The sequence below is a fragment of the Trachinotus anak genome, unplaced genomic scaffold, assembly GCF_046630095.1.
Source record: "Trachinotus anak isolate AG129_WGS33_773 ecotype Australia unplaced genomic scaffold, CSIRO_AGI_Tana_v1 ptg000016l, whole genome shotgun sequence".
Classification (NCBI taxonomy): domain Eukaryota; kingdom Metazoa; phylum Chordata; class Actinopteri; order Carangiformes; family Carangidae; genus Trachinotus; species Trachinotus anak.
Window position 1 is genome coordinate 1,359,403 of NW_027273867.1, and position 288,358 is coordinate 1,647,760.

The window sequence follows — 288,358 nt, forward strand, 5'->3', positions numbered from 1 at the left end:
AGAAAGCAGGAGACAGGGAGGGAGAGAGAGAAGTCATCGGTAACAAGGCTTCTTACTAACGACAGATTCATCATATAAAACCGAGGGAGTTAGACATAAAGACCTGTCTCTAATAAAAGTGTGTTATGTTCTGATTTATCATTTTACAGTAAATACAACTGAAATCACAGCACAATCTTTGTCTTTAATTTATGTGTTTGCTGATTTGACATAAGGTCCAGCCATATACAGTTCTGACCTAGTCTTGTTAATGAGTCATAGTCACCAAGAGTAAGCATTTTCAGGGAAGGGATTTACACAAAGTCTAATAAAACCATATCTACTTTCATATTCTTCAAGTTTTATACTGTTTGTTCGCAAGAAATATGTATTTCAAAGCTTCTGATACGCAGCTTAACTTTCAGTTATCTACTCTGACCTATTCCCTGTTACAAATGTTCACAGTCAACTTCTGCTTTTAACAAGCAACATTTTTAAGAAAGCACAACCGAATTCAAAAGGATTTATTCTCAGTCAGACATACTTAAAACAAACAAATGTTCTTTCCTGAGCAAACATTGACAGAATCTAAATGACACTGTGTAATATTCGTGCATTTATCTGTGCATGTGAAGAAGAAATCTGGATAAAATAATTCTGCAGAACCGCTTGTTTTTCTTTTCAAGGCCTCAGTGCCTTTATGTTCTCTGCGTGCAGTGACACTGTGCTCATACCACACATTGACAAGATATTTGCAAGCAGCAGTTCTACAGTCACATGGAAAGTCAAAGGGCATCCCATCTTGATGCTGGCACTGTGCTCCGTTGCAAGTGGTTCAAGTGGCTTATTAACTATTTAATTGATAGAAAACATTTTGGCTGCATATTAACAACCAAGTAGCATAAGGAAAAATAATGTCACTGCTGGTAAAGCATCAGGTGAAGATAGATTTACTATTGAATTTTATAAATGTTTCCAGGATACGCTGTCACCCTTTTAGCAATTTACTGTATAATGATATTGTTGCCAATCAATCAGTGTCTTGCAGCATGCTCAGCTGTGATCTCTGTGTTACCAAAACCAGGCAAAGACCACTTACAGATGAACAGTTTCCATTCTCTTAGTCTCACATTTGCAGGGCTCCTTAAAAGTTTGTACCTTTTCATTGCCTGTCAAGAGCTTCATAACTTTCAGGATCCAGCTATAGCAACATTGCTGAATGAATATCGCTGGATGAATATCGCTCTCTCTCTCAACTTCTTTATGCCATAACTAATTAATACTAATTAATTTTATTTCTCTCCCCCATAGTTTGTGTTTCTCCTCTCTCTCTCTCCCTCTCTCTGTCCTCATTCTGCAGTATCCCTCTGGAGCAGCAGGATCCAGATCCACCACTACTCATCTTTACTATTAACCACTGTTACCTGTCATTATTATTGATAACACCATTACCTACACAGCTGTTCCTGGTCTTTCTCTCTCTCTTTTCTCCTCTCTCCTCCCCCCACCCCCCCCCCTTTCTCCTCCTAAACCCAACCGGTCGAGGCAGACAGCCCCCCACCCTGAGCCTGGTTCTGTTGGAGGTTTCTTCCTGTTAAAAGGGAGTTTTTCCTCCCCCCTGTCGCCAAGCGCTTGCTCTTTGTGGGAACTGTTGGGTTTTTCTCTGTAACAAAGTAAGGTCTTGACCTTACCCTGTAAAGTGCCTTGAGATAATGTATATTATGATTTGGCGCTGTACAAATAAAACTGAATCAAATTGAATTGCAGAAAAAGCCTTTTACAGGATAGAATGCCCTTATTTCATACACTAACAACATTTGGTTTTGGACTGACCTGTTTACATTGGATTAAGGCTCTTTATCATTTGCATATGTTAAAACCACTGGAATGATATCATTCCAGATGCATTTTTTCTTTTTTTTAATTTTTGTGAAAACATCCCAATATACCCCACAGTGTGTTCACTGGGCAGTAAGGTAATAGGAATGAATCAATTCTCCAATAATACAACAGCTCATTGGACTAGCATGTCTTACTGTGGAACGGACAATACTCATTCACTGGAAAGTGAGGAAACCCAACTGATTTAACTTGGAGAACTGGCTGAAGAAATACCTGTATTAAGTCTCAATGAAATAAGCAGCCATAACCTTACAAATGTTGCCCAATGTACTTGAAGGTTCTTGGAATTCAACTAGATCACTGCTGAACACACCATATCTACTTTAGTCACATATTTTTGAGGGATTTTGTTCATTCAGTCTAGCTCATTTTAGCTTATTTTACAATTTACAGTAGAGCTGTAATAAAGAGAAATTATGTTTATGTTGAAATCATATGTCATCATTATGTTATCACAGCTGATTTGCTCTGTACAATCTGCCCTGGTTTGTTTTAAGGATGATGGTGCTGGACTGTGAACCTCAAGCCAGTGCCCTTGTCCTTCACTAGTTTGAATGGGTTTCCATATTTTTCCTGTTTGCACCCTAAATCCAAAGAAACGCAGCCAAAAGAAAGAAATTTACTGTTTACCAAATGCATGCTGGGATCCCCAGCTTACCTCTATGTTTTAAACAGTAGGCAGCAAGACATTTTACGGCATGTGGTTGGTGGTTGGTAATAATCCCACTTACTTCATAATCCATACAAATAAATGGGTAAAACTTCTATACAGACACATCTGCACAGAGCTGTATTCTGTGTGCTGTGATGGAGGAGGGCACCATGTCCCTGCTTCTGTTAGTGAAGGTCAAGAAATATGTGCTGCTACAGCACTTTTTGTCCTACTCAGCATGCAGCAAAGACAAAGCTCAGACAACTCTCTAAGAACTGCTGATTTACATAGACACTCCTCTGACACAATCACTGCCTACTTGTGTGGTACTTAGAAACCACAAGGACAGCAATTTTAGCAATTTTAGTAAGAGCAATCAGAAGCTAATCAAAGGAACAGCTGATTTGAACTGCACACTAAAGCTCACCAGACATCCCTCAATCTGCAGCAAAGAAGGTCAAACTGGACAATGCAGCCCTGTTAATGCTCTAAATATTTGGACTGTCGGTTGGCCAGATAAGACATTTAGATAGATAGATAGAAAGATAGATGCATATGCTCTGTGCTCTCTTGATAATGCACCCTTAAAATAACAGTGAAATACTGTTAATTTAAGGGCAAGATACAGTGAGATACAAGTGCACATATTATTTTGGCCATCTGACAAAAAAAAAAAATATCCATAGATAAAACCAAAATCTATACACTTGTGATACAGCCAAGGTCTGAGTTTCTGGTCAGTAATAAAAAAAATTCTTAATAGTTGGAAATAAATCTGAATATATACCTATCAGACCTATCATAGCTTTATTTTTTTTCTAGATGAAGATGGGCAACTTCTTTATGGATGGAGGAAGGCTGTAAAGACAAAGGCAGAGTACAAAACCCTTTTTGGCGAGGTCTGTAGCAGGCCACAGCTGGATTTTGAAAACAAGAAATGCTTTGTCCGGTCAATTCTACTGACCAGGAATCTCTACTGACACTGAGAAATGGGTCAGTAATCAATGTCTTGCTGTCCTGATTAGCTGTTCATCTAGTTCTATAGGTTCTAATAACCAAAAGTAAGTTATTTTTCAGTTACTCGATACCTATTTATCTTTTTCTTCTTTCTTAAGTTTTTTCACTCTTCTTATTGCTTATCCTCAATAAACCTGCACATTTTTTTCTTAATTTTTTAGGTCAGTGAATGTGTTCCATGCCAAAGGGTTGGAAAACTACTTGTGACTGATACTAAACTGGAAAGCATTAAGGTAAATAAGCATTAAGGTACATTTTTTATTTATGTGAGTTACCTAACAATTTTAATAAATCAAAAGTACACATTTATACACACTGGCAAAAAAACAACATTTTTTTCAGTATAACAGCTCCCTTTGTGACTTCTATGTTCTGAGTGCTGTGAATGTGACAACTGCTTATCACCAATAGTTGAACAGACTGGATGAGACGACAAATAGCAATATTAAGAACTTAACTAGAACTTATGGATTTTCTGAAAAAAAATGTGTGTGATTGCTGCTTATTAAAAAATAATAAGTCATTAATTACAAGAGATAACCAAGCAGTTGCAAGTTTTACCTTGTCATGACTGGCATTTTAAAAGTGGAACCACGTTTCTATTATTATGTCAGAGCTGCAGCGATTGTATTAAGCAATATTTGTTTTATTACAATAGCACCGCTTACTGGCAAAATTGCATGGAATTCAGCAGTCTTATTAGTGGTCGCAGTCTGTACAGTTAAAACAAATTTGGTTGCAAATACATGATGCATTGAAGATGTCACAGCCCTGCTGGGCATTTTTCCCCAATGTTCTCCTGTGTCTCTCCTCTGTGTCTCCTCCCCTGTGTGTGTGTGTGTGTGTGTGTGTGTGTGTGTGTGTGTGTGTGTGTATATGCTTTTCTGACAGGGGTGTGGCACAGCACTAGCTACTCCGACACACCCGCAACTCATCCCGCAATCAAGCTCAGTAGAAAAACCCTGGCTTCACTCTCACTCTTCGCCAGATTGTTCTACATGCTCTATCCAAAAACTGGTCGCTCTACATGTGGTAACTCTCCAGGCCAACTTAGCTGCTCTTGTGAAACTTATCTTTGACTTTGAACAATTGCATGTACTTTGGATTGCACCTTGCTCGTGTCTCTCCCTGCTCAAGTGTTTCCTGCTCCAGTGGTGCTGCCTGCCCCTGTATGGATTACTCCACCTTCTGCCACATCACTCACCTGCCTTCTCCACGCTGCACCACCATTACCTGCCATGCCATTCTCTTGCCTCCTCCACACCGCACCTCCATAACTGGACACACCACTCACCTGCAGATTGCCTCCATTGACTTCTGGAAGCCCCATTTTCTCCTCCAATGGTCAGTTGTCTTCAAGCAGCAACCTTCTTCTTGTGCCGCTGACCAATCTAAAATTGCCTTTATAGTAAATCTCCTCTTGGGCTGGGCCGCTTAGTTGGCTTCTTCTCTGTGGGAGAGGCAGTCCAGATTCACCATAACCTATCAGCACTTTATCACCAATATGAAAATCCGTCAAAGGGATGGAAGCAGCCGGTTGTCTGTTGTCTCTCTGGCAGAGTGACAACAGGGGGGAAAGTGGCTGGGAAGAAGTCTCCCTATGGCGGCATTTGCGCACAGCTTATTTGAAGCTATGAAAGATGAGCTGGCCCTTGGGGATGAGACCCTGGAGGCATTAATATCATTAACCACAAGAATTGCCAACTGGATGAGATAAAGGTGCAGAGACAAAGCCACAACACAACTAGTCATAAATCTCGACCCAAGTCCCCTTACCAAAGCCTCCCAGCCATCTCTCCCGACACCTCCTCACCCCTTAAACCCTCACCGACCACCAAGAAACCGATGCAGCTGGGATGCACTTGGCTCACTCCCGCGGAACTTCCTTGACACCACCCTTGCCACACAGAACAACATCTCCGTACAGAAACTGTCCACTCCCAAAACCGTTACTGCTCTGGATGGAAGACTCCCCTCCCATGTTTCCAATCAGCACTGACTTCCCAGCAGCTATCCACTCCTGTGATAGATCTTCTTCCCGCAGCCTCCCTGCCTACCAGCCACCTTTACATCCTCTCACATTAGGAGAGGTAGGCCATGGAGAAATACATCCAAGAATCCCTGGCAGCTGGTCTCATCCACCCAAGGTCATCTCCAGTGAGGGCTAGGTTCTTTTTTGTGAGTAAAAAGGACGGATCTCTTCAGCCTTGCATTGATCACACCAGACTTAATAACATCATAGTAGAAACAAGTACCCTCTCCCCCTCAGTGATTCCGCTTTCAGTCCACTCCACCAGGCCACCATTTTCTTAAAATTGGGTTTGAGAAACGCCTTACATCTAGTGCGGATCTGTGAGGGGGATTAGTGGAAAACCACCTTGAACACTCCACTTGGCCACTTTGAGTATTCAGTCATGCCATTTGGACTCACCAATGCTCCAGCTGTTTTTCAAGCCCTTGTCAATGATGTCCTTTGTGACATGTTGAACTGGTTTTTCTTTGTGTACCTGAATGACATCCTGAGACTTCTAGAAAGTAATTTGCAGTATTTTTAAGCTCATTTCACACCAATATTGTGGCACTATTTACCATTATTAAGTAGGTGAAATAATAAGGTATGAGGTAACGGTTCACCAAGTGTCAGTGTTGTGGCTTTTACGGTTTTGAGATATCAATTTTTCTTTTTTCATGCTTCCCTCATTTCATATAGACAACCATTAAAAAAGAAATCATGAAGCAATTCATATAAAATCAATTATTACAGATATCTTCACAGAAGTAATAGCACACCTCAAACAGGCTTAATTTATCAAGTGTGAACCATGTTTCTAACTGCAAAACTGTAGGACTAGAAATGCTTAAAAAAACATAGGAAGAAAATGGAAGAATAACTAGAATGTGCATTTTCATAGAAAATACATGACTGCTGCAAGCTGCAGCTTCTTTTGCTGAAGTTCACTTCAAGTTTCAGTTCTGCATGTTTTAGATTTTTATTATGTTAGTGATTTTATGCACTCCTCACTGAAAAATGAACAACACAGAAATTACATGAGCTATCAACAAGGTGTTTATAAACTAATATTTCCATGTATCATACTTGACATTTTAAAAGTGGAACCATGTTTATAGCTGTCACTCTCTGGGAATAGTAGTAATTTCTATTAAGCAATTGTTGTCTTTTTGCCATAGTGGCAAAACTGTATGAAACTCAGTAGACTGTAGTGTCAGTCTGTAAAAGTGGTTCAAAATGTGGTTACAATTGGATAAAGCATTTAAGAGTTATAGCAGATTTAATTTATATGACCACACCCACAGCATTTGTTATGGAAAAACAATAAATGATATTTCAAATCTAACTTTGGGGAAGCTTGACAGAAATGACAGAAATTGTAGTGGCCTACATCAATGTATTCAGCATCATCCCCTCGACCAAAACATTAAGCAATATTTATTAGCTAATTTCTCACACATGGTGGCGCTATTGCTACCATTTTTAAGTAGCTAAAACACTGAGGTATTGGAAAGCACCAATTTTCAGTCTTCTAGCCTTAGTTTTTGAGATATTCATGATGATTTATCATGTTTCATTTTTTTTTGCTCATTAGCCATGGAGAACCATAAAAAAAGTTTAAAAATTCACATAAAATCAGCTGTTATAGATATCAGCACCAAAGGGATCACACCTATCTCTTTTACATGCAGCATTTTAGCTTTGGAATCATGTTTCTTGCTTCAAGCATATAGGACTAGTAGCACGTCCAAAAATGCATCAAAGAAAATGGAAACACAATTAAGACTGAGGATCTCAATAGTGTGATTGTTGCAGCATCGCATAATTAGTGTTTATCTTATAGGTCAATGTAGCTATCTTATCGGCTGGGACTATGAACGTCCCCTGTTCATTTCAGAACATGAGTGACTTCTGCCAGACCAAGGTGGTCTGGAGTATGTATGGTCCTGATAAATTTGCTAGGGCAGAAACTGTTTCTGCTCTCCAGTATGCCAATAAGTGCTATCATTCAAAACCTTAAACTAATACAATTGATTAATTTATCAAATCAAACAATGTTTCCTAAACCTATTAGTAAATAAATGTGGATTACACTGCATTCTTTTGATAATAATAATAACAAGTTTAGTTTTTTTTTGTTTTCCAATTTTGCCCTGTGTCCAGTTGTTGATCCTCTGGAGCAGACCCTAAGACTAGCTTTTAGCACATCAGTGAGATGTACAACCAGATATATTCAGGTTTGGATATACTATAGTCTCAGAACCTTTGGGTGAGCAACTTTAAAATAGGGGGTGAACTGCATGTTGGAGACGCTTGCACTACAAGTACAATGCCCTCCTGATGATGCCGCCCCAATTTGCCTGTCAATCTCCCACTCCATCCTACCCTCACTTGCGAACAAGACCCTGAGATACTTAAACTCTGAGATACAGAAACTCACCTCCAACCCAGAGGTAGTGATCCATGTTTTCCAGTAGAGAACCGTGGCCTCAGACTTGGAGGGGCTGACTCTCATCCAAGCCGCTTAACACTCTGCTGCAAAAAACCCCAGCACATGCTGAAGGTCATGATTTGTTGAAGACAACAGAACCATATGATCTGTAAATAGTAGGGAGGCAATTCGGAGGTCCCTAAACCAGAGACTCTCCTCCCCCCAGCTGCGCCTTAAAATCCTGTCCATGACAAAGGACAACCCTTGAAAAGGCCAACACACACTGGAAATGTGTTTACCTTACTGCTGAGAATGTGCTTTGGTTATACAACAATTGTATGTGGTGCTATGTGGTACTAATATTAGCATGTAAATGTCAAGTAAGTGTGAATGTCACACTAGGATTTTAATCAATCATGAAATTTGGGGCTGATGGGGAAATATGTATTTGAGTTACAACAACTTCCTTTTTCATAGCGAAACATTGAAATTTGACATACAGCCAGAGACAAGCTTTTCAATGAAAATAAAAAAACTTTGCACTACACCACAGAACTTTAAGATTTTTTCGAGCATTGAAGTGTATGCTGATTTACTTGAGTTTTCAATCATGCTAAGACCCTCAAAAATTATTTTTAACCTTGGCAAAAATGATCCAGGGTGTATCCTGCCCTCGCCCAATGTCAGCTGGGATTGGCTTCAGTCCCCTGGCAACCCTGTATGGATAAGCAGTATAGATTATGGATGGAATAATAGTAAGGTACCAGACATGGTTGGTGCACAGGCCCTAACTTTGTCATTTGTATACATGTATGTCTACTCAGTGATTCTGGTAAATAATTAATATACAGAGCAGTGGACCAGAATCTGTGCCAGTGGAACCCCTGTTTTGCCCCTGTTTCTGGAGGGCACACTGTTAACTGTTTCAAATCTTAAGGTTTGAGCCATTATAGAGTTTTTCAGGGAAGTTCAATTTTAAGAATATTCTGATTTGACATGTAAAACACCTTTCTAAGATGCAGAAAAATAGTGTACACAACATCATCTTTACCAGTTGAAGATTGATTTAAAAAAAAAAAAAATATTGTATTAAAATTTTATGCCACTATTTCACCAATGAATAAAGCTCCACACCTGCCACCTGCTGATCGAACTAGGCAGCTAGAATGCTGCCTAGTTTGATCGGCGTGCTAAAGAGCTTCAGAGAGTCCTTGGAAAAAGTGAGGGAGGAAGGGTAGAGAGGGTGGGCATGTGTGCATGTGTCTGCTGTGTGTAAGAGAGAGAGAGAGAGAGAGAGAGAGAGAGGGAGAGGGACAGAGGGAGGTGCTGCATCAACCCGGCATACAGCAGCAGCAGCAGGCTGGGCTTAGGGATCTATTGTTCCCTGTCTTATTACTGCCAGACCTCGTTTTCTCTCATTAAGGAGCCAAGAGAGAAAGAAAAACAGAGAGGAACAGAACAGTGATAAAAACCTCAGCCCCATTTGCCCAGGATTACTTCTTCTTGGACGCACTGTTGTGGACAAACCAGAAGCAGAAAACCTACTGAAGTCCAGCTCTCTACCTCGTGGCCAGGCTAGCTTTTTTCCTCCTGACTGCATTGGGAACTACAGTGCTTGCCGTGTGGCGGCCATGGGGCTGGCCAGCAGAGCTGTGGGGATGTTGGGGGTCCCCTCTCTCTGGATGTTAGTGCTGGTCCTTTTCTCCATCTGGGAGCTGGATGCACAAACTGCAGTGGAAAATAAACCCCTGTACATCTGGCAAACAGGTACCGTCCATCTTCTCTACTCTTTTACCACCTCCCCCTTAGGGTTCAGGGGAGGAGGGGTCTTAGGGATGCTGAGTTGCTGGATGAATGTCCCATTCAAAACAACTCTGACATGCTTGATGAAATATTAATATGTAGATGTTTGTGTACATAACAGGATGCAGGAAAACTGGTGAACTTGCTCAAAGTGTTCTTCATGTGGTTTTTGATGTGGTATATTTGCACTCCACTTTTTATGATTTCATCAAATAATCCTGCAAATGTAGAGAAATTATTTAAAGCAAAAGTTTCTTTCCTGAGCCTATTTTTTCCTGTAGATATGCATGTAGCAGAGGTTGATGTATTGGAGCCATCTTGCTACAGTGTAGTAGGATAATGTATTTACTGCAGTCCCTGAGGTTTCTTTACCCCCCAACTGGCGGTTTGAGGAGCGGCCTGTGCTGGCTATCTTTAGGCTGTGCTTTCTTCATTCTGGGCTGAAGCATCTGGGAGTCCTCGGTAGCCCTCTACTGCAACTGGACTCATTTATCACAGTTTGACATGTGTGCAATTGATGAGAAATGGTGTGTGCACTGTAGTCACACGTGGCTCTCTTTTGAGTGGGGGAACTACTAGCACGCTACAAAAGAGATGATGAAAACACCCCATAGTGATGCAGGTATTTGATGTGTGAAAGAGAAACCCAGCGGTGAATGTTAATAAGTTAAAGCAGAATGTTGCATGTACAGTAGCTTTACGGTGTAGGCAGCTGTGCAGTACCTTACAAAGCTCCCTGTTGTTGCTGTTTTGGGTGGTGCCTCCCACTGATCGAGAGCCCATTCACTGTAAGAGAGCAGCGCATGGTCAGAGGAACACAATACCAATGCATGGTCCAGTGAGCAGAATGAAGGAGTATGAGAAGAAGGGGAGGAGGGTGGAGAAGGAGTGATGGGAGCAGGAGTAGGGGGATGGATCTTCCTTAACCCATCAGGACAGGAGTGCCCTTTGGATACAGCTGGAGATCAATGTTCTTTTTCACTACTGTCTAATCTCTCTCTGTGTCTCTGGATCAATGTACTGGTTTCACTGGGACACTGCAGCCCCTTTCCATCAGTAAGGGCTGATCAATGGGTTTAGTCCTGGCAATGCAACTCAGCCTGTATGGGATCAATTCTGGCTTGGGTTGAATCTTAAGTGTAATCTATACTTGTTAATAAATGGGTTAACAGCCATTTTTGTAATATCTAAAATGAGCAGTTAGTGTGAAATTAAAATGAATTTTGGCCATGAAATTAACGTATACTGTATATTCTTCATGCTTGTTTAAATTATGCATTTATTTCATTTAAGTTCTAATTACCAGAAAAAAGAAAGTTTAGTATCATTTATTTTTATTTCTCTGCAGTGATCATAAATAACACCAACACCAACATCAATAGACTGGTGTTGTCTGACGAAGTAAACTTTAACAGCATTGGCCGTAGGAGAAGTATCAGTGTGGATGGGCACCAGAAATAGTATGTAGTATAGTACTTTCATTCCAACAAACTCGCAGTTCAGCGCTTCGTTTCAGCTGAGTTTGAAGAATCCTCATCTGATGTAAGCACATATTGTACACTGTGTCTTAAGTCACAAATGAATTTTGCTAGTTTGGTCCTTTGCCATCACAATATCTAGGACCCATGAAAGAAAGGCAATACAAGCTACAGAGCTTAGGAACTGTCAGTGATTCAGCAGCTGTTGAAATAACATTAACAAAAAAAATGTCCAAAGGTTTAAAGTTGTAAAGGGAGAGACAGCTTCAATTTGCTAACGGTTGACAGCAAACACTAAGTGGACCTTCTGAGCAATATTGGATTCCTTTTGTGTATACAATGCCACAAATATGTCTGGCTGCTGAATGAGTGAAAAAAATAGATCAAATGTAGTTCAACAAGATTCCACGATTCTTTATTTTTAAAATCATCAAGTATTTATTTGTTCTATGCTTTAATTTCAGAAACAAGGAGACAATGAATTACCGTATTTTCCGCACTATAGGGCGCACTGGATTATAAGGCGCACTGTCAATGAATGGTCTATTTTCGAACTTTTTTCATATATAAAGCGCACCGGACTATAAGGCGCATTAAGCGAAACAAAACAGTCAGATAAGTCAGTCAAACTTTATTAAACGCGTTCACAATAACTCTCAACATTGTTCAAACGTTAATGAGCGTATTCACAATAACTCCCAACCTTGTTTAGTTGTAACACGTAAAAAAAAACACAGTCTGATACCGCTAAATCAAACGTTAGCGTATTCACAATAAGTCCTTATAGGTCCTTATACACGCACACTGTAATATTATGGTGAAGCACAGTATGTATTACTCCGCGACGCTCCTGACTACGATAGCCGTAATGCTGCAAGCAGTGCGGCTTTGTAGTTTACCAAAGTCGTACTAAAACATTCTGACAGAGCGCCGTGAGCGCCGTGTACCACACAAAATCACTTCGATGTCAGTAAGCACAACCAGAATGAATCCATATATAATCCACTGTGGTTTTTTTTAGAAAATTAAAGGCTTTTAACTTGTAACTGTCCAGCAATGGTAAATTGCTATAATAATAAAATAGATCATGTTAGTTCTGGATTATGCCACATCCTATAATATAAAATTTTGGCTCTGGACATCAGATCCTCAAACTTCTAAAGTATATGTTGAGTCTTTGTCATTGCACCTTTTAATGATGATTTATTTTCTTCCCACATTAATTTTTTCTTACCAGCTTCATTGTTCACACCCTGTGCAAACGAATGGAAATCCTACGGTATTATGTGCTGTACCTCCCACCATGTTAAGGCAGGAGAGGAGATTAACAATAGACAAGCCGACAAGCAGATTGGCCAGACAAAGTTAACCTAGATTTGCTATGGACATGTTTATGTGTGTGTCTCCTCTCAGCTTAAATGCGTCGGCACTTGGCTCCTTGATGCTAGTTTGGCTCAGTGACAGCACCTTGGCATTAGACAAATAACAATTAACCATTTTTGTTGTGTTCTTGCTTTTGATGTGACATTTGTGGTGAGATCCCACCTTTTATTGGAGCGCCAGTATAAGTTTTTAATGTATTTAATCATCCCCTGTGGACCATTACCAAGACTGATGTCTAACTAGGCCAGAAATGCTAAATGAAACAAACAGATGAGAAGTGATGTCACATTACTCCCCTACACTACCTGCATATGTATAGAATTTTGTGGCATTGTGTAATCTGGCACTGTGTGTAATGTCTTTTGGCAGAGGATTCACTGATGCCATAGACATAGACAGAAGGTTGGGGATTAGATTCCTGTTCCTGCATGTTGATCTCTAGGGTTTCCTCCCACAGTCAGCTGGACTGTATTTGAATGGTAAATAGTAAATGAACTACATTTACATGGTGCTTTCCTAGTCTTAACTACTCAAAGTGCTTTTACATTACGAGTCGCATTAACCCATACTCACACACATTCATACAGTGCTTGCTATATACACAGCACATCCCTATCACACACACACATATATCGCTTACCTCCTGAGCCACAGCCATCTGAATGGAGGTTCGATGTTTGTTCTTTGTCATGCAAATTCTGCAGACAATAGATAAAGTTTTTGTTGCCCTTTTTTGGGAAGGTTTTTAGCACAAATTATTTGACTTTGTTGTTTCTTACTTGACTGAAGTAATCTCTAAGAATAGTTCAGAGGCCAACAAATCCATTTACAGCAGATATCAACCTTCATTAGAGTGTCTTTCTGAGGCAGGCAGTTGAGTGTCTTTCTGAGGCAGGCAGGTGAGCAGGAAATCTGGGGCAAACGGGACTTTGATGAAACCTCTTTATGATTGATCTACTTTTGGTTGATAGAGGACACCTCCAGTCGAAAAGTTGGTCAAACTGGTGAATGTGTAAAGTAAAAAAAATCACTAGGTGAAACTAAAATTACATTTGGTCACAACCTCACAGAGCAATGAAGAAACAGTTCTCACATGCTAGTAAGTAGTCACAGCAACATTACTAAAAAGGTGTCCTGAGGGGTCAAGAAACACTTGGAAAAAACAGGGCAAAACTGATAGAATTATCATTATTATTTTTTAAGAAAACAAAATCTTTATGACTTAATAATGGACAAAATTACATATGGTGACAATTTTGAAATGACACAGCATGGGTAGAGTTGTTGGTTTTGGATAACAAGACATATATAGCAGATTTGAACCACAAAACCAATGTTGTGAGTGTCTCCTCTTTCATGTATATGTCTTGTACGTACAGAGCAGGGGTAATATTAGTTTCATAGGTTTCAAGGTTTTGGATGAAATCTGACCAATTGCAGTGGCTGATAACATTTCTAAAAACGGTTGTTTTTAGGGATTCTATTTCCTGTTTGCCCTCATTGGTGTTTTCAAAGCAAACTTATAACCACCACAAACACTGCCAGTGTAACTGAGGACTTCTTGGTCTGGTGCAGCACAACAATGGTCTCTGCAGAGCTGAACAAACCAGAGCAGTGACTTATGGTAATTTGCCCTGTCCAAACCCAGTCAGCTTCAGAAATAGCCAGTGGATAGTGGCTGTTAAGGGCTGCATAAACCACACACACAGAAAACAGCACTGTCTGGGCATTGTCCTCATGCAGCATATGGCTCTGTTCAGGCCTTCCACGGCAGATGCTTGTGTCCATGTGGTGCACAAAAGAAAGAAGAGGCTTCGCCTCGAGTCACATGGTTCACTCTTTGTTCTTCCCCCAATGTCCCCACAGAATAACCCCCCTCCCCACCCCAACCCCCAGGCACATACTGCCACCGTCACTCTTTCCCTCTCTCACCCTTTCCCTCTCTCACCCTCTGTCTCTCTCAAGGTGACCTTTAACCTCACAGCTGAGAGGTCTCTCATGAGGATATCAACATTGAAAAGGTAGCGGGGGTGGAGGGTGCAACAAAGCAGATTCTCCAGATCAAGTGTCAAGTGCTTAATTCAACTATTTACACCAGTAAATTTAATAAGTTGTGGGTGAGCTGGAGGTCAGCTGGTTTATGAAGGTGATACATCTGACACCAACACTCATATTTTTAAATCTAAAGGTGCCAGTAATGTGTAAAGCTGCACTGAATCATATATTCTGAACAATAGAACCATGGTTCATATACTGTGTGAGAACCATGGATGAAATAACTCTGTATAATGTGAAGGATGTTGCTTGTAGTGACAAGCCCAAAGAGAATTAATACAGAAACTATAGAGCTTTTTAGCCTTTATTAGCTAATTGTTTTGGGTTTTCAGAACACGGCTCTATTATTTTGTTCAGTCCCACCACTCTCACTTCTTTCCAGCAGCAGTCAGCTGTTTTTGGTTAAAAAGCTCTTATAAAGCAACTAGCTTTGAACATGGTGAAACATGTAGCAGCTTACTACATACTGAAACTATATATACTATGTTTACAGTTACTGTAAACTGTAGAAAAATACTGTAGCTATTATTGGGTGTACATGCACTTTTCAGGGGAGATTGTCTTTACTAGAAAACTGATAGCACTGGTTGATTTTTTTCAAAAGCTTAAAGGAGCACCTATGAGTCACCCAATTTCTCAGCAGTATGGCTGAAAAGTTGCAATACCTCTTTATAAAGACCTGTGTTTGCATTTTGTTGATGCATACTTCTTGTGGTCAGGAAAATAATGACTGCCTTTCTCAGGCCCTCTTCAGCTCATCCATCCTGAACGATCTGATCACAAGTGGGCAGCTCTTAGTTCAGGTGTGAATGCACCCACTCCATACTGCTCTCTCTCTCTCTCTCTCTCTCTCTCTCACACACACACACACACATGCACACACACATATATATATACAGAGGCGCATTGACAATGAACCCATCCGTCTGATTGGCTAAAAACAACACCACATTATGCACACCGCATATGACGCCAGGTAGTGAGATCTGATCACAAGTGGTTACTCGAGACGCATGTGGAGACACATTTTAACACCAAGTGTGAACAGACGAACTTAGAGTTGACCACTTGTGATTGGATCACTGAAGACGTATGTTTATACCAGGTCTGAACAGGGCCTCAGAGACAAAGGCTGAAGGGGTGTGCTATTGTTATTGCACCACCACTTCCAATTGGAGGGGATTGAGTTAGATGGCTGGACAAAAGTACTGTTCACATCCAATCTCCTACTACCAGTCTGCATTGCCTCCTTGATTTTACCTCACAGGTTATTGACAGTGCAGTAGAACTTTCATTTATGCTAAGGATTTGAATAGTTTCAACACTGCCACTCATGATGAATGTGCATTTTTCACTTTTGGCAGAGATATGTTTCCAGTTTTTCTCTGCTCTCTGTGTTTATACTAAGATGCCTAAACCTACCTGTGCCTAGTACGTGACTCACAGTGATAAACCTGTTCTCACTAACTTTGACAGAAAAAAAAACTGTTTTTTCCAAAATGCTTGACTGTATCATGGAACTCTGATTCAAGGGATGAAAACCTCTTTTCTCCTTTTTTTGTGCACGACTGATGTCAAGCTCCCATTTCAGTGAAAACATATGGATGGTCATAAGTAATTAAAAGGCATTTGTTGTTTTGAACAGACACTTGAGTGTCAGATGGGTCTGTGCAGATGGAGCTGCTATCAAGGCATCATGGAGGCAGGTGAAATTATTTCTGTTTTCGAGTCATCAAGTACCAAATTGCAGTCATTATTCTGTGTGCGTTTGAAGGAGCTAAATCCAGCTGTTCTATTCTGCCTGGCGGACTACCCCAGGTGCTGTGTATGTGTGTTTAAACACTTACACAGAGGCCCCTGTATACACCACCACTCCACTGAACTCAGTGCTTTGTCTTTCTCTCTCTTTCAGTCATCGCTGTCTCTAATCAACCCTGTACTCCCCATTAACATTAACACACATTTATTTCTTATCTATCTTACCTGACAAGTAAAAAATATTTTTTTGGTAGTTAAGAATCTCAATGACTTGACAAAAACAGAGTGACAATACAGTTTGTTTCACATCCACATCTTTGCTATTTTATGCTTTCTCTTTTATTTCTCACTCACAAAGAGCTACAGCAACACTCATTCATTTTCACACACACAGGGATGAGCATTGTGAGTGTGGCATACCTCATTACTTCCAGGGAGAGAGACAGTGGGGGAGGAGTGTTGCTTTCAGTTTGCCACAAACAGGCGGTGGACACAGGGAAGAGTAATTACATGGGAGTGGAGTTCGTTTGATCTGGGTGCAACTCCACTGCATTGCTTCCACCTTATTTGTTACAAGAGGCCAGCACATAACAAATACACACTTAGGTTTGATTGATAAATGGGTTAAACAGATTTACAGGACTGACACCAGCCAATTATTAACCAGAGCATCAGTCTATAGAGTCAGAAACCTCAGTGTTCATTACATCCACAATATGAAAGTGTTAGGGTGTGCCAGCACTTCATAGCTAAATCACAGGTGTTCTTCCAGCTTTTCCATTTGTGGGGTTATAGCTGAATTGGGCCGTGAGGACGGATCAGAAAGATTCATCAGGAAGCATGAATTTGCTAAGCAAATTTAGAGAAATCTGACAATAAAATTTTAATATTTCTTGTATCCTCATTTCTAGTACTAAAGATAGAGTCTTATTCATAAAAAACTTTAGGATTCTTGCTCTGGTAGACATGAATATTCACAGCAAATTTAATGATAAATTTTGAGATACATTGTCATGGACCTGATTGTAACGCGAAAGGAAATGTCAGGGTATTCACCAAAATATTTACTGTTCATCCTCTATTGATCATGAATATGAACATACACAAGAAATTTCATGTGAGCCAGTAGCTGTGGCAATATATTGCAGATGGACCAATTTCACCACCTTGTCGCCCTACTGACAGCAGAGAACAAAGCAGTTGTTGGCTGCATGTGGGAACTTAAGATTTTCCTTAATTATTCGATTAGGGGCTGATTTAGAAACTACATACATTCTCCTTCGGAAACTCACATGGCTGATAGCAGAGTTTTGCAGGTATTCAATCAAAAATATTGGGAGAACATTTTTTTTGATGGGACTAGGCGAAATGTTAGGGACTACCAAAGTGATTAAAGTGTGAATGTGTATTCTTAATTTTATGGTAATCCATCCTGTACTCGTCAAGATATGGGGCTGGATGAAAAGACAAACGATCTTCTATTTATAACTGTCATACTTCCATAGGTTTTTCACTGAGCTCAGAGCAAAAGGTCTGTACATGCCTTGGATTAAATTAGAAACTACCTTACAAAAGACTCATAATTATATTATGATTTATAATAATTATAATTTATAAAGGTTAAAGAGTCAGGGCAGTGGAAACTGCCCTGACTACCCAATACATCACTCAGTGGACTTCTTTTTAAGGACAGTCAACCCATATTTAGAACCATCTCAAAGGTTTATGAAGACATGTTACCTTTTCTTTAAACTCCTAACGCAGAAAGACTGAGAGATTGAGCTACAACTGTGGGATGATTTATGTAGCAATGGTGTTACATTTTGTCTGAATTCAAGATAAAAAAGTTAATTTCATTCAGTTTTTTAAATCAGATTTATCTTAACCCTTTCAAACTGCATAGGCTTAACCCAAATTTTTCATCCCTTTGTTGTGCATGTGGAATAGTAGAGGACACTTCATTCTTTCCATGTGGCTGTACAGAAAACTACAAGTTTTCAGTGATACTTACTCCAAAATTCATGATTACTTTTCCACTGGATCCTGAGATATGCCGTTTAGACAACCTTTCAAAATCTAATCTTACACATAGTCATTCCATCAAACAAAAATGTATTGCAATCAAATGAAAGTCAGATCTTCCATTGCCAATTGGATTGTTGTGTCTTATTGTATACTATATGAAAACCAAAAAAAAAAAAAAAAAACTCAATGAATAATAAAAATAAATAAATACATTAATAAATAAATAAATAAATAAATAAATAAAGAGCCAGAAAAAGCTGGAGGATCATCAAAGTCATAAGGATACTTCCTTTGGAAAACATGAAAGTCTGTGTCTAGTTTTATGCCGTCCATCCTTGAGATGGAGGTTGAGATATTTCAGTGGCATTTTGAAAACTCTGACCTGCTAATGGCACTAGATAAAAAGCCATACATGTGTTGGTAATCCATCTAATAAATATGTTGAACAAACTACCATCCCCAAGCCACACAGCTAATGTGGCAGATAAAAACACTGAAGAAGGAAGGAGTGAAGAAACATAAGCAGTAGCTGCCTTCTACTACGGTAAACATATTAGTCTGATTTTGTTTGGAGTAAACACATTTAAATTGTACCAAAGAGATGATAGGAATATCCCTAAAGGTCACACACACCCCAATAAACCTGCAGAGGGTTTGGAGCATCCAACATGCTGCAGCTGTGCTGGCCCTGCTTATTCCAGTCAACAATTATGGAGATGTTTTTGGAGTGTGGAAGTCCACTGAGCGTGGGGTTGAAAGAATAAAAGTAAAAAGATAAAAAAAAAAATACTTGATTGACCCATTGGGAAAATCTAACTCAGAGTATGTAATGATTGGAATTGAATTCCACAACACTGTCATCTGTAGGTCCAGTTTTGACTCATATTTCCTTGATTTTCAGTCTCTGTTATCAGTAATTAGCCTTCAGGTTCATTAGTCTCCAAACTTAACCAAATATATCATGTGTCACTCATCAAACCCCAATATCACAGTGTCTTCACCATAAAATGTCTGCTTACTAACTAACAGACCTTATTAAACTGTGAGACAAGAACAGAGGCATGTGGAGCATGTGGTGAGGGCCAAAATGAAGGGCTGTTGAATGCCAAGCAACTGTTTGTGTGTGGGGGCTGCCTGTGGTCCAGAACAATACCAGTCCAACTAACCATATTATAGTGATTAGCACTGTTTTCCTGCACTCTGATAAACCCTTGTTTCCCTTTGGCTGACTGATGCTCCCTGTGCGACTTGATTAACCCCAGGAACCATGCTGGAGGATTGGCCTAAGCAGCATTAAGAGCTCTTCATCAACCTGCTTATTCCTCTAAATGCCAGCCCCTATTAGCGCTCACTTCCAGCTAACTCTCACCTGACACATAATCTAAAAATCCAGCCTCCAATTCTTACCTGAAGGTATGTAACCAATGACCTTCCATTGGTTACATTGTTTCTAAACCAAAACCCAATTGTAATTACTAGTGCAAAGATCGTTCGTTTGAAATGTGCTTGTTGGTCTTGGCTGTTTGCTTTGCCTGTGTTAATCCAGCTTGTGCCAGATCTTAAACAAAGCGCTCCAGGATGTTTTTGCTTCAAGTGACTGTGCAGAGCTGTTGTACTGTCATGATAAGCAATTTCCAATTTGCAGAGCCTGGGTCTCTGTCTAAAATATTCCTGATACTGAATGATCCTGTTCAGGTTTTGTGCATAGTTTGCATGCAGCCAACTTTCTGATGCAGTGTTGTTGTTATCGATGAGTTCAGTTACATGGATGCATCAGCCCAGCTCTAACTGGCTGTGGGCTGGATATCAATATCTGTGCCTACACAATACTTACTTTGAGGTATGACCATTATTACCCTTTTTCTTTGAACAAACTATACCAATAATATATGATGGAAATTATTAGAAAGTATTTCTAATATCCTTTCTATAGCTGTGGTTCAGTCCAATGCAAAATTTAGAAGTGAGCTGACTGGATACAACGTCAAATGATCAGTAATCAATGACCAGTGCATGTAAATTCATGTTTTGAAGTGAATAAAAACAGCCAGTGGCAGCACTGGAGAGTCATATATAGTCTACAGCAGGGGTCTCCAACCTTTTTTACTCTGAGAGCTACTTTGACAAAATAAAAGGGGCGGATTCATGTCTTATATCAGTGGTTACATTTATTCACATATTGTATCAAAACATTCAAACCCATAAAATGATTTAACGATTCATCAAATATCAATATCCAAACTCACATTTTGTACAAGAAACATCATTCACGTTATTGTCATGAGTCATGATTCAGTCAAACCTGAACACACAAACATGATTACACCATTGCTAATAATGTTTGGATGAAACATCCCTTCATCCCTTAGAAATCAGGGAAAAAAGAAGGCCCTTAGTGAGTGATCCAGTGATAGTTGTCAGTACATCTAATGGTACATAACAAACAGGAACTTGCTAATGCAGTACATGTAATTTCCCAAAATGTAAACAAACATGGGCTAAAACACACATGCGCACGATGCGTGCAATATCATAAGTGATCTCAGAACGGTTGAAGGTGAGTGAAGGACAGCCTAGCACACTTTGACTGTAGCTAATCACCTGTCAAAGATCTGAGGATTATCCTCAATGTGCAAACCTCCAAATTCAGCTGCTGTCCTCTCCACTTGCCAAGCTCCAGTCTCTGTGAACGGGACATGGTCGTCTTACCCCCCAAAATGACAGAAACAAAAGGCAAAACAGCTGGAAGTCAAGCTAGCTTACAGGGACAATACCCTGCTGCCACCACAAGTGGGCAGTAAATTAGATGATGAATGCAAACAGGCATCTGAACTTTATGGTTCAGAAAGCTGTTCTGAGATCAGATGTAAGATATTGCTTCAACTTAATTTTCGTTCTTGTCTATTTTTAGCTTTAACTGGACAAACACTGCGTGTCCTGATGGCTTACTGCCATAAACTATACTGCTGCTCGGTTCTGCTTGCCTGTTTGTTGTAAAACTCACCGAATGTCACTGGTTTATGGTTAAACTATCATAACAGTATAACTTTTGTTACTAGATTCAGTTCAGTCCTGTGTATGACATGTCATTCTTTTGGCAAATGCCCAGGATGTTCGTACCTACCTAAGGAGTGCGAACATGCGCACAAGTGCTAGCAATAGGATGCTGACTGCAGTTCACTTAACATCCACTAGTGTCATTCATAAACAGGGTTTTCTGAATGCTTTAAACAGGATCTTTAAGGTAAGAGAAAGATGGCAGTCATGGGGAGGGGAATCTGTTAGCAGAAATGAAATACAATATCATCAGAATTGTGTTTTTGTTTGATTTGAATGAGCTCTTCATGAACTCCTCAGTAGCCCACAATGGACAAACATTGGTTCTAGACAGGGCCTTTTCACAGTTTCAAGTAAGGTTGGTTCTTTTACACAATTGAAAAGGGTATTCAGTTGGTTTAATCTGTAACCTCAACAACAGATGCCACTAAATCCAAAACATTAGTCTTTTAAAGATCCCTCCAATGAAAATCAAGTTTTTAACCTTGTCCTTGTCAACCTTGTTAACATGTCAATACATTTTTATTTACTAAAATACAAGGAATTCTGAACTGAGTTTGAAAGAATGGAGGTAGAGAGTGAAATTATAGTGGAATATTTTAACAAAGAACATACATATGATGTAATTCTTGAGATGCTGTAGACACTGAAGTTAGCTTCGAATTCAGCAGTTAAGGGGAAAGGGAAACTTAATTTACTGCTGAGGTGACAGTGCTAATCTCTTCACCACCATGCCACCCTTAACCTCATTGTTGCAGGTTATAAATTCATGAGATTTTCATAAAGAGCAGCTCGTCATGTGATTGATAAAACACACACAGAGAGATGTGCCTCTAGTGTGAACAGCTGGGCTGCTGCTTGCACGAAACAGAGTTGGACTGGCATTATTAGAGGATGGCTCCACCAGTGGGTGTACAAAGCTCTTGGATACATGTCTTGTATTTTTCTCTGGACACCAGTGATGTTTCCGCTCATTGTTGAGGCCCCATCATAGCCTTGTCCCTTAAGATGGAGAGTTGGAAGACTACATTTTTCTTGCTTGATGAGAGGCTTTCATGATTTTTTCTCTACTAACCTACCAGAACAGGATCCTCTCCATGTTCCAGGGCCTCCTGATTTGCAAATTAAGCACTGATTTTAAGACATTCTGAACCATTCCTTCAAAATCACAAGGCTGGTCCCTTCTCATCAACATGAATGGGTTACAATGATCAGATTAGTGGACTGCTCTGCTGTCCAGGCTATGCATACATTAGCCTTTAGATAATAGAGATTGGCATAAGGTTTGTTGAGCACATTTATGCTTCACAGTGAATTAACCCTTTTTGTACTGGTCACTTCATGAGCTTTCCACATTCAGTGCAAACTGTACTGTACTGTATATTTCTGTATGATAAGAGCAAAACATTTAACACAATGTATTTCTCGTACTATCCAACATTTTGGTAATGTGGTGTGTCATTAATACTGTCTAAGTCTCTGCAGGTTTAGACTTCTGGTCTTGTTTTGAATTGAATTAAATCAAACTTAATTCAGTTGAGAGCAAGAAACACAGACAGATGGAAAAATATGATATGAAATATTTATTATCTACACCAGGAAACACCGTAGAAAGTCCCTTAAATAGTGCCACTTTAACTGCAGTCATCACTGTATTATTTATTAGATCTTGGAGGCAGAGGCTTCCTCGACGACACAGTTACACCAGTCATCCTCTGCCTAATTAGGCCCTGAGGAGGCCACTGAAGTCAAAACAGAACCAGAGCCCAGCAAGTGGGCTGTCTGTTTCATGGTCGGAAGAGACACATTCACTCCTTCAATAAATGATCCTCCAGTAGTAAAAGTAAAAGGAAGCAGTGCACACTCCCTTATGAATGGGAGGTTAAATTCAAGTTCCGAGTTATATTCAATATATAAATATATGAAATACGACCTGGTATTGTGTCACATCAGTGCCAGTCTATATGTCACTTAATCTCACAATTGTGTGATAGACCATCAAATCAGTTCATTGAGAAAAAGGCATAGATAGGCTGATTGATTACAAGTAGGTGATAATAATAAGAATCTCAGCAAAGCAAACTCACATTAATGATAACTGTGTTATTGAAATTAACATTTTAAAACCTATCATTGTAAAAACAGGTGACAACCTGATTTACATACAACATACTAAACACTTGCAATAACAATTATGAAAACAAAAATAGATAAACAACACATATAGTACGTACATACACACACCTATACCCACATGATACATACTTACTAGGGTTGCACATCTCTCTGTGGAAAACGAGATACACACCATGCATCTAGATACACAGGTTACGATTCGATTCAAAAACGATATCCTTTTATTACAGACCGATTCGATACGAATCGATTCCATACAGTGTAAGAACGATAACCGGGTTACAGGCCGGACTCAGTTATAGTTGAACCCGCTGACACAGTGAAGGTCATTCATCTATAAAATAATAAGGCGGTTGTTGTGAGCGGATGACAAGCTGGTGAACTCCAGTCAGGATGAGACACTGCTGCTCACACATCACAGAAACGATCCCAAAGAAGCTCAATGACTTAAATTAAAATACCTAAAGAAACTGTTACAGAGGAAGCTATGAAAAATCATATCGGCGTCTTAGTTAATCCAGAATATATCGATTAAAAACAATTACATTCCTGAAAAAAGTGTAAGAAGTGACGAATAAATGCGGCAAAAAAAAAAACACAAAATCAATGAACCTTGATGTGTGTAGAAGAAAACTCGCCTTTGTGTCGTTTATTCACTGTTCACACTAACTTGTTCTCGTCCTGACGACGCTAGCAGTAACCTAGCAACCATGCTCGTTCTCGAGACACAGCGGGACCGCGGATAGAGTGCACGTACACAGTGGTGACGTCACTCAGAGAAATAAGACTTTTCTGGGCTTTTTCTGATCTTTGAAAAACTTTTACACAGATGAAAACCCCATGGCTTAAAAATATACATTAGAAAGATTGATATTTGGCTGTGTGCACAGCTGGAGGTGTCCTCTTAAAAGTTTTACAGGCCTCTCTTTTACTATCGCGCTCTATGGAAAAATGCTTTTTGTGCCGCAGGGGGATTTTTCACTGCAATACCACAAGTGGCCACTGGAAACAACTGGCTGCAAGGCTGAGCGGTGTCCAGGTTTTAGAATACATCCATGGTCGTCCCTTGTTTATCACTCATGCTAATATCAGCTAGGCAGCTACGGTGTTTCGCGGGCAGCCACAAAGCTCTCGCGTTGTTTTATAGACCTGGCGCGTGTGTAATGCATGGATGTATTATAATACATAATACATACGGGTAATGCCACCAACCGATTCAAAGTCTCGCGATACCCGATCCATGACTCTATAACCGATTCATCTAGGAATTCATTGATAATTCATATCGATTGAGGAGGCTGCTACCGATGCAGCCGTATCTCTCACTTGTTGAACCGAATATCCAGTCGCATCGGTTTATCGTTCACAACCCTAATACTTACACACACTTGCACGCACACATTCACTCATGCACACACACAAATGTGACGGGTCAAATCAGAAAAAGATGAACAAGGTAAAAAAAAATTAAAAAAAAATCAATCAATGAGTAAAGGAAAACATAATTTTCTGTATGTATCATGGCCTGGGTCAGGTCAAGACAGGACTCCTGGGTAAAGGACCAAAACATAGGGGACAGGAAGGAAAACAGGCACCACATAGGCCAATCCATTGACAGCACAACCATTCATAACATAACAGAACAAAAGCTATTGGATAAGGCTTGGATTAACCAGGTATGATTGTTCGTGTAGCTTATTTTGTTCATTTAAAACATTAGAGATCTAGTTCCTCAGTTGAACTAAATCTGATTAAGCTTTAGCTCTATTAGCTTGAGATAAGATAATGGCTGTTGCTTCTCTCCTACTCCTGTAAATAACCTGGATACTGTGTGTCTTGTCAGCCAGCCAAAATGGCAAAGAAAAGGAAAACGGACATATTATCATTTTTCAGTGCACCAAAACGTCATGTAAGCAGCCAGTAATATCACAGGCAACTTCATGAAGTCTTCATAGGAAAGTAACAACATTTTTTCAACCACTGAACTAACGCATGCCTATGCATGAGCACACTCACAACTAGCTCTATCAGACTCGAACAGCTGAGCTGCAGTATTCACCTCTGGCCAAATAAATGTTAATCTACGATGATCATCCAAAAATACTGGCATATTGCAGCCGGTGCGTTGGTCAGGTGTCCTCAAAGGATACCTGACCAACGCACTGTGGACTCCATACCTAAGGAAGATGTTGGTGAGGACAAATTGTCCACCCAAATCCCCACAACCACCCAACATTTCTGAGTCCTTACAAATGCAGCAACTGCCAACAGTGCAGTGTCACATGTAAAACATTGTATCTCCCACACACAGGGAAAGTGTTAACTAACACAGGGATCATCTCATGTAAAACCAACAATGTTATATACCTGCTCAAATCCCTCTGCATACTCGCATGCATAGGAAAAACTTCCAGACTGCTCAAAAACAGTATCCAAAGATATAAACATGCCGTCAGAAAACATTGACCATAACAGCCCTGTGGCCAGCCACTTCAGTCACATTAACCATATTCTAGCCTCTCTAAGTTAAAGTGGAATCAACAGCCACAGTGGGACATATTCATAATAACCTTATGAATTCATAACATAACAGTTTTTATGTGTTCCTGGATCAGCAGGGTGCAACAATGAACTCTAACTAACTCTGTCTCACACAAGCAATAGTCTGGCTGTTCACACCAGAAGTGCATTTCTGCTTCTCTGTGCTCGTCTAGTTGTGTGGAGCTGATCCTGATAAAAATCTAATGAATTTACATGTATAAAGTAAATATTTTAATGTATTCCTGGGCAGAGCAGCACTTCTGCATAAGTGAGGTTAAAAGGGTCACCACCTTGAATAATGAACTGAGGGGAATGGCTTCTTTCCTGCCTGTCTGTGTGTGTTTGTGTGTGTGTGTGTGATTTACTGTGTTGGGTACCATTCAGTTTTTAGCAGTGAATTTCATTATTTTGGTGCCATGAAAATACCCACAATGCTCATAAGTGTCACTGATAGAGCAGCATGGTGGAGTCTGGGGTGGAAGCAGAGATAGGGAGAATAGAGGATGACAACATCCATCTGAATAAAAGAGATGGAAATCTACACCCAGGAAACAACAGCCTATATTGTTCACATTAGTCCCGCCACAAAAAACGTAGTGTACAGAGATGGTGGGCAAAATCTTTGGCGCGCAACTAAATGTGACTTACCCAGTGCAGCAGTGTTTGTAATAGTGATTTAGTTTCTTTTTTTAAGTATTTAGTTTATCCACCCACTAATCCATCATGTTAAAATGTGTGTGTGTAGAAACTTTTCTTGTTCCATTCTGGAAGAGCAGAGACTCAGCTGAAGTGACTGTGGTGTTAAAAAAAGTAATGACAGAAAAAGTAGAGCAGACACTGGAGGTTTGTTTCACAGGTCTAAGTTATCATAAACTTCATCTACTGGAATTGCAATGGAAATAAGTGTCTAATGCTGTAGGCTGCCATTAATCTCATGCTCACAGAGCAGCAATGAAGCAGCCCACTATACCTGGACATCTGTTCATACTGGACAATTCTGCAGAACACAATATACATCCAGTGCCAGTGTTCGGTGCCAGTCGTGTGTGATATGGCAGAAAGTAACGGTGTGGATATGGATGAACGTGTAGTGTTTTGACATAAGTTTGCATCCTATCACTGTCCCACAATCTAATCTAAGTAGTAATCAAATGTTTATATTCACAGTGGATCAAATGAATGCAAAGGTAGTGGTGATGATCCCATATCAACCCTGCTACTCATTGTTGTGTTTTTCAGGGCACTACTGTACAGTTAGGTGTTAAACTCTCTCATGAGCCTCATTTCCATAAGGCAGCTGTGCATTAAGACGTTCTAATAAACCCACCGTACACAGCCTGCCCAACACCAGACAACAATCAGACACAGACAGCAACTAAATATTGAACATAGTGGAGAATTTAGCAGCTAAAGAAACCAATACAAAGCTAAAAGGAGAGTGAATATTTTACTTATATTCATTAGATGGACACAAAGATGACTTCAGATTAGGGATGCCACCAATCATGAACGGCATCATTGAAAATACGTGATTGGTAGATTGGAATTAATGCTTCTAGTCACTGATCACCTTAAAACCAATCACCTGTGGTTAATAGTCTGGTGTCTGCAGCTGAGAGAGAGCTGACAGTATTATTAGTATATATTATTAGTATTATATGTGCTATTGCTGGGCAGTTTTCATATAATGATGTAATTGATGACTTTGCATGAAGGAATGCAAGAAAGGTCAGGCTTTGATGGCAGCTGTGTAATTTAAAATGTGTGTGTCTTGTTTGAAATGATCAGTATCAGCCATGGATTGGCCGATCACACTCATAGATGATCAGTATCAGTGGGGCATCTCTACTCCAAATGAATGTTAATGTTGTTCTGTGTCTTCTAGATGTGTAAACTATGCAACTGTTTGCTAAAACATTATCCATAACAACTTTCTCAGGTCAAATGTCACTGTTGTGTTAGCTTGTTCCAATGCTCCCATGTGGTCCAAATTCAGTTAGTACAACTTTGAAGACGTTGTAACTGAGGTAATCCTAGGTCTGCACAATGTCTTGTTCACTAACGACAAGTGAAAAAAACATGAACCGTTCAGCAGTGGTAGCTAGCCAAATAGGCCACAATACAAAAACAGCAATTTACAGTTTAACTAATAATCCAGATGCCAGCACATTAACAAATAAACAGCAACAGGGAGTTAACAGGTATTAGGCCAGGTTTCAAACAGGGTGACTTTGAATTGTGTATCCAAAACCAACACAGGTGTTTGCCAGGTACCAAACCGCTGAGATTCAGATTCAGATGTGTTAGCTTCCAGACGTCTGAACTGCTGCCCAAATCTCAGATTGGTTCAGACATTCGATGAATGAAGCAAACCAAAATGGAAATTCAGTCTGAATCTCAAGCTGAGCATTTCCCACTCATGTGATATGGCAGACATGTAAAATGTCCTCCAGGGGACACATTATGTCACAGAAACACTTCACTGATGTTTCTGCAACTATTATAATACTAATCATAAAATTAATAATACTAAATGGAAACACTGAACACATTAAACTGGTAATGTGGATTTTCTGTGACCTCCCCCAAGGGAATTTGTGTTAGAATACCATCTCAAGATGAGAAAACGTAGACAGTCGCAGTCCACCCACTCAATTCTAATGTGTTACAGCATAGTCTTGGTATATACTTTACATTAGATCATTCATTTTGATGGCAGGTGAACTAGTGAGGGTCTAATAAAATGTAAAACTAGGTCTCTATAGTAATCGAAATAAATCCTTTTTGCATATAAGTCTGACTCAGGTCCAGAAAGGCCTGGTAATCTTATGGTATAGCTCTAGTGTTATTGTGAGCTTAAAGCTCCCATGCTCCCAACTATAGCAACTCACTCAAGACTTTTCAACACTAGAATTTAGTTCAATAACAAAATCAGTATTCATTATATAATCAGGTGGTTGACACATCTAAAATACTCTGGAAATTAAAATGAAAAAAATATGAAAAAACAATATAATATAATCCTCCAGAGAAGCGTTTTCTCTGTACCCACTGATCCTTGGAAACTCAGAATGCTGGTAGCAGCAGTTCTTTCCTGTCCTCTCTCCAGTGTTGAGATGTACGCTGGAGAAATCTGTCTACTGCAGCAGCATGTGTGGCAGTGTCCCAAACTCACTCTCCAGAAATTCACAAACACTAATCAACTTCTTATCATTTACTATAAATGTCTGTATCATTAACAATTCACACATACTGTCCATACTCACTCAGAAACTCAGAATCTCTTCCCATCACCGATAGCGAAGACGAATCCAAACTAATAACAGTCCACATGTGAAAACAGCAGTTTAGTAAAATGACCAGACCCAAAACATAACTTCCTCTGCCGCGTTTAACTCCAACAAACAACAGTGATTCAACAGATTAAACGGAACCAATCAAAATCGCATTGATTTGTTCTCCCCGTTTCTCTCCTTTACAGTCTGTCTGGCTGTTTTCGTTTAGTCCCTCCCCATCTTAGAACCCGGTAGGCTGCCATACTCAAACCGACTGGCATTGATTGGCTTATGACAGATTGACATATTTTATCCAAATAAACAGAGGGGAAAAAATGACCTGTTAGGTTCAGTGGCTAACTCAAAACAGAGGATACTCCAACACCATATAAACTTATAAATTCCTCCACATTAATGCAAAAATTACGACAAACCAGCATTAATTGAAACAGAATATATATCAAAGAAAACAATTTATCAAAGAAACAATATGTATATAAAATGTAGCAGTATATTACACAATATTGCTTCATGCTAAGAGGAAGTTTCCCCTGAACTGTCACTGTTCAAGCACAATGACCTTGATGGAGGAGATGAAGGGGGGGTCACCCACCTGCTCTGGGAGGAGTGTAGTGGTGCAGGGAACAGTGACCAACTGCTTCCCAAAGATTTCACTTTGACTGAGGTGAAATCTGATGGTAGCTGTTAACTTCTCAGACAGAAGAGCTATGAAGTTTGTTGCAATCAGAGTAAAAAGTGAACTTAACATAATCTCTCCCTGTCCTGTTAGTTTCAGCCCTGTGTCTCCTCTGTGTCCTCTCTGACTCCCCACAGCCCAGCAGCCACTGACCTTTAAAGCTCCTTTTTAAAATGACTTAAAGTGAAAGGATAATAACCTAAGTCCATATGCCTGGATGAGTAAAGAAAGATGAGAGTCAGAAGGTGTGGTCTTCGTGGTGGGAGGCACCTTCATACCCACAGGGAGTCTATATCAAAATGAATTCACTGTTAAAACTTGCAGGATCTGCACATCAGTGCATCCCTATGCAACTGGATCCTGGACTTCCTGATTGGCAGACCACAAGTGGTCACCTCCTCCACACTGACGCTCAGCACTAGTGCCCCTCAGAGATGTGTGCTCAGCCCCTTGCTGTACTCCCTGTTTACACATGACTGTACAGCCAAGCATAACATCACCATCACCGGCTGCATATCAGATCTAGACGAGTCTGCCTACAGAGCAGAGGTGAGAGCCCTGACATCATGGTGTCAAAGCAACAACCTGGGACCTCATCGTGGACTAAAGGAGATGGTGGGGAGGAGGGCACACCCTTATTCACATTGAGGGAGCAGAGGTGGAGAGATTCAGCTGCTTCACATTTTTGGGGATCAGCCTCAGTGAGGATCTGAGCTGGTCACATCTCATAGGTGTGATCACCAAAGCCGACAAGGAGCAGACTGTCTGATGAGAGTCTAAAGAAGCTGCTGTGTGATATAATCAATATTTCACCTCTGAACATTGGGGCCATGTTTAATCAGGGCTGAAATAACAGAACAGGAAGCTATTGCACCCTAAATGTGCAATGTTTAATATTTGTAAAGCAAAAGTAATACAGTAATATAACAAGTAATGTGACAAATTACCTAAGTTAAGTAATATGACTTTTAAATGAGTAATAAGTAAAAAAGTAACTTATTAATCTTCCTAAGTATCTTGTCCAACACTGCTCCTGAATCCCCAAATGTCAAAGTACCAAAGCTTTACTGGGATTAGTAACTGCAATGCATTTACTGAATTTCAAATTGTAATCCCTTACACTAATACCTAGTTAGTGGAAAAGTAATCACATTAGGGTAACTAAGGTTACTAAGTGATGTGTTTCTGACCAACACTGAGTATTACATTATGTTTATGTTACTTGTTTCCTTTATTTGGGAGTGATTGTTATTTTGCCCTTAACCAGTCATTAACTGATGTATTCATCCACCATCATTTACACTTGTCATTTAAATAAAATATAAAATTTGTTAAGGTTGGGGAACATTAATTATGGCTAAAAGATCTGTTTGGTTGAATATGGCAAAATACTCTCCCTAGTCAAGATCCACTAACCATGTTTTTGGAGCTTTCAGCTGTGTATATGTTTTTATTAGCCCAGGAAGGACATTTGTTTCCACAGCCTGCATATGTTTGTATCACACAGTTTTATGCAGTGAATAGAGTTTGCTCACTTGAAGTGGAATTAGAACTGTTGATATGTGAGTTCAGTAGCTATCCAGCATTTTTATGGCTAAATGTGTGTTGATCATGTCTCAAAGAGCATTAACTATTGGAAATAAATGAGAGCGAGAACGGTAACCTAACGGTAACAACTCCAGCCTACTCTCGTCTTTGCTGCTGACAGATTAGCATCACAATTCAGCAACTGACCGGCCGCAGGCCAAAACTGGCCAGCCAGCAATAATATCTGGCCTGCCAGATTATTTTGATAATAATTGCCTTTTAGATTGATTGTTTAAAGGTTAAATAGCTCTGAATGTCAGCTCTTGGTTTTAGCCTCAGGTTTCACCTGTGAAGATTGCATTTCTTGTTAAACAGGATAAACCAACATGAAGACGAGAGAGCTGTCTATGGGAGAAAAGCAAGCCATTTTGAAGCTGAGAAAAGAGGGAAAAGCCATTAGAGCCATTGGACAAACATTGGGCAAAGCCAACACAACAATTTGGAATGTCCTGAAAAAGAAACTGCTGGTGTACTGAGCAAATGACATCGAAACAACAGCAGTTGATGACAGAAACACGGTGAGAGCTGTGAAGACAGACCCAAAAACAACAGTCAGTGACATCATCAACAACCTCCACAGTGCAGGGGTGAAGGTATCACCATCCACCTTTCGAAAAAGACTTCTAGAGCAGAAATATAGAGGCCATACCATAAGATACAAACCACTCATCAGCAGTAAGAATCCGAAGGCCAGATTGGAATTTGGAAAGAAGTACGAAGATGAGCCGTTCTGGAACAAAGTCTTAGGGACTGATGAGACCAAGATTAATGACGGAAAGGCCAAAGTGTGGAGAAAGAAAGGATCTGCTTATGATCCAAAGCAGACAAGCTCATCTGTGAAACACAGTGGAGGTGGTGTCATGGCATCTGGAACAGGCTCACTAATATTTATTGATGATGTAACTCATGATGGTAGCAGCGGAATGAATTCAGAAGTCTACAGAAACATTTTGTCTGCCAATTTACAGAGAAATGCATCCAAACTAATCGGGAGGAAGTTCATCATGCAGTAAGAAAAATTACCCGTAAAGTAAAGGGTTATGCAACCAAATATTAAATGTTATTGGCCTGGCCTTGTATGGTAAACTGCAGAGTTGCTGTCTGCTCTCAAAGTGACATGCTTGTGGTGTATAAATCGCAAAAGGCTCCTGAGCCGTGGATGGTCTCTTAATTAGGGGGGAGGGTGTGAATACGCCAGCAAGATTTGGAACACCTTCATGTTTCTGTGATGGAAAAGATATTGTAATTAAGTAATATTTATCAAAAAGATAATCTCATATATGGCATGTAGGTTTATGGGCAATGACATTCATAGCATAGTAAGTATGTGTAAGGAAAATTATTAATAGAATTTTTTTTTTTAAATCCCCCTCATGTTTCTTTGACCACATTTAATTTTCGTTGAACATTCATCTTAATCAGATTACATCCTTGGTTTTTTCTATAGTTCCTGAAATTACACAACACAGCCAATAAAGTAAGAAAAAACCCCCAAAAAAACACATGCACCATTTTCTCAGGTATTTTCAAATTTTCTCTAGATACAATGTAACCTCTAATTTTGTAATGATTGCATGAAAATAGTCCATCAAATTGTGGTAGTGAATTGAATATGTAGTCCTGATTATTAACCATGGGAAGAGCCTACTGTGACGGCAGCTACTAAAAGGTTTTAATCCAGTCAGGTTAATTGACTTGGCATGAACACCTTTAGCAGGAGGAGGACTAATATTGGATCCATGAGATATCAGTGACTGAGCTAAAGAGCAGAATGTTGACTGAGATTTTTTTTTTTCATGGTGCTTTGCAAGAATAAATGAACTAATTAAAGTGGTAGTGTTACAACACGTCATCAGTCCCTGCATACATTCAACAACCTCAATGCTCAAAATCTAACTAATTACTTAACTTAATTTACATATTTTTTCTGCTACAGCATATTGATCTACTCTGTAAATTAAATGTCCTACACCATTCTTTTGAGAAAAGAGCACTATCCCAGAGGAGAAATTTACAATGTATACGCACACACACACACACACACACACACACACACACATATATATATATGTATATATATATATATATATATATATATATATATATATATAGTTTCATGTTTGCATCAAGGAAAATAGGTATTTGACTAGATAGACAACTTATTTAGGGAAGCATTACTCTTTTATCATAGCATGCAATGTTGTGTCAGTCATAAAATGAGCTGACGCTTGGTTCATAGGTAATTAGCTAAGTGAGCTATAGCACACTAAACAGTTTAAAGTTACAGTGAAACCACAGTTTGAGCATCTTTAGCTTCCATAATAATACATTTACAAGTGAAACAGAATAAGTAGGTGTCATTTATTGTATAAATTTGAGAGGCACAGGCCTCCCACCCATGATTTTGCTCACGTGAGAGATGTAAACGCGAGAGATGTAAATGCTTCTAAGTGCAGGCTGACGCATCAAAAATATTTTAACATGGTTGAGGAAAAAAAAGAACTCTGATAGAACTTAAAGTACTAAGAAACTAAAAGAAAAATTCCTTTTTGAGCATATTTGTACCAAGAGGTAACACAACAATGAGCACAGTAAGAAGAGCACAATGAGCACAATAAGAATTTGGCAATTCTGTTTCTCATTTCACACGGTCTTAAAAAACCTATGAGCAAATATAAACCCTCATGATTAATGGTGTGGTCCTTATATTTCAATATCACAGATACATACATACACAGTGATGACACACTGTCTGTCCTCAGCCTCTAAGCTACAAGTTTGTTTACTTTGTGTCTCTTTGTTCCTAAATATTTATACCATGTACCTCCAACGATCTTTGTTTCCCACATAAGGTTAAAGATTTGAATGCTGTGGCGCATTTATTCCAAACATAGTGCCCTGTAGATTGTCCACATGTAGACAATCCTGTGAATGTTAAATGAATGTGAAGTGAATGTGAAAATGGCTGCTTTCATGCAGTAGAGATAAAACAGTGCAGTCATATGACTATAACAAGTGATGCAATAATTAACCATGTCCCTTTCGCTCTCTGATGAAGAAAAACGGTTGTAGTGGCACTTTACAACTCACACAAAATAAAGGGCAGCACAAAAGACATCAGCAGTCTCTTGCTGTGAAAAGCAGTTGGCTTAGTGGGATGTCTGTGTGATTGTGTCTGGGTGGGTCACTGAATTATGTGTAATTCTGCAGATATGTGCTTTCTTGTGCTTTGTCTCTGTGTAAACCAGTGATTGTGTAAACCAGTGATTAGTGCATTGTGTGTATGTAGTTGTAGAATAGCAGGATCAGTCTGGATTAACATGAGAACTTCTACATTCATAGCTTTTCACACAAGTGCTGTGGTAGTGCTCATCTTTCCATTATGCCCAGCCAGGTGCATATTACTGCAGGGCAAGGCAGTCATTCCCCAGCCAGCGCATGAAATAATACTTGAACATTAAATATTAATGTTAGCTATTGTCTGACAATAGTGCCCCCCTTAGTGTTCAGGGCAGAACAAGCCAGTGAAATCCCTAATTATTTTAAACAGCATGCTCCTATAGGGGTGAGGGTCTGTAACAATATAAGAACGTTGTTTATTTTTTTAATTTATATTTTATTTTTTTTCTCTTCATTGTTTGTACTACACACCCATTTTTGGATGTGATAGGCTGTGTAGCCCTTTCTTTAAATGTTGCCTGGAATATTTGTTTTCATATTTTTTAGATTTTCTCTGCAAGGTGTTAAAGTGTGTTTTGGCAGGTGGGGTGGGGTGGTGTGGGGGTGGGGTGTTGGGGGGGGGTTAAGATAAGATAAGCAGGGCATCACTTTTGCAACGATGAAGTTAAAGGGACAATCACCTTGAATGATGATGATCTGAGGGGAGGGGCTTCTCTCCTTTTTGAGATTGAGGGTGTTCTCATCTCTCCTGCTCTCTAGACACGACAGACAAATATGTGGAATAAGTATTAATTTACCTGCTTGACTTTATTGTGCATGAAACTGGCAGTCACATTTATTTCACGTTATAATAATTCGATATCTTATTTAATTAATAACTGGATTGTCCCAGCCTACATTAAGCCATGCTTACATAAGAATGTATCTCAGTTTCTTCTCCATACATTTTTTTTTTTGTTCAAACATATCCTCAGCAACTATAGCAGACATCCATCAAGGGGCCTTGAGGGACAAATAAAGGATCTCAGATTAAAATAAATTATTCTCTCAACTTGTGTTGTTTGCTATTAAATGTAGACAGTACAAGTTCTGCCTCTTATTTTATTGCTGAAGCAATTAGTCCATTCATCAGTTGGCCAATCAACAAAAACAAAATTCAATATGGTTATGCAAGTGCTTAACAGAGAGAAAAGGGGGAGTTGAAATAAAACAACAATTACAAACCAAAGACAAATGAACAGATCATAAAATTATAAAGTGAAATACCAAATGTTCTGCTCCAAGGATTTGCTGCTTTTCCCTGTTTTACTAGTTTTTAAATTTAATATTTAAATTTAAATTTGGACAACACAGCTAATATGATGATGTGACTGGGCTCTGGGAAACTTTCACCTTCTATGTTTTTCTGTTCTATGTAATGATATAAATAGAAAGCAAATTTGGATGCATGGAGCCTCTAATATTGCAGCCTTTGTTGTTTTGACACCATGGCCTGTGTCCTTCCTTAAAAGATGTATCAGGGCTCTCACTGAGGGGATGGCGTCTGCAGCTGATGTCTCTGATGAGCTGATTTCTCTTGTCAGCTGTTCAAATGGGAGGTGTGAGCAGGCGAGGGGTGAGTGTGTAAAGTGTCTGACTATCTTTCGGCCTGTTGTGACCACATCGGAGATACTGTGCTGGCTCAGAACGCCGTCGTGTACAGCCAGCTGCAGAATGTGTGCCAAGCAGCCAAAACTAACCAGACTGTCACTGTCTGTCATAGCTTTTGCCATATTTCTGGCATTATCTCTCACCACACTGCACGCACTTTGGATTTGTCTATTTCCCATGTTTCAAGCAATTTCTCAAATGCTTCTGAGATAGCAGATGCAGAGTGGAAGCCCATGAACTCCCGGGAGTGTCACACTGCTTTTATCAAGTTAAAGTCTTTGTCCACTGTGCCGTAAGGCTGTGCGTGCTCACTGGGGTAGCATCCGAACTGCATATATCAGCTGTGGAACTGATTCCAGGGATGTCATGAGTCAGTAGCTCGTGTATGTGTGTGGCCACAAGGTTATACATTTTGGGGAGACAGACATTAGCGAAGTGATGACGACTGGGCAATGTTTGTACCTTATTGGTTTCCAGTCCATTTCTCCGTTTTTTTTTTTTTTATCAGCTTCTTCATTTCTCCTTTTCAGATGTTAAAATCCTTGCTTGTAGTACCTCCTCCTGAAATATCACAGGAACATGTCTTTAGAACTATATATTGTTGAGCTTTCTCTGAGTCAGTGAAACACTCCCACACAGCTCACATTTTCTTTCACTTTTAGTTGAAAACCAATGTTCACAGCACACCTTGCCCTCTTACTCACGCCAGGGTCGTGTGCAACCAACCAAAGCTGATGCAACACAACAGATAAACCTCACTCCATCTGTGAATGTGGTCTTATTTGCCTATAAATCAGTGCATCCCTCAAAACAAATAAAAAAAACGTATGTATGTAAATTTATAAATACATTAGTCATAGGTTGCTGTTCTTATTTCAGTACAGTGATACCACTGTACACATATTGTAGACATAAGTTTAATGAAGTTACAGGATTGCATTATAGTTTCCTCTGGCCATGTGGAAGCTATTGAATATTGGTGGGACTGCTGCACAAGCAATCCCACGACATGTTGTGCTTAGGTTCAAAAAATCTGTATTAGTGGAGACAGCAATCCCCACTATATGTTCTTGTCAATGGCCATTTTGTTTATTATTGTTTTTCTTCCACTCACCTCCACTTCACCTCGGCACCTGAGTAGAAGCTGTAGAATCTCCAAGTGCAGCTTGGTCAGGAGATGACCGGAATTTGCATCTGCATCTGCATTTCAGTTTAACTCATCCTCAGCCCCAACTCATTTCATTCTTCACACATCATTTTTGCTAGGATATGTTTTTTCACACAGTGTGACTACCAAAGCACTGTGATTTACAGTGATTTGAACTACAAGATTTTGAGTGACAAGACCATCCAACTGTCCCATTGACTTAAATGTTAACTGAGGCCAAAAAATCGGGAGGAAAACCAAAACAGGCACATTTTCATCATTGTATCCCCCACATTTTTTATCTTTTAATCTTTATATCACTGCATTCAGCAGAATTTCTACTCTCAAAGGTTTAGGTGAGGAAATGTACAGTTTTTGACTGGCAAACTAGAGTTTGAAAGATGTGTCTCAGCCTAATCCTTAGCTGTGTCCCTCCACAGCCGTCGTAAACCGTGAAGGCAGCTCCTGTAGCCGAGTGACCTTGACAACTTTTTTTCAAAAAAACATGAGGTTTTAAGGCCTTTGGTTTTAACATTTGTGCTGTTACTTGTTGAACTGAGCTGAAACCCAATACTTAATCTTTGGGCTCTCTGTCACCATTGTTTGCTGCCACGTTATTTTCATTACCGGCGTGCAGTGAATCTTGGGATAGGTTGGGCTATGAAGGATCCACCCGTTGGATCCTTTGTTGCCCAGGCAAAGACAGCCACATTTCTTGGCTGCATTTGAAGGGCCCTTCGAATAGGACAGCCTAGTAGTGCTGCTCTCATGCAATCTGTCTTCAAATGCAGCGTCCAAAGGATGGGCCCCCATGAACTGGGACACAGCTCCTGGTTCAACGAGATGTATGTAAGGAGTTACCATCACTATGGAAACCAGTAACTGCAGGTAGGCACACAAATGATTCAGCTGATTAGACTTGCACAGACAAATAAGCACACAGATACACAGGTAAACAAATACACATACAGAGACACAGTAGTGAACATGCAACCAACCTTCACACCGACATAACAACACCAAGCAACACCACCTTCAACTAAACCTCCTCAAGACTGAATGCTTAGTCATCCTGGCCAATCAGTCTCACCATCATGATATCAATATCAAAATCATCTCTTCAGCTCTTACCCCATCTGTCTCCTAGTCATGCTGCTGTGCACTATAGGACATACTGTGGGAAAGATCAGGCCTTATCTGAATCATAACACCACCCAGCTCTTGGTCCAGACCATGGTTATCTCTCGCCTCCACTAGGCCTCACCTCACGCACAGTAAAACCCTTACAGATGGTCCAGAATGCAGCAGCCCGTCTGGTCTTCAGTCAGCCTAAAAGGACATATGTCACTCCACTGCTTATTGTTGTCCACTGAGTAACTATGGCTGCCTGAATCAAATTGAAGGCACTAATTATTGTCTTTAGAGTGAGTTCTGAATCTACACCATCTACTTGAGCTCAATCATACAAACTTATGCTCCAACTCGGTGTGGTGTCATCTGGCATTGTCATCCCTGCACGCAAGGCAGCCTCATTCCAGACTGTCCTTGTTTGTCAGAGCAGGGGCGTCCCTCTTTATGATTAGGAGTCTCTTTAAGACCCTGTTCAGACCTGTCCTCAGTGACCCGATCGCAAGTGGTCAGCTCGGATTATGCTTCATATGCAAACAAACAGGTATGAGGTGTTGTTTTAAGCCAATTTGTTGTCAGTGTGCTTCTCTGTGTGTGTGTGTGTGTGTGTGTCAGTGAGAGAGAGGGGTTAAACAAATCAATGTGCAGCACACAGCTCTACAGTGATATAAAGTTTTAGCCATTTGAAATAGTAAAATATTTTCAGTTCATCATGAAACTGTGTTGGGACTAATTAAACTGTGGCAGAGGATGTCAGTGGAGGAGGCGGTCCTTTGATGTGGCCAGGACGCATTTGTGTTCACACTGCTTAAAGAATGTGGACACATGTGGCCCAGACCACCTTAGAATGTGGCCTGAGTGATCGGATCTCAAATACATCCTCAATGTGTCTTTGATGCGTTCACACCTGTAGTTAGAGCTGTCCACTTGTGATCGGATCACCTGAGACTGATGTTAATACCAGGTCTGAACAGGGCCTAAGACTCATCTCTTCTGAGGGCACCACTTCTGTAATTTCAGGTCAAGCTGCATGCACATTACAGGCCATACATAAAGCTATTTTATGCATATAAAAACGGCTGATGTGAAACCCCTTCTATTTGTCACTCCTGGAACTACTGTGGTGGCCCTAAGAGCTACTTCCAGAAGCTCTGATAGTGGGCAACTTTGTTCTGTAGATTCAGATTGCTGGATAAACCTTCCACTTAACTGTAGAACTTCATCATATAATACACGACATGTTTAGCATGTAAGACGTACACATTGGAAGTCTTTATAAATTGTTTTTGATAGATATATTCCTCATATGTCTATGTATACATTTAGCTGCAAACAAAATATCTAAATAACCATGTATGTGCAGTAAATTAATTATTCAGTAATACTGTAAAACATTAGAAATGAAACAACCTAAACCCAAACAACCAAAAAGGCTAAAATGTGTAAAGAAAGGCTATGTAACTGTTAATGGTGTGAGTGGAAATAGAACAAGTGGTTTACAGTGGAAAATGAGAATTGTATCATGCCAGAGCTGATTTTAAGAAAAATGAGAAAGCTATAATATTTGTATCTTTGTATAATAAATCTTTGGGTCACAATTTAATTGAGCAGTAACTGATTTTCTTTCACCATTTGCATAGCACATCCACCTGCATGGCTGCAGCGCTGCATACATTCTGCTAAATTTCCATTCTCATTAGGCCATGTGATCATTAATATTTCAATGAGGCCATATGCTAATTTGAATATATGAATATACAACAGTCAGCATAGCTTATTTGATGATATTCATAAGCTATGATGGAGATGGAGGAGTGGATATAAGAGAGTAAAATCAATTAGGAAATGTATCTTACACAAACGGTTCTGTGTAGAAGTCATCTACACATCTACATCCTCCGCTTACAGAGAGAAATATCTCATATCTCTTTGGCTTGAACAAGAATATTCTCTCCTGGAGATCCCATGCAAACAATTTCACAACAATGCTTTCATCTAAAAAGGCACAAAGTCTAAAGTGTTGAAGACTAAGATTTAATTGGACTCCCTGTTCTGCGTGGCAGCAGTGCAGATGGGATCATTTGAAAGCTTTTGTGCATGGTAAATGGTTGCATGAAGAAGATGTGAAATGGATTGCATTCTGTGTATTAATACAAGCATTGAAAAAGGTAGAAAACTGGATTAAGCATCAACTCTGTGGATGGTCAAAGAGCGTGGCAGCAGGTTTGTGCCAAGTGAATGGAATAAATCAACTGAGGCTAGAAATCATCCACACACACCACCACCACCACACATACACACACACACACCACCCTGTTTCTATATGTGAGTGATGTACCTAAATATATCTTTAACAGCATGTCGCAGCTGAGATCTCAGAGAGCCTATGGTAGGCTAATCAACACCTCCTCCACCCATCCATCCATCAACCCCCCACCCCTCTACCCCTCCAGCCTCCCATCCTCACCTCCATAAAGCCCTCCCTCAGGTGCCACTGTACCCCATCTGCTCTGTTTATTGTAATTAGCCTGAGGAGGAGGAGATGGTGCAGAAGCAGGAGATCACATGTTTATTTTCCTGTGACAATCATGTATATGTTCAGTAGTTCACAGGCTTCCCCAACCTTCTTTTGGTTTTTTTTGTGGTTATTCTGTACCATTCCAAATCATTTTCTAAAATCAAGAAATTCTATTCATTTTTAATTTCTATGACCTTTAGGTGTTCACAGAGTAAGCCAAAGTAATATATTAATAATAAAAACAGGGATTAAAATAATAATAGTCTGAAATATTAAATCAGGCCAGACTTATTTGCCAGGAAGCAGGATCTTTTCAAGATAAAGATACTTCTAATATAGTGATGAATTTTGAGTATAATGGCATTCAGAATATTAAAATCAAAAGCCTGTCCAGAATGGGAGGGACACTGCTGTTTTACCTGCTGAAAAACCTGCTGGCAGTGTTGTTTTAGTGGCAGTAACTCAACAGCAATGAAAAAACAGGAAGTGGTAGCCACTGGAACTATCTATGTATTAATGAGTGAATAAAAACAGTATTTCTGCTAAAGAAGAAGAATTTAAGCTGCAGTTCAGTTACTACAGCCCTTTATGACTCTAACAGCTGATCTGTGAAATTTGTCTTACCGCCATGAACACGTCGTTCAATGAAAACTCAAAAGTTTCACAATTTAGCATTGTAGAGGTCTTAAGATTGCACTGAAATAAAACAAACCAGGGCATCCTTTCAACATAAAACTTAATACGTTAGGTTAGATTACCAATTTTTGTAAATCTAGGTGAAACATACCATGAAATTTTCTAGCAGGCTCTCTCAAGCCATATCACCACACCATTGCCTACAACCCATAGCAAGTTATGCCACTACTGATGCATTTGCAAAGATTCTGCAGAACTTTATGTCTAAATAGAATTTAAATGGTTGAATTATACAAAAATTCACCCCCATACAGTTGACATAACAGGGGGAATTGGCTATACAGACCAAAGGCTGTAAACATGTTCATTTCTGCTGTAAAGTTGGACATTTTAACATGGGAGTGTATGGGGACTGACTCTAGTGGTCATTAGAGGAACTGCAGTTTATGGCGCCTAGGAGGTTGCGGCTTGGTTTTCAAACTCCCTAGACCCTTAAAAAGTAATAATAATAATGAGCACAACAAAAACAATAGCCATTCTGGCCCCATTTCCCTACCCACTCTCACTCTGTATGTTAGGGTGGAGGGGGTGTCACATAGTGTTGTTCCAAATTAATTACCCTTAACTGGCAGTTGGTTATAAACCCCGCCAACACAGAGTCTGTATTGATGCAGGCTTACAAACCACCGTTCCAGAGGAGAGCAGCATTGCTTAGTCTAGGATGGATGAAATGCCACAAATCTAAAAATATGAGTTGCGTGTGGTTATTTTCAAAAGAGAAGCCATAAGTTGCTTCACCTCAGACAGACATTCGATAGACTGTTTTCATGCTCACATGACAAAATTATAGGTTACATTGCATTTTGTAATGATCATGCTGCTGTGTACCCGAGCAATCATATATTTATTTATTTATTTATTTTAACATTTAAATGTATCTAAACACAAATTCTTTTTAAAACATTTATTTATTTATAATTACATTTCTACACTGAAACTGTACTGTTTTGCAAATGATTTGTCAGCCCAGTTGCAGTACCTTCATGGCCCACAGGTTAGGAACCACTGCCTTAGAAGAACAATATTGTCCTCACACCAGTTGGTGCTCTAATGATACACAACAGGGTCCCATTTTGTGCTTGGACCCTAATACTAAACAAAGCAGTTCCAATAGTTCCAGTTCCTCACATCAGTTACTGCTTGGGCCCTAATAGTAATAAACATAGTAGTTTCAAAAGGTCCTTGCACCAGTTCATGCTTGGGCCCTAATAAAAGAACAAAGAAAAAAAGTTGCTGATGATCCAGCCAGTGATTACATTGTCATCACAGTGTCATTGGGAAAACAGTTCAGCAGTATATGAATGTTCTATGAGTCAGTGTGAGTCAGTGAGACAGTCAGTCTTTCAACAGTGGAACTGATGATGGATTACAGATATCACACACAAAATTTCAGGTGCTAAGGTTTAACCATTCCAGAGGATAAATGTTTTGGTAAGCATCAGATTATTCTCTCTCTCGCCACAAGTAGCTTAGTAGAGAGGAAATGCTTTTTCCTCTTTATATTTCAAGAGTAGATGTGTGAAGACTGAAGCTGTTGTTGCTATGTAGTTTGCTTTAATGCAGCTTTTTAAAAAAGCTTTTAAACTCGAATCCTGCAAATAAAAGCTCAACCCTTGCTGCTTGGGTGGCTTTAATAGTCTGCTGTTATGTACAGTTCATAGAAGGCAATTTTGCTCCATGTATATTCATAGTTAGCAAGTGTGGGTAGCCGTGTGTGTGGACTCCCGTCTCCCACATGTCAGCATGTAGCTTCTCTAGGAAATGATGAAATCATCTGAATAAAATACAGGGTGATTGTGTACACCTATTTTGTTTCACCAAGACATAACTTTGCCACAGACAAATAGATTTTCTAAAAATATTACCTAGTATTCAACTCCGAGGTGGCATTATATTTAGTGATGATTACTATGTAGTTTTCCACTTATAGTAAATATAACAAACTGCTGGTAAGTGACATCTGACAGTTAAGATATCAGATATCATCTAAATATTCCTGTTGGCTGCTCTCCGTCTCATTGTGGATGCTTAGCTAACATTATGTCAGTAAATGCAGTTGTTTCACTTATTATCAGGACATTCTCCTGGTGATAAGCGTCTAAATTTGAATATCAAACTGACTAAGGTGCCATTAGCTGTCGCTCAGCACATAAACTAACTCATGACAATAAAGTCTGAAAGTGTACAAACATATGAAAATACAGTTTTTAGCTCTAAATGCACAGTATGTAACTTTTTTTTTGTTTAAAGCACAGTCACTGTATTAATGTGAATTTCAAACCTACAGTAATTACAGTAATTGTGTCTGTTTTACAATTCTAAAAAATATATTTTTATATTTTACCAATTCGATATTATAGATATTATACAAGTATAAGTATACAAATATGTCAGTTAACTGCCAAATCTACATACAATTACAGAACCAATACTTCTTTTAATGGTTATTGTCACAATTATTTGAATTTAACAGTTTCATCCATTAAAGAATATTTGAAATTATGATAAATTAGCAAATATATTTCAATGGTTTATGTGAGAAAAAAATACATTTTCTTAAAAAAATGATTCACAGGTACAGGTTTTTCATGTTATTTTACTTTAAACATGACTTCAGAGTCTATTTCTGTAATTTTATTATGTTTGCATTTTAAAAATACACAAACACAGATTTAAAGATTTGTAAAATTAAAAAAAAAAAGATATTCTTTTTAAAGCGTAGCTTGAACATCCACAGAAAATGAACTGGCTAATTCTAGTTTATTCTTCGACCCACATATGTAATCTGCTCCATTCACTTGACAAACTCAGGGAATTAACATTAATTAAGTGTAGCCAGAGATGTTGTAAGGGAGGAGCCAAACCACTTAAAGAATCCTGAATAGAACAGTCTCTAATGCCAAAGATGGCTGTTGTATGTCCCACCCCTCCCCAAATCATGTGCTTTATGACTGATATCAAGCCAGTTGTGTCGTTGCACTGATGCTATTGAACAGTTGATGTTGTGAAATGCTTTTGTGTTTTCTCCCTGCAAAGAATTACCAATGTTTTATCAAGTTGCACCATTTGATTTACATATGCTTGCATGTGAGATCACGTGATATCACCTCAGGTGCATTGCTCCCTGATTAGTCCTTCTGGCACAATAATCCTGTTAATATTGCTGTAATGTGTAAAATCTTGTACTGCGTTTTTGAGTTTAGAGAGAACATGTGTGAAGTTTCTCTCTATGAGAGGGATGCAACAGAATTTTAAAATTGGTTAAAATTGTAAAACTCCTGTAATCTAAGCCTAGTTTAAAGCCACTCAGTACAGCCTGAGATTGCATTTCTTAGTGCGCATAATATGCTGCATGTTACCTGCTTTAAACACACCACACACAATCCCAACTCTGTTTCCACACAGTACACAATGTGGTTAACTGATTCCCAGACCTTTTTTTTCTTTTTTTTCTTTTTTTAAAATTTCATTTGTGTTCACCACCTTTCAGGAACAACACAGTCTGATCCCTGCTCTGAATAATTCAGCAGTTACAGTATGGAGATGAAGTTCCTTTTCTGTCATACTACACCTCAAGGTGCCTTCAAGGTAACCTATAAGCTTCTACTACAGTGTCACTGTTTCTGAAAAGCTCTCACAAGGCATCAAATTGAAAGTGCAATGAAAAAGTTAAAATGAGCTGGCAAAAGTTACCTATTTGTACAGCTGTATCTGTACTGCTGGTACATCAGCTACCAAATCCATGACACTGCAGCAGTTATTGGTAGACTGACTAATTGACATGGCCAGTGCATTTGTGTGTGCTCACTGACACTGTGGTCTGATTCCACTAAGCTATGAGACACGCCCGTGTCTCTGCACATTGTGCTAATTTTATTCCTGTCATAGTGGAAAAGCCTCTGAAACAGAATTTGACCCAAATAACACTCTTCACTTAACGTAATACTGCTACTAATAATACTAATGCTTCACTGCTGCTGTCACTGCTATGCTACTACCATAATTACTAAAACATATCCACCTGCTAGCCTGGTATCTGGTGAACATGTCATTTAAGAATCAGTTTAAGTAAGTTAGCAATGGGTCCTTCCCTGAGGTTTTGCATGTTTTAGCTGCATGGCTATAACTATAACATCTATATGACTGTCAGCGCTTTCAGTACCATACCATGATTTTATAAATACTGATTTCAGTTAATTTCAGTGTGGCATGAAAATCTCTTGTAGCATAGGTGATCATGCATAGCATGTAGTATAGGTAATCATAAATAGTCAATAATTCATCACATTTTCTTTTGCCAAAAAACATTATCCTCGTGTTATAATGAATTAACAAAAACAATGTATTCTGTTGGTGGTGTATGTGTAATATCTGAAATTCAGTTGCTGTGATTCTGCTGAATGATTCAAATCATCAGTCAAGATACTCTTAATTGTAACATCAAGTTGTCAAGTTTTTTGTTGCTGCATCAGTATATGAAGAGCAAAATGGTGTGGCATGAAAAATGATGTTAGGTGATGGTGTTCTATAAACTGAATCCTGTCTCCAAATTAGTTGTCTCAAAACTGTAAACCAAACTATGATGGAAATATAGAGGTTTTATGGAAACGGAGCAGAGGATTGGCCTGTTCCTCCTTGCTGCTTTGATGGTCTCACCTCTGGTGTAGCCATAAATTTGCCATTTATTGTGATTGCTTCTTTCACACTGGAGAGATGCTCCGTGGTACAAGATGATGTTATTGCTGGATTTTGATCAAAACTTAGACTTAAAATTTTTGGGACTGGTTTCACATCACAGATGATCAACAAAGACACTAAAATATGAGTGTTGCGGGTAAAACCTGAAGCTCTATAGGCAAGGCTGCTAATGGCGTGTCTACAAAGGAGGTTCCTCAGCTACTTTTTCTCATGCACATCCGAAGGAATATAGGCCCACATACTTCTTTTTTAATCAATCCCTCAAGCTCTCACATTTGATTGCGTGCACCTAAATGTGTATTTTTACACTTTAAGTTTATTTAATTCTGACCATTGTCAAAACACAGTTGACCAACACTTGTTACTGTTCCTGGGTGCATTGGTTGTAGACACAGGTAGATTGAAGCTGCTGCCGCTCTGCTAACATGCTGCTCATGCTCTGCCTCCAACGGAGACATCATACAACCCTGTTTCCAAAAAAGTTGGGACACTGTAAAATGTAAATAAAAACAGAATCTGGCTACATATCATATAAACCCATATTTAATTGAAAATGGAACAAAGACAACATATCAAATGTTGAAACTGGGAAATGTTATTGTTTTATGAAAAATATTTGCTCAATTTGAATTTGATGCAGCAACACGTTTGGGACAGTTTGGGACAGGGTGATGCTTACCACTGTGTTCATCAGCTCTTCTTTTAACATCACTCTGTAAATGTTTGGGAGCTGAGGAGATCAGCTGCTGTTTTTAAAGTGAAATGTCCCATTCTTGTCTGATATAGGATTTCAACTGCTCGACAGTTCGGGGTCTCCTTTGTCGTATTTTTCAATTAATGATGCGCCAAATGTTTTCAGTGGGTGACAGGTCTGGACTGAACCGTAGATGCTGAAATTCCCCTTACTTTGTCCACAGTTCCACAATGAACTGAGGATGATGTCTAACGTAGTGATTTGTGCTGTTACTTCTCTGTAGAGCTGTACGCAGCTTGCCGATTCACTCAGCTCTTCCTTTCCCCTCAGAGGCAAAATAAGTTTTTTGCCGAGAGCATATATGGAAAGGATTTCTGCACAATGTTGGGACAGTGATATGAAAAGTAGCGCTGTGAGTGGTGCTCAGTGGTGATTCCATTTGGTGTCCTACTTACTTACTATTTGACTTAAGTAAAATTGCACAAAAAAGGCCTTAAAATGTATGATATGGAACTGTTCAAACAGTGTGCTCAAAAGATCTGTGTCAGTGTTGGTGGCAAAAACCATGACCAGGGCATCACTAGTCCAGAGTATTATAAACATACAATGCATTAATTATTTTTGAAGGAGTGGACAATAAAACAAATGGGATCAGCATCATAGCATCATAATTATGTATTAGTCCAATCATGGTGTCTATTTAACAAACATGGGACAATGTTCTGAAACTAATTGACTTTGCATCAGGCTGTGACCATGAAACATGTTCATATACTGCTTCAGTCTGCAGTTCACAAGAGGAAATAAGGATTTTTTCACTCAATTTATGTGCATGTACAGCAAAGCCAGCCCGAGGAAGCACTTCACTTAAACAGAGTGGAAAAATGATTTGCCTCCTCTCTTGTAACTGAGGCAGTAACTGAGAGCTTGTCAAACAAACAATGGGATATTCATCCTTTAGTTCCTCTCAGCATTCCTTTTCACACTTTCACTAATCACTACAGCTCTAAGAGGGCTAATGGCTCCATCAAAAGAACTACAAGGAGCTTTCTCATATTTAGCTCACTGATGAATTCTGATTTACACTTACAAAGTCATTGTATTTGAAATCATGTTGAACATGCTAAAAACTCAATACTAAGGAAATGGCTGTTTTATGTGTCATATCTGAGCCAATGGGTGTTGTGCAGGATGCTGCTAGTGTCTTCATCCTGCTGTGGTCACTGTGCTGAACAGCCCTCACCTCGACCTCACAGGCAGACGAGGCTGCTCTGATGAATATTCAGAGGTTTTCAGGAGAAGTTTAATGTTGAATTAGTGCAAGTAAGTCACAGCAGGCTCATTTCTGTGATCTTGTTGTATGGTTACTGATCATTAGTATTCAAATCAGTCAGTGCTGTCTACATTATTTCTGTCAGTTATCGTATCTGGTTTACCTTTTATAACTAAACCATACTGGTAAATCCTTTATTAATTTAAAATAAATATGACTCTTCTTTTTTCTCTTTGGCAGCAGCAATTACACTTATGTTGACAATAGATCAAATTTTAAGATAAAAATATTGTCCAAAATGAAAGGCACAAGCAGCAACACTTGAAAAAAACCAAGTTAAGTCACTTCAGCTAGTTTAATTCAGTTTCAAGAAGGAATCGGACCGCAGACTTGTTTCACAGTGTATATCCTACACAGCACACAGCCTCCTTCTGGGATCAACAATGGACATATAAACGCCTTTATTTAATTAAACTCTAGAACGTAACAGACTTTTATTTGAGGCAGACTACTATTAAGCCCCTTTTTCGACCAGTCAAAAAACTGGCTAATACCTGCTAACATCTGGCTTTTGTTGGAATGGAAAAGGATACAATCGACATTCACACCCAGGTCAAATAACATATTGTAGGCGTAAGCATATTGTCTCATTTCCACTTGGTGGCATCTGTTGTTTACATGCTATTCAGATCTGCTAGTTTCTTTAACAGTTATCGATGAGCCTTCTAGTGTTTCAGTGAACAGAAACTTAACAGGGCTTTTATTTCTGTGCTGCAGGAAACATATTGCTCTGTCTTGTTGTTGTGTCAGATGTTTAGTTATTTCTCTGCCTCCTTTAGTAGACATTATTATAAAATCATGGCAGACTTTTATGGTCCAAGAGGCTTTTTTGTAAAGCAGATTGAGCTGGATTTGTGTGTCAAATGTGTGTAGGTGGCATAGCCCTTTCAAAGTTGCATTTTTGGGTCTTAATTACAGTGCCACCATCTGGCCAATTGGGCTCATGTTTCTTGGCAAACATTTGAAAGCTATTTCCAGTTATTTGGCCAAGTAGCTTGTTTTCAGCTCATTTAAGCTTACAGCAATTCGAGCTGCAGTAAAAAACAACACATAATAATAAAGCAGTAGTATTAAGTTTTCATTTCTTCCCTTAATCTTTGTTCTTTGTAATGATTCCACTAAGACAACAGAAAGCCAAATGTAACAAGGACAATGAATTTTAGATTTGCTTTCAAGGATTGCCATGAGTGGCAGCATCCCAGAGATTTTCTCAATCTCAGGGAGTCACTCATCTTTCAGTGAGCTTTAATGAGAGCTGTACTCATCATACGTCTTAGGCCTCTGGCTTGAAATACTCAGAGGAACTCCCACATGGTCCCAATTCATATCTTCCTTACTATAAGTGCAAGTCGGATGTCACTACCAGTCTAGAAAAGGCTTTGATGAGTGCCCATGTGAAGAATAGAATGCCTCACAGATTTTTGGAATATATACTTTGTGCATCCCAAAAATCCAGAGGACAAAAATGTCTTGTATGAGCATTTTGTGATCTACCACCTTTAGGTTGTGGTTAAGTAAGTACTTGGTTAAGGCTAGAGGACTCACACCAGTGTCAAGAAATATACTGTTGGTAGGAGACGGCATGCAAACTGCAATCCCCCCCTGTTCAAGTGAAACATTCTGTGCTCCCAGCCATTCACTCCAGTTTCATCCTTCTTCCATCTTTGCCTCTTAAAAATCTCAATTTTAAAGTTTAATCACATTTAATGTGAAGACAGTCTTGATCTGCTGCTATTGATCCTACTGCCCAAACTTCAGTCTTGCCATTGCTTTGAATTTTTATTTAAATGTTGCCTTTATCACCTGGTCCTAAGACATTCTAAGCCCATTTTAAAAGAACTATAGTGTGGGAAGCTCATCGTCATGAAATGATTACAGTTAATATCTGATATGAACAGATGTATGAAACATCTTGTGGGTTTGATTGTTCCTCGCTTTTGTATTCAGATTTCCTAGATTTTATCTTGGCTGTTTGTGCTAACAGGGTCTGGTACTATCCTCGGAGTCAACAGTGTATTTATTCTTGCTGTTGGCTGTTGCTGATACTGTAGGTGTCCCTGTGTTATTATCTTCTTGTATTATGACAGAAGTCAGTAGTAATTTCCTGGGTAATGTACCCTGTGAGGAAAGAGGAAACTGAACTCCACTGAAAGGAAGCCAGATTCTGATAAATGATCATGCAAAACCTCAACCATGTGCTTTATTCATTTGTTCGTTGTACATGCTGATGAGAAGAATCGGGACACTCTCGGCCTAATTGCTAAACATATTTGATATACAAAGTCAAAGCCTTCAGAAAACCTTGTGGTCATTAAGTTGGAATACAAAAGTATTTTTAATGCCTGCACTAGGAATATGTGACTTATTTTTTCCTACATCTTGAAGACATCAAATGTCAGATTACTCTGGTTTTATTTGAAAGAACATTTTGGAATCAGTATATATAGTATATAGTGTATGGCTGGACTGCGTATGGCCAATGTGTGAAATTCAGGAAATTGAGGGAGTAGTTGAAAACTCTTGTGAAACTGCTGTTAACAACTTGTCATTGCATCATATTTGAATTCTGCATTCTGAATTGTTTTTTTTGTTGTTTTTTTTTTAATACAAATGCTGTTTACTTTTCTGTTTTTCTGTTTCTGTTGTCAGAAAATGGAACAAGTATGAAATAGTGACTGAAATGCACTAAGACTACATGTTAACCATCAGCCACTTCTAAGCCACTTCCAAGCTGCTGCTCCGCTGCTGCTAAAATTCTGATTTTATAATTATGACTTTGTCTGACAAAATCACCAAACACATAAATTAAAGACCACAGCTGTGCCATTTCTCTCTTTTTCATTTTGTGTCTCACACAGTGCACTGCCTCCATTTGGGTAATGAACTGCTGCTCTGCCTTTGTGCCACTTAAATGGACAGAGTAGATTTAGAGAGGTGTGCCTGTCTCTGGCCTCTCTTCTCTTTTTAGTGAGTTAGGCATAGCTGCCTAACTCACTAAAATTTGTGATGTTTACATTTCTTTTTCAGTTTTTTATGTTAATCAGTGAACTTTATAGGTGTTGGTAGGTGTGTTTTCTTTTTTTTTTTTTTTTTTTTAAGTGATTTTTGGGGCTTTTTAATGCCTTTATTAGATAGGTACAGTGAGAGAGTGACATAAAAGCTGGAGAGAGGATGACAGTGGTATGTGCTCTACAAGGTGAGCCACTGAGGCACCCTGTTGGGAGGTGTATTTTTGACCTCTGTACAGAGGTGTCTAGCTGGCTTTCTTGGAAAGAAGAGTGATAAAATATTTTGGTCATATCCATCACTGAGACTTTGATTCGAACTGGTATTTTTGCCTTAGGTTTGCCTTATGTGATACGTCTCAATAAGCAGCCATCCACCCTCCTCAATTCAATTTCAATTCAATTCAACTTTATTTGTATAGCGCCAAATCATAATATACATTATCTCAAGGCACTTTACAGGGTAAGGTCAAGACCTTACTTTGTTACAGAGAAAAACCCAACAGTTCCCACAAAGAGCAAGCGCTTGGTGACAGGGGGGAGGAAAAACTCCCTTTTAACAGGAAGAAACCTCCAACAGAACCGGGCTCAGGGTGGGCGGCTGTCTGCCTCGACCGGTTGGGTTTAGGAGGAGATAAAAAGAGGGGGTGGGGGGAGGAGAGAGGATAGAAGAGAGAGAGAGAGAGAGAGACCAGGAACAGCTGTGTAGGTAATCAATAATCATGACAGGTAACAGTGGTTAATAGTAAAGATGAGTAGTGGTGGATCTGGATCCTGCTGCTCCCGAGGCAGAGATACCGGCAGAATGAGGACAGAGAGAGGGAGAGAGAGGAGAAGCACAAACTACAGGAGAGAAAAAATACAAAGTTAATGGCATGAAGTCATCGAGAGAGAGAGAGAGAGACAGAAATAGAGAGAGAGAGCGCCCAGTGAATCATGGGAATCCCCCAGCAGTCTAGCTCTATAGCAGCATAACTAAGGGATGGGTCAGGACATACCTGAGCCAGTCCTAACTATAAGCTTTACTAAACAGGACAGTTTGAAGCCTGATCTTAAAGGTAGAGAGGGGGTCTGCCTCCCGAACCCACACTGGGAGCTGGTTCCACAGGAGAGGAGCCTGATAGCTGAAGGCTCTGCCCCCCATTCTACTCTTACAAACTCTGGGAACCACACAGGGAGCCAATGCAGAGAAGCTAACACAGGAGAGATGTGATCTCGTTTCCTAGTTCCTGTCAGTACTCGTGCTGCAGCATTTTGGATCAATTGGAGGCTTTTTACTGAATTTTTGGGACATCCTGACAATAAAGAGTTACAGTAGTCCAGTCTTGAGGTAACACATGCATGAACTAGCTTTTCAGCATCCTTTAGACACAGAATGGGTCTGATTTTAGCAATATTGCGCAGGTGGAAGAAGGCTGTCCTAGAGACTTGCTTTATATGTGAAGTAAAGGACAAGTCCTGGTCAAAAATAACACCAAGGTTTCTGACTGTAGCACTGGAGGCCAAGGTAATGTCATCCAGAGTCCTCCTATCCTATGTCTCATCTCACCTCATTCCCACTGACATTTAAGCAACCTACCCACCTCTTAGACCCCCAGCTCCCCCCACTGACAACATCCCAGCCACCACAGCTATAAATGCACTTCCCACTTCACATTTTACTTACTTGGATATTAAAACCTGGATTTAATAATGGAATAATTTCACAATATGCCCATTTATGTGATCAAAAGAGAGAGGCATTGACCTCCATTCACTGAACCCTGATATTTATTAATATTTTAATTACCTGGCCCTAACTACTGACATATGGTGGTAATCATACCAGGATGGGTAACAAAATAAAAAAAGATCCTAAGACATCCTCCCGCATTCATACAAACCTTCTCTATACTTTAGTCTTGGATTTTTTCCTTTCACTCTTGTTGCACTCAACAAGAATCTCAGCTTTTCAATTATCTAAACATGGTGATGGCATACATGACAGCTAAATGGTGATTACAAACATTTTTTTATTCATCTAGCAGCTATTGAATAGCTTGTGAGTGTTTACAGGCACGATAAGAGTTGTGCTCAGTACGATGTACTATTGCAATGTGATGGTTTGTAAATTTGCAGCTTTTAGGAAATTGATTGTTGGCCTTCAGTAATTAACAACTCTTGAACACACAGAAATTTCATGTATCAAATCAAACAGGATCACTGACTGAAAAAGTGTGACCAGAGATGTAACACCTTGGTTAGACTTTCAGTTTCAGTAGGTTCAACTACCCTTAACATTAGTTATCATTGCTAATGCTAAGTACCTGGGTCTTCCAAACTGAAAATGTTCAATGAGAAACCAGATGTTCAAAACAGTATATAAATACTTGTTTTACAGGGATTTAAGTTTGCCATGGCTTAGGACATACTGTAAGTTTGGGCAACCATTCCTAACAATAAAGATAAAAATAAAAATAAGAATAAAAATAAAAATTCCAATAGGGTTCCCAGCATCGCTGGTATTGGTAGACGCATTGCCTTGCCCCGTGTCCCCCAGCCCACCGCAGGATTGGACCCCTAATAAAAATAAAAATCCCATTGTTTTCATCAGGTTAATTTTTTAGATCTGGTAAGACACCAGTAAAAAGTCTGAAAGTGCAATAAACATTAGCAGTGTGGCGATCAGACAGGTGAGCCAACTCTGAAGTTAGTCAAAGATATTGGCAACCTAAGTAATTTGATTGTGATTGTGATTTGTGATTTAAACCATGTCAAGGATAAATCTCCAACGGTCAGTCAGCTGTATTTTGCATTTAATTTCCATCAAGATAGTCAGAGACATAAAAACTCTGTATCAAGATTGATCTTGATTTACTCCAATTGAAGTTGCTCACTGGGCAACTGAGTTGTCCGACTCACCTTACGCAAGAATGACACAAAAATAATACTGATGGGGCTTTCAGACACGACAATGTTATTGAATCTAATGGTGCAAATTGTGATAATGCATTATTTGTAATGACTGCAAACTGGAAAAAATATTTCTGAGCCATTCCTGGGGTGCAGTCCAGGAATGTTTTTGATGGTTGTTGAATATTTTTGGACCATTCCACACCTCAAGATTTACATTCAACTTCAATGTTCAGTGTCAATTGATGATACTTTTATTTCGGGTCCTATACTTTAGGTTGGGTTGGTAGATGGGTGAGCAGCACATCCAACTTTCATGTAGGAAATTGGACATATAACCAATCATAACCACTATCTCACTTGCCTTGGCTCTTTCAGATTGAATCTTTTTTGTTTAATTAACTATTAACTCAAAACCTAACATCCAACTCTAACCTTGCCGAACTATAATTGTACTTTAACCATCTGTTTTAGTTGCTTCACATAAGCCACACTTACGCCATACTTAGTCCACCATACACATGATCTTTCACTGACGTGAACCTTTTTCTTTTTTTTTTTTTTGTTGGCATTTCCCATGTTGCCAAGACAGTCTCATAATTACATATGGGCAACTTGATTTGTGCCAATCTTGACTGCAAACCTGGTGATTCCAGCCAGAGCAACTGTAGAGCCACCAAACTTCTCCCATGCACACACCCCTGGGCTCAAACTCTTTTCTTCTCTCCATCATTTTTCTTTCGCCATCCCCATCCTTTCTCCTTCATCCTCAGGGAGTATATTCCCTGTGTTCCCTAGCCAAATCCAATCATTTAAGCCTCTCTACACCTCAGTTCTGCTGACAAATGCCTTTTCATCTTAAGGTTAGATTTGGCGAAAGAGCCATGGTACCATTTCCTCTCTGATGCCATTTGTCCTCTCCCTCTGCACGCATTCACAATACGTCTCCTCCTCCTCTTCTTCCTGCCTTGGGGCGGCTGTTTCTCCTTGGAAAAAAAGCCTTTTCAGATCAACCTGAGAGTTGCCAAGCCCTCAGGTGTCCTGATATGATTGGCAACCTCTCACACATTATGGTTCTTCATATTTCCTTGCTGGTTGGAGATCATCCATCAGCACTGCAATAGCTGCTACCACATTCTCCCTTTTTTGTCCACATGTACTTGAAAGAAAGAAGATCCCACACACTGGTCTTGCTCAGCATCACAATTCATTAGTCATCATGACGTTTTGGTCCCTCTAGAGCAGGGGTTGGCGAGTAAGTCTGGCCTCAGGCCAATTTTTTCCTGACCCATTACATGGCGGCCAAAACATAATCAAAGGCTAATTTTAAGAAACTGATAAAAATGCAACTTAAATGTACTTTATTGTGTGGCTATTCACAGCGCCTCACTTTTTCACATTTTATTATGTTACAGCCTTATTCCAAAATGGATTAAATTCATTTTTTACCTCAAAATTCTACACACAACACCCCATAATGACAAAGTGAAAAAAGTTTGCTTGAAACATTTGCAAATTTATTGAAAATAAAAAACAAAAATATAACGTGTACATAAGTATTCACAGCCTTTGCTCAATACTTTGTTGAAGCACCTTTGGCAGCAATTACAGCCTCAAGTCTTTTTGAGTATGATGCTACAAGCTTGGCACACCTATGTTTGGGCAGTTTCTCCCATTCTTCTTTGCAGAACCTCTCAATCTCCATGAGGTTGGATAGAGAGCGTCGGTGCACAGCCATTTTCAGATCTCTCCAGAGATGTTCAATCAGGTTCAAGTCTGGGCTCTGGCTGGGCCACTCGAGGACATTCACAGATATGACCCGAAGCCACTCCTTTGTTATCTTGGCTGTGTGCTTAGGGTCGTTGTCCTGTTGGAAGATGAACCTTCGCCCCAGTCCGAGGTCCAGAGTGCTCTGGAGCAGATTGTCATGAAGGATGTCTCTGTACATTGCTGCATTCATCTTTCCCTCGACCCTGACTAGTCTCCCAGTTCCTGCTGCCGAAAAGCATGCCAAACTTCTTCCATTTACAGATGATGGAGGCCACTGTGCTCATTGGAACCTTCAATGCTGCAGAAATTTTTCTGTACCCTTCCCCACATCTGTGCCTCGATACAATCCTGTCTCTGAGATCTACAGACAATTCCTTGGGCTTCATGGCTTGGTTTGTGCTCTGACATGCACTGTCAACTATGGGACCTTATATAGACAGGTGTGTGCCTTTCCAAATCAAGTCCATCAAACTGAATTTACCACAGGTGGACTCCAATCAAGTTGTAGAAACATCTGAAGGATGATGTGATGAAGGATGATCAGTGGGTCATGGCAAAGGCTGTGAATACTTATGTACATGTGATTTTTTTTGTATTTTATTTTTAACATATTTGCAAAAATTTCAAGCAAACTTTTTTCATTTTGTCATCATGGGATATTGTGAGTAGAATTTTGAGGTAAAAAATGAATTTAATCAATTTTGGAATAAGGCTGTAACATAACAAAATGTGGAAAAAGTGAAGGGCTGTGAATACTTTCCGGATGCACTGTATGTTTGACTGATCTATTGAACTGGTGTTATTTTTTCATATCACATCATATGTCTGCTATTTCAGAGGTCTATCAAACAAACGGCAGAACTTTTCATAATAAAAACTAAAAGCTTGTTTGAACCATAGAATTGCGGAAAAAAACAAACATTCTTGCGCTTTTAAATTGCTAAAGAGGGAGGAGGGATTCTGTGGTAACTGCTCCTGCTATGATGAAGATCTATTGTACAACCAGGCGCTGTGTGCGGCTCCTGATGTGACACAGCTGTGTCTGTCATTCACTCTCAACGTGGATAAAAGTATAAAAAGCATCTTCAGGTGGGAGGAGATTCTCTTTTGCGACATTAGCTACAGCTTAATGTAAGACTGTCAGTTCGATTCTAGTTTCTCGGTGAGATTTCAGGTGTAACCATGCAATATATGTCCTTGTGGAAGTGCCAGAAAAAAGGGTTCATCCTTTAGGGAGCATGAATATGCCCAGTAAATTTCATGGCCATTGATCTGCCCACAAGACATTTCTAGCATTTATATGAAAATTAGAGGGATCAGATGATTTCATAGAAATCAGTAGCTGTTAAAGTATTTTACACTGAACCATCTGAGTAGTTGACATTGTCATACTTGCACAATAAGCTGTTATTTTATATAAAATGGAATGGTATTACATTATACTAGCCTTCAATGGACAGTGTGTGCTCATCTTGTTGCTGCTACATATGCTTCCCCTCCTCCACAAAACTGGAATGTAACAACATTTTCAGTGCATTGACAGGACAGGTAAAATATCTCCTGTAAATCAATACTGGTTGAAACATTTAGTAATAGACAACAGGGCATGTATTTTGTTCCTTTTTCCAGCTTGTTTGTGTTTCATCAATGTAGCACCAAGAACAGCACCTGAATGGTTTACATGGCATCAAAATGTTTTCCCTCTGCAGATCACACCAGCTCTATAAAAACTTAGTGGGAAAAAGACATGTCTTTGACATTACCTTAGTGTATTGGTGGGATATTTGATTGCTTGCTGCATGAATATCAAGTTGTAACCATAACAGTGGTATGTGTGTGTTTTCTTGTGTCACTGGGAGAGTGCTCTGAGTGGGTGGCAGTGTGAAAGTAATCCTTCTGAAAACACCAGAGATAAATGTGCTCTTATTGCGCCCCACTCACTCTGGAATAATAAGCCAGATGCTTGAGTAGTGCAGTAAGATAAAAAAGGCTTCTGTGTGACTGTATATTAGGGTTGGGCGATATGTTAAAATTTTCCAACCGGCAACCGTCAGTCCAACAACCAGCGACTGCAGATATATTCACACAAGTAGCGAATGCTAATTAATCATGGATAGTTGTGAAAAAAATACAAAATCACCTATTTAGGAATATTTTGATTTTAAACGTGACGCAACCGGCAAGCCAAGGGACCTAACCAAAGCAATTCGATGTCTTTGCAAACATATAGTGCCAGTGAAAGATTATAACACTTCCAACTAGCATGAGCATTTGCAAATCCACCATCCTGCTAAGTATGCTGCTGGAAGCGGTAAAGACAGGTTGAGCAGCTGCCCAACACTACTTCAAAATAAGTCCAATAACATACCATTAGATGATCAGGGCGCACAACTGCGCATACAGTTTTTGGTGTAATTTTCAAATGTGATTTGTGAATTGACGTTGCTTTTCTGCACCAATCAGCAACCTATAAAGACGTCTTAAATAATTTAGTCAATGCTCTATTTTGTGAAAGACGGAAATCAGGGTGAGCCCTTGGGCGCAGTCACGTGAGGTGATGGGTGAGAATGGCATGCTAGACACCAAATCGGCTCCCCGAATTTCATGATTTATTTTGAATGTGCCCAGTAGACACAGATTTAACTGTTAAACTCTGATTAGTTATCTTAAACATTCTGGAATGACAAAGACCAACCGAATTACCAAAAGCAGTAAGAAGAAAAATGACTTTCAAGTGTTTGGTCAAGCTGATGACATGGTGACTAAACAGGTGGATAATGAAGATGAAGCCGTAGACACTCCTAAATAGGCTAGAAACATTAACAAATAAGAGAAGATTTTGGAACAAATATGGACAGCATGATGACTCAATTATCAACATCAATAAAGACACTAGAGCAGTGCTTAACAGATTAACCAATGTCGAACGCCGAATTGGAGAGCTGGAGGATAAGGTAGAGAGCTCCGCCACTGAGCTTTCCCACGCCAATTGGCAAAATTTGGTTTTGGTCCTAAGTTCAATAGCTGGGTAAAAGCTATTTATGGTCCCCTGTCTCCCTCTGTCAGAACTAATGAAATAGTCTCAAAACCCTTCCCTCTACAACAAGGTGTTTGCAGGGCTGCCTGGTCAGCCCCTTACTCTTCATCATTGCCCTTAAACCACTAGCATGTGCAATCTGTGCTGGTGATGACATATATGGTGTGAATTTATATGGACACGATTTTAAACTGAATATGTATGGTGATGATGTTCTACTCACCTAAAGCAAACCAGTGTCCTCTATACCTGCAGTTCTTAAGTTGATCAATCTATTTGGCAGTTTCTCTGGATCTAAGATCAATTGGAACAAGAGTGAGGCAATTCCTCTTAACAACTATACATTTAAATCTGATCTTATAGGTTCCCCTTTTATCTGGAAAACCAATGGTATGAAATATTTGGGAATTCATATTATATCACCTATTTCTAAAATCTTCAGCCTTAATGGTCCTGGCATTTTCTAGTCCATCAAGGATGAAATTAACAGATGGACTACCTTACCATTGTCTCTTTGAGCTAGAATAGAAATATTGACCTAGACTCTCTCATATCATAGCATCTATCCCTCTCATATTCTCTCAAAACTGGTTCAATGACATCAAATCCCTTTTTATCCAATTCCTATGGAATAGCAGGAAGTCAAGAATAGCTTACAAGAAATTAATTATACCCAGCTCCAAGGGGGGTCTAGGAGTTCCAGATGTGTTACAATACTATCTTACATAGAATGCAATGCCATTGTCTTGGCCCTATAAGCCAGATTCTCCAGTAGGCAGCTTGGAATGGCTAGAAAAGGCCATCATATTAAGAAAGAAGAACATATCCTTGGCATAATTGTAGTACTGTCCAAAACCACCACCTCTACTGAATAATTTTTTCATTAAGTTTTCATGCTCTATTGTTAAACAGCTGCACAGGAGATTTACTATCAAGGGGCTCTCTCTCTCCCATCCTGTCCTATCTGGAACAACCTCATCCTCTCAGTTGGAGGATCCACATTAGATAATAAAACTTGGCATTGCAACAGTAGGACAGATAGCGGTAAGATCTTACCCTTTCAGCAACTTCAAAATCAGTTTGGTCTTGTGCATTCTTATTTTTTTAACATATACTCAAATATCATCAATTATAAAATAGAAATGTAAAGAGGGAGTTGTGCCTGCCTCATGTCCAGAGTGGGATCAGCTTTTTAAGAGGGCAACCCTGGCAAGAGGTGTGGTCTCAAACATTTATAGTTTAATGTTTAGAGCTACCCCTAATGCATACTCTGTCCAGCTGGCTTGGGAGCATGACCTAAGTATGTCTTTGACTGCTTCTCAGTAGAACACAATCCGGAAGTCAGCTTTAAGCTCCTCTAAATGTGTAAGGTTCAGGATTATACAATACAAAATTCTAAACAGAACATCTATTACACCTGTTAGACTATCCAAGACAGATGGCAGACACCAAGATTGATGCTGGCATAACTGTGGCAATCGAGGGCCTTTCCTTCACCTGCTTTGGGACTGTCCAGCTATTAAAACACTGTGGGTAGAGGTAATATCTCTGATGTCAGAGTTTTTTTAATACTGAATTTCCTGTATGTCCCATAGCATGCTTGCTGGACCAAAAGCAGGACAGCAGTGTTGAAGCAAAGGTTGACCGCCTCTGGAAACTGGGCTACTAATCCTCTAAAAGACTGATTCTGGAAGAAGCGTAAACAAGGATGCTTCTCTAGGGATGGCTGGAGGAATACTTGTACTTACTGAACATGGAATGAGCAGCTTGCCTGTTGAAAAACTTTGATAAGAGCCTTGAGGGACACTGTCCGCAAGTGCCTTGTTCAACCATGTAAACTGTAACTGGCTACATCTGTTGGTGTGGATTCTGGCTTTCATCCTTGCAACTGATGCTGATGTCTGCTTGTCCTCTAAGGTCAGCCAGGCTTTATATCAGCAGACTGAGCAAGTGACTTTAAACAAATCTCCAGCTCAAATATATAAATCTGCAGTAGCAGCCATCAGGAAGTCTGCTGGATTATTTGTCTCAAAGGATCAGGTCATGCAAATCTCACCAAAATCTCACCAAAAACAAAGTGTAGCATAGGTTGTTAGTGGTTGTTTTTATCTGGCGTGTGTCATCACTATATGAAGCCAGTGCAAAGACAGCTTTCTGTGTGGTCACAATCCCCATGTGAAAAACGTTTAGACTATTCACTTTTTATAACATTACTGGCTGGCTGCAGCCATACAACACAACTTTTTCAGGTTGGGTTTTTTTGTGTGATATCTGCATGATACTATTGTGTATTGGTTGTGTCTCTGTTCTGTCATGGTTCTCAAGGCTCTTTCTAAAGATACTCCTCAAATATTTCCACATGGCAGTGTGGAGTATGATTCTAACAACCAGCAAGTAACAAAAACCTTTTCTCATATATCAAAATAAAAAACAAAGCATTGAGAGGGAGAATCGGTAGAGCTTGTCAGTGGTGACATCATGGCAGCCATGACATACACCTTTCCGCACTAAAACAGTTTCCAGTGAGCAGCTTGGCTGAAGGCTACTATTTACTGTATGTTCAGAGACATTTGTGAGATGGATTTTGCTACAGAAGGCTGACACACACTTAGAGAGATCTTTTTGGGTGTGTTCTTGGTAAGTGCGGACAACTAAGTGAATTGGTATTATTTAGCTTACTAGTCAACAACTGGTTCAGGAGGAGGATAAACTAATGCTACGTGATGTCTGCAAGGTAGTAGCAGGAATTGCCTGATGGGCTAAATGGGACTCTACAGGACGGATGAATGTCGTAGTGCATACTGTTACTACTACTGATAAAAGCAGAAAGTCTAGAAAGCGAACTTTAGCCAGTAAAACAACTTAAAGGAATTAAAAGGTACACACAGTATGTCTTTCCTTACAGTAATTTCTTAATCCATGTAGACTTTTGTCTACATATTATTTGTAAGTTTTGCTCTTGCTACATTGCGATTGTCAGCATTAATAGCTGTTTACTTACTAGTCTGGAAGAAACACTGTGAGTTCAGCAACGAACTGGACGTGTTGACAGGATCTTTGCCCCATCTCTATTATCTGCTCCCAGTGTCCTACTAATGACTGCAGCAGAAACAACAACCTGAAAAATGTCATGTTGCAGAGAGCAAAGCAGTAGCTGCAGCACCTTCCCCAACCATGTCCTCAACTGAACATCTGTGCTGTCTGCCCACCCAGAGTGGATTGACCACTCATGGAAGTGGGTGGTTTATTATTATCTAAAACCTTTACAACAGGGATAATACTATATTTAGAAAAAAATTTAGCAATACTTAATTTAAAATAGACAATTTTCATTTTTGATTTCATCAAAATTTTATTTGATATTATTTCATTTTTTGGCCAGAAAAAACTGAGGACTGAGGATTATAGTCAGAGCACAGTGTCCCTTGGGGGATATTTCTGTAATTTTTGTTATTTATCTTTCACAAAATGAATTATGAAATAAAATCTGATATTCTAGTGTGACTTTCAATAGCATTACACTCATGTTAGAATCACTGCAGAACTCAGTGAGTACAGTGATGGTTAAAAATACTTACAGAGAATCTTATCTTACTTCATCATTTTATACCAGTAACAATTTACTGATTATAAACTAATGCTTGTATGTGTTGCTGACTGTCTACATTAATAAAATTTGCAATAGTAATCCCTCAATGCAAGCCCACTGCATTGACCTTGGTTTAACTTTTCATGCTATCACTGAGTAACAGAGTACACTGAGAGCCAGGTCTTTGACTAATGGCAGTTGTGTAGGACTTAAGGCTAATGAGTGGTAGTTGGCATTTATAATACATGGTTTACTACAACATTCATTCTGTGGAAACCATGAATATTTAAAAAAAAAAAAAAAAAAAAAGGCAATCCATCCAATAGTTAATTTGGGTCTAAACCAAAGTGGTGGACTGTGACTGACCGACCAACACTGCCAACCCTAGAGCCGTAAACACTAGCAAGGCTAAAAAAAAAATAATGCAACTTGTAACTTCAGAGGCACAAAATCAAGGGAAAGAGGCAATACAAACTTTTTTGTCCCAAAAGCATGAGAGGTGTTGTATTACATATACAGATAAAATGTAGGTCCTTCCCTAAAAACCTTACCCCCAGGAACTGTGACATGATTAAGGTTTTTCTATCCAGGTATAAATTGTGAATTTAATATTCAATACCTGCTTCAATTTTCTGAGCATGATATTCAAGCAGCTCAAGTCTAAAATGTAGGAAGTCCATATGGATGAGTGTACATGAACTTTAAAAATATTTTAAAGATTTTTAAAGAGATTGCTGCTAATCAGAAAAATGCCTTGAAATTTCTGACCTGGGCAAAAAACACAAATAAGAATACAAGTTAGTACCATCTGTTCATGTTTTGCTTCAGGTCTACATTACAATTTTCAAGGCCAAACGCTGCATTTAACAAGCAGCACAGTCTGCTCTCCACCGCTGTAGTGAAGCTGTTTTCCATGTAGGAGCACGACATCCCAAATGAGCCGTGTAATGTCCCTTCCTGAAAGAGATGGCTTCGCTGTTCTGACAAGCCTTATGAAAAATGCATGAACGCTGGTTTGCCTGAGCCTCTGGTGCTTCTCCAAACCGTTATCTAATAAGCCAGGCAAATTGTAGCTGTTATTATTCTCAATATGCTCATAGATTACAAACTTGATATTGAATTAACACAATGTATTGTTTTTGCATTAATGTTGACTGCATTTTTCGATATACTGTAATGCTTTGAAACTTTTCAGTTCAGTTTTATTTATATAGCGCCAAATCATAATCTCATTGTACTTCACAGAGTAAGGAAATGCGGGTAAGCTTGAATAATATATATTTGCTTTACACAAACCTCCTGTTTCAGGGCAAAACATTGAAATGCACTGCGCTGCCACGGGCAAGCTGTTCCATGAAAACTTTTAACTTTACTTTGAGGCATCATCAAGGTCTTGAGCATTTTCTTACCATGTTTTAAGTTTTACGAGGAGCATATCAAATTGTATAACATGATATTTCCTGTCGCCACTATGATTATAACTGAAAATGGGCACGGTGTTGTGTTCAGACCAGTGCTCCTATCAAACATGGAAAGTTTTGTAAAGTTTGGAGAATGTATGCCGGAGTTATAGGGAGTTGATTTTTCATGGCAAAACATTGAAAATCGTTGCGCCACCACAGGCAGGTTCTCTTTGCAATTTAACATCCTCCTAAGGTCTTAAGATGAGGCTGACGAAATATGATTTCATATGGTATCATTTTGGCCTTTTAATTTTTCATAAAGGATATTTACACATGTAAACACAATTAAATGACCTATAAATATGGCCAAACACTGCTATAAAACAAAGAATCAGGCACCAGTCTCATCATTGTAATAGTCTTCAAACATTAATTTACTCAAGTAAAAGTACTGTTACTTAAAAGAAACAGCAGTAAAATGACTTGTCAAAAAATGTACTGAGACAAAAGTACTAAGTAACTCATATAAAATGTACTCTGAGTAAACATTGGGCCAAGGGCCATGAGGCCATGAGCAGACTGCTGGTAACTCACAGTGCTGTTTCTGTGCTATGATGTACCTAAATCTTCAATCATTCCTGTGCAAATAATCACATGACTGGTTTACAACACTTTGCAACATGGGCTTGTGGGAAAAGGTAAAAAAAAATGAGCCATCACACTACAATAAAGTACATATATATATTTTTTTATGTGATCATCTTTATCTTGACATATACTGTAAATAACCACACAACATGTTGTTGAACAAGGTTATGTTCCAAAGCTTTATTGTTAGTAATATGTATAGATTATAAATTTAATTTGATTTTGCTTTGTTTTCTCCTTGAATATAGTACAGAAGCTGCAGTTTCACTGGTTAGCACTATGCTAACATAGAAGTGTACAGAGACAAGGGAAAATTGTGAAGATGATGAAGATGCATCATTCTTCCAGGTTTTTCTTCCAAATTGATGGTGTGTCACTGATCAATCAATAGACAACTAAATTATTTAGTGCTTCCTATGGCAAAGAAAGGTACAGCTGCACAAACAGTTATATTGAATGCATGAGAGTGACAGAGCAATGGTAACAGACAGAGAAGCTGCAGAGACATTTTGTGTGTCTGTCTGCAGTGATATCAGAAACAGGTTGCTTTCCTTTGAGTCTTTGGGGCTTGGCAATTTGAAGCTAGTTGAGACGATTTAGGGCATTTAGGGTCATCAGGTTGGTGAAGTGAGTATCAACAATCAGCTGAAAAACTGGCGGTCTAGAGGTGGTATAATGCCCCAATTTAGTATGGTAACATAGTAGATGTTTCTTTACTTGAAATAGTTTAATTGTACTAAGCTGTTTTGTTTTGAGTAACTTTGGGTTTAGCAAACCACTTCCAACAAAGTGCAGTGTTTCTCTAACTTAAACAGCTTTTTATCTTCATTAGCTGCATTATCAAAGTTGCTTTCACAACACTGACTACATCATCCATAGTTGTGTTCATGGACCTATTGTTTCTGTGTATAATGGCTTCAATATATTTTTTTTCCAGGGAAATTGCAAAACCTGTGCAATGATCAAAAAAGTAAGATGATAAAGAACCAATATTTATGATGCTATAAATCTTAATCGTCCCTTTATTGTTTGCATCACCAAATAGTTGTTTTTGGTCACACATCTTCAGACTGTACCCTGGCGTCAGGTTGCATTGGCTATTTTGGCCACATTTATAGAGTATTAGCCTTTATCCCATATCAGCTGTAGCAGATCTACTGTAGAGGCTACTCCGGCTTTTCAGCTGCCATATTCAAGATAATGTCTTTGTTTGTCCCTGTATATGTTATTTGTCTCTCAAGGTTATTGTGGGTTTGCTCCAGACTTCACATTGCCATATATTCACTCCTGAACATGGGTACAGTCAAATATCTAAAGTATTTTCACATCTACAGTATTTGAATATACAGGTAAGATATTGGCAAAAGCAAGCCGGTAGTCAAATCAGTACAATATACAGTGGTCTCACCAGAGAAGTTAACACTTAGAGACTTTGCTGACTAGTTACACAAAAAGAAAGTGAAACAGAACCTGATGAAATATACAATTTCATGTTAAATGTAGTGTGCATTGTTTTTCAAATGTATCCACATTTTCAAATCTTTTCCAGTTCAGATCAGTTTTAAGTTAACAACTGAAACACACCAGGGGCACTTTACGCTGATAAACATCAGAGGCAGTTTGTTCCAGCTTTGCCCCTCATGAGGAAAGGCAAATGAGTGTGAGCTTTCTTTTAGCTATTGCATGTTTTGGCCAAACTTCAAAAGATCTGGGACGACTGGTGTCAAAATTTTGATGCTTAATGCATCTCCATAACAACTGAGCAAACACTATTTGCTCCTGAAAACTGCGTGGAATGATTAAAAGCCTGGAAAAAGCTAGTAAATAGATCTTGAGTTGAGATCGTTTTGTCAAACTATGACTGAAAACGGTTAGAGGTCAAAGGTTTTTCATTATTAAAAAAAAAAACTCATGTCATTTGTTTGACAGTAACTGAATGATGCTGTTTACATGTGTATGGGCTCTATTGTATGAATACTGTATGTAAATTAATGAATTTTCAATACAGGGTACCAGCAAATTTGAAATCATAGAGGAACACATTTAATGGCTTGTTTGGTGTTTGTGTTTGTTGTCCGCCTGTTATTGTGGATTTACAGCTGGGGTAAGAATTCCTTATGTCACTCTGTTATGAAAATATTGTCTCTGCGTGAGGGCATACAGGAGTTAATGGTAAAATCCTGACCTTTTCACAGTCTCTTTATCACAGACATGTGTAATAAACATCTGTATGAACACAGATTGACTGCCTGCTGCTGCTCTCATTTCTCTTGGCTTTCCATCCTAAAGCCATTGGTGGGATGCACATCTCACACTGGTTTCCATTATCCCTGTAAAGGCCAACGCCAATCTTCTGTTGGCACCATAGGATAAATGGTAGGGAAAACCAGGTGGGAGGTCTGAAGGTTTCAGGGAGAGGTGTCCAAAAAGAGCAATCCCATAATTTGGGGGGGTGAAATCATTTCACACAGATCTCAGTTTTCTTGTGCTGGCAAGCTACAGAGGAGATAAGCCTGTTGAGACACAACAAGCAAAAAAATTCTCTTCTCCTATGGCTGTTAAGTAGACTTATCTCTGAGTGTTGGATATTGCAGTTGTTATTTGCAGCCATAAAAACATATTATACTTCTTTTAAAGACTGACCTTCTTTACCCTATTGATTTGAATTCATCTGTTGAACAAATGGCTCAAAATAAATTAACCTAGAATTAAGAAAATTGAATTTTTGTGTGACACTACACTGTACAGGGCCAGCTGAATTTTTCTAATTTACATTAGATAGATAGATAGATAGATAGATAGATAGATAGATAGATAGATAGATGACTTTATTCATCCCCGAAGGGAAATTAGGTTGTTACAGCAGTCCAGTGTATTAGAATACAAAAATACAATAGAATAGAATACTGAGGTAGACAGAATAGAAATAAAAATACGGAATGGTTAAGATAGAAATACCATAAATAATAATATACTATGAATATGCATATGTAAATAGAAAGTGCAAAAAGAAGGATACAAATATTGTATGAATATGATATATAATATCAATACGGTTAGTATTTGGAGTGGAGTATTGTGATGATTTAACTAATAGTCCTTGAAATTGCAGGTTAATCTTAAGTAATGTTTGTAGCTGAAAATTTCTTCCATGAAGCTTAGGATTTCTCCACATGCTGAAGGGGTGTGAATTGTGAATTTTTTATTTTTCTTTATTTTGCTGAGATTTTAGCATTTAAATAGTTTGAGTGTTTTGTTTTTTATTTAGCCTACTACAACAATACAGACAGTTTAAGGAAGATGTTCACCAATGTTTGTCTGCTCTAACTTAACCTGCACTTAGCCTTCGCTAACTAGATTGCAACCTTCAGTAGTAAACACAGCCAACCATAGCCTATCATTAGCTGACAGGAACTGTGTTATTTATACAGGGTTCTAGTTTTAAAATCAGTCAGCTGGAGACATCTAACTTATGAAACTAGAACCTAATCTTAATTATCTAGACAGACATTTGTAACTATTTTCTGCCAAACTTGACATGAGCCACATGTCTCAAGCTACTGAGCTTGCTCTTGTAACCTGCATGTATAGTGTATGTGGACTGAAGTACACTGTGCTGTAGGTTCATTATGGAACATTTTCATCATTTCAAAGGAAATAAGAAATCCTATGACTATTTTTTTTAAAGGTAATAAATAATTGGCCTTATTGGATGCATTTATACTTAGTTTGTGCTCACAACATCATTTGGCTTTCATATGCAAATTATTTGTTATGAAACAGTAAAAAAACTTTCCACAACACTACAGAATTTCCTTGTCAATATTGCAGCTGTCACAGAACCCAGGTATTTTCATGCAGTACATGAATGTCCCAGATATTTGATTTGATAAAAGTGGAGAGACAATGATGAGGATGCCCGGGAGCAGGCAGCACCAGCTCAGAACAATGCCTGTGACAGTAAAAAATGAAAAGTGTCATATTAGTGAATCCAGTCATGTACACAGCTAATGTATCGATAAAAAGCAGTTAAGTTAGAGAACATAGGCTAACAACTGACCAAAAAATGCAAATGCAAAGCCACAAAATCAAAATACCTTGATGTCTGAAAATGGAGGCTCACCTTTGTGTAATTTATTCAGTTTTCTTTTTAAATTTTGCACATCCATACAGCATTTTCTGTAACCTAGCAAGAGGCTTTTTCCGGATGAAACCCCCATGTTTTAAAAATATATAATACAAAGAGTATGTTTAGAGCTGGAGGTGTCCTGTCAATAGTTTTACAGGCAAATGGCCGCTGCAAGGCTGAGTGGTGGCAACGTATCCAGGTCTTATTAACGTCATTTCCGCCCGCAGAATCAGTGGTCTGTTGCTAGAAATGAGAAGGTGCTTTTGTCTACCATTGTTTCAAAAAACTTACTAAAAATATGAGTAGTAAATCAAGTGATAGATGCTCACAGCAGAGCCTTGGAGCTGAGGATCATAGGACCAGTGGAGTGTGGGTCCAAAATTTTTTCAAAATAAAATCACCTGCTTTCATACATGAGACAGCAGAAACCCTTGTTATTCATGACATTTGTGGCTGTATAATGAACAGCAGCAAACAGCCATGAGGCTTTAAAGTTGTTCGAAGGACTGTTTGATAAAGCTATGCTGGATGTATAGGGCTGTACTGTCTGCTCAGATTCAGCCAAATGCTGCAAACTAATTGGACAGCACTTCACAGTATGATGGATAATGACCCAAAACATACTGCAAAAGTAACCCAAGAGCTTCTTAAGGCAATGGAATGGAATATTATATGACCAAGTCAGTCACCTGATCTCAACCCAATCAAACATACATTCCACTTATTTAAAACAAAACCAAAGGCAGAAAGACCCACAAACAAGCAGCAACTGAAGGAAGCTGCAGTAAAAGCCTGGCAAAGCATCTCAAGGGAAGAAACTTAGCGTTTGGTGATGTTGGATGACAGACTTCAGGCAGTCATTGATTGCAAGTGATTTTCCTCCACATATTAAAAATAATGCTTATATTTACAGTTTTGTTTGTTTGTCCAAATACTTCTGAGCCTGAAAATGGAGGAGTATGTATAAAAGTAGTTGTTATTCCTTGCAGTATTTTTGTTTAACACCTTGAATTAAAGCTGAAAGACTACACTAACGTCACATCTTGACTGCTTCATTTCAAATCTATTGTGGTGGTGTAAAGAGACAAAATATATAAATCAAAATTATATCAATATTGTGATATCAAAATATCATGTTTTAAATTGAGTGTTTCTTAAGCTGTCTGAGAGTGACCACATAACCTACGAGTGAGTAGTGTACGTGTTGTTTTCAATATTAAATGAACTCATGTCAATTCAAACATCATGATTTGAACTGGCTGTTTTACAGTGTTGTCGGACTGTTTTGTGACACTGTCCATTCACATAGCCTCGCCAGTCTACAGTTTATGTTTTACTTTTTATGTGAAAAATGATCAGCATGGCTTTGGAACTGAAATGTGGATGATGCTCACGTTCGGCCTGTCCTGGGATGGTACTAAATTTCTCCAGTTATCAGCAGTCTGTTAACTACCAAACACAGACAACGGACAAAATCACTGACAGGTGGCAAGACCTGGTCAGTTAAAAGAGACTAAAATGAAACCTCCAACACAACAGACACAACAGGCAAGTGTTTAGTTTTGCTGGTAATGTAGTCACCATGGCTGAGACTTGTAGTGCGTAGGGATGCCCCGACTGATTGGCTGCTGATCATGATTGGTAGATCAGAATTAATGCTTCTAGTCACTTGTCACCTTAAAACTGATCACCTGTGGTTCATACTCTGGTGTCTGTCTGCTGTGTAGTGCAGCGCTCTCCCTAGTTCGTGCTGGCTTCTGCTTTGGAAAAGGTCTCCCCATTGGAGCAGCGGGGCAATCTATCAAATAAAACACTTCTATCTCTGTACAGCATGAGTATTAGATGACTTTGCATGAGGAAAGTAAGACAGGTCAGGCTTTAGATGGCAGTTGTGCAATTTAAAATGTGTTTCTTGTTTGATGTGTGCAGTAGTGTAATAATGAGGTTCTTTTGTTGGATGAAGAATTTGCTCCTTGGGAGTTTTTTGTACTGCTCTGTTTAACACAGTAAAAGCATGTTGTTGACCAGCGTTTTAGCTGGTTTAGATCAGTATCTGCTGTGGATCAACCTATCTCACTCATAGATGATCTGTATCAGCAGCAAATAAGGGTGATTGTGGCATCCCTAGTAGTGCGTGTGATGACATGCGGCCAGTGTTGATATGTATGTGATGTCCTTGTTGTCCTGCAGAGTGTGAGGCATAAGAGTTGCAACCCTGCATTTCAGAGTGGTGATTAGGTAGCCGAGTGGATAAGGTCACAAATGTTTTGAGCAACGAGATCTGGGTTTGATTCCTGGTCAACTGGATTCCTTGCTTTTTTGTTTTTCTGTTCCGTTTTCTGTCTCTATTTACTGTCCTATCCGATAAAGACATAAAAAAAAAACTGCAATACTACTGATGTAGGAGAGTTTGTGGTCTGTGAGTTTTATTTTATTTATTTATTAAAAGTTTGAGAAACACTGTTCTCTTGGGGAAAAAAAAGATATATGTTTGTACTTGTCTCTCTTTGGTATGATAGTGGCATTACCGATGGGTCTTTGTAGTATAAGGATGGAGGCAGGGTGTGATCAGATGTGTGAAATCCCTCCTGGAGTTTTAGCCTTGTTGGCACAGTCACCTCCGTGGCTCTTGGCTTCTCTCAGTGGGTAATAGGTGATGTAGGCCAGCGTGAGTAAAATCACCCTCCTTTAGTTCATACACTCACCATTTGCCCAGAGATAACTGTGTCATTCAGAGGCAGGTTCATTATGGTAAACACCTACATGAAGCTTAGGCAATACTGCCTACCAGGGAAATAATCCTTTATGGCTATAAATACGCTGGCCTCTTTGGAGAGCTGGATATGGATTAAAACCCTAGCCCAGATGGCTCCTTAGCTTTGCAGCATATAGCCTTTTGTCTATATTATTTTTTTGTTATTTTTTATGTCTTTTATTTAGAGTTGCAGTGAGAGAGACAGGGAAGTAGGGGAGAAAGAGAAAGGGGATGACATGCAAGCAAAGGGCCGTGGGTTGGATTCGAACCCTTTGCCACCTACGTGAGCCACCTAGGCACCCCCACCATTCAAAACAAAATCAGTTTACCATTTTTTTCATCACTGACCTTTCTATCTTATCACTGACATTGCATGCTCTACATTAAATGAGCAGTGTCCTTCCTCATTTCCCAAAGAGGATAATGGCAGCCAGTCAGTGATAAATGCTCGACCAGTGACTACAGCTGTCTCTTGTGTCTGCGGCAGTTTCTTGCTGATTTGTATTGATCCAGATTCCCTCCTACAGTTGCATGCTAATTTACACTCTTGGTTCTTAGGCTGACATTTTTATTGCTGTATCTTAACTTTATTGAGTGAACTCATGTGACTCATGTTTTATACAGCCTCTGACATACTGTATTCCCTAGTGGTAGACTGTTAGAGCTCAGGGTTTTTTGTTCCATAGTTACTCACACTTGTAGTTTTATGCACAGTCTGTCAAATTACACCATATGACACAAATTTGCATTGCAGTTGCGGTTTTGATGAAATCGTGTTTGAAAGCTAACAGTGGTTTGGTTGAACCACCACTTGCAGTGGATTCATTCAAATGCCATGGAAGTTTGTATAGACAGCCATGTTCCCCAGATGATGGATCCTACTGACTTTGGTTTTCCCTTAGACTTCAGTGCCATCGTTAGGTTGACATTTTTGGCTTTGAGTGGAAAACCCTAACAGCTATTGGATAGATAGATATGGAATTTAGAATAGATATTGAAGGTCCCCAAAGAAAAAAATACTGGAAGTACACTCTGGTTTTGGCATCAGCATTCTGTTCTTGGGTCTTGTATGCTGCAGCTGCAGGTAAACCCTGGAGTCAGGTCACCAGGGCCCCATTGTTACTGATGGGAAGAAATGACCCACTTCTGCTCTGTGATTAAGATGCTATTGATCAGCAAGGTTTTCTCTTTCAAACAACAGCAAATACCAATTGTTTAATTTTAAATAATTTCTAGCTATTACTCAAGACTTCGCACAGCAATTATGACGAAATTTCACACAAATGGTTAATATTTTATATGACTTTGGATAAATAGGGATGTAATCTTAAACTAGTCTGAGTGGCGGAGACATACAACCATGAGGCGGTAATAATAGCTTTCTTTTGTATTTGCAGTCCTTATCATTGAGATCATTTTCTGAGATATCATGTAAAAATAACAAGGGGAAGAATGTAATCGTTTTTTCATGGATATTATCTTGATTTTCCTTTCTTTCTTTTTTTTTTTTTTTAAATTTCAGCATTTGCTTTATTCCATGGAAAAAGAACCTCAGCAAAACAAGCTTTGCTGTCTTGTAATCATAAAATAATTGTTTTGTGATTATAGAAAAGCAAAGCTTGTTATGTACTGTAGATAACACAACATATTTAATCTATCCATTTATTACTAGAGATGTTCCGACGCCACTTTCTCCTTACAGATACTGATTCTGATACCTGATATTGTGTATTGGCCAGTATCAAGTAACCATCCAATACTAATGCATTAAAAATGTATCAGCTGTATACTACTAACCTTTTATGGATTTGATATGATTGCTGTTGTTGTATGGCATGGTTCATTCTAAAACATGAACAAATACATGAATACTCTTTTTTTTTTTACAGTAGAAACAATTTATAGTGATCACTGTTATAGTAATCAACTGTTTATATGGATCAAAAAGCTTGAGGCAGAACCATTCCTACACAAATGCCGTTTAAATAATTTTCTAATAATAATCAAGTAGTCCACTTACAGTGCTCATTTGGGATCTTTTCACATGTGACAACATATGAAAAAAAAATTCAAAACTGTTGTAAGCTGTCGTATGCTGTCATATGCTGAGGCCCTCTGACTTACTTCTAAAACTGTCACTCATTGAATTGTAGTGATTTGCCAAGCAGAATTACATGACCAGATCCGCAAAGACCAGAAAAGCATGCTTCACTTAAAACAGTAACACTCTGTCAAAATGTAATACTAATAATTTATAGGTTATAAGTCCAGTTCTGGAAAGGACAGCATTTTGGTCTGAACCTGGACCACGGTCCACCTATTAGTGACCTTGGCCAATAGCTAACGTTACGCTAGTTACCACAAATCAATTCTTCTTTGCTACTCTGTAACAGTAGCTGCCAGTGGCTGCACAGCACAGCTTCCTGTGTAGGCTACTGTTGTAGAGTGGCAAAGAAGAATTGATTTGTCTGGGTATGAAAGTATGAAATGGTGTTGGCACATATACTCACATACTCATGATTCCTGATTCAGTATTTTAGGCAGAATCTGAAGCGTAGTATCAGAATTGGAACAACTCTACTTATTCCTTTATCTCCTTTAGCAATAATGGTAAAAGACTCCTGAAGACCCAGCTCTTCAGAGAGCACCTTCTCTCCTAGCACTACATAGCAAATCTACACTTAAAGAATCGTCACTAGCACTTATTGCTGCGCTAACACTTCTTATCGCACTTAACCTTGATTGTTCCCCTTTCTGTAAGTCGCTTTGGATAAAAGCGTCTGCTAAATGAATAAATGTAAATGTAATGTAAGAAGTAACCTTAAGACACACTGAGCAAGACAATGCAGGACAGTGGAAGGGAGAGAGAGAAGCCATGAGAAACTGAGCTAGCAGATCTGAACTGCATGTTTACAAGTAACAGAAACTGGAAATGAGACAATACACTTACTGCAGCAGGTCAGCACAGCAAGAGAAGGCCTGGTAAGAAGTTATGGGCTTCTGTCTACTGAATTGCTAGGGGGCTTTAATCTGAAATGGTTACAGGAATGGCCTTTTTGATGGAAAGCTAAAACTAAGAAAAACATTAATTTTCTAAATTAACTAGATTAGTACGACCATGGAAACCTTGCATTTACTACTTATGACCATTGAGAAGTTCTACTAGAGCAGCAAAGAATGATTCTGGTTTATTAGAATTTGTGTCTTACTATCATAGGCTACTGGTTATGATAACATTGTGTTCTCATTGGGGTGTGGCTACAGCAAAGTACACCAGCCGACAGACAAGTTAACACACCAAAGATTAATCCAGATTATTGCTATTGGGTGGCAAAAACGAAAGCACATCACAGAAGATTTGCATGACTCTGGTATTTAGTCTAGGTCAAAGTTGGCCCTTGAGGTTAATGTGAATCTGACTGATTTTTACAGTCGAGAGTTTGGGTAATACATTTAGCTTTCTTGTAAATAATAAACTGGGTGTTTGTTCAGACCTTGTTTAATCTTCTGTCTGTGTTTTTATTTTGCATCTTTAAACTTTGTGTTAAGATGTTAACTTGATGAATACATTGTTATTATTACCAGTACAAAAGTAAGACCAGTGTCTAATATACTGGAATTGCGAACTTCAAGAGAAGGGCACAAACAATAGTCTGTTATTTTCCTTAATCAAAATCGTGATTCTGTTTTTCTCAGCCTCACTTTGACTTTTCCCTGACCATTCTGTTGTCTTATTCTTTTTACAGGTCCATGGGGTCGGTGTATGGGCAGTGAGTGTGGTCCTGGAGGCAGCCAGAGCAGGGCCGTATGGTGCGCCCATTCTGAAGGCTGGACCACCCTGCACACTAACTGTGATCAGACGGAACGGCCAGACAACCAGCAGAGCTGCTTCAGAGTGTGCGACTGGCACAAAGATCTGTATGACTGGCAACTGGGTGCCTGGAACCAGTGCGTCCCAGTGTCGATGCGCAGTGCCGGGGTGCAGCGCCCTGCTGTATGCACCCGGGGAGAGGAGGGTATTCAGACTCGTGAGGTGGGCTGCGTCCAGAAAGTGAATGGTGAGCCCGCAGAGGACGCAATCTGTGAATACTTTGAACCTAAACCACGCCTAGAACAGGCCTGTCTTATCCCCTGTCCTCGGGACTGTGTGGTGTCTGAATTTAGCCTGTGGACTCCCTGTTCAAAAACCTGTGGGTTGGGCTTACAGAACCGGATCCGCTTCATCCTGGCTCCACCACTGTTTGGTGGAGCAGCCTGCCCAAACCTGACTGAATTTCAGACATGCCAGCCAGGGCCCTGTGAGGGAGAGGAGAGCCTCTACAGCCTCAGAGTGGGACCTTGGGGATCCTGCTCTGTCCCACTGTCAAGGCAAGCCAGACAAGCTACCAAACCACCCAGGGAAAGTGATAAACTGTCCAAAGAGGGTGACAAACAGTCCAGAGAGATCGAAAAATCATCTACAGGATCTGACAAGCAGTCCAGGGAGGGTATCAAACAGTCCGGTGAGGGTGATAAACAGTCAAAAGGAGCAGACAAACAGATCAGAGAAGGTGACAAACAATACAAAGAAGGAGACAGATGGTCTAAAGAGGGTAATAAACTGTCCAGAGATGGTGACAAACCATTCAGACCCAACAGGAAACTGAGTAGGGCAAACAGGAAATCAGACAGGCCATCCCGACAAGCAGACAGGCCCAAACAACAAAAAAAGGCTAAGAACAAGGAGAAAAGAGAGAAAATGAGAGAGAAAGTCAGAGAGAGGTTAAGGGAAAGAGGTAAGTCAAAGGATCCTCAGACGAAAGAACTTATCAAGAAGAAGAGGAATAGGAACCGTCAGAACCGCCCAGGAGGAAAGTTCTGGGACCTGCTGGTTGGCTACCAGACCAGAGAAGTGGCATGTGTCCACAAGAGTGGGAATGTTGAAGCTCTCAGGTAAGAATGACTGAAACAAGTTTCCTCATCTGTCACCTCACAGCTTCTGTCATATCCATGGTTCCATCTACAATGATGTGTTAGTATGAAGTTAACCTTTAATATTTTTAGTTTTTTTTGAAGAAGAAGAATTTTGACTTGTCTTCAGTTTGTTGAGAGGCTACTCTTAAGGCTATTTTTATGGGGCTGTCCGGTTGGTGCAGGGGTTTAAGGCATTGGCCATATAATTACAACATCCTCTGCTTAACTCCAGCTGGGGGTAAGCTGAGAAACCAGACAAAACTCTCACCCATACTCTGGCTGCCATGCACAGATATTGTTGAAAGAAAGTATTTTAGAAATATTGGACCTGAATGTTAAAAACATTCTTTGATTAAACTGCATGTTCCTATTGAATGCACGTATTCATTGGCACTCACTGGTTTCAGGTGTCAGAGCTCATAACACTCAGTTATTCTGTATGTGTTATGAAACCCTGTAAGCCTTTAATTGTATCTGTTTTCTGTCTCTGTACTGACTAAGATGGCGCCGTCCTAGCGGCAGCCTGTTGTAGTAGCTCCGGATATTTCTGTCGAACTAATTTCCCTTCGGGGATGAATAAAGTCATCTATCTATCTATCTATCTATCTATCTTGAGTCTAATATTTAGTTAAATATTTAATCTTACTTGAAGGCTCAAGGTTATTTAATGAACTGTGTCTGATTCTTTCATTGTCATAAAATGATACAGACTTGTTAGTTATATCCATAAATATCTTCTAATGCCACAGTGCAGGGCTTCAGTAATAATACCAAAGGTTGTGAAGAAAATTGTCAGTTTCAATTAGTGAGTGTTCCATATCATTCTGTCTGTTCCACTTCCTCACTACACATACAGCTTCTCAGTAACAATGGACACGCTCATCAAAGCTCTACTGTGAGATACAGCCAAAGATGCACGTTCTCTTATCCAGTGAGGTCAATGTCCATGAGGTGTCTGAGATCCATGTTCCTTGTAGGGGATGAATGGCCTCATTCTGTCGCTCTGCTGTTGCTCGGCTCTAATAGAGGCCACAGAGCAGTGTCCATTACTTTCTGTGAAAATCAAGGCTCTTGTGATATATTAGCCTCTAATACCTCGAATTCATAACTCATTCAAAACTTCAAGCAAATGGCACTTATATTATGGTGTTCGAGCAGAATATTATATTTGCATGATACCCACTAAAATTAATATCCACTTTGGAATATTTATCCAAAAGAGACACACATATACCTACTTTTAGCTGCACACTGAATGCAAAGATGGCTAAAATTTACAAAGGGGCTAACTTGATACTGACCATATTAATGTTGGCTGAAGCCCAGGATCAAATGTATTTAAGGTTAAACACATCAATTTTAATTTTATGCGGAGGCTAAAACTGCCAATTCATATTTTCATGTTTTTTTGCATTTTGTTGTTACACTATAATTAAAATTTCCATGCACATGTGGTTATTTGAATGCAAAAATGAAAAGAAGTATTTTGATGTATAATTTTGAAAGTCTCCAGTTTTTTGGATTATATGGAAGAAATATCAGACTTTGAAGGCTGAGGCTTTGTTGTGTCAACAGCATCTCTCAACACTGGTGGAGAACAAATCTAATTCTGAAAACTAAAACAGTATTAGATGATCAAATTGGTTGAATGCTTAAAATGACCCTTGTCCATCTTTACCTGACAAGAATGTCTTGTGAATTCTGACTTATGTCAATGGAAAGCAAGAGCAGAAGCAATGTGGTATTTTTATAGCATACTTATGTTAGCCATCCATTCATCCCACTCTTTAAGCAACTAGTGTAGCATTTTTTGCTTGTACAGTACATCGCGCAGGTTTATTGTGTGGTAATTTAATTTGCATCTAAAAACAGTATTGGTGTCACCTTAAAACTATATTTTGACACAGGGACAATTGTTAAGACAGGGCCTCAAGAACAGATAATGAAGCAGTGTCCTTGGTTGTGATTGACCAATGAGCCCCAGTCATGGCACACAGCACACTCTGCGCACCCTGAATAACAAGCACACAGAAAAGGGACGATTAAGACATAGACAGGGACAGTAAACACTTAATGGATTTTTTGTTGGTCCCTTGTCTTACTAATGTAGTGGAATTTCTTTTTGCTCTCCTGATTGCCAGTCCAACTATGACAGTTGGGTCAAGATGGTCCATGTGTCAGTTGTCAGTGTGCTTGTGAGAGAGAGAGAGAGAGAGAGAGAGAGAGCAGGGTACTCACTGAAATAGGATTTTACCCATTTGAAACAGTAAAAAAAATAAAAAATCAATATGTTGTGGTCAGTGTAAATATTGTGGTGGACCACCACTAATAAATTAGTGTATGGACGTCAAGTCAAGTCAAGTCAATTTTATTTATATAGTGAAAAATCATAACAGAAGTTATCTCAAGTAAGGCCGCAACAATTTGTCGACGTTGTCGACAAAAATCGATAATAGAAATAGTCGACAATGAATTCCATTGTCAACTATTGTCGCCAGACGTGTTTTTCCAACAGAGTGAGGCATCTCACTTAATTTCAATCTCTGCCGAGAGTCGCGGTAACGTACACAGAAATGGCGGCGTCCAACACATCAGCTACGCATACCAAAACTTCTAAAGTTTGGGAGCATTTTAGCCTGGATATGGCGAATAAAAAGATTCTCTTGTGTTTATTATCATTTTCCACATAATTAAAGCAACTTCATGCTAAATTTTAGAAAAAATTAATAATTATCCGATTAGTCGACTAATCGTTTCAATAGTCGGTGACTAGTCGACTATTAAAATAGTCGTTAGTTGCGGCCCTAATCTCAAGGAACTTTCCAAATAGAGGAGGTCTAGACCTTCTCTTTGTAGTGTTTTTTACAGAGACCTAGCAGTTCCCACTAGGAGCATGCACCTGGCGAAGGAAAACTTCCTTGCCACTGTTAATGGTCATAATAATAATACTGCTACTGATATAAGTATAGTATTAATGATAGCTAATAACAGCAAAAATTATTATTCTTAATTTGAATAATTTAGAAGCAGGTGTTGAGCAGGATCATAGAGGCAGTAAAACACTGATAAACTGACAAAGTGAAAACATGTTTTAAAACATTTTTGCAAATTGATTTAAAAATCAATCAAAGTCAGTCTCCTCCAATGCCATCTGGTGAACGGCAGCCGCTGAAAGGTCTTCATCAGGTGGGATGTCAATGCCACCGGCCTGTAGCTGTCCAGGTCCTTGGGGTGTGGAGTGTGTGCTGTGGCACTCTCCCCAGCTTCAGGCTCAAGTTGAAGACATGCTCAGCTATCCTGCACACTTGGTCTGCACAGGGCTGGATGAGCCTTAAGATGATCCCATAAGGACCTGCAGCCTTTCTTGCTTTAATCCTCCTGAGTTCGCTCCTCACCTGGTTTATTGAGAAGGACAGGCTGGAGCAGGGTGACTGTGTGCTGGAGGTTGTGGATAAGGGGGAAGGGTGACAGACAGGGTAGTGAGTTTATATGTTGCTGCTTTGCGCTGATGTGTGAAGTGGGGTTGAGGTGGGGGTGGGACAGTCCACAGGGGGCTCGGATGGTGGTGGCTGCAGCAGGGAGGACAGGACAGGGGGAGGGGCAGATGACTGATCAAATCTATTGAAAAAGCGATTCAGGTCACTCGCCCACTTCCTGTCCCCCACAGGTTTGACGGCCCATCCAGACTAAGCTGACATCGTTCAGCTGCAGCTGGTTCTCCATCCTCCTCCTTAGCTCCCTCTGCACATCCTTCAGTTGCTCCTTGTTTCCTGACCTGAAGGCTCTCTTTTTCTACTTGAGGAGGGCTTTGATGTCAGGAGCAATCCAGGGTTTATTGTTTGAAAAACAGCGTACAATCCTGCTGGGTACAGCATTTTCCACATAGAAGTTAATGTGATGCATTATGCAGTGTGTGAGACTGTCCTTCCTGTGGTCATCACAAATTACTCTCCACACAATTGAGTTAACAACTCATCGGACCATCTTTTCACTGTGCAAGTGACTGCTGGCTGCTTGTGCAGAAGAGGCTCATACACAGGGAGGTTGTGACCTAACCTTCCCAGGGGAGGGAGAGGTGATGAGTTGTATGTCTCCTTTGTGTTGGCAGACAGTAAGTGTTTTATTGTCTCTCGTGGAGCATGTAACATACTGGGTGAATATGGGTAGAGTGCAGTGGAGAGTCATGATTAAAATCGCCAAAGATGAGGAGGGGGGTATGAGGGTGCTGTGTTTGCAGCTTGCTTGTGACAGAGTGGAGGACATCGCAGTCCACATCTGCATTAGCACAGGGGGAATGAATGCTGCTATGGTGATAACATGTGAAAATACCCTCAGCAGATACAACCCTGTTTCCAAAAAAGTTGGGACACTGCGTAAAATGTAAATAAAAACAGAATGTGATGATGTGCAAATCATGTAAACACATATTTAACTGAAAATAGAAAAAAGACAACATATCAAATGTTGAAATGCTGAAATTTTATTGTTTTATGAAAAATATCTGCTCACTTTGAATTTGATGCAGCAACACATTTAAAAAAGTAGGGACAGGGTCATGTTTACCACTGTGTTCATCACCTCTTCTTTTAACAACAGTTTGGGAGCTGAGGAGATCAGCTGCTGGAGTTTTGAAAGTGAAATGTCCCATTCTTGCCTGATATATCTGTTTTGATGTATCTGTTTTTAATGCAGTGCTGCTGAGGACCTGAAGATCACGACCATCAGCCTTGTTCCTTTCTCTGGATTCTCTGAATCTTTTAATGATATTATGAACCGTAGAGGCTGAAATTCACAAATTCTTTGCAGTTTAACATTGAGGAACATTTTTCTTAAACTGTTGCACTATTTATCTACACAGTCTTTCACAGAGTGGTGAACCTCTCCCCATCTTCACTGCACAGAGCCTCTGCCTCTCTGGAGCCTCTTTTTATACCCAATCATCTACTGACCTGTTTCCAATTAACCTCATTAGTTGTGAGACATTCATTTTTGTTTATTTTTGCATTACACAACTTCTCCAGTCTTTTGTTGCCCCTGTCCCAACTTTTTTTTAAACATGTTGCTGCATCAAATTCAGATTGAGCAAATTTTTTTCATAAAACAATACAATTTCAGCATTTCAACAATTGATATGTTGTCTATGTTCTGTTTTCAATTAAATATGTGTTTACATGATTTGCACATCATCACATTCTGTTTTTATTTACATTTTACTCAGTGTCCCACCTTTTTTGGAAACGGGGTTGTAGGATGGCCTCATGCTAATAGCTAGCAGCTCAATGTCTTTACTGCAGAGTTGCTCCTTAATCGTGATTTGCCCAGGGTTACACCGTATACCCTTCAAAAATACTGCCAGCCCTCTTCCTTCCCTCATACTGTTCTCCTTTGTCCTGTCTGCCCGCAACAGCTTGAACCTATCCAGCGTCAGCGTGGTTAGCCATGTGCCTGTGAAAAGTATGACGCTACACTCCTGGTATTCCTTCTGAGGCCAGGTTAGCGCAGTTAGCTTATCCAGCTTATTGGCAAGACAATTTACATTACCCCTGATGATGGAGGAGAGAACCGGCTTGTACCCTCTTCTCCTAGCATGACGCTCTGTCCCAGCATGACGGGATAGTAGGACCTCTCTCTGGGAAACACTGCCGTATGATGGAGTAACATCAGCTGTTCCCTGGTGTAAACAATGGAGCCATGGCTGCATGATGGGTCTCTGGACATGGACATTAACAGTGTAAAAAAGAGTAGATCCCACTTTATGCAGTGATTAGCAGGTGTCTGAAAGTATAGAAGTGGGTTGGGTTTGCTGTCATTTTCCTGATAAGGACCGTTTCTTAAAGCTCCAGGATCAGTAACATGTTTGTTTTGTTCATGATTACACATTGTGTGATGTAATGACTATAGTATTAGGCTGGAATTTTCCCGTCTTCTTTTACATTAGATTTCAGTGCAGCTTTCTGTTTATTCTGGCTCAGTGTTTCTAGTTAAAACAGTAGAGTGCTTATGATGACAGCAGCAGTGGGAGGTGAATAGTTGGAGGAGAAATTGTACTGAAATCACATCACACTGTTACACATTTGGTGTTTGTAAAGTTTCATCATTTCTACATGCTGCTGCTCTTGCTTTACCATTGCAGGGTAACAGAGAAGGAACCCCAATGGGTGCAGGAGAATTCTGATAAAAAAAGACTAAAAAAAACTAAACAAAACAAACAAAGAGAGGGAGAAATAGAGAAAAAAAATTGTTCACAATCTGCAGAAAGCCTCCAGAAGTTCAGGGAAACTATGGAAAAATTGAACTGCTGAGACTAAAAGGGGAGAGAAGCAGCGTGTCATTATCCCAAATGGCCAATCAGCCTCTACAAAACACACAGGGAGAGAAAAACAAGCATCTTTTAACACCACAGTAATCCCATCATCAAAGAAAGCCATTGTGCAGTGAAACTGCTGCTGACAATATGGATAACAAATTGTTTGAGGTTGTAATAAACAACTTTCAAACCAAGTTTATCACAGTGGCTGACTGAGAGAAAACCTGTGGGATGTACAGCTGTATTTCACCAGCCTTGGTGTAATCCCTTCACTATAGTTGCTTTGGTTCTTAACCTACTCTAAGAATGTGCAGGGAGTTTTTTATAAGCAAAAAAAAATTTTGCTCTGTCTTCTCCTTTTTGTCTTTGTCCACTGCATGAATGGCTTCCTGTGGACATGGCTATGTCAGTATGATGCCTGTTTTCATTTTATGAATGCCATTTGTTTTTGTGTGATGCACACAAAGTGCCCAGATGGGTTTAGAGGACAGCAAAGCAGTACATTCACAGGTTTCAATTATATTCTTTTTTTATCCAAGTGCTAACTCACAGGTTCACTTATTTGTGCTCCTTTGTTCTCAGGGCATGTTTGCTGCCCTGCTGCAGCAGTCATCACATATGTAATTACCTAAACCTATTGCCAGAAATGGGCATTGATTTTTGGATGATTCTGCAAAACCCCACATTACATAAATGCTAACATTTCTCAAATTAATTCTTTGATAATATCCATGCAAGGCAACTATGGTATGTTTAAGGTTTGGTCAAAACTGAGGTTATAGCACTTAAACTAAGGTTAAGATGTTGAGATCAGGCAAATAAAAGTCAGTGAAAGATCCCCCTCATGTGAATACTAATTGCACATCTTTGACTGGCAGCTACAGTAATGTAAGCTGATGGAACATCAGTGGTCCATTTTGTAAGAAAAAGGGTCCTGTTTAAAACGTCTTCTATTGTTTGCTGTTTGTTTGTTATTGGTAATTGCTACTTTATACTATTAGTTATCTATTTATACAGCAAAATAGTTGACAAGTAATTGACAATTGATGTAAATCGATTAAAAGCATCACTTATAATCGATTGACAGAACTACAGTTGTAAAAACAACCAGTGTTAAAAGTTTCATCGTGTCTGATGGTGTCTTTGTTTTTATGTTCTACAGCCTGTGCTCTCAGGAGACCTTGCCCGTTACCTTCCAGGCCTGCGTCATGCCCAAAGATTGTGATGTGACTGAATGGTCTGAATGGTCAGCTTGCTCCAAGGAGTGCTCTGACCCCAATGGGCCCAAGGGTGAGCGCACTCGCACCAGAAAGGTTAGCCAATTCCCAATTGGTGGAGGAGGAGATTGCCCAGAACTAGAAGAGAAGGAGCCTTGCAGCCCCCAGGGTGAAGGAGTGCCACCCTGCATTGCGTAAGTACAGGACAAGGATAGAATTAGTAATGCAACTAATGAACAAGTGATGCTAGTTTTCTAAACATTGAGTTGAGTAAATGTACCATTTTCTGCATTTAATACTCTTGCAAAGTGGATGACAAATGTTGCCAGTGTGTTTGGTGATGTTGACCAGTAGCGGCACAGAGAGCTCTTCCACATACAACTGTAAACATGGCAAAGCGAGAGAGGAATGATGATGTAGTGGCTACTCATACTGCTAGATAGAACTGTGAAACAAAAGAAAGGTTTTTCAAGCTATGGCAGCAACACCACCAACTAAACCAAATTAAACTAACAAGACTTGATGCTAGAAAAGCCTGAAGGAAATGATCAACCTTCCCATTAACTGAAGAAAATATTTAGAGGGCAGCATCACTTATTTTCAACATTTCCTTTTTTGGCAAATGAATGGCATGAAACTTCCCTCTTTCTTCTTTATATTTGATAATTTCTATGCTTTTAGCATAGAGATCCATTGGATGCCATCTGCATGGAAAAACTGAATCTGCTTTGACAACACATTCACAAGTTGTCACATATGGATGTTTGGTCAGGGCCAAGTGTCACTTTTTAACACATTGAGTACCCCTTTGGCATCGCTTTTTAACAGGCAGAAGCAGGACATTTTTGGTATGAATAAAGCACTACATTTATTTCCAATCAATGTGAAATTCAGTGCACATGCATGATCATAACAAAAACAAATGGAGTGGGAGACCGTGATTGAGGTTGCTAATGCGGTGGGGTCCTGACATGCCTTGCACCAAAATGGGGTACCCCCGTGCTGTCTGCCAATTACCTTTTAAGTTCCTTCTAAGTCAGGTTCATTAGGTCTGAAAATTGGATGAAATAGGAAGATCATGGTAAAGTTGGTAAATTAAGCTCTAGATGTTTGTATGATCCTGTAATGATGGGTTATAAAGAAAGACAAAACTCTGACGCTGACGCTACTTCCAGGCCAGCTGCTTTTACTCGTCACTGTGACTCTTTTTGATGTTCCTTGGGTTAACTGCTAATACTGCTAAGGTTAAATGAGTATCTCTGCAAACACTTGCTATTAGAATTTAAACCCTCAAAGATTTTGATAAACTCAAGCAATGATTAGTTTGTGAGCATTAAAAAACTACAACTTTTCCAGTACTGCAGTGAGCATATTATACCAATATAAAACATATTTTGTCTCCCATTCTTTCTTATCCTTCAAATATTTGTAAGTTTCTGGGATCATCTTTAATAAATTATGCCATGTTTCAACTAGGGCTGTCACTTTTAAAAAAACAGGTTAAATCAAATAAGGACTAGCACATATTTCATTACAATTAATGTGGATTCAAGCTACAAAGCTTAATCCTAAACTCTTTTTTAGTGCTTTCACTACTTCACTCGAGTGACAAGCTAAAGTTTCTGTTAGGTCAGTGCATTTTACAAAGTCAGCAAATGGTCTTACCTGTTTCCACCAGTTGCCATTTATGATGTCAAATCCAAATTTGTATATTTGTATATTTGTTCTGTACCAGTTGCTAGTTTTCTCCATTTTGTATTTGTAAGCACAACAAAATAGCCAGTTAACTGACAGAGCAACAGGGCATGTGCTGGGTCAGACAGACCAGTGACCTTATGCACTTACACGCTGTGAAGTTTTTGTGAAATTTGGACAAATCTTTTACAGATTAAACAGGTTTTTTTTTTCTCATGTTCCAGAGTCTAGACTAGGAAGATAACAAGTTCATCCAGTTGTATAGGGTGCATTGGGTCATTTATTGAATGACCCAACATGATCATACACAATGGACAGGCCATACAGACAACAGTCAAAATACTGTAGCTGGGGTGTGCCATAAAACGTGAGCTTTTCTAAAGCTATTATGCATGTCAGCACTGAGAATGACACATGACAAGACACCAGTGGGATATGGGCTCATCAAGAAAACAATAGCTGTGGGTATGGGGGAGGGGTTGTCCATGGTGCTGAAAAACTGCTCTGTTTGAATGTCCCCAGCTGGGCAACGTAAAGCATGAAGATGAAATGCTTTCCCAGGGGCCTTGTTGTCCTGCAGCAGTTCTGAAACAGAGACCTTGCGCATGAATACGGAGCCTTTCATTGGTGACCTCAAATGAATTCTATTATCAGCACAGATGGAGGCAGGGTCTACATTTCTATCCTCAGGGTGGAAACCACAAAGCTTTATTGCTGAAGCACACTGCTGCCATTTCAGTAACCACAAGCAAACCCATGTGCAGCCGCTGTAATGAACAAACTCCTTTGTAGCTTAAAAAATTAACCCAGAGGTATACTGTAAACAGGGATCAAAGGTCAATAACATAAAAAGTCTATCTAACAATGTCTGCAAAAAGCCATATATGCTGTGAGCTATGGCAAAAACTAACAATGATAAAAAGAGTTTGTGATCATTGCAGTAACTGCACTAGTCAGTTGAAAACACAGGTGAAAAATCCCCTGATGGCTCACTTTAAAAGGAGAACCCTGTAAGGACCCTGTATCGTGTAGGTAGTTAGTTAGCTGGACGTGCATTGGCAGCTTATAATAGAGTAGACAAACACACTATTTAATCCATCTACCTTTACTATTGTGGTTTTGGATTTGGAAAGGCTAAAAATATAATGCTACTCTCCAAACTCGTTTGTGTACAACCCCAAATCAGAAAAAGTTGGGACAGTATGGAAAATGTGAAAAAAAACAAAACAGAACAAAAAAAACCATTTGCATTTTTCATACTGTTCCAAGTACAATATCATTCTTGTTACAGTCCCATGCACAATGCTGAAGAAATGGTGTAAGCCTTACAGACCTGCTGTGCCTGGTTAAGTTAGTTAAGAAAGTTCAAATTTGATTGAGTATGTTGTTTGAAAGGTTTATACAGTACATGATTCCAGTGTAACTATAATCACTTTGTAATAAAACAATAAAATCACATGCATGAGGCTTTAAATGCATACAGATGTTTGCTGTCTGAGAAGTATAAAATCTGTTAAATTAAAACACTGATTTGAACTCAGTCTAGGCTGAGGAAATGAAAATGAATATCCAGTCTCCTTTGATCTGACTGTATTAGCCGTAGTCAATAGTCTGTATGGAAGCAACTCAGCAACACAAAATAACAGGTTTCCATCCTTCTGCCTCTTTTTCCGTAAAGGAGAATTGACCAGTTCATTCTATTCTATTAATATAATTATTTTAAGAAAATACAATATAGGACCAATAATATACTATATCATACAAGGTCTTCTTGTTTCTGGCTTTGTCCTTAGATACAGCTGGAAGACCACAGAGTGGACAGAGTGCAGGGCGGATGTGCTGCTGAGCCAACAGGACCGTCGGCGTGGAAACCAAACAGGGCTGTGCGGAGGCGGGATTCAGACCCGAGAGGTCTACTGTGTCCAAACCAGTACTGATATACCAACCAATCTTGGTTCACTCAGGAGCAAAGAAGGTAATGTTCCCAGCATGCCTTTCCTGTATTGTCTCTGTTTTCTTGTATTGCTGTATTTTGTCCACTGTTTATATTCCTTATTTATCATATATAAAACGGATCACTTTATCACAGTAGTTTTATACATAAATAGAATATCAGTCAAATATGCAGAAAATACATAAGCACTCTGGCTTTGCCCATTGTTTACGATACTTTGTTGAACAGTTATAAGCCATCATTAAGACCACCTTTTGCTTTGCAGTTTTCTGACAAATTTACTAACAGTCTGCTTTTATTCATGGTAGCAATAGTAATTATCAGTGGTGAGAAACCTGTGACCATTAATGACTTAATGAATATTATAATGACCGTATAAACCCTTCATGATGTGGGTGTTGGATTAGATAGCAGTACCAAATTGAGCACATATATATCAAATAGTCAGAGGATGGTACAGGTTATTTCAAGATCATACCAAAGTTTAGAATAATTAACATGTGATCATAAGACAACAAAGTTTGTTTGTTGATAATAATTTCAACTCAATTTCAGTACCATGCAGCATGAACCACATGCAGATTCTTAAAATCAATAAATGATCACATTATAATTAATGCATTACCATAATTACAACCCTGCAACAGCAATATGTTCTGACTGCATAACAAATATTTTTTCATTTGTTTTCCTACAAACATATTTGCTTTTATGGTTCTGTTCACTGAAAGCACGTGACTATGGTTAGGTAAGATAGTAGTCATGTTTAAATATTAAAAAGTCAACAAGCCAATGATCAAAAATGGCACTGCCCTGTGACGACATGGATGGCTGTTGGTGTGACTGTTGTGTACTTGCATGGCATAAGTACATGTGCATCAATACATGTATGAGCGACAGGAAGAGGACGAGTATGGCGCGCTTTTGGACTTTTTTTTGTGGCAATCGTGATCCTCAGTGAACTTTTTGACAGCTGTCAAACAAACACACTCAGCCATGGAGTGAACAAACTGGCCACACATTACACACGGGAGGTTCTTCTGTCCCTTTGCACATAAATAAATCATGATAAATCTCTAATTGAAAACCTGCCCCTGGAGATACGATCATTGCGGCAACAGAAAATGAGGAAAAGGAGTCAGAGAGGAGGTGTCTGACAGTGGCTAAGAAGGACAGGAAACAAGCCACCACTACCATCTATGATCCTGTGCAACGCTAGATTGCTAAAGAACAAGATGGATGAACTCCAACTGCTGTTGAAAGCCTGCTTTGAATATTGTGAGTCCAGCATAATGCTCTTCACTGGAACGTGGTGAAGACTAGATGTACCTGATCCTTTGGTGGAAATTGAAGGTTTTACCCACGTCTGCACAGACAGAACTGAGAGCTCAGGGAAATGCACAGCGGGCAGGCTTTGTGTGTATGTTAATGACAAGTGATGTGGACAGTACACAGTTGGAAAACAGTCTGTAATGGGGACATTGAACTGTTGTGTCTCGGCCTGTGGCCATTTTATCTTCCTCTGAAGTTTGGAAATATACTGATATATTCAGTCTATGTTCCCCCTGACAGTAACGCATCCAGAACTGCATCCCGAGTGGCAAACTGTGTACAAGATCATCTGCAACGCACCCCTAATGCCCCCATCTTTATCACAAGCAATCTGAACCACTGCAACTTGAACATTGCACTGCCTGCTTTTGAGCAATACAAAAAATGTGACACCAGGAAAAAGAAAATATTGGATATTATTAACTATTATGGAAATGTGAAAGGTCCATACACAGGTATTGCAAAACCACCCCTGGCCAACTGAGACCATAACACTTTCCATCTATCTCTGTATCTACATACAGAACAGCTCTTAAGAGCAGCAGTCATCTGGTCAAATCTGTCAATCTTTGGTGAGATGATAGCATTGAAACACTTCAAGTACACAGTGGGATACACTGTCTGAGGAGGTAGATTTAAACCATGCTACAGAGGTCATTACTGACGATATTCATTTCTGCATTGACTCTGTGATCCCAAAAAAGACAGTAAAGGTGTTCCCATTTAAGAGCTGTACAATCAGATTTAAATCAGAGACTGAGGGAGGCAAAACAACAGCACAAGAGGACACTGAAGGATAATCTACAAAATAACACTAAAAAACTATGGGACTCTATGAAAACCATGACCAACATGGAACCCACAAATAAATCTTATGCATGGGAGTCCGTCAACACCCCAGTCTTCAAGACATTTTTCAACAAAGCATAATCAGACAGGGACAAAAGATCATCTCAGATCCAACTCACATTCTCCACCCTGAATATCAGCTGCTCCCCTCAGGCAGATGGTATGGAATCCCCCTAAGCAGGCACAACCAATTCAGAAACTCATTTGTACCCCTGTTCATTAAAGCCCTCAACACCACCTAGGCCAGAATGAGAATATGCCATGCTTGTATTCTTCTTGCTGTATTATTGTAATATGTGTGCATTCTCTTATGCTGATGATGCAGATGGGCACTTGCGATTGATGAATGTATGTATTTGTGGTTTTGTGGATGAATGTACTGTTTTTATACCACAGACACTGTGTAGTCCAAGGCAAATTTCCCACTGGGACAAAAAAGTCTATCCTATCCCATCCTATTCTATCCTATCCTAACGCTGACTTGAAGCAAAAAAGGACATGCTTCCTTTTTAAATATCAAACAGAACTCTGTACACCTTCCATCTATCCATCACATCCCTATGACTCCAGACTTTAAAAAGTGTTGCCAGTAAAACCACACAGCAGTTTCCTTTAAAAACCTTTAGTAAATAAAATTAGTTTTTATGAGTCCATAAATACTGTAAACAAAGATCCTGCCAGAGGAGAATGGCAGGCTCTTAATTATTATATACATATTATATATACTGTTTGGCAGGAAAACATCTGCTTTACTTCACATTGCTTTGTGGTAGAATACTTGACAAGTAATCCATGTTCAGTTCCAGTCCACCCATTTACACTTTGTAATTGTATCAGAATCAGAATCAGTTTTATTGCCAAGTATGTTTTCACATACAAGGAATTTTTTCTGGTGATTGGTGCAATTGATCAGCAACAGTGGGGCTCTCAAGCCTTGTTTATGAGGCTAATAGCAGATGGGAAGAAGCTATTTTTGTGGCGAGAGGTTTTGGTCCTGAAGGACCGCAGCCTCCTGCCAAAGGGGAGTGTCTCAAAGAGTTTGTGTCCAGGGTGGGAGGAGTCAGCTACAATCTTCCCTGCACGCCTCAGAGTCCTTGAGGTGTACAGGTCCTGGAGGGACGGAAGATTGCAGCCAATCACCTTCTCAGCAGAGTGGATGATACGCTGCAGTCTGTTATTGTCCCTCTCTGTGGCAGCAGCGTACCAGATGGTGATGGAGGAGGTGAGGATGGACTCAATGATGGAGGTGTAGAAGTTCACCATCATTGTCCTTGGCAGGTTGAACTTCTTCAACTGCCTCAGGAAATACATCCTCTGCTGAGCTTTTTTGATGAGGGAGCTGATGTTTAGCTCCCATTTGAGATCCTGTGTGATGGTGGTTCCCAAGAAGCGAAAATGCTCCACGGTAGCCACGGGGGAGTCACACAGGGAGATGGGGGTGGGTGGGGCTGGGCTCTTCCTGAAGTCCACTATCATTTCCACTGTCTTCAGAGCTCTAGGTTGTTCCGCCTGCACCAGGTCACCAGACGCTCAGTCTCCCACCTGTAGGCAGACTCATCGCCATCAGAGATGAGTCCAATGAGAGTGGTGTCGTCTGCAAACTTCAGGAGCTTGACAGACTGATGGCTGGAGGTGCAGGTGTTGGTGTACAGGGAGAAGAGCAGAGGAGAAAGAACGCAGCCTTGTGGGGATCCAGTGCTGATGGTCTGGGAGTCAGACACGTGCTTTCCTAGCTTCACGTGCTGCCTCCTGTCAGACAGGAAGTCGGTGATCCACCTGCAGGTGGAGTCAGGCACGCTCAGCTGGGAGAGCTTGTCCTGCAGCAGAGCCGGGATGATGGTGTTGAAGGCAGAGCTGAAGTCCACAAACAGGATCCTGGCATAGGTCCCTGAGGAGTCCAGGTGCTGGAGGATGAAGTGGAGAGCCATGTTGACCTGTTGGCTCTGTAGGCGAACTGCAGGGGGTCCAGGAGTGGGTCAGTGATGGATTTGAGATGGGACAGGACAAGGCGCTCAAATGATTTCATGACCACAGAGGTCAGGGCAATGGGTCTATAGTCATTTAGACCTGTGGGCCTTGGTTTTTTGGGGACAGGGATGATGGTGGAGGATTTGAAGCAGGCTGGCACGTGGCAGGTCTCCAGTGAGGTGTTGAAGATGTCCGTGAACACTGGAGACAGCTGATCAGCACAGTGCTTCAGGGATGATGGAGAGACAGAGTCAGGACCGGCTGCTTTGCGGGGGTTCTGCTTCTTAAAAAGCCTGTTGACATCTCTCTCCAGGATAGAGAGAGACGTTCCTTTGGTAGGGGAGGAGGGGGGTTCTGATGTGGCTCTGATGTGGAGGTTAGTGTCAGGCTTGTCCCACTGTCTTTCAAAGCGGCAGTAGAACTCATTCAGATCGTTGGCCAGACGGAAGTTGTTAATGGAGTGGGGGGGTTTAGGTTTGTACTTTGTGATCTTTCTGAGCCCTTTCCAGACAGAAGCAGAGTCGTTGGCTGAGAACTGGAGCTGAAGTTTCTCAGAGTACAGACGTTTAGCTTCTCTCACCGCTTTGCTAAACCTGTACTTGGACTCTTTAAACTTGTCCCTGTCCCCACTCCTGAAAGCTTCCTCCTTTTGCCTCCTGAGCTGACTGAGCTTAGCTGTGAACCAGGGTTTGTCATTGTTATAACTCACCCTGGTGCGTGATGGGATACAGCAGTCCTCACAGAAGCTGATGTATGACGTCACAGCCTCTGTGAACTCATCCAGACTGTTGGAAGCAGTCCTGAACACCTCCCAGTCAGTGCAGTCCAAACATGCCGCAGATCCTCTATGGCTTCACTGCTCCACTGCTTCGATGTCCTCACAACAGGTTTACACAGTTTTAGTTTCTGCCTGTATGTGGGAATCAGGTGGACCATCACATGGTCAGAGTGGCCCAGTGCAGCCCGGGGGACGGCGTGATAAGCACCACTGATTGTGGTGTAACAGTGGTCCAGAGTGTTCCCCTCTCTGGTCGGGCAATTAACAAACTGTCTGTATTTGGGCAGTTCGTGGTTGAGGTTACCTTTGTTAAAGTCACCAAGGACAATAACTACGGAGTCCAGGTTGGTCCGCTCCACACACAGTATCTGCTGTGGCCTGTGGTGGGATGTAAACACTGACCAGGATGAATGAAGTGAACTCCCGGGGGGAGTAGAAGGGCCTGCAGTTTATGATGAAAGTCTCCAGGTCAGGAGAACAGTGCTGCAGGATCACTGTCACGTCTCTGCACCAGCCACTGTTAGCATAAAAGCAGATTCCTCCACCTTTCGCTTTGCCGGACAGCTCTGTGTCGCGATCCGCTCTGAAGAGTTGGAAGCCGGCCAGCTTCAGCGCAGAGTTCGGAATCGATCCACACAGCCACGTCTCCGTGAAGCACAGGACGGAAGATGAGGAAAAGTCTCTGTTCTTCTGCACCAGTAGCTGAAGTTCATCCAGTTTGTTGGGCAGTGAACGCACCTTGGAGAGAAAGATACCTGGGAGAGGTGTGCGGAGTCCGCGCCGGCGGAGACGCGCAAGCGCACCGGCACGTTTTCCTCTCCTCCGGCGTTTCACTGCGAGAGTAACGGTCAGTGACCTCTGACCAAAATGTCCAATAATTCCACAGGTGAGTCGAGAAAAGTAGGAAAAAAATCCACTGGAGTTGTTTCTCTGATGTTAATGAGCTCTTCTCTGGTGAAAGAGCTCCGGAAACCAAAGCAGAAAACTGGATTTATAAAGAAAATGAGGCAAAAAAATGCGCACCAAAACACCGAGGCAGCCATCCGCGGCGCCATGGCAACAGAATAGAAATCATAGAAAGTATAGAAATCATTATATTACACAGAAATCATATCAGCTATGGAGGGCTGTTATTAGCTCAAATAGCAACAAGGAATGGAAGGGGTGCAAGTTGGAAGATCTTGGCAACAGAAAGCCAAGAGCTATGTTTTGATTTAGTCTAGTTAAAAACTGTGTCATATCCCATCTTCTGTTCTAGCTGTGCACACAGTCACTGATATCCTCCTCCTCCTTGACCAGCCATGTGTGAACCAGAGAGGAGAACTGAGGCGGTTTCCTCTTATATTAAATCTGGGACTCAGTTATATGAATATGAATATGACTGTATGGGTATAAGCCACACAGAGTTGATAGCAGATGAAATATGAGCTTTCATGTAAATTGGTGTCATTACTGTGCACATGGAGGCTGGGAGTTGCCTGGTTGCATGCTCATCCATCTGGCTGGGGAGGCAGAACTGGCATCAGCTGCTAGAAATTATTCAGATCAGATGCTCACCACCAGCCACATGCTTTCATATTTCAGTGTCAAGATTCCACACTTCCAATTTTGTTAACAGAGGTGAGTCTCATGCTTTCTCCATTCCCCTTTACATATATTGTCACCGTCAGTCAAACTGCCACTGCCTGCATTTTAACAGAGTAATTATTATTGAAAGTGTTTTTTGGGTGGAAGCAGGGACACATTAATGAAGGTATTATGGCTTTATGATGTGACTAACAAAAGATGGAGAAAAATTAGAAGAGAAAAATGGAATGGGTGTGATAAATAATAAGAAGCACATCCTCTTTCTTATCACCCTGCACTTATCTTTGTTGTCAGAAAGGTTTTGTCAAATTCCCTCACTCCTGTCTTAGAGTAGAGGTTTTATTCGTTGGGCATTGCACTGCTGATGGATCTGATTTATTTTGTCCTATAAACACCTTTTACACATTTCAGCCACAAGTTGTACTTTGAGGTTGTACTTATTTGGGAAAAAAGTGAGATTCTGGGTTGCCAACTGGGGACTCAAATGAGCTGAAATTGGCATAAATCTCCTTCGTGTTTTGAAAGATTCCTGTTTTTAGATCATCTTTCTTTAATTATTTGTTACAACAGGTCACCGTTACTAGATTTCTTGTTGATAACAGATATTATTACCAAACAAAAATCGTTCATTGATGTACACACTTGGAATATTTGTACCCAGGTTGAATAAATACTTGTGGTATTTTAAGAAATGTATTGATTGATTAATTGATTGTATGTTAAAGTTCATTTGAGTCTAGTGTTTCACAGCGAGGTCACTTGGCTGTTCCACTTCATCGCTCGCCTGTGAACAAGCAAATAATGCACATTGATTTATGACTCAATAGTGGGTTTGAGGAGTATAATGTAAGACCCAAGTTTGTTGTTCAATGTTTTATGACATTTTTGTTGGTTTATAATGCGTTGAGTTTTGTGGCTGAAACTGAATGTTACATAAATAAAATTTGGTGCCACATAAATAAAGTTTATTTTTATTAATAATATTATGTCATGAGAGAGGAGGGATCATTTTGATCACTGCCTCTGCCTTTGGGTGCCTTTGGAGTCAGGAACTACATGGATTTTAAGCCTTTTTCAGCACTGGCTTTAACACTAAGTGTCTGAATGCTTTGTCATTTGTGAATGCCCTTAATAAGACCACAGTAGTACCACTTACTAATTCCTAGCATGCAGTGGGTGATTTTATTGTGATGAGACACGCATCTGTGTGGAGGGAATTAAGCTGATGGAATTTTTATCATTTGCTTTCAAGGATGTTCGGGATAGTATGGCAGTAGCGTCTCTCAACACAGATTATTACCAGTCCAACTACTGGAGCAACTACCATCCCATATCTCTGAAATTCTGCCTTGTGACTTGTGCAGAGATTACTGCTCACAACACCCCTGTTAATCATGGTACATTCTCAAATGGGATGTGGTTTTTGATTACCACAAGAAGGTTTTTATTCTCTTTTGTACATATTTCATAGCCAGTTTCTCTATTTCTTTTGACAAGATTTTAAGTTATGTAAAACTGTTTTAGCAGGTGTGTAAGTTGTATCAGCTGTTTTTCCTGTACTGGTTCAGATCAACATGATAGCATTCTGAGAAGCAAACAGTGACATGCTGTACGGCAGATGTGCCAGTGTGATGTGTGGAGGTTTCCATTAATTAGCCCAAACACGCACAATATTAAGGCAGCGTAAAGTGCATAAAAGGTAAGGGTGAAGTGGACATGTGCTGTAGCGATTAATCACTGTCTTTTCAGCCAGTCACATTACAGCCTTTACAGCTTTTACACAGCTCTGCCAGCCACAGTGGGGTGTGACAGAAGTGATTCATGAAGTAGAAGGCAGAAAAATAACTGTGCTGTTCTGAAGGTTGAGAATGGCAATATGAGAACATGCGATACAAGAAAGCAGCCAGAGGTAAATGGCTTTTGAAGTTTAATTTATTCAGAATTTTTTCATTATGATTATGCAGTCCTGTGATTTCACTTGCTAGTCCCTTTCTGCTGAAATCTAAACACAGCAATCAGTTTCTTTTTACTGTGTCTGAATTGGACCTCCATGACCTGCATTCTAGCTTGCTCTTATTTTTTATAAATAGGTGATCTATGAAATGTCTGAAATTGTGTTTAATCAATAGTATTGCACATCAAGTTACCATTAATAAAACACAAGATGTAATGTAATTCACTCTCCGAGCGAAATGTTAACATTCTTTGTGTGCAGTAATTCACAGGTCCCTGAGTGCTATTGAATTCCAATCCTCAAAGTGGATCTTTATAGTAGTTCTTTATATCAACCAATGTTCTTTACATGATAGCATGTATTTAGCAACTGTGAGGAAAAATAAACAAGTATTCCAAGTATTTAAAAGAGAAACATCTTAATATAAAGATGTCGATGAAATAGCATTTCATGTCACACTATTAGACATATTACCTGCTCTTGCGTTACATGGGCAGTGAAGGGCATGCCACTTGTACACACACTTAAGCAGCACTATTAAAGGACACACCATTGGCCAAGCGAAGGTAATTTGCATGTGGATGAAGTTGGGTCCTGTCGTTGAGCTGAGGACTAATGGGAATTAGGTCAAATTGAAGACTGGCCTGCTGTGATGGGAAAACACACACACACACACAAAAGCTTGCGGAAGATTTTGGCTTTTGGGGGTCCTGTGAATGAAAGAACAATTTTTGCATGTATTTGGCTTTGATTTTAAGTAAAATGATTTGTATCTTGGGGATATAGGATTCCAAAGGCAAGGATATTGGAGATCAAAAAGAGCAACTTCTGTCTTTTTAAATTTTTTTTCTTGTTGAAGTGGTTTGTTCTGTTAAACTATAAATATTTCAGATTTGAGTTGAAATACTTAAGTGTCTGCACAGGATATAAACCCACTCTCTTGTACAGCTTGAAAATGATTGTAAGGTGATGACGTATAAGTTAGACATTCATATTTTGCATGAGGACAGGGAAAACTGTCCTCCTGTAGAAAATGAGCCCGTAAATCATCTGTGAAGCAGCTTATTAAAACCTATACTCATGTTTTATTCTTAGGTAACCTCTAGTGGCCATAGTAATTGTGGTGGGAGCAAAGGGGGAGGTTATGTCACATACTCTATAGAGTTACAAAGTCATAATCTTGATGAGAAAGGTCCTCTAACCTTAAGGAATTACTTATTTCAAAGCAAACTACTGATTCCTAAACATAACCATGTCGTTTTTTAACCTAAACCTAACCGAATTGTGACCATTCTATAATATTAACTGTGTTTGTTATTGTTACCATGACAATGGAGGTCCGATATGCTCGCTACCGGTACCCTCCAAGGAGTCGTTTCTGAGGATGGGGACAAACAACCTGCATATGGTGGTTTACCTTGGTAGACTTGCTGTTGCAGGGTTATAAATGATAAGAACTGTGGAGCATGTTGTGGATATCTTCAAATTGTGGTTTTTAATAATGTTTCTACTTTTTTTTTAATGCACTTTTTCTTTTAACTGTATCTGGTTACATTTTGCTGTGTTGAAAACTTTACTCATCAGGTTATCATTTCAACAGTGTGCCATTGATCCTGTCTGTCTCCATAGCATTGCGACCAGTGGACAGTGATCTGTGCCTGGGCACCCCCCCGAACACCACCCAGCTCTGCCATATCAGCTGTCCTATAGATTGTGAGGTGTCTTCATGGAGTGCCTGGGGACCCTGCACCTATGAAAACTGTCAAGACCAGGCAGCCAAGAAAGGTAAGAGCTCACTTTGAGAATTATAATACCACTGGGTCATAAAGGAAACAGAGTTCTATAGCTATGTCAGACTTCTGAAACTTGTGTATGAACATGCGATTTCATACCAAAATGAGAGCCAAGATTATCTTTTATATGATCACAAAGTCAACTTAACAATTTCACCTTTTGCACAAGCAGCTATATGTAACTACTTTAGTTTAAAAACATCAAAAAAATAACCAAGATTATCAACAGAATATGAAGAAATAACAGTTTTGATGTTATGTCAAGGCACCTATGTATTGTGTTGAAGAAATATCTACTGAAGTTAGCATGCCAATCAGCTGGCCATGGCCTGTCCCATCCCATTTTTTTTTTTAGCTCAAGAGGTGACAGTGAATCAAGGTAGTGCCCGGTCTGCCCTCAGTCCAACATTAAGTGAATGAAGTTGCAATTGCAATTGCAAGTAGGCTATGAACATGTTGCAGCCATCCTCTCTCAGCGACCTTCCTCCACTCTGTCCTCAAGCTCAGATACTGATGCTGCTTCTCCAGCTGTCCAACTCTCCCTCTCCCTTGCTATTTTTGACTGGCAAGACTAGGTATGACATTGTCATTATCACTCTAACAATAACCAAAGAAAACAATCTACAAGTTACATCATCATATTGCGAGGAAAAGTGTGCTAAAAACATTATTCCACAATCCATGCAGGTTTGGCAACATGCCAACAAGATGGCTAGATGGCTAGTCCTATGGCACAGGGGAATGGGAGGGGGAGGGGGAGGAGAGACCAAAGAATACAGACTAACATATTAAAGAGGCTATGTGTTACAGTCAATGCCTTAGGGGAAGCTCAGAAACAAGAAATCTGGAGAAAATGCCAAAAAAAAGGTTTTGCAAAGTTGGACTCAACTGACACAAGCCCAAGTGAAGCCTCAGGCTCCACCCAGAAGGAAACACCGGAGAGGCTGCTCGGAAAGTGGACAACAGCGATGATTTAGCGGATGCGGCTTGCAGCTCTTCACACAAACTGCAAGACTTAGAAAACCAAGTTAAAAAGCTTTGAAGAAAAACTGCAGAAAGCTATGCCCACAAAGTATCTAGCATGTCTTAGTCAACCATTCCAAATCTCCAGAGACCTCCTGCCTGAAGTGGTAAGACACTGAGCTGCGTTCACTCCATCCAGGAGGATGCTACGCAACAAACCTGAAGTCAGATTTGGGCTTCTAATTCCGGCTAAGCTAAGAGTGTCACATAATAGGCCAGAGAATTACTTGACTGATCCAGAGGAGGCCCGAGTATACAGAGGGAGAGAATGAGGACTTTCCACTCAGACCCTCTGAGCATGAAGGAGGACTCTATGAAAAGATCCTCTGGCAGATGACCATAAAGAACGGCCCAGGCCAAAGGTTATTCCCTATGTTGAAATTCAAATTGCACATTCTGTAATTATTAGTGTTTTTTAATGGATTATGGCTTATTAGGCTGAGTGGGCCTGAATTTCTTAGCCTACCTACATGGTTACCATGGTTTATAAGAGGTTAGGGCCCACTATGAGCTGGCCTAAATTTGAGTTTGCTTATGTTAATCTGTTACTTAGCCTGCCTACATGGTGAGGCCTACTCTAAGCTAAACATTGTTTAATTAATCTTAATTTTATTTATATTGCCTAAATGCTGTATGCTGATATAATACACTACACACATGTACACCTCAAACCTGACAATACGAGACTGACACAGGAGAGAACAGAAGACTCCGGGGAATTTACGTTTAATAACTGATATTTTACTGACTCTTACATGAGTAAGGTGTTAAAAAAATAGACTTAAATATGTTAAAAATACGTAGACTGTGGACTTGGGTTTAGGATGTATTCTCTAGTTGTATCATTTTAGTCATTTTATCATTTCATTAAATTTATATTAACCTTAATTCAAGGCAAATTTATTTATTTATTTATAACATATATTATTTGAAGGCATTTAACAGATTGAGGTCAAGACTTTACAATATTGATGAGAGAAACCCAACAGCTCCCATTTGGTGACAGTGGAGATGAAAACTCCCTTTTAAATGGATGAAAATGCAGATAAACCAGAGGTAGGTGACCATCTGCCACGAGTGGCTGGGTTGAGAGGAGAGAAATGGGCAGGGCTCCGATCACTCAGGCCCTGTTCAGACCTGGTATTGACATGCATCTTCAGTCATCCGATTGCAGGTGGTCAGCTTTAAGTACGTCTGTTCGCACCTGGTTTAAAATGAGCCTCTACATGCTCTTGAGTCAGATCCAATCACAATTTGTCACTCGAGATGCATGTGAAGATGCATTTTAAAGCCATGTATGAACAGATGTACTTAGAGCTCACCACTTGCAAATGGATCACTGTAGCTGCATGTTAATACCAGGTCTGAACAGGGCCAAAGTTAATGACATGCAGTAGTGTTACATAAATTCAAGGGAAGAGAGAGAGAAGCACCACTATCAAATCAGAATCCTGGCCTTGTGAGAACACTAGAGGAGGGTTTGAGATTGGAGAGGGAGCAAAAACATCATCTCCTCTTCCCATTTGTCGGCTGTTGTCGCAGGCTTTACTTGTCCATCAACGGGGATGACACGATCACTGCTTCAGCCCTTAATTATACCCAGAAAAGCAGTGTCCACCATGACTGCTACATGTTGACTCTGCCTTAATGAAGCACCTCACATGAAATTTTTCTCCATGTATCTTAACGACCACTCGCTCGTTTGCTCAGTAAGACACATCTGCTATCGCTCTCTACTATGCATTGTACAAAGCGAACATGAACACACACACATCCCCAAGTTTGTGTACCCTGGTTGGTTGTGATTACAGAGTTGAACATAAGTTTGTACTAAGTTTACAATTTTTCTAATTAACACGGTAAGAATGGTTGGAAGATTTGCATTGCATTATTTTTATAAACTGAACTACACATTTATATTGGCTATATAGACTATTATAAGTTTGCATAAAATATAATCACACATCAACAACTCAATAACTTTTGTTTCTGCATTTAAAAAACTGATAAAATGAATGATACAGCTGCTTATTGTTGTGTCCTCCTTTTTCTCATCTCTTTTTCTTATCATTCATCACTGTATTCTATTGCTTTCAAGGTCTAGGCCTTGGCCTTTCTAATTCCCTGACAGCATTGAATTATGTGCTTGCCGATGTAACCAAGGGGACTTAAAGCTGGTTAGCTGTTTTTGGCCCCTGGATCAGTGTGACATCTGTGCAGCCCACTGAAAACATCCGACCTGGGCACCTGCAGTGGATTGACTGGCTTATATACTAACCAGTGGAAAAATGGAGCTTGTTGTCGCTCTGGTGCTTCTGTCAGAGGAGCTAGACTACACATAGTATCACACAGTATCACAGACATGCATACATAGATTTACTCTCCTGCTTTGGCCCCTGTGTGACCAGTGTCTCAGTGTGGTGACTTTACAGTACAGTTTATTGCCTTTCAGTGGAGTACTTTTACCCTTAGTGTGTGATTCTTTTTCAGTGCCCTCAGAAAGTATTCAGATCACTAAACTTTTCTGCACAATTCATTGTGTTGTAGATTTAATTGTAAATTGATAAAAAAAAATAGTATTTGCCCAGCAGTCTACCCTAAATAACCCAAAATTGCCAAAGTGGAAAGTGTTCAAATTTATCAAAATAAAACATTAAAAACTGAAATATCTAATTAAAATGTGTAAGTCTTACTAGAGATGCTCTGTTGGGTTTAAGTCTGGGCTTTGGTTAGGCCACACAAGGAAAGTAAGAAACTTGTCCTGAAGCCAATAAAACAGGAAAAATAAAACAGGACTCAGATGAAACCATGGTATCCTATGATGTCACTTTACTCTTCACATTCATTCCTACCTCCTAAGCCTAAACCTAAACCTAAAAGACTGTAATGAAATGACTGCTATAGGATGGCATCCTGTCCAACAGAACCAACCTCACCTCAGACCATATGTTCCTGCTGGACCTCTTGCCTGACTACCAACTATTTTCAATGTAATTAGGGTTTCTACAGACAGAAACATGGTTGTACTTTGGGCTCACCAGCATCTCCAGTAGTGGCTAATCTCTACAGAAGTGGAGAGCAGAGTCCTGATGTCCTTTGCAGGACCTGCTCTTGGCCACTGGTTTAGGTATGTGGGTGGAAGAAGCCTGAGTCAAAATCAAAACACAGGACACATCAGTGCAGTGAATAGCATCATAAAGTTCACTCAGAAGGATGTCAGAGGAAATAGTTTGGCCTTCTTGGACTGAGGCACATTGACAATGGCAGAAGCCTCAACACTGACGTATGCAGAAAACCCACACACAGATCAATATTTAGTCTTTGATTCTCACCACTGACTGGAGCACAAGCCGGGGGTTATCAGAATCCTACACCACCAAACTCAGCTGCCCATGTTGCCAACCTTAACTTTGCAGAGCTCCAACTTTGCAGAACTCCAACAACTAAAAGTTATTAAGTTAATTATTCCTACTTGATAGTATATTTTAAGATTGAATCAGTGAATTCACTATCCTTTCACTTTTGAGGGTGCTCCCCTGAGGAATTTTAAAATTAAAGTTATTATTTAATATTAACATTTTAATATTAACATTTTGTAGATTACAGATGCCAATAATTGATAAGATGTTGCATCTATAAAATTCCTAACAGTAAAGAGCCTTGTTCTAAGCTCTGAACTAGCATTGTGATAAGTTTGAGAATGATGTGGATAAAATCATGACGGTATATTGTTTCATTGAGTATTTCATTGCATCTGCTGCTCTGTTTGAGGATACTAACACTCATATTTGCAAACTGTAATACTACATATTATGAACCACTGGTAACTATTGAGTAAACTTTTAATTTTACTGTGATTATTTGCACATATATGTGAAGTGCTCAAGAAGTTACATGTTATGAGTCAGCAGGCCCTGATAAATTTGAACCTTACTTTTTAAAAGTATGTTGCAATTTTATTGCACCTCATTGAACATATATTTTTAATCTTTCTTTATCAAATGGAATTTCATATGTTTGGAAGTCAGCTTTTATTATACTTTTACTAAAAACTGATGTCCTGATGTTATTAAAAAACAAAAACAACATTAAAAAAGTGCCAAGAATCACTTCCTATTTACTAAATAATCCACCACATACCACATTTATGCTCCACCAACTGTGAATTTTCTCTGTTCTGTACACTGTGCTCAAACATTCCTACAGCAGAACGATCATGTAGTGTCCATGATATGTACGCTACTTTCTGCGATAATCACAGCATTCTTTGCATATAGATTCAAAACGCTGTCTGCCAGTGATGACGCCAAAAAAAGCAATGCAGCGCAAATTAATTAGTGTAAGTGTCCTAAATGTTAATTTACTGTTCACTATAACTAACCAAACAATGACTGAGCATAAATAGCACTGACACTAGCATTAAACAACCTGGCTTATCCACACCAGCTATGAATGTCATGTTATGTTTTTGATAACTCAAGAAGTGAATGTTTATTAGCTGCACCTGACTAAATTCGCTGGGCAACATTTGCCATTTCAAATGGTGAAATGGTCGGAACTTGGTTTTGATTAAAAAGTGCTCAGGATCGGAACACACGTACAGGACGATCTCATGTGAACCTCGATTGATGGACACACAGAGGGCCAGCAAAGAAATACACAGGGCCAGTAAAAAAACTTAACTGATTTTTGAACCGTCTACCATGCCTGGTATGCCTGATGGCCAGGTTGACTGTCTCATACAAGCAGTAGCCCAGCTGTTGATACCAAAAGTGCATTTCTCCCTGCTGGTCAAAGCAATGCTGCCTCTTTTCTAATTATGTAGAGCTTATCTTTATGTGTTTCTTGATAAGCATGACATTTATTCTGATGCAACAATAACATTGACATTATTATATATGACACTACCAATCAGATCTATTTACTTGTTATCCGAAGCTGCCGGAACACTTTTTCAGATCGTTCCAACCCACTTTAACCCCTGCTGCACTACTATCTTGCACCCATGCCATTCATAATACAGCCTGCAGATAATAAGTCTGTGATGCCTGATGGAATTGAATTTCCTGCACGCCAGGTCTGATTTTCCTTGATATAAACCCTCCCCCCTCAGATGAAACCTCTATCAATGGATCTAGACACATGACAGCACATGGTCTGCTGAGCTGCCTTTATGAGGGGAAAAGAAAAAAAACATGAAATAGAGAAAGGGAAATTCTGCTGCTTCCACCTGAGTTCTGCAGGCACTCCAGGGCTTTGCTGCCTTATCTGGCTAGAGCAGGAGTGTGGATTAGGGGGTGAATGACCTTGACTACCCCCCCGCACCCCAACACACACACATGCACACAAGCACTGTTTCTCAGGACCTGGGTCATGGAATCCCATGCCCTTGAGCAGAAGAAATTACACATAAAAGAGAACAAACCCCAGCTGAATGAATTGATTTCTCCATCCATCAGTCAATTTGGATAGAAGCTAATGTAATGACTGGAGAATAAACACATTACAATTACATGAAGTTCTTCTTGAAATGTCTGTCAACTTCAAATTGCATCAAGTTTATGCTTAGCAGACCACAGAGGTGATTAGTGTGGGTATGGTTTCTGTTCAGTTACTTCATCAGGTCCCCTTTGTTCCCCAACAGGCTTCAAACTGAGGAAGAGGACAATTCTCAATGACCTAATGGGCTGGACGGGGAACTGCCCCCACCTGGTGGAGGCAATACCGTGTGAAGATCCCAGCTGCTACGACTGGCTGGTGACAAAACTGGAGGAATGTATCCCTGATAATGAGAAGGAATGTGGACCAGGAACCCAGATCCCTCAAGTACAGTGTGTCAACAGTGATGGTGAGTATACACATGAAACATTAAACAAAGCAGCTCTTTAGGTCTGGGAGTAGCTACTACCCAATAACCTACCACCATTGTGGTGGAAGGGAGATGGGCATGAATGTGCAGTTGACACATTTGCAGACATTATGTGATACAATTATGTCAAGGCTGCTTTTGAGAGAAAAGATATATCCACTAACACTATGGTGTTACTGATAAAGTGATTGATGGGTGTACATATATAAGAAAATGTCAATGTGTCATCTATCAAAGATTTTGCCATACTGTTTGTACTGGGCTATCCCATTAGCATCTGGGATCAGGTGACTAGAAGGCAGGAGAAGCTGTGGTTACTGCAGGGCAGAAAGTGGCAGGGTCTGAAATGACAAGAGAGTTTGTGAAAATAAATAAAGAGTATTAATTGATGAATTAAACTGAATGAACTGTGACAAGAACCTGTAGGTATATTAGACTGTTGTGCAAATGTTGCCATTCAACAAATCATTGTCATGCTGTATTTTTGAATGATTTCTACTTCAGTATGAAGTAATTTGAGATGTCATTTAGTACATTTGCTGGGTTTTTCTAAAACAGACATATCTTTCTTGCTATTTTATCCATAATCAATTTCCCAATTGATTTAAAACTGACTATACTATACAAGAAAGCCTAGCAAACACCTTCCTCCACAGAATATATCTTTCATTGTATAGTCAGATGAATAAGGTTTTATCCTTTAGTAACTTATTAGATTCTTTATTTGTTGAAATTGGAACAAATAAACAAAACTCATATTCGCTTTGATGCTGTTAACTCGTTGATCAATTTTCAATCAAATTATATTTTTTGGATAGAAACATTAATTATGATTGTTTTGACTAAAACTGCTTGGGTAAGTCGAGCATTAAAGTTCACTCATGACCTTAGAAACAGTAGATTCAAGAAAAATCTTTACTCAAAGTCCACTTGCTACTTACTATGTCTCTAGTTGTCATGGAGATATCTTAAACCCTGTTCAGACCTGGTATTAACATGCATCTTCAGTGCATCTTCAGCTCTAAGTTCGTCAGTTCACACCTGGCTTTAAAATGCATCTCCACATGCGTCTCGTGTGAGCACTTGTGATTGGATCTCACTTCCCTGCTTCATATGCAAATAAACAGGTATGCGGTGTTGTTTTTAGCCAGTCCAACAGATAGCTTCTGTATGTGTGTGTGCTTGTGAGTAAGAGAGAGAGAGTTCGAGAGAGAAAGTGGTACGGAGGGGTTGAGTGAATCAGTGTGCTGCGCACAGCTCTATAGTGAAATAAGGGTTTCGTAATTAGAAATAGTAAACTATTTTTGGTTCTAATTAAAATGTGGCAGAGGATAGTCAGTAGAGTAGGCGGTTCTTCAGAGTGGCCAGGACGCATTTGCATTCACACTGCTGAACGTGTCTGCTACATGTTTGTCATACAAAGTGACGAAAATATTTCCAGAAATTGTAAGTGATTTGCTGTCAGACACAAATCTTTCATCTATGGGTATTAACATCTCCTCTGGGCTGTCAGAGTTTCACCCCACTATTAGAAAAAATTCAACAATGATCTAAAGCTATGGTCTAACATTCCCCTCTTTCTAACCACTATCGGTTTTCAATAAAACTTACAGCCAAATAGTTCTAGTCACTGAATTCTGTCATATGACACCTCTACTCTGAGAGCCTGGTGGAAAACACTCAAAATTACACCCCTCTCTGGCACCTGGACACCTCAACAAATTTCCCCTTTACTTCAACACATAGGAACAAAAAGAAATCACAGATTTCCAACACCTATTTCAGGACAACTAAATCTCATTTAAAGACTGGATCCAGGGGTAGGAGGTCAGTTTTCTCCAATACTTACGAATAAGTTATTTAAAAATAAAACCAGTATAATAACGAGTCCACTCAAACCACCAAAGAAAACAGAGATGATCATAAAATAGTCTACATCCAACAAAATTATTTTAAACTTATATAATCTCCAACATAGACAACATCCTCCTACCAGCTACTAAATACACCAACCTGACACCAACCTGTTGATACAGGTTTGTTGAAACGACAAACAATACAAATTTACTACTAACCCACTATAAAATCTAGGTACCACAGATGACTACCTCCACTGTTTATAGGTATGTTTACCTCTAGAGGACTTCTGTGTTAAGGTAACACAGAAGCTCTACTCAATCTTGGGTTGCAGCATTCCCCTCTCTCTCTCTCTCTCTCATTATGCATACCTGGTGATTTGGCCAAGCCTGCACAGTGCATATTGCTACATGTGGTACATAACCTATCACACAAGAGACACAGCTGACACTTGAGAATGGGATGCACCATTCCCCCAGGAGAAGTTTGAAGCGTGACGGGGATGGTGCCTCTCTTTTCAAGATCTTAAGGAGTTAAATATACCAAGAGTCTACACTTCAATCCCACTCTCCACAGCTCAGAAAAAGAGCTCTGCATCTTTTGTGGTGCATCAACTAAAGCTATTGCTGCTGTTGGCTATCTGAGAGTCACGGAAGCCACAGGACATTGTGAAGTTGGAATCCTGTTCGGCAGAGCAGGGCTTGATCCCAAGCCTGTTGGGGGGGGGTCGCGCGTCAGATCCTTTGTGCGGTGTTCCTCGGATGCTGGCTTGTGGGGCTGGCACCTGGGATTCTGGGGCTGGGGTTGGCTGGGGTTGCTGCTGTGGTTGGCTCTGGACCACTGGCTTTGGTGCCTGCAGATCCAGAGGGGCCTCTTGTCCTTGACCCCCCTGTGCTCCTGGCGTGGAGGGTTCTCTGGTTCCTCTCAGAGCTTTTGCTGAAAGTAGTAAAAGGAATAATATGTTGTTGAAAAAGAGCTTAATACATGACTCAGTCATTTGACTTCTGTCAAGGTGGCAACATCAAGCAACTGGTATTATGAGAAATATTTTGCGGTTTGAATTCTATCCATTTCTGATCATCTAAATATAGCTCACCTAAATCAAAGGGAGGCTAAATGCTATCACTCTCGCATATTTTCTGAGGCAGGCTGTGGAAAAGTAAACATTTGTTATAGTAAACTGCTGGGAGAAGAATGACTTGGTAAAATAGTTTTGTTTTTAATTTTTTCAGGGTTCTGAGAGATTTAGATTTAGATGGTGTGGCTTCCTAGGGAAATATCCAATTCAATGATGGAGGGACAGAAAAAAAGCTAAGTTATTTGTAATGAAACAACAACAGCAACAATACAAAAAACTTGTACAGAATGGCCTGAAAAATTAATGGTAGAAATGTTACAGGGGAGGGGATGAGGGTATTCTGGGAGAGAATAAGATTCCTGAACCACAACGCAGTAGCTGCTAATGAGGGCTCTGGGGAGAAAGACAGAGAGAGAGAGATTGTTCATCAGTATCCATATTATACTTATCATCAAGGTCCACATTCACAGGCTGCAGTGTACCATGTTGTTGCAGTGGCAGTAATTGCTGTACTTTCTTCCTTATCCCAAACTGACTAATTCACTTCAACTAATTATCTTTTCTTTGTTTCCCATGACAATTTTGGATTCATATGGATCTTCACATTTCACATAATCAAAGTGAAAAATTCAGGAGACATTTACTCATTTTATGATACTTGTACTTGTTTACATTATTTGACAGTAGCCTACTGCAGGTTGAACATATTTCAGTTTAAAATGAAAAACTGGGCTCACTTTAGCAAAACGAAATGCTGAAATAAACTAGTGATAGATACATGGATGAAACTTTTGTGTTAACTTGTGATGTAAACCAATGTAAACTAAGTCTTGTCACAGATTCAAACTATAAAAATAACTGAGGGAAATAAAGAAGGTTGATGGAAAGGTCAGAGAGATGCAGAGCAGTGCGACTTGTTTTTATTTGCTGCTCCAAAGCTCTAAGCACCAATGCTAAATGTTAGCAAAACAGACTACGTTTTGAACCAGGTATATTGAAGAAAAAACATCAATTATATTAAAACTTGAATACTTAGTAAAAACTAGCAACTCAGAGTTGACTTGAAAGGTGTTATATGGCGATAGTATATGATAGAATATTAAAGAACTTTAGGCTGACAGGTATAAAGTGTATGCAGGAGTATGTGCACTGAAATACCAATACATATATACCTGCATACCTCATACCTCAGCCCTTAGGAGAGAACCACATCAAAAGCAACCAATAAATAAAACTCTGTTGCTTACCCCAATAAATTGTTAGTCACTTCCATTTGATCTCTCCTTGTTGCAATAAAATTTAGAAGAAAGTACCACTCTCTATGGAACCTTTCAAGGCTACACAGATTTCCAGTAGGTTGTAGTGTACAGGATATTTGGCTCAGTTTGGCTTATATTTTGGTGAACATTGCAAAGTCATAGCATATATTTTACAAGCTACCTCTGTATTTTAGACGGTCTGTGCCACACTAAGAAGAATGGAGTCTATTCTTTATGTCACTGGGGAATATACCAAACTGCTGCGGCTTCAGTTAGCATCAATATGGGCTGTGGAGTGAACACATTTTTACATCTAGACTTATATCCTGCGGTATCACTTATCGTTTAAAGGACACTTGCATATTCATCCATCTTTTTCCTCCTCCACTCTGTCCCTATAGGTAAGTACTTTCAGTCCCAGTGATAAGAGTTTTTATCAAGGTGACCTTATCTTCATCTTTCTGTCTTTCTTCTTCTCTTTCCATCTTCTTAAAGACACTCAGCTAAAGAGATGTGGTCCTCCTTTTATGGCACCCTGTTGAATCCCACTTATTGGTAAATTAGATTCGCACAGTCTGCTCCACACAGCCAGCTTGGATTTAGTCTTCCTTTCTTCCCCATTACCTATGACTGCATGAGAGGCAATCTCCCCCGCATGTGGCAGAATTGAATAGAGGAGATGTCAGCTTCCATCTGCTACATTTCCATCAACAAAGGTACAGACAGAGGTTTGACTTGTGTGATGTGTGTAATATTAAAAAGAAAATTGCCCCTTTGATCACCTCAGTTGCTTGCTGAGTTCAGGGTGAAATGATATCACTTCAGATTCTCAGATCTGTGAGTTTAGCAGGATAATTTTGAACACCATGTGGAAGATGGTGCTTTCTCTGAATCTCTTCTTTCTTGCTTTGCTTTATATGACTATGATATGTCTATGAGTGTTTTCTGAGCCATCACCTCTGTGTTTGATGTTTGGTTAAAGTTAGGTAACTAAAAATGAGAATCATTGAATAAAGTAACACCTGCACACTGACTCCAAACCACAAATTATTTTATTCATTATTATTATTATTTATTTCATATAGACAGTTGAATGATTTCCTCCAGCATCTATCACATGGAAGTCCTCTATTACTCTTGTCAAGGTCCTCCATCACCAATGCTACCCCACTCCCACTGCAATGTGGCATCCCTCAGTGTTTCTCCTGACTGGCCTTTTTATTGATTTCTTCTTGTCTTTCTGATAAAAGTGGGTCTTGTTTTTTCTTCTTCCCCTTCACATTGAGATTTCTTGTCAGTAAACACATTGCTGGGGTGAAATGGGATAGAATAGAAAGAGGGGGTTAAGAAGAATGAAGACAGCCTGCAGATATTGATCAATATAGTACACATCAGCATCTCAGCAGCCCCACCCCTCCAAAAACAAATCCTTGAAAAGACTTCTAAATCAAACCAGTATGAATTCTCAGGTTACCATTTACCTGAAGTCATTTATGACAGCCTTTATTTTTTACAGCACATCTTGGACTCAGGATGGTACCTTTTGCCACACATCCTTTTGAATCCAGTATCTTGTTCTTAATACTAATTTTAAATATTAATTGTTGTTTGTCTGCTGCTGCTTTTTTAGCCTCTTTTTGTTGTTTTAACATTGGGCTTGTACAACAGCTTTATAATGTTCTTATCACTGTTGTGTAAAATGTGCAATATGTGTAATATTGCATATGTGCAATATGTGCAGTTTGTGGTTATGATTTGCACAGTATGTGCTGATTTGTTTATATGATTATTGATTTGTTTTATATTATTGTGGAGGTGGTTAAAGGCATGCAGTTCTTGAGTTCAAGACAAATTCCCCCATGGGGACAATAAAGTGTATTGTATCATATTTGCAGGGATGGAAAGAGTCATTTTACTGAAGTTCAAGTAATATTATTTCTGTAAAAATGTACCCAGATACAACTACAAAGTACATCAATGTTCTCAAAATATTCTCTGAGTAAACATTACATTCTGTAAAAGAGTTTTCCTGTTCAGACCTGGTATTAACATCTGTCCCGTGTGATCTGATCACAAGTGGACAGCTCTAAGTTCATTCAGAACACATCGGAGATCCGATCACTCAGACCACATTCTGAGGTGGTCTGGGCCACATGTGGCCACATTCTCTTTGCAGTACACTGAAGGACTTCCTACTCTGCTGATGGTCTACTCAATCTGGTCACTGTTTCATAATGAACCGAAAAGTTTTCATTATTTCTAATAGATAAACCCTTATTTCACTGTAGAGCTGTTGATTCGCTTAACTCCTCTGTATCACGCTCTCTCTCTCACTCACACACACACACACACACACACACACACACACACGCACACAACTGACCAATCTGTTGGATTTGTCTGAACACTACACCACATACCTTTCACAAGGTACCTTTACACAATTCAGATGCACATAGTAGACATGGAGCGAGCGGCAGAGGCAGACTGCTCAGTCTAAATCAAAGCTGCCCTTGGTGTCTTCACAATGTGGCTTTTATCAGACAGGAGGCCAGGGATTGGCAGATAGGGCAAAAAAAAAAGAGGAGGAGGGGCCAGCCACAAACAGGGAAAGACCAGCTTCAGCACAGATGGGCGGAGTAGCCCAAAATGGGATCCCCTTGACAAGCGGATGATGTACTAGCCTATGGAACAGAAAATTTAGTGGGCTGACTGTGGCTCGGGAGGTAGACCGGGTCATCCATTAATCAGAAGGTCATTGGTCCGATCCCCGGATCCTCCTGTCCGTGTGTAGTTCTGCACAAAGAGAACAGAGTAGCTTTAAGGAAATTAGTTGACTTAGACAGATACAAGGTTTTCCCCATATGATACTCATCAACCTTTGAATGATATTAGGAAACAGTCAGCAGTGTTACCTGATAGGATCTAACATACATTCACAAACCTACCACACATTACCATACCATGTAATACCACAGTGGTGCTTGTAGCGCAAGTCTAAAATTCACAGTTTTTGCTGCATATCTCATTTGCTTCTTCTCCTTATATGAGGCAAGTATCAAACTGAAATGAATTCTTCTCTGTTGCTCTACACCTGCTCCATCCTTGTATGAGTGTATATGAATGGTAGAAGGGCTCTATGTCTAGATTTAAACGCTGTATGTACGAATGTGGCTTTACATTGTAAAGTGAGTGGTCGCTAAGACTAGAAAGGTACTATATATAATATATATAATATAATATAAATATTAGCACCCCAACAAACAACACAATAGAAAACAATGGTTACCTGTAACAGTGTGCAAACTGTATGTATTTTCAGCTACTGCTAAACAGAAAATCAGTGCTTAGGCACTCTCTTCTCCAGTGAGGATATATGATGTACAGTACTGTTTCACCAGCCATTCTCACATATGGAATAGCAACCAGTTCCTCACCCAGTCCTTAACAAACTATATTTTGATACTTGACAGTACAAGCCATATATGAATCGGTTGTAAACCTTTTGTAAATCCCAATATCACAGGAACAACAGGTACTTATTTTGTAACAGGAGGGCATTATAAAACAAAATTCCTCATCTTTTTCCAATGAAAAATGGCCTCTGTCACTTGCTTTTAAATCTAAGTTGCAACCTTACTTCTGCTTGTTTTCTGATTATTTTCACTGCCATATTTTTGTACTGTGTTCATGGTAACAATGGTACTCAATGTAGTCAGTGTGCTTTCCAAAACCAACCCACTGTGACTAGTGCTGGCCAGTCAGCCAATTAGTAAAGCTAAGCAAATCCTCCACTACCAATAAAAACTCAATATGGGCAACTTGAGATCTGTGCATCTCTGTGCATGAAGGGAAACTAGCTGCTTCTACACAATTATTCCTATGCAAGACCATGTTTGGACTTACTGATTTAATGATCCCCCCAAAAAAATTGTTTCAGTATGTCTTGGACTACATTACATTACATCACATTTACTCATTTGGCAGACGCTTTTATCCAAAGCGACTTTCAAGTGAAGTGGCAATAAGGCTGGAGATACGCTGGATGCATTCCGTGTGTGTGGCAGCTGCAGAACATCATGGTTTTCATTTCGGCACCCATTTTAATGGATTAGAGCCATCTCTAATGTGTGGGCTGAATCTGAACATGTCATAGACATGAAAAAAAATATAGATATTTTTTAACCTTTTAGCAGCTGCATGTGGAGATGGTGGTGTTTCAGATGCCTTTTGGGTCACTACTAAATCAGAAATTAATTAAAAAATGAAGAGAAATCCAACATTCAAGTATCCTGCAAACTCTGTGTAAACAGTTAGAGCTGGCTGTAGCAGCGACAGAGTGTCCACTCTTAAAGCCAGACTGGTTTGGATCGAGGAGGTTGTTCCGTGATAGGAATGCAGAGACCTACTTAGAAACCAGCCTTTCTATACACTTAGATAAGAATGGAAGTAGTGAGACAGGTCGATAGTTCTCCAACATGTGTTGACTCATTAATAGGTGTATGAATCATATTTAGCCTGCTTTTGTTTTTTTTAATACATTGTTATTACTCTAATTCTGTTTCTCACTTTTGCTGCATCATCTAGGTAAATATGTGGAGAGGCAGCTCTGCCGTGATGCCATCCTGCCCATGCCTGCCATCTGTGAGGTGCCTTGCCCAAAGGACTGTGTCCTGAGCCCCTGGACCCCCTGGTCTCTTTGCTCACATACCTGCTCTGGAAAAAACACAGAGGGCAAGCAGACAAGAGCTCGCTCCATCCTGGCCTATAACGCAGGAGAAGGTAGGAACTCCTGAGTCCTGCACAAAGAGAACATACCAGCCTCGGGGACTGTAGTTGAGTTCGACAGATATGAGGTTTTCCTAATATGGTACTCATCAACCTTTGAATGATATTAGGAATCAGTCAGCCAGTGTTACCTGATAGGACCTAAAATATGAAGCCTAACCCTGATAAAGTTATCCACAAAGATCACCAAATGCCTTCACAAACCTACCACACATTACCATACCATGTAATACCACAGTGGTGCCAGTAGTGCAAGTCTTAAACTCACAGTTTTTGCTGCATATCTCATTTGCTTCTTCTCCTTATATGAGGCAAGTGAAATGTCAAAGTGAAATTAATTCTTCTCTGTTGCTCTGCAGCGACTGCAAAGGTTGTGGCGTGGGTTACTGTGATGCAGGGTAAGAAGTGACTGGAAGGAAAACAAGCCTGCAGAATTATTACAAGACTGAAGCACAGTTTTTACTCATATTATCAAACTTTATTTCACAGTATGTTCTTACCTTTTGAAATTTCACAAGGAGTTTGCATTTACTTCTGTTCAAGGTCCTTCCCTGCTATCGTTGGTGCGTCCAATCTTCGGTACATTCATATTTGATGTTGTTAGATGATTTTTGCTGATGTAGTATGTAGTCTCCTTATGTTTAATGTGTAGGAAATTGAAATGTAGCTACCTTGATCTGCTGGCCTAGCAAAATCCCTGTGGTTTTAGAATAGAAAAAAAGCTCTTGCACACTAGTAGTAGTATTCCCTAGCATTAAATGTTTCAAACCCCAAGGTCAGTAGTGGATATCTAAATGTTGTTGGAATTATGCTGATGTGAGTGCCACTGGGTAAAGCTTAGCCCTCCAGGCTGTCACATTGTGAGAAGTGACCCATTCTCACCAAACCTCATTATGGGGAAAAACGGGAGGCTGCACAGATGGTTAACATCTAGCTTGGCAGCAGATCAGAATTGTATCTTTTATGGATTTGCATGTGAATGGATAATTGTCCACGCTGGGCTTCAGGACGATGGCCATGCTATAACAGTGCAGGCTGTAAGATGCACTTTGTTAATTAGCCTTCTCAGCATTCAGAAAGCAGATTATGCTCCAGTGTTAGATGGATGATAAGCAACAGACCATGAGAGGCAGACAGGTTGATGTGGTGTGTGCTGAATGAAGTGTCGATTCACCTAGACTTGTCCTGGCCAGCAGCATAGCAAGCTGAGGCAGGGTGGAAAGGGCCTCAGTGTTCTGTATGGGCCACAAAGTAGAGAGTAGTTGACGAGAGGATTAAAGTGCACTCCCCTTGCAAAGATTTAAATCTGTCTTCAGTTGCAGTTTGGAATAGGAATAGTTATGTTTTTTGTTTTTTTTGTATGCATTTTTTGTATGCATAGACGTGTTAGGACGTCTGTGGTTAAGCTGACTTAAGGTGATGGTTATTGTAAAGGGTATTAGTTTAATTGCTTGTAAACATGTCACAATTTGCACATTTTTGCAGTACATTTGTTGCATATAGTCTACAGACTGTCGTCAGTGAACTAATAGCTGCATAATCACATTGACACTTGCACTGAACACTAATGTAGTATCAAGGTAGCGTGTACTGGTGTTGGTATGAGCTAATTATTCATGTCAAGACAAACACTCGGAATGACAGCAGGGACTATAACCTGTCAAGATAGTTTTGAGGAAGTCACTTATAATATGTGAAGATGATAATGATGATACAGAGTACACTGGTGAGAAATTGTTCACAGGCTAGCAAAAGTGACATAGCTTTTTATATAACTATTTTCAGCCATTTTTGTATATTCCATATACATGGTGAGTTTAATTGGTTGCACATAAACATTCATAAGTTCATCAACTGTTTAATCAGCCAGTGCAACAATACTGGTGTGTTATTGAGCTCCAGACTGCTCCTGATACAGTAAATTACTGGCTTCATGAAATTCAATAACGTATTTTTTAAAATACCCTGTTTACGACATTACCCCTTTGCTGAGTTCAGCCATATCTTCTGTTTCAGCTGTTTTCTCATGTCAAATTAAGATGCTCCATGTGTGACTGGAAGATGCTCTTCAAAGCCTCCTAAGGTGCTAATGGCTTCTAGGGGGTTCTCTTTTTTCAAGGTGATGGCAGCTGCTAATGACCAGGTTTCATGACAAAGTGGGTCACGTGGTGAGCACACCCCACCTGGGTCCATATCCAGGCTTCTAGCTTTGTGTAGACATTCTGCTCCCTGGGTCAATCTAATTTCTGTCAGTTGGCCGGCCCCCAGAGAACCTCGGGTTTATCTCCCATGCTGCTTCAGTCTTGTTCGTTTTTGAACAAGTCGTGGGAAAATCAAAGCTAAAAGTCAGTCTATAGCTCTGCACAAACACACAGCAAAGGATAGCCAGCTCCTTACTGCTAGCCGACCAGTAGTGTCACTATCACTGTGCTCACAGAGACAGTGTTCACACTACATCTGTTGAGTTTTTGTAGATATAATTGTCTGCAAAAGTTTGGGCACCCCTGGGCCAATTTCATACTTTGTTGTTTTTTTCAAATGAAAAGAAGTAAATAAAACCCCAGCATTAAACAGACATTAAAATGACCACTTCTTCAGATGTTAGTGCACCCTTAGTTTTTATTTCATGAACCTAAAAAATAGAACAACAATAAACTGTAATCGTTGCATGTGCTAATGTTGTGGGCACTCTACTAAGAAAGCACTTAGTAACCCTCTACTTTTGGCAAATATCACAGATTGGAAAAACTTTTTGTGGCAGCTAATAGTGTTTCTATTCTTGATTTAGGAATTTTCACCAACTCTTCCTTGTAGATTACTTCAAAATCTGAGATATCCCTAAGCTGTCTTGCAAACACAGCATGTTTCACTTTCTTGACATTTGCATCCAGAATGTGCTGATAAGTAGTGGAATCTATTCCTCTGTCTATCACTGCCCATGCTTAACAGTTTTCACACTCTTCTTTTCATCAAATGCTGCTCTATTTTTAATCTCCAAACACACATTTGGTGATTGTGGCTCAATTTTAACATCATCAGTCCACAGCAGTTCTCTCCAAAATGAGTGTCTTATCCAGATGCTGCCATTGCAGACACTGTCTTTTGTGATGACTAATGACAATGTTTCCTTCTGATGACTCCTACATCTAGACCCTGTTTGTGCATCAACGCTGCATGGTGGAACAGTGCACTAGCACTCCTGTGTCAGCTAAACCTTTGTGTAGCGATTTAGTTTTTTTTCTCTTCTGCCCAGCATGCCCACAGTTTTATCTCTCTCTTAACTGCCATTTATTAATGATGTTTTGTGCAGTGAAAATTGCAAGACGAAAACGCTTTGGTACCTTTTATAGCCTTTCCTGCTACAAAGGCATTAATTAGCTTAATTTTCAAATCCTCAGTCAGTTGCTTACAGGAGCCCACTATTGTTGAGCTGTACTACAAGGGTTGAGGAATAAGAACATTTATCAGCCCTGAATTTGTCATCAGCACATAATTCCTGCTTGACCTGCCTCACATGTCCCAACAAGTCAATCAGGGCTTAATGACGTGTTGAGCAGAAGGTGCCTGAACGTTTGTGTATCTCACAACTTCCAACAAGTTTTCTAATGTCTGTATCAGTGCTAATTAGATTTTTCATTTTACCTGTAGTACTGCCAAAACAGTGACACTGGTTTGTAACGTTCCACTGTTTCTCAGGTGGAATTCTGTGTCCCAACATCAGTACCCTGCAGGAGGTGAGGAACTGCAATGACCATCCCTGCACTGTGTATCACTGGCAAACCAGTCCGTGGGGGCAGTGCATAGAGGACTCCTCCATTCCAGCCACCAACATATCTGTGAGCCGAACACATGGTGACGATGCCTCCTGCTCAGTGGGGATGCAAACGCGTAAGGTCATCTGTATCCGGGTCAATGTGGGCCAGGTTCCTCCCAAAAAGTAAGATTCCCATAATTCTTTAAACATGGACTTTAGGTGTGAATAAAAGTTGTCTTTCCATCTTTCTGCATTGTGAAACAGGATTATTATGCTAGTGTCATTTGGGAGCCAGGTAACTAACTTGCTATTAGTTGTCCAAAATTCAGACCACCGGGATATTAGAAGAGTTCATCTGAAAGGCATTTTCATAGGATCCATATTTTGATCAAACTTAGACAAGAGGCGCAAAGGGATGAGTAACTCCAGGCATCTAGGAAGTGAAAGTCCTACTAATTTCATAAGCAGTATGTTGGGACTGACAGTTGGTACATGTAAGGCTTGGATTGGCATGAAACTCTCCCAGTTGTATCATCAAAACAATAGACTGCTATAGAAAGAATTAGGTTCTTTAATTAAAAAAATATTAAAGATCTTGGCCTGTGCACATTGAAAACTGATGATAAAAACATGACTTGTCAGAAATAAAGTTGAAATATTAAAACCGAGGGCCATAATGTAAACCAATGGCTTTGTTAAATTACCCATACTGTGTTTCTGTGTGGAGAATACTGAGATATCAGTTCCCTTTTTTATATATGGGAACTTTTCTACACAGGGGCCTTAAGAGATCATATATCTATATATACATATATATATGTACACACACACACACACACACACACATATGAAAGAGGACAGAAAGGCAACATTTCATGTTACACTCTCCAAACATCTGATGTGTCATGGCTCAGGTGGTAGAGCTTGTTTGCTGATCCCTGTGTTGGTGGTTTGATCCCCGGCTCATGTTATAATGAACTGTGTGTGTGGAACTCGGTCCCAATGCGTTCATGTGTAGAAGTGAGAGGCAGCCTTTGTTTTTAGTTGTAGGCTGTGTTTGCACATGACGTGGTGTACTGTTTAGTCTCCTGGTTAGTCTGTTGTTGCTGGTGTCTGGCAGACGTGTAAAGTGATGAGCTGCTCGCCAACTGTTTAGAGCATCTGGGTCTGTTTCGCCCCTGAAGGCGACTGCTGGGAACAAATATTATCTATTTGTTTATTCAACAGAAGGGGACCATTATTGTGGCAGCACAGCAGCCCCTGTGCTGCTTATGGAAATAAATCCTGCTTTTTATTCCCGCACTTACTTCTAAACCTACAGTTCCATGCTGAGCAGTGAGTCTGCTGCCTTGGGGCACGCTTTCACATCACTGGAGAGAGGGACACCAGCTTTCAGCAGCAGCACTGTGGCCAGGGTGTGAGGACTGCCACCAGGAAACACGTGGCATTAGAGCATTCCAATACATTAGCATGATAGAAAAATTCTAAGCTGTATTAGGATATTAATTAGGTGTGTGGTTCAAATATGATAAGAACTGTTGTAAAATATTGTTATAACATATGTCTCATTGAACAATGTGTGTGTCTTTGTTTGCTACAGAGCTTGTTTTTTTGTAAATGTTTAATTAGTAATATGCCACCAAAATTTTTGGGTCAGCTATGAAATTATGTGTCCAAACTGTTCTATAGTCATGTTATAGTCATGATTTTGGAGAAGGTTGAGGTTTCAGTGCAGCCAGGCAAATCACTTCTGATTGAAAGAAATTATTTGAAGAAAGAAAAGAGAAACTGAAGAAATGATTTTCAGAATGTTTTTTCAGAGAGGGATACTTCGCAATCTATCAAATTCTGAAATTCAGAGCTAAAACATATGGAAACATATGACATCAATGGAGAACATTAAGAATGGAATTGTCAGTTTTCAGCCACTGCTGCAGTACACACACACACACACACACACACACACACACACACACACACACACACACACACACACACATATTTCCAGTCACAGTCTCACATAAGATCCAGTACTGAAGTCAAGTGCACTGGGAGCCTCCTAGTGAACTGCCAGTATGGTTCCTTTGGATCCAGCTCATCTCCATCAGAGTTTCAAGGGTATTCTGTGTGTGTGTGTGTGTGTGTGTGTATGTGTGTGTGTGTGTGTGTTTGTGTGTGTGTATCTAAGCATCTCAATGATGTACTTTCAGGTGTCCAGAGAGTCTGCGTCCAGACACTGTCAGGCCCTGCTTACTGCCTTGCAAGAGAGACTGCACTGTCACCCCGTATAGTGACTGGAGCTCCTGCCCATCAACATGTCAAGCAGGTAGCTTCACTCCACACAGTGATGCAGGGTGTCACACAGGCCAAATGCAATAATTTCAAGAGAGAGATTTCATAAAAGCTTGTGTATTTCTGTGTTCTTAATTGATGAAGCATTCCAAATATGCTAATTATTTCAGCACCAGCAGACAGATAATAAAATCATCATGCACACTCAGGTGGAATACAAAACAGTTGTGTGGATGGAAATGCAGTATTTAAAAAAATGCTGTATTATTCAGGTTTTCTCCCAGGAAAGTGGAAGTGGTGAGCATCGAGTGGCAAAGGGTGAAAGACCTGTTTTATTTAAGGGTATTATTTAATAAAAGGTTAGAAAATGTGTTGGCGATTTAAGAAGGGGCAGCTGCCGCTGCAATGAACAGCTACTGGAGATCCTGATAGTGTTGGTTAATTTGGAACCTGTTCTCCACACAAATGAGCCAAATGAAGTAGGAGATTTCCAAACGCTTCTCAGTCTTAGTCTTAGATATGAGTGTGGCTGTCATTCTCTTGAGTTTTGTTTCATATATTGACATAGTTACTCCTCAGAAGCTGCTGAACAAATCCTGTAATCAATCCAGTCTCTTCTATCTATATACAGCTTATCCATTTATCCTTATTTTTGTTCATTAGCTCTGATATGACAATAAATCATCCATTAACACCACAGTTCCCTCTGCCATGCTCATGTTTGCTTTAGGCTTGTGATACACTTGCTTTATACCAACACATATGCATAGACAAGAAATCAGGAGAGAATACCATCCCTGTATATATAGCCCTCTGAAAGCTCTGTATCTCTGTCCAGTATGATGGAGCTGCTTTACATTCTTCAAGTTGTCAAAGTCCTTAATAAATTATCCTACAACAAGAATCACTAGGACTCTGGCATTGCAAGAACAGTAATATGACATAATAATCCTCATATAGACCTGGACTTCTTGTAAAGTTAATTAACTCTACCACCGGTGGGGCACAGAGCACGGAGCAGATGATGGGGATGATACTCAATATTCCACTTGATTGCATTAGCCTCCCCTGAAGTGGTCACTTTTAGCAGAGGCTGAGCAGCTAGGGCATTACAGAAATGGATACCAGCTGGGCCTCATGACAAATGTTTTACATTGAAACATTTAATGAAACACAGTCAAGACACACAAATGACATCTCTTTTATTAAGTACCTTTTCAAAGGGATGTGCTTGAACTCATGGTGAGAACACATCTGCACCTTCTTCTCTCTACTTTGATATAAACGTCTAATCTGCTGTATTTTGTATTTTGGTGAACTTACCAGAAACTAGGTGCTAAAACTAATGTCTTGCGTTTTCTTGTGTCTTCCTTTAGGTGGTAACACGAAGAAGAAGCAGTATAGGAAACGCATTGCAGTCCAGTTACCAGCCAATGGGGGGCAGGACTGTCCTGAAGTGCTGACCCAGGAGAGAGAGTGTGATGCTCCATCTGTCTGTCAAGGATACCGGTAATTGGTCCTTTTTATAATACGAAAGCACCTAATGTTATGGTATATTACTGGTCCTTAGGATATCTCTCGTTGGCAAAAAAGAGCTACTGAGGTTTCCACAAACAGGTACCAAAATGGCTGCAATGTTGCCATGACAAGTTTTTTTTTTTTTTTTTTTATCAGTTCGGTTTTGATAAAAAGCATTATTAATATGGTTATGACATTTCCACCTGTCCTGTCTGTAATTCTTTGGGTATAATGCATTAGGGATTGACCGATGATCAGCCTGACCGATTATTATTCAGGCTTTTTCCAATTATCAGACTCATTTTTTTTTTTCACTACTTTGGCTCCAATGCAGCTGCCCACTCTGTGGTCTGGAGTAGTATCCTGCCCACAGCACCATCTTATTGGTTTGTCACTAGTAATAGCCTATCAACACTGAAGGCAGACGGGCACAGACTAGAGCAGGTCTGGTTAGTGAGTGGAGCTGTGTGTTGAAGGTGAGGCAGCAGATATCACAATCCTCTACGATGAAGTTTCAAAAAACACACTCTCATGAATAAGTAAATTGGTTGATCCAGACACACTGAGCAAGAGAGAGAGCTCAATGCATCATGGAAATCCCTCAGCAGTCTAGCTCTATAGCAGCATAACTAAGGGATGGGTCAGGACATACCCGAGCCAAACCTAACTATAAGCTTTACTAAACAGGACAGTTTGAAGCCTGATCTTAAAGCTAGAGAGGGTGTCTGCCTCCCGAACCCACACTGGGAGCTGATTCCAGAGGAGAGGAGCCTGACAGCTGAAGGCTCTGCCCCCCATTCTAGAAACTCTAGAAACCACAGTAGACCTGCGTTTAGAGAGCATAGTGTCCTGTTAGGAAAATAGGGAACTATAAGCTCTTTAAGATATGATGGTGCCTGACCATTGATGACTTTGTAGGTGAGGAGGAGGATTTTAAATTCTATTCTGGATTTTATAGGAGCCAATACAGACATGCTGACACAGGAGAGATGTGATCTTGTTTCCTAGTTCCTGACAGTATTTGTACTGCAGCATTTTGGATCGATCGGAGGCTTTTCACTGAGTTACTGGAACATCCTGACAATAAAGAATTACAGTTGTCCAGTCTAGAGGTAACAGATCCATGAACTAGTTTTTCAGCTTCCTTTAGAGACAGGATGTTTCTGATTTTCGCAATATTGCGCAGGTGGAAGAAGGCTGTCCTAGAGAATTACTTTATGTGCGAAGTAAACATGTTTGTGAGTGTAGCACTATCATCCAGAGTCAGTATATTATCACATAGTGTATCTCTGAGGTGTTGTGGGCCAAGTACAATAACTCTCTGTTTGTCTGAATTTAGAAGTAAAAAATTGCTGGTCATCCAGACACACCTGAAGTTTGACCCCCTGGTTGGTCCCTGTTAAAATTATGGTTTTTCTGATGTAAAAAAATGAGACCACAATAAATAATTGCAAAACTTTTCCTACCTTTAATGTGACCTATAACCTGTACAATTCAATAGAAAAACAAACAAATCTGTCAGGGGGAAAAACATAAAAAATAAAAAAAGTACAATAAGTTGGTTGCATAAGTATGCACACCCTTAAACTAATACTTTGATGAAGCACCTTTTGATTTAATTTTAGCATTCAGTTTTTTTGGGTAGGAGTCTATCAGCCAGACTTGACAATATTTGCCCACTCTTCCTTGCAAAAGCGCTCCAAATCTGTCAGGGCATTTCTTGTGCACAGCCCTCTTCAGGTCACCCCACAGATTTTCAATTGGATTTAGGTCTGGGCTCTGGCTGGGCCATTCGAAAACTTGAATTTTCTTCTAGTGAAGCCATTCTTTTGTTGATTTCGATGTATGCTTCGGGTCATTGTCGTGCAGAAAGATGAAATTCCTCATCATCTTCAGCTTTCTAGCAGACACCTGAAGGTTTTGGGTCAAAATTGACTGGTATTTAGAATTGTTCATAATTCCCTCCACCTTGACTAAAGCCCCTGTTCCAGCTGAAGAAAAACAACGCCAAAACATGATGCTACCACCACTATGCTTCACCGTGGGTATGGTCTTCTTTTGGTGATGCGCAGTGTTGTTTTTGCGCAGAACATACCTTTTAGAGTTGTGGCCAAAAAGCTCAACCTTGGTTTCATCAGACCATAACACATTTTCCCACATGCTTTTGGGAGAGTTGATGTATTTTTTTACAACATTTAGCCAGGCCTGGATGTATTTCTTTGTAAAAAAAAAAAGGCTTCCGTCTTGCGACCCTACCCCATAGTCCAGACATATGGAGAATACGGTGGATTGTTGTCACATGTAGTACACAACCAGTACTTGCCAGAAATTCCTGCAGCTCCTTCAGTGTTGCTGTAGGTCTCTAGACAGTCTCCCCGACCAGTTTTCGTCTTGTCTTTTCATCAATTGTGGAGGGAAGTCCAGTTCTCGGTAATGTCACTGTTGTTCCATATTTTCTCCACTTCTCAATGACTGTCTTCACTGTGCTCCATGGTATATCTAATGCCCAGGAAATGTTTTTGTACCCTTCTCCTGACTGATTCCTTTCAACAATGAGATCCCTTTGATGCTTTATAATTTCTCTGCAAACCATGGCTTTTGCTGGAGGATGCAACTGAGTAAATGTCAGGAAAATCCTACTGGGACAGCTGAACTTTATTTAGGGTTAATCAGAGTCATTTTAATTGATGGCAGGTGTGTACCCAAAAAGACTGAATGCTGTAATTAAATCAAAAGGTGCTTCAACAAAGTATTAGTTTAAGGGTGTGCACACTTATGCAACCAGCTTATTGTAAGTTTTTTATTTTTTATGTTTTTCCCCCTGACAGATTTGTTTGTTTTTCCATTGAATTGTACAGGTTATTGGTGACATTAAAGGTAGGAAAAGTTTTGAAATAATTTATCATGGTCTCATTTTTTTTTTACATCAGAAAAACAACAGGGGTGTGTACACTTTATATATCCACTGTAAGTACAGCTGGGTGTCATCTGCATAACAATGGAAATGTATCCAGTGCTTCCTAATAATGATTCCTAGAGGAAGCATATATAGAGTGAAAAGTATTGGTCCTAGCACAGATCCTTGTGGAACTCCATGACTGACTTTATTGTTAATAGAAAAGTAATTATTAATATGAACAAACTGGAGTCTATTTGATAAGTCTGACTTAAACCAGCTTAGTGTGGTTCCTTTAATGCTAACGACATGTTCTAGTCTCTGTAACAGGATCTTGTGGTCGATGGTGTCAAATGCAGCACTAAGATCTAGTAGGACAAGTATAGAGACAAGTCCATTGTCTGAGGCTATGAGGAGATCATTGGTAACCTTAACCAGAGCTGTTTCTGTGCTGTGATGGACTCTAAAACCTGACTGAAAATCTTCAAACAAACCATTTCTGTGCAAGTAATCACATAACTGGTTTGCAGCTACCTTTTCAAGGATTTTGGAAATAAAGGGGAGGTTGGATATAGGTCTATAATTGGTTAAAACATCTGGATCAAGAGTAGGCTTTTTAAGTAGAGGTTTAATTACTGCAACTTTAAAAGCCTGTGGTACATAACCAGTTGATAAAGATAAGTTAATCAGACTTGATATAGAGGTGTCGATTAAAGGAAAAACTTCTTTGAACAGCCTTGTTGGAACAGGGTCTAGAAGACAAGTCGATGGTTTAGATGAAGAAACTGTTGAAGTGAGCTCAGAGAGATCTACAGGAGGAAAACAGTCAAAATATAAACCAGTTACAGTGGACTCTGAGGCTGCTGAACTGGACAGTACATCTGAGTCAGCTGTGGGGAGGAGATGGTGAATTTTTTCTCTAACAGAGACTATTTTATTTGTAAAGAAGCTCATAAAGTCATTACAACTGAGGGCTAAAGGAATAGATGGATCAACAGAGCTGTAGCTGTCTGTCAGCCTGGCTACAGTGCTGAACAGAAACCTGGGATTATTCTTGTTTTCTTCTATTAATAAGACTTTTTTAATATGCCAATAGCCTTTAGAGATTCTTCCAGGTTAGTAGAACTTCACCTTCTTTCTAGCTTCCTTGAATTTTGCTTTAAAGCTCGTGTTTCTGAGTTGTACCATGGAGCTAGTCTTCTCTGACTCACTACCTTCTTCCTCAGAGGGGCCACAGTGTCTAGAGTTGCACGCAGTGAGGCTACAGTACTGTCAACAAGATCACCAACCTGTGTGGATATGAAGTTAAGAGAGCTGTCCCCTACTGTATTGATACAGGACACTGGACTAAACACCAATGGGATTCTTTCTTTAAATTTGCTAATGGTATTGTCAGAGAGACACCTGCTGTAATAGATTTTTCACAAATGCTGTGCAGTCCATGAGTGAGAATTCAAATGTTAAAAGAAAATGGTCAGGTAAGGAGGCTTTGGGGGAAATATTTGTTTATTGTTTATTGCATATGTCAGAATAAAATGAAGGGTATGGTTGAAACGGTGAGTGGGTTCATTTACATGTTGAGAAAAGCCAATTGAGTCTAATGATGAATTCAATGCATGACTCAGGCTGTCACTGTCAACATCTGCATGAATGTTAAAATCACCCACTATGATGACTTTATCTGTGCTGAGAACTAACTCAGATAAAAACTCTGAGAACTCAGATAAAACTCAGAGTAAGGGGCAGGTGGACGATATACAGTAACTAATAGGACTGGTTTTTGTGTTTTCCAGTTTGGGTGTGACAGACTACGGATAAGGCTTTCAAATGAATTATGATTAAGTTTAGGATTAATAAATAAACTGGAGTGATAAATGGCTGCCACCCCTCCTCCTCGGCCTGTGCTTCAAAGAATGTGAAAATTAATCTTTTGGATTTTCCCAGGAAGTTTGGCCCAGGTCCTATACACAGAAATCAGTCCACAGGCTGTTATGGGCAACTGAGAAAGTCGGGGAAGGTCTAATTTTTTTAAACTATTGTTGCAGTCCATTCACACATCGGCAATATAAATGCGATTAATACATGTACATTGCTTCACCTGCTTACTTAGTACCTTTAAACTTTTAGTTGTGCTGTCTATCTAGTCCAGTGATTCAACTGTTCACTCCTGCTTTTCTCTAAATGCAAGACACCTCTGATTTTTGTTCCACTTCTTCTTCAGATGGAAAACTCACAAGTGGCGGCGATGCCAACTAGTTCCATGGTCAGTTCGTCAGGACAGTCCAGGAGCTCAGGAGACGTGTGGGCCAGGGCTGCAGATTCGAGGTGAGGACAGCCACGCACACAGACTTACATGCTTGTTTTGTAAGAGCCTAGAACAAAACAGTTGGCACACAGCAGTAACTGTGGGCTACATGCCACTTAAATCTAGCTGTAAATGCTGTGGGACTGAGAAAAGGGATGTAAATGTTACAGTTTAATCATAACAGAGTCTCACATCTCACATTCTCAACTCCACCATACCAGCGGAGGTGACTAGTTTAAGTTGCTTTGGACTAAATGCGGATGATGCTCAAATCATACCTTCGTCAACAAGCAACTAGTTTTTTTGTAAGGGGTAACAAGCCAGAAAGGTTGGGAAACACTCTTTTTGTGGTATAATATAAAAATCAATTAGCAGAATCTTGAGACATGCATAATCCATCACAGTGAACATAGAGTTTGCAGAAATCTTTGTCAAATTTCCATCATTGTTTAACCCTAACCCCTTTTCAAATAATTCTGGCTTTGTAATGCATTACCATACAGCATTTATATAACATTGACCAGTGGATGCCTGAAACTTTAAACAACAACTAAACAACTAAAATCTATTACTGTATCCAATACATTAAAAATGTTATACAAGGATGTTAACTATACAAATTATAATAACTGATCAACATAAATCATTTATTCAGCTGTCCACCCAACTGTCAAATTGGTTGGTCACAATTTCGACAAACGTGGTTACATAGGCAGTTTGTTCCTTTTTGAAATATGAATCAATAGGCCGTCCTACACAGCACACTAACAATGATTTGTTATGATGATGATTCCTTTAAGATGTGTTGCTGAGTTCAGGCAGGCAGTTGACTTGTTATCGGTGCACACACTCAGACTCGTGTTAAAGTCTCAGAGACAGAGACCATTATCTGATTCCAATAATGAGCATTGTGCTCTTCCATCTTGGAAGGCTCTTGTCATTATGTACCATTACCTGTAATAGTGTACTCTGAGCTGGACAGAGACAATTCAATATAGGCCTCTTACTGTTCACCCACTCATTCAATACTATGTGTGGAAGGCCATAGTCATTTTACAGCCCATTGTTCTAGTATTTCCCATGGCTGTGTGCCTGTGGGTGTGCTGGTCACATTGTGGGTATACGAGGGGATAACAGACGGATGCCCTGAAATTATAACAATTGATCATGGTATTTTTACTGTAAACATATGTTTTTTTTTTACTATGTGGCAAATGGCTAAGGTCAAATTTAAGCCATGTAATGAGCCTGCAGTCTGTTTATGTTTATTCAAACCAAGACTGTGTGAACTGGCATATTCCAATGTACAACTCCCCTGGGTCATTAAAGAGCAACTCTCCAAATCTTGTATGTGTATTGCTCTGTTTACCTGAAGTCGGTTGGACTGCATAACCACAAACATATTCACATATGTGTTATTTTAGACATGTGCTATTTTAGACATGTGCTCTACTACAATTTATGAAGGAAATGTAATGTTAACTTCACAGTTATTTGAAAGCTTTTGTTACTTTTCAGTGTAACTTTTTTCAACAAAACCCAGGTTACTTGTAAGTAAATGATGTGAATACGTCTGTCAAGACTGCTGCAGTGTGAAGTGCTTCACTGTACAGAGAAGCAGAGACACAGATATCACCAGATGGAAGTACAAACAGAGCTATTGGCCTGTGATGAAAACAGAGAAAATCATCAATCAGCCCTGTGAAAGAAGGACAATTTTCAGCAACTTGTATGGAGGATGTGGCATTGGACCAAACAATCTGCTGTGGACACAGATGATTTTCATGCTTTAATCATCATTTACACAGAAGCAGACCAAAATGCTAAGAGAGTAAAGTCTTTTTTCTCATAATACTCCCATCATTTCCTCTCCCTGTAGCTGTTTCGTGCCGGAAGCAGGATGGTGGGCAGGCAGACATTGAAGCTTGTTTTAAGTTTGCTAGTTCCATGCCACCTCTTATCCAGCCCTGCCAGCTGCCCTGCCAGGAAGACTGTCAACTCAGCAGCTGGTCCAAGTTCTCCTCCTGCACAGCCAACTGTGTGGGTGTCAGGACCCGCAAGAGGATGCTAGTGGGTGAGTGACAGACTGTAACTTAAAGCTGCCCTCTATATAATATAAACCTTTAGAGTAAGATCAGTGGATGTGAAAAACTGATATTCAAATGTAACTTTTACTATGCGTGAAGTTGACTGAGAGGACCCTTCTTTTCTATATTTAAATTCCTGACCTGCCCAAATCTAGCAAGTCTCCTATTACAGCCAATGTGCAATCCCAGTGTAGCAAATGGGAAGGTTTAATGCCTTGTTCAATGAATAATCATTATGTGGCAAAGTCTTAACTATGTTAATGGTTAGTTTTTTTTTTTGTTTTTGTTTTTTTTTGTAGGCAAAAGCAAAAAGCGTGACCAGTGTAAAAACCACCAAATGTATCCCCTGAGCGAGACACAATATTGCCCATGTAACAAATACAACGCACAGCCTGTGGGCAACTGGTCAGACTGTATCCTACCTGAGGGCAGCCGCATGGAGGGTCAGCTGGGCATGAAGGTCCAAGGTGACATCAAGGAGTGTGGCCAAGGATATCGCTACCAGGCTATGGTGTGCTATGACCAGGACAACCGCATAGTGGAGACTTCTCGCTGCAACAGCCATGGTGAGTTTCACATGCTCAAATAACTCTGTGACTCTTTTTAGGACGACCAGATAGACAAAATTGCTGACATATTTTTAAATCACAGTGGTAAATTCAAGCAAGTTTATGATTTCGAGCATTTCACTTTAACAAATGAAATGTGGCTGTCAAAGAATGCAATGTAACAATGATTGTAGAAACCTGCATGTATTAACCAACTTGTTAAACGTTAAACAAAAATCTGAAGTTATGCCTGACTTTCATATTTACACCAATGTACCAAGACGATGTTATGCATTCTTCCTCTTAGAAATAAAAAAGTTGAATTCATAAGGGATAAAACACTCTGTTGCCCGTTTCAATACACTGAGCACAGCTCCTGCATGGCCACTACAGCCTTATCTGATCTGGTATGAGCAGTGGCTTTTGATGGCTATCCATCAAGTCACCAGTCTATCACAGGGCTGACATATAGAGACAGACAACCACACACACTCACATTCACACCTACAGGCAATGTAGTGTCACCAGTTAACCTAACGAGCATGTCTTTGGATTGTGGGGGGAAGCCGGAGTACTAGTTTTAGTGTATACCATTTACCTATAACTATTATTTGTGGCTACAGGAGATGCTGTTAAGCAAAAGTCAGTCTCATTTTAAGTTAGAAAAGATTATCGAATAGAACTACAGTATAAATAGCTGACCGACATGATATGTATTTTGGCATACTCACAAAGGAAGCACTTATTATCCTGAACATATTTGGAGGAGCTTTTAGATTAGGCTTGTCAGCCAGTTATGTGTAATGAAAACGCCTCAGCAGAAATAGTGACAGCATTGGTCATTTGTTCAATTGCCTAAAACAACTTGTGTTTACGTTTTCAGGGCAAGCAACCTGTTGTGCTTATGTGAATATTGCTGCACACAAAGGGGGAAATAGTCAGAAGTCTCAGAGAACAAAGTTCATGTTTGGGTGTTCAAAACATAAGACTTCAGAGACCTTAGTTGACACCCTGTCTCCTTCCATTAGTCTTCTATTTTCTTTAATTAACCATGACAACAATCTTGTCATAACCTTAACCGCGTAATTTTACTTTCCTAAACCTCAACAGTAGAAGTGGCAGACAAGAAAATGCTTGTATGTATCATTTTGATGAGGCTCAGACTGGTTGTTTTTGAAGGCACTGGCAAATGACCTGTTTTGGTGTGGCTATCAAGACCGGTCGGATGGTACTTGTCTTAAAATGTGGACTGCAAAGAAGAGAGACCCTGAAATGAGACAACTGGAGACCTGAATTATGTGGAGGCTCAAAGCTAACAAGAACAAATTTAAATGCCTTAAACCACTAAAATAGGTGGAGTACAATTGTTCTTCAACAAGCAATCCCGTCCAAAGATTTGGGACCCAGCTTGGGGTCAGTTTCCAGTGTACCCTTTCATCAAATGTCCAGTGTAAATTAGACAATGATTTAGGACATCTCAGAGCTATATTTGCTGCCCAATTCTGTCAGGCCATTTTGCTGTGAGCTATATTAACATTCCACACTATATTCCATACTCCCAGTGTAATATTTTTCTCAAAATAATGTCTCAGTTGGAGATACCTGAAGAAATGTTGTTTCTCCAGGTCATATATCTCTGCAAGTCATTGAAATAAGTGTAATCCAGCATTGGAGGAAATTTTGCAATATGAGTTAATACCCAGAGCTAACCAGTGTTTGAATCTGCTGTCCAATATTCCTGGTGTGAAATCTGTATTGTATGCTATCCAACGTAATATTTGGGCATTTCTTTCAAATTTTTGGAGAGTTAGTAGAGATGGGAGAGGTACGTTTATGAGGTTTTGTTCCAAATTATTCCATTTTGCTTCACATTCCGGATCACACCAACGAACCACAAAACAGGCAGAGTAAAGCCATTCCACCATTATCTTTAGGCAACCGTAAAGTCTGAAATCTGATTCGTGGTTTTTGTTTCCCCCAAATAAATGTTGATATCATCCTATTCCACTCATTAAATTGCTTGGGAGATACGTCAACTGTAGTGTACTGCAGTGACTGAACACTGTGCATTCTTAACAAAATATTAAAACATCTTCCTTAAAATACAAATGAAATGCTGTCAGTAAATTTGCATGTCATTGGTTACAGGATATATTGAGGAGGCTTGCATCATCCCCTGTCCATCTGACTGCAAACTAAGTGAGTGGTCCAACTGGTCACGCTGCAGCAAGTCCTGTGGCAGTGGTGTCAAAGTTCGCTCCAAGTGGCTCAGAGAAAAGCCATATAATGGCGGGAGACCATGTCCTAAACTGGACCATGTCAACCAGGTGAGAAAGATCTCACTTTAATTTGAGTGAATAATGTTTAAGCAAACACTACAGTTTAATACTTGTCTGTGTTGTAATGGATGGTTATTTATTATAATAACAACCTGTCATCTTTGTTCTATATCTTGTTCAATTCCTGGAATTCCTAATTTCAACAATAATTGGAATGACCTTTGTTCTGTTGTTCCTTTCTCTTCTTTGGTGAATGGATTCCATCCACAGGCTCAGGTAACTATACTCATGCTTCTTTTTGATTGTTTTAGGTTTTCTTTTTATTGTTTTTATAATACTTGTTCTGGAATTTAGATGTTACTTTTTTCTGAAATGGTAATTTACAGTATTGATTTCATGACTTTACTTTTTGTCATATTGTTATGGGTATAGTCAAATAATAGTATAATTTTATTATTATTATATTTTGAGATTATTTTATCATAATTAATGAAGTTCAAGATCTGAAGGACACATTCAAAATTCAGTTTACACAGTTCTTGTTGCTGAATCACACATTTCCCTTTGGTGTTTTTATATATGTCAGGTGTATGAGGTGGTGCCTTGCCTCAGTGACTGTGGACAGTATGTCTGGGTCGTGGAGCCCTGGAGTGTATGGAAAGTCAGCAACGTGGATCTGAAGGACAACTGTGGTGAAGGTGTTCAGACCAGGAAAGTCAGGTAAGATGATCCAAACCATGTCTGTACAGCCAGCCACTTTATTCATCTTGTGAATGACCCAGTGTCCAATTTAAAGCAAAGTTCACACAAATCAGCAAAGTTCACACAAATCAGCTCCAAAGCAAGATGCTTTGGAGCTGATTTGTGTGAACTTTGTGTGACAAGTACTGAAAATGTAGTTTGATGTTTTTGGAGCTGTGAAACCCACAAGCCAGGCAAGACAGGCTGGTCATCTCTGGAGCTAGCTGGCCAGCTCCTTAGATGACCAGCCAATCAGCCTACATGGTCAAGCCTGAACTGCCTGAACTCAGCAGCCTTCTAGTAATATACCTTCTGGTAATATACTAGGCAAGGACGTCACTATAACATTTTAAACATAATATATCATTTCTTATGGTGTGTCAGCAACATTGTTAACATTTGTTGAAGATATAGTTAACATAGTAATACACCACCACTGGGATTACATCCAGAAATTGAATATTGGGTTGTGGGTGGACTATCACTATTAACATGGCTATAGGTGTAAAACGTGTCATGGATTGCTGGGTTGTAGAAATAGACTCTTATTGAACCCCTTTCTGTCCAGGTGTATGCTGAACACTATAGACGGACCCTCTGAGCAAGTGGAGGACTACCTGTGTGACCCAGAGGAGATGCCTCTGGGGGCCCGCAACAGCCGGCTGCCCTGCCCCGAGGATTGTGTGCTGTCAGAGTGGGAAGTCTGGAGCCCATGTCCACTGGTAAGAATGGTATATTACCTTTTCTGCCACTGAATTCCTCTACACAGTGTTTTATGTTTAATGGAGAGGTAAATCGTTTTCAAAATGTCACTGTTGTGTTTTTTCCCTCTTTTGGGTATTTTTGCCTTCATTCAATAGTACACAGTTGATAGGAAACAAGGGGAGAAAGAGGGGAAAGAACCATGGATGTTGCAGTACATGGAGAGTGTCTCAAACTATCTAATGCAGTGTACAATCCAGTTAGAAGCCATTTCTGAAAAAGCTGCTTATTTGGCTGAAATTTGATAAGTAAGAGGCAGAGGTTAATTTGAAATCCTGAATGCAGTTAATTGAGTTTATGGAAAATTTTGTCAACCTGATAATTACTTTTTACTTTATTTATTTACTTGAAAATACTTTCACAACTCTGTGTAACTGGACAAATCAACCCATTGAGGAACCCTCGCTCTCCTATCCTGCCTAACTGTCTCAGTATAAGTGACTCAATCCAACAGAGCCCTGTGTAGAATATACACTGAGGGGAAGGAGGACAATACAGGGGGAGGAGAGAGCATTGTTAGAAGAGATTAGAGGTAATTTAGAACCTGGGTGATAATCTCTCACCAAAATGGTATTAGGATGATACTAATAGGGAGGTCACATTCGCACTCTGTCATCCATTTTTAGGGAAAAGCAAAAGAAGATGTACCAATAAAGGCCTTCATTTCAATGCAGTTTGATTCAGTTTGATTTGATTCTGAATGATGCAATCACTATAAATGTCAGTATTGCATTTCTAGGAAGAATGTAAAAAGTACTTGTTTTCTTTTGAATATAAAATAGCTGAAAGACCAATTTACAGACTAAATTTCAGTCACATTTTTTATATAGATGTAAAAAAAAAAACACAAGCTATTGTGGATAACTGAAAATGACTGAATGCTGGGAAATATGGCCAAAAAATTTCATCTAAAATCTAAAATTGTTTAATAAACTCCCATTGCTTCATCACTCGTCACAAGGCAAAACTCCAAACCAAAATGTATTTAAAGAGACAATGTTTCAATCACATTTGGCTTTTCATCAGGGTTTTGAATATGGTTCAAATATTGTGACGTAAATGTCATGAAGAGTGTTTAGTTTTGCAGGAGATAATGACATTAAAAAAGGCATGTATGAACATTCTGTGACAGAATGAATGAGTCAGAATTATTTCCTCTGCTTCTCAGCCATGTAGTGGGAACAGTACCCGGGAGAGGAGTGCTTACCAACTCCGCCAGCCTGGAGAGGAGAAGAAGTGTCCTCCAACTAAAGAGACAGAGCTCTGCAAACTAAACAGCAACTGCTTCCACTACTCCTACAACATCACTGGTAAGACTCAAACAGTAAGGTCATCTACATGCAATTCTGTCGCAGACTTTACAGTACAGGGTTAGGGTTATATTCACCTTTGGCTGATGAAACCCTTCTGCAGATTGGAGCACCTGTCAGCTGAGTGATAGAGCAGTGTGTGGAAATGGCATCAAAACCCGCATGTTGGACTGTGTACGAAGTGATGGTAAATCTGTTGACCTCAAGTTCTGCAAAGAGGTGAGATTTGTGTCACTTACTCTTTTCAAACCTTTTTTAAAAATCTTTTTGAATTAAAAACACAGTTAATAAAACCTAATGGTGTTGTCTTGCAGCTGGGTCTGGAGAGGAAGTGGCAGATGAACGCCTCCTGTGTGGTGGAGTGCCCCGTCAACTGCCAGCTGTCTGACTGGTCACCATGGTCCGAGTGCTCTCACACCTGTGGGCTGGCAGGTATGTCTGTAGCTCTGTTTATACAAGTCTATGAAAGTTTACCCTGAGATTAAGGGGTGCGATGAACCCAACTGTACATTTCAAACTCTGGTCCAAACTATATTACTGCATATTTATCAGCTGAAGGTCTAAGGTCTATCTTCTCTGATGTCCTTTCTTTGTGGTGAGAATGACTATGAGTAACCAGGGTGATGTGAGGTAGGTATGCGACACTGGACAGTTTCATCTATGATCATACAGTAGCTACTGTTTCCCCTGTCATGTTGCTTCTCCTTCCTCTACCTACCAGCTCTTCTTTTATAGTACAGTATGACAGATGAAGTTATTACTGTCTTGGCTAAAAAAGGAAACCAAACTACGGATATGTACACGTACACAGTCTTGCACAAATAATACAGAATAGCCCCCATTCCACCCATGTATCCCACCTGTAACATGATGGAGTGCAGACCTCCTCATAGTAAATGATCTGGATGTGTGCAATTGGTATTGGGTTATGCTAGAAACTGCACTGGTTGAGGAAGTGGTGAAATGAGAATCAGCATACATCACATTTGAGTGAGAAGGAGTGTATCTCCTGGAGGGAGGCAGGTCATAAAATGAAGAGGTGGCTACATTACCATGAAGAGATCGGGGAGTATGAGCAGAGGCTCCACCATCTTGATCATCATCAGAGAAATCATCAGAGCCTCCAAGTGCTTCAAGTGGTTCATTTTTCAAACTTGACAAAGCTCCTTCAGAGACACAGAAGTCATATCAGTTTTCACTGTCTGAGTAGCACACACTGTAATTATTAAACAGTGTTTTGTGTAAAATCCCCCTTTAAAATGTTCCCATAAAATAGTCACATTTTAGTAGTAATCATGACATGAGAAGGATCAAGCTGCTGGCAGAGGTTCAACAGTCAGTCTTAGCTCTGGTAACACTGGATAATTGGAAATATTTAAAAAAATCCTGCCATGACTTATGTCTACTCTCTTCAAATTTTCAAAATAGCACAGCAAGGGATTGTTAGAACGTATGTATTTATCTTTCTCATTTAACTGATTTCTTGGAGAAAACTTTAATTTATTGGCTTTTTTAGCTTCTCAACATTAGCTTTATCCACAAAAATACAAAAAGCAACACAGTTTTATATGCTATAGTACATTTTTTTTAAAATGGGAGCAGAGTCTAAGCTTTCTCAGTCTGACTGCCAGTTCAAATACAGATTAAATAAGAAACCCAGATAATTATACTTTTTCATGTAGTTTAATGTAACCATTGGTCCTGCTCCTCTTTAGCCCCAAGGATGTGGCATCCATGATTTCATGCAGTGATTTTAGCTATAGAATTATGTCTGTTTTAATGCAGTGCTGCCTGAGGGGCGGCTGTAGCTCAGGAGGTAGAGCGGGTCATCCACTTATCAGAACCCCAAATTACCTCTGATGGCTGTTCCATCAGTGGTGGTAGAAGCTCCATGTGTAGATGTAAGCGCTGTATGACTGTGTGTGTGAATGGATGAATGTGGCTCACATTGTAAAGCACTTTGAGTGGTCAATAAGACTAGAAAAGCTCTATATAAGCAGTCCATTTACCATTTACCATTTACCGTAGATCACGTCCATACAATACTGGTTTCCAGCCTTGTCCCTTGTACACAGAGATTTCTCCAGTTTCTCTGAATCTTTTAATGATGTTATGAACCATAGATAATAAAATTCTCAAATTCTTTGCAATTTTCCATTGAGGAACATTTTTCTTAAAGTGTTGCACTATTTACCCACGCAGTCTTTCACAGAGTGGTGAACCTCTCCCCATCTTCACTGCACAGAGACTCTGCCTCTCTGGAGCCTCTTTTTATACCCAATCATCTACTGACCTGTTTCCAATTAACCTCATTAGTTGTGAGAGAGGTGTTTTTTTTTGGCATCAAATTCAAATTGGGCAGATATTTTTCATAAAACAATGAAATTTCAGCATTTCATCATTTGATATGTTGTCTTTGTTCTATTTCCAATTAAATATGGGTTTACATGATTTGCAAATCATCACATTCTGTTTTTATTTACATTTTACAGTGTCCCAACTTTTTTGGAAAAGGGGTCGTACATTCATAGCTGGGAGTGATCTATTGCTGCTTCAGGCCAGCATTGCTCAGCTCTCAGCTCTGGGCTAAAGAAAGCCTGCCTCTGATGATAATGGTGGAAACTAGAAACGCTTTATGATGTGAAAAATGATGGTGATATAGTCTAAACCAAATGAGAGATGGATAATAATGTCTTCGCATGTAATTAGATAGGATCAGGTTATTGATTGGTGGTCCATTACGAGTGTTTGCTCTGGGGCTCAGAGACCTCTCTGCCCTCCATGAGTCCTTGAAAAGAGCAGCAGTCTGAAGCAACAAGAGCAAATAGTAGGCATGAAACCAATACAGACTTAAGCTATTGTGGTAACCTTAATCTGTCCCCAGGCAAGAAGGATTTTTTTCCTTTTATGGAGAAACAGCAGGTAGAGAGGCCCTTCTTGCTTTCCTTCCTGTGTGTCTTTTTATCTCTGGGCTGCTGTGAGGACATATTTTGCTGGAGGAGCTAATTTCTGTTCCTGAGCCAGGAATAGCAATGTGCCAGATTTGTTATTTCAAGCAAATTAACATACCTAGAAGTAGCAAGGGGCTGTTATCAATCAGGTGGTGTGAAAACACAGCTATATAACTCAACCTGTATGCATAGATAATCATTGCTTTGTGTGTTCTCAAGCCCACAATTGATAGAAACAGCTGGCACAGGCCTTCGTTCACCCAGCAGCCCTCCCTGCCACTCATTGCTTAACACCAAACTCTGCCATGGCTGCCAGCAGGGAGACCACTGAAGCATTAAAATCATTATGGAGGGTCACGACTGGTCTCTGTAGGCATAAGGTGCTAGCATCTTCTGCAAAGCAACCAGTGAACAAAGCAGTACTCAGACACGATGTGAATGCTGAGACAGTTAACTTTGTTTAGGAAATTGGGGCCTAGATTCAGTTTGTGCAGGAATGTAGTTTGCATGGTTATTTTAAGCATGGGCTCTAAATAATTTTAGACTGGATCAAATTGCCATGTGTTATGTGAAAGGGGCTCCCCCTGTTGTTCATTGCATTTACAGTATGGATCAGTCTCACGCTCACATGAACCTCTCTTCTAGCTTTAGTAAGAAGGTGAATAAATGTATTTTCCCATCAGTGTACGTCAAACTATTCTTTGAAGGCCTAAATTTTTTCCCCATTGGGAGAAAGGCAGATGAGCTGCACAGGGCTAGTATGACTGTCTGTTTGAGATTGCAGCAAGTTCAAGTTAAATAGGTCAATCTATCCATATGAGTGGTTCTTGGCTAGGGCCTTTAGTTTCATAGTCACAGGATTTTCCTTGTGTGGTTCATGCATATTATTTGATTGCTGGAACTGGCAGCTGGTGAGATCTGCTGCTGGGGAAACATCACACAGTTTTTTATTCACATTTATCCAGATTCTCTGCTGTGACAGCGGACAGAGATGCCAGAGCAAGTGAAAAGAATAAAGGTGGAGGACTGGTTCTGCTTGTTAACATTAGATGGTACGACCCCAGTCATATCACAGCGAAGAAGATCAGGATATTGAATGGTTGGCAGTCGGTCTTAGACCTTACTATGTACCAAGGGAGTTCACTCATATGGTCACCATTGTTGTTTACATTCAACCAACAGTAGAGCCTGTAGTCACCTGTGATGTCATTCACTGTAGCAAGAGTAGAGACCCATTGCATTAATTGCAATATTGGGTTATTTTAATCATGTCACACTCGCCTTTCACCTGTCTGGCTTTGTTCAGTATTTAGACTGTCCCACAAGAGAAAACAAGACACCTAATCTGTTGTATGCAAACATTAAGGAGGTTTATGCTGCTTCTTGGCAGATCAGATCATAATCTGGATTTTCTTCAGCCCTGAGTACTAAGGCAGGCTGCAACCACCTGCTCATTCAGGAACTGGACCCCAGAGGCTAGCGAGGCTCTAAGGGACTTTAAATAGGACATTGAGTCTTGCCACATCCAGAAGCACTTGGATGACACAGCTATTGTGGCTTGTATCTGGAATGGGCAGGAAGGGCAGTACAGGGATCTGATGAAGGCCTTCGGTGAATGGAGCAAGAAGAAGAACTGCCTCCTTCTGAATACCTCCAAGACCAAGGAGTTGGTCATTGACTTTCTCAAGTCTAAACCCACCCTTCAGCCAGTCAACGTTCAAGGGAAGGACATTGAGGTGGTGCACACTTATAAATACCTAGGTGTGCACCTGGACAGTAAAATGGACTGGTCCCTGAACATAGATGGCATCTACAGGAAGGGGCAGAGCTGGCCCTTTTCCTCAGGAAGCTCAGGTCCTTTGACATCTGCAGTGAAATGCTACACATGTTCTATCAGTCAGTGGTGGCAAGTGTCCTTTTTTATTCGGTGGTCTTTCTTTTAGGGCAGTGCTCAGCAACTGGCGGCCCGTGGGCCAAAATTGGCCCATCAGCAATAATATCTGGCCCACCAGATTATTTTGATAATCTTTTTTTTTTTTTTTAATCTTACAATACACTCTTAATTGCCCGAAAGTGTGAATGTCAGTGTGCAAGTTCAGTTGCTGCTAACCAGACTATGTTGACTGTTAAACAGCTAGCCTGCTAACTGCAGCTGGAGACAGCAGTTCTTGTTCTGCTCCTCTGCAAGTTTGGTGTAGCACCACATGTACCAGTTCTCCACTACAGTAGAACAAGAACCACCATCACCAGCTGCAGTTCAAGACTGTGGAGTTACAGCCTGTCTGCAGGAGAAGAGACCAGCCAGTTCTATGATTTTCTGAGACCTACTTTTTTCTTTTGTGTCACTTGTGAAGTATTATTGCTGAATTAATTATTAGTTTTAAGTGGTATGGTGGAAAGAACCACATTCATTTCCTATTAGGCAGCAGCTAATTGAGAGTTTTCTCACATCTCTTCCCCGGGGCTCTATGCAGAGTGAGTTTGGTAAAGGGCACTCCTACCCTCCTTCCAACTCATATCCCCCAACCTAAGAAAGTCACTTGTTTTATTTTAACACAACAAAGAAATATGCATATTCAGAGTGACCACAGGGAGTAGCCATCCTAATGATGGTGGCTTGTTATGTGGCTTTCATACCTGTGTCACAGATGAGTCATGTTGCCTCTCATCAGAAATAAAACATGATAAAGTTAGTTTTCTACTTCAGCCTCAGTCTTACCTTAAGTAGCTTAAACTATAGGCGCTGTATATGTCAGCACTGGTCCTGGTCTTTGTCATTTTTGCAAAGTAGTGAGGTTGACATGACTCTGTAGTTGGATAGATGGAATTAATTCTGTGGAAAAGAACATTACATTTTAATTACCACACTAGACACAAGAGTAATTCCACGCCCATCAATGTTTTTTTTTTACTTGGTCTTTAGTAGTGGTCTGCCTTTATTTGTTCATGCTGACCATCACTTGAATGGCGAAAGACTGACAGGTTACACTGAAAGACAGAATATCCAAACTGCTATACCCAACCTGGCTGTAAATTTTAACCATTTGATTTCACGATTAGAATGATAGTAGGGGAAATGAAAAACAACTCTTTTTTCATTTTACCAAGAGAACACTGTGTCGATTTTTTCCACTAACAGCAGGACAAACAAGGGCCATGTTCAGAACTTGTATTAACATGTATCTTCAGTGATCCAATCACAAGTGGTCAGCTTAAAGTACATCTGTTCACACCTGGCGTTAAAATGCATCTCCACATGCGTCTCGAGTCATGAGTCACTTGCGATCGGATCTCACTTCTCCGCTTCATATGCAAATAAACAAGTATGTGGTGTTGTTTTTAGCCAGTCCAACAGATGGGTCCATTGTCAATGTGTCTCTATATATGTATGGGTGTTTGTGTGAGTGAAAAAGAGAGAGAGAAAGCCAGTGAGAGAGAGAGAGAGGTACAGGTTGAGCGAATCAATGCTCTCCATGCAGCTCTACAGTGAAAAGAGGGTTTAGCCATTAAAAATAGTAAAATATTTTTGGTTCATTGTAAAACTGTGGCAGGACTTATTAGACTGAGGTAGTCCGTCAATGTGGCCAGGACACATTTGCATTCACACTGCTAAAAAAATGTGGCCACATGGCTCCCAGACCACCTCCAAACGTGGTCTGAGTGATTGGATCTCAAATGTGTCCTCAATGCCTCCTGGGTGTGTTCACACCTGAACTTGAACTGTCCACTTGTGATTGGATCACTCAGGATGGATGTTAATACCAGGTTGGGACAGGGCCAAGAATACCAGTGGCATGGGTGGCAGTGAAAGGTGATGATGGGCTGTGCTTGGGCTCTGTTAATGGTGTTAGTGAAGCTTAACCTAATGCATACGGCAATAAAGACTACATCTGAAGGAGTTTGTGATCCATCAGTTCCAGAGTTTCATTACATACAGTACATTAGCCCACCATATTAAGTTACATTTTGAAATGAAATAAAACTGTAAAAAAGTGTACAGACCACATTCTTCACACACTCTCCCTGCTGCTCTGATCTGACTATCTTCCTGAACTTAACAAAGGTTGGATTTATGGAGACTTCCTTTCTCTGAAGATTTCTTTTTATCTGCTGTTCTGCAGGCAAGCTGTTGAGAAGACGGACAGTGATCCAGGCTCCTCAGGGTGATGGGAGACCATGTCCATCCCAGATGGAGCAGTGGAAGCCTTGTCTAGTGAAGCCCTGCTACAGCTGGAGATACAGCGCCTGGTCTGAGTGCAAGTCTGAGGTCAGTCAGGATCTGTGACTAAGTATTATTTTTGTTTTTTGTATTTTGTTTTCTTTCTTTTTATACTGCCCCCAGGGGCACCAAAGTCAGTCAGTTTTAAATTGTACATATACTGTAGTTACATGACCATTACACCACCACTGTGGTGCACTTAAGCCCAACTGCTCCAGTGGAGCAAGCAGGTCCAGTTGTGGTTGCACTGGTTGTACAGATGTGAATGTGAGGTTGCCTCAAATTTCAACGACCTTGAATAAATAAAGGTCAAAAAAGATAACATAACATGTCTTTGATAATGGGATGATGAAATGCAGTGTTCTTACATTCTCATCATATCACATCCTGACAGTGGTGCTGGAGCATTAAAATCAAAAGTATAAAATATATATTTCTTAAATAAATTATGTAATAATAAAAAAATAAAATAAAAAATAAAATAAAATCACTGACTGTCATGTATTACTGATTTATCTTTTTTCAGATTCTGTCCTCTTCTCTTGTTTTTTCTCACTTTTTTTTGTTATTCCTTTTTCAACATTCTTAATTTTCTTTTCTCTTCTCAGATGATAAACTGTAGTTCTTTGCTTGGTTTTTTTTTGAAGCCCAAAAATAGATTACAAACATCTGCAGAAAAAAAATCTTACAATCCTTTGAAGTCCTGACAGTAGGACTTTGTGTAAACAGCCAACTACAGCAGCTCTTCACAACTGAATTTGTTGCATGTGTTAAATATACCCTAAATTTAAAGGTGCATTCGACCTGTACATATCTGTTTCTCTTCTATCAGGGAGCACGGTGCGGAGAAGGCCTGCGCTTCAGGAACATGTCATGTTTTGTGTCGGATGGTTCGGGTCAGCAGGACAGCAGCCTGGTGGATGATGAGCTGTGTGGAGATCTGGAGCCTTCAGTGAATGGAGATACACACATTGTTCTGCAGGAAACCTGTACTGTACCCTGTCCAGGTGGGTTATTCACACACTGTGACACTACAGACTCCAAAGACCTTCTCTTATAAAGAACAGTTTCCAGGTGTGAGTAAAAACTGAGAAAAGATCAGTTGATCTGTTGATTGAGAGAACAATAATAATTGATAGAGATGATGTCCAAAACTATAAAAGCAAGACCCATTGAATGAATTTAAAAATGAATTTAACTACAAGTTTTCACATAAACCTGACCCCTTGAAAACCTGAGGACTTACTCTGATCTGAACTGGTTTCTGATCTTCCTTAGCCAGTTTGTCGTGCTGTCTGGGTCAGCTCCAACTGGCAGCAGGTCTCTGGTCTGTATAAATGTAAGGCGTTATACATGCAACCTGGGAACAACATACAGCATGCTGCAGTTTCAGTCAGTTCAGTGTTCTCCCATGATTGTAAAATTCTCACATTAGATTTTGGCATGAATGAAGTTTGATTTTAAACAGAACTGTGAATTATAGTCGTAATTATATATACATACATATATAGACCTATATAGACCCCGATTTATTACAACCTGGGTGTATATATATATAAACTAGTTTACTCAAATGTTATTTCTGTTTGAATTGGAAATGTTCCCTGAATGAAGAATACACTTACATTTCTGATGCTATGGTTTCATATATATTAGACTATGTGGTAACATGTTTAGTGGAGCAACAATTCACCTTAAATGTTTTTCTGCATGCAGATGTTTCACCATGGCAGCACTGTTATTGGACCTTCTTTTGTAATGATTTGTAAATCTCCAGCCATTGCTGTAAACTGTACAGTATGTTTTTGGTAAAGTTCCTCTCCAGATATGTTTTAAACTCTGTAAAAATACTCTGCGAGAGCAAAGATGGTTAGTGTTACAGGCAACATCAGAGAGACTCAGCCACATGTTGACGCCTCAGTCAGACCCAGACTCAGATGAGGAGTTTATTGTGCACCAAAACTGACGACAAGAAAATGTGTTATAACGGTAAACATAATTAATTGGTTGTGTTGTTTGATAGTTGTAACTGGCAGGGGCTGACACAGTGTTAGTGACTGTGCTAATGCAAACTCTCACTCTCTGTACTGACAAGCTCTCTGTGACTGCTGAGGGAGCAGCATGTATCAAGATGAAGCATGAGAGAGACTCAGCCACATGTTGAAGCCTCAGTCAGACTCAGACTCAGATGAGAAGTCTGTTGAGACCAGAATCAGAGACTAGCAGACATGATGGTTAGCGTAGTTAGCACCTTTTATTTGTTTATGTTGTTTGTTAGCTTGTAACTGGCAGTGGCTGACAGTGACCGTGGTTGTGCTAATGACACCTTTCACTCTCTGTACTGACAAGGTTTCAGGTTTATTTAGCCACGCCCCCGTCCCCACAAATTCACGGGATTAGGTTCTATGACGTATGAATCCCTGTCTGTCTGAATCAGTGTTTACGAGACTGTCATTGGTTCACGGCAACTCAAGTTGTAAATACTCAGCCATGGCATTAACTGCTTATTTCACTCATTATATTTGTATAATATAAAAATCCTCACATGGACTGTAAATGCAGAGCCCTATAGATTGTGTCCATTTATATTTCTAATAAAGTTTATTCAAATGAGATGACCACACAATGTTGATAAAGATATTCAAGGTTAAAGTTGGGCTTAATCCTACAGTTTCTGTCCATTTTAACCAGTTGATGTTGTCGACTGGTTACAAAAAAAATGACAGTACTCAATGTGATGACCAAGTACTTGCAATTGTGCTTAGTCCAGGTTTTCACAAAACAACAAAGACCACTGAAGCACTTAGTGTTGAATGTGTTTGATTGTAAGAGGTTCAAGAGCTCCAGAGTGGCACGCAATCCAAAACTGATGTTAACAGGTGGGAGGCTGAGGACAATGTAAGAAGCTTTGAAAAAGCTGATAATGGATGTTTGTGGCTGTCAGGTTCTGTTGTACCTCAGTGAAACCCTTTCAGTTGCTATGAAGTTGCTGAAAAAAGAAAATTGTGGCTGCAGCGTGTGTACAGTGTGTGTACAAGTGTGTATGTACATTTTTGTTGTTATTGCACACTGTCCCCTCCAGCTTGGATTGAGTGTGGATGTAATCAGCCCATAATCAAATTAAATTGGTTTAGCTGGGGACACAAGGTCAAAGAGGACTCAGTCAGATCTAGTTCCTACTTGGTCCATTCTAACTCTTGTTTTAATAGTGAGAAAGAGAATGTGATTTGGCATGTCTGTTCTTAATTACCTGATCCTTTTTTAGTAGCTTCATGATTAATTAAATGTGTAGAAATGTGCTCACATCAGGCTTGCCATTACAAAGGGAGCAGTGTGACCTATTTAACAGAGACTCTTCTCTTTGCTGAGAATATTGTGCTTCTGGGCAGATTATTATAATGAGGTTTTGTTTTTGGTGGGAAATTCTGAGAGGTGGTTTCATTTTAATTTTCATTTGATTTTGATGTATGTTATTGACCCTTGTCCAGCCACACAACCTCGTACTGCTGATGAGTGAAGTTGACATTTGAACAGATGCATGAAATATTGAATTTCTTTCTATGATTTACAAAGTGGTGGTACAAAAATGGTTTACAAAGATCAGATGAGATCCCGTGTTAATGGGTTTTCCTGTGTTGCTTCAGGTTTCAAATATTCAGTCTTAAGTTCAGTTTGTAATGATGTTGCCAATCAATCTACCACTCCTCACAGTTATTGACCCTGATTGATGGATAGACTTTCCAATTAAAATGCTGAATTTTCTCAACCGCAGGGAGGTTTTTGCATTAAAAGTCCTTGAAGAACTTTGAAGGTCTTAAATGTGAAACATCAGGTAGTTAGACACCTGACAAAACAAACAGAATCCTATTCTTTTAACCATGACAACAGCCTTCCTCAGTACATGCAGTTTACTCAGACAGCATTCACACTACTACATTTTACTTTTGAAACGCATCACTTTAGCTACGTTTCCTCCTCTGTCCACACTACTCCAGAGTTATTGAGCAACTAAAACAGAGACTTTCAGAAACGCTGCTAGACCAGTTTTAGTCTAAAACTCCAGGGTTGTGTTGTGGACGGACAGAAACAGAGACCTTTGGAAACAATCACTCTCTAACTGGGTCTTATCAGCCTCGACCAGTGGCGAAAGCAATATGGATAATGAATTACGTGTTAACTGACCTTGTTGTCTTTGCAGCAGCTGTTGTGCTGTTTTGTCTCTACAACTGTGATCTGTGTTTTCAGGTGTGATTGTATGATCTATAGAGATGGTTTCTTATCCAGAGCTTAAACCGTCGTCTGGATGAAGATCACAAAAACGTTGTAGTGTGGATGTAGCCTCAGTTGTCATCACACTAAGACAGTTGAACAGTTGCAGTTGGAAGCCCTGAAAAGCAGACTGATTTTTTTTTATTACTGTTTCTATGGTTTTCAATGCCAAAAATTAATATTTTAATTAATTGTATAAATTTAAGCATGTACTGTTTTGTGTTTTTTTTTTTTTTTTAATGTAGCTTAACAGTCAGCTAACAGTAAACAAATGTTTCTTGCCTGCAGCAGAGTGATGCTGGGATTTGGTCACTGAACTCTCTGTGTGTTCTGTAGGAGAGTGCTACCTGAAAGACTGGACTGTCTGGAGTCCATGCCAGCTTAGCTGCGTGAGTGGGGATGACCTGGGTTTTGGCTCGGTCCAGGTCCGATCCAGAGCTGTGATGGCCCAGGATCCAGAGAACCTGCTGCAGTGTCCAGAGCAGGAGCTGGAGGCACGGCCATGTACAGGTCAGTCCAGCAGAGTCGTGACTGTTGCAAATTGTAGTTTTACAAGAGTTTCATCTGTTCAAAAGAACAAGTTTAATTGTACCTGAAATAAACTGACAGCTGTGTCTACTTCTTTGGAGCTAACTTGAAATCAAATAAAACATTATAAAACTTTATTTTGCATTGTTATAGACACTGTATCTGACTATGCCCTTCCTGCAGATGGCCAGTGTTTTGAATACAAATGGAGGACTGGGCCATGGAGAGGTTCATCTCGGCAGGTCTGGTGTCAGCGCTCGGATGGACTAAATGTCACAGGTAAGCATTATGACTCATATCTAATCTGCGTTCCGGCCCCCGCAGCACCAGCCTTGGCCAAGGCCGGTGCTGGAACAACTCCCCCACGAGATCGCTGCAGTGAGACGCTTCTACTCCTACCCCCCCTCCTCCACGGACACCTGTTGATTGTTGACTCCGTCCGGGACCCGATCAAGGATGTCTCCATGGCAACTTGCTGTGTTATCGCGATGACACCCTGCGAACTGAGGCACTGATTGTGAACTAGACGAAGCGACTCTCCAGGCCTATGCACATACACACATTCACGGACACCTCTTACATGTACATATGCAACTCACCCCAACCCCCAACCCCATCCCACGCCTTTGCCGCTTCCTCCCATCCAGTGCGGCGGGCGGGGTCCGATGGCGGCGCCTTAATGGCAGCGGCTGCGGCTGGCTGCCTGTCTGCACTGGAACCACCTCCTCCCCCCTTTCCCCCCTCCCCTGGAGCAAATTGTCTTGAGTCACTGTGTTGTAAGATGTGTTTATATATGCTTTTGTTGCTGAGGTTTTTTTTTTTCCCCGAATCCCACACTGTACTGGTTTTCACAGAGGACTGATAAAAACCAGTGTACCTGTGTCCCTCAGACAGTCCCACAGTCCCCTGGTGGATGTTGTGGATAGCTAATGAATGTAAATTGAATAGGAGCTGCAATTAAAGTGGCACCATAGCAACTATTAGTGGTAACACCAGTGACACTCCCTGCTACCACCAGCAAACTCAGCCTTCTTTATGTTTATTCCCCCAGATTATCACCAGATACCATAGAATCTCTGTAGTGGTTTTGAACATCTTTGATTCTCCATTTGATTTAATGATATTTTTTTAAATCTGGAATGTTCCTGACTGACTGACTGACTGACTGATATTTCCACCCCTGGTCAGCTGAGCGCCTTGTCACTGAGTTCGAGTTTCTGGTGCAAACAGGTTCTATTAGGTGGGTGTTTACTAAAGGAGGCCGAGGAATAACTGAACATCTGACACCGAGCAGAGAGAGCAGGAGAGAGGGAGGGAGAGCGAGAAGTCACCGGTAACAAGGCTTTGTATTCACTGCCATGACCAAGTCTACATATCAAACAGACAATCAGCAGATGCTCAGTTTGCTCAGTTATTACTGAGACAATTCAGTTGCTATCACTGCTGGTCTGTAGTTGCAGACATCCTAGATGTAAATGTGACCTAAATGAGTTCACAAGATGCACTGCACAGCTCGAACACATAAAGTCTTGTGCTGTGCGTGTCAGGGTGATAATGTGGATCAGGTTACTTAAAACCGTCTCATCCAGCGTGTCAGAATACCACATAGCGTTTTAAGCTTTCCTTGACAGCGACTTCTAGGAAGGTGTAATCAGATGAGCTATAATCTGTGGCAGTGCTACAGTTAAAGTTTAATCCCAGTGTCCATCACATGTCAGTGTGAAGGTCTGCACCCACAGCATTGTTCCCGGGTTTCACAAAGCATTTATCAGTTGGTACAGAGGATGATTCTGTCTGGAAGAATGGATTCCTCTTGTCAAGCCATCTGCTTTTTTCTGCTTTGATCAAGCCTGGAGCCATGTCATATTTCTGTCTCAGGCTGGTGTAGAACACAGCGAATAAGGAATGTCAGCATACCCAGTACTCCAGATGGTGTGCCTATCTGTGGCTGCTCTGATTGGCACACTGCATTTTTTTCCTTCTTGTAAATGTTTCCCCACATGCAGTGGTGTTCCCCTCATGAATATTCGCACTGAGCTCTCTCCCTCAGCATGTCACCTCATAAATATTCAAGAAGCTCTGATAGATTACCATGATTTTGCAGACGTGTTTTCTCTGAATGTCCTCTGGCTGGATCATTGTCAGGTGTACTGTCTGTCTACATTATCCATCTTATTTTATTCTCAGTCAGAATATACACTCCTTACCTTTACAAAGTCAGCAACTCAGCCAAACCTAATTTTTAAGTGACTTCATGATAACTAAATTGTGAATTCATAGTCAGGAGTGGAATGAGATTTAAAAAAAAAAATGCAGATCAGAACATATTGTACATTCATGTCAATGTGCTGATGCCTTCTGGTTGTAAGTAATGACTATTCAAACGTTTCATATAGCAGTGAGTGCAATAGTAATAAATCAAATGGTACTGTGTCAACAGTTTGCTATTCTAGTAGAGGATTCTATAAAGGTTGTTTTTTTCTGTTTTTAAAGGAGAAACTTGATTCTGCTATGAGAATGCAATTTGAATTTTTAGTATTTGAGAAAGGCGATATACATGAGTTTTGTTGGACAGCTACTGTAGTCCCTCTTAGGACTGTCTCATCCACTGCATACAAACAGTCCAGGATGTCTCCCAGTGTAGAGGTTAAAGAAGTGGCTGTGTGCTGCTCCAGATGTGGCAAAGTTAACCAGATGTGCATCTACCAAATCAACCAATTAGTCTTCTGCTGTGAAATCTTTGGTTTTGTGGAACCAAAAAGTTTGAATACACTTCTGGTAAAGCATATATTTCACATTTGTGTCACTTATTCAGGTTTGAAAGTGAGTGAGTGATCTGTCTTGGTATCATTTCATTAGCCATGCCATAATGAGCTGGTTACTGCCTCTGAGGCCACAGAGCAGAAAACACCCATTTCCATTTCAGTGGGTGAGAACTGCTGTCGTAGTGTCTTTTCCCCCTCTGTCAGGACAGCAATGAGCTCATCCCACACAACAGTGAAATGTATGCTATATGGATGTACGTTAGTTTTTCAAGACCTAAAGCAGCTTCAAGAATGAGGATGAGCTGCTTGATGTGGCAAGTCTACGTCTTGTTAACTTCCTATACATTTGATGTGCAGTGCATTTGCTATAGGACAATATGCTATCTAAGCAAATTCTTAACTACTTATGATGCTGTATTGATTAGATTTCCACTGAGGGCGTCACCATCAAATCATCCCATCATTGTAAAAAGAAACAATCTGCCATGGGTATTAAATCTCTTCTGCATGAAGATGTACTTTCAGCTTTCACGCAAGCCTTCTCTGCCACAGCAAGGATTAAAAAACAACTGCTTGGATCAGTCTGGGAATTTAAGTGGAATTTTTAGTGCTTTTTAAATCAGCTTATTATGAAATTATTCCAACATAGTAAGAATGTATTGAGCTAAAACCTAGTGAGAGAGACAAGAGCAAAGAGAGCTGTGGCTGCTGTAATGCTCACCACCTCCCGCTCAACAAACTAGAAAGGTGAAAAAGAACAGTTCCGGAATCTGGGCTTCATTTGTCCCTGCAGTATTTGCTCGACTGTTGTTGTTGAACGACTGCCAACAAAGGCCTGACACTGTTTCTCATATCTTACAATGACAGAAACTTTAGCTGTTGACCTCTGATGCCTGAGTTTGACCTTTTGACCTTTGCTCTGTAGGTGGATGCCCAGGGAATGCCAAGCCGATGGCTGACCGATCCTGTGACCCACCCTGCACCAAGCCACGTTCCCTCTGCACAGAGGTGAGTATAGATAGATATATAGATAGATAGATGTATCTCTTGCAGTCTCTGACCATCTTTCAGATAGTCTGACAGAGACTCTGTCTTTTGTTCTGGTGTCTTTGCACTTCCTGGCATCTCTTGGTGTCTTTCTCTTAGTGTCTTTTGGCGCCTAAAGCTTCTCTTGCAATCTGTTGGTCTCTTTTGACAATGTTTTCTGGTGTCTCTGTGCCTTTGGTATATGCAGTCTCTTGTCATCTGTGTGTATTTTGTCAATTCTTTGCTTTTTTTTGTCTTCTGGCATTATTTGGTGCTTCCAAATATCTTCCATAACATAACATCCATTGGTGTCTCTCAGCATCTCTGCTTGCCACGTGTTCCTGCAGCTACCACAGTGCAAGATACCCTGGATTATTTCACAGTGAAACAACATAAATGTCTATCCATCTTCTTTCAGCCACTTAGACCTTAACCATCAACCGTTCAACCAGTTTAGAAATGAATCAGTTCAAAGCCCAGGAGCTAGTCTGTAGACTCCCTGATGCAGTGAAAGGTGTACATCTGGATAGTTTAAGGAAACAGACTAAAGGGAGCAGAAAAAAGAAAAACAGGTGACAATGACTGATCTAGCCAAGTAACTACACCTAACCAAGTTTTTAGGCCTAAACCTAAGTGACCCAGTGACCATTCCACAACCTTAAACACACAGTTATTATTGCTACCATGACAACACAGGTCTGGTTCACTAGCCCTACTCCAAGGGTAGGGACAAATGGTGTGAGGTTGGAGGTCTACTTGGATTTTGAGCTTCAAGCTGTGGGGAAATTTGTCGTGTGGACAGGCCAAAAAAAGAAAGGTGCAGAATGTTAATATAAAATACTTAAAAATGATAAATAATAGATAATAATATAATATGTACAATTATTCATTGAACTATAACAAAAACAACAATGGCAGCAGATGAGGGATATTGCACAGTCTGTGTGTGTTAATTATTGCACATGGTGAGTTTGTCAGTTCTCGGTGTGTGTGGTCTACCGAGTGCTGTGTTTGCTCCACAGCAGCAGGAAGAAAAGACCTGCAGTATCTCTCCTTCACACACCATGGGTGCAGCAGCCTATCACTGAAGGAGCTACTTAGTGCTGTCACAGTGCTCTGCATGGGGTGGAAGATGTTCTCCGACAGGGATGACAGCTTAGCCATCATCCTCCTGTCACCCACTACCTCCACTAGGGGGGATCCCAGAACAGAGCTGGCCTTCTTGATCAGTCTGTTCAGTTTTGTCAGTCCATGATCTCAATGTCCAGTCCATAGATGTTCAGTCATATCATAACCTCTGCGTATATTCTTTGGTCGAGTACTTGCAGTTTGTAGGGTCTTAGCTATATTTTCCCTTTTAAAACCACTCATCATCATCACTGATGTATTTTATGCGTTACATATTCTGTCCCCTGCATGTGTGGCTCTGCACAAAGTGATAGACAGCTGAACTGAAAGGGTTCACAATGACTGTGTTAATCTTCGTCAAGTTGCTTTCTTTCGATGCCAGAAACTTTGTGAAATTGAAATTAAATACAAAAGAAAATGTTCTTCATGTTCATCGAAAGAGTGTGGTAATGTTAAGAGTTGCTTAATACGACAAAATTAGTAAGATGTCTGACCTACATGTACAAAAAAGGGTTTTTAGCAATAATCTATAAATCTTAAAAATATAAAATGAAATAATAAAAATATTCCAGAATCCTTCTCTGTAAAAATGTAACATACAGTAAAAACCTCTGAACAAAGCTTCTCCAAGGCTCAACACAGGAGGATGTGATGGATTAAACAAAGAATGCTCCAGAGCACATTACCACGTAAATCAATAACCAATAGCAAACTTTCTACATTGAACTGACAGCAGTCTTTAAAATAACCGCTAGGAGGCATATGATGCTTTTCACCTACATGTGTAACATTGCAATACACCTTATCTACAAATATAATAATAATAATAACAACAATACTACTACTACTACTACTACTACTAATAATAATAATAATGAGGACATGGTATAGCACATTTAATAGAAGAGATGAACAAAAAGAAAAAAAAGAAATTACATGCACCAAGAGCCTCACATGAAAAAGACAAAAAACTGAAAACATGTTGAAAACATTAATGGAAAATGAGATGGAAAATAAATAATGAGATAAAATTAATAAATCAATAATAAAATAAAGATTAATAAAGTAAATTCATTACTAAATAAAAGTTAAAAATACAATACATAGAATGCATAAAATCAAGTAAGAAACTTTTCCTTTAATACATAAAACTATTCTGTGCACACTCTTCTATGGAATGGCACCTTGGCTCAGAGGCATTTCACAACCCTTTTCCCCAACAAATGCACCACAGGTTTCATTTACACCAGCAACAGCCTCTTTCAGCTGCACCACAACATTTTGGGGAAAGCAGGAAAGTGACATTCTTTGATATTAGGGTGGTCGAACGATAAATTTTTTCTTAATTGTGATTAATTTCTGAATTTCAATAGTTAATCATGATTAATCGCATGTTTTATCACATGATTAAAATTCTATTACTTTGCATTTCAGAACTGTTTTCTTTTGCTTGACAACACATAACCATCAGTCTGTCTGAGCTAGAAGCTAACGTTAGCATGTCTGACATCTAATTATGAAGATGTCTAATAATTTATTTATCCATAGACGAGCTCTGGGAAAGTTAAATTTCATTTTCCAGCTCATTCGACCTTCACCAGCGACGATTCAGGCGTTGGATTTAAACACTTGAGGTCTCCCGACATGCCCCTTCATGCAGACCGGAACTGTCCCCCTCTTGCTCCCATAGACATGACTGGCAATGAAGTATCTCACTCCACCATGTAAAATCTTTGTAGGAAGTGTCTGTGGCAGCTTGACAACAAGTAAGGGTACATCAAAGGGTCAAAATTGTGGCAGCCAAAGATTCTAGGACGTAGTGCTCCAGAATCTTCGGTAACAGCAACAGTGACGGTGTAAAATAAAGAATCTTTATTGTGATTAACACGATTTTAAAAAAATAGATAAAATAACTGCGCTTTATGCTCGGTCCTTAATCTCATCGCGATTAACACGTTAATGCTGACAGTCCTATTTAATTTTGTTTATTTGTTGGTTTTTGTGTTAGTCAAGCTCAACCCAACCTCCCTGTCATGCACAATACAGAGTTTTTACATTGTTAATGCAAAGAAAATTGTGATTCAAATTGAATGCATATATGCTAGGTCAGAAAACTTGAGTCCACAGTGAACTACTGCCATTTTAGGATGAAATTTACCACACACTCACATACCACCCAGTCACATATGACAGGGCGGTTCTGCTTCCAGTTTTAATGTGAAAATTCATTGAATTCTCACTCACAATCTCACTCATTCATTATCTCTTTCACTCACTCACTCAACCACTCACTCACTCACTCACTCAGTATCTCTTTCACTCACTTACACTCTCTCTCTCTCTCTCTCTCTGTCTCTCTCTCTGTCATAAAGTCAGGCCTACATTTATATCTTGAGACAGAGATATAAATCATATATACTCATACAGAGAGACAGTTTGTCTGTACCACCCTATCACATCAGTTACCAACCTGTCACAGGGTCATTTTGTTAAAAAATGATGGAAGACAATGAAATGCTCCATAAATTAATGTTGACTATCATTCCTGTTTTGAGGATTAATCACATGAATTTATATTTTATTTGAAAATTTGACATGAGTTGTTATGGATAGTTCCCAAATAAATGACATTTTACTCTTGGGAAAAGAGAGAAAGAGATTTTTTACATTTATTTCATGTATTACGAGTCAAATGGTGTACATCCTGTCTGTGACTGGGTGATACAAGAATGGCTCCCGTGTCTGAAAAAAGTATAACATTAATAAAGATGTTATGCCTGAGGAGGGAAAATATGCTTTTTGGAGGATTAACGTACACTCAGCGGCCACTTTATTAGGTACACCTGTTCAACTGCTTGTTAACGCAAATATCTAATCAGCCAATCACATGGCAGCAACTCAATGCATTTAGGCATGTAGACATGGTCAAGAGGACCTGCTGAAGTTTAAACCAAGCATCAGAACAGGGAAGAAAGGTGATTTAAGTGACTTTGAACAGGGCACGGTTGTTGGTGCCAGACACGCGGGTCTGAGTATTTCAGAAACTGCTGATCTAGAGGGATTTTCCTGCACAACCATCTACAGAGAATGGTCTGAAAAAGAGAAAATATCCAGTGAGCAGCAGTTCTCTGGGTGAAGATGCCTTGTTGATGCCAGAGGTTAGAGGAGAATGGCTAGACTGCTTCGAGCTGACAGGAAGGCAACAGTAACTCAACTCAACCTTGGGGTTAGGATTATGAAAAAAAAAACACTTTCTGCAAACCTTTCTTGAACTTTTTTCATAGTCCTCTGGTCTAAAACCTAAAATTCTTGCCATTGGGGGACTGAAAGGTACAAACTATAAAATATTATGTAATTTACAGATTATCGGGACTTTTACAGTCTCCCGTGGATGTGACAATGTGAGAGACAGAAACATGACAGATATGGCTTCACTGAAGCCATTGGAGAAAAACAAAGCCATATTGAATAAGAAGCCGTGTGTACCTTGGTACACAAGCCTGTGCACTGGAGTGGATTAGCAGCGCACATTTCAGACCTACATATTATTTCTTAAGATGTGTGTCTAAACTGTTGGTCTGCTTAAATAAAAGGGCATTAATGTTATAGCTTTAGGATCCATTCTAAATGTAAACATTAATATTAATTAATTAATTAATTAATTAATTAATTCTCTGAGCATCTCATTAATATTCACACAACAATGGTATTGTAACTGAAATACCTCTGTCTGAACCATATTGAATTGCATCAAATCAGTATCTTGTGAATTGGAATTGAATCAATTTGGGAAATCAATGGCAATACCCAGCCCTAGATCTGATGTCAGATAGATACATCTTTGATGAGAATGGACATCTCCTACTCACTCTTACCCACTGCGACTTCCTGTCAGTGAAAACATCACTGCTAAAGACAGGGAATGCCCTCTGCTTCCAATTATCCCCTGGTATGAGAGATTAATAACAGATACATAGCATATCCCTCTCCTCCTATCATATAAGATGATGTGGTGCTGAACCACGCTTTGCCTCTCAGGAGATGGTCACTCATTTCCTCCTCTGTTCACAGCTGTTTGCACGGTGGACATGTTGCAGGGTGATGAATAGAGTCAGGAGCTCCTTTTACACAGCCTGTTCAAGACGGGAATGTTGTGCCTTTATTCTGTTTCACTGTTCTTTATGAAAGGTATGAACATGGAATAGGAAGGGGGGTGTTATTCTTCCTCAGCAGCATAGGTAGTCAGCGCTGAATCAATGTCTGCATAAAAGGGAGAGAGGGATGAGAGGAGGGGCAGCGTGTCTGCACATATATTCACACACACACACACACACACACACACACACACACACACACAATCAGACATACACCCTGTCTGACAAAACAGACATCAGACCATAGCACTGTTACAGAACTGATGTGATGCGACTTCACAGCTACATCACAGCTTTATCTGTCTGTAAAGGTTTATCTGTCCCAAACAAATTTCTGAGCTCAGAGATATTAGAGCTTGAGCTGGCACAGATTCCGCGCTTCTGCCCATCAATTAGATGTCTTCACCTGATCAGAAGAGAAATCATCACGTGATCAGAGCTGATGGATTTGGATTTGGACATCTTGACTCACAGACCTGGTGTGATACACCAGTGACCCACACAATCTGATGACACTGAATGTAATATGGACCCTGCCTGGTTTGTATCGATAGCTGCTCTCAAGGAGTGGAGAGCCTTGAAGGCTTCTACATCAGTTCCAATATGCATCTTGATTGTTTGTTCCAACCTGGGGATACGAGTGTCTCATGAAATAGGGTCCCTACAGTGGCTGATGTACCAGACCTTGGTTGTCATGGTTACAGTAATAAACAATGGTTAGGTATAGGGAAGAAAATGGTGGTTTAGGTTAAAATAATTCTTTAAACTTAGATGATCTTCATTGTCATGGTTTCAATAAGAACAATGTGGTTACAGGTGTATAAAAGAAAAAACACAAACTGCTGGTATCACATAGGAATCAAACACTGGTCTTCTGTGTGAAATTCTTGGGTTTTGTTGACCATCCACACCGACCTCCTAACATGGACTGTGTCTATATACTAGGTCACCTGACCATAGACTGAATATAAAGATGGACGTACACCCTGGGTCTGAAAAGTGAAGCCAATGCGGAAGAGCCTTAAACTTGCATTCTATGAAATGACCATCAGTGGTCACTGGCTGTAAACAGAAGTCTGTATTGAAGTCTATGTGAAAATGTCTCTACTTCTCACTTGATTTATTACCTCAGTAAACGTTTTCCTGATGAGTTTATGGTCTCAATCACTTCTTCAATACAACATGATGTTCATTTTTTAAATTATGTTCCCTTTAGAGGGAAATAGACCATAAAGCAGGGCATGCGTTAGGGTGGGGCTACTGTGTGATTTACAGACAACTTGCTACCTTGAGTGCTTCAAAACAGCAGTTTACAAACCAATGGTGAAGTCAGGGTGGGTTGACATTTGCCCCTCACTTCTTCCTTTGCTCCTGTGATAATTACTACAGCCACTAGATGTCACCTAACAGTAGAACATACAGGAGGGCAGTTTCCCCACAGTAGTACATAATGTAAACAGATGAAAGTGAAAAGAAAGCCAGTTTACTGAGGTCACTTTAAAACACAAAGCTGGCAGCTTCCTGAAGGTGTCACACTGTGAACAACTGAACCCTCCTGAGTGACCAACCAGAGCAGAGACAACATACACCAGCTCCGCTGCTTTACTACAGACACTGACAAAAAAGTTAAAGTAGGTTGATAATCAAGAAGTAGGAAGGTAACAGACGGTGCATGAATTGGTTGAGGGTTAGAGCTGCTTTGGGAGAGTGTCATTTTCTAAAGGTCTTTCTAAATCTCCTCCTCTCCCTTCCCCCATTCTTGTTTATTCAGCCAATCAGCATTTTTCTGTATTTGTGGATCATTCACGTTCAGTTTTCAACCTGGGGGTTGGTCCCCTCAAGGGATTGCAAGATAAATCATACAGGTTACAAAATTATAGGGAAGAGGGATAAAAGATGGAAGGAAGACAAGGAAGAAAAAAGAAGGGCAGAAGGGATGAAAGGATGAAAGGATAGAAAACAATACAGAAAGAAAAACACAAGTAAAGGAAAGAAACGGACAAACAAATGGGAACGGGAAAAAAAACAGGAAGAAAGAGAAAAGAACAAAAATGGAACAATGAATAAAGAGGGAAAAGAAAGACAAACAGGAGGAAAAAAGAAAAGGGGAAGAAAGAAAGGGGGAGGTAGGCGAGATGATTTAAAAAGTGATAGAAATAGGAAAAAATTTTAATTAATTTGAATTAACGCTTTCAGTATCAGTCACAAAAGTATATTGTCTCACTAAATTTGGAAAACATTTTAATTTGCATCAACAATTAATAAAAGACAGATGATCAGTGTTCACCGATTGATATGGAAGAAAAGAGGGAAAAACTTATGCAACTCAAGACGAGTTTATTTTTTTCAGTCTCTTTTTTGATCATGAATTTTTTGTGACGCATGAGACAGTTGTACTTATTCAGCCTATAGAAATGATACAGTGTGAGAAGGGGAATCAGGCATTGATTTGCTCACAGCTCAGAGACTTGTGCAAACTGTGACAGTAAGTACACTCTGCTTTTGTCAAAAATCAGAAAGGTTTCGAGCCACTGCCTCAATCTAAAGATCATTTTTAGTTGAGCTTTTTTTTTCTTTCAAATGGCCAGGCAATCTTTATAGACATCAGTGGGGAAGGGGGCCTGGATCTAACAGTGAATCTGCTCAATCATTTTGATTCAGTAAACAGAGGACGGGCACTGTTTCTAGTGTTTGTCCATGTCATGGTGTTAAACCTGCCTCCTCTCTGTGTCAGGTGGGTGTGTGTGGCTGTGAAGAAGGCTACACAGAAGTGATGACATCCGATGGTTTGCTGGACCAGTGTACTGTCATCCCAGTCCTGGAGATCCCCACTGCTGGTGACAACAAGGCAGATGTCAAGACCATCCGTGCCTTTAACCCCACCCAGCCTGCAGCAAGCACACCAAGCAGGGTGGGACGCACCTGGTTCCTGCAGCCCTTTGGTCCAGGTAACGCACCCCAACACAGCGTGTGACAGCCCACCACTGGAGCTACTGTTAGTCATGTCGAATGGTTTGATGACCGTGGATTTATAAGCAAAACCATAGCATAATACAGTGATCTTCATTATGAATATGAGAGAATGAGAGTAAATGGGTAAATTCTGATAATATACAGAGGACATGATCAAAGACACACTGACACAATAGATCCTGCTGAGAGAGAATCACTAAGTCAGGACCAAATCTACTCATTCCAGAAAAATACAGGTTGTGGAGGAAATGTGTGTGCTGAGAGCACAAAGGCTATAAAAGGAGGAGTGGGGGGGCGGGGGGGGGGGGGGGGGGCGGGGGGTATTAATTGGTGGAAGAACTGAAGGAGGGGCATAGGTCCTATGAAGGAAAAGAAGGAGAAAAGGGATAAAAGAAAGCAAGGAAGGAAAAAGGAGCAGCAGAGATGAAGTTAAGAAATTATGGGAAGCAAAGGAATTGGGGGATGAGGGACAAGAAACAAGAAAGAAAGAAAGAAAGAAAGGGGATCAATGAATTAAGACAAAAAAGAGAACAGAAAAAATAGAGGGGTAAAGAAAACCAGATATGATAAGAGAAGAAGGAACAAAGAATTCCAGGGAAAGATAAAAGAGAAATATAGAACAGGGAATGTAGAGGAGAAAAAAAAAATGGGTAGAAAATAAGAACAATAGGAAGAAAAAAAAAGCCAAGAAAGAGAAGAGGAAGATGAAGAGAGGGAGTGAAGAAAAGTAGCAAATAAAAGGGAAAGAGATCAGATAGAGAAAAAGGAAAAACAAATGTGGTTTTAAAATAGGAAGAAGGTCATTTTAAAAACCATATCATTAGTACAAACTATAACAAATTGAAATCAAACGAGAATAAACACTTTTTATACATTTATCTCATACAAATTGCAACAGTTTCTAATCACTTATTCATCTCAAATGGAAATCACTAGCTGCTTTAAATAAGATTTCCAAAAGGACAGACCATATGAAGACTTTGAAAGACAGTGGGACAAGCCTGACACTAACCTCCACATCAGAGCCACATCAGAACCCCCCTCCTCCCCTACCAAAGGAACATCTCTCTCTATCCTGGAGAGAGATGTCAACAGGCTTTTTAAGAAGCAGAACCCCCGCAAAGCAGCCGGTCCTGACTCTGTCTCTCCATCATCCCTGAAGCACTGTGCTGATCAGCTGTCTCCAGTGTTCACAGACATCTTCAACACCTCACTGGAGACCTGCCACGTGCCAGCCTGCTTCAAATCCTCCACCATCATCCCTGTCCCCAAAAAACCAAGGCCCACAGGACTAAATGACTACAGACCCATTGCCCTGACCTCTGTGGTCATGAAATCATTTGAGTGCCTTGTCCTGTCCCACCTCGAATCCATCACTGACCCACTCCTGGACCCCCTGCAGTTCGCCTACAGAGCCAACAGGTCTGTAGACGACGCCGTCAACACACCGTCAGCTCTCCACTTCATCCTCCAGCACCTGGACTCCTCAGGGACCTATGCCAGGATCCTGTTTGTGGACTTCAGCTCTGCCTTCAACACCATCATCCCGGCTCTGCTGCAGGACAAGCTCTCCCAGCTGAGCGTGCCTGACTCCACCTGCAGGTGGATCTCCGACTTCCTGTCTGACAGGAGGCAGCACGTGAAGCTAGGAAAGCATGTGTCTGACTCCCAGACCATCAGCACTGGATCCCCGCAAGGCTGCGTTCTTTCTCCTCTGCTCTTCTCCCTGTACACCAACACCTGCACCTCCAGCCATCAGTCTGTCAAGCTCCTGAAGTTTGCAGACGACACCACTCTCATTGGACTCATCTCTGATGGCGATGAGTCTGCCTACAGGTGGGAGACTGAGCGTCTGGTGACCTGGTGCAGGCAGAACAACCTAGAGCTAAACGCTCTGAAGACAGTGGAAATGATAGTGGACTTCAGGAAGAGCCCAGCCCCACCCACCCCCATCTCCCTGTGTGACTCCCCCGTGGCTACCGTGGAGCATTTTCGCTTCTTGGGAACCACCATCACACAGGATCTCAAATGGGAGCTAAACATCAGCTCCCTCATCAAAAAAGCTCAGCAGAGGATGTATTTCCTGAGGCAGTTGAAGAAGTTCAACCTGCCAAGGACAATGATGGTGAACTTCTACACCTCCATCATTGAGTCCATCCTCACCTCCTCCATCACCATCTGGTACGCTGCTGCCACGGAGAGGGACAATAACAGACTGCAGCGTATCATCCACTCTGCTGAGAAGGTGATTGGCTGCAATCTTCCGTCCCTCCAGGACCTGTACGCCTCAAGGTCTCTGAGGCGTGCAGGGAAGATTGTAGCTGACTCCTCCCACCCTGGACACAAACTCTTTGAGACACTCCCCTCTGGCAGGAGGCTGCGGTCCTTCAGGACCAAAACCTCTCGCCACAAAAATAGCTTCTTCCCATCTGCTATTAGCCTCATCAACAAGGCTAGAGAGCCCCACTGTTGCTGATCAATTGCACCAATCACCAGAAAAAATTCCTTGTATGTGAAAACATACTTGGCAATAAAACTGATTCTGATTCTGATTCTGATTCTGATATGTATAGAACGTACATATGACAGTGACTATATATAGTTCTTATGAACACTGACGTATCACAGCATGTTTATAGATGGAGGGTGTTGCAGTAGCAGTTAACATGTCTCTCCTCATACTGTACTCTATGCTGATGTTAAAGGCTGTGTGTTGTTGAGCTGATCTTTGTGTTGCATTCAGGATTCAGCAGTTATCTCTACACTCTACTGCCCCCTTTAGCCCAGACAAAGAAATGAAATGTCATATGGCATAGAGCCGGCAGTTTATTAGGTACCCCTAGCTAAAGCTAATCCACTCTATTCCAGTAGTCCTGTGATAAATCCTGAGAGAGCTGTTGAGTCAGCCGAATGGTCATGAGGATTTGTGGTGCTGTTGAATTGTACTGCGTTATACAGACAGGTATTTTTTATAATTGCATCCATCCCCTTTATATCAATGAGGGTAAATGTCAGAAACCAGTACCACACACTGCAACCTCCACAGTGATCATCCAGTTGAACCAACAGCTCTTTAAAACAGTCTGAGCACAAACTGAACATTACAACCTTCATTTATTACAGGGCTGTTGGAATAGACTACATAAGCTTTAGCCAGGTGAACTGAATAAACAGCCATCTGAGTGTACACACATTCAGTGTATTAACAGTCAGTGTCTGTGTGATTCTCCATGCAGATGGGAAGCTGAAGACCTGGGTGTATGGAGTAGCAGCAGGAGCGTTTGTTCTGCTCGTCTTTATAATCTCCATGACATACTTAGCATGGTAATGTACCGACACTGAAAGGGTATTCATTGTGTCACTGCTATATGTTTTGACTCCATCACGACTTAAGTTACCACATGCCATCATTCACCTACATTCAGTGATGTAATGGAGATCATCATAAAGGAAAGACACATATTTGCAAACAAGATGTTATTGATGGTTAACAAAAACATTACTGATGGTTTCTGATATGGTCCAGCTAGACTGTTTCCTTGGTTAAATTTTGTTATAGTCTAAGGAAGTTTTCCAAAGACATGAACTGAGCAGTTCATGAAAGTAAGATTAAACTGATGAACTTGCTTAGATTCCCACTTGATTGAAAAACCACAGAAATTATGCATTTAAAACAGACTGATTTTGAAACAGGCTTGATTTGTTTGTGAGAGTACCCCAGCAATTTAGTATTGCCTCCTCATAAGGTTTAGGGACTTGTAAGAGACAGAATAAATAAGAGGAGACTAACATATTATTCCCTGTTATCAGTTAGACTCCAAAAACACTGGATCCTATAATTCCCATAATGCAACTCCATAGCATCTATAGTTAGACCCTCTTGGCCAGGTGAACACTCCTGTCCCTCAAACTCCACACCTCCTGTTTGTAATTCAGGCTTTCTGTTATAACTTGGCTTGCAAGCTACCAGTAGCTCACCCTGTTTTAGAGTAGCTCACTGAAAGGCTCTGTATGTACATGGGTGCAAAGTAGAAACTTTACTCAGTAAATCTACTGTAAATGCAGCTAAATCAGAAACACAGACTTAGATCTAATTGTTGTCTGGAGTACAGCATCAGTCTGACACTGTGGTATAGTGTACTGTTGGCCTGTTTGAGGCCGAACAGTGAAAAGACTATTTGTGTCAGCCCAAATCTGTGTGAGATGGGGTTTAATCTTCATTACATCACTGCTCATGTTTATTCATTCATTCATCGTTTGTCCTTTCATTTCTTGTTTTTCTTTCTCCATCTCCACCTTCACACTCTGTGTTCAGTCATTGTGGTTGTTGCCTTTGCTGCAAGTCAAGGTCCAAGTCCCCTTCAGACGGGGCTTACCGAATGCACCCAGTGCCTTACACCTGTCCTGCCTGCCAGAGACTAGAGCAAGATGAGTTACAGCGGCACAGCCAACTCCAACAACAACATCATCATCAGCAGCAGCAGCAGCAGCAGCAGCAATATGAGCCACAGCTCCAACAGCCACCTCCATCACACCAACCACAGCAGCAGCAGGCACTGCCACACCTACCACCTCCCTTTGAAACTCTCATAACATAGCCAAGTCCTCACCTCACCTTTCTGTTACTCATTCACCTCACTTCCATTTGTACCTAAACACCTAGAGTGCCTGTTCACTCATTTCAGTGGATCACTTCCTGGAGGTGAGCTGTCCAACTTTCATCAAACACACCAACAGACTAGGGTTTTACTACATATACAAACTACAGACTATATTTTCCGTGTTTGCAGTTTTTTGTTCTTTGTTTATTTTGTAGGTTTATCAAATCTAAGAAAGAAAGAGAAGAAGCATAGGGCAATTCCTGTAAGGGCTTATAGGATGAATGTTTTCAGTATCAGTCATTTTTTAGTATATTTTCTTATTTGAATCTTTGTTTGGATATATAAGCCTGTACAGCAGCATCCAGCATCCATTACTGTTGCTACTGTAAAACTACCAGCAGGTTTCTCAAAGGCATTCAGAAATTTTGTCATCCACAATATATTTAGGTAACATTTTTACAAGTAGCAATATTAGATCTTTTTTTCTTTTTTATCAGCGGTTAAAGACCCATGAGTCATGAGGTCACTAGTCTAAACCCCCCCCCCCCCATAGTAAATGTCCGGTGGGAAAATACTGTGATAAATAAGTGGTCAAATTTAAACAGCTGGTTAAATATCTACTGTACCAGTGTAATTTAACTGTTGAATGTAAACTCACCCCAGGGTGATAAAACTCCCAAAGCTGCCAGGTTTTTAGGTTTGTATGCCTTTACAAAAGTCATGAATGTAAGAGTGGCATTGTTTTGTAAAATGATATCACTGAAATCTAGTGATATAATTTATATTTTTTTATTATATCAAAGATTACATTGATTAAATTACACCCCCAAGCCCCCCCACCCCACCCCGGAGAAAAAGTTGACCCCTCCTGATTGTTCTTGTATAATTCACACTCTGCCAGTCTATACTGACTGTAAACCTGCAGGCCAATCAGAAGTCATTTTTTTGTCATCTGCTTCCATCTTGTGGTTATCTATTCACATTTCATGTAGGCACATAGTCATCATGTCATCGTTACTGAGTTCAAGTGGACAAAATAATTTATCCATCATACTGCACATATTTAATATTACCATTCCTTTATTCTAATTTGTTAGTTACACTTTCTGTCTACACTGACTACAGTGCATGGCACTTCCTACTGTCTATACCAGTGTTTTTTCACATTTCATCCCATTTACTCAAAATGACTTTACCGCTGACCATTTTCCAAAACATTCCACAATAATTAAGATTTTTGAATGTGTTTCTTCTGCCTTTAACACACACTGCCATTTCCACTGATCACTGATCTACAGTATGAAAATGAACAACTGAAACTTGATTGGGTGAATTAATGCAATACAGTATAATGAAAGCCAATTATTAACAGTTAATTGAAAATTATTCCCATGTGGTATTGCAGTGCAGACAAAATCCATCTGCACGTATGGATGTGACACAGTGGTGCAGTGGTTAGCACTGTCACTGCCAGGAAGAAGTTTTGAACCCATATTTACATGTTTTCCTTTGGGTTTCCCTACACAGACCAAAGACATGCAGCTTTTGTGAACTGAACACTCTATTGTGCAATTGCCTGCAGGAGGCATAATGCTGGTTGTTAATATGTGTTCCCTCTGCTCTGCCTGTCAAAGGTGTGCCCACCTAGTTGCTCAATATATGTTGCTATTAGAAGTGTTAATATGCCATTACATGAGACTGAGTGCCATATAAGTACCATATAAAATATTATCATGTGGTTAAAAGTTTACTGAAAGAAAGACAGGTGGCTGCAGAATGATTAATGATTAACCCTGTGTGAAACAGTTTGAACCAATGGACTGGCACAACTACTGAACTCACTGAGCCATAGTGTAAACAATGGTTTATATGAATAAAGTAGGTCTACTTTACTGATACAAAATATAGGGCTCCTTACAGCCATACTTTTGCTGTTCCAAACAGTTCCAAAATACTAAAGAATATTTTTATATAATTATCTATTTTTAAGCCATGCAGAAGTCGGGCAAAGTTTTGTTTTGTTTGACAGTGGATTGATGTTCATTTCTTTTTTTTAAACCATGACTATGATCATTCATTAACCCAAAACAAGTAGTTTTTGTGTCCTAACCAGTGGCTTGCCATCATGGCAAGCAAGTGAAGCAGCACTTGACCAGTTAAAGCTAAATCAGACATCATGTAGAACAATACTGAAGTGGAAGCGATATCCATCCATAACATCTGATCTCAGAACAGCGTTCTGTCTTAAAGGCCTCCATCATGTACTTACTGCCCACTTGTGGTGCCAGCAACAGGCTATCGTCTCTGTAAACTAGGTTGACTTCTTGCCGTTGTGTCATCTATAGTTTATGTCATTTTCATTGGCGTGACCGTGTCCCGTTGACAGAGGCTGGGGCTTCTCAACAGAGAGGGGAACAGCATTTTTGGACATTTCCCTGCTGAGGATAACCCTGGGATCTTTGATGGGTGACTAGCTATGTGACTGGCTCAGACTCAACAGTGTTATGTTTCTCATAGGCTGCGTCATGTTCGGAAATGTTAAGCAAAGCTATAGTTGAAGAGTTGTGATTCGATTCTCTAAACATTTTTTCTTTTTATTTGTTCTTCAGCAAAAAGCCAAAGAAGCCACAGCGACGGCAAATGAACAACAGACTGAAGCCACTAACTCTAGCCTACGATGGAGACGCCGATATGTAGAAGTCTTCCTTCTGACCACAATGACCTAAAGACATTTGTCCTTCTGCAGGGCACACAGGGTTGCTATGGAAACCCCTTGATGTCAGGGCTGCCGCTGGGCATTGTTCATCCTACATGCAGACACCCTGGGAAGATGATTTTGATGAAAAGAGAAACCTCAAAGATCAAGATACTGAATCCATGTTCATTAGCAGCCTTGATGTTCCTGTCCTCGTTTTTTATTTCAATTTTGATCATTTCAAAAGAGCCTTCATGAATTCTTTATTTTCTTTCAGAAGTCTGCCTTTGCTTCTTTGCCATCTACTACTGCCAGTAACATCCAAACCACGGTTGTTGGAGAGGGTAACCTGAAGAGATTTTGCTCTGAAAAGCACAAATCTTCTTATGTCTTTTTGATAATTTTGTCACAGCTGGGTGGGATAGGACACCTGTCAATTCTTTGTCCCATTAAGAACATTTAGAACCCTCAGTGTTATTATGGCCGGGGTCCATCTCACAAAAAAAAGATAAAAGCAGAAATAAAAAGTGTAATGAACCCCAGAGCCAACATCACCTCTGCCTGCCTATTCCTTATCAATTTTTCAGGCATAATTTTGCACTATATTAGTGCAGCATGATATGGTCTTATGCCTAGCTTTTCACCATAGGAAACTGCCTCTCTCAACAAGATGGTGTACAGTTTTGTGCTAGAAATGTAAAAAAGTAGACTTTTTTGCAAACAGAACTCACTAATGTTTGTTAATATTTTTCTTCTATTACCTCTTGTATGTGACTCTTGTATGGGACTCGATGTAAATAGGATTTTTTTTGTGGTCTCAATTTTACATTTCTAGTATGTACAGCTACACGTCCCAAACTATGTTAATTTATTCTCTGATGATTTTTTGACTGTGATTTAACATTTTTACTTCTGTAAGTTATTGATATCCACCCCTATTACTGATTCAGACTACATGAGATACATAGAAACCCCTTCCATTATGAAACTCTGTAGTTGTGACATGGGAAGAAGAAAAGAGGAGCCAAAACTTCAACATGGAAAACAAGTAAATATTCCTAATATAAGTAAATATCTTTAGATCTCAATCTAAATCATATGATGTATTGTGCAATCATTGGAACGTAAAAGTGTTTAAACCTGCATGTTCTGAATGGCGAGAAAAGCCTCCTGTCATAGTCTCTTCCTGGCTGCCTCCTGACTTTATCTCCAAGAACTCTGGGTCTTAGCGGGTCTTTGTAGTCTACAAGTGATGAAAGGGGATAACAGCACACACTTAGCAACACTCATTGTGTAACTAAGTGCTGCTTTTTAAGACGGTCTTTTATAAAGGGTGTATAAGTTGTAACTAATGACTTTATTAATGGTTAAGAAATTACTTACTAATGATCAATTACAAGCATAAGAACTTTTAGATCGGTCATAACTTGTTTTTGGGTTATTAATCTTTATAAGCTTTCAAATTTGTAGCTACAAATGTTAGTGAGCAACTAATAGTTACTCACAACATGTCCACCCAAAGCATGTTCTCCTATATGGGGTTTGTAAATTATTTATTTACCATTAAAGAAGACATTACGCCCAATTTGTAAGCCTTAATAAAGCTGCCTTATTAGAAGGGGTCTCGTCTTTTTTTGCCCTACTCATCTTCTATCAGTTTGTTTCTTTATTCATTTTTAATTTAGACAGGTATTCAGATATTTGAGATATCTGGTCTTTGCAAACTTACAGTTCCCTCAAGTCCAATTGAATGCTGTAGCACACCAAGAAAAAGTTCTCTACCCATACTTCTACAGGAGTTTCCTCCCTGTCCACAACTACAGAAAAACCACCTGAAAAACCTGAAGGATTCATTTCTGTCTTACAGGTTTTATTCATCCATTCATGTTTAATGAGATTTATCTAAATGAGCTCTTCAGTCATGTTTCCCAGAGAGACTCTACTGGCAAACAGTGGGTGTGGTCTCCCTGTCAAATGTCTTTCAGCCCAACTGTTTCACTCTGGGTGACTTTTAGCATCCCATGATTTTGTCAAATCATTTTGCTTTTCTACTGATGCAAGTAGAATCAATATATGGGAATATTTAGATCATTGAACATTTGTGTCAAAATTTAAAACATACAATGCTGCCTAACTGCCTGATGGAAGCTAAAAGTCCAGTCACCCGAAGTGAACAGTGTATTATTGGTTAGTACTGACAGTTTAATATTATGTGAAGTTTGTTGCTAGTAAATTAACAGAATGTTTAATTTATATTTCTTGGAATATCAGTTGTAAATAAAGTGCTAAATATTTCTTTTTTATTTATTGTTCATGTACCATAATGTTTCATTTTTTTACTGCACAAATGTTATGCATACTAAAAAAGAAAAAGGAAAAAAAAAACTGAATAACTTGCTGATGAACCTGTCGTTTTCCTACTGTTTGTTTATATGTATTTGACTAATTGCTGATAATAAACAAAGAAAATATTTCAAAGTGCTTTCTTACTTTTGAAATGCCCAATGTGAAAAATAAAGCAGAATTATATTTCAGGTATTGACAGAAGGTTACAGGAATACAAGTTTGGTCTTTTATTCAGGGTTTCATTCTCACACTTTAGCAATGTACAGTATGACTTCACCATGTAGTCCATAAGCATCATATGCAGTTTTCAATTTGTTTTTGTAACGGTGTAGCACAATCACACAGAGATAAAGGGAAAACTGCTTTTAGGAGGCTGCAGTATTTAGTTAGGAATTACATCTGAGCTGGAGAAAAGAGTCAATAAGTTCAAACTATTACATTTTATGTAGTGTTGTCCACTAGACCACATAATTTAGCAGATTTTTATTTTTCGAAATGCATATTGTGCTGGAATCTACTGTTTGTTAGATTAAATGTTTAATATATTTATTCAGCTTTGACCTGATGGAGACAAAGTTCTGGGGCAGAAAAAGATGAAACTATAAATGAAACAGATCAGACAGAAGCTTATAGATCTATGACTTTAACCTCAGATTCTGATCCAGGAACAGCTTCATGATTTTGGTGATTTTTAGTGGAAAAAGCATTGAGGTTAAAGCTGAGTGTAAATATTCAGATGTCTATTTTACATTTAACTTGCTTAACAGCATCAATGACTATATTGCAACATGTAGTAAATATATATATACATATATATAGGCTGCATATACACTCACTGGCCACTTTATTAGGTACACCTGTTCAACTGCTTGTTAACAAATATCTAATCAGCCAATTACATGGCAGCAACTCAATAGGCAGCAGTCAGTCTGCAGCAAGCGGTGTCTGACCGCCAGGAAGCTCCAGCGAGACAAAGCAGCAGTGGTTCAGCGGTAGACTAGCCGGCGCTGAGCCGCTACATGGACATCCTTACCCGGTCAGGCAGTCCCGGCCCACACGGCATGGAGCGGAGGGTCGGCGCTATACACGAGCGACCTGTAAACAAACACAGGTCGCTGTTCTATGCCCGCCTTTTATGCGGCATTCACCCACTGCAATTGGCTGGGGCCGCCTCCTGAGTGACGTCACTGGGCTAATGACTGCGTCCTGCTACATATACATGGTCAAGATGACCTGCTGAATGAGGAAGAAATGTGTTCCCAGGCCAGATAGTATATATTGTCCCTCCAGTGAGTTCTGGGTCTACCCTGGGGCCTCCTCCCAGTTGGACATGCCCAGAAAACCTCCAAAGGGAGGCACCAGGGAGGCATCCTTACCAGATGCCCAAACCACCTCAGCTGGCTCCTTTCGACATGAAGGAGCAGGGACTCTACTCCAAGCTCCCTCTGTATTTCTGAACCCTGTCTCTAAGGCTGAGTCCAGCCACCCTATGGGGGAAACTCATTTTAGCCGCCTCTATCTGCGATCTCATTATTTCGGTCACTACCCAGTGCTCATGACTAGGGTTGTCACAAGAACCGATACTTCCGGTACCAATTCGATACCAACACGCAAAAAATACATCGACACCTGCTTTTTTCTGGTACCGTCAGAACCGAATATACAACTTTTCCCTCGGCAAGCCGTGTCGATTCTTGGCGGAACTGATGGGGGCAGTGTACGCGTGTGAGCAGCACAGAGCAGTCAGCGGCGCTGAGATAACAATAACAATGGCTTCAGCAAGTGGGAGTGGAAGCACAACACGTCGGCTCGTTGACGAAACAGGTACAAAGAGTCGCGAGTGGAAATATTTTGCATTGGAGGCGGAAGAATACGGAGCAATTCTAGACACAAACAAGCCGACATGCAAACAGTGCCTGGTATTAGAGGTTTTAGTTATGTGAGATCAGGCTCCACACCACTGTTGTTTAGTTATTTATTTGCATATTTATAAGAAGAAGAATATTGTTTGTTTTATATACTTGAAGGATCCATGCCACTGCTGTTCTTTTTTGAATGTAAATAGCTGAATATTGTTGTTATTTATTACCATAAAGCACAGTATTGCTTGTTTTCACTTGGCCATGGCGCCGCGGATGGCTGCCTCGGTGTGTTGGTGCGCATTTTTTTGCCTTATTTTCTTTATAAATTCAGTTTTCTGCCTTGGTTTCCGGAGCTCTTTCACCAGAGAAGAGCTCATTAACATCAGAGAAACAACTCCAGAGGATTTTTTCCACCTTTCTCGGCTCACCTATGGAATTATTGGACATTTTGGTCTGAGGTGCACTGACCGTTACTCTTGCAGTGAAACGCCGGAGGAGAGGAAAACGTGCCGGTGCGCTTGTGCATCTCTGCTGGCGTGGACTTCGCACACCGCTCCCAGGTATCTTTCTCTCCAACGTGCGTTCACTGCCTAACAAGCTGGATGAACTTCAGCTACTGATGCAGAGGAACAGAGACTTTTCTTCATCTTCCGTTCTGTGCTTCACGGAGACGTGGCTGTGTGGATCGATTCTGGACTCTCCGCTGGAGCTGGCCGGCTTCCAACTCTTCAGAGCGGATCGCGACACAGAGCTGTCCGGCGAAACGAAAGGTGGAGGAATCTGTTTTTATTCTAACAGTGGCTGGTGCAAAGACGTGACAGTGATGCTGCAGCACTGTTCTCCTGACCTGGAAACTTTCATCATAAACTGCAGGCCCTTCTACTCCCCCCGTGAGTTCACCTCATTCATCCTGGTCGGTGTTTACATCCCACCACAGGCCACAGCAGATACTGTGTGTGGAGCGGACCAACCCGGAATCCTTAGTTATTGTCCTTGGTAACTTTAACAAAGGTAACCTCAACCACGAACTGACCAAATACAAACAGTTTGTTAATTGCCCGACCAGAGAGGGGAACACTCTGGACCACTGTTACCCCACAATCAGTGGTGCTTATCACGCCGTCCCCCGGGCTGCACTGGGCCACTCTGACCATGTCATGGTCCACCTGATTCCCACATACAGGCAGAAACTAAAACTGTGTAAACCTGTTGTTTACAAGAACCTCCAAGAACCTCCAATTGCACCAATCACCAAAACAAATTCCTTGTATGTGGAAACATACTTGGCAATAAAACTGATTCAGATTCTGATTTTTATAGTGGTCTGTTTTTTTTTTTTTTAAGATATTTTTTTGGGCATTTTTTGCCTTTATTGACAGGACAGCAGAGAGTGACAGGAAAGGGGCAGAGAGAGAGGGGGAATGACACGCAGGAAAGAGTCGGGCCGGTCGGGAGTTGAACCGGCACTCGCCTGCTAAGAGCATCCGCTCATGTGGTACGCGCCCTAACCACTCCGCCATCAGGCTGCCCTGTTTTGTTTTTTTTTTAATTGTGGTATCGAATTAGTATCAAGAATCGTGGAAGATCACAAGTATTGGTATCGACTACTGAAATTCTGGTATCGTGACAACCCTACTCATGACCATAAGTAAGGTTCGGAACAAAGATCGACTGGTAAATTGAGAGCTTTGCCTTCCGGGCTCAGCTTGCTCTTCAACACAACAGTCCATTACAAGGTCTGTATTATTGCTGGCACAGCACCAACCCGCCTGTCAATCTCCCATCCCACCCCAAGGTATTTGAACTCCTTCACTCCTTCACTCCCCCCTCAACCCAGAAGGAGCAGTCCAGCATTTTCCAGCTGAGAACCATGGCCTCAGACTGCTGATTTTCATCCCAGATGCTTCACACTTGGCTGTAATCGATCCCAGTGAGCACTGGAGGTCATGCTCTGAAGAAACCAACAGAACCACATCATCTGTAAAAAGCAAAGATGCAATTCTGAGGTTCCCAAAGTGGACACATTCCTTGCCTCGGCTGCACCTTGAGATCCTGTCCATGAATATCGCAAACAGAATTGGAGACGGGGCAACCTTGTCGGAGCCCAATACTCACTAAAAACATGTTTGGTTTTGTGCTGAGGATGCGGACACAGCTCTTACTTGTTGTACAGGGACTGAATGGCTCGTAGCAATGGGCCCGGTACCCTATACTCCCCAGTACCCCCCACAGAACACGGTCATAAGCCTTCTCCAAGTCCACAAAGCACATGTGGACTGGCTGGTCAAAATCCAGTGACCCCCTTGGAAATTTCACAAGAGTAAAGAGCTGGTCCGCTGTTCCACAGCCAGGATGGAATCCGCACTGCCAGAATCTCCTTGAAACCAAACTAAAGTCCTCCTCCAAAGCTACGTTGAACTCCTCCTACACCCAAGTTTTTGCTGCTGCAACCGCTGAGGCCAAAGCCCTTCTGGCTGCCTGGTATCCATCTGCTGGACACCTGGGCCAACCAGGTCTTAAAGGCCTCCTTCTTCAGTTTGACGGCCTCCCTCACCCCCAATTTCCACCAGTGGGTTCTTGGGTTGCCACCTTGACAGGCACCAATGACCTTGAGGCCGCAGATCCCAACTGCCCCTTCTGCAAAGGAGGCTTTGAACATGGCCCAATCAGACTTCATGTCCCCAACCTCCCCTGGGATGTATTGGGACATTTTTCCAGAGGTGCAAGTTGAAGACCCCACAGACAGAGACTTCCACTGGACATTCCCAGTTCACCCTCATTACATGTTTGGGTTTACCAGGTCTGTCTGGCAGCCTTCCTTGCCATCTGATCCAACTTACCACTAGGTGGTGATCAGTTGACAGCTCTGCCCCTCTCTTTACCTGAGTGTCCAAAACATGCGGCCGCAGATCTGTTGAAACGACCACAAAGTCAATCATTGATCTTTGGTCTAAGGTGCTCTAGTACTAATTTCACTTATGAGCTACCTTATGTTCGAACATGGTGTTTGTTATAGCCTTACTATCACTAGCACGAAATCCAACAACAAAGCACCACTCGGGTTCAGATCAGGGAGGCCATTCCTCCCAAACATGCCCCTCCAGGTTTCTCCATCATTCCCCACATGGGCAGTCCCCCCCCAGCAGAACTATAGAGTCCCCAGGTGGAACCCTTTGCAGGACACCACCCACAGACTCCAAAAAGGTCTGATACTCTGAACAGCTGTTTGGTGCACAGGCACACACAACGGTCAGAGCCTTCCCCTTAGCAACTCTCAGCCGCAGAGAGGCAACCCTCTCGTTTGTCGGGGGGAACTCTAACACCATGGTGCTCCACAGGGGAACCTGTGAGTATCCCCACACCTGATGGCATCTATCACCCTGGGCAACTCTGGAAAAGGAGAGAGTGCAGCCCCTCCCCAGGAGTTTGGTTCCAGAGCTGCTGCTGTGCGTACAGGTGAGTCCAAATATATAGTTGGTACCGCTCCACCTCCTGCACCAGCTCAGGCTCCTTCCCTGGCAGAGAGGTGACATTCCATGTCCCCACAACCAGTCTACCAGTTGGGGGTCAGCATGCCCAGGTCCTCCATGCCTTTGTCTGACCTCCTCATTCGTGGTAATGTGAATCACTTTTAGACTGGCCCCTCACCTGGGACAAATTTGCCTTGGGAGACCCTTCCAGGGGCTATTGCCGCCGACAACACAGCCCCCAGGGTCACCGGGACACACAGACACCTCAACCACGTAAAGGTGGCGATTCTTGGAGGGGACAAAGCTCAATAAAATGTAATATTTAGAACTTATTGACTCTTCTCTAGCTCTTTCACTGCTGCTGTTGGTTTTTTAAAGATAAATATGCTTTAATATCACATATGAATCTTTATGGCTCTACTGGATTAAAATGGAGGCTCTGCTCTTTATTTCCCCATTACCATGGTGAATTGTTGAATCGGTGCTCCATTGATAATGGCTTTTTATATTCCTCAGAGTTCAGGTTAGAGCCAGAGTTTGTTAAACCTGCTCTCTTGAATAGTATAATGTCATAAAGACAGACAGTACAGATTTTAATTTGAGCTGAGGATGAAGCCTCCATGTGTAATGTCTGAATCTGTCTCTGTCCTGACACTGACTGATCAATCAAACAAGAGGTAATGTTTGTTATGACAGGCCTTGGGTAACAAACTATAATGTTTAATTAGGATTTTAAGGTTCTCCTAACATAAATTATTTAAATGAATGTGCTCTGATCTACACTTTCATGTAGACCAGGGGTGTCAAACGTACGGCCGCGGGCCGGATAAGGCCCGTGAACAGGTTTAATCCGGCCCGCGAGATGATTTTGCAAAGTATAAACATGAGCTGCAATTTTTCAATGAAAGAAACTGCTGTTCTAAATGTGTCCACTGGATGTCGCAATAGCAATTCTGTTAAGCAAGCAAACCGTTTATACCGGGGCTGAGCAAGTAGGCCAAGCAAGTACAGCTAGCCCGGAGCTACCTTCTCGTTCTGCCTGCCCTACTACTTCGAACATTACGTGCTTTGGCACCCTCATTGCCCCAAAATGTCTCTGTCAAAAAAGAGAAAAGTGGACGCAGAGTGCAGAGTGTTCCAAGAAAAGTGGACATCCTCACGGAAATGAATGGGAAAGCTGTGTGTTTGGTGTTTTCACAGCATGTTTCAGTGCTGAAAGAATATAACCTTCGTCGCCACTATGAGACTCTTCATTCCGACAAATACAACAACTTTCAAGGACAACAGAGAAGAGAGAAGGTGAATGAATTGTTGGCGGGTCTGAAGAAACAGCAGTCTATGTTTACTCATAGCCGAGAAATCAGTGACGCTGCAGTGAAAGCTAGCTACCTTATTGCTAATGAAATTGCAGCGGCTTCAAAACAATTTAGTGAGGGTGAATTTGTGAAAACGTGCATGCTGAAGGCTGCGGAGATTGTGTGCCCTGAAAAGCGCCAGGCTTTTGCAAATATCAGCCCGACTAGAAACACAGTTGCAGACAGGATTTCTGATCTTTCGGCGGATTTGGACAGCCAATTGAAGCGCAAAGTAAAGTCGTTTATTGCGTTTTCAGTTGCAATTGATGAAAGCACGGACATTACAGATGTTGCGCAACTGGCCATATTCATCCGCGGAGTTGATGACACTTTGACCATCACCGAGGAGTTCGTGGAGTTGGTGCTGATGACGGATACCACAACAGCAGCTGATATTTTTACCGCACTCGTCGGTGCGTTGGACAGGGTCGGAGTGGACTGGTCCCGCGCTGTCAGCCTGGCTACAGATGGTGCACCCTCAATGATCGGGAAAAAAGCAGGTGTTGTGACAATGTTCAGAGAGAAAGTGCAGACTGCAAATGGAGGACGTGATTTTTGGACTTTTCACTGTATTCTGCGTCAGGAGGCCTTGTGTTACAAGTCATTAAAGATGGATAACGTCATGAAAGTGGTCGTCCAAACTGTTAATTTCATCCGATCCAGAGGCCTGAATCACCGTCAGTTTGACAGCTTTCTCAGAGAGAAAGACCACAACTATGGCGTGCCGTACCACACCGAGGTGAGATGGTTAAGCCGAGGTGTTGTGCTGCAGCGTTTCTTTGATTTACGAGAGGAAATTGAACAGTTGATGGAAAAGTATTATGACAGCATATGTGCGTTCAAGTTGAAGCTGTCATTGTGGGAGACGCAACTGGCAGGTGGTGATGCAGCTAACTTTCCTTGTCTGAAAGATGTGTGCACGACCCAACATGCTGTGGACATGAAGCGGTTCAGAGATAAAATTACGGGACTATTGCGGGAGTTTGAGCAACGCTTTCAGATTTTCGGTGAACTGGAGAAAGACTTCAAAGTTTTTTGCTCGCCATTCACCGTGAATGCTTCTGATCTGCCCGTCAACATCCAACTTGAAATAATAGACTTGCAGTATGACTCAGATTTGAAGGGCAAATTTGCCGCAGCTGGCTTGGACACATTTTATCGGTATCTATTGCCAGGTTACCCCAACCTGACAGCCCTTGCTGCAAAAGTGTTGTGCATGTTTGGAACCACATATCTTTGTGAGCAAGTTTTCTCTGTAATGAGCATCAATAAAACAAAGCTGCGCTCAAGGCTCACACACAAGCACTTGAATAACATCCTGAAATTGGCTGCCACTCAGGATGTGACGCCTGATATTGATGCACTTGTGAAAGCTAGAAGATGCCAGGCTTCAGGAGCAAAATAAACAATAGGTGACCCCACTTAAAATGCTGCATGAGACACTGCACCCTGATATAGTTCTGGGAAAATGATTGTCTTCTGTGGAAATTTAAAGAAAGTGAACAGTGTGTGATTTACTGTAATAATATCAGTCACTTCAGTTCATAAGTTTGGTTTGTTGAAATTGTTCATGCATTGCACAGCTTTTATTTTTCTATCAATTAATAGTGTATTGTGTTCTTAAAATTGCACCAAATTTTTTTGTGTTTTGTCAAGAGGATTATTTGTTATGTGTACATTTTCAGAATGTGCTTGCTCTATTTTGGACCAAAGTAAAACAAAAAAAAAAAACAATCTGAAGTTCTCCTTATTTTTAAGTTATTATGCCATGATTTTACTGGTCCGGCCCGCTTGGGAATAAATTTTCTTCCATGTGGCCCCTGTGCTAAAATGAGTTTGACACCCCTGATGTAGACAGTATGAACTAGACCAGAGACACACTGGATGCGTTGTTTGTGTTTGGTGGTGGCGGAAGGTCATGGTTTTCATTCATGTTTTATTCTCTTGCATTGCTCCTGCGTCGCGGAATCTAGTTTGCCGTCGCGCCTGTTTTTTTCACGTGATGTGTACATCCTGCACCAAGAATAGACAGACCAACAAAGACCTGTTGACAGCCACAGGTCTGAATCTGAACAGGTCATAGACATTTTTCATAGACAAATTTCTTTTTTAACCATTTTAGCAGCTGCATGTGGAGATGGTGGTGTTTCAGAGGCCTTTTCTGTCAACACTAAATCAGAAATTAATAAAAAAATGAAGAAAAATCCAACTTTCAAGTACTCTTTGTAAACAGCTAGAGCTGGCTGTAGCAGCGACAGAGCAGACACGCAGCCGTTTTGAACACACATGCATGTTTTTCCTCAGCAGATCAGCAACACTGACCACAACGCACACACCGTGCATAGTCAGTGTGTCTCCGGTGTAAGTTACTGTGGCAACTGACTCAGTTATCTCAGTTTCTGGAAACCCAGAGTTTCCCTCATCTCAGGATAAGAAACTCAGAGTTTTCACTAAACCCACTGTCTGGAATAGACCCCTAGACTCTGCCTTATTTCCTATTTTATTTTTTAATCGCTTTTCGTAGGTGTTACACTCGCATTCTCAGTAATGGCCAGCAGCGGGCAACTACAGTGGTTGCAAAAAGAGGTCATGTTTGCGTGGGAGACCATGGGAAAATGACTACTTTTTACCTCAGTAAATAGTTTCCTAATGAGTTACAACATGTTCATTTTGTAAATTATGAGCCCATTAGTAAAGAGTAAAGAAGATGAGTTAGCAGGGTAATCTTGTTACTGAATTTCAGTCACTTTTAAGTTCCATAGGGCACGATGTGCCATTTTGTTGACATCCATGAGGAAGACTGATGCATGTCCATTGCAGCCTTTTTTTCCTGATGAATGCGAAGGTACATGTGTAAAAACTGTCGCACACCATTATTTAACATTGGACTCAAGTACAACTACATTTTATAGTCAAATTTACCTTGTTGACACCAGGAACATCTTAATCAAGCCAAATTTACCTAATAAATGGCTAATTACAGTTAAGATCTTGATTAGCTGTTATACAACCTCATGGGAGGTTTTTATTGAATGTGCCAATACTATACATATACTATATGTAATACTTTAAATTCAATTCAATTTTATTGTGAAATTTGATGTGTTATTTGTGTGTAATCAATTAGAGGAAAAGGAATAGACCATGCAGTCCTCATCATAGTTCTCCTCAGTTTGCAGAGAAAATTGCAATAAACCCATGATTAAATAAACTGAAATAAATCTTGACAGTTCACAGAGGACAGTAGACAAGTACTGTGCAGTGCAAATTTGTTGAATACTGTCTTAACAGAAGCTGCCTGCAGTCTGTGCTTGTATTATGGATGGAGGACCAGGATGAAGCACAATGGGTAATTTCTTGACATTGCAAAATGTACAAAATTAAAAGGAATATTTTTATTCTGACTTTAGCAGTGTTTGGATCACTGTGGCCATTACAACAATCTTCTGCATCATCAGCATCAACTAATGAAGACATGATTAATGTGCTTAAAAGCACTTACTTTCCATTGTGCAACATGTGGTGAAGAAAATAAATTGTATAGTCAGAACAACATTTATGTAAGTGAGAACCAAAAATCAAAGGAATAGTAGTAATATTAATGTCAATTTATTTAGAGATAACCATTTGGCCTTGGCGGAGGTCTACAGGGTCTGAGGGTACTTACAGTTACACATTTATTTGCTATTAACATTTATTACCTCTGCCAAGGAAATTATGTTTTCACCCAAATCTGTTGGTTTGTTTGTCTGTCAGCATGATCCAGAAAAACTGGCTTTTGATATTTATTTATTTATTTATCTATTTTCTAGAAAGACACTATTTAATCATTTTATTTGTGATTGTGTTCTGTGTTTTTTAAAGCACTGGTGCAATTACAATAGATTCTGTATATCCTCCCAATGAATGAGTTTGTGTATCCATTTCCCAAAAGAGGACCTTCATACCAGTAGGCATGAAGGCTTGATTAAATTCAAACCCCATTCAAGTGGGAGATGGTGAGAATTTTGTCTATGTTGGTCCCAGCATCAAATATTTTTCAGGGTAAAGTTACAGGATGATGCTGATAAGTGGAGGAACTCTCATGGCTGTGACACTTTCCTAGAGGGAGACAGCATATATGTGTGGACATTTCAGCATAGCCCTATTAAATCCTAACAAGTGCAAAATCACTTGAGAAGATGTTAGTATGAGTTTATATACAATGATCAGAGGACCAAGAAGAATAACATCACACACTCAAAAAAGGGAATCAGGGGGGTTGTGTGCTTTACATTATTTTTTAATTTTCAGTTTACTTAAAATACATGTCTTTGTTAAGTTAAAATATTTTTTTCTAATAAAGTCCATGTAATTTTGTCTCGTTATCTTTACAAGATATCAATGTGTTGTTTCGTCAAAAAACATTTAAGTGAATTAGGATTGAGATACTTCTTACATCCAGAAGGTGGCAGTAATAAAACGCCAGCTGCCATAAAACTCAAAAGTAGAAGAATATTAAGGTGAGTCAGACTGCACATGCGTCAGGCCACTTGACCTCCAGGTCATCCGTTGGTTCATTTTGGCGGAAAAGTTGCTGTTGGTTTTTGTTTCCTGAGTTGGACAAGGTAAGAGGATATTTCTTTTCACTCATATCTGTTTTTCTGTAGTATATCAGTGTTGAGCAGGATTGTATTTTGGGTTTGTGATACAAGATGTAGTCTATATTTTGGCGTGCTTTTGTAGTTTTTGAGAGCAGGTGGACATGTTAGCTAGCTAACTTAGCTGCATGAACTCAGGTCCATCAGCCTTTATCCTGCCGAGCCCCGCCAATCCATGAGCATGTTTTCACTGTGAAACCATAGCTAATATGTAAATGTAATTTTATAACTTTATATTCAGACTATACATGTTACTGCAGGCGATAGCAAAACTTTTTACAGGCCATTCAAAATCTGAGTTTGTCCTTGTGTGTCACAGAGGAAGCTGTGTTTGTACATGCCTGTGTTTAGCTCTGAGTTGGCTGCTTTTGTAACCCAGTCTCTGGGGATCATTAGTTTCAGTCTGGTGTTCCTGTCTGTGGGCTACTTTGATATCTGGCTTTTTTTTTTTTACCAGTGCCTGATCCGTCAGCCATTTCAGAGCTGTTGAATTTAGCACTGATAGAAACCCACCACCTTCCTGCTGCTGCTTCATATTAAAAGCTTCACATCGGGAAACTAGTGGGAGGCTTTTATTATTATTTATTATATTGTTTTTAAACAACCAGATATTTTGGGCTATTTGGTTGGCGGACCAACAGTAACATTACAGTAACTGAAATAAAAGCAATGGTAAGTGGCTGTGGGCTTGAGGTAACGTCTCACATTCCACTCACAGCTTAAAATAAGAGCTGTCTTGTATTCGGCCATTATGTTGTGTTTTTATTCTTTATGAACTTGAATCAACTGTTGTAAAGTTCTGAAAGCTATATGCTAACATAAATGGAAAAAAGAGTGGCGCCTCACAGAGCAGACCTGCCTCAGTTTTAGGCTTATTTTTCAAGTGTAACACAGATAGTTAATGCCATAGGCCTAATGACAAGTTATGTATTGTGGTGTTGTAATGTTGTAATGTCAGTGAAGATTATGAATTGGGTTTGCTACAGTTCACCATTGGTATGAATGAAATCATACCTAAATAAATGTTGAGCAGGTTAAATCACTGAGTGGCATTTGTAGTGAACCTGTGATTTGCAGTTCAGAAGAATGTGTTTACTGGTCCAGCTATGATATACTGTATCAGGCTTGTGGTATTATACTATAAAGGTACACATTTGTGGACCTGAAGCATGGTTAGCTGCAACAATGCATGGCACTCGTCTTCTATTTCATAGGAGTAGGGCAGAACCCATCCATGTAATTGTGGTGAATTTGGAAGTTTACTTTATGCATTTATTTAGACTATAAAATACTTTGCTTTGTCCCCCTGCTCATTCACAACAGTTTTTTTTTAATTTTTAATTTTTATTTTTCATTTTTTGAATTGGGTTGAGTGTGTGGAAGTCATGGCAAGGAATGATATTTTTTAAAAAAGAAATCGATTGTAGCTCTAAAAGACCCTGGAAAATGAAAAGTGCACCAATAATTAATCTGTTAACATCTCTATAAATTTATTTTAGTTTATTTTTTTATCCATTTTTGTCATCATCAGGTTGCAATACTTCAGGTCTTGAATGATTGTTCATTGGTGATTCATGCTCCCTCTGGTCTGGCCAAGGCACTGTACTCATAACAGGTATGATCACAATAAGCTACTTAATTACTGCAAATCAGGTTGTCAGCATTTTAATTTTATAAACATTTATTAGATGACAGCTTCATTCTCTTGCTCTCATTCTCAATAACTTATTTGTTCTCTTAAGAGCAAGTAATACATTTCATTAGTTAATTTTGTTTTCTAATTTCAATGTCTAATTCATCTGTTAACATGTTGAATTTCAGATCCTGGCTGTGATACCCTTTATCTGCTCCCTCCTTCATTGATGTGGTGTAGGTGGCACTGCTGAGCTTGCATGTGGTAAGTTAACAGTTATTAGTTAGTTAGTATTTTTCTGAGGAGAACCTTTTGTCACAACTTCAGCCAGGCTTTAGCTTTTCATTTGTCTGTTTCCTGTTTTGCCACACTAACTCTCTTGTGATTTCAGACTCTGCCACTCCCTCCTGCTCTGCATTACCTGCTGATTTCATTCACCTGGCCTGGCCTGCCCCGCCCCCTCACTCACCTACTCCTCATCAGCTAATCAGCCCTTAGTATATATACCGGTCCATTTCCCTCAGTTACCTTCTGAAGTATTAGCTAAACCTTCAACTAGCCATGACCCAGGGGCTAGACCTAAAAGGGATAGGCGGCCGCCTGACTACGATGGGGTTCATAAGCCACAGCAGAGGGCATTTACACGGTCTCATGGCTCACACAGTTCTCATAGCAAGAAAACTCATCACACCCAGTCAGCTGCAAGTCTCCCCACAGGCTCCCAAATTAGTAGGCATACCAATGGCAGCCATGCTTCTAATTTGAGTGATCTCCAAGCCAGCATCCTTGAGGAAAAGGCAAAGAGAGATGAGCTGGAAGAGCTAAGAAGGCGGAGACAGGAGGACGACGGGTCCTCAGATGGGTTGAAATGAACCGACACATCCATACTAAGAACAAGAGCTTGAGTCAGCCCAACTTGTTTCTAGTTTTATTAGACAGAATATATCTGATGATGGTCACCCTGGTGGAGCGTCTGCTCCTACTCCTTCACCTCCTCATGGTAATGTAGCCACCTCTTCATTTTATGACCTGCCTCCCTCCAGGATATTTACTCCTGCCCTCTCAAAGGTGATGTATTCTGACTATCATTTGGCGTCAACTTCACCACTTCCTCAACAAACCCTTCCCATGTCTCAGCCAATACGGCAAAGTCTAGCCCCTGATCAAACTCCCTCCTTGCCCTCTGTAGCTACTACTCAAGCAGCACTGTTGTCCACTCACCATGCATTCACCAGGGAAATGCCATCTTCTTTTCCTATTCGGCATGGCTCTGCAACTCCAGCCACTGCCCAAGCCCTTAATTATACTACATCCATGCCTGGCCCTGTACAGCCCACTTTGACTGGTAGTCTACCCCCAGTGCATGACATCTTATCCCACCAGCAATCTGTTTGCTCACATGTTCAAACCCCAAATGTGATGGATCTTTTCATGGCTTTTGCTTATTGAATACCAAGACCCTCACCTCCTGTGTTTAAGAGTGGTCAAGAGAGTGATTTTGCCCTCCTGAAAATGGCTCTGGATAACCTCCTTGACAATCACTCCCATCTGTCTGAGCAGTATATATATATATCAGATCCTCCTAGAACACCTTCAGCACCCAGGAGCTAACAAATTGGCCAGATCCAGCATGCATGATGCAAGACCATATTCCACTGCTCTCCAAGCTCTTGAAGAGAAATATGGTCAACCAAGGCTGCTAGTTCAGAGTGAAATTTGCAATATTGAATTCCCCCATCATTCATATAGGCGATGTAGAGGCTTTTGATAATTTTTTCCTTTATGTACATGCTCTGGTGGGAATGTTGCAGTCCCTGGAGGGCCCAAACAGGTCTGAGTTAAGATGTGGTTCTCATGTTGACAGACTTCTCAGTAAACTCCCTGTCCAGTATAGAGATGGATTTGTTGAGCATTGTATTAACCATGGCATTCTGACCAGGCAAGCAAACCAAACTTATTCCCTCCTTGACCTTTCAACTTGGTTACAGTCAAAGGCAAGAGCCAAATGTATATCAGAGAGAGCTGTTGAGTTCCACAAACAGGAGAGACCACGTACCGGGAAAGAATGACACCCCTCTAGTCAAGTCTCCTCTGTCTACCTGTCAACATCTGAGATGAGCAGTACACCCAGAGCCTGTACCTAAGAAAGGGTAATTATTAATAAGCTTAAACCCTATTGCCCCTACTGTAATGTCAGAGACCATTTTCTTGGTTCATGCTCAGAATTTAAAAAACTATCTAGAAATGACATCATGAAATGGATCAAGGAGAAGGAGGAATGTATTAAATGTGGGAGAACACATAAAATGGAGAAATGTACTCTGAGAAGACCATGTATCATCTGTAAGGAGCTTCACTTAACAATTCTTCATCATGTCAATGCAAATAAACTAGCCACAGTAATGTTTACATCCTCTCCCTCAGAACTCCTTTACATGGACATACCTAACCATTCCCATAAAGTCATGCTGAAGGTTGTCAAAGTATGTCTCCATAATGGGGAAAAGACCCTCGCAACTCATGCAGTCCTTGATGATGGTGCAGATAGATCTATACTGCTCCCCCAGGCTATCCAGTATTTGGACCTCACAACTGAAATCATCTCACTACGCACAGTGAGAAAGGATATAGTGCAGGTGACTGGAGCATCTGTATCCTTTGAAATTTCCCCTATTAACCAGCCAACGGAAAGGTATGTCATCAATGGAGCATTCACTGCAGAGAATCTTGGATTGTCAGAGCATACATACCCCGTGAAGCAACTACAAGAGCAGTATCACCACCTCAGAGGTATTCCATTACAGTCTGTTGATCATGCATCTCCTCTTGTTCTCATTGGCTCAGACGATGCACATCTTATCACAGCCACGAACCAACACTGATGGGACCAGCTGGTGGCCCCTTGGCGGTACATACTAGGCTGGGATGGGCTCTCCAAGGCCAGCCAGCTTAATCCAAACACAGCAGACCCTCTGCTTCACTCTAACCTGCTTCAAAAGTGAATTACTCAGAAATGTGGAAAGACTCTGGCAGATTGACACCTTGCCATTTGTGAATGTGAAGACAGTCATACGGTCAAAACAAGATAAACTAGCTCTTGATCTACTTGATTCTAAAACAGAGTAGATATTGATGGTGTAATGCGCTATGCCAACCCACTGTTAAGAGCTCCCAATACTCCTGTTCTCTGAGCTCTGAAGGAATCTGTCCTGCCCCGTCTCTGTGCTACAGAAAGGAGCTTGTCCAAAGATCCTACACTTTCTAATAAATACCAAGAGGAACTGAATAAGCTTGTGCAGTCTGGTTATGTTCAAAGGATCCCCAGTGAGCAGGTAGACCAACCACAGGAAACCTGGTATTTCACACATCATATTGTTGAACACAATAACAGAGTTGTATTCGACTGCTCTTTTGACTACCCGAGACAAAACCTGAACAAATGTCTTATGCATGGCCCTAGGTCACACTAGGTCCCTCTCTCCTGGGAGTTCTACTTAGATTCCACCAGCATACCATTGCTATCAGACATAAAAGGTATGTTCCATTAGGTCCGTCTTTTGGATGAGGACAAACCTCTACTGCGTTTCATATTGAGAGAGATGCAGCTAGATTGGGAGCCCAGTGTTTATGAATGGCAAGTCTTGCCATTTGGAACAACCTGTAGCCCATGCTGTGCCACCTATGCGGTCCACAAACATGTTTATGATCACTGCGATGGAAATGAGGAGACCCTTCAGTCTGTTCAACATTGTTTTCATGTTGATAACTGTCTCCAAAGTTTCCCTTTCTCCCATGAAGCCAAGTCCCTCATTGACAAAATGAGACCTCTGCTTGCCGGTGGTGGGTTTGACATTAGACAATGGGCTAGTAATGATCCAGCTATGATACAACATCTCCCACCAGATGCAAAGTCCAAAACCACTGAACTGCAGCTCTCAGAGAAGGGAGACCCCCAAGAACTGATACTAGGCCTCCAATGGAACTGCCTCACAGACATGCTGGGTTACAAGAATAGATACATCACCTACCACCAGCCTACAATGAGGAATATATACAAGGTGCTGGCAAGTCAATCTGACCCTTTGGGCTATTTGACCCCTTTCACAACCCGTGCAGAAATCCTAGTGCAGGATCTATGGAAACAGGAAAGAGAATGGGATAATATCATCAAACCTGATAGTTTGTTGAAAAGATGGCAAGCATGGGAGTTGGAACTGCAAAACCTGTCTGATATTCACTTTCCTTGCTGTTATCTGCCCCCCTGTGCCAATGCAGCCACTTCAGAATCCCATTTACATGTATTCTGTGATGCTTCTGAGCGTGTGTATGGTGCTGTTGCCTACTTTCAAACAGAGGACAAACATGACCACACCCACATAAGCTTTATCATGGCCAGGTCCCGTATAGCCCCCAAATGCCAGCTATCTATCCCTTGCCTTGAGCTATGTGCAGCCCAATCCGGTGCCCTGCTGGCTAACCTTCTCAATTCTGAACTCACTATTCCATTAGAGTCAGTGACCCTCTGGACAGATTCCATAACAGTCCTATCATGGCCAACATCTGATTCCTGTCGCTACAAAGTGTTTGTTGGCACAAGAATAGCTGAGATCCAGACTCTGACAGACACAAAGAGCTGGAAATATGTCGACTCAAAGAATAATCCAGCCGATGATATAAGACGGGGTAAAACACTCCAAGAACTTTCTAGCCAGCAGAGATGGAGTCAAGGCCCTCCATTCCTCTTGCTAAACACTAACTGCTGGCCTGCCAATCCACATGGGCTAGCTGAATCAGAGCCTGTTGAAGAACTCAGGGAATCCATGTTTTGCGGCGCAGTGATGTCAGATGATTCAAACTTCCCTGATCTGACTGAGTACAGCAACTGGGATGATCTGATGCGAGAAACAAAGAATGTGCTTTATGGGTCGGTGGATCACAACTAAAACATAGCCCAATGCTACATAAACTCAGAGGAACATCTTCTAGAATGGGCCCAATCAGAGTGCTTCCCTGAGGAATTCAATGCCCTCAAAACAGGTAAATCAATACCAAACAGTAGCAAATTACCCCCCCCCTGTCTCCTGAATATGACCCTGATCTTGGTCTCATCAGAGTGGGGGGCCAATTTCAAAGAGAGGAGACCCTTGACCATGACAATATTCATCCCATTATACTGGATTCAAAACATCCCATAACCAAACTCATTATTAAGCATTATGATGAGAAATTGCTCGGAGCATGTCCTGGGGGGAAATAAGACGCAGATATTGGATCCAGCGTGGCCATCAAGCTATTCGCCAGCACCAGCATCAGTGTCAAAATTGTCAGAGATGGAGAGCCAATCCAGTGATTCCCAAATGGCAGACCTTCCTCCAGCCCGGCTTAGACTGTTTAAGCCGCCTTTCTGGTCCACAGGGGTGGACTGTTTTAGGCCTTTCATGGTGAAAGTAGGCCGTCACACAGAAAAGAGGTGGGGGATACATTTCAAATGCTTAACAACATGTATACATCTTGAGCTGCTCAACAGTATGGCTGCAGATACATTCTTGATGGCTTTCAGAAGAGGGAAACCTTTTGAACTCCTCTCTGACTGTAGGACTAATTTCAAAGCAGGAGAAGCAGAGCTGCAAATTGCTTTCCAGGCTATGGCACCAGATTTGAAGCAGCAATTGGCCCACACACAACTGAACTTTCCAGTTCAATCCTCCATCTTCCCCACATTTCGGTGGAAGCTGGGAACGAGAGACAAAAGCAATTAAAATGGCCCTCCAGGTTGCACTAGGAACCCAACCAACAACAGAAACAGTCCTACACACAGTTCTCATCGAAGGTGAAGGCATCCTAAATTCCAAACCTCTAGGATATATATTCTCTGACCTTGCTGATCCAGACCCAGTCACACCAAATATGTTGCTGATAGGGCGGCCTGACTCCTCTCTTCCTCAGGTAATCTACTATACAAGTGAACTCCTCAGCAGGAGAAAATGGTGCCACAGTCAGATTTTAGCCGATCATTTTTGGACAGCCTTCATATGCCATTACCTCCCAAACCTCCAAACCAGGCCAAAATGGGAGACTGACGAGAAGAATTTGGATTCAGGTCAGGTCGTAATTATAGTTGACCCCCAATATCCGTGAGCATCATGGCCAATTGGAAGGATAACTGAAACCTACCCTGGGAAGGATGGAAAGGTCCGCAGTGCTAAGGTCATTATTCAAGGTCGAGAATACATACGGCCTGTTTCCAGATTAATCTCACTCCCTGAGATCACTGACGAGACAACTAAATGAACGGATTTGCTGCACAAATCTGGGGGCGGCTGTTAGAACCTCCAGCTTCATATTCCTCCTTTCCACAAGGAGGCACCAAGCAGTCCCTCACCCTGTGAATGTGCCTCCTCACACATTATAAATAGAGGTCACGATAAGGACTTCCTCTCTTTGTCTGCAACCATCTGAACCTTGTTGAGTTCTGGTGGGTGTTTGCCATGTGTCTTTTGATATATCTTCAATGTAAGTAGTATTTTCTTTCTTCTTTATTTCTCAGTTGGGATTTGAAGTTGATATAATTTAATCTATTTGTTTTATTTGTTAGAAGAGGATAATTAGTATTTGAAATATTATGATTTAAAGGCCAGATTGTTGTGAAATTGTTGGGCAAATATTGTAATGCCTTTTTCCTCTGTCTAGAACCAAGGCAAGCATCCCGAGAATCAACACACTGCAGATTATTTGTAACCCTTGTTTACTGGTGGTTTGTGGCTCCAGTTAGAACCCCAAGTATCCAACAGAAACAGTACTTCAAAGACAAGTTCCAAGTAGTATAACCAGTTGAATATGTTTTGGATAAGGAACGCAACCATACCTACCAATACATACCATTATTTCAGCCATTGCAGCTGCTCCTGAGCAAAGATGGTATAATTGATGATGTAGTAGAAAACTATAGTGCTCACTCAAATGAAAGTGCACAAGAATACATTTCAGGATGGACAGTGTTACAGCCTGGCTGGGGTTTTTTCCCCAGTGTTTCCTTGTGTGTCTTTCGCCTGTCTCCTCCCCCGTGTTCTTGTGTTTCCTCACAGCAGGGGCGTGGTGCAGCACTGGCAGCCTGACCCACCTGCAGCCCATCATTCATCAAGCCAGTTTAAAACCCCTGGTTCATCACCCACTCTCTGCCAGATTGTTCCGCTTGCTTAGTGGTAAACACTTCAGGCCTTACCAGTCCCTTGTGTTTTTTGGAAACTTGGATAATCGCTTTGTGTTCTAAGTGCTCATCAGTGTTTTTCTCCTCGATCCAGAGTTTCCTGCTCCAGTGCTTCTACCTGCTCCTGCTTTGAGGCCTGTCCTGCTCCCACAATCTCGAGTCTCCACACTCCACGGCCATTCCCTGCCACACCACTCAGAGCTGCTGAGTTCTGACAATAAACCTTCCTATTTCCTTGATCTGCTTGTCCGAGTCTGAATCTGCTCTGGGTTCCAATCCAGACAAAAGTACAGGCCTTAACAGGACAGTTTTTCAAACAATCAGTTCGTACCCTTTATATTGATGACTTAGAAGTGTGCAACCCTCTGGGTACTTCCAGAAAGAAGCACAAACTTTGCGCGATGTACTGGATTTTGAGTAACTTACCTCCAGGCCAGCACTCCTCTTTGTCATCCATCTACTTGGCAGTACTGTGTAAAAGTAGCTACATGAAGGAATATGGATATGAAAAAGTACTTGAACCTCTTTTGCATATTTTTCTGGTTGTCTTTGAAGTGCAAGGGGTGTTTGTACCACAGATTGGAAAAAATATTAAAGGCACAGTACAATGTGTAGCTGCTGACAATCTGGGTGCCCATGGGATTGCAGGCTTTGTGAAGAGTTTTTCAGGAGGGTACGTTTGTTGATTTTGCACAGGACGTTTCAGACCAAGCAGGTTCTGTTGGGTGAGTTTAGTCTGCGATCCAAAGACAGACACAAACAACATATCAAACGTGCAGTGGAGAGTGGAAAGCTGTGTGTTGGAGTGAAAAGGCCATGTAAGCTGACAGAAAATCTTTATCATTTTGATGTAACAACTGGATATCCCCCAGACATACTCCATGATCTGTTAGAGGGTATTGTTCCAGTGGAACTTGCCCAGTGTCTGGGTGTGTTAATATCCAAAAAATACCTCTCTTTGGACACTTTAAATAAGGTAATTCTCAATTTTCCCTACAAGGGAGATGATAAAACAAATCATCCTCATGTTGTGCCACAGACATTTTTAAGCAAAAACCCAATAGGTGGCAATGCAGCTGAAAATTGGACTCTCAAGATTGCTGCCTTTCATGATTGGAGATTTTATACCTGATGGTGAACCAGTGTGGGAGATAATTTTGGATTTAAAAGAGATAGTTGAACTTGCTGTTGCCCAGATCCATACTGAAGAATCCATTGGATATCTTCAGTTCAAAATTTCTGATCACAGACAGAAATATCAAGAAGCATTTCCTAACCAAAAACTTTTGCCAAAACATCACTACTTGGAGCATTACCCTCACATGATCCAATGTTTTGGCCCTCTAGTTGGAGTCTGGACCATGCGATTTGAGGGTAAACAGTCTTTTTTTAAAGAAGTTGCTCATCATACCAAGTGTTTCAAGAATGTTGCTCTAACACTGTCAAGGAAACACCAGCTGATGGTTGCCTACCACTTACACTCATTGCATGCACAGAAACCTGGAGTTGAAGCGTCAAGTGTATCAAGAGTTCCTCTTGAGGTGCTGAAAGATGATGTACCATTTCCTATGCAGCAGATGTACCCAAACATGGCAGAAGTAAACATGGCTAAAAGCGTAGATTTTAAGGGGATCAACTATAAAAAGGGAATGATAGTCATCTGTAGATTTACTGATGGGCTACCTGAATTCGGAGAGATAATAAGGATATATGTTCTTCATGATACACTGAATTTTATTTAGGGAGCACTACAGAGCCTTTGAACTGCAACCATGTCCAACTGACAAAATGTCCCTGATAACACATGATGAACTGGCAGAGAAGTACCCATTACATGACAACTTCATTGGACCCCTTCAACTGGTTACTTTTAGAAGATATCCTTATATTAAAAGCATTTTTGGAATATGTAAGTAAACACCTGTAATTGATAGCTTACTAAGTGTACAATTTATTCTCACTTGCATGAGCACCTAATACTAACATAACACCCATCATCTATGTCCACTTGGCTGTAAATTAATGTGTTTCTGTGCATGCACTAAGTCCTTGTCACTGGTTGAATCTGATAGTCTATTAGGTACATCTGTACAACTTTTAAGACAGAGAAACTTTTAGTATAATTTTTCATGGCATTCAGTCTGAGATGTGTATATGTTCTGCTTTAAATTGAGGTGTTTGTGATTTTTGAATCTCAACAAAAACGAAACATTATAAGCTTAACAAAGGTAGATTTTACAGCAAAGCCATTTTATTGGATTGCATTACATTGTACACATGTACCTAATAAAGTGGCCACTGTTTTAGGAAATACTGGCCTGTCAAAGTGTGGGTCCAAAAGTAAATGCCAATTTTATATTTTAAGTCAACAATCCAGTAACACCAGAAACAACTGTCATTTTTTTAATGTCTGAGTACTTAGACATTAAAAAAATCAGTTTACATATGATCAAAGATGTTTGTTGACTTGCCAATTTTAATGCTTTTCATTTATACATATTTAATGGATTTATACTTGTATTTTTGCCTTTTCTAGGCTGAATAATTTGGATGATGGCTGCACCAGTAAAACTGCAGATTATCCTTGGTGCCAACAATGCTGAAAAACTGACCATAGAATCGGGCATGCCAAAGTCTGTGGAGGATCTTTCAAACGAGATCAAACATCAGTTTCATATAGAGGGGGACATTAGACTCCAGTACATGGACAGTGACTTTGATAATGAGTTTGTTAACCTTAACCAAATTAGTGATATTCAAGACAAGAGCACAGTGAAAATCATCCACTTGTCACATGCTCAGGACCTCAACCAAGGCAGCATGAACCAGAGTGGGGATGAAACATCTTTTTCATCCTCATCCACAATATTACTCTCCTCCCCTGATTCAGTAACTGCTCAATCACCATTACCAAAGTTTCCATATGATGTGGAGCTGCAACTTCACAGTGCAAACCAGGCCTTCATATCAAATGGAGTTCTTCTGAATCCTAGTCACAAACTTAAATCGGACATCTTGGAGAGTCTGGCTGAGCAAATCATCAAGTTCTAGGCATACCCTTCAAACTTGGACATAGAATCTGTTGCTGAAGCTTTAATCACAGCACATCCATGTTTGAGAGAACTAGGATCTTCCAGTGGTTTCTATGGATGGAAGATAAGCCTTAAGTACTGTAATGGGAAATTTTGGTATAACTCATGTGTGCCTATTCAAAACTGTGTAACCAATGACTGTGTGGATAGTTCTAATGAAGTTTTTGAACCTAACCTTTGTACATCCTTTATGGTTGTGTGAAAGACCTCTGTGTGAACTAATGAAGAACACATGTAGACAATATATGTGGATGTTGTGATAAGAGTGTTGTTCATACATTGCGTTGGGGGAGAGGCAAGCAGGTGAAGACTCAGCACAGAGACAATCCCGTGAGAGAGAGTATCGTATTCTGTCTTTTTCCCGTGAGAGAGAGTATCGTATTTTGTCTTTGTGGAATGTGTTTTTGGAACTATAAGACTGTGGCCCTGGGTAACATCTTCAGGCCACTCACTCACTGACTATACTACTGTTCGGTTGTGTTTGTGTGACTCCATTCATGAATGTTTATTAAACTCAAGAAAGACAGCTGACGCGTGAAGATCTTCTTTTTCAATTATTGAACAAGGTAAAACATTTTTGCCACCACAATTTTGGCGACCACGAAGGGACTCCATCCGTGAGCGGACTTCAGGACCTCTAGACCGAGGGTGTTAGAACGTGCGCACGCCAAGAGCCGGGCTCTTGGAAAACCTCTAACTCCCCAGAAAGGAAGGTTGAGAGGAGGGCCTGACGTCTGGAGGAGCGAGGTCCCCTCACTGTTGGAGTCCAACGAACCCGGTGGCCGTAAACGCCTCGCTGTTTTTCTGAGAGTTTTTTGCTGTTATTGTTGACAGTGTGGACCTAGGTTGTGGAAGGCCTGATTGCGCAGAAGTTGTTGCGCTCCTCTGCCTGCTAATGGAAAGTGGTGCCGGCAGACGTGCCGGGCACCGGGTTTTCTTTTTCCTGGGGAAAAATTAAAAATGGTGTTTGAGGGAGCGTACTGGCCCGGTGCAGGGAACCTGGGTGTCTAGATTTGGAATCTAGCAGCTAGATCTGGGATCTAAGGGGTAAGTTGGACTTACCAGCCTCCGTGAAGGGAGAGGAAGAGGGTTTAGTGTGTTACGTTTCTCTTGTTTGTTTCGGCTTAACATTTTTGACTGTCTTAGGAGAATTAAATTCAGTTTGCAAAAAAAATAATTTAATAATAAAATAAGATAAGCCAAGAGCAGAGTCAACAATTGTATTGTTATAATACGGTAAGTAGTATAAAGCAATTTAGATTTGATTAAAAAATTGCTAAAACGTCTGAGAGGAAATAATTATGGCATCAGAACAAAGTAAACCCTCTGAGGGGCCAGATTATCATGCCCCAAATGTGAAGTACATGACAGTAAACTATGGAAAAGAAGCCATAGCTCAGTTAGATGTGTAGTTTCCCAAGGACAGGCAGCCTGAGTGTTAAACAGCTGGAGGGTCTGCGTGCAGTGCTTAAAAATAGAGAAGAAATGCGTCAAAAAACTAGGAGCAAGAAGGGAAGTGAGCCAGACTGGAAAGCTTTTGATATGTGGATGGGTGAGGCAAAGCGTAGGCAGACTCCCAGAGAAACTGCGCCCCAGTGTGTGAAGCTGGATCCGGACCTGGACTCCACCTCCACCTCCAACTGCACCGCACCAGCTCTCTCTCTCCGGGAAGGAACTGTGCCCCCGCCTTATGTTGGCCCCCTCCCTATACCTGAGCTGCACTCAGAGGTCGCTGGGGCTGCTGCCCCCGCACCACAGCATGGCTACGGCCCTGCTGCCTCACACTCCTCACCGGTGCCAGATCTGCTTTTACCGACATGTGAAGTGGGAACCTCACGGGGGCAGGACGAGGCGGCCCCGAACCACCACGTGAGATGACACCACATCTCTATCCCTCAGCTCCATGACCCGTTCGGGCCTGGAGTATAAGAACAGAACAGAGGGCGTGATGCGGGAGCAGCGGAGGGGACCGGAAGAGAGGACACTGGGCTCGCGACTGCCCCACAGAGAAAGATGAGGGGGACAACAGAGACTGACTATATGGTGGAGGTGAGAGTCAGGAAGGATCTAGTGGAGACACTGGGCCGGCAGCTGGGAACGCACTGAAAACACGTGAGCGCACACACACACACACACACACACACACACCCAAACACACTGACACACACACAGACACACGCTGCAGAACCTGTCACTGACACTGAAGTAAAGCTAGTTCATGACATGATTCAACGCCTTGAAGCAGAACAAAACCATAAGCAGCAGAATGAGATGTCTGCTTCATTTCTAGCAGAGGCATACAAACACATGCCCAACTACACTTTGATAGTAAAAAATGTCACAATCTCTTTTTTGGTTGACTCCGGTGCTACTGAATCTGTGGTACGGAGCTGTGAATTTGGTGAACTGCAGCCTAAACTAAGCGGAAGGTATCAGAAACCTTTCATAGTTTTCAACACCCAGACCCTGTGGTCAGTGTGGACTGGGAGGTAACTCTCCCCTCCTCTATTTTCACACAGCTCCTGAGCACACACAGACACATTGACATCACTCTCCGGTGCTGCACTACACACACACACTCCAGTTGTGATATTGAGAACATTGTGAATGAAGTGATGCATGAGAATACATTTTTGCATTTGGATCGGCTGTATTGGGATGATATGAAATGTGCCGCTTCACTGACATTGCCAGTGCAAGTGGGAAAAAGTGTAGATTTACAACAATCTGAACCACACATCGCATTGGAGAATCCTGCATCCTGTACAAAGTTGGACCATTGGCTGAAAAAATTAAATGCCTCCTCAGACTGGAAGGCTACAACAGAGCCTCAGGTGTACATAAACGAAACCCTAGGGGTGAAACGCAAGTTGTTAGATTGTGATGTGCTAATCACAAATATAACTGTTTGTTTTGATTTTCCTGATTCTGGCACTGATAACAACATGCTGCAGTCTGTTGAAGAGATCCCAGAATTAGAACAGATTCCTGACCACCTCTGGGCAAAAAGTAAACATGATGTAGGCCTGATTAAAAATTGTGAGCCTGTCATCATTACACCAAAAACAGACTACAGACCCTGTTGTAACCAATACCCTCTCAGACGTGAAGCAATTGAAGGCATCAGGCCTGTATTTGACGCTTTGCTGAAAGCGGGTGTGATTGTACCATGTGCTAGTTCTCCAGTGAGAACCCCCATTTTTCCGGTACGTAAGATTCAACCGGAAGGCGAGCCTCCAGAGTGGAGATTTGTGCAAGACCTGCAAGCCGTTAAGTCAGCTGTGCAGGCCAGAGCGCCAACGGTACCAAATCCACACACCATTTTGTCTCAAATTCCATCTAATAGCAAATGGTTCTCAGTTGTTGATCTCTCAAATGCTTTTTTCAGTGTTCCTGTGCATCCTGACAGTCAATTCTGGTTTGCCTTTTGTTTTGATGAGAAAATGTACACGTTCACCCGTCTGTGTCAGGGCTGTTGTGGATCTCCAACGATTTATAACGCGGCTCTGAGGGACAGTCTCGAGACTCTGGTGTTGCCAGAGGGAAGCGCTTTGTTGCAGTATGTTGATGATATTTTGCTTGCAAGTGAGACCAGAGAGGGATGCGTTAAAGCTACTCTGGCTCTTCTGACTCACTTGGCTGAACAGGGGCACAAAGCCAGCCTGTCCAAACTGCAGTTTGTTGCCACAGAGGTCACATTTCTGGGTCACGTGATCTTCACTGAGGGAAAAGCCCTCTCATCAAAGAGAATTGAAGCAATTCAGAAAATTCCAAAACCGGTGACAAAGAAACAGGTGATGTCGTTTTTGGGCATGACAAGCTATTGCAGACAATGGGTCACTCATTATGCTGAAATTGAGGCACCATTAGCAGCAATCGCTCATGGGAAAGGCCTGAAAGCATCAGACCCTGTCACCTGGACTGTGGAGGCTGAAAGAGCTTTCATTGACTTGAAATTGACTTTACAGACACCTCCGACACTTGGGTTACCTGACTGCTCACGACCTTTCACTCAGACTGTTGACGAAAAGGGGGGTTTCATGACTTCTGTGTTACTGCAAGACCACGGGGGCAAACCACGACCTGTAGCTTATTTCTCATCTAAGCTTGACTCTGTAGCTGCAGGTCTGCCTCACTGCCTCAGAGCTGTAGCAGCTGCAGAGAAGGCAGTCATAGTGTCACGTGACATAGTGGGATACTCTGATTTGACCTTACTAGTCCCACATGCAGTGTCTCTCATCCTCCTCGAGCAGAAAACTTCACATTTGTCTGCTGCGAGGTGGCTACGATATAATGCTGTTTTGTTAGAACTGCCTAACGTTAAGGTAAAGAGATGTACTGTTCTTAACCCTGCTACTCTTTTACCAACAGCTGAGGACGGAGAACCACACGACTGTGTGGCAACAATAACATCTATTTGTTCCCCCAGACCTGATTTGACTGATGTACCCATTGAAAATGCTGATTTTGATTTCTTTGTTGATGGTTCTGCTTCTAGGGATTCAGACACGGGAAAGAACATCGCAGGTTTTGCTGTCACAACTCTCCATGACACTGTCATGGCAAAACCTCTGTCTTCTTCACACTCAGCTCAGGCGGCTGAGTTGGTGGCTTTGACAGAAGCATGCAAGATGGCTAAAGGAAAATCTGTTAACATTTACACAGACAGCAGATATGCTTGGGGTGTAGTTCATGACTTTGGGCAAATGTGGAAAAACAGAGATTTTCTCACTTCCACAGGGAGACCGATAGCTCATCATGTGCTGGTTGCTGCTCTCCTCGACGCCATTTTGTTACCTAAACAAATTGCTGTGTGTAAATGTGAGGCTCACACTAACAACACTGACTCCATCTCTCTAGGTAATGTACGAGCAGACGCAGCTGCAAAAGCAGCCTCCAAGCGGCCAGTGTCTCCTGATACACTGGGCGTCTCACTAACCTTCAACTCTACTTCCCCTGTTGTGACTACAGTGGAGATAGCGGACCTGCAGATAAGAGCCTCACAGGCTGAAAAACACTGTTGGAAGAAAGCAGGCTGCTCTGTGGTAGACAGAGTGTGGACAGGCCCTGATGGCCTGCCTTGTCTCCCCAGGTATCTTTTCCCTCACTATGCGAAGTTGACACATGGATTGGATCATGTGTCAAAGGGGGGAATGGTAAGTGAGGTACGGAGACATTGGTTCACAAGAGGGTTCACAGCCTATGCCACTGATTTCTGTAAAAGATGTGTGATTTGTTCCACAAACAATGTGGGAAGAGGGTTAAAACTTCCACAGGTTGCTCACCCACCACCAGACAAACCTTTTGATCACTTGCAAATGGATTTCATTGAACTAACACCAAGTGAAGGGAAAAGGTTTGTTTTGGTTATTGTGTGCATGTTTTCAAAATGGGTTGAGGCTTTTCCCACAGCCAAACAGGACGCAGCAGCAGTGGCAAAGGCCTTGATGCACCTGATAATTCCCAGATGGGGAATTCCAGCAAAAATCAGCTCAGACAATAGAACTCCTTTTGTAAGTGGGGCACTGAAATTGGTTGGTGATTACATGGGCATTGATTTAAGACAACATTGTGCATACCACCCAGCCTCAGGTGGAGCATGTGAAAGAGAAAATGGAACTTTGAAAAACAAACACGCAAAAGTGTGCGAGGCCGCTAAAGTGTCCTGGACTAAAGCCCTCCCCATTGTGCTAATGCATATGAGGGCCAGAAGGAGAAGCAGGAGCGGTTTAAGCCCGTTTGAAATCCTGTTTGGGAGGCCTCTGAACACTGGGATTGGGCCCGCTAAGAGACAGCTGCCAGACACTGGCCTGTGTGAAGATGAAATGTTACGATATTGTGCAACCTTGTCGTCTGTTTTGTCTGATATTCACAAGCAGGTGAAAGCTGCCCTGCCCAGACCAGCAGAGATGAAACTCCATGACCTCAATGTGGGCGACTACATTGTGGTGAAGGACTTCCGACGAAAGAACTGGAAAGCTCGCAGGTGGAACGGACCGTTCCAGGTGCTTTTGGTGACAGAGACAGCGGTAAAGGTTGCAGAGAGGGCTACGTGGATACATGCCAGTCACTGCAGATGGGTTCCGGATCCAAACGCACAACATGTACCTGATCGAGAGGCCAAGACCGGCCCATCCCCTTAGGCGGCTCGGATGCGGCCTAAGGGTGGCGACTGGCATCCTGCTGGTCATTTCCATCTGGGTGGGAGTGATTGTGCTGTGCGTGGAGGAAATCCAACGTCAGAGGGTAAAGAACAACAGCACAACAGTCTCACCTCATCCTGACAATGAATCTGAAATAGCACACACACCTCACTGGCTGGTGAGGAGATCTGCTGTGCTTTCTCCCACCACAACATCGAGACTGGAAGACAGACTCCTCTAAAGTTTTTTTTTCTTATCCAATCGAGTTGATTCTTTAATATCTCAGATAAAGCCAATCAATTTAATATAAATATATATATATATATATATATATATATATATATATATATATATATATATATATATATATATATATATATATATATATATATATATATATATATATATATATATATATATAATCATGGTTTGATTTTATTTTTCCTTTTTTATTGTTAAGTGGTAATGTTATTCAATTTGTTATAATTCATTGTAATCCTTTTCTTTATTAATTCTCATTATTATACGACAGTAAGTACAGGACAGTATGAGTTCCAAAAACCAGAGGGTTTTTGTCTTTTATTCATTGTGTGTTATCTTTGCCATATTATTTGAAGTAGATTAGCTCAGTAGTAGAAACAGGGCTTTTTCCTCATCACATCTGAGGTTTTTCCCTTTTCCTTAGACTAAGTGTAGTTAGACAGATGGGTCTTTTTGCCCCCTCTTGTCAAATGGGGGGGGACTTTTGGCTCCTCTGTGCTTATGACCTGTGTTCTTCTGCCTGGGGTTTCAACTCCTACGTTGGAGACTGGGAGCGCTAGTGTTTGGCTGGTGCGAGGCAGAAAACAGGGGACATGAGCTAGATAAGTACAAAATTTTCCATTTATTATGGTTTAGCATAAGAATGCTAAAAAGGGTGGAATGTAATGGGAAATTTTGGTATAACTCATGTGTGTCTATTCAAACTGTGTAACCAATGACTGTGTGGATAGTTCTAATGAAGTTTTTGAACCTAACCTTTGTACATCCTTTATGGTTGTGTGAAAGACCTCTGTGTGAACTAATGAAGAACACATGTAGACAATATATGTGGATGTTGTGATAAGTGTGTTGTTCATACATTGCGTTGGGGGAGAGGCAAGCAGGTGAAGACTCAGCACAGAGACAATCCCGTGAGAGAGAGTATCGTATTCTGTCTTTTTCCCGTGAGAGAGAGTATCGTATTTTGTCTTTGTGGAATGTGTTTTTGGAACTATAAGACTGTGGCCCTGGGTAACATCTTCAGGCCACTCACTCACTGAATGTACTGCTGTTCAGTTGTGTTTGTGTGACTCCATTCATGAATGTTTATTAAACTCAAGAAAGACAGCTGACGCGTGAAGATCTTCTTTTTCAATTATTGAACAAGGTAAAACATTTTTGCCACCACAGTACAAGATGGCAAACTACAGAAAAACGCTTAGAAACTTGGGGTCGCCAGAACTGAACATTAATTCCCTCAAGCACAAACCTGCAGATAGATGTAAGCCTGCCAATGATGTCAAAAAACCCAGAAAGGGAGAGGTAAATTTTTGTCCTTCGTATCCTGCTGGAGAGACCCAGGAGAGCCTTGAAGGTGAAAGACTGGCGTTGTTATCTGAGGAGATGGCCAAGACCTTTGCATACAGGAGGCAGGAGGTCGTCAGAGACAAGCCCATGATTGCCGAGTTCAAGATCAGATGGCCAGGACTGTTCACTGTGGCAGAGGTGTGAACGGCTTCTTAAACTGGCTGTAATTGATATTTTTGTCATTGGATTCATACATTTGATAGAATGTGTCTAATGACAATGTGCAACAGTTGTAATGGCTTGCAGAATTTCAGTAGCATTTGGGAATGTTAATAATTTTGTGTCAAATGTAACCAGGGCACAGGAAAACATTTTGACTTGTATAGAGCACAGTTTGGTTTTATATAGTCTTGTTAGAGCATCTCTATTCAAGTCTCTTAGTACTAGGGTGAGTTACAGAGTTGTTCTGAATTTAGAAATATGGCAGAACATGGAAAAGCCTTTTATGAGGTCTAACTATGAGGTTGAATGTTTTAGTAGGTGCCAATAATATTTTTTGTTTGTGGACATTATTTTTGTAGGCTGAGGCAGAATTTGTGAGGATCACAACTGCTCCCCTCATCTCAAAGTTCCTTGCACAACTTGACCCACACTCTGCCCAGCTCATCAAAGTGTTCAAGAAAAAAGGAGGCTCCGCAGGGAGGAAAATTAGCTTAAATTTGGTCCCAATTGCACAGGTATGTTTTGCTGTTGGTAGAAAACATGGAATTGATTTTGACTGGTCTGTTTTGACATATATATGGACTAGTAAACAGTCAGAAACCAATCACCTTCGTGATTGTGCCCTTATGAGTATAAAATTGTGATTTGATTGTTGCTCACAAAGCCTGTGCTTCTTTCAAACAAATTGCTATTTTTTTATTTACAGTCACCTCACAATTTAAACGCAGATCTGTGACCATAACTGTTTTTAGGGATCAGATGTATTGACATTTGGAATGAGTAACAGAAAGTTTGCTTCTCGATATACAGCACAATGACAATTCCCTGATTCACATAAAAAATCAAGACCTCTGTTTTCAGGTTTATCTATTAGTGAGTGTTGTGAAACGATAGGGGTGAAAGCGATTTTAAAACGAAGTAGGAAGATGCTTTATTGGTTTTTCTTTCTCTTGCCTGCTTAATGTGGTGGTAACTTTGTTTGACAAGTAGCCATTAATGTCCATGGGATGATTAATTGGTTATTGTATACCTGTCTGTCTCTACAGTTGAGATGTCATCTATTTCACTTGCTTATGAAATGTGAGGTGTAGTGTGTTTGCATGTGTAGTCCTAAAGTATTTCTGGAACTTTTTAAAATTCAGAATGAAACTGTTGAAAAGAGGAGGGAGTGCATCCTCAGGACACCTGTATTAAATCAAATTTTGAATAACTAATCTTCTTCTTCTTTGTTATAATTTGCATGGAATCAGTTTGTTCAAACCATGCATTTCATTAGGAACACCTTTTTCAATCTATTGCAGTCCAATTCTACAACTCCGCCATACATTCTACTTTTGTTAAACTTATACATTTTCAGTTTTTGCTGACATTATCAGAAAGGCATTAATTTCACTTTATGTTGATTACTGAGGTCATAGTAGGTGGTGATGGTGGTGTACTGGGGTGCATTATATTTAAGAGAGTTCCTAATATTGTGTCTACCCCATTTACGTAATGAAGGGAGCAAAGTATTAGGAACACAATGTAAACAAAAACTGAAAATAAAAAGTTTAGTAAAAGTTAAAATCTATGTCAGAGTTGTTGGATTGCATTAGATTGCAGAGTTCCTAATAAAGTGCTTTGTGACTGTATATTAAATAATGTAACATTATATCTCTTTAGCTTGTTATTTTTACACACATAGCACTGTTTGAAGTTTAATGCTATTTTAATCAAATTGTTATATAAAGGAAATCTGGAATGCAAAGTTTATTCTGTGGAATTCTGAAAAATCTGTTTCTTGATTTCATAATTTGGTTTTGTCCTTTCTGTCTCTCCTATGTAAAGGATTCCAATGCTACAGCTGTTCAGAGGGAGCTGGAACAACTTATCTTTGGCATCTACAGCATCAATGTTGGGGGAGGGGATGCCACCACTCCTCCAGTCGATATTGGAATAGTGATCGGGGGTGTTGAAGTTCTGCATAACTTGGGAGACGTCACCTCTGCATGTGCACTCTTAATGGGTGTAATATATGCACTGAACCTCAGTTATCCTCAGGAACTGAAAGCCTTCTTTGAAGTACTTCAGAAGTTCTTCCTACAGCTGGATGCTTGCAGACTCTCCAAGGTACAGATGCTCCAGAACAAACTGTATGAATCAGCTAACCAATGAATGTTCTGTGTTCTGGCTGATACTGAATAAATGAATACCTGTGTGAAAGTAGCAGAGCAGGAAAAAACTACACTACTAAGTGAAAAGTCAAAGGATGTGAATTGAGAGACCATGCTGCACCTAAACTGTTGACAGCTGATTTGATATTTTGCGGCTGTTTTAAACACAAATTTGCACCAAAAAAACTACTGCAAGTCAGTTGGATTGTCACACCATTTTGCATATACTGACAACTTAAAAAGCAAAAACTACTTCAAAAGAATGCTTCAAGTGTGTTTACATGTTTGTTTAAGTGTTTACATCTCAGTTTTTTTTTCCCGACAATGCTAAAATAAAAGTTGATCGTGGCAAGTTTGTTGTTAATTATATAGCTACAAAAACTGCCAACCTGTTCTATTGTTAGACTATAATATTGACAATTATGCTGCATTAAGGCAGTTTACTGTTAGTGTTAGACCATGCTGTTCCGTTGTTCCCACCTGAAAGTATGGTTTATTATGTAGGGCTGCAACTAACAATAGTTTTCATTGATTAATTGTTCAATCAATTTATTTTTTCTGTTAAGCGATTAGTAGTTGGGGTTTTGGGAAACTGATTGACATGTTTGAAAATATTCTGATATTTTATACACCAAGGTGCAACATAAAGTGTTCTGTTTTGTTCCAATCAACAGTCCACAATCCAAAGGTATTAACTTTACTATCATAGAGGTCTAAAGAAACCAGAAAACATTCACATTTAAGAATTTTAGCATTTCTTTCCCTCTTATAAAACAAGTCAATATCAATGACAGAAAATTAATCACCAACTATTTTGATGTTTCAATGGACTAATAGTTGCAACTCTAAGTATATGCATTACACTTTCAGTGCCAAAAATTTGGACGTTTTGGACGACTAAAATGTTACCAGAATCAGTGCTGTACTGGTGAATAAAGGAAATAATAAAAATATGTTGGGTGTACAAAATTCATTTGCGTGGAACCTGTTGACAAACTAGAATTATGTCAAACTAATTAGTAAAACATTAATTGGATGAAAACCTAATGTTTTAATTAATTTAACTTAATTGCATTATTTTACTAATACAATTAAGATATATGTTGAAACAACAAATATAAGATAGGTAGCCTGTACATATATTCTTTAAGTCCATATAACATAACTGACTTTGGGTAAGCTTCAATATCTTTTGTTGAACAGAAGTTATTTTTTTAAGTTGTCTCAATTTACAATCATTATGTAACTGTAATAGTTCATTACATTAGATGACCTTAACAATTTTGCTGTTAACTAACCTAATACAATTTCATGGAACCTGTTGACGAAATAAATTTAATTAAAGTCAGTGTTTCAATTTTTTGAGTGCACTGTGCCACTTTGATAGATAAAATATTTACAAATATAATGGAAGGCAACGCAGTAAGTGGGCTATTAATGACATAACTGACTGTGATTATGGATGGGTAAGATGCCAGTAACCTTAAGTACAGGTTGGAACCTCATAAGCAAAATTTAGAAATTAATCATTAACACAAAACTGGAGAAGAGTATATGATGATATTTTGACATAGCCCATGAAATATTAAAAAAAAAAATTGATCAAAAACTTTCGTTAAAACAATACATCAGAAGAGGAATTATACAAATAGGCTGTGGATCTTAAAGATTATATAATACCTGGAGGAAATATCCTACATAGAGGATTCATAAGATATATAGAACAACAGAGACAGGAAAAAAAAATATAACATCTATTCTATTAACTTTCAAATTATTTAAGCAGAATTTGACATGACATGACAATAAAATTGGTTTGTGTAAGTTCTTATTCATAATAAATTGTGTATCGACAAACACAAGTTATTTTGTCCCTCTTTGATGTTTATTCAGTTTATAAATGATTATAAGGTCTTGTGGTTATTATCTGTACATTTTATTGTCGCTTTAAGGTTACTATCTTCAAATGCGTGTTCCTTCAACAGGGGTGCTTTTCATGGAAGGGGTGCTCACCTATTGAGTACCTACCGACTGCGGACTGAGGAGGGACAAAGACCCATGTGTCAGTCCTTTTTTGGCAGCATGCCAACACCAACAGCATAATAGACATGGATATTCACAATGTTTTAACTCACCAGTGTACAGCTGCAGCACATTTTAATCTAAATGTGCTTTCATAATATTCCTCCACCAGATGTCAGTAAAAGACAGCTAAAGCTGTGCAGCCTGCTCTGCTTAACCAGGATTTTGATTTGGTGGAGTAGTCGTTTCAGCTGTCGGTTCGTATCTTAACACATTTTTTAGAAAATTATAAAACCCCATTACAGCATTCAATTCATTGTCTCTCACTTGGATCACTGTCACTGAGAGTACTGACAGGAATAGAGGTGGGACAATGTGTCCATTTTATAACAATAATAAACTTCATTAACATCACACTTTTCTTAGAAAAGTTACAAAGTGCTCTGAAAATAAATTTTGCTCAGTAATTGAGCACATAGATGGTGTGTACATGTACCAGCATAGACGGTTTATGATTGATTTATGATTTATAAAAATAAAGATATTTTCTTTTCACCACACTGTGTTTTTTGGCTTTGGATGGATCCTGAATGCACTGATTCTGCTCTGTGGCAGCAATTTAGATAGGCCTGTTGTCCTCTGCTTGTTGAAGTAATGTAATTGCCTTTATCATCAGAGTCCCTGATTATGATCGGATGTTGGGAAATAAAACAGAGACAGGCTACATGGTTTTGGTCCTCTCATTTAATCAGCACTTCATGTAATTATGTCTCTGTTTTCCAATTAAATTCCCTCTGCCAAGAAAAGGAAGTCCTACAGTCTGCCCTAATCAATTAAATCATGTTATAAAACCCACTTCAAACGGGTGACTTTGCTGTGACCTCAGAGACATCAAGATCTAGTGAAAAATTTGATTAAGGATATTTGGTCAGACACTAAAGATCATCTACACAGCAGTCTTCCTTTCTAAGTTCTGTTCCTAGGAGCCCAAAGATTAAAGATCATATCCTGATAAGAAAATAAAGCTCTAAATCAAGGAAAGGGGTGTTCTGTCCTTAAAATGGCTTTCAGAAAAGACTGCCAATACACTGAAACTGTTTGTGAGAGATATCATAAATGATCTACAATAGACAGAAGACATATCATACATGATAGACAATAGCACATCATGTATGATATCTGTCTTTACATCAGCCATAGTCAGTGACTAAAACTGACTTACGTGGTGGTGCTGGTGAAGAATGACGTTTTGAATGTGGAACTGTGTGGACTGACATAAGCAGACTGCACACAGCTCACATGGTCACCAAGGTCCAGACCTCTGTACTTCTTCTCAGGTGTGTATACATAAAATTGTAAGATAATTGCCTTACATAACTCTAGTTCGGTGCTGCCAAGAAGGCCGACTTGTTGTTACTTGTGTTGTGTGTATCTTGTCATTACTATAAAATCTTTGCTCCACATGGTTGCTGTTTCTCAGTTTGCGGTCTTCCATACTCCATCTTTCCTCATCACATGAAATGTGGCAAACACACAAAAGTAAAAATGTTCATTTTCAAGTCAGCAAAGTTGCAGGCGTTAATTGTGCAATTGTCAGTTCCAGTTGGTGCACAATGGCAGTCAATGATGGCAGTCTCGGATTTGAAACAACATTACATTGTCGAAATTCACACACTACGGCAGTGAGCATCCTGTACCCACAGTGCACCACATGGTTCTATCTGATTTGAGACATAGCAGGTCGTTCTTTGATTATGTAAACAAACCAGACAAAACAGCTGACTCCACTGCAGCATGACACAAGTAAGTAGAGATCTTCACTACTGGACTGCTTGTCGTTAGTACTATTCTTCCCCCGGACATCCGCCCATCATGATGTCGGCCAGTTACTTTCACTTGAGTGAATTAACTAGCTAGCTTGCTAAAATGTCGGACTGGAAATACTTTTCTTTCAATTCAGTTTGGGTAAAGGGTTGAGATGCATCTTAAAATATATATATATATATATATATATATATATATATATATATATATATATATATATGTGTGTGTGTGTGTGTGTGTGTGTGTGTGTGTGTGTGTGTGTGTGTATGTATATATACATATATGTATGTATGTATATATATATATATATATATATATATATATATATATATATATATATATATATATATATATATATATATAGATAGATAGATAGAATTTATAAATAAATATATAAGTTATTTATTTATTTATTTATTTTCATTGCAAGATTATCCCAATTAACATTTGTATAGGCTATAGATATTGGCTTGCCCTGTGTTTGCTTTCTTCACATGGATGAAAATGAAGGGACGAGATCCAGGACCAGGTGAGGAGACAGAGAGGAAGAGAAAGGAAGAAGATGATGGAGATGATATATTTCTTCTCATCAGTCAGCTTTTATGTTTGAGCATTTCACTTGTTTCAAGCTTATTTTGACTTGTTTTAAAAATTTTTCTTTTCTATCTTTTTTTTTACTGTTCCATTAGCAGATAACTTTGAGTATTTTAAGAAATATTTCCTCCATTTGTTTGTTCTTTTTTTCATTGCTTTTGGATTTTTTCAGGATTAGGTCTCTCCCTGTGCTGTTTAACACTAAAACTGACTGACTGAATCACATTCAAACAGTGTAGGCCTGATTACTACAGATATATACTGTATGTTCTTTGGTAATTACAGTGGAAGCTGCAGGCTTAAATTAACAATAATACAAACCTAGCATAATTATAGTGTCATAATCTTGTAATATGGTATAAATACATTGTTATATAATATACATTTTGCTTGCATTTTTGAGACATTTTCTATAGATTCCACTGACATGGTTTTAAAGCTATTGTTATCAATTTTTTCCTTTTAAATGCCTTAAAATGCATATATCTAGATCAGGGAATTTCTTTTCAGGAGGCATGCCCTGAAACCTCCCGACCTTAACTTACTGTAGTTGTGTAGCAACATTAGCTTTCTTCAGTATTCGCACATGGCAGGTGTGGAATGGTATGGCCACATAGCCAGTCACCACCATGATGGCTACATGAAGGACACACTGTTTCCTGCATCACCAATCAATATCATCCACTATGAATTTAATTCCTTGCAATACTGGGCAGCAATGTGAGAGCCATGTTATCATAACCAATAGAACCAATGGCCAAGGTTACAAAAAAAAGAAGACCCGAGTTTTAATAAACCTGATCCATCCTTTCACTCTCTCTCCCTTTCTTCAAGAGATCTTTGAGTACCTTTTATTGTAGACTCTCTAATGGTTTAAAGCAGCACAAAGAAGGAAGGCTTTCCGCTCTACCCAAGTTAAGTTCTTAAAGTTTTCATCAAAAACCAGTCTCAAATCTCTCTCTTTAAGACTTGTATTCACACCCCTCAATAAGCCAAATGGAAACTTGAGTTTCCGTCCCCGCTCCTTGAAGCTGAAGCTGGCAGTCATTCTAATTGTGATGAGGAAGCGATTGATGTGCAGCAGCTGCATCCTGTGACCGACACTCTGCTCAGCCATTTGTCTCTGTCGGCTCCCCCTCAGCCCGCCCACCCTCCACATCCTCCTGAAAAGCACTGGCAGCATCGACTGTGACTGCAGACCGAGGGCCTTTTGTCACCACACATGGCGTGAAGCATGCCCTCAGCCCTTCTGGTCAAGCCCAGTTTGACTCCTATCCCTTGCTGCTGGATGTGGAGTGACACTTAAGATGGCAGCTGGTTGGGCAGCAGCCATGGCAAACCTGCTGCTATTGCGTCACGGCCATGCCTGAGGGCCCACAGCAACATCTGCCCTCACAATTGGTGATGGAGCGGAGCCAGCCAAACATATTCATGCCACTGGACGCCACCGTCACTCAGCTGAGCAATCATCCTCTTCCTCTCTCTTGTCTTTATCTCTTGCCCCTCCTATTTGCAGCCCAATGGTAAGCTATTAGGAAGAAACTACCCTGTAATTTTCTCCCCCAGCACTGAATGGGCACCAAAAGGTGTGCTTGGAAAATTAGCAACTTGACCTCCTGATTATACTCTATCAGTGAGAGACAATCTGCTGAAAGGCGGAAGGAGAGCAGGTGTTTGATTGAGACCTAAGAAACATTCTCGTTCTCCCCTTTTTGTGATGGTCGCCTGGTCCCAGCTGTGTTCACATCACTCTTGTGAATAGTTTTCATCCTGTGACACTGACACAACTCAGCGGCTCAGTTCTAACTCTCTGTGCTTCGCTGATGCTCTATAGTGCCCTTGAAATGCATGGAGACTCATATTTCCCCAAGGATACAAGCAAGATGGGAGGTTTCACTGCATTCAATGTCTGTAATGCTCCAGTGTTGTTAGTTTTTATGTCACGAATCTGTACAATGAATTTCGCTATTTACACCTTTCCACCAACTTCTCACAGTCCTCATGCAGTACCGAACACAATGTTCATATCAAATGCCTACACAACCTCGCTATTTATGTCACTCAGTGAAGTAATGTGCCTTTTATGTCACAGTAAAGCAGCTGATGTTACTTTAATATAAAAAAGTATAACCCTAAACCTAAGTTGTGTTATAGATTTCTAACCAATTTCCCAGATTTCTAGCCTATCAAACATGATTATATCATCTTTTCTACATCCTGTCTCCAATTTGGTCAGCAACAGGAAAAGGTCTGGTGTGCTCACCAGTTTCTTAATCTACTGGATGAAGAAACAACCTGGTAATCTGTCACGTTTAGATTTGGGGTGTCATCTTCTTACATAAATTCAGCTACATACATGAAAAGCAGCAACAGAAAAGTTGCCACAAAAGTGGTAGCAAGCATGGATGAGATGGACAGAGCTGTACAAGTTAGTGTAGGCTGACTGCCAGGGAGAACAACTTTTTTAACCTATTTCATCAGTTGACAAGGAAAATGTCAACTGTTCCAAGCAACTGCTCTAACTTTCCATGTTGATTGAGAATGAAGGATAGACATGTCAAGTGGTACAAATTTGATAGAACAAAATATAGAAATATAAGCCCCCTGTTAACATTAGTCATCACAGTCACTAACATAAATATAATAACAGACTGGAAAATGAAGTGAAATGACATTTCAGTTTTATAATCAGGCGAATGAAACGTGAATATGAAATGAAATGATAATGATAGTGAATTAAGAACTGGTTAGAGACAATACATTTCAGTCACTTTCTGCATGAACCTCAATGACAACTGAAATTAAATGATTTTAGCTATTTTGGTCATATTAATATTTTACATTGTTCTGAGGCAAAATGTTTTTAATTGCCTCAGATTGCCTGTGATTTTACTGCATCTGTCTGCACATCACTGGTGGCCTCTGCCCAGGACCACTGAAGAAAATTGTCCTGGATCGATAACAGTTAAACAATATAAATTTCATAAAATCTCCTCCTCTTGCCCAGAAGTCACGAATTAAGTAACCTGCTATGTATGTATGTGTGTATATATATATATATATATATATATATATATATATATATATTTAAACATAATGGGTCGCTCAAAGTATTGGCCCCACAGGACTCTGCCTGGATGACTCAGGCATTTCAGGCAAACCTGCAGCCTTAAGACTCCCAGTTCCACTTCTGCAAACTGGCCCTACTGGAACCTTCAAAAAAATGTTGAGCTAATCCTGAATTATGGGCCCTTTAGCTTACTGTAGACCAGACTGTGTTTCATTACAGCCACAATGGAAGTTAGCCGGCCCCCTCTGATTTATCTCCACCTGCTCTGCCACTGCATGCCATGCTGGTCCTGTGAAGGCTATCTGGGCCATTCAGAGCAGGATCCCATCAGCCCTGCTAGCTGAGTTATGGCGACAATGGCAGAGCACTGCAATGCTGTAGCAATGAGACTGCTGGAGATTTATTAAAGCACAGCCCCTCCTGTCTTTTCTTTCCTGCTCACCTCCCTGCCCCTTCTGTTCCCTGACAAAAAGAATCCTATCTATCTCCAACCCAGAAACACACACTCAGCATCTGAGCAGGCTTCAGCCGTCTTGTCCTGCCTGTGCTGGCAGACAGCAGACACACACACACACACACACATACACACACACACATATATACACACACACACACACACACACACACACACACACACACACACACACACACACACATGCTTACCTCTCTTACCTTGAAAGTCCACTCACTTGCATTTTCAGAGCTTTCAACCACATCTCAGAGTCTTCATCAGTGAATGGAACTGGATCAGGTGCTGTCACACAAACCATTAAATATAAGGATGGATTACCAACCAGGCAAGGGAGTAACTGTCCAGGGGCCCCAAACTCTCAGGGGCCTCTATGGCATTACAGTGTAGTCATTTCATCTATCACGCTTTTGGTTGGTAAAACACAATTAAAAACTGAAATCTCAGAACCAATTATGAGGCCCTGTTTTGTAGAGCTGCCTGTGTCAAAATGTATCTTTAATACCTCTAATATGTAGTCAATACTATGTGTACATGGCACATCCTTAAAGAAATACATGTTTCATTTTAAAAAATCACAAACTCATTAACATACAGCAAACTTAAGGGCAGTAATCCAGTGAGACATACAGGCTGGTTTCTGGGAGTCTGGATAAAATGCAGGGCAACAAAAGCACTGTGATTAAGGTTCAGGAACAATGGTGGTTAAATGTTAGTAGATAAAGGACAGATCATAATGCGTTTTTTTTTTTTAAATCATGTTAATCATGTGCTGTCAAAGATTCTTTATTTTACACCATCACTGCTGCTGTTACCAAAGCTTCTACAGAGCTACGTTCTACAATCTTTGGCTGCTACTATTTTGACCCTTTGATGTACCCTTACTTGTTGTCAAGCTGCCACAGACACTTCCTACAAAGATTTTACATGGTGGAGTGAGATACTTCATGGCAAGTCATGTCTATGGGAGCAAGAGGGGGACAGTTCCGGTCTGCATGAAGGGGCATGTCAGGAGACCTCAAGTGTTTAAATCCAACGCCTGAATCGTTGTTTGTGAAGATCGAATGAGCTGGAAAATAAAAATATAACTTGCCCAGAGTCTACAAATAAATAAATTATCAGACATCTTCATAATTACACATCAGACATGCTAACGTTAGCTTCTAGTTCAGACAGGAAACAGTTCTGAAATGCAAAATCATAGAATTTTAATCATGCGATAAAACATGCGATTAATCTTGATTAACCATTGAAATTCAGCGATGAATCGCGATTCAGAAAAAATGTATTGTTTGACAGCCCTAAAAAAAACAATAGGGGATTAAGTCACCGTGAACTTTTTTTGTTTTAAACCAGACCAGGATGTTTCCCTAAACTTAAACAAGTGCAGTGAGAGTCTGAACAGAAGCATGAAACACTTAATGCTGAAGTCACTACAGGTGGATACTGTGCTGCAAAGACGTATAATTTGACAGAAAACTAATATATTTTTTATGAACATTTTATTCACACAATTTACCAAATACATAAATTAACAATGTGTCCTTATCACATTAATAGATGACCTAAAACATATGAAAAAACACAATCAAAACAATAATTCTGAAGATTTCACTTCTGGTTTATCTAATAGAACCGGTGGTTTCTGAGTTCTTGTTTATCAGTTGCTGAAAAGAAGAAGAAGAAGAAGATGATGAGCAGCTTTTGTATGTCTTCACATTGAATGGTGAATTTCAAGTCTTTTTTTTCTAAGCTGTTGCTTTACTACCACTAGAAACTTCATAAATACTGTATATGTTTCTGCTTAGAAAATCCTGGTGCTCCTCTGCTCTTCAAATGACTGAATTGCATGTCATTGCTTATGCTCTTGTGCACAGATTACATGCATGTTCACATGCAGCAGGTCTTGTCTGCCCAGTTTTGTCCCGTATGTGTGGAGTGTACTGTGAATCCCTTGTGCAGATGCAGAAGAGTAAATACACTGAATGCCAGCCATCAACTGTATTATATTTTGCAGTTTAAGCCAAACCGATATGTATGTCTCTGCATATGGTGTTGGCATATTTGCATGAAAAATCCTGGCACATTGATGTATATTCAGCAAAAGTTGGGGTTGTTGTTATTATTGTCTATAAGCAATTAGCAATACAGTAGATAGCAATGCAGTTAAGTCTGACAGTGGTGGTGAGTATAAATGTATTGGGATGACCGTATCTGGTCAGCTTTGCCTCTGGCTGGGCGCTGACTGAGGGAGGTTGGTACCTGGAGTTACTGGCAGCTGAGCTCTGAATGTCAGCTCATTCATCTACAGCAGCCAAGGTGAAACGCTTTTTCTTACCGAGCGTCTGTTTTAAGAAAAAAGGATAGAAAGGGAGAAAAATAGCTTTCTGCATCCCCTACCAGTCCCCCCCACCCACCCCCCACCCCGCCCCCACCCCCCCACACACACACACACACACACACACCCACCCACCCCCACCCCACTCATGTCGTCCCTCCCCCCCTTGAGCGAGAGTCTCCTGGTTGTGTTGTGGGCGCTGGTTATAAAGCGGAGAGCCCCCCCCCGTTCCCTTCAGATCGGAGCGCTCAGACCGCTGCGTGCGCTAGCTGTCAGACAATCGGGACTCGAACCTGTTCACAGCTATGACCCTGCTGTTCTCTCTACCTGGATTAACTCTCAAGTAACCGCTGTTTGTTTCCCCCACATCCCCTAACACCACCCTCACCCGGAGCAGCAGCAGCCTCCGTCCTGCCCCCCCGTCTCCAACTATCAGCTTTGTTCTGCGGTCATGGGCTGCATCGTGTCCTTTTTGCCTTGGCTGCTGAGGGGCTTGGCCGCGCTGTGAGGTAGATACCAGGTGGATTTATGGTCCGCAAAGCTGCAACTACCAGCCGAGGGAAATTAGTGGAAGTTTGAGTTCCGGGAGGATGCAGGTGACGTGTTGGTGCGCCGTGTTCCTCCTGACGCCTGTGCTTTGCCTGGTGAGTTTGATTCTCCCGCTCAGTCTGTATTTCTAGTTAAACTGACAGAAATTCTGAAAGCCGGTAATATTTACTCACAGTGAGAGGACTTTACTGTGGTCACTAGCATTCCTGACGCATTTACACCACGGCTGTTTGGTTATTACACCGGGCGGCACAGTCAATAAACGGTCAAGTGTGTAAAGGAAGAATTCAAACTTTATTCCAACGTTTTTGTAATTGTTTGACAGTGGAACTTGCGCCAGGCGCGCTTTCTCCATGCGCAACACCGCTGTGCGTAAAATACAGTCACTGAAGAAATCATGCTTTCACATGCCAGAATGACTCCTGTAACAAGGTAAAATCTTTTAGGATATATAGAGGTTTTTTGTTTGAATGCTGAAGATATCAAGTGCCTCAAACAGCGATCTTTAAGCGGCATGTGCAGTGAAATGGTCTCAAGGGGGCGCCCTAACAAACCAAAACTCCACTGTCACAGCACAGGCTGTACAGCGGGTTAGACAGGACCCTGGGACAGGCTCCTGTCTGACTGACTGTGACCAGGCGCGTCATGTCAAAGAAATCTAAGTCATGGTAAATGTGCTTTTTCGGTATAGCACAGTTTGTTTTAAATGAATCAGCCAGAAAAAAAACAAACAAAACACAATCCGCGAGTAAAAGAAGCTTTACTTTACGCTGAACTTAACATCTGATACACAATAAATAGATTCTAATGCACAGTTCATATTATGTCGTTAAGAATAAATGTAGTTTTTTTAAAAACTGAAACAGGCAGGTGGGGGGTCACTGCGCCTGATTTTTACTACAAATCCAGTTATTTTGACACGACGAAAAGCAGTTTTCCTTTACGCTCCCAGTTTCCAACATGAACAGATAGAAAAGAAGAAAAAAGAAGAGACAGCGATTCTTGTCAGTTTTTTAATTTTCCACTCCACTTTATAAATCGACAGGTTACATTGACTAACAGGCCTGAGTAAGATAACGTTTAAATCCTACCTTTTCTCTAATTGAACATATATCCATGACTGTATTGCTTTACTTTATTTTATTCTTAATATAAGCAGGTTCGATATTTTAATATTCTGCTTCTAATTATTAGAAAACTCATCTGATGGACTGCAGCTCGATGACAACAGGTGTAATCACTTTAAAATTTGAAGTATGTTACATATGAAAATAAATATAAATGTCAGTGAAAATTGTATTACACACACTGACATTACAATAGGCAACCAAACTGAATACCCGTAATGTATTCCCCCATACTATAAATATGTGTGAACCTTTTGAGGGAGTATCCGCACTGGGTTTAAGATGTGAATGTGTGTGTAAATGTGTGTGTCCTCCTTTATCTAAAAGCTAACACACTCAGTAAAACACACAGCGGTTGGATGTGGAGCTCTCCAAGGTGCTTAAAGTATTTAAACACACTTTTCCCTTCACATCTCCAAAGAACCAATGTGCTTGATGATCCATAACGGGAACAATAAGGCCTAACCTAATATATTTTAAATGAAATAGTACGTTTTAAATGGGACTTTTGAAACGGAAACTAATGCTTAAAGCCGAAGTTGCATTGTCTGACTTCTTTTTGACACCGTTCTCTTCTCGTCACATTTTTTTTTTTTTTTTTTTTGCCGCTGAGTCCAGATTTTTTTCTTTGGCCTCTCTTCGTCTCCCTTAAATATTTCCCTGTCCTGTCTCCGAATAAAATTCTGAAGCTAAATGTCATTTATAGACAACAAACGCAAACTGGAATTTGTTGTAAGATTCCTTCTGTCGAGAGAAATGTGTGTTTCCTAAATGGCTGCAGCGCACTGGTGATAAAAAATCCAGTCGGCTTTCCCAGTAAATCCTGTTCGCCGTGTTGTGTGAGTTGAACGCTCGGCGCCGCTTTTTGCGCAGCCCGTTAACCATCAGTGTTCTCCACAGCAGCGGGGATTAAGAGCTGAACTTTGATGGTTTTATTTCGTGTTAAAGGCTCCTGTCTCAGCTTAAGCCTCTTGTCTGAGAGCCGCGCCTTGACCCCGATAACAGCACAGCTCAGGTAGGCTGCTACACTTATGAGACAGAGCGGGACCATTACCTACGGCTCCACTATTTAATTAACACACCTCTTATTGTTCCTGCACAAAAGAATTCCATGTGGGATTATCGTGATTTTTATTCAGACATTATTTGAATGGAAATTCTATACATTTCATTCGGAGCAGTTTAGAGGGATAAAATGTTAAAGGTGTTGCGTTCGCTTAGCCTCAGTTTTTAATCCTTTATTTAGGCTACACATCCTCATAATACTGTGATCTGTAACCAAAGGGTATTGAATCATTTCATTTTGCTGTTATATAGGATTCCCCTAATTAAACTATATGAGCAAGTTGTAGATAAATATGAAGTAGCCTAGTGGTTTTGATAATTTGGAACAACTATATTTCAGCACTGAAATCAAAAATAGGTGTTTGAGTTATTACTGAAAATCTGTCTATTTTATTAGCATGAATAGTGCTGCTGTTATTTATGTTTTTTTATATTTGTTTCTTTTATCCATTGCCTATTTGTGTATGTTGTATACAACCCTACAATTAGATTTCATGTTGTCAGTTTGGCTTCTTCCTGTTGTCATAGACCTAAACTCAGACAACAAGGGGCATTTGAAGACTTCAGCCTTTTTTTTTTGGAATTGTCAGACGTCCTTCTCGTCTGGGCCTTGGTGCAGCATTATGTGAAGTCAGGCAGTCTCTGGGTGCTGGCTCCCGCCACCGCCACTACCACCCCCCCCCAACTCAGTTCTCCTCTCCCTTGGGAGAAACAGATGCAAGAGGTCCCACTGGCAACAGTCATAGCAGTCACATTAAAGTGTTATTATCAAACAGCGCAAATGGGGCCTGCAGTGTCAAGCAGTCTGCACAGTGGGGAGGAAAGAAAGTCCCACTGAGATCACTACAGCACAGTTCACACAGTGTGAACCCCCCACTCTCCGACCCCATCTCACCACACCCCCTCTTCAGTCTGTAGACCTCTAAATTGGCTCATAAGAATAAAAAAGCGATGTTTTCAATGAGCTGTTTGAAGCTGAAATCAAGAGCGGGCCGGTATTAATTCAATTATATAGCAAAAGCATTTGTGCAAATGCCCACATGCTGCGCGACTGAACACACATACACAAACACACACACGCACGCACACACACACAAATGCAAGGACAAGTGCATTGTGTGGCCATCAAGTAGGAGCCATGGAGAGCGTGGAGTGTTATGTTTTTTTCAGCCCAGATGTCGACTAAGTGAACATTTCTCTCAGTTCCTTGTACAACCTTTGTGCTACTTAGCTTTTAAAGCAGCATGGAGGTGTCACTTTAGAGCTATTCAAGCCCGGCTACTGGAGAGAGCCGAGTACAAAAGGGCTGAGAGTTCAGTCTTGGAGAACAACACGGCAATTCCCCCGCTGCTGTCTCAGTGGCCTCAGCTCAGCCCAGTTACCCAGCTCTGTTACATTCACCTGCTTTTTGCTCAGTCAAACTGCCTCTCAAGGTGGTGACAAGCCCAAATCCAGGCATGCTTGAAAGCCTCCAGGGGGCCTCAGCGGGTTTTAGTCATCCATCAGGAGGTTCCAATGGTGCTCGAAGGGGTTTGTCTTGTTCTTAAGGAGGTTTCAGGTAGTTTTGAGGAGGTTCCAGAGGCCTTTAGCAGGTTTCATGCAATGTTCAGAGTGTTTAGGCATCATTCAGGTGGTTCTATGAGTTCTTCAAATTCTAAGGATCTTTGAGGGGGCTTTAGCAGGTCTTGACAATATTGCACAAGTCCTTGGCTTGTTTTGCGTTTTTTCCACTGTAAAATGTCTTGCTCAGTATACGTCTTGGTTGAAATGTAATATTTAAATTTAATTTGAATGTAATAACCAAATTGTAGGGATTTATATATATAAAAAAACTAAAATCATAAAAAGTGTTTATGTGTATGTTATGTATTCAAAAAATATATATTGGCTGAATTATGATGATATGGTTTTTAAATTATTTATTTATTTTTAACTTTCAAATATAAACATTGCTATCAACCCTGAAAAACCATTATGTTTGGAAGGATATTTTGGTAAATATTTTGTCTTTGAAATGTCCAGAACTCAAAGAAATTCAGTTTACAGTGACTGAACATAATGAACAGCACCAAAGCCTCACGTCTGAGAAGCTGGAGCCAGAGACTGTTTGGACTTTTTCACTTGAAAAATGACTCAAAGGTTTAAGTACACAACTTGCATAGTTATTTTCTGTAGAAAAACAAATTGTTAAATTAACAACTGCTTCAATTCTAGTCTCAATAATTGCTTCATTGTCTTAGTGCATATATGTTTTGTTGGGGGAGAAAAACAATACAAAGAAAATGCACTTACTAGCAACATACTGTCAAAATTCTGAAATTAAATTAAGATTTACGAGAGTGAATTCCCCAAATGTAATGCTCGTTTGAGCTGACCTTTGACCTCCAATGAGTGTGTCATGACACGTGAAGGTGACTTGTTCTTTTTGTAGGGCTTTGTACTGTGTGAACTGTAACCTCTGTGAACCTGCCTGTGAGTCCTGGGCTGTCTGATCTGAGCTTGGCCTCCTCAAGCAGCTGCACACTCCCACAAACAGCCAAAACAACCCCTGACCTTGGTGTTTGGCTATAAAGTCAATGATAATAGCATCGGTGGTGTCTGGAGTCCAGCGGGTGGTGAATGAGGGAAATCATTCTCGGATTTGCATCTTTAATGGTGTTATATATATTACATTGTTAAATATTTAAGGAATCTCCCTGAAATGTTCCCAGAATAAACACCAGCGACTCTCTCTCTCTCTCTCTCTCTTTCTGTGTGTGTGTGTGTGTGTGGATGGTATGTTTGAGGTGGTAGGCATGATTAATGACTACAGCCTCTATTCTCTCCTCCATGTGCTGCTCCAGATTTTCAATGGCGTTCACAGTTCAGAGGTCAAAGGGCGTTGTTCTCAGAAAATCAAGCCCCACTTCGTGACCCGGGTTTGATCCTGAGGGAGGCTTCACACCTCTCGATTCTCTCTCCTCATAGAGCAATCCTTTTATGGCGAAGCGTGTGGCACCTAGATAGAAGCACTTTGAAGTGGCCCAGGGAGAGAAATGTCTCTGAAGGCAGGAAGTGACTAGATAACCCAGTCCACCCTGTTTACATCTCCAGGTGCTCCTGTGACTCCAGAGTCTGCTCCTTGCTCGGCTCGTCACAGCTCAAGTGATAGAGCAGACCCCTTCAGAACTCACCCTGATATCTGCATTCACAGGAGATGATCCAACAGTGTTTTTGATGGCACTCAGTCAGATTTCCGGGCCCCTGTATTTTATTTATTTATTTTTTTTGTAAGTGAGCAGTGACCATTTAAAATAATGACAAACCATAGATGGGTGTCTCCAACTGTGGTAGCTCGCCTGTTTTTACGCCGTTGTTTAAAGCTGCACTTGTAAGTATTCTTCAGCTCATTAGTTTGATTTTATGACCTGCAGATTTACTGTTTGGTTCAGTCCCAGCACTCATTCATCTCATTTGCAGCCATAACAGTGCACATTTTTTTAGCATTAAAACCTGCCCAGCACCAAACAGCAGACATTTAGTGACCAGCTGGTGAACATACCAAATTCTTCACAACTCCAAATTAAAGTTAATATAGCTCTGTCTGCTGCAAGTGTTTTTTTTGTTTGTCTCTATAATTAACAATGAGCTGGATAGTCCAATTGATCGGAATTATTAGCTAATATGTGCATGAGTGTGTGTAATGGCTTCACTGGTGACTGGGCCCATTTGACACATTTGGTCTGGTCAGAATCTGGCTCTCCCTCACCAACTCCTCTTCAGTGATGCTCCATAAAATCTTCTCCACAGCTTGTCTTACTTTTTTCTGTCTCTGACATTTTGGCAGCTTCTCTGTACAGTTTTTCAGTCTTGTTTTACATCCATTTTACCCAGTCGGGAAAGGTCAGCTAACACCTGTTTTTTTCTCTAATATACATGACATAAATTCTGTGGGCATTTTTGACTTTATCAGATAGTGTCACCCAGCATGCATGCAGTTAGTCAGACAGACGGGTGGGGCAATTACATGATTATTGTCTAAAAACAGACCACAATGCCTCCAGGGGCTTTTTTTATATTTACCTGATAAATACAAGGTTGTGAGTCTGAAAGCCTTAATGAACAACTTTGTCACTATTGTGTGAATTGTTTTCAATAAAGATTTAACATTTAATATGATTATTGTCTTAAACCTTTAAGCCGCCTGTTTTCTTTTCATAAGAGGAGCTTCACTGGATGGCTCAGCTGTTAACAAAGGTTAACGCCCCTCCCACAGACTGCACCTCATTCAGTGCAACCTCCCTGACTAGTGTCGTAAAAAGGATGTAATCCCTCATTGGCATCCCACAAAAACAACAACCATGTAACAGGGATGAAACCACTGTGAATTTAGGAAGCCTCCAGCAACATTGGACTTTTGATTTGGATAAGGAAGCAATGAGTGCAACAAACATGAAGTGCTGGTGACAAGCACAATACCCTGACACCCCACAGACCGAAGACAGTATCTGATATTTTCATAATTGTAAGGAAATGTTCTATCACTGTATATAGTATATAGTATATGTGTGGCAGAGTTCTAAGCACACAACCAGATAAAAGAATACTTTTAAATTAATATGTGATGTTCATTGAATTATGAAGCTTTATGAAATTTCAAGTAGGCCACTGTACATGAGTAACACAGATTATTGTTGGAAGGACTGAACTGATAAGTGGTCACTCGTTTATAGACATCATCATTGTGAGACACTAGACAGTGAAAATTGCCTGTTTAAAATACAGCTCATTTAGTGAGATTTGTACATTGATTTCTACAAAATATGTTTTACTGACTTTTCTGGAATTCTCAAATTTTAGGAAAAAATATGTCTTGAATTTTGAGATGGAATTTTTTGCAGTGCATGACCAAGTCTCATAATAACAGAGGAGATATATAAGTGTTTCAGCTCCAATTGCTCAGGCTGAATATAGTTATTAACCATGGTGAACCAACAACACAGTCTCTGATTGGATATGATGCAGGCAGTGAATTTGGAGTTGTATAGTGATGGATTGCCTTGCTTTCTAACCTTATGATGGGCTTGACTGACTAGTGAAACAGAGCAGGCTCAGAGTCTGCACTCCTCATGGAGGCAGGAGGAGGAGGAGGAGGAGGAGGAGGAGGAGGTGAGAGTAGTGGAAATGGAGAGGAAGAGGAGGTGGGGGTGAGCATGGCAATGCTTCCCTCTGCTGCGTCGGCAGTGATGGATCTCCCATCGCAGCTCATGTCTGCTGCACAGTCCAACAGTCACGGCCCTCACTGACGGGAATTACCAGCCATGTCCGTTATCTTCTCCTTTAGATCTTTCCATCCTGTTATGTTACAGTGACTGGCCATGCGCGTGCTGTAGCCCTGCTCCAGAGACATAGAAGAAAAAAAAATCAATGAATGATGAATACTCGTGAGCTCTCGAACCCAGGGTTTAAACCCATATATTGGTTGACAGCATTGAACTATTTCTGAAGCAGAGAAATCATTTCAGTGGAATGAGGAAAGATTTCATTCAACAGTGTAGCTCCACGTAAAAAATCAGTGTTTCTCTGATGTTCTTGGACACAGGAGGTGAGGAGGGGCTACAGGCTGGGAGCTGAACTGCCACAAACGTTAGCTCAGCTTGTTTTTAGATTTGGATTCCTTCAGTTTTCATTGTCCAGGAGGTTTTTAAAGGGAGTCAAATTATCCTCAGAGGTCTCCTCCTCTCCAAAACAAACATGGAATTAAAACCAATAAAATAATAAGTTCATCCAAAAGTCATTAAACCTACTACATAATAAAATCGTATAATAATTATAACATGATCATTTGATTTGTTGAGCTTGTTGGGAGTGCGGGCAGCCTTGGGAAAGTACCAGACAGATGGAATTCAGAGGACAACAGGCCTACAAACCTTAAGGTCACCCAAGTTCTCTGGTGATCATATAGAAAACTTGTCCCTACTCATACCCATAGTGTAACATAATGTGTACTGTCGTCTTTGTCATCATGGTAACATTTCTAAACATGCTGTTAGGGTTAGGTTCAAAAAAAGATCATGGTTTGGGTTAGAATAAAGACTTCCAGTAGCATTTGTCACCATGGTTACAATGATGAATATGTGGTTTCTCAGACATGGATTAAAATAGTTAAAACAAACAATTTTGTCTTGACTTTGTGGACTTTGTCTCTCCATATATTACGTCACCTGACTTTCTCCTTTTCTCCCCTCACAATTAACATGGCTGTGAGAGGTCACCTAACAATGAGACATAACTATGGGTTGTGATAAACTGTTTGCATAGACAATCTGTGGGGTAGTCTTTTACCACTTACACTTACCCACTAATAAGTGACTCTCTGACCTAAAACTCTGACAATCACAATCACAGTGTCTTGCACCACATTACAAAGAATATATTTCACTAGTTATCCAGACTGGATGATGGAAGTTAAGGCACTTTGGACTGCTGTTATAAAAACTGCAAGAGGAAGATTTGGAAACTGGTGGAGGTGGTTACTGCAAAGTGGGTTGTTTGTTAAATACTGAGGTCATCCGTGTGCTGTATCCGTTCTCCTGCAAGCTTCAGATCACAGTTCAGCAGAATCCTGACATTAAATCTTCAAAGCAGGAGCTCTCTCTGACACCTGTGGTTCACTTTCTGACTTTATAGTGCAAAGTCAGATGAAGAGAGAGGAATGTGAGATGGAGAACAGAAAAGGAAAGAGGGAAAAGGAGGCGGAGGTGAGCACAAACGACTTTCATGCGCTGGCTGCTTTATGAGTACAGTACTCCAATTTGTCGTCAACACCCTGTCTGTCAGACCGGGCTGTTTGTGCTGCTGCTGTCACTCCAAGCAAACAAGCTGATATATAATGCAGCTGAGGAGAAGCAGGCTGCCAATTGTCAACACAGATGGTTTTTTGAAGAGGAACAAATGATAAAGTCAGTTAGGTTTAACAGCAAACTGACAACCATGGAGATATTCCTACCTCATTTTCTCACTCGTTGCTCATAGATGATAGGAAAGGTAGAGAGCTGTCGGCATGAAGCAAACATTTTAGATACTTAAGAAAAGTGTATTCATAAATGATGTGCTGAGCAGGAAAACTGCTCAAATGCTCGCAAATGGAACAGTCCTTAGTTAATTTATTGTGATGAACACCGGTGAGCCCAGCCAGGATTTCTAATGCAAATACAAATAGTACAACAGAAAATGCTCAGACATCCATCAAGTTTTATTAGCAGCATTTTCACCCAATACGACTGACAAACAATTAACAAACCAAATAGTTTTGATAAGTGAGGATTAGTTTGGAGAAATTATTGTCCTCATGTAGGAAAATCTTCAATTAGAATGGCCTTTACTTGCAGTTAGCTCTTTACATTACTCGTGGAAAGTAAGACCAAATGTCAGTGGTAAAAGTTAGGGTTGGGGTGCGATAGCATTTCACCAAATCCAACTTCATTATCAGATCCACTCATCAAATCAGAATCTTTCCAAAACCCTTATAAAATCTCCAGCTAGAAGGTGAATCTCAGTTTAGCTTTCATCATTTACTAAACACAAGTACAAGTCAAAGGTTCAGCTGTTGTTGGGCAAAAAAGCCAGAAATACGACAGTTTTTACTGGTGGTTACAAAATGAATTAACATTGATATTAATTAAACCAGCCTAATTACTTTTTACTACTGATAACTACAACCTGAAAATGAGATGAAATGTTGATTGTTGATTGATATGAAATAACAGCTGGGACAGACTGACTTTTACACTTTTACACCTTTTGAGTGATCCAAGTAACAGAGGTCCTGATTCACAGCTGTGAGATAAACGAACTAAAATAATTGATCTGATGTGTCTAAAAAGGTTATCTGGGGCTCTCCTGCACCTAATGTGCCGCGGCAGCTAATCATGTCCCCACTCTGTTCAACTACAAAAAACACAGTTAACTGGTGAGATGTCAGAGAGTGATGTGTCTCTTCATTCACAAAAAATCCTACAGGACAGTCAGCGGGCTGGAGAGAGCACATTAAACATCAGACTAAGGTTTCAGTGGAGCTGTTGGAATTAAATAGATACAGCTGATATGATCTGTCATCTGTGACATTTTAATCCACAAAAGCAACAATTAGCTCTAACCGTTGCTTTGACTGTCAACATATCTGTAAAGTTTTTGTCATCTCCATCAGCCTGCCCTCCCTGTGTGATCGTATGCGCGGTGCTTGTGATGTGTTCCAGCGGATTAGTCAGTAAATGAGTGCTTCACTCGTCATAAGGATGTTCTGGTCGTATCAGTGTGATTGTGTCATTATGAGGTGATTGTGTTGTAAATGGCTTGTGTACATATAATAACAAAAAGCTGAATCAATTGATTTTTCTGGCCACTTTGGTCATAAAATGACACAGGGGATGTGTTAGCAAACAGTAACATGTCCAGAGGACACAGCACTCAGCCATGATCAATGAAGAATGCCCAGTGTTCACCATCCTTTTTGCTCTGTTTTGGTCCCCACCAAGTCCTGTGACGAATATCTTGCTGTTTAGCTGATAACTGTATTTGTCTGCTGTTTGGTGCTGGATAGGCAGTGCACAGTGGGAATCTTAGTTTTTTCACTTGCTGGCTACATCAGAAAATGAGGCTGATGAGAGTTGGCAGCCAGAAAACTAAAAAAAATAAAAATAAAAAATTAGCTACAAGAAGCTAGTTATATAGAGCCGATGGGAACTGCTGAATTAGCTCATTACTGTGTAACTAAAAACAACAGCCTTGTTTAGCCTGACCACAGTTTATTATGAAATTTATACCACAAATTTATACCACAAAAAAAAAAAAAAAAAAACACACAAAAAACATTATCAATTATTAACTGCCATTACAGGCAGAACTATTCAATTCAATTCAATTGAATTTTATTTGTATAGCACCAAATCATAATATACATAATCTGAAGGAACTTTACAGGGTCAGGTCAGACCTGACATTAGACTATAGAGAATAACCAACAGTTCCCACTAAGAGCAGCAGCTGGAGACGGGGGAGGAAAAACTCCCTTTTAACATGAAGACACCTCCCAACAGAACCGGGCTCAGGGTTGGGGGGGTCTGCCTCAACCGATTGGGTTTAAGAGGAGAAAGGGGGGGTGAGGGAGGGGCAAGGGGAAGAGAGAGAGAGATCAGGAACAGCTGTATATACTACAGGTAATGATGTTATCAATAGTAATAATAAATAACAGTGGTAATAACTATTAAGGCAGCAATAGTCTTCCTCCAGTTTAAAATTAATTTCCAATAGCATGAGTGAATCATCTATTTGTGCCTAGATGTCATTTGTGAAGAAACTGGGTGAGTTGATGCTTAGAAATGACTGAGAAATTACTAGAAATTACAGTTCTTTTAGCAAGTGGCAAAGCTCAGCATAGGATGCAGAATGGAGAGTCAAAACTATTTATTTTCACCTCTTGTAAAACACTTTGATCTAAAAGTGAGTGAATAATTGCTGTTATTGATTAGACATAAAATGTCATGTGTCGATCAGCTGCTGGGTTAAAGGGGCTGCAGCTGTTTTAAATTGCTGTTATGGGTTTGGTTTTTGCAGGATACAGATGAAATCTTCAAAGCAGCAGCCCTGTTGGGCCTTATAACAAAATGATGGAGTGTCACTTCAATGATAAGAAATGTATTTGTTAAATTGCATTTAATAATTTCACTGCAAACACACTTTCATGTAGCTTATTCTGGTTCACTAATCAATACATTGCAGCACAGACCTTTCTCTCTGGAGTGAGGGCCGCGTTGATGATGGAGAAGACCCATCCTTATCAGTTCATCAATTTGGTAAATGACAAGGCTCCGTTGCTTACAGCGACCCTGGAGATTGTGGCCGTAATGATTTTTCAGAATTACAGTTCTACTTGGATTGCAGTCACAGCGGAGGGCTGAGAAAACAGCCACAGGGTGTGTGTCTGCATCTGACAGTTGTCAATCATGTGTCAGCGGGATGAGGGTCATCCTTTAGAGAGGTGGTGCAGTGGTGAAAGATGAGTAGAAAGAGGAGGAGGAGAAGACCCTCCACTCCTCCCTTATCTCTCTTTCTCATTTACCGTCTCTCTCGTTCTCCTTGTCTGGTTATCGTGCTCTCTCTGACTTTCTATTCTCCACACCCTCTCCTCAGAGTCACATGAATAACTTGTCTTATCTAGCTGACCCTCGACTTCAAACACTCCCTTCCTTCCTGGGAATCAGATGTACTCCTACTTATTGTTTGCCATTTTCTACATTTTTTTTTTTTTTACCTCTTATCAATTTCTGTGCCATCAATTCATGTTTTTCTACCTGAGGCAGAGAAAATAAATTCCTTGCAGGGCATTGTTCAAATATACAGCGAAAACATGCTCACGTGCATTTCTCTGTTTACCGTCAGCCTTCTCTGTTAAAACAGACTGAATTCAGATCTGCGCTGTAGAGGAGTGAATCAGGTTGTGGGAGGACAGAAAGCAGCAGAGAGAAAGTTACATTTCCTAAGCGAGTTCATGTTCTGTCAGCATCCCCTTTAAAGCAGCACACCCTTTACTGACTTGAACAAAAAATAGAATCAAACTTTACGAAATCTTTTTCCAGAGCTTTCAACCTCTTTCAGAATTATAACACTATTTAATATAACAACACCATTCTTTAGAGAAATTACACAAAATGTTTTGCTTCAACAGTAACTGAGATAGCTAGCAGTAGTTCAGATCTCACACTCATGCTGAAGACCATGTGATGTGGTTGAAAGCTCTGGGAAGTCAGTGGGACTTTAGGTCTTCCTGGGGTGGAAGTACAAAATAATATAGCAACATCATTTAGTGATATAAATCCCACAGTTACTTAGCTCAGCTCTGTTGATGAAGAACATGTGATGTGGTTGAAAGCACCATTACAAAAAGATAACAAGTGGACTCTGAGCTGAGATCATCTTGTCAAATTACTATTTTGGAGTTCAGATGAGCAGACAGTGAAAACTAAGAACAGGTCCTGTATCTCAGTTGTATAATCACTATAGGAGCGGGTGATTAGGTACAAATAGCTAAAGTTACACGTGTCCATTGCTTAGCCTCACAGAAACACAAAAGATTTCATGCAAAACAATTCAGCAGCGCCACAAACTACAGCCTCCAAAAAGACGTTGCAACCCCTGTCTGAAACAGTTTCCATAAAAACGGAACATTACAACCTCCCTGAAGGCAGATTTATTGCAGGACTGATTAATTAGACTGCACTGGTTTTAGCAAGGTGTAGCAGGTAGATGTACAGGTTTAGGGTGAGGCTAACCCTTGTTCATCAGAAAAATGAAGGCACTTTATTTGAAATCCTGTGAATCCACCATTGCTATAAGGGACTTTTGCTCAGTTCTTTGCAACATTACCCACAATGATCTCATACAACCAGAGTTGTTGAAATTGTATGAAATCTACCTTAATAAAAATTGTACAGAAAAACCTCTATTTCACCACATGTAACATTCTATTACTCAATCCATAGCATACTTCACAAATGTACTAATTCCAGCTCTAATTTGAGTGTGTTAAATTCATACAGGGAAACAAACAGGACAAAGTATAGTTAAAAAAAAACAAAACAAAACAAAAAAACATAATGTAGACTGTACTAGTCAATTTATTTGTTAGAGCACCTGTCAAAAGCCGCACTAACAAGTGGAGGAGTGGCCATAGTGAGAACTGTGACTTTTCATGGCCACTACACACATTGAGTTGGTGGCTCAATCTGAAAAAAATAAAAATTAAATTGCCTGTAAGTGTGAATGTGAGCATGAACAATTGCTTGTCTCTGTATGTCAGCCCTGTGATAGGACAACCTGAAAGCTAACCTGAAAGCAGTCAGTAGTGGACTGTTGCTGACTCACTTTACATGAATAACAAATAAAATAAAAAAAACATAAAAGCTGTGGCTGAAAAGCTCAGAGGAAAGAAAATTAAACCATAGATGTGCATCTAGCAGCAGTAAGTCTGCAGACACCAGACATGAGGACTAGAGCAGCAGAGAGGCTTCGGGACCACAGCCCGCACCGGGTTGAGTACAAACACCAGTCAAGCTTTACAGCATTTAGACAACAGGAGGCTTGTCTGAGTTGATTTTATTATAGCACTTTAATTCGTGTGGTTCTGTGTTTGATATTATACCGTGCAATTTAATTTCCAATCTTGCACTCTACTACTAACTTGTAGTTACAGAGATTGGAATGTGAAAAATGAAATAGAATTCAATGCAAAGCAGATTGAGCAGCAGTAAATACCAGCTACCTGCTCAGTTTTTGGTGCGACTAATTCGCGTGTTGATTCAGTCATATGGTCATTTCTGAGATCAGCATTAGAGCTGCTTTGCTGTTGTGGTTGTGGACTGCGATATGAAAAGGTTTGGTTCTGATAGAAAAACTACAGTAATAAAATCACAATAGAATTTGTAAATGAATTGTGTAAATAACAATTAGGATATAAACATTGCGAAAATAATTTCAATAAAATCCATGTGCAGGTGTTTCTATTTCACGTATTACATGTACTGTACATACAGGACATTCAGTGCACATAAAACGCAAACATCATAATCCTGTTGGAAAGATAGAAAATCACCAGCAATGTAGAAATCGTTTCTCTTTTTCATGATTTAAGTTCTCGTGGCTTCTTGTGGAACTTACAGAACTTTTTCTCATTCTGTGTGGCTCTCTGTCACAGAGAGCTCCCCACTTGAGCATTTATCAAATCAATTACTGCTGATGGGAGTTCCTCCTAACAGATAGTGAGGTGTCTTGGCACTAATTCGTCCTGTCGCTTTGATGGATTCGCTCAGTTCTCTGAGCATCAGGCCCACGGCTCGGGAAGAGCATGGCTGATCTGTCAGGACTCACAAGCCATTACTTAAAACATTAGCTGCTCAGGACGCAGAGCACAGCTCCGCTATGATGATGTACAGGAGATTTCTGTGTGTCTGCAGGGAGATTCAGGGTGGATGGGCCTGGACTGGAACAGATGCAAGAGAAAGCTCCCTGAGCTCATGAAACAACTGATATACATATATATACATAATATATAATACATTTTATATATAATATAATACAATAATGTTTATATAATAACATTAATTATTATATATATATATATTTAATAATAATATAAAATCCATATTATCTATTCATATAATATATATAGAGGAAATATATCATTTATTTAAAAAAATATATAATATTTAACTGATATATTTCCTCCCACAAGAAGATTCTGATTTCGGAAAGGTAAAATAATAAAGAAGTGTAATGAAGTATAATGAATTAGTTCTCCTGACAGTAAGTATTAAAATTACTGTTTTGAGTAAAATGGCCAACATTGAACAGAGCTGGGTGCAGACCACATTTTGCGTCTTCGACCCTGCTAAAATTTAAAAACCATTTGACATTAAGTCTCAAGTTCTCAGGGAGTAAAGCCATTCCAAAAAAAAAAAAAAAAAAGTTGTGTGGAGTAATTAAATGTGTTTGCTCTAGCAGGTTTCTTACAGTCAGCGTAACTGCAGACTTTAAGCTGCAGCAGGGGAAGAGGATGGGACAGGAAATACTGTACTGACAGTGTGTGTCCGCTCCTGAGCAGCCAGATACCGAGCTCAGTGTGTCGTGCCATCATGACTGACACACTGAAATCATCTTTCACAACTTGCCAGCTTGTCAGAGGAAAGCAGGATCTCCTCACCATGTTCGATCCCTGACGATCATTTCTTATAAGCCCCCTGTTACTCAGCAAAAAGCACCTGACAATCATTAATCCTGAATCCTAAATGTCCTATCTTTATTGAAACGTTAGCATAAATCCTTTTACTAATGTATTCCTTGCCCTGCAGGAACATTTGGCATTGAATTCCTCAGTTACTGCACTGTAACATTTTTCCTCACTTTGACTGTTTATTTAGCTTGTTACAGCCAACAGCAAAGCAGGTGGAACACACACACACACACACACACACACACACAGAGAGACACACAGACACACAGACACACACACACACACACACACACACACACATATATACAAGCTGAGCTCTAGCACTGCCCCTTAGTGGGGAATGCAGGGATGGAATTGACTTTCTAACCACCACATTTTTAAAAAGTTGGATTAAATCCTTTGTGACTATGAGAAGCTCTCTGCTGTATAGCTAATACTGCAGCTGTTCAAATGACTGGGACTGAAATACTGGCGTATTCTGCCAGATTACAATAGAAAAAACTCAGTTTGACTGCACATGCATGTGTGTGCCATTAAGCAGGATGAGTTGTGTGTGTGTGTGTGTGTGTGTGTGTGGGTGCCATCATGGCAAAATGTGGTCCTGAAGACACCAACTGTAGCAGGAGCTACCACAGAGGTGGTTTTAGTGCTTCAGCATATGCGTGTCTGTGGACAGATTTTATCACAGTGATATCATCAGAACCATGCAACACATCACTAAACCTCACAGATGTGTAGTTAAGAGCAGAATGACAGCTGACTTCCAAGATGGGTGTGGCCCAATCAAGGGCACTGAAGTAAAATAAATCATGGAATGGTTTACTGCTTGTAGTAAGGGGGTGTCCTGGCTTAAGCGAAACCAGATCTGTGGTCATTTTTAACGCTCAGTCTTTATTTGTTTACTTTATTTAATGGTAATTGTGACTTGTAATGTTCTTTGTTTAATGTTACCTGCTAAGGGACAGCAGATGTGAATTAGCATTTCTGCTACAACCCAGCATGTTTTCATTGTTCATTTTGTACTGATATTCATTAACATACATTGTTCCTATCAAAAAAACAAATAAATGAATAAAATAAGTAGGGGATAGGAAGAAGGGAAAGGGCCACTGTTCCCCCACTCTACACCCTGATGTAACTTGAGGATTCCAGTTTCCACTCCACATAGGATTTCAACTGCTGAACACTTCAGGGTCTCCTTTGTTGTATTTTTAGTTTCATGATGCTCCAGATGTTTTCAGTGGGTGACAGGTCTGGTCTGCAGACAGGTCAGTTTAGTGTCCGGACTCTTCTACTACAGAGGCATGCTGCTGTAATACTCTCAGAATGTGGTTTGGTGTTGTCTTGCTGAAATATGCAAGGCCTTCTCTGAAAAAGACAGTGTCTGGATGGCAGCATATGTTGCTCTAAAACCTGTATATACTGTTCAGCATTAATGGAGCCTTCCCAGATGTGCAAGCTACCCAAGCCATGGGCACTAATGCCCCCCCACACTATCACCAATGCTGGCTTTTGAACTGTGTGCTGGATGGTTCGTCTCCTTTGTAGCCTGGAGGATGCAGCGTTCATGATTTCCAAGAAGAATCGGAATATTTGATTGGTCAGACCACAGGACAGTTTTCCATGTCACCTCAGACCATCTTAAATGAGCTCAGGCCCAGAGAAGTCGGAGATGTTCCTGGATCATGTTTAGATATAGTTTCTTCTTTGCATGGTAGAGTTTCAACCTGCATGTGGATGAAGCAACAAACTGTGTTCACAGACAATGGTTTTCAGAAGTGTTCCTGAGCCCATGCAGTGATTTCCACTGTAGAATCGTATCTGTTTTTAATGCAGTGCTGCTGAGGACCTGAAGATCACGACCATCCAGTCCTGGTTTTCAGCCTTGTTCCTTTCTCTGGATTCTCTGAATCTTTTAATGATATTATGAACCGTAGAGGCTGAAATTCACAAATTCTTTGCAGTTTAACATTGAGGAACATTTTTCTTAAACTGTTGCACTATTTATCCACACAGTCTTTCACAGAGTGGTGAACCTCTCCCCATCTTCACTGCACAGAGCCTCTGCCTCTCTGGAGCCTCTTTTTATACCCAATCATCTACTGACCTGTTGACAATTAACCTCATTAGTTGTGAGACATTTACCAGATGTTGTTTTAGCATTACACAACTTCTCCAGTCTTTTGTTGCCCTGGTCCCAGCTTTATGAAATGTGTTTCTGGCATGAAATTCAAATTGAGCAAATATTTTTCATAAAACAATAAAAGTTTCAACATTTGATATGTTGTTCTGTTTTCAGTTAAATATGAGTTTACATGATTTACACATCATCACATTCTGTTTTTATTTACATTTTACACAGTGTCCTAACTTTTTTGGAAACAGGGTTGTAGAAAGTTGATATTTTAGGACATTAAAATTCAAATGGTTACTATGCAGGCATACTTTACAGAGCATTTTGAGTGAAGTATCTCAAAATGGCAGCTGTGGGTTATGCTTTGATAACAGACTGCTTGGGCAGATTAATCCACATTTGGTGCCCTAGTAAGTATTTGCAGCAGAGGAATGATGTATATGTGTGTGTCCATGGTGATGAAGGAACACGCAACCCAGTGCAACAGTGTGGCTCAAAGATGTGTTTTAATAGTTTCTGGAAACAACAGAGCCCTTTAAGATAAAAGGAAGAATAAAATATATCAGGCCTTATGTTTTCTGTTTGCCATACACAAGCTATGGCTCATCCACTTTCACCCTCCCACACTCACACCACCATGAATATACACAGTCCAACTCTCTTCCTCTCTGGCCTGTATGATTAAACTCTCCTCTCCCGTCAGTCTGAGGATGACAGCCAGCTGCTGTCCCCTGTGATTAATGGTACACAGCGTCGGGCTGAAAGGCACACTGGGAGGACAATGAGCATTTTAAATGGACATTATTCCTACAAAAGCCCCATCGTGCTGCTGGACAATAGGCAAGGTCCTGACGCTGTCAAGGTCAACCTGTGCTGCCTTTTGTTAAAATATCAGTGCTTGTTTTTCAGGCGAGGACTGTATAAATGGGGTGTGGTGGGGTGGAGAAGAGGGGGTTTGGGGGGGGGGGGAGGGGGGGGACTGCAACACAGTCCAGACCTGGACTGTGTTGCAAATGGGTTTTCATTTTGATATCTTCTACATGTCAGGTTGAGCAACGGTGGCCTACAACCTGAAGGGGACTTGGGTGTACTTTAAAAATACATGAGGTGACAGAGCACACACTCCTGCACTCACACAATTAGGTTGAATTAAAGTCATCAACATGTACTTCATCCTTGTATTTGCTCAGCTGGCATATGCCCACATCACAATAAAATATGAGTAGATCTTCTTGGTCTCCAGAGTAGGGCTGGGATGGTATGGATCGTATCCCCGGGGTTTGGCAATTATTGCCAATGACAGTCCTCTCTGTCTGTGAGTGTGTTGTGCTTGGGCAGGACTGTGCTCACCCAAAACACACACACACACACACACACACACACACACACACACACACACACACACATATACCTCCACCTCCACAAATAGAGTTTAATTCTGTGGAGGAGATGGGAGACAGTCAGTGATGATAACTAGCTTGTTTGTATATTTCATATGGCGCACAACATGCAGTCGTTCTTGCTTTTTCACGAGAAAAAAAAATTTAAACATTACAGCAATGAGGGTAATGAGTTCCATGGTGTCGTTACAACCCTGCTCCAGAGGATGAATCCCAATGAGATTGGTGACCCAGTGAGGGTCCTTTCTAGGTCAAAATGTTTGCTTGTACAAAAGAAATGTAGAACTCTGATAGGCAGATTGCCATGAAATTTTCTGAGCACATTCATTTTGACTTCTTGACCATTTCTCTTTCTCCATCATTGGGAAAAAGAGTCATGCAATTTGCTGAATATGTTCATGCACCCACGTGTGGAATAACTGTTTTGATTTTAATTACCACATGGTCATTTTTCCTCTTGTGCAACATTCATGACTTGTGATGCATGTCGTCCTGATTATTGGCCACTTTTTGTGATCAGAGTTCTAAACATTTTACCTTTGATTTCAACATTGAGAGGAGGCAGGAACTCTGAATGTCAGGAGTTGTCTAACTCCACTCTCTGATCCTAGGGATTTAGGTAATATTAAAAAAGAAATCTCAGAAAGGATGGGGATGTCAAGCTGTAAGCACTCAATGAGTTGAGTAAGAAAAACCAAGAAGTTCCACTTTCACAGCTCCACACACTAACATGCAGGTGTGCATGATTGTGACTGAAAGGATGTTTCATGCATTGTTAGACAATCTGACAAGCACCTCCTCCTCTTGCGTTCTGATGTAGTCTGTAGCTTCCTAGTTGATTTCTTTTTAAAACAGGTAATGCTTGACATAATACTGTTAATCCTATGCTCTGCTTCATGGAACGCGCAGTGTATATTTAGTGTGAAAGACATATATTTGTTTAATATAATTTGTTTTCTGAAGTTACAATCATAACACAAGGTTTGTGAGAAGTATCCACCCGCTGTTATTTAGTTTAGGGGTTGTTATAGAGGGAGTAAAACATAAATGAGTGCCTCTAAAACATTTGTCCTCCTTCATGTCAAACATCATTTGACAGTTAAGCATCACAGGCCATTTTGGTGTTTTTTCCTGTTAGACATCTTGTCGCAGTGATAGTCTGTCTGCAATGATGTGACCATTGCACTCGAGACACACCTTCTGAAAAGGATGGGTGAGTCTTTAACAGGTCTGCTGTATGCCATACCTTGACAGAGTGCTTTGATACAATGACACTGTGTGACCACTCCGTTGGTTCAGATCCACTGAAGTGAGCACTGATATAATACAGTAAAGGGCCAATTAGATAAGAGCTCATGTTCCGTTGCTGCTCTGCTTTGATGAGACAGAGAGAGAAAGACAGACGAATGAAATCCTATGAAATCCCAAGTACAGCGTTCACTTAGCAGCCTCTTCCCTCTGGCTTCAGATGCAACACAGGCCTTTGATTTTCACATTAGCAGTTTGAATTGAGGATGTACAGCTAAACCAGCCTGGCTTATGATGCTCAAAAATGAGCAGTGGAGGTAGTGTTAACCTAACCCCCTTCCCACCTCTTCCCTCCCCTTACACAGGGGCTTCGGTCAGGCTGATAAGGGCTAATCCGTTCATGTACATCTTACTCAGATTCCACATTGATGTTGTGTGGCAGGCCTCATAGCCACTTGTCCCGACCTCTCGGAGGTTCCTGCAGTTGTGAGATGCAGGTGAGCACTTGGTTGGCTTCATTGGAATGAAGATGAACTCCCCTCACAGGAGTGTGTTTAAGAGAAGAGCAGCTAGGCAACATGCTTTGAATAGGAAGCAGCTGGTGAGAATTTAATTGGAATAGAATGATGACACCGGATAAACCCACCTATTGGCTGTCACTTTTATTCTATTTCTTTTTTAAAAGCTGTTAGAATACTTTCATTTTATGACCTTTGAGAAGTTATTAAAGATTATTTATCTCTAGTTTTCATTATAATTACAACATTCTGCTGCATTTCTTGTATTCATACTATAATCTGAATTAGGACAACTTTCTCTGCTGACCAGAGTTCTTCTCATGGATTGATCCATTAGAATTCCAGTAATTACAGAACACAAAACTTAGTCTCCAGCCTCGCTGTTGGCTCTGTGAGGCTGTGCTTGTGCATGGCGGTTAAAATGCTAACAAGCTGATTTTTGCAGCTATAGGCTACTTCCTAACATGTTTACCATCTTAGTTTAGTGTGTTAGCAAGCTAACACTTGCTATTTGGCACTAAATCCCAAAAAGGTTGATGGTATATCATTAGTTTTATAGGTTGGTCATAAACCCACGTGTAGGACAAATAAAAATTTAGACCCGATGAGGATGCCTTGTGAAAAGTTAAGGGACCACCTGTTTTTATCCTGCAGGGGAACATGAACGTCTGTACATTTCATGGCAATCCATCCAGTATTTGTTGAGACATTACCCCCAAAACCACAAAAAACCTGATGTATCACCAAAGCAAACAGCTAACATTGTGTCATGACAATTAATTCAATAGTAGTTAAGATATTTCAGTCAGGACCAACTGACTGTTGCTAGTTAACGATGATTGTTGTTTTCTGTCTGCACCAGAACCTTGAAACCTTGAAAAAATGAAGAGGTTTTTGCTCGTATACCCTATGGAAGTTTGGCCAGAACAATATCATTTTCAGTTGAAGGATTAAGTATGTTTTTAAAATTGGTGATTCAAATGAAACGAAGTGATGCCAACCAATTATCAAGATAAAGTTATCGGATTTATTTGTTTTGCAGTTTTGATTTGCAGGTTTGTTTGAATGTTCTTTTTGCAAAAATAATTATTCTGTGCACATGCGTAAATGCACTGATTAGTTGGATGTTGAGAAGTGTAGCGACAAGTGCCAGCAGGTCTGAATTTTGCGTTTGGAAGGAATTGTGTGCTTTTTGTTATCTATCTCTATCTCCCTGCATTCTGCGAGGACATTTAGGTGAAATGTATTGGTGTCCTTGCTCTGTACTTTGCTCTGTAAAGTGTCTTGGCCCTTCCCCTCTCTCTCCAATCAGAGATTATAGGTACTTATAAATGTTGCATTTCCAGTGTTATGTTATCGCTGCATTGTAGCTCTCTTTTTGTGGAGTCACAGTCTAAAGATAGGAATACTCTGAAACAACAGGTTTAGGAACTTTGATGAGGTCTCCCTCTTTTTCTAGTCTGATTGTGATAGATTTTAAAAGCAAGACAAGCATGTGTAACTTATAACATTAATGGTGGCTCAGTGTACTCGTAAGCCAGAACAGAGCATGCAGAACACTAAGGCCTTACACCTGAAACCCCTGAAAAGAACTGAGGTATCATTACATACTTTAGCTTGTCAAGTTATTAGTTTACATCTGTGGTTTTCCTTCATAGTTTGACAAGTTATGATATGCCAAAGTGTCTGTCTCCCATCTCTGCTAGAACTTTCATTTCATCATAGAACAATATCCCGGAAATGTGACTGACAGTAATTACTGCTGTGGCAAAAAGGATGTTAAAGCAGATGAAAGATCCCCAAAACAATGCAAATGTTGAGAACACTCACATCAGTGCGATAGCTGCTACACTGAGTTGCCAGCCCCTGACCAAGATGCAGTTGTGAAGATGGCTGCTGTCCATGTGCCAGGATCCCATCCTGCTAGAGATCTTGACAGCTGATCATTAATTTAACAGACGACATCATCATCATTGGCCTGATCACCAGCCTGATGATCAGTCGCACTACGGAGAGGAGGTAAGAGCCCTTTCATCATGGGTCAGGACAGAAACCTCCATCTTAACAGATTTGAGACTAGGACATGGTGTTGGACTTAGGGAAGGTACAGGAAGCACGAGCCCCCTCTCACAGGACACCTGTGGCCACCTGTGGCCTGAATGTCACCTATTGAGTCAGAAGGCAGCAAACCAAAGGTTTAAAGGAATCATTGGTGCTGGTTAACAAATGTGGTCATGAGTTTGCCATACACAAATCATCAGTGTTGTGCATAAAAGCGCCTATTTTTTGGTGAATGATGAACTGAACGTATCCATTTGCAATTAATGAACATGAACAGGAGCGTCATTAACTCTCACGAGAAATGCAACAGAAACTGGTGGTGATGCATCCAAAAGCCGTTTGCCAACTGCCAAGACCATCAGAAGAAGAAGAACTAAGGCACCTGAGGGTTTACAGCACCCAGCATGCATCTGGTGTCTAGTGCTGGCAATTCAATCAACACAGCTACTGGTACTGCTGAAGCCGTTTTTTTACGAACATTTGAAGGACTTTTATGACCAAATCAGTGCAGATTCCTACGTCTGAATAAAGTAGCACGAACTTCAGCCACATGGGAAACAAATTTGAAACAGCACATTGAGGTAAAGCACCCAACCATCTTTGGAAATATTTGTGAGTGAATGATGGGCAAAGGAAATCATCAAGAAAGGGTAAGACCATTAGCAGCTGCAGAGTTGAAACGCACAGCTTGTACACACAACACATATACTCTCAATGGCTTTTAAAAATTGTGACTTTACAGTAGTACACAGTAATTCATTTAGTTTGTGAAGTGGCAGTGTTAGGGGGCTGGGGATGGTAGGGCAGGAGGAGATTTTACTGATAAACAATATAAAAAAAAACAGAAAGAAGAAATAGAAATACTGGCTCGTTTTTTGGGACTGTGAACTTAGTTCTTAATTCAAAATTGTTAACTATGAACATAGCTCATTTTAACCTGTGTAAACTAAACTATGAGCAAGCTCTTGTGAAGTGTAAACCTGAACAACATTGCAGATCGTTGTGCATCTGTGCCTGGAGCACGGTGTCCATTACGCTCTCCGTAACCAAATGTCACTGTTCCTGAAGTTAAAGAGCAGCTTGACACCCGAAAATGCTTGTGGGAAAATGTTTTGTGGATTGATGAGACTAAGGCTGAATTGTTCGCAATTGTTCGCATAGTGATCGCATCATGATTTTCGCATTGAGAAAATGAATTCCCAAGTTTATAAAGGCATCTTACAGGATAATGACAGGATGGCTGCTGACGCTCAGTAGAAGCTGACTGATACAGCAGGACAGTGACCTGAAACATCAAAGTTAATCTCAATGATTTCAGACAAAGCAAAGAAAACCCACCTTCTGGAGTGGTCTGTCAGAGCCTTAACCCGACAGAGATTCTATTGAACAACCTCAAAAGAAACATTCACACCAGACATAATGAGAACATGTCTGAGCTGAAGCATGATACAAAATTCCTCCTGAATGTTGCACAGGTCTGATCAACAGCTGAAAGAGCTGGTTTGAGCTTATTGCTGCCAAAGGAGGTTTGACTAGTTATTAAATTTGAGGGTTCACTTATGTGTTCTGCCAGCACTGTTAACATTTAATGGTCGTGTTCAATAAAGACACAAAAAAATATCATTGTGTGTCATTAGTTTAAGCACATTTTGTTTGTCTGTATGTGTGAATTAGATCAGATCACAATTTATCACCAATTCAGGAAGAAAAACATTTAATTCCAAAGGATTCACATTCTTTTCTTGCCATTCTACATGTATTTTGGCCAATTAACAACAATATGATTATACTGTGTTTTGCTATTAATATGCTATATATAATAAATCATGATAATAAAAAGTATTATTAAATGTTGTATATTTTATATATAATCACCTGCCACTTTATTAAGTACCCTTGTTCAACTGCTTGTTAACGCAAATATCAAATCAGCCAATCACCTGGCAGCAACTCAATGCATTTAGGCATGTAAACATGGTCGAGACGAGCTGCTGAAGTTCAAACCGAGCATCAGAACAGGGAAGAAAGGTGATTTAAGTGACTGTGAACATGGCATGGTTGTTGGTGCCAGACGGGCTGGTCTGAGTATTTCAGAAACTGCTGATCTAGAGGGATTTTCCTGCACAACCATCTCTAGAGTTTACAGAGACTGGTCTGAAAAAGAGAAAATATCCAGTGAGCAACAGCTCTCTGGGAGAAAATGCCTTGTGATGCCAGGTCAGAGGAGAATGGCCAGACTGCTACGAGCTGATAGGAAGGCAACAGTAACTCAAATAACCACTCGTTACAACCAAGGTCTGCAGAGGAGCATCTCTGAACACACAACACATTGAACCTTGAAGCAGATGAGATACAGCAGCAGAAGACCACAGCAGGTGCCACTCCTGTCAGCTAAGAACAGGAAAATGAGGCTATAGTTCACACAGGCTCACCAAAACTGGACAATAGAAGATTGGAAAAACGTTGCGTGGCTTTGTTGAGTCTCAATTTCTGCTGCAACATTCAGATAGTAGGGTCAGAATTTGGCATCACCAGCATGAAAGCATGGATCCATCCTGCCTCGTATCAACAGTTCAGGCTGGTGGTGTAATGGTGTGGGGGATATTTTCTTACCAACCGTTCATTGTTTAAACGCCACAGCCTACCTGAGTATTGTTGCTGACCATGTCCATCCCTTTATGACCACAGTGTACCATCTTATGATGGCTGGTTCCAGCAGGATAACGCACTATATCACAAAGTTCAGATCATCTCAAACTGGTTTTGTGAACATGACAATGAGTTCACTGTACTCAAATGTCCTCCACAGTCACCAGATCTCAGTCCAATAGAGCATCTTTGGGATGTGGTGGAACGGGAGATTCACATCATGGAAGTGCAGCCGACAAATCTGTAGCAACTGTGTGACGATATCATATCAATATGGACCAAAATCTCTGAGGAATGTTTCCAGCACCTTATTGAATCAATGCCATGAAGAATTAAAACAGTTCTGAAGGCAAAAGGGGTCCAACCTGGTACTAGCAAAGTGTATCTAAAGAAGTGGCTTGTGAGTGTATATACCCAGTCTTGCAGTCGTGTCATGCAGTGTCAAAATCTAGTTTTAAGCCATATTTTACTTTGTCCCACATTGTGGATATTTCTAAATAAAGTAGTGTTTAATCAAATTTCCTCAACTTAAGTGAATCAAAACCTCTATCATGAGAGTCCTGGTTTATTTTGGGGTCTTTTTGTCCACTGTATTGGATGGTACAGGCACAAAAAACTAGTTTGGGTTGTGGGAGTGTTTAGAAGGTGCCCAAAAGCTATTTGGGTCATGGTCATGGTCAAATAATCAATAAAATAATCTGTAGATTTGTAGAATGATATCTTCTCCATCGACTATTCACACTGAAATATTTTATAGATATAGATCTTATATAGATCTTCATTAAGAATCGCTGATTCAGTAAATGTGCATGAATGTATAGGTACCCCCCACACCCCTTTTAATGTCACCTCATGGCCTGAAAATCAATCATTACATCTTTGTCTCAGCTGACTTCAGCCCTTATATCATATTGATTACAGCATGTCATAAGGTTTGAAATGAGGTACTCCGGGGTCAGTGGAAGCAAAAATGACTCAGTTAGATAGTTTATTGAATAATGGGTTTAATTTGATTTCAGCCAAAAACTCTGCATTGGATATTGAATAAGCTGTGGATGCACTCTTGTGGCTCTTCCTTTCCTGTTTCCCTCATCTTAATAGAGACCCCAGGTCATCTCTGGCACACTCTCAATCATCTGTCTACATGTCTGCGAAGAACAAACACCACTGTGTGTGTGTGTGTGTGTGAGACCAGTCACCAATATATCGTTGAATATATATTTTCCATACAACATAGTTATGGTGGAATTCTGGAGTTTGAGCTAGAATATGTGGAGGAGTGTAATTTCAAGTAAACTACCTTTGTTAACCCTTTGGTGTTGACATCAATCCCAACATCATTTAGATAATGATGAATGAACTGTACATTCTGACATTGTTCAATTATAGTACTGTGACCAAATAAAAGTTGAGATGACTATATTCATCTATGGCTGCTGCTGCTGTGTCATTTTCTGAAACAAAGGCCCAAATATCTGATATGAAATTTCTTTATTTTACCATAATCATTGAAACTTTTGTACATGTATTTTTAATGCACTGTTCTAGTTTGGGGAAATATAAATAATAGTTATTTTCAAGAAAGACACAAACACAGATTTTCATATGCGAATCAAATATAGAGCATCTGACAACAGACACGCTCCCCTGGTTGTCACCTAACACCACAGGATTAACTCTGGTGGTTCCCAAACCAGCCAGGACTTGGTCTGATGCTGCAGAGGCAAATCTAGCAAGAGATCAAATGAGGCTCAATTACCTAGACTTGCACTGCAAAATGGTACAAAAAACTGAAAATGACACATCTGTCAGGGAGTGGAGTGGTTGCCAGTTACCCTGTCTATATACCCAAGTAATATGAGGATTATTATCCAAGCCAAGTCTTTTGACATTTTGCAAAGGAAAAATGAGATCCCGAAAAAGATTCTGCCCTGCTACTGGAGAAACTGAGCAACTTTCATTTGCAACATGTATACATTCATTCTTGTATTCATTCTGTATTTAGAATCTTTTAGCAGACTCCTCGGTGTGAACACATGGCTGACATCAGCGGGCCTCATCCACAGGATGAAGTTTATATAGAATTTCAAAATTTTTGGATCTGTAAAACTGTTTAAACCTGATGGGGTTCATCCAAACACCACTGGATCCAGACAGCTCAGTGCAAAACCACGCCTTGCCCCTGGACTGCCATACCCAAAAAAGAATGTGTAGATAAGTGTGAAGGACAGTACACACAAGCAGGCAATGCTTTTACTACACTAAAGTAAGCTTTTTAATTATCAGGTCTCTGGCTGGCAAGTCATAATTCATAAATAATGATTTTATCATCAAAAGAAACCTTGATTTTATGTTTTTAATTGCAACTTGGTTAAATGAAAACAGTGCAGCAGCTCTTAGTGAATCAGCTCCACTGAACTTCCTTTTTATTAGTGAGGCTGGAGTACTTTGAAAAGGAGATGGAGTAGCCACTTTATTTAATAATGTCAACCAGTGCAAACAGTTGTCATATTAAAAGTTAAGACTATGTTGTACTCAGTTGAGATCTTCCTGTCAAAGCAATATTAGTCACCACCTACAGGTTCCCCAAAATATAGTGCAAACTTTTTAAGTTAAACTATATTGTTATGGTGGATGACTTTAATATTCATATTGATAATCCCAGGCTACTACCTGCTGCCATTCCAGGTTCATGAACTGCATAGCAGCAGATGATACTAGAGATAGTCACTAGTTCTCTTCAGTCAGGCCTTTTTCCAAAGACGCTGAAGACTGCAGTTATTAAATATCTTTGAACAAGACTAAGCCAAAATCTAATATATGGTCGGACCTCGTATGGTTAATATGTGAAATTGAGGACGTAGTCAAAAACTGTTGTGGAACCGTTGTAAACAAATGATCTAATCATGCACTATTTGCACTCTGCCTTGTGTCAGTTGTTAGCTCTTTATCTGTTTGTTCTTCTCCTCCTCCCTGTGCTCACGTATACAGTATTTTGATTCAGCTGAATTCACAATAAAATTGTTCTCACTGACATGTTTTACAGAAGAAGTTTGAAATAGTGACTGAAACATGGCCCATTAAGACGACATGTTAACGTCCAAGCCATCTCCAAGCTGCTGCTCCTGATTTTGTCGTCTGACAAAATCACCACACACATTAATGAAAGACAAAGACTGTGCTGTGATTTCTGCTATATGTACTTAATAAATGACCACTCAGGGGGAAAATTAGAAGTGACAGAATATCTTTCTTATTTTCTCTCTTTCGCAGCGCACAGCCTCTTTCTGGGTAACAAACTGCTGCTGCACCTCTCTGCCACTCACTCAACAGAGTGGGCACAGAGAGAGGGAATTAGTTGCCTCTCTCTTCAAAGTAGTTGTCCAGCCAAAAAAGCATGATCTGGATGCCTCAGTAATAAATAATTACAATCCAATGTCAAACCTACCTGTTTTAGGAAAGATCATTGAAGAGGCTGTTTTTCAGCATCTTAATGCTTTCTTGATTCACTGAAAAAGTGGGTGGGACTTTCTGGCCTTGTGTTTAATTGGTTCAAATCATATTCATAAGACAGGAACTACTTTATGTCAGTTAGTAACTATAAATCTGAGTAAACAAAAAACACATGGAGTTCCTGAAGGGTCCATTCTTTGGCCTCTTCTATTTTCAATTTAATTAAATTTTATTTGTATAGCACCAAATTATAATATACATTATCTCAAAGCACTTTACAGAGTAAGGTCGAGACCTTACTTTATTATTATTATTATTATTATTATCATTATTTAACATCTACATGCTCCCTCTTGCTCAGATTATGGAATATTATAACATCTCTTACCATAACCATGCAGATAGCACACAACTCTACAGAACAATGTCACCAGGTGAATACAGTCCCTCACATTTGCTGAGTAAGTACACTGAGACAGCAGGCCAGACTGTAGTAATGGTGTCTTCAAGTCTTAGGACAGAATCAATCAGGCACCAGAATGCTGCTGCTAGTGGAGCACATCACGCCGGTCCTTAAACTGCACAGGCTCCCTGTGTGTCACAGTAGAGATTTTAATAGACTTGACTACACAGCACTAAATTGTCTCAGGCTAATTTGCATAAGGAGAAAAACTGTAATATGACATAGACTTTTTGTGTTCAGACTCTATCAACACCAAATTCAGTATATTATATATATGTAAAATATATTTTTCCAGTCAATTCCAAGGAATTTTAATAAACAAGCATGTGTTAGACACAAAATATTTGACAATGCAAAGCTATTCTTGAGCTGAGAAGATATTTCCCTTTTTTGCCACCACCTGGGTTCTAACAGTATATTGATGATTTCATTTTATGCTTCATGTGCTGCTAAGAAATCACTCTTCCAGCAATTATTATAATTTCATTAAGATTAATTGAACTTGAAGGGAAAATGTAAATGTTAAATATAGATTTTCCCTCTTTGCTGTCTTTGCAGATGGAAAATGATCTGTAAATGTACAGAACTTACACATATGTGGTAGTGGTGCCAATACGTCTGTCCTCAAGTGTCCTATGTAGTACAGAACATGTGTACTACACAACACCCCTGCTGTATTGAACTGACTTGTGAATTAGACTAATGGTAAATTAGTAATCAAAATAATTACTAATCCCACTGCAATGTGTTTAAACAACAGTGTGTGTGTGTGTGTGTGTGTGTGTGTGTGTGTGTGTGTGTGTGTGCGTGTGTGTGTGCGTGTGTGTGCAGGCAGCAACAGAAGACTGTTGGGAAAGAGAAACAAGCTCTGCATCCTTCACCTCTAAATTCAGCCCAGACATTACACAGCTATAAATACTCTAATAAAAGCTTATTTAAATGTTCAGAAGGAATATTAGTTTAACTGCTCTCAAGTCTGTGCTAGATTTGTTTGAAATGTTTTTCAGATTCAGGAGATATTGTGTTATTTGAGAGATTTAAGTAAAAGGGTGCCACTTTACAATAAGACGTCCCTTATAAAGGATTTATGAATAGTTCATAACTAGTTTATTAATTAGCTTGTTCACACTTTATAAATCATTTATAAGCTGTTATAACACATTAGATAAAAAAGGCAACAGTGACCTGTTGCTTGCCAAATAGTGAGCCCACATTTATCTGTACTGTTAAGCCTCATATATCATCAGTTATTTAGCTTTCCTTGTTTTCTCCATCCTCCACCATTTGTACCTGTCTGCTTCATCAGTTATTTGTTAAGTTAGTAGCAATTAACCATCACCAGCATCTTAATGGTCAAATAGTTTTATTTGGCATATCAAATTAAGACATATTAAATTATCATATCAAATGACCAGATTCATACTGGCCTTGGCAATATTATTTACCTTGACATGCTATCGCCACTCATCATTTCATAACAGATTGTTATGCACAGTGGATATTAAATCATAGATGCTTTTTGCTGGTTGGTATCTTCTTCAGGACAGTGTTCCAGGTACAATACAGTTGGTAACCTTCCTTTACTTGGTGTACTGCTCACCCTGTCAGATATCTGTGGCCTGTTGTGGAATCTCATTTTTGCAAACATTTATCAGTTACCAACATTTTACCAACTGGTAAAAGTGAGCCTTACTGCAAAGTGTGAAACATATCACCATTTATTACTGAGATGGTATAAGGCTCCCTTTTACCAGTTATAAATGGTCATAACTCATTAGTAAGATTAATGAGTAGTAAGCATAAACTTGCGCTTGTCAAATAGTGAACCTGCATCAATGTATGAAAACTGTGTTATTACATGTTTATAATTGTTTATTTATGATTTATAAAGTGTTGCCAACAGAATTAATAACCTACTTATAAACCATTTAGAAATCCTTTAGCCACTAGGCTTGTATGTACACTATAATTTATTTGTTGAATTCAAGGGTTCAGGTGAGGAGATAACTTGAGGAAAGCTGGGTACAGTAGGTGTTTCTAGTTTTGAAAATGTATTTTAATGGTTCATTTCATTAAAGCCATTAAGATACATGCATGAAATATGCATGAATAAAGGTTTCTGAGGACCCAGACCCCTCACCGAATGCTTTGTCCAGAGAGCAGGCTGACCACAGACTAAATCCCGGGACACTTTTTTGCCCCAGTGGGGCCCTGTCTGAAGCCACTGTCATATGCTTTTCTTAAAATAATCTTGCTATAGGATGAACCCCTGACCAACCAACCGGTCTTCCTTTGTTACTTGTCTTTTACCTCCCAATCTGGCAGAAAAGAACTACTTCCTACAGTACATACTACATCCTCCTACTACTGAATCCAAGGCTAGGCAAGGTAAGGTAACACAGTTTGTTCCAGCGCTGCCGCAGACAGGAGGGTTCTAACTCATCAACCTGCAGCAATTGTTTGCATGAACTTTCAAGGCTAAAAAGAACTTTACATTGAGTATCTTCTGTTGACTTTATGTAGAATTAATTAATCTTTAATTGATTTAGTTTATTTAGATAAATTAATTTAAATAATTCATTGTTTTTTTTTTGGTTTTTTTTTTATTGGTGGCTTTTAAAAGATAAATACTACACATATAAATCCTCTGACATTCGTTCTATTGATTAAAGGATAACTTTTAAGACAGTAAGATTCTAATATAGACTAATATAGGACTATTGTCCCTTTAAGATGTTCAAAGACAATAAGGGATGGGCTTTTTAAGTCTGTTCTTAAACAATGTGCAGGTATCCGTATGAAAATTGCTGAGCCATTGTAATGAATTTCAATGTAGGTGAGAGATATGGGCGACATCGGCAGCTGAGGGTGACATCCTGTGAACATTTGCTCGATTGGTTTTCTATCACTCATGTGCACATCATGCCAATAACATCATGTCACCGTATGGCTCGATGTGGGCGCTCTTTTAGTTGGTGCTACCTTCTTAATACAAGCTAATGTGAGGCTTCTGTGGTCTGCATTAGACACATCAGCTGGGGATCTTCCACAGCTTATCAGCCTACAAAGTTACCGTCCGTCCACTGCAGCTCAGCACCAGAAACTTCATATTCACTTCACACAAACTCTTCACTACATTTTCACAGTAAACATGGGCTATGAATTCTGTCCCCCATCACCTCAGTACTTTAAGAAGGGATTTTTAACCAGTATGAAAAGAGGAATTATTTCTGTGAACATGATGTTCAGGTGGGTACCTGACCATTGTTTTAAGAGGGACATAAAAAGTGTGAACCTCATCTTTTAGTTGCAGGAAATCATTATCATTTTTGTTCATTGTGACTGCAAATATTTAAAAAGTGTCAACTAAACTTTGTAGTAATAAACACATGTATTAACAAATAGTAACACAGGGGAGGTTATTGAAGCTATAGGTGAGCACAAAAACGCTGACTTACAATTTGTTATACCTTTGTACCTTTATACCCAACAGCACAATATTATTCAACAAATAACATGTGAAATGTTTTGATTTGTGTGTAGCTTCATTGTTTGACTTTGTTACTTGTTCATGGTCACCACAAGAACAAGTGGAATTTCTAAAAAATAGTAAATAACTGGACAAAGTCCGGACAAAACATCTTGAACCAGTAACAAGACTGAGACTGAATTTTATAGTCTTTCATTTATTAATGTGTCTGAGATCAATGAATACGATTTCATGACAGCAAGAGGGAAACAACAGGATCTAGTCAAAGTTAATATCTGTACACACAGAGGTCAACATTTCAGTGTGCATCTCTATGAAATCCCCTCAGGAGCCTGAAAGACTACATTTAATGTGACGCTAATCGAATCACTAATTACATGAAATAAAAATGCCTTTGCAGATGCCAAAAGAATTAACAGATATGCTATTGAATTCAGACAATATTGATTTACATATTTATCTTGTTTTCATGATGTTTAATGACTCACTGTTTGTTATTCTTCTGGACTGAAGAACTGCAGAAACGACTAATTATACATAATAACGCTGCACATTACATGCATACTGTACTTTCAGCTGTGTATTTGGAGTGTGAATAATTTAATGTGATTTGTATGAGTAATAATCCTTCATAATGCATCATTTACTTGAAAGGAATAACAGACAGAAGGTGCAGAAGTGGTTGCTTAAAAGCATCCGAGGCGGTGGTTGGAATGGCAATGGCGGTGTGTGCTGGGGGAGTTATTGCTCCACTTACTTTACAAACTGAAAATCTCATTAAGTGTGACACTGAAGATTAGTTGAGAGGGACCAAAGTGGAAAGAGAATGAACTCACAAAGGGGCCGTGAGGAGGCTTTGGCTTTGTTTGCCATCATTAATTCAGCATTGAACAACTCAGGGGGAAGCTCCGAGCCGCTGATCAGAAGAGCTGCAGATTTGACAGGCGAACAGGTGCCCTTTTTCCTCTCCAAACACTTTTCTCCTTTAGCTCCCCTCCTCAGTTCTTAATTGAGGTGAGCTGTGCATTTGGGCCATCTGTGTGCTGACAAAATAAAGCCAGCTTTGATTTATGGTACCTCAGGACATATTAACTTCTGAATTTCAGTGGCAAGAATTCTAAATGTAATCTCCAAGACAATGAGAGTGGGAACTATTTTAGGTTTAACTAGAATTCATATTGAACATTGAATCACATGGTGCTGTTTGATAAATATATAAATATACAGTTTTATTGACAAAGTAAAATCAAGCGTCTACTCTGCACGAAAGCTGTTGGCTGAGAGCTTCCAGCACTTTGATGTGAGGACACACCATGAAATAGTGAAACTGAAAAAAATATTCTTGAGATGGAAGCTTGACAAAATAATGTGAATTCAAGTTGTACTTTGTCCCAGTCAGGGTTGAGGGTTAGAGTTTGTAAAAGCTAGAGAGGAGTCCTTGAGTCAAGATTATTTTGTCAAATGACTTAAACTGCCGACATTATGTGACGATGCACCAAACTGCTTCCTCCAGGTTAGAGGTAGAAAAAAACTTTCACACACTGAGAGAAATCCTGTGAAAAGGGAAAAACAGTAACTCTTCAGAATGAGCTGCAGGAGCTTGAGTCATGTACACAAACACCCAGCCTTTCTGAAAACCCTCCAAGTTCACTACTCCCTGCAGAAACAGAACAGACGCTTGATAGTGAGCAGTGAACAGAGATTTCAGACACTTGTGAATAACAATCATTTTTCACAATCACTGATAGGAGACTGCTGCACAGCTGTTTTTTCACACTGCGTTGTTGGATTGAAGACACCACTTTTTTATGTTGTTCTTTTGTGGGAATGTTTGATGGCACTACACACTGTACAGCACAGTTTTAGGCACTAAAGGTAACGTGAGGATGCTGCCTTTAAAACAGGAACGGTTCTCCTCAGTATACTGGTGTGTTGTTTTTCCAAGGACTTGGTAGGTCTCTTGTTCCAAGCATCTTGGAGGACTGGTTTCACTTCTTCTGTGGGTTCAGGCTGTCTCTGTGTCTTCTGTCTCTTCATGTGATCCCAGACTGACTCCGTGATGTTGGGATCAGGGCTCTGTGGGGGCCAGCCTATCTATTGTGGGACCCCTTCTTCTTCTTATCTCATGATTCTTCAGATATTCGAATGAAATGATGGATTGCAAACATAATTCATTATATTGCAACTAGGGTGTGATTTCAGAATTAGACACATGTTCATAATATTTACTGAACAAACAGAGGATGACTCCCTTTTCATTTTAATGACCCCATGATCCTTCTTTAGTGCCACCTGCAGGGAGCTCTTAACATTTTTACTCCCATCATTTGCAAGGCTCTTAAAACAAGCAGTCATCAGTTTGTTCATTTCAGCACTGTTGAAGGTATAAGCAGCATGGCATCATGTAGCCAGGTGCAGAGCCAGGCAGGGTGTCAGATATTTGGTGTTATTACTAAAATTCTATAACTTGATCTCGAGGTCAATGTTCAGATGAGCTGAGACATCCTCAAAAACATAGACAGAGAAATAAGAGCAGCATACAAGACTGATACACACACACACACACACACACACACACACACACTGCTCTAATGATGTGTCTAACAGTCTGCAGACAATACCATCAGGCAGCTCCAGTCCATGAGCAAACTGTGATATTTGAGCACCACTTAGTAGCAGTGTGGGGCCGGGCACTGCCAGTTTAACTCACATTGTGCGGTGTTGATAACCTTTAGTCACTGTGTTTCATGACTTCTTTTCTCTGAGGAACACTTAATGGGATTGATTGGTCATGTCTGAATGTGCAGCTCAGTGTAGCAGAGCAGAGAACACATCACAGGACAGTTTGTAATCTGTATTAACCACAAACAATTTTCCCACATGTAGAATTTAGTTGGTCAGCCAAAAAGATTTTTTGTATGATGTATTTTTTTTTCTGCTCTTTCAATGCAGCCACACATTTCTCAGTGCAAACAAACTGCACAGTTACACCCCCAACACCTGGCAAACAACACAAGTTCAATTTACTTTACAGGGTACAATAATAGTTTCCTACTAATTGGTACTAAAACACATTGCTTGCTATGCACCATCACATACAATATACAAGAGGTTTACAAGACGCACTAGAAGTTGGTATGAAATTTGACACAAACATGAGACAGTGTCAATTTACCTAATACTAAATCCAGAAGTGCACTGTCAGGAGAACCAGACTTGGGGGCCACCCAAGGGGAAAAGGAGCCCCCAGTGGCCCCTCATATTAGCACATATGACTAATATAAACCCCCATTAAGAAACCATCATACTGCCCCAAAACCCTCCAAGGTGAGGCCCCTGCTGATGTTTGTTGTAGCTAGCATCTACCTATTGCCTGCATATGTGTGTGTGTATGTGTGTGTGTGTGTGTGTGTGTGACCTCCCCATGTTAATATTTAATGAAAACACAATGCTGAATGTTAGTGAGTGTTATTAGACCTCACGCCTGTCACCTATCTGACCTGCGCTGACCTGCGCTGTCTGCAGATATATCACAAGAAGGAGAAGGCATTCCTGCCTGGAAAAAAGATGCAAAGCAACAGAATGAATGTGATATTCTACATATCAGCTTTTTACCAAAAATAGTACATATGGATGTAAAAACTTTGTAATCACCAACATTTTGATTGGTAACTTATTTAATTACAAGTAACTGTGACAGATTACTATTATATTTATTTTGTAATTTAATTATTTAATTCTGTTACATGTAACTAGCTACTCTTCAGCATTGTCCATAGTAGGGCTGAACAGTTACTTAAAATATTTGTGAAATGTGAAAATGACCAAGTGTAATATCCAAATTGCAGGAGCTGCAATTTTTTTGATAAAGGTAAAATGTGTCACAACATACCATCATAAATGAAGCATTGTGGTGCTGTAGAGACCAATCATACTCTCCAGATGTACGGGAACATGCTTGTTTGGCACAGAGTCAAGCAAAAATCACATCGTCATCATGTTTATATTTTTATCAGTGAAAATGAAAAATGACCATTCCCACTAAAATCATGACACATTGCAATCTATAGTGTTCACTGTCACAGTTCTTATTTGTCCTTTTCCACTGAAAACCAATTTAAACCTCCCTTTAGACAAAAAAGTGAAAAATCCACAACGTTCCTGGTACATCCTTTTTACTGTCACTCTCCATTGCTTCAGCCCCAACTGCTGACAGGGGGTTACTGTCACTGCTTTTGGTGTCAGCCAATAAAAAGGATGTGATGGAAGGGAAATGTGAGCTGTTACATGACCAGGGGAGACAAGAACTTGTGCACATACAGGGTTGTTGAAAATTTTTTAATCGTTGTAGCCAGTCCTTCTTAACACTTATTTAAAATTTGATGAAATCACATTGTTCAAAAAAAATGGTCTGTATTGTTTTGCATCCGATCATGGACCTTCTAGCAGGATATGGTTCCTTTTTAGTTCTGGTCAATTTCATTTTCACACTGACTTATTACAAATGAACCAGGAGCTGTAAACATGAAGTCAAATGGACTAAGAGGTAATTTATTGATTGGAAAGTTTTGGTGGTGTCATTCAGCATTATCTGTGGAAACTCTAATCCTGACAACTGATGGCAGGTTATGCTGCACTTTACTGAACCTGATGTGGTTATTTATCCCTCTGTTGTCATGAAGAGTTCACCCAAAAAATAATAATAATCATGAGCTTATTAGTCCACACTGTAACTGGCCATATGAACAGTAACAAAGGTGTGTTGCAGTGTAGAGGGTGGTTGAGGGGCAGGGTCACTACATCTCACCCACTCAATGAGGAATTGCTAAAATATACCAAGTGGGACAAAAGCACATCACAACTCTGTTTTAACACCTTTAACTTTGTTCTGTGTCAGTGTGAAATCCGTTGTGATATTCACATGTGTTAGCATGATTACCACGTGCTCTTGTATAAATTTGAATGATACTGTACAGAGGGCTCATACAGATCAGCTCTGTCCACTATCGTAAAAATCCAGAGGTTTGCCGGCTTTGCTTTGACACCATGAAAGAACCACCTGAGTCCTCCTAACAACTGACTCAGAGCTGCTTTTCAGGTGGTCTCAGTCCACTTGATTGGTCCGCGCCACAGTTTAATTGACAGCTTTCACAGTAGCCTAAACAAATTTAACCAAGCATATGCATTTAAACTCCACCTAACAGTTGGATGTGAAAGCAACCTCAAACTGACCATACTTGAATTCACGTTAAAATGAGCTACTTCATTGGTTTATGTCTTATTTGGTGCTAGTTACTTGTTCTTTTTACTTGATCACTTGTTATAATTATTCTCAACCTCCCGTGAACATGTGTAGAAGCTATGTTGAAGCATCATACCAAACCAAGGTCCCTGTATTCTGTGTAAGAGCCACAAATTGACAGACAAAGACATAATGTTGAAAGAGCCATTGAATCTTTGAAAAGTCTTGAAATTAATTTGTGGATTTTGATTATTTAAGGGTGTTGTTGGCTTTGACAAATGAAATGCTGAATGACAAAAACAGTTGCACAGTGTATAATTCTCTAAGCAGGAAATTGTTATACCTTAGAAAACATTTTAATAGTACAGGTCCATGCCTCAACCTTACTATGGCTTATCAAGTATGTTCATTTATCAGTGTTCAGTGTGTGAAAGCTCAGTTTTCTATTACACTCTGCTGAACTGATCGTTAATAGTCCATATGTTCAGGGTCACTCCTCCTCAGTCTTCCTCTTCCTATACTGTAACACCCCCAAATGTTCCTCTTTTTCTCTCCTTCCTTTCTGTTTGGATTCTCTCGAGCTTTCATGAGGCTTCTTTCATGCACCACATTGTGCTCAGGGCTTCATTCTTTGCCCAGCGTTTTATTCAGGCTCTGCTTTGCAACTCCCTCTGCCTGAGTGTGATGATTGGAAATTTTCAAAAGAGCAAGAGAATCTGGAGCTCATCTCATCTCAGATCTTTTGTCTTCTGTCTTATTTGACTGTAAAAAAAGAGAGATGAGATGGTGCCGAAGCTGCTTATTCTTTAGAAACCAAAGCCTGGGACTCGGTTTGACTCTGTTTGTTTCTGTTTGTCATATAACTAAAATTAACAATATATGGTTCGCTGGGTGTCGGCTCTTTGGGTATCTGTTTTTGCTAACCACTACAGTGTGTACAGTATAAATTAATACAATCTGCGCTCTCAGGCCATTTCCTTCTCCAGTTACTGAGGAGTAAATTACCACAGAATTCACAATACAACATGGATCCCAATGTAAGTGTTGTGATTTGATTTATTGTCCCACTCCACAGCTGTTGGCAATAACATGGCCACATCAATAATACCTCTGTGTTCAGCAAAAAGCAAAAAGTTAATTACTAGAACAAATGAAAGAACTCCTTGGATTTCTTCTAAAGAGAGCCCAGTTAAGGGCACTGCAGTAAATCTGTATTGATGATTTTTTCTTTTCTATTGATGGTTTTTCTTCAATCCAAATGACTAGTCCTGGCCAAAAATGAACAAACTAATCTTTTCTATGCATACATTTGCAAGTTTGCAAATTTTGCAAATAACCATACGCTGCATTCTGAAGTCCAACATGACAAAAGTTCTCACCTTCTCCCCAGCTGAGAACCTACTCAGCTTTTATATTTTTCCAACAAACTTCCAGTTGTATAATAGGACTCACATGAGGACTGGGTCAACAAAACACAGGAACATGACACAGGAGAGCAGTGTACGATTCCCATTGCTTCTATTATCGATGACTATTTGACAAAGTTAACCAAGATGTTATTATTTTTTTTTTTTATGTAACCATGACAACAAAGATCATCTAATGTTGACGAAGTGCTTATTTTAACCCCAATCACCATCTTTTCCTAAACCTAACCAAGCATTGACCATTATTACAGTAACCATGATGACAAAGATAGGCACGGCATTCTCAGTACAATTACATTTATTGTTGTAACCATGACAACAAACACTCTTGATTTCCACAACACTGTCTGTAAATGCCTAACTGCACCCCATAGACCAAAATACCAAAGAGACTTCATGGGAGCTTCAGGATGCACCAGATTCATTCATGTTAAAGAGATGACCAGACAGACTCTGTGGTTGTCATCTTGTTAGCCTGTGGATATTACTCCTAATTCCTGCTGCTGCAGACTTTGGAGAAACTTGCTTCTGCAGTTTGGTTGAGTAAACAGCTTTTAATGCCTATGTATATTCATGGTTGTTTGCCTTTAATACGTTTATTGTCTCCAGGTTACTTTTTATTTCTGCTCCTGACATGATACAACATGCAAGGGAGTAGATGGAGTCTTGTTCAACACAATTATTACAGTAAATTAAGAAACACCTTCATTTTATTAGCCTTAAGCTTTACATTTTTGGAAGAATAATGTTTTATATTGGTCTACTTCCACTTAATACCAACATATCATGTTAGTGTGCCCTGCACTTTTGTGCCCTGAAAGGTGTGCCACCCTGTAAAGTGCCTTGAGATAATGTATATTATGATTTGGCGCTATACAAATAAAATTGAATTGAATTGAATTGAATGAAATACTGGAAAACTCACAAATATGTGATACATTTAAAGGTCTGTGCCTGGTAACACTCAAACATCCAAGCACAGCAAATAACATATAACAAGTTCTTGAAGATGTGAGCTGAAGATTGAGCTGGATTTAACTGTATGCACTGTTTGTCACTGGTTCAACATGATGCTGCATCACAGAAAGTGCTTTTTTCCCTGACAGCCTCTCACTGAGGGAGTACGTCTTAGTGTGTCTAACTGGCTGGTCAGGCTGCCTGTGTGGAGAGTTTTGGGATCTGGGGGGAAAGTATAAACACTAACAGTCCTTATGTGTCTATCTAAGGGTCACTCAAGAAGTCATAAAAAGGGGACACTGGGATGACATCACACAGCTGGGAAAGAAAAAGAAAATTGATGGTGAAAGATTTGAACCTTTCTGCAGTTTGAGGTGTCTCTTTGGTTTAGGATGATGGTGTATTGGGGAATATAACAAGGCTGACAAATACTCTCTCACTGTATTTGTTAGTATTCTTTTGTGCTGTCAGAAGCCAGTTATCCACCCTGTGATTAGTTGTTCCATTCCAAAATGCAATCAAATGACAGTTTATAATTCCATAATCTCTTCTTTTGTTGTGTTGTGTTAAATTGTGTGATGTTATGGAGTTCGGCAAAACCAACAAGCACCTTCTTTCTGACAAGATGACATTATCAGTCATTCATCAGTCAGTCCTGTTAAACATGATACTTTTGTGTTGCTTTATGACTCCAAAAATCTCTGTGCCATCCCTACAGAAACATTTAGAATTAGTTAAATGTAATTTTTGCAAAAAATCAAAATAACAAATCCATATTTCTCAGGGTCCATATGTGACAGAAGTACACATTTTTCCTACCATGGCTACATGTGTAGTGTACCAACTCTACAAGCTTTACACAACTTTAGTCTTTTAGGTGCATATGTCCTTGTTCATGGTAAACAGACTATCTGCACAGGACTTCCTATGAGACTATACCCCAGAACATCATGCAGATGTTGCTGGTGCATGTTCATAGTAATAATGCAGACATAGAAACATATTTCAAACTTTAGAGTTTCCTGATGAAAATCCTCCCTGTTACATGTTAGTCTTCACCTTTTTAGGCAAACAGAGAGAACAAATAGGTGCTGTTATACAGACTGTGAAATAACAATAATTGTTGAAAGACTTGACAGACCTCCCTACACACATGTATTCATGGACTTAAAATAATAGATTTGTTTAGAGTTAGGGTTGTCACGATACCAGAATTTCAGTAATCGATACCAATACCTGTGATTTTCCACCATTCTCTATACTAATTCGATACCATGATTAAAAAAAAAAAAAAAAAAAACAAAAATAAAACAGAGCCCATGTACTTTTAAATTCACTAATTTATTGAAAACTGCTTTAAACTGTCAGGTATTTAATACCACTATGAAAACAAGCAATACTGTGCTTTATGGTAATAAATAACAACAATATTCAACTATTTACATTCAAAAAAGAACAGCAGTGGCATGGAGCCTTCAAGTATATAAAACAAACAATATTCTTCTTCTTATAAATATGCAGATAAATAACTAAACAACAGTGGTGTGGAGCCTGATCTCACATCACTAAAACCTCTAACACCAGCCACTGTTTGCATGTCGGCTTGTTTGTGTCTAGAATTGCTCCGTATTCTTCCGCCTCCAATGCAAAATATTTCCACTCGCGACTCTTCGTACCTGTTTCGTCACGGAGCCGACGTGTTGTTTCCACTCCCACCTGCTGAAGCCATTGTTATTGTTATCTCAGCGCCGCTGACTGCTCTGTGCTGCTCACACGCGGACACTGCCCCGTCACTTCCGCCAAGAATCGACACGGCTCGCCGCGGGAAAAGTTGAATATTCGGTTCTGACGGTTCCAGAAAAAAGCAGGTATCGATGTATTTTTTACATGTTGGTATCGAATTGTTACCGGAAGTATCGGTTCTTGTGACAACCGTATTTAGAGTCCAACAATATCACAAGCAAACATATATGAACAGTATCCAAGTGCTGAACAGCTACCACTTATGTTTTATCATAAAAACCTAATAATGAGATTGTACTAAACTGTTCAAATGTCCACAGTCTGCTGCCCCACAAGCTGGACAGACAGTTGGAAATTCACCACATTAGACCTATATGGCACCACACAAGGAACACTGAGCTTTTGAGCCTGTCTAATATAGAGTCTGTTATTATCATATACTGTATATTATTATATTTTGCAGAAATTACTTCAAAAATCGTGACTACATCAAAAAGTATGATAACTTGTTATTGGCCCAAACTGCTCAGGACACTTTACATGGCAACCCTGCACGTGCAGCTGAATGTAAGGAATTGTGAGTTCTCAAATGAAAAGCATAATATGCTTTCAGTGTAATAAACTACTACCAAGGGTAAAATGTGTAAAACTGCACAAAACTGCTTCTGAAAAAAGAAATGTGTACATGAGTACCGTGAATTCCTACACCTCAACTAAAATGCTGGGACTGAAATCTTGCAGCGAGCTTCTGGACATGTGTTGAACCAGTCTGAGAGGCTCCTCATCTCTGCTTCAGGCTTGTGGCTACAGTCTGATCTCCGATTGAATTGTGGGAGTTTGAGTTGCACTGTGGGTAATTTAGACACCAGGGCCCATATTCACAAATATATTTGCATCTTAAGCCTAAAAGTAGCTTCTAACTTTAGGAGAAACTCTAAAAATAATGGGCATGTCACTCCTAACTTTAGAACTCCTAGTTCTTGGGGTTTTTTGACTAAGAGTAATTCACAAAGCCTGTCAGCTCTAAAAGTAGCACCTATGTCTAGGAGAAGTTAGAAATAGTCGAGAAGACTCCTAACTCACCAGACTGAATCACAAAGAATCGTAAAAGGGCTGCAGTCGCCTCACAACGCTGCTTGGCAACAGGGAAAAATGCAACTCTGCAAAGCTGACAACTTGGAGATCTCCCAGCTGTCTGTAAGCCACTCGATTCACAAAAACAATGAATGCGCTGTAGAACCCACATCATAGAACAATTCATATGTTTCCCTTTAGGTATTCGCCAACTACAGAGAAATAAAGCAGCTTCATGGCAGTTGCCGGTCTAGATTTGATGGGTGCCACAGATGGAACGCATTGACGGCCGCCCACCCTGAGCCCGGTTCTGTTGGAGGTTTCTTCCTGTTAAAAGGGAGTTTTTCCTCCCCCCTGTCGCCAAGCGCTTGCTCTTTGTGGGAACTGTTGGGTTTTTTCTCTGTAACAAAGTAAGGTCTTGACCTGACCCTGTAAAGTGCCTTGAGATAATGTATATTATGATTTGGCGCTATACAAATAAAATTTAATTGAATTGAATTGACATTGTTGCAAAGTGGCAAAGATCAACATAAGCCATAGCAACTGAGTCACACTCTTACCTTAGGAGTTTTTGCTTTTCCTGAGTAAAAGTTGGTCTCAACAGCTTTGTGAAGAGGATTTAGGAGAAAACTTTAAGTTAGAAACTTTTAGTGCGACTTAGGAGGACTCTGAGTGTTAAGATAAAATGCTTTGTGAATACGGGCCCAAGTTTTTAAGGAATGAAAAAGATGATCTCTAGTGCAGGGATTTTGATCCTTTATTAAAAACTATTCGTCACGAGTCCCACAATCTTATTTATGGTCATGTGATAAAGTGATGGTGGAATTGACTTCTCATGCATGGAATATTGATTGTTTATATCCTTTTCATATAATTGCATGGAAAAATAATGTAAGCAGTGGAAAAGGAGGGACAGATAGATAGATAGATAGGTAGATAGATAGATAGATGCTGTTTGTTTGCAGTGAGAAAGGTTAATGACAGTGATGTGTTTGATAAGAACCTGGATTAAGACACTGTATAAATCACAACTTGTTGAATGCTGTAGCTCATGCTCTTTCTTGTCCTGCTGACTTTTTGCTACAGCACACAAGTAAATGCGTGCAAAATCCGCTCTGTGCGTCGAGAGTAAAGCCCACCTCCTCTGCTGTGATTGGCAGATTGGAGGAACTGTCACAACCCCGGAGCAATTTCCTATTTCCACTCAATTTATGACTGGAAATGGGAAGCTGAAAGGGGAAACCATCATTACACACCTGCAGGTATTCAAGCAATCAACAAGGGCGAAATGCATAAACCTTCACAAAACAGCACAAAAGCAGCCCTGTGTGAGAAAAAAATGCATTAAGAGTGGGGAGCTTGTGAAAATAAGGAATATTCAGAGAGGACTTAATAAAAATTTAAGGAAGACCAGGAGCAACCAGGAAGTTGCTTGCTTGTAAGACGGCATCCATCCCTGCAGTCTACCTACACATTTTAAATCTTAAATCTTTAAGTTTGAACTAGAGCAGCCCAGTGCTTGCAGCACACACAGACATGTCACACTGCTTTAATTAAATAATTAAAAAAAAAAGAAAAGAAAATTAGATGGCATTTAGGCAACAGATTTATGTTCAAATTAAAATTAAACAATGTACATAAATCATATACTTACATGACTACATGGCACATCTTATCTATCTTTTATATCCATCTCTTAAAGATGCTGTAGCAAAGTCTTTTACCTACTCAGACAAATCAACCACAAAACACTCACTGACAGATCACTTTTAAAAGTTTATATTAACATCAAAACCTCTGGATACAGGTATCAAACACACATCTACCTCTTCAAGCTATAACCAATCAGAAATTGCCTGACTACTGAGAATAAATATGACACTGGGAAATTTTAAATTAGTTCAGACAGGGAGGTGTGCTGAGTGTCTGTGTGGGCAGCACACAATGATAAAGTTCAGTAGTCCTGACTATAATACAACACAAACACATTTCATCAATTACAAATAATACAAATAAAAAATGGTTTGTTTGTTCAATGACCATTTCCCACTGGACTTGAGGTCCTTCACCTCGTAAAACTCAATTTATATTTTGGTGAAGTCTCCAGTTCTCTCCTGTCCACAGGCATTCTGACTCTTCTGTCCTCTTTCTCCACTCAGGTCCAGTTTCAGTGTGGCTCAGCTTTCCATCAGATTCTATTTTCAGTCATATTTGTGGCTGTTTTTTGCCAAATTCCAGAAGTCCACCCTCAAAAATTTGCTCCCTAAGTACTCACAAAAACAAAGCTGAGATCATTCATTAACACTGAAAATACTTTTTCCCAGTGGCATGAAAGTACTAGTCAACATGCATTTGACTTCTCCCCTGTTGACCACACAACCTGACTGATATTTATCTCACAGTACGATCCGGATGTGTGTTGTACTCACATTTTCACTAAATAAAAACTGTTGGCTGATTAACATTTTGGCACAGTCTGGGTCTTTAATGACAGTAGAATGTTAGAATTCCACCAGCCATTCTGGGCTTTGACAGAACATTCAGATTACCAGTCCACCCCTGTGCTGACGGCCATGTTGGATTCATGTCATGCTGTGAACCCTGATTTAAAGGCTGGTTTACTTTTTCTTCCCCAAGTAGACAGTAGTTGTAGATGTATGACACCGTGACATTATTGTCATAGTAATGTAAACATTATGAGCCTGTCTCAATGCATACAGTCAGCACAGCATCATGTATGTGGTGTGGTCTGAGAGATGGCTCTAATTGATTGTCAGTGATGATAGTCAGTCAGAGAGTGCATTGGTGGTTATAAGACAGCTTACACCACACACACACACACACACACACACACACACACACACACACACACACACACACACACATATACAGACACACAGTGTGTATAAAGCTAAAATCAAAAGGTCAAGTAATATGAAAAGAACAGGTGAGGCATTGGGAAGGAGGATCCCTCTCTCTCTCTCTCTCTCTCATGTTGGGTCTTTGTAAATAATAGGGGTTTAAGTGTCCTGAGGTAACTTCTGTTTTAAACAAAAACTAATATAATTCACTTGAATCTGCAGCAAAGTCTCACAGCACTGTAAACCAGCATGCAGCTTTTATGGGCTTTTATGTCTGGTTAATGAATGAGTCATCAACAGACTGAGGATCTGAGCTCCCTTGTTTCCACACAAATATACTATATATATAAAATAAAAAAGCTTAATTCCCAGCCTAAGAGCTGAGTCACAGCGGCATTTAGAATTATGAAATTACAGTCAAAGACAAAGACTTTAGTAAAGAAGTCATGTCTCGTCTGAGGAGTACAGACAGAGACAGAGCTGTTCGACTTGCCCAGCAGTCTTCCTTGCCTGGAGGCAACCAACTGGCTCTCTGGCTGTTAGTCAGGTATCTGCAAGGCCTGTGCTAGCTGCACTGCTGGCCGTGTTTACCAGATGCACTGTTCCCTTAGGTGAGCGTGCCACAGCTGGCAACTTCAGGATCCAGCACACCCACTGGCCCTCAGCCAAAATATACTGCATGATGTTCGGGCCTGAGAACTCGTTGGACAAAAGAACTGACCAATCAGAGTCTTTTGAGCAGGATTAAGAAAAGGCTTATTATCTTCCTACATGAATTCAATTCAATTTTCATTTGATTAGTGCAAATCACAACATACATTATCTCAAGGCACTTAACAGGTTAATGCACATATAAATGGTGACAGGTGTTTAGTGTAAGATTAATGCACTTATACAGGTTGTTTTAAGTCAACTTAAACATATAACAATTTTAAAATTGGCATGTTTCTTAAATGTTTGTGAAAAACATTACACGAACTCCTAACTAGCAGCTGCTACTGGTGACTGAGAAAGATCATTGCTCACTTCTAATTGGTTGGGGCAATGCAAAAAAACCCCTTCCAAACAGAAACTGGGGAAAAGAACCTCAGACTGAAAGAACGGGGTCAAACAAAACAGCATTTCAGTTTATATATCAGGCTAACAACAGCTGTGCACTATAGATTTCAGCAAATGCTAAAGGAAGCGGGGAACTGCCAAGGGAATCGTGACTCTCATGTTGTTATTAATTGCAAATTTGTTTAGTAACATGCAGCACTAAAGCCCAATTAAAACCTGAAATGGTAAGAGCTCTGTGGTGGCTCCTGCATTTTCACCCAATGTCGTGTTTTTTTTTCCAACCCTGGGCCTTTCAATCTGGACCTGCAATACTCTGTCCTTGTTGTAACTAAGTGTTTTAATTTTAAACAAAACTTCTACCTCTCACTGTACTTTTTCCTTCTCTACATATATTTGATAGCCATAGCTACTTTGTGGATTAGATTGAGAGTGTGTAATGTCCATATGGAACATGATGTATTCCTGTACATTATTATTTTAACTAGTGGTACAATGCTATAATATAATAAATATAATAAAAAACAATAGTATAATATGACATCCTAAAAATGCTGCATACATATTGATGCATCAAATAATAATCTCTCTGTAACATAAAATGTAACACATTGAACTACTTTTTATTAATTATTGATACTTTTATTGAAGATACTTTTTAGGTCCATAAGTTGTCCTCCTCTACTGGTTCACATGTAATGAAATAAGTTGTTACTGCTGGTGTGTATCATAGTTTTTATGTTGCTTTCTACAGCTGAACTGAAAACTGAATTTCTATTACAACTAAAAGAGGAAGAGAGAAGATTCCAGCTGCATTTCAGGCACTTTGTCCTGTGTTTTATGTTCATTTTTTAAATAAATTCTACTGGACTATTAGAAAGGGACTTTTCCAGATCATCTTTATAAGTAGTCGCATTATCATAAATCCATTCCAATGTAATCCTCACAATCCACCACACTGTGATATTCTTCAGCATGAGAGGGGCACCTCACCTGTTTGAATAGGAAATGATTGCTGAGTGTGTCTGCCTCACACAGCCAAGTGCTCTCTGAGTCTCAACCTTCAGGCTACAGATAGATCCCCTGAGATCCTCTTCAGCTCTACTGAGTGGGCTTTTAACTTCAATCAGCTTCTGTTTGTTTCTTCACTTTTGATTTTCTTCATGTCTAATGTAGAACATATTCTCCAGGGGCTGAGGTTTGTTATTCAACAGTCTGTACTCAGTGTAGGTCTGGATATACTGAATTTTATACCTTTTCAAACTGACACTTTATTCATTGGTTTGTACTGGTGATACCTACAGCTTGGTCTCTAATGATTACTCTTAATTTTGGTACTGTGGTATTTTCTTCATCACATTTCTATTATGATTGCTAGTTTTAGTCAAAATGAATTTAAGCTAATTTAAGTCCGGTTTTCATCAGTGAAATTTAGCCTCATTTTTTATCTTCAAAGCATTTTGAGGCTGAGGCTGTCACCATCTTTGATGTTTACAGTTACCATGGTAACACTTACAGGAGGTTAGCCGAAAAGGCAGCTTAACATACCAGACAGTGATACAACAGACTGACTGTCCTCTGTAAATCCAGTTGTCAAACTCTGGCTGTTTTGACAGAGCCACTCACTGTCGTTCTTGTTTACTTGGCAGCTGCCTGTGCACCCCACTGCAGAGCATTTTATCATTCAGTCTGATACTATGTAATGCCAGAATCACCAAAATCACAACTGATCCTGATACTTTCCAGTATAACATCATTAACATAACTACATGAACTACTGTATGCACACTGTAATACCAACAAGAACTGTATGCTGCTTTCCAAACAACAAACCCTGGATCACCAGTAACATCAAGACCCTCCTCTGGAGACAGGGAGAAGTGTAGGTGTGTGCAACATGAGCTGAAGGGGAGATTAAAGCAGGTGAAGGAGGGCCACAAAAGGAAGGTAGAGAGGAAGCTGCAACACAACAACACTAGAGAGGTGTGGAAGGGGATGAGGACCATCACTGGCTATAGAGAGAAGAACAGCCAGGCAACATCAGGTGATGAGGACGGGGCCAATGAGTTCAACCAGTTCTACAACAGGGGTGACAGCCTCACCTGTTCTCTCTCCCACTGCTTCAGCTGCAGCTTCTCCTACAGCATCTCCTTTACACTGCTGCAACCCTGACACTGCAGCTGCAACTTCCTTCACAATGGGATCAAGTTGCTTCTCTTTTGCTTTCAGTGTGAAAGAGCAGGTGTTCTACTCTGAGCTCACACTGAATATCCAAGCCCCTCACCCTACCTCTAAGGCTGAGACCACACAACCTACAGGGGAAACCCATTTTGTCTGCTTTCATCTGCGATCTCGGCAGATATGCAACTCTGAGATTCCCAATCCAGACACACTCAGTCGCTCCTCACCTCAGTTGCACCTTGAGACCCTGCCCATGAAAATCACAAACTGGGTCACTGTAATCCGGGATCTCATTCTTCTGGTCACTACTTCTGGTTTATGAGTATAGGTGAGGGCTGGAACATAGATCGACTGGTGAATTGAGAGCTTTGCTTTCCAGCTCAGATCCCTCTTCACCATGAAGACCAACATCTGCATTACTGCTGACACTGCACCGATCACTCATCATTCTTTTAGCAGTTTGAATGCAAATGTGTCCTGGACCACATTGAAGGACTGTCTACTCAGTTGATGTCCTTTTCCACAGTCTAATTATCCCACTACATTTTTAAAATGAGTGCAGTGATTCGCCCAACCCCTCCTTACCCCACTCCCTTGCTCTTTCCATCTCTCTCTCACACACATTGACAACAGACCCATCTGTCATAGTTGCACTGGCTAAAAACATCAATGCATACATGTTTATTTGCATATAGAGCAGGGAAGTGAGATCCGATCACGAGTGGTCACTGGAGATGCATGTGGAGACGCATTCTAATGCCAGATATGAACTGATGTACACCTGTCCACTTGTGATTGGACCACCCAAGTTGCATATTAATTGAATGCCTTAACAGGGCCTAAGTCACACATATGTTGATAGTGAACATATCAGTAAAATGATCACAGACAGCATATTTGTCTTCCACCACCATAGCTGATCTGCTACATTTTTTAACTGTATCTTTAGGCACCCACAGCACTTGGTTAAGGTTAGGGAGAGATTGTGGTCTGGTTGATGAGGAGTGACTTCAGATGCAATGTGCTTATTTAGGTTTAACAAAAACCATGAGCCTTCCCTATCCTTAACCAAAGTGTTTTTATTGACGGTTTAGGCAGTAAACACACTTTTTTTTATTGCCTAAGGCCGGGGAAGGGGGGGCTGTGGCGTAGGAGGTAGAGTGGGTCGACCACCACCGTCCACAAGGTTGGTGGTTCAATACGCGGCTCCTCCAGTCTGCATGTCGAAGTGTCCTTGTCCAAGGCACTGAACCCCAAATTACCTCTGATGGTGTATGAGTGTGTGTGAATGGTAGAAGCTCCACGTGTGGATGTAAGCGCTTGTATGACTGTGTGTGTGAATGGATGAATCTGGCTCACATTATAAAGAGCTTTGAGGGGTCAATAAGCACTATATAAGCAGTCCATTTACCATTTTAAACCACAACAGAGACTCTGGGTGCAAACCCTGGTCCTGGTGTGACAAACGTGTGGTTACAATGTCCACCATCCTCCCCCAAGTGACTCAGCTACAGTTAAATACTATTATTAATATTTATAATTGAATTATAATATAATTATTATAAATATTGAGCTTTATTCTTTCAAAAATACATTACCTTTAAACATAACCCAGCCAGGACTAATATTTCCTACAAAATTCTATAGAAATGTAATGTGTAGGAAACAGGGTTGCTTTGACATACGTTATAGTACAGGTATATTCTCCTGGTAATAGTATGTGTAAAGGTGACTGAATGTTGCTATGGTCCTGAGAGACACTCTGTGAGGCAATTCAATTCAAAGGGCCAATGCATTGGCAGTGAAACCTTATTTTCCAAGTATCGATCCTGGGGTCAACCAGCAAAATGCAAAAATCTCAGCAAGAAGAATCTGCTGTCATGCCTTACAGTAGAAATCAGGCAATCAATGTCACATACCTCCAGTGGGGCCTATATGAACCTAATTCCACTCATTGGCACTAAATAGTGAAAACCCTTGAGTTCATCAATCATCATCAATTCAAGGGGCACTAGTTAATTGTCTGGTCTTTCCCGGCTGAACAGTCAATGCCTTTAACTGTGTGAGCCAGCAGATATTCCCTCTATCTGACAGAGGGAGGAGATGGGAACAATATGTTTTATTTTGATTGCTGTATTCTCTTTTTCGCTCAGCTTGTTGCACTATAATTCCCAGTTTGGAGCTGCCTGCTATCATTATATGAAATTGAAGCTTGAAGCAAAAAGATTGATTATCTTTAACCCCCATGGAATATATTTGATTGGTGCTTGAATGTAAAAGTCGATATTTCCTGAATGATATAGATGATAAAGATAAGTAATTTCTCATGATGCATCACTTCACCCACTACAGAAATATGTTCTTGTGTTGGCAGAGCCAGCAAAAGCCCCTCTAGGGCGTTAAACTGAAACCCCCTTTCTGCCCTGTGAATGGGAACACACCCAACTGTCCAGTAAGTCTTTTAAAAAACCACAGCGCCCTAACCATGTACATGTAGCACTGATCACCTTGATATCAAAAATGAGCTGTAAGGTGGATTTGGAAAAGCTGTTGGATGTTGTTAAAAATTCAAAGAGACAGCTCTTTTTAAAGATCTCTATACCCACAAAGGTAGTTTCACTTACTCTGGCTGATCAGACCTGTTCTCAGAATGACAGAGAGGCGGAGCTGTGCTGTGAATTAAAGGTACATGAGTGTTTGACCACCAGTGTTCAAGTGCAGAAATATTTTGATGAGCTGGTCTCCTCCTTGATTGCATGACGTCTCAATTACCACGCACACAAGCACATGGTATAGTACTCACTCCTTTAGCGCACTGTTGGTGGTGGTAACTTACCAAGAAGTGCAGTAATGTGAAAGTGAAGGGTAAAAGACATAGTTTCCGAACTATTACAAATAAACACACAAACATAGCAGAACCAAAGCAAATATTCATTGGATAACTTTATGCTCTCTATATGATGAATTGTCATGCTTGCTTGTTAACAAATTTCACATTTTTGCATGTTCTGTTGACCAAACAAAAAAAAATAAAAAAAATATTGGACCCAAAAAACAAAAAAATGATTGGAATTCATTTATTGGACAGAATTTTACCTATGATTAATTCTAAATTACACAGATTTTACAGTGAAAATTCTTGGAAATTATAAGGACATTATTATATCACCATAAGGAATTGTTACCAAAGAAAACTAGCAAGCTTTGCAATATCAAATCATTCAAGAAACTGCAACTGCAAATTTTTATCATGAGGAAAGAAATTAATTCAACACATTTGTTAGGCCTCAGATATACACACCATGTTACTGCAGGTTTCACAAAGCTAACAGGAGACTCACGGAGAAATGTAGCCAACCAGGTGAAACATACATCAGCTGATATATACTTTTTTCTCTCCTCCCCAGGTTACAAGTGCCCATGTCAAGGCAGGAAGCCCCAAATCAACGCTAAAGCACATATGGACAGATAGCAGTAAGGATATGTCAATCAGTAGGCTGCTGTCACAGACTCTGCATGGTAAAGAAAACAGCACAGCCTTGGACCTTCACTATGACACTCCAGAGCCCTACTCGGAGCAGGACCTGTGGGACTGGCTGAGGAACTCCACAGACCTGCAGGACTCACGGCCGCGGGCTAAACGGCGGCCCATGGTTAAGACAGGAAAATTCAAAAAGATGTTCGGCTGGGGGGACTTCCACTCCAACATCAAGACGGTCAAACTCAACTTGCTGATCACTGGTAAAATTGTGGATCATGGTAATGGCACCTTCAGTGTCTACTTCCGCCACAACTCCACAGGTCAGGGCAACGTGTCGGTCAGCTTGGTCCCACCCACCAAGATAGTTGAGTTCGATGTGGCATCACAGCAGTCTGTCATCGACGCAAAGGACTCAAAGTCCTTCAATTGCCGCATTGAGTACGAGAAGGTGGAGAAAGGTGCCAAGAACACTCTCTGCAACTTTGATCCATCCAAGACCTGCTACCAGGAACAGACCCAGAGCCATGTTTCCTGGCTCTGCTCCAAGCCTTTCAAAGTCATCTGCATCTTCATTTCCTTCTACAGCACCGACTACAAACTGGTGCAGAAAGTGTGTCCAGACTACAACTACCATAGTGACACACCCTACTTCCCCTCTGGGTGACAGTACCACACGCTCACTTTCACCATGGACGAGCAGAGCACAGATTTGGGCTACTACCCATTCCAGAGAAATGTGTATGTTAGCTGTTATGTCCCTAAACATGTCCACACCAGTGGGGCAGGCATCCCAAATGATTTTCCAATGTAACGTTTAATGAATTCTGAGGGAGTTTTAATTGTCAGCTGTTGTTCAAGAAGGTATAAAACAGAAATATGCTGAAAATGGCCTGAATAACTCTGTTTACTATAATTACATCAGTTAGAATTTTGTTGCTGAATTATATTTTATCCCTTTTGAACAATGTATAGATAACAGGGGCTTATTGGTTATTTGTTTTTGATTTGTTTTGGGTTTTTTAAATTTATTTTTTTATCCCAATTAAACTGTGCCCTTTGCTGTTTGCATATTTAGTTCACATTCCTTATTAAACTAGAAGTTCGTAACTTTGTTTTCCTCTCTTAGCATATTTGCTATAAAATACATGAACTCTCTGGACAACAACATATTGACTGTTTGCCCCTGCTGTGCTATTTATGCTCTGCAGTTCATCCTGCATAACTAGAAAACAAAATTAACTCCTCATTTAAAAAGAATGATAAAAAAAAAAAAAATAGCTAGCTCAGATGTTTTTACAAAACCTGCAAGGCATCTGAAAAAGACAGTGGAGATTTAAATGTGAGTTTGATGCTTTTAGAAATGTGAGGTGGTCTTATCTATCTAGGGGTGAGCTTGGACTGAGCAGACGTCTCCCCCAGGCAAGTCTCATTCAGGGGAGAAAATGTGGTAACAGACACTGTAACACTGTCACTCCTCAGCCGTGTTCCTGCTAGTGCAGACAGATGTTGAGTTTGTTGGGTTATTGCTTCATTCTCGGCTGATTGAATGTCTGATTACCTGACTGACTGATCAGTGATTTGTTCAGGGAGATGGGGCTTGCTCATTGTCACTTAATATATCAAATGTAATGTATTGAATTCTATATCTTAGAGCCTAATTTGTATGAATGGTTTGTATTGTACATAGTTTATCCCAATTGCGCTGCTTCTATACATGCCCCCATGAGCTGTATTCCCCTTCCTGCTAAGTCCTCTTGTTCCCTCCATTTATGCTCGTTCTTGATTCCTCTAGCAAAGAAAATGATGTTGCTACCCTAAATGTGAATTTCATGAAAACGGCAATCCTGTACATACGCTGTAAAACTGACTAAATATATTAAAAGTATTCACTGAAATTTTCTTTACTGGGGGGGAGCTGGGGATTGGAGATGTACATATGAATTAAATTTTATCAACTGAATGCTGGTACACTGAGTCTTGTTGTCCTAATGAGTCAGTAATGATTTGTTGAAGTCCGGTGACATATCACTGTACCTGTCAGGTGTGGAAGGAGAAAAGGCTACAACACGAGGCACCAGTGTGTAGTAATAGACAGACAGACAGACAGACAGAGAGGAGAATTAGACATAAAAAAAGAAAAAAACATTTTAAAAACTGTTAGGACTGAAAGTGTCTAAGTTTTTATTTATATTTTATCTTATGATCCTAAATGCTAATGCTCAGTCACTGGTTGGCTACATTGGTTTCACACGATGCCATGGTGAAAACTGGAGTATCAAAGTGGACAGCTGGGTAGCAACAGGAAGAATTAAAGGGAAAGAGAGTGGAGAGACAGATGGTGAATCTACAAGTGATCACTCCACAAAAAGGAAAATGGAGCTTCCCCTGCTCTCAGTTTAGTCCTGGATGTTTGTTTTTTATCATCAAAATAAGAAGTGCTCTGAGAACACATTATTTGGCCTCTGCATGGTTATGGGGTCGGATTTTTGAGATTTTCAAGTGGGCCATGAGTTTGAAAAGGTTGGGAACCAGTGACCTATGGTTGACCCATGATAACATTAATTGTTCATCCAATTCTCCTCAAATCTTTTCATCCTTGTCACCCAAAGGACAGTGGTTGTTTATGGAAATCAGTGGAGTTTTTCAGGCTGTCACAAGGTAGCATTGGGATTCTATCTCTTTGCTCATTGTGGAGTCCAGTTGTACTAGTGTTGTGTGGAAATCAGAATTAGAATCAGAATCAGAATCAGTTTTATTGCCAAGTATGTTTCCACATACAAGGAATTTGTTCTGGTTATTGGTGCAGTTGGAGGTTCTTGGAGGTTCTTGTAAACAACAGGTTTACACAGTTTTAGTTTCTGCCTGTATGTGGGAATCAGGTGGACCATGACATGGTCAGAGTGGCCCAGTGCAGCCCGGGGGACGGCGTGATAAGCACCACTGATTGTGGTGTAACAGTGGTCCGGAGTGTTCCCCTCTCTGGTCGGGCAATTAACAGACTGTCTGTATTTGGGCAGTTCATGACTGAGGTTCCCTTTGTTAAAGTCACCAAGGACAATAACTAAGGAGTCCAGGTTGGTCCGCTCCACACACAGTATCTGCTGTGGCCTGTGGTGGGATGGAGACACCGACCAGGAAGATCACAAAAACAAATGGTGCACTAAAGTGAGTTATGCAGATCATTGCAAATTACAGAAAGCTGCACTGCTACTGCGAGCAATGACACTACAAGAGCACTGCAGAGAATGGTGGACAAGAGAGTTAAAAACTGAAATCCTCTATCCATATGTACAGTGAAGGACCTCCTTGTGCAGAACCCTGAAGCTGACTGCCGCATACAGCTGAGACACTGTTGTGCCAAATCTTATTTGTATTCAGAGCTGACACAATATAACATTCATTAAGACAACTATGTTTGCCAAAACTGAAGACAACCAGTGTTATGTGTCACAGGGCTGCAGCTAAGGCCAAAGCACCTTCCTCCACCCTGCTCCTGGTGCTTGAACAAAGCGACAGTGGACACAAAGAACTGGCCACTTTTCACCAAGCCCTCAGAAGTAAAACAAAAAATTGGAGGAGTATACAAGACTAAATCAAACTTAACCCTAACCCTAACCCTAACCAGTTAAGTTTGATATTCACTTAAAATGCTCCTGTGACCAACAGACACCTGATCATTCATACTGGCTGTGCCTGGGGAGTTCTGTTCCTCAGTAACTATAGACTATTGTGAATAAACCGTACCTGATGCTGTGCTGTTTTACCTTGAAGATAATCCTTTTTTGATCACTATAAACATTAAAGCTACTCTGTGTAATATTTGTAATAGTAATGTAATAGTATACTATAGTATATTTTCACAGTAATCTTCATGGAAAGGATTCCTTTTCCAGTGACACAGAAAATGGGAATGAATCTTTTGGTTTTGCTAGTTACGGTGGCACCATGGCAGATGCACTGCAGATTCCTTTGTGCTGTAAACTGAGACTTCAGAGCCAGTGGCAGACAGATGCGAGGCTAACGTCCATGGTGTCAAAGTTTACTTCATAATAATAAATTAAAGCAAAAAAAACCTTCAGGAAACTAAAGTCTGTGACTATGCTAAATATAAAATGTAATAGTGTGAAGACTCTTTCACTGCTGCTGTATTTTTTTTTTTTTTTTGGTAATTGGGAATTGTTATCCAGTGGAGCGTAATTATTACACTCTGCTCTTCATTTACCTGTTGCCATGGTAAAAAGTAGTAAATCTTAATTGAAATTGTTCTGGAACTCGGAACTGAGTTCATCAACTCAGAGTTCAGAGTTAACTGCAGACTTTCAGATACCTGCTTTCTGGCCCCTGGTGAGATTTTTTCTGGTGAGGTTACCTGCCAGAGCTGACTTGCACATCAAAGGAGGAGAATCTGAGAGACTGGTGCCAGAAAAAGCCCACAGTGCAACTGAGCCGCAAACATCCAAAGTCAGCAATGTTCCTGTAGCAGAAAGACTCAGACTGGACAATGCAGTCTATGTATGTGTGTTTTTACTCTTACTGTGTGATCTGCTGTTAGTTTCTCTGAGTAACATTAGTGGCAGGGACACATATGGGCTATCACATTCACTGGTAGGATTTCTTTAATTAATAATAATTAATAATAAGGTAATCATAAGAACCTCATGGTGGGTTATCTTGACTGAATGTAACTGGAGCCAAAGCATAATGTTTACAAAAACTAAAAATACAATCATATAAAGCTATGTTTTGAAAGAGCTAAGAAAACAAAGAGTAGTGTGAAGATACAACTTCAGCCCCACTCGGACACATCTTTATATTTTACACTCCTCTATGCTGGAATAGTCCACACTGGAATCTGGCAGTGACACAGTCACTTTTAAAGTTCATGTTGTGTATCAGAGAAGAAGAACTTTGGTGAGATCTGACTGTGGTAAAGACATGTGGTCTGAGTATTTATGCTTTTTGAACAAATAATCTATGTTGTTTGAGGAGAATAAGCACGCGCACATTAGCATTTAGACGCATGACAGGAAGAGAATAACAGAGACAAAGCCGAGTGTTTCCCATGTAGAGACACGCAGGCAATGGAAAATGTAAATAATAAATAATAATAATCAGACACAGCCTCTTTGCTATTCACTATTTTCTGCCTCATAGATTTTCACTCAAATGCTTTTATAATGGATTTTGAAGTTACAATGAAAACTGACGTCACCAATCTCTTCAGTGCTCTGGATTTTACATAAGACCATTAAACTTCAGTCTGAAGCATTTATGAGTTTATGCTATTGACCTGGCTCTGTTTTTTCTGTTTGTTTTAGAGACCCAGAAATACATTTTCATTTGTCCACATGAGGCCCAAGTACAGTGGCCCTGAAGGTCAAAACACAACAACATTTCAGAAAACAAAATGACAGTTCATTTCATTTCATTCCAGAAAGGGCAGGACAACACTTTGTTATTTGACAGACTCCCTGTCGACAAGTGCATGTAATTTCCTGTTTCTTCCTGTTTCTCTCAACAGTGTTTCTGAAGGAAAGGAGAGTGAAATTATGAGGAAATATTTTAACAAAGGAAATATATATGATGTAATTCTTGATATGCTGTCAACATATCATGACAATGATGGGGAGACTACTCAATTAGCTTCCGATTCACAGCTTCCGATTCGACAGTTAAGTGGAAAGGGAAACTTAACTTACTCAGCTGAGCGACCGATCCTCTGTTTATTGTACCTCTTACTGTCATGAACGTGTGTTGTAGACATCTGAGATAAACCTTTAACACTATCTGAACCCCTGCCCACCCCTAAAGTGGACTGTACCATATATTAAACTTGACGTTAGTTGAACATCTCTTCTCCCTGCCTCCCTCCATCAGTGGCTCAAAGGGGTAAAATGGGTCCGGAGCCAGTCAGAGTTGAGCTCTGTCTCCTTGAATATCAGATCATCATATCACATTTGTATTTTTTTTTAAATCTCCCAGAAAATAATAGTATATGAGCAGCTTAGTGACTGTAAAGTCGCTGCACGATAAGACACTGACAGCGCACAGACAGACAGACAGACAGAGCAAGTTGACCCGCCTGACTGTTCTTGTAGTAATCTATAATTCGCTCGCTGCATTTCACACCTTTTTCTGTATCTAGACCACATTGGACCAGGTCCAGATCAAAACCTCTATACTGAGACTCGGTGTAACCATAGTAACTCACTCACACACCTGTCTGAGTGTGCACACTGTCTGAGAGGAGCATCATGGAAAGACAAGACAATAACACATTTGTGGATATTTCTCACCTTGCTCTGATGGTCTGAAGAACTCACTGCTGCTCTGTCTGTCTGTCTGTCTGTCTGTTTGTGTTAAGTTTAAGTTAAGCTTCCCTTTCCCCTTAACTGCCGAATTGGAAGCTACGAATCAGAAAGTAACTTCATTGTCTACAGCATCTCAAGAATTACATCGTATGTATATTCTTTGTTAAAATATTCCACTATAATTTCATTCTCCACCTCCATTCTTTCAAACTCATTTTGAAATTCCCTCAAAAACACTGTTTCACGCAGAAGAAGCAGGAAATGACATGCAATTGTTGACAGGGATTCTGTCCAATCACAAAGTTGTGTTGTCCCACCCTTTTCATAATCTGAAATGTCGTTTTGTTTTCTGAATTGTTGTTGTGTTTTGACCTTCAGGGCCACCGTACCCAAGACTCACTGTTGTAGTTCTTCATCCCCAGTGGAACCATCGACTTCGCCCAAGAAATTAAATAATAATAATTTAACTGACCAGTGAAGTTCATTGCAGTGTGGAAACTTCATGTTGTCTCCATCGGTGTGCACACAGGCCTCCACCAGACATCACCACTCACTACTCACATGTGCTGAAGAAGTTTGAAAAAAGACCCCAAATAAATAAACGAACCCATTCTGTATCTACAGTCCTGTAGCTTTTCTGTGTGCGGTTCAGGTTCTCATGAGTCTCCCCTGGCCACTCTGGGAAAGACATGTAGGTTGTGTTAATATCAGCCACTATTAAGTGTCACAGTGCTCAAACTAATTGGCTATACATTTTCATTTAAATACTCAGCAGATAGATGGATAGAACAGCGTTGCACTTCCTTGTGATGCATTATATGGCAACACTTTCCAAATGTGTTAAAACTAGTTCTTCACAAGTATCAAGTATTATCTCACCACTATATTGACTGAGTGCTTGGTATGTGTCATGACAAATTACACATGCTCAATATTTCACACATGTACAGTGTACAAACAGAGTGTATGTAAACAGTCTGGGGAAAGTGTCACATTGCTCCCCACAGTAAAAGGGACCCAGAACACAAAAGCTCAGTGCCTGACTATAATTACTTCTTGGAGCTTCTTCTGATCTTGCACCATGTGTGATTGAGCAGATTTCCTAATAATCGAGTCTGCCAGAAAGTTGGACACATGGAGGCGAACTTGTATTTCAGTCCCTGGGAGATGTGGAGATTGGGATGCGAGACTGATAGCGTCTGTTTTGGGACTTCACAGTGGCACCTGCCATCGAATCCTCCAACTCGGCAGTTAGGATCAGCAGTCAGCTTTAAACAGATTAGAGCCTCTGGGGGAGGGAAATCCGCTGCCTTTAGCTAGCTCACAACTTATCAGTAATTAAAGTGGATGCCAGGTTTGTGTGTTCATTGGCAGCCTGCAGGGTACTTTTATAGCTGTCCTCATTAAGGAGCTGCCTCAGTTTGCCCTCCATGCTCACTTTAACAAGCCTGCAGGGATTTCTTGAACATGTGATAGTATATGGCTAAATACCATCAGTGCAGACACAAACACATAACACAACAATTTGTGTTAATTGTAAATGCAGTGAACACAGAGACAGTTTTTTTTCAACCTTTTATTAATGTCACTGAGGAAATGTTTTGATTTGATTTCCATGAGGACCCATAAGGGAATGCTATATTTTGTATGGACAGTGATAAATTATGCCCAGTGAAATAAAGGGTGGTTGGCACAGTGATGCAGGGTTTACCACTGTCACCACAGCAATAAGATTCCTGTGTGTGGAGTTTAATGTTCTTCCTCAGTCTCAGTGGGCTTCATCTGGCTACTCAGGTTGTGCAACTAAACATTCAATTAAGATTCATTTTATATCCAATATCTGATCTTTCTGTACACGATTCATTTGTAGTGACAACAGCATTATTACACTTTTTCATGGTTATGATAACATGGTTAAGATTGTAGTCTGGTGCACAGTGACTTGAGACACAATGTGTTTATAAATGTAATCTTTCCCTAACTTAAGAAAAGTGCTTATATTGCCTAAAACTAACCACCGACAAGGGTGTGGATGTGAACCCTGATATCTGGCGTCACTGTCGTGTGGTTTGTACACCCATCATCCACCTCAGCCACTTCCTTGTGACTCTGGTGCAGCTCATAAATGTGCTTCACTCATTCCAAAAAAGCCTCTGAACATAATCCAGCCAGTGATTATTTTTGTCACCATGACACAATTAGGAAAATAATTCAGTAATTATCATCATTTCACACATCCAACATTTGATTAAAACAAATGGTATATTACCAGCGCAGTATATTAACAACTTTGTTAGTCTATTATTGCATGAGCTTAACTGTGAACCAGTCACCACATGTGCAACTTGGGACAGCAACATGATGTCAGAGAAGTAAAAGGAACAACAACTGTGGACATGGGTCTTAAATACGATGAATCCCATTAACCTGTGATCAGTGTGAGATGTGTCATGCTTTTTTTTTATTGGTGAGAAAACATGATGAATAAAAAATGACAAACACAGAAGACATTGTGATTACAAAACGTGAGTGTGTGTGTGTCTGTGTGTGTGTGTTCGTGCGCATGTGTGCACACGATAGCAGTAATAATAATGACAATGATAATAGTAATAATAACAATACTACTAATAATAATTACAATAACAGTAATATAGATTAATAATATGGTAGTAGCAGCAATGTGATAAAGTTTATAATAGTTAGCAGAATGTTGTCTAATCACTTTAATCACTTTTCATGTACCTGAGCACGTACATGTACAGACATCATAATAATAATCTAATAATCTACCCACTGAGGAATGATGCATCACCTGTTCAACTGGTCGTTAACACAGATACCCAATCAGCCAATCACATGGCAGCAACTCAATGCATTTACACATGTTGACATGGTCAAGAGGACCTGCTGAAGTTCAAACCGAGCATCAGAACAGAGAAGAAAGGTGATTTAAGTGACTGTGAACGTGGCATGGTTGTTGGTGCCAGACGGGCTGGTCTGAGTATTTCAGAAACTGCTGATCTAGAGGGATTTTCTTGCACAACCATCTCTAGAGTTTACAGAGAATGGTCTGAAAAAGAGAAAATATCCAGTGAGCAGCAGTTCTCTGGGAGAAAATGCCTTGTTGATGCCAGAGGTCAGAGGAGAATGGCCAGACTGCTACGAGCTGATAGGAAGGCAACAGTAACTCAAATAACCACTTGTTACAACCAAGGTCTGCAGAGGAGCATCTCTGAACACACAACACATTGAACCTTGAAGCAGATGCACTACAGCAGCAGAAGACCACACTGGGTGCCACTCCTGTCAGCTAAGAACAGGAAACTGAGGCTACAGTTCACATGGGCTCAACAGAACTGGACAAGACTGGAAAACGTTGCCTGGTCTGATGAGTCTCGATTTCTGCTGCAACATTCAAATGGTAGGGTCAGATTTTGGCGTCAACAACATGAAAGCATTGATTCATTCCACCTTGTATCAACAGTTCAGGCTGCTGGTGGTGGTGTAATGGTGTGGGGGATATTTTCTTGGCACACTTTGGGCCCCTTAGTACCAACTGAACATCGTTCAGTTGACCGATGTCCATCCCTTTATGACCACAGTGTACCATCTTCTGATGGCTGGTTCCAGCAGGATAACGCACCATGTCACAAAGCTCAAATAATCTCAAACTGGTTTCGTGAACATGACAATGAGTTCATTGTACTCAAATGTCCTCCACAGTCACCAGATCTCAGTCCAATAGAGCATCTTTGGGATGTGGTGGAACGGGAGATTCACATCATGGAAGTGCAGCCGACAAATCTGCAGCAACTGTGTGATGCTATCATGTATCTCTGAGGAATGTTTCTAGCACATTGTTGAATCTATGCCATGAAGAATTAAGGCGGTTCAACCTGGTACTAGCAAGGTGTACCTAATAATCCACTTCGGATGATCCAGAACGCGGCGGCGCGCCTGGTCTACAACCAACCCAAAAGGTCACATGTCACCCCGCTGCTCATCGAGCTCCACTGGCTACCTGTTGCAGCCCGCATTAAGTTCAAATCTCTAATGCTTGCCTACAAAGTTGTCTCTGGCACTGCACCTACCTACTTGAACCCTCTGGTACAGGAATATGCCTCCTCACGACCGTTGCACTCCTCTAACGAACGACGCCTGGCTCTGCCACCCATTTGTTCAAGGCAATCCAAACTCTTCTCTCACATTGTCCCCCGTTGGTGGAACGCACTACCACTTCCTACCAGAGCAGGGGCGTCCCTCTCTACCTTTAAAAGACTCCTGAAGACCCAGCTCTTCAGAGAGCACCTTCTCTCCTAGCACTACATAGCAAATCTACACTTAAAGAATCGTCACTAGCACTTATTGCTGCGCTAACACTTCTTATCGCAATGTTCCCCTTTCTGTAAGTCGCTTTGGATAAAAGCGTCTGCTAAATGACTAAATGTAAATGTAAATGTAAATGTAATAAAGTGGCTGGTTTTATATATATATATATATATATATATATATATATATATATATATATATATATATATATATATGTATATGTATATCAGCACTGGAGATATTGTAAAAAGGGTGCCCAGGTGTTTACATATGATTTGGTCGCCAAGAAGATGATCAAACTTGACTATCTAGAGGAAGTAAAAGTCGTAACAAGGTTTCCATAGGTGAACCTGCGGAAGGATCATTACCGTTGTTTCTCATAGAAGCTGTGAGTTTTTCTAAGTTTGAATGATCTGTTAGTAAACTGAGCCAGAGGGTTATGGATATCTTTGTTCTATTTTTTTGTAGTTCAACAGTATGGTTTTTTTGATGATGGTTAATGATATAAATAGAAATTGAGATGTATAATGTTCACATACAAAAATGTTCTTACAGGGCTGTGTGGTGTAATGGTGTTAAGTAACTTATTCATAACCAGTGTTGGGAAAGTTACTTTTGAAATATAATAGGTTACAGATTACAAATTATCCTTTTAAAATGTCTTAATTACTTCATCATGTAATTTTTTCTTCCGGCTCTCAAGGTTTTTCTTCCGGCTCTCAACGAAGGCGGACGCATCTTCCCCTACACTTCAGAACCTAAAGACCTCTCCGCCCTAATATTTAATGAAAACATGATGCTGAATGAAGTTAGTGAGTGTTATTAGACCTCCCGTCTGTCACCTATCTGAGTCACGCTGTCTGCAGATATATCACAAGAAGGAGGAGGCATTCCTGTTCTGCTTTTCAGCTTTTTACCAGAAAGAACACATTCTGAGGTAAAAACTTTGTGATCACCAACAGTTTCATTAGCAACTGTAATTTAATTACACTTTTTTCAGTAACTGTGACGGATTGCAATTACATTTATTTTGTAATTTAATTACATAATCCCTTTACATTTTAGCAGTAACTCCCCAACACCGTTCATAACAACAGAGAAACAAATATTCTCACGCTCAGTTTCAGTTTATTTTTGCCCAAAGGACACATTAGTAACTGAATCCAACAAAAGCAGTCCAGTATAGTGTACTGCTGGATAATGACTTGGTTTCACTTGGCATTGGGGGGCAATTGGAACACAATGTGGTACAATATTGTACTGGATTGGTAAGGCAGGCTGCCAGAGAGCCAGCAGGCCTGGATACTCATGGACAGCAGCTTGAGCTTCAGCTTCTTTGTTGCATTTCCTCAGCAGTGTTTTTTCTTATAGAAATCTTCTTTGTGTGTGGATTCTGGATACCTTTGACAGAGTAGGCTTGTTGCAAGACTGAATGTCTTAAGTTGTGTTGGTGGTGCTGTGAGGCCATACTGTTTATGATATGTTCATATTTTGTAATTACTTTTGAAATATACTGACTGGCACAATGGAATATCTGGAGAATCTAACCTACATCAAACTAAATAACTATTGGACTCCATTGTAACAATTGTGAATCCAACCTGACTACAACTGCCCTCCACCAAAGGAAGGAGCTGCAAACTCTCTAGGATCACGCAGTAACTGATACTGAGCGCGTACTGTAGCAGTTTACAAGTGTTCTGAAGGAGTAAATGGTTCAACTTTTTTCAATATAGGCATGCTATACTTCATTAGATCGGTAAGAGTCATTCATTTTCTGCTAACCCCAAACACATAAGTGTGATTTATTAATATCTGCCAGCATTGTGCACCACAGAAACCAGCCAGGGGTGGTTACTCTCTACCTGTTAGACGATCTAGAAGTTGTATTCTCTGTCCATTCTGCCATTATTTATAATCCATCAGTCTGTAAGGGTCCACAGATCAAAACTGAACGTGTGTTTTTTTCATAAAAGTATTCTGAGTTATGAATATCGTCATGAGAAGGGAGTGATTGTTTACTTGTGGCCCATTTCATTCATTTCCTTCCTACCTGGTCTGTCATCGCTGTGTCAGAGGGGGTGGGTTTGTTTGTTAGCTTTCTGTGTACAAAGTGGATACCTCCCTGTAAAGATCAGATCAGATTTCACTCCAGGGGGGCTAGGTGAAGGTGAAATTCTTACTGTTGGAGAAAGCACTGCTGTTGGTTACTGCCTTTGGCAGGCATTCTCTTTAAAGACAGACATCTTATGTTTCCAATAAGACCAAACAAGGGGGGGATGGGCACTTCTTGTAAGTGTAAATAGGCTGTGAGAGGTGCAAAGGCAGCTGAGAGCCTGCAGGCTGCAGTGTCAGAGACAGAGGAGGATGTTTTGATTGGTTTCAAAAGGTTTTTTAGGAATAAAAATGCCTCAATATATTTTCTACTGTTTCTTATTAAAGAGTTAAAGCACATTTTTCCTTAGTTTTCCTTTTAGAGAGGTTTATAGGCGCCTGTGAAAAAATGAACTAAAAAGCCCAGTGCAACAATAATATTAAGCCCAGAGGTCTGAAACCTGAAAACTGAGTTTCTGACAAGATGTAGAAGTAATGAGAACCTTTTCATAGCTCTTGTATAAAGTATATCCTAGTTGTTGTTATCAAATTAAACTTCTTTTCAGGACAAAAAATACAAACCAATGCCATGTATGACATGATATAGTGAAGGCTGACTTTTAGTCACATGCATAACAACTAAAACTAAAAACTAGAAGATGTTACCTTTCAAATGACATATCATAAATGTATTTTAGCCTTACAGTTCTTCTGTTATAAGCAAATTACATTTACATCGGCAAACATGTGAAAGTTAGGTTAAAAACTGGTTAAAGCTGGGGATATATTGGCTTATAACTACATATTCGCGTGCACAGGTTGCTGACCTTGCATGTGTTGTGCATGTCCTCAGAAATGAATGGTTAATCAACTTATATGTAAATTCAAACATTAGTTTTTGAATTGTTGGTTTTGCAGTGTTGTTGGACTTACAGCAATGTAACTCACCGTTTTTGTCACACCGCCAACTCACGTAGCTATGTGATGCTATTTTAAGATTGACATCAGATGTGATCAGTGTGACTTTTGAAAGGAAATGTGGATGAAGCTCCAGAGAAAACTGAACAATTCCAGGGCAGAGTTATCCTGCCCTGGAATTGTGATCGTTGTTTTTCAGTATAAAAATCAAACACAGACAATGGACATGATCATAGACTAGGTGGCTTCAGACCAGGTCAATTAAAAGAGAATGAAACCTGTGACGCAACAGGACAGTGTTAAGTTCTACTAGTAATGTAGTCACCATGCTGAGACTTGAGGTGCATTTGAAGACATTCGGCCAGTGTTCATAGGCTCATCAAAACACTGCTGCAGTAGTAGCTGTATTGGTTTAGCAGATGTTTGGGGATGTAGGTGGTTTGTGAGTTTTATTTTGATGGTTAAGTCATCCTTGGTCTGAAAAAGTTTTAGAAACACTCTGCTGATGGACCTACAAGCCATCTGCAGTTTTTTTCCTACCGTGATCTCAAATTTAACAAAAAAGTAACCTACTTGAGTATCACCATGTTTATTGTTTACATCATGCAAATGTAGTTCTATATGGTCTGAGTGCTCTAGTGTGCTCTCTAGATGTATCTTTCATTAACATACATAGTACATGGCCAAGAATGTGAGCAACTACATTCACGCAGCCAAGTGTCTACATATACATGTGGTTGAAATGCAAGTCTATCTTCAGTTTCAGCCTTGAAATGCAACTTACTGAAGAAAAACCTACCAAGTTTACCAAACCTATACCAAACCTTCCAAGTCTGCTGTTTACAGTTTGGACATTCTAGGAGCTTGTGTACAGGTGCTGTACTTAGGCACAGCTAACATCAAAATACTAACATGCTCATATTCTCAGCTAATGGTTATTATGATCACATTTTGTGTTTGTAACTATATTAACTTTACTAGTCAGCACGAAACACAAAGCCTACAGTCAAATGTCACTAATGTCTATGTCACCATGGAGCAAACTAGCCTTTGATCAGCCTGTCCTGGACTTAAACCACCACAGCAACTATCAAACATCTGAAATGGCTTTTGCCAGCCAACACTAACAAATCAACACAAAGGTAGCTAATACAGTGTCAGTAAGCATAGAACAATTAGCCATCAAGAAAAGCACAACAACTCATTATAGGCCTACACAGTATGAATGAATGGACAAGGGCACCTGATCACACTGGCACAACAGCCACATTTTCTCATACACACAGATTATGTAGCAGCGCATTTTCCAACATATGAGAGCTAACAATTATGTAATTATAGATTTATATCCATGATCCCACTCCATAAAGAGAGAAAACTGTACTCACCCATCAGAAGTTCATCCACCCGGCCTCACACTCAGCAAAGTCATTAACAACACTGCCTGTTGTGTAGTGGAAGCTTCATAAAACAACCGAGACAGGTTGTCAACTGAACACTTTACTGACCAACATGCTGCAGTTTACAAAGGAGGGAAATGGAAATTTTTCTCTTAGACTTATGTTGAATCATCACTAAGCTAGAACAAGTGCAGCACACCTTACTTCCTGTCATTTCAAAATAAAAGCACTTAAAAAAACCCCATTTCTGGTTAACATTCCACAGCATTCAGCTAAATCAAATCAATGCATTCTCTCATCATACTGCAATGCAAATACCATGTCTCTCTCTTACACTTCCTTCCCAAGCTATTTCAAACCAAGTACCCTGAATTGCATGATATTTAGCATTGAATCAAACATTTCACAACACTGCTCAAGCCCAAATTCCTGGTCTGTTGTTCTCTACTGAGAGTAAAGCAGTCCTGCTAACGTTAATCTCTGGCTGCCTGACAATGCTAGCATTTGATGAACTTGAAGCATGTTGAGTAAAAACTTCCCTAAGGTCGTCAGTTCAGCCGTATACGCCTCCTGTTCTCCTCTATCCTTCCTCTTCTGAGCACTGCTTTTTTTTTTCGGGGTTGTTAAACATTATGCTGCTAACTGAATCATCAATTTACTGAAGAATTCACTTCTTGCTAAAGGCTGAGAAAAAAACTTACATCCACTCATATTTATTTTTCATAAAACATGCAGCTTTGGAAAATTTCAATAAGGGCAATAAAAATATAAAACATTACGACTCAAAACTATAAGTGTGATGGGCCCCTGACAGCTACTGGCCCCCTGTGCGGTGCACCTGCTGCCCCGTAGTAGTTACGTCATTGGGTACCTGGTATTAAACAGGCCCTGGAGGTAAAAGACCACAGTTTCAAGACCGCAGTTTTGATAAACTCCTATGTTATCAGTTCTGCTGCAAGTGCTGGAAAAATAAGAAAATAGATTTCCATTTTGTTATTGCTGCGTAAAAGTTCTCTCACACATCTTATCTCCCCAACTCTGTTTCTGATGAAGACATTCGTTTATGATGCATTTTCACTGTTCTGCCTCTCACTCTCAGACCCTGTGTGTGTGTGTGTGTGTGTGAGGAGCGGGGGGGCAGCTCTGTGTCACAAACACACAATTGTGTGGTTAAGTCTTTTGCATGTGAGGTGGAAACACGTAGCTTGTAGTTCATTGTTGTTGCACCAGGTGTGTTTTGTATGCTAGCAGCCTGAAGCCCACACACACGGAGTTAACTAAATAATTTAGATTTACTGATGTGGGGCTGCTCTCTGTCAAAGATAAAGTCCTGTAAATCATTGTGTATTACATTTGTTTTACATTTAACGTGTTTAAAACAATGCTGTTGGAGTTTGCTACTCAAGAATGTTAATTGAGCACATATGAAAAAATATAGCATTATTAATTCTATTTTTCTCTTGCAAAATAACAAAAAGTACAGATAAGAGTATTGTTAAAGTACCAGACTGATAAGCAGTATCAATAGAAGTAGCAATACCATTAAAATCTTAATGAAACCCATCCGTAATCTCACCCTAGACCAAAAACGCCAACCTGCTGTCTGTGCTAGAGGAAAAGTCAGGGTATCAAAAACGTCAGTCAGATTGATCCTCAGGGGATCATGAATGTGTACAAAATGTCAAGGCGATTCATCCTATAACTGTTGAGATATTTCATTCTGAACCACAGTGACAGACCAATCAGCCAGCTGGAAGGCATCGCCATCCCTGGACCGTCACTGCTGGCATCACGAAAATCTGCAAAATCATGAATATGTTGCTTGTTCTGTCCAGCACTTTAATGTAAATTTCATCCACTGGGGGCCTCTGAGGAGATTTGAGATCTAAGTTGTGTTGCAACATATTTTTTCCTCAATTTGCTAATTGTGTATGTTATAAGCCTAACAATAAAATAATTCCTATTGAGTGTAAGTCAATAATAAATACTGCATATTTGTAATAATGACAGAATGCGCTGAAGAAAACATGAAACTAAATTAGTTGCTGTTACTGTTATTGTACAGTCAATGTGGCTCATAAAGTGGGTGTAAGAATATTATAGTATAATTATCCTGAAATAAAGTATGGACCACTCTCAATTTATGATTGACCTTTTTAATCTGTAAATCTGACAAAATGTGTTTTGTGCTGGCTCAAGACAATTCATTAATATGACGTGTATCAGCAACTATCTATTTAGTATTGGTCTTGTCACTTGCACATTCAAAACCCTTAACTCTCCATTCAACAGCACATAACATTATTTAATGTCAAAATTTGCTTGTGTTCCACTCAACTGTATGATGAATGCCTGTAATAACTGCAGATCTGATATGCACCCTGGTGTCCTCTCGTTCATGATAAGGGCTCCTCCTATGAGACATATCTGCAAAATCAGGGCATCAGAACAATGAGTTTGGGATTCTGCCCACATTAAGCCATCTTTGCCAATCCCATCCTGACCTAAACCGCGCTTTTCCCCGTACAGAATTTCAGCTTTAATCAAAAGTGGAATGGAATAAGGACCCTTTATGCCTCTGGGATATTTTTCCATTAACCATTTTGACACATGACTGTGGGGGATTATTGGTTTTTGAAGAACTATTAACAGCTGTACATTTGCATTTTAATACACTTCTCCTCAACTTACTAATGCAATTTGCTTCTCAGCTTTGTTGCCCCTCATTCCTGCTGCAATTCAGACTAACAGCATAAAGCCCTCCAGCTTTAATCATTTTAATTTCCATGAAATATTAGTTTTCATTAATCTCTTCAGAATCTTCACAGTAGACACCAGCTATTACAACTTCCCTCCAAACTGTTGCTTGTCGCTTCTGGAAGGTTTTGGATGATGTCAGCTGAGACAGAGAGCACACTGAATTCTAAGTGGCAGGGAAAGGTTCGTCTTAGGTTGGACAAATGTTTACTTCATTAAGAGGTTTGGTCTCCAGGTTCCTTTTGTTGTTCTTAAAGAACTCCAAAGGTAACATTCATTCATTCCAGAAACTGTGTTTCTAGGAAGACATTAAACTAAACCTGAAATAACAAAAGTAATTACAGAAATATTGATACAATAATTTTAATTTTCTATCTATCTGTGGCTGTCTTTCTTGGATTAGTAAGTGAAGTTATTTCTGGAAGTTGTTTGATAGAGGTCCCTAAAGGTCTCTTCACCACAGTGAAAAAAATTCACAGGATTAGATATTTAAATCTCTTCAAATTCTCCCAGTAAGCAGCCCTTCTCTGCAGGAAGAGAGACTATCTGCACATCTGTGTGGCCCTCTGCATCTGTCCTATTTGCAGCATGAGTCTGTCCACCTTCTTTCATTAGCAGAGTGCATTAGTCACTGAATATTACCTGACTGTGACTGAGCAAGAAGATGATGCAGTATTAGGGCAAACAGTAAACTGAAAGTGGCTCTTTATTTCTACTTTCTGCCATTTTGTGAATTGTGAAAAGGAGACATTTTGTACCAACAAATAATTTAATATAAAAAGCCTGCGGGAAACTTTTCATGGAGAATGGCAGAGACAACTGTTTCATCTTCCAGAAATTCTTTTATGGGACCAAAGACTGTAGAGAAGAACAATGGCATAGTAGCACTGAGCACTGTGTGTTCACTGTAAAGGTAAGGTCACATTACACTTCCACCTTTTAAATAAATGGTTCCCATTCATTTCAGTTAAATCCAATACCATACACAAATTCCAGCATGTTGTCTGTTTCATTTTAATCTCCATATGCTTTCAGATGAATCGCTGGTCAGAGTTCAGCTTTTGACTTTGACCATGCAGATGTGCAAACTTGTAGCGTCACTCACAGACTGTTCACAGCTGACAGCATTGCTCATTTATTAGCCACACCAGCATTGTGACATCACATCATGAGTATGGGGCAGTTTCATTGAATGGAAGGTTGATGTAATGCTTTAAAGATTCTGTAAACGAGTAAACTTTAAACAATAATACAGGAGTAAACAACTATTTTCTATGTAAAGATATAACGGTAATAGTCTGAGCAGAGAACAAAGTCACACCTCCTCTGTGTGTGTTGTAATCTGAGTTTCTCGGTTTTTGGTAACCGGTCTGAGAAAGTGGGAACCATTGGCCTTCCCCACATTTAAACAAACAAGCACCGCCCGCACGCGAGCTGACACTGAAGAAACCACTTTTTAATCTAAAAAGGCTCCAACAAAGAGAGATGAGACCAGAGCACAGGCCCATTGGCCATGGCGACTGCTGGCAAAATCCCAGTCAGCTCTTGGACCATCAAAACATCCAGCAAGTTTGGTGACCGCAGATAAATCCAGGGCTGAATTCATCCTTCATCCTGCAGTCGGATCCGGTTCGGCCAGTGGACTATCAAAACCATAAAGTTTTTTAAAGTTTTTGCTAGCTCCAGTGTCTTTATTGGCCCTTCAGTGTCATGTGTGCTACCGCGGATAAAGTCTAAGGCTTAATTTCTTTCAGTCCGACCTTGGAGCCAATACTGTTCCGTCTTTACCAAGATGGAGAATGAGAATGGAATATGAGCTTCTAAAGCGTTCCATCTTGACTCAGAAATGGGCTTTCCTCTCCTCCATGTGTAACTTGAGGCAACATAACATTTTATGTCTGATTTCATTAGTAACGACTACAGTAGCATGATAACGTTCTCTAACTTGCTGTTTTATGAATTTTGTCAGCATGTGTTGCTATCGCTTGCTGGCTAACTGTCAGCATTGTTGTAGAGCATATCACAGCAATGCTAGTGTGGGCAAATGGTTGTGGTTAGATTGTTCTTTTGTTGGCTGAATTTTGTTTGGTGCCTCTTGTTGTGTGTTTAGTGGATGATTTCACTTGACTCCGTGATGCCTCACTGAAAGAGAACGTGAAGGGAGGAGGGAGGGAGGGTGTGGCTGACAAAGCATTTCTTTTGGTCTGAGATGCTGGTGGTGTAGTGCAACATCTAGTGGCAGTGACAAACGTCTACAGAACCTTTAAACTTATATTCACATGATATCAGAAAAGCCACCAGTCACTGGCCTGTGTGACATGCTGGCAACTAAGCAGTTACAACAAAGCAGTGGCGTGCGGTGAACCGAGAACCAAGCAGCCCCCCCCCATCTTTCCTGTGCTGAAAGTGTCTCTGCTTCATCTTGCTGCCTGGACTTCTTCACCTTTCTCCTTCCTGTCTGAAAAGGTTTTAGGATTATTCTTCTGAACTGACACTGACATATCAAATGTGTAGTGTAGAGGAAAATCAGATCATTGTGGTTTCCCTCATTTGCAATGATGTCAAGATACACAGAAACACACAGAGTTAAAATGAGGACAATCAGCATTTGCACAATGAGGTCTGAGGTTTGAGATTGTCATCTTGAACTGTCCAGAGTTAGTGATCATATCACAGCTGACTCTATTCTGTCTCAAACCTCTCACACTTATCTACTGCAGATCTTGCACAGAGATGATAAGTCAGTGTAATCTGCTTGTTTACTCTCACCTGCCTCTTAACACTTAATGTGCAAGTTTGGTTTCCACACACGTCTGCACATGTGCATGATGCCTGCAGTATTATTACTGATCTCAGAACAGAAGAAGCTGAGTCAAGGGCAGCTTGACAAACACACTTTGGCTGCGCAAACTTCTGAATTATGCTGCTTTCCCCTATGCTTGGCAAGCTCCAGCCTTTGTCAATGGGACACGGTCACACCCACAAAAATTACACAAATGAAAACAGGTGCAAGTCAAGCTAGCTTCCAGGGACAATAAACTGCTGCTTCCACAAGTGGGCAGTAAATCACACGATGAATGCAACGATCCTTTATGGGACAGAAAGGTGTTCTGAGATCAGATGTAAGGAGAGATATCGCTTCCACTTCAGTATCGTTCTTGTCTATTTTATTTAGTCTATTTTTAGCTTTAACGGCATAAACACTGCTTACCTTGCTTGCCCGGATGGCACGCCACTGCAACAAAGTATCCTCATTTTAGATGTGCAGAAATATATACTTTTACATTTAGCTTGTAACATGTCATTATATAAGAAAATTGTCTTTTCAGTGTAATCACAATTTTAGTAATTGATGCATCAATGAGTCAGACATCCATTGGTTCCTATCACAAGTTCAAACTTCAAATTGCATCCATAAGTACCGAGTGTCTGAAATTATATCACAGCTAATTATAAGCAAGATATATGAATGCAGCTCTACATCAGTGAGTCTGAAATGACAGAGATAAAGGTTACCCTAATGATATACATTTCCCAAGAGACCCAAGAGAGCTATCAAGAGCGCTGTAAGGGGCTCTCAATGGGTGTTTGTTATCCCTATTAAAAGTTCAATAACACTATGGAAAACAATTTAATTAATACTGATTGTGTCTAAAAGAGCACTGCCTCAGGGCTTTGGAAGATGTCTGATGAAACATGTAGTATTTTAATCCAGGAGAGTTAATTACCTGCTAAAGTACACACCCCTTTTTGCCACACTCCTGCAGGCCTTATCTTTTTGACCTTTTCCTTTCTCCTCTCCTTTATTTAAGCACAAACTACTGTAAACTGCTCCTCTGCATAAACTTTGTGGCTGATGAACTCAGCACCAGCAGAAGTATTGTGCTCTATTGACTGTATTTAATACAGTCGAATGCAGGACAGGTCTCTTTGTCTACACACACACACAAACACACACACACACACACACACACACACACACACACACACACATATATATGTCTCCAGGTAAATATAAATACTCGGCCTGCAGATTAAATGGCAGCTAAAGTGAAATTTAAAAAATAAAATACAGCACTAGCTTGAAATACTTGACCCACTGCCATTTAAATATTGTACATTAATTCGTTTTAAGCATCAATGGGTCATTGTCACATTAATAGTATGTGTACTATTACACAGTAATACCTTAGTACAAGTACTGCAAACCTCTGAGACTATTGTTACCCTTTATCTTAAGATGGTGATACATGGTTTTACATTTCCCTTCCACATTAGGTCAAATAAGACACTAAAGCTTATAAAAGATAATAAAATCCATTACTCCAAACTGTGAAATCCTCAGCTCAGTTTGAGCAGGCAGATCAGAGCCCGCCCTCTGTTGTGTCGTATGCTTTAAGACAATTCAGGAGATTTCCCAAGCTGCATCCAAACAATGCCCTACAGTTAAACTTTGAGTTCTGCATTTTGTTGCATTTGTCTAAACAACCACTGAG

At 40.2% G+C, this 288,358-nt stretch overlaps 2 protein-coding genes and 1 long non-coding RNA gene across 3 annotated transcripts; all 3 read left to right on the plus strand.

Annotated features, from left to right (window-relative positions):
- Positions 1-9,310: 9,310 nt before the first annotated feature.
- On the plus strand, positions 9,311-168,599 carry thsd7aa (thrombospondin, type I, domain containing 7Aa). The gene is made up of 28 exons (XM_071499968.1): positions 9,311-9,759; positions 75,806-76,991; positions 84,482-84,730; positions 88,025-88,206; positions 98,283-98,438; positions 105,114-105,317; positions 114,120-114,314; positions 118,017-118,257; positions 120,285-120,400; positions 121,743-121,875; positions 127,002-127,105; positions 128,965-129,159; positions 129,472-129,738; positions 131,869-132,047; positions 132,270-132,275; positions 132,586-132,719; positions 133,309-133,462; positions 134,671-134,812; positions 134,916-135,031; positions 135,127-135,244; positions 141,885-142,030; positions 142,815-142,989; positions 146,588-146,761; positions 146,963-147,058; positions 150,470-150,552; positions 158,587-158,800; positions 162,062-162,149; positions 166,036-168,599. Exons 1-28 carry the CDS (start codon positions 9,624-9,626, stop codon positions 166,121-166,123), a joined length of 5,277 nt encoding a protein of 1,758 aa, XP_071356069.1. The 5' UTR covers positions 9,311-9,623; the 3' UTR covers positions 166,124-168,599.
- A 10,339-nt stretch (positions 168,600-178,938) lies between these two features.
- On the plus strand, positions 178,939-190,689 carry LOC139633906 (uncharacterized). The gene is made up of 3 exons (XR_011693865.1): positions 178,939-181,409; positions 181,616-181,691; positions 181,819-190,689. It is a non-coding gene; the product is annotated as an uncharacterized lncRNA (long non-coding RNA).
- A 21,659-nt stretch (positions 190,690-212,348) lies between these two features.
- nxph1 (neurexophilin 1) lies at positions 212,349-268,013 on the plus strand. Its single transcript, XM_071500928.1, has 2 exons — positions 212,349-212,753; positions 265,980-268,013. The coding sequence occupies exons 1-2, from the start codon at positions 212,700-212,702 to the stop codon at positions 266,715-266,717; spliced, it is 792 nt and encodes a 263-aa protein (XP_071357029.1). The 5' UTR covers positions 212,349-212,699; the 3' UTR covers positions 266,718-268,013.
- Positions 268,014-288,358: the final 20,345 nt, after the last annotated feature.

What these genes read in the sequence shown, in the direction of transcription:
- thsd7aa (XM_071499968.1), top strand. Translation starts at nt 9,624, where the DNA reads ATGGGGCTGGCCAGCAGAGCTGTGGGGATGTTGGGGGTCCCCTCTCTC. An exon ending in TCACACCTGTGGGCTGGCAG is followed by an intron (nt 135,245 to 141,884) that starts GTATGTCTGTAG and finishes GCTGTTCTGCAG; the next exon opens with GCAAGCTGTTGAGAAGACGG. An exon ending in CTGTACTGTACCCTGTCCAG is followed by an intron (nt 142,990 to 146,587) that starts GTGGGTTATTCA and finishes TGTGTTCTGTAG; the next exon opens with GAGAGTGCTACCTGAAAGAC.
- nxph1 (XM_071500928.1), top strand. Translation starts at nt 212,700, where the DNA reads ATGCAGGTGACGTGTTGGTGCGCCGTGTTCCTCCTGACGCCTGTGCTT. An exon ending in TGACGCCTGTGCTTTGCCTG is followed by an intron (nt 212,754 to 265,979) that starts GTGAGTTTGATT and finishes TCTCCTCCCCAG; the next exon opens with GTTACAAGTGCCCATGTCAA.